Source organism: Mirounga angustirostris, unplaced genomic scaffold, assembly GCF_029215605.1.
Source record: "Mirounga angustirostris isolate CCGP_5_RB_7025 unplaced genomic scaffold, mMirAng1.0.hap1 SCAF_8, whole genome shotgun sequence".
Taxonomy (NCBI): Eukaryota; Metazoa; Chordata; class Mammalia; order Carnivora; family Phocidae; genus Mirounga; species Mirounga angustirostris.
In genome coordinates this window covers 100,191,690-100,432,412 of record NW_026991716.1, presented here as the reverse complement: position 1 = coordinate 100,432,412, position 240,723 = coordinate 100,191,690, and the positions used below count along the sequence as shown (strand labels likewise).

The 240,723-nt window shown below is 39.3% G+C and overlaps 4 protein-coding genes, 2 long non-coding RNA genes and 2 pseudogenes across 13 annotated transcripts; 5 read left to right on the top strand and 3 right to left on the bottom strand.

The window, feature by feature from the left end:
- Positions 1 to 2,176: 2,176 nt before the first annotated feature.
- Positions 2,177 to 31,044, bottom strand: LOC123836379 (uncharacterized). Of its 2 annotated transcripts, XR_010413741.1 has the most exons (3): positions 30,812 to 31,044; positions 24,867 to 25,027; positions 2,177 to 2,768 (listed from the first exon to the last, which is right to left on the bottom strand). It is a non-coding gene; the product is annotated as an uncharacterized LOC123836379 (long non-coding RNA). The 2 variants fall into 2 exon arrangements; XR_008505370.1 differs by lacking the exon at positions 30,812 to 31,044 and having other exon boundaries at positions 24,867 to 25,793.
- Positions 26,751 to 27,385, top strand: LOC123836378 (host cell factor C1 regulator 1-like; annotated as a pseudogene).
- A 7,109-nt stretch (positions 31,045 to 38,153) lies between the features above and the next one.
- TSPYL1 (TSPY like 1) lies at positions 38,154 to 41,397 on the top strand. The gene has a single exon (XM_045865362.3). It carries the CDS (start codon positions 38,384 to 38,386, stop codon positions 39,551 to 39,553), a length of 1,170 nt encoding a protein of 389 aa, XP_045721318.2. The 5' UTR covers positions 38,154 to 38,383; the 3' UTR covers positions 39,554 to 41,397.
- Positions 41,398 to 45,821: 4,424 nt separating this feature from the next.
- LOC123837081 (small ribosomal subunit protein eS6-like) lies at positions 45,822 to 46,904 on the bottom strand (annotated as a pseudogene).
- Positions 46,905 to 58,106: 11,202 nt separating this feature from the next.
- Positions 58,107 to 62,348, top strand: TSPYL4 (TSPY like 4). The gene has a single exon (XM_045865360.3). It carries the CDS (start codon positions 58,200 to 58,202, stop codon positions 59,442 to 59,444), a length of 1,245 nt encoding a protein of 414 aa, XP_045721316.1. The 5' UTR covers positions 58,107 to 58,199; the 3' UTR covers positions 59,445 to 62,348.
- A 3,439-nt stretch (positions 62,349 to 65,787) lies between these two features.
- LOC135365606 (uncharacterized) lies at positions 65,788 to 79,084 on the top strand. The gene is made up of 3 exons (XR_010413740.1): positions 65,788 to 66,356; positions 66,782 to 66,885; positions 71,742 to 79,084. It is a non-coding gene; the product is annotated as an uncharacterized LOC135365606 (long non-coding RNA).
- Positions 68,472 to 215,460, bottom strand: NT5DC1 (5'-nucleotidase domain containing 1). Of its 7 annotated transcripts, XR_010413739.1 has the most exons (14): positions 215,210 to 215,459; positions 209,009 to 209,100; positions 207,542 to 207,613; positions 205,671 to 205,777; positions 200,265 to 200,344; positions 198,856 to 198,940; positions 198,205 to 198,270; positions 98,505 to 98,679; positions 96,693 to 96,790; positions 87,886 to 88,004; positions 86,613 to 86,765; positions 79,236 to 79,404; positions 70,846 to 70,920; positions 70,157 to 70,251 (listed from the first exon to the last, which is right to left on the bottom strand). XR_010413739.1 is itself a non-coding variant. In XM_054505516.2 (13 exons), the coding sequence occupies exons 1-13, from the start codon at positions 215,300 to 215,302 to the stop codon at positions 70,136 to 70,138; spliced, it is 1,422 nt and encodes a 473-aa protein (XP_054361491.1). In that variant the 5' UTR covers positions 215,303 to 215,459; the 3' UTR covers positions 68,472 to 70,135. The 7 variants fall into 7 exon arrangements, 6 of the variants coding, with proteins under 6 accessions (XP_054361491.1, XP_054361490.1, XP_054361492.1 ...); XM_054505516.2 differs by lacking the exon at positions 70,846 to 70,920 and having other exon boundaries at positions 68,472 to 70,251; positions 198,856 to 198,937; XM_054505515.2 differs by lacking the exon at positions 70,846 to 70,920 and having other exon boundaries at positions 68,472 to 70,251; positions 215,210 to 215,458.
- COL10A1 (collagen type X alpha 1 chain) lies at positions 190,201 to 198,014 on the top strand. Its single transcript, XM_045865361.2, has 2 exons — positions 190,201 to 190,359; positions 195,087 to 198,014. The coding sequence occupies exons 1-2, from the start codon at positions 190,206 to 190,208 to the stop codon at positions 196,955 to 196,957; spliced, it is 2,025 nt and encodes a 674-aa protein (XP_045721317.1). The 5' UTR covers positions 190,201 to 190,205; the 3' UTR covers positions 196,958 to 198,014.
- Positions 215,461 to 240,723: the final 25,263 nt, after the last annotated feature.

Genomic DNA, 240,723 nt, shown 5'->3' with positions numbered 1-240,723 from the left:
GTATTTAAGGGTAGTTCTTCTATTTCTTGATTATTAAGAGTCTGCTTTATTAAAATGAATTGCTATTAGCATAATTTTCAAAAATGGAGTTGAACTAAAAAGACAGACTGTGTTTTATTTGTTTTGAGTTAAACTAGGCATACCTAGTGAGTTGACACCTGAAAGGACCATTTTAACTTCTTTCTCTTACAGACAAAAGTATTTTCAGCAACAATCATGAAGTGCAACAAATAACAATTACTATGTCCAGAAAAGCAATTCAGACAGTGACAATTTTCCTTTATTAAATTTTGCATATAAAATATTGCTAGCAAAAAATTAATAAAATGTGGGGCACCTGGGTGACTCAGTCGGTTAAGCACCTGCCTTCGGCTCAGGTCATGATCCCAGCGTCCTGGAATCAAGTCCCGAGTCAGGTTCCTCGATCAGCAGGGAGCCTGCTTCTCCCTCTGCCCCTCCCCCTGCTCATGCTCTCTCTCTCTCGCTGTCAAATAAAGAAAATCTTTTAAAAAAATAATAAAATACGAGAAATAAGGTTCTAATACTTTTTAAAATACATTAATTTTTTTTTGAAAAAAGGAGAAAAATATTTATGCCTACATAATGGTCTGCCACAGTGATGAATAATTCCACTGCAGTTTCTGGCTTTGAAACTTCACTTCTGCAAATTTGCCAGTGGTTTTGTCAACCTGATCTTCATATAATCATGGTCAACAGAATCAGGATAGAGTACATATCAGATTTGTCAATCTATCCTGACTCATAGCTGACTAAGGAACACTTTTTATTTTAATTTCAAATGTTTCTCTCACATTAAGAAACAGATATACAAATAGAAAGCTTTAAAGTAAGGATGTGTATCAGAGATTCATAAATATCCCATTTCATAGTAGATTTGAGAAATTGCAATACTGTCCATGTCTTGGTTCTCTGGGATTCATTGTAGCAGCTTTCATATGTTTCTGCAGTTGAAATTTTCCACAAGAATACCTTCACGAGAAAATTCCTCATAAATTTTTATTTTATTTGGTAAAATTCTCAAAGCTTGTAATGGTTGCGAATTATCTGAGCTTGCTTCAGGCTCAGTTCATGTCTTTAGCCCCTGAGGTACTACGTAATACTGTGTTTAAACACAGATTCAAAATAAATAATTATACTAGAGCAATTATGAAAACGAAAAAGCAGAAGTCGGTTGCTTATTCTTGAAATAAATACATGTAGCTGAGTCCACCTGTAGGGGAGCTGGAATTACTTCTGTGTGCAATACAATGTTTATTAAAGAATAAGTGATAGGAAAACATGGTAATTTTCAGCTTACATATGTATTATTAAATTTCAGTAACTGCAGCAGTTGTTTAGAACTTAGACCAACAAAAGACTGTTTTTTTCAGAGAGGAGTAGAATCATTGCCATTGCTTAGAATTGTCAGTGCATAGTGATAATAAAAAGCAGACTGATTTTACTATTATTTTATTTTATTCCTTTTAAATTATCTTTTCTTTTTTTTTTAATTTTTAAAAGATTTTATTCATTTATTTGACAGAGAGAGACACAGCGAGAGAGGGAACACAAGCCGGGAGAGCGGGAGAGGGAGAAGCAGGCTCCCCGCAGAGCAGGGAGCCCGATGTGGGGCTCAATCCCAGGACCCTGGGATCATGACCTGAACTGAAGGCAGACGCTTAAAGAGTGAGCCACCCAGGCACCCCTAAAGTTCAAAACTTTGAAGCATTGTAATAATAGTCGACTCTAAAATGTTCCCTGGAACTATTCTGTTTGTTACCAATGGGCCCATTATTGCTGTATGCTTCCTACTTCATTGGCCATTTTACATATCTTTTAGAAAATGACTTATTGTATATTTCATCTGCCTCATTTTGAAAGCAGTTGAAGCTATTATGTGTGTTACTACAGAAATTATGTTCTTACCCAAGTAAACTTACAGATGCAGCTGCTAAACATCAGACTCTTAATTGGGATTTTTGCTGCTTTTAATGCTAGTTCAGCTCAGTTCCTCTGCCCAGTGCACAGAGCAGCGCATCAAAGCCAGAGTACACAGTCATCAGAGTTCAGATTTTTTCCTGCTTCCCTGTGGAGGGCTCAAGAATACAAACATCCTCAATTGCTACAGCAGGAGGAAACATTAGTCGATCAACAGAACCAAACAGGAAACACCAAATGGGCATTTCTCCTATTTATTTTGTGTCTGTTAGGAAAGATGAAGTTTATTTCGTTCAACCAGATTTGTCAAAAAAGCACAGAAAACATAGAAGATGTAGTCATTTTAGTTAGTTTAGACTCTGATTTCAAGAAGATGTAACGCTGCTTTCCAGTTATTTTACTTACTATGATTTATGCAATACTACATTCTTAGGATGTTGGAATTTTACCATATCTGGAGTCATTTTTTTCTTTTTTAAACTGTGAACAAGAAACTTAACATTTGCTGCAACCTTTTAAGATTCACGTTATGATTCACTTAGACCTTAGTTAAATTCTCAGGTATTTTCTTTCCAGATCCATGAGGATGCACATTTATTGAACAGAATAACTTTGCCTCCCTTCACTTTATGATAGGGTGCTAAACGTGTCAGATCCGGCCAGGAAATATCTCAAATGGTACTTCAGAGGTTTGTCTGCCTTACCAAAATTTTTAATCTTGGTATATCAGTTGGTTATCCACTCCATTACATCAGAGCGAGTTCTTTTACTTCACTGCCAGTGACAGCAGATAAGCAAAAATGAGGCACATTGTAATGACTTGAACAAGCCTAGTGAAGGAGCAAAAGAGAATGTAATTTGTATTTTTAATGAATATTTCCAGAAATAAATCAACAAGCCACTTCATTATTCTTATAATTACCTGGAATCTCTTAATTCCAGAAGACTCTTTGGCCTGCTGGTTAAAAGGAAATGGATGTTTCTTTTTAGCTTCCCTCATTCCCTCTCCCACTCCCCCTGCTTGTGTTCCCTCTCTCGCTGTGTCTCTGTCAAATAAATAAATAAAATCTTTAAAAAAAAATAAAGTTTTGAACTTTAAATACACTACAATCCCAATGATTTCTATCCCTTGGATGCCAGCTATGGTTCTAGCAAATCATTTGCCTGAGATCTTTACAAGAAAATCCATCCTCCTTCAACTCAACATTTTCTGGAACCCCAACATGATAAGAGTCAGTTCAGAGTCAGTTATGACCTCCCTAAGGCACATCTGAGAGCTCAAAAGCTCATTTTAATCTTGTCCCTTAACCTAACCCTTCTTTTCCCTTATGTATTTGTTCACTTTGTGATGGAAGAGAGAGAAAAATCCATGATACATTTATCATAATTTTCTACTAGGAAATAATCCTGTAAAGTCTCTGACTCACCCCTCTTTGTACCTAAGAGCCAATAGATTTTGTGATATGCTGGGTAACTAAGTAACTGAGAAAAATGGAGTCTGTTCTGGAGAAGGATGGCACTGTATCAGCTAAAGAGACCGTCCCCTGACTTTTCCCTGTTCTTTCTTTTTCCTTACAATCTACACTGTAAATCCCTTTAGAATCCGCTAATTTCCCTTTTGGGGAAACCTATCCATTTTCCTGGGAGTTATGAGGCCTATGCAGAAAGCCTGCATATTTGAAGATCACACAAATGACCCCCAACATCAATCTCAAGGCTGCAGTTTAGTAAATATGAAATGTCATGAAAATCTAACTGCCTGACTGTAGTCATTTTGCAAAGTTTACTTATAGTAATAACTTGATTTGGGCTCTCCCTCTTTGTAGACTATTCCAAGGAATGAATTTAGGAAATTATTTTCTCATCTCTTCAGAGATTTTTTTGCTTCATTTTGCTCTTATACATTATTTTCCTCATTTAGATTTCGATATATTTTACTTTTCTTTCCTTGAAGTGTTCATGCTCTGCAGCTCAGCAGTAAGTTTTAGGGAGGACCCAATATCTTTACATTTGACAAATAAAGAGAGAATGTAACAGTTTTCTTGGCCAAGTAAAAGAGACATGGAGTATGACTGTCGTGAGTCAGGATCTGGCCTCCTCAGCATCAGCTAGAAGACAGGAGTGCCACAGCCCTGGATGAAAGTACATGCCAATGAAGAGGGACAATGGTTAGATGGTGTTATGTTGGCATCATTTACATATTATCAGCAAGACCTAAAGAGCTAACCTGGCATGAAGAACACAGTAACTTCCAAAAGATTTCATCACTCTTGGCAGAAGCTGCCCCTACGATATTTCAAACATAAAGGTCTTTCTTTCAAAGAAAAAGCTGAAGGGAACCTTTACCTCAGATTTTCCTTTTTTCCCCATAGGCTCTTATTCCTCAGGCTTCAGCTTTCATCTCCTCCAAGATGAGGACTCTCTCCCTGTTACTATAGTGATGGGTCAGGAAAATATCTGAAGGCATGCTGCAAAATTAGTCAGTAAATTATAAATGGGCTATTGATGTAAAAAGGCAGAATTGTAAACCAGAGAGTAATGGTCCTTACATAGAAAGCAGAAGAAAATTACGCAACATACATCAGAGCATCACAGTGTGACAAACAAAAGTTGTATAAACATCTTAACTTTGCAGGAGACCATCTACCTATCCTATTGCTAAACATGCAACTAGGTTCTATGAAAATGATAGAAGGTACCAGACATTTGAGGTTGAAGGCAAAGTAGAACGTACAAAGTATTTTATACAATTTACCCAATAAAACAAGAGAGAAAACCCATATGTTGACAATTCAGCCTGCCTCTGGAACTAAAAGCTAATGGAACTTTGGAGATGGCTTGTTCTAGCAGTCCTTGTCTAGGGAGACACATTACAACTTGTGAGAGACATTTTCAGAAATACACCTGGCCTTACTCCAGACCTGGTAAAATAATGTCTAAGAGTGAGGCCTTGGGACTTAGCAGAAGTCATGCAACTAGTGTCTCAGTCTTCTGGGTTTTCTTTTTGCAGAAAACTCACCTCTTTCCAGTGACCTGTGAGTTTGGGAGCTTTGGTGTCTGAAGATTCCTCTGATGCCACCGAACATGATCCTGGGCTAGCAACACATAGCCCTAGACTGTCAGGTGACTGGCCCCCCAAAGAGGGCTGTTTCCCGCCCTAGGTGGGCCAGTTAAACTCTACTGTTTACAAAACCACATAACACTGGAATAGGTGGTATGTGTCCCTACTTAGTCTCCAACTCTTATGCAAAGAGGTAATGGGCACTCATTGCCTCATGGTGCAAATATGAAATAGAATGAATTAAGAGAAAACTTAAAAGCAAATAGGAGAGCATACACAATCGCCTGAGCCTTCATTACCCACAATTTGGGTCAGGCATACAAGGACTGCATGCACCCTCAGAAGGGATGGCATTAGCCCCTATAATCTACCACCCACTGATAGGGAACATCTATGTAAGGACCTAGTTGAATTATCAGCTTATTATTTCCTTGAGCTCAGGATGATTGAGCTACAAATTGGCAGGTGTCCAACAAAGCCAGATTCTTTTTGTGCTTTACATATATTTATGTCACTGCATGTAATCCTCAATCCTCACAATCTCATGAAGGTTCCAAAGCTACAGGCCCTGCAACCACCCTGTTCTTTCATGACTGCCATGATTTCCCTGCCCTTTTGGCTGATGAAATCTTTTTTATTTTTATTTGTTTATTTTTTTAATTTGAGAGGAAGAGAGAGAGAAAGCACAGAGGGAGAGGGAGAGGGAGAAGCAGACTCCCCGATGAGCAGGGAACCCGATACAGGGACCCCAGGATCACGATCTGAGCCAAAGGCAGATGCTTAACAGACTGAGCCACCCAGGTGTCTCTTGCTGATGAAATCTTGAGACTCACAGAGTCAACTCAGACAGCTCATCAGGGGTGGAGTTAGGATTATAACCTGAATTTGACTCCCGAGCTCATATTCTTGCCACAAATTCAAGCCATCACCTCCTAGCAGGTTACTTATTCTAAGCTATTAAAGCAGTCTAGGGAAAATAGGCAAAATATCTTTATTTCCCTGATTGTGCCTACTGCTGTACCTCGGAGTCAGGCCAAAATCTGCCCATTTACCACTGGCAAGATGATTAAGTAAGACATAAATAAAGTCACATTGAACTGATGGTGGAATTAGTTGGGAAGGCCAATAGCAGACATGGCTTTAGGACCCGTGTTTCCTGTATATAAGAAAATCCCTTTGAGGATTGGAGGTGAGGAGTGGAAAGGGAATCTATTGACTACTGAGTTCATACACAGGGTAACTCTTACTGGAGAGTCAGGGACAGTTACCCAGAATAAATCATGGTTAAACTGAGATGAGAAGGTAGAGTAGGAGTTAGCTCTATGGGAAGGTAGGAACTGAACATCAAGTGCAAAGGCCTGTGAACAGGAAAGAGAAGGACATTTTCAAGAAGCTAAGAGTTCCCCAACATGTCTGTGTGAAGCAGCTGAAAAGGAAAGAATCAAAAGTTGAGGTTGTAAGGTAAGGGCCAGATCATGCAGAGCCTTACAGGCCATGTTAAAGATATGGTATATACTCTAAGGGCAATAAGAAGGCATTGTAGGATTTTATGTAGGACCGGGATATGATCAGATTCACATTTCATATTACCCATTTTCTCTCCTCATTCTCTGTCATAGGCATTTACTCTAATAAATTTCTTGCACATTTAATCCTCAATCGGCATCTGCTTCTTGGGGAATCCATACCAACACAAACTCACGGAACCTTTAGAAAGAAATGCATTAAGATATCTGCATAGTATTTTTTTTTTTTTTAAGATTTTATTTATTTGAGAGAGAGAGAGAGCAAGCAGGGGAGGAGCAAAGGGAGAGGGACAAGCAGACTCCACGATGAGCACGGAGCCTGACACAGGACTCAGTCTCACTATCCTGAGATCATGACCTGAGCCAAAATCAAGAGTTGCACACTTCACTGACTGAGCCACCCAGGTGCCCCTGCATAGTACTTTTTTTGTTGTTGTTTTTTAAAAAGGATTGCTCAATCAATTTCACAGGCATCTGTTAAATTCACTCTTCACTATAATTAGTTTTAGGATCAGGAAGTCACCTACAGGACAACTAAATACCATCTTTCTGGGGTATCTTTTATTTCAGGTCATTTAGCACCATGTTCCATTGCATTGCTGTGGTAAAGATTATCTCATGACTTGAAGGAATAATACTTCACCAGAAAGTACTTTTAAAAAATCCTGCTTATTGGGGCGTCTGGTGGCTCAGTTGATTAAGTGTCTGACTTCGGCTCAGGTCATGGATCTCAGGGTCCTGGGATAGGGCCCTGAGTCAGGCTCCCTGCTCTGCTTGTCCCTCTGCTCCTCCCCCCACCCCGCCCCATTTATACTCTTTCTTTCTCTCTCAAATCCTACTTATCTAGTAGAGTTTGGGTCATTAATTAAAAGCTGTGAAAAAAATGTCCTAAAGTCTGGTCCCAGGGGAGGGTCATTTATTGTTAGACACAGATATCTGAAAGGGAAGTAGAATCTTAAAATTATTAATGATTATTTTAATAAAAATAATAACATTTTTCATCAGAACATTATTACTGTTACTTTACTTACTGGGATATTATAGTGGTAATTCCATTTCTTTGCTGATGCAAGATTACAGTATATCTTATCCACTAGTATATTCTACATAATATATAGCATTTAGGAAAATGGTTAAATTACTAAATTGTGAAGCCAGTTATTTTAAATCACATAGATTATTATTAGTTCATTATCAGCCTATAGTAAGGTCTCTAGTTATGAGTCATAGGACAATTCTATGTAACATTTAGGCCTAGTTGGAAAGACTTTTTTTTAAAGATTTTATTTATTAATTTGAGAGAGAGAGAGCATGCACAGGGGGAGAGGGAGAAAGAGACTCCCCACTGAGCAGGGAGCCCGATGTGGGGCTCAATCCCAGGACCCGGGGATCATGACCTGAGTGAAAGGCAGACACTTCAGGGACTGAGCCACCCAGGTGCCCCTAGTTGGAAAGTCTTTATAGAAAGATCCATGAACTCATTCATGAACCCAACCATGAGCCAGATCATGAACCTAACTCAGAAGCAAGCATTGGTTTTATTATCTTCCATTTGCCCTTCTGTTTTTCAGCCTCAGTCTGTACTCCTTTCACAATAAATCTCCAAGATTTATAAAATTAAGAAATTTATTGAGATAAATTTTAAGCGTTGATTCTCCACTTTAGATGCAAAATTAGTTCATTTGGGAATTTTGGGATGAAATTGTAGTGACTCCAGAACCACTAAGGGGGAATCAGAGTATTTATTATAATAGAGGACAGTGGGGAGCAGTTGGCGTCTGTATTTTTTAAAGCACCAGATATAATTCTGATGTGAAACCTGCATTATGAGCCATAGCTTTGGAAGCCATCAGTTGCTAATTTTATGCAGTATAACACAGTGCTTTGGAGTATGGGTTCTGGAGATAAGCAGCATAGGATCAATTCCTAAATCTGCCCCTTTACTAGCTTCATGAGTATTAGTAAATTATTTACTCTCTCTGTACCTTATTTATTCAACATTCTATGTCTATTTGTTGAGTGCCAGGCCCTGTTCTAGAGGCATATCAATGAATAAAGCAAGTGGAAATTCCTGCACTGGGGACATTTACCTTCTAGAACAAAGATACTGACAAAACAACAACACAATATATTAATATAGATAGATAGATAGATAGATAGATAGATAGATAGATGATAGATAGATAGATTATAAGACAACAGGAGGAAAAAGCAGGGTGGGAGGACTGAGTGTGTGTTGGATCTTCTACCCTCACAGAGTTCTTGTGATGGTTAAACCGATTTTACATTATAAGTAAGGTGCTTAGAACAGTGCCTGGCACATAATGTTCAATAAGTATTATCTGCCATTCTCTTATTTTACCAATGAGGAAACTGATAATCCAGAGAGGTGGAAGAATCTGCCCAAGTAACTAAGAAAGGAGGCAAATCAGGTACCTCACCCATCTCAACTCACTCCTAGATGGATTTCATTCTGGGGCTTGAAGACAGATGCTAAAACAATGGGTCCAGAGCCTACCTTTTGACACAGATTCTGTTTCCTGAATGTGGCTCTTGCTGGTGCCATACATCAGAAGCAAATATTTCTACATGCAACCTTTACTTGGCACCCCTGAAGACATGGGTAAGACAAAGGTCTAAAGGAATGCACCTTATCTGTAAATCCAGCCAACTCCTTAAGCATCTTTATACCATAATAGTTGTATAAGGGGTACCTACTGGTCTCCATGTACATCATGAATAGGTAAACAATGGCTAAGGAAAAAGGTAAAATGAAACTATAAAATGCATTTTTTTATACAGTATAATAATAATTATTAAAAATTTATTTTATTGGATGCTTGGGTGGCTCAGTCGTTGGGCATCTGCCTTTGGCTCCGGTCATGATCCCAGGGTCCTGGGATCGAGCCCTGCATGGGGCTCCTTGCTCAGTGGGGAGCCTGCTTCTCCCTCTGCCTGCTGCCTGCCCTGCTTGTGTTCTCTCTCTCTGACAAATAAATAAAATCTTAAGAAGAATAAAGTACCTAAAAAATTCCTAAAGAATAAATAAAAATTAAATAAAAATTTATCTTATGATGAAAGAAAATCTGATAACTTCCCCAAATATATTTAGGCCAAAGCATTATTTTAAAGCATTTCTGGAGTCTGATGGAACTTAGATAACTTACAGGCGATAAGTCAGGAAAACAATAATTAAAGCCATTCTTTTTTCTTAAGATTTTTATTTGAAAAAATTTTTTTAAGATTTTATTTATTTAGGGGCGCCTGGGTGGCTCAGTTGGTTAAGCCACTGCCTTCAGCTCAGGTCATGATCCTGGAGTCCCGGGATCGAGTCCCGCATCGGGCTCCCTGCTTGGCGGGGAGTCTGCTTCTCCCTCTGACCCTCCCCCTTCTCATGCTCTGTCTCTCTATCTCATTCTCTCTCTCAAATAAATAAATAATTTAAAAAATCTTTAAAAAAAAGATTTTATTTATTTATTTGAGAGAGAGAGGGCATGAGCAGGAGAAGGGGCAGAGTAAGAAGCAGACTCCCTGATGAGCCTGATGCAGGGCTCAATCCCAGGACCGTGGGATCATGACCCAAGCCAAAGGCAGATGCTTAATCAACTGAGCTACCCAGGTGCCCCTATTTATTTATTTTAGAAAGGGAGAGCAAGTGAGGGGAGGGGCAGAGGGAGAGTAAGAGAGAGAATTTCAAGCAGACTCCATGCTAAGCATGGAGCCCGATGCAGGGCTTATGCAGGGCTGATGTGGGGCTCAATCTCACAATACAGAGATCAGGACCTCAGCCAAAATCAAGAGTTGGATCCTTAACCAACTGAGCCACTCGGGTGACCCTAATTAAAGCCATTCTTTGGAGAAAATGTATTATTTAAATAACTTATCTGAGCCAAAGTCCTATGAAATGTCCAAATAATTCTTCTCTTTCTTAGAATGACAATATTTGGGTTACAAGATAACTGTGAAGTTTAAAACACGTCTGAGTGACTAAGCTCAAACTTGTTCCCATGACCCTTATGTCTAAAAAAAAAAAAAAGAAAAGGAAAAAAAACTGAATTCACATTTAATTGAAAATTAAATTTGAGGTTGAGTAAAGGAGGAGTAATAATTTTAAATATGTTGCAATCCATACTAAAACCTATTTGAAAAATGTAATTTGCTCTGTTAGAATCTTGCCTTGTGATAACACAGCAAAATCTTCTTTTATCCATATTGTGAAAGTACATGGACCAGAAAAGAGAAAGACAAAACAGTAAACCTTGGTTTAGTAGAAGAGATTAAATTGACAGAAAAAAAAAAAAAATGGAGAAAGGAAATCATTAAGGCAGTGGCTGAGAGCTTGAAAGCAAAGATAAGTACAATGAAAACTGACGTAAACAGAGAAAATTGTTCCGTGCATAGGAGGGTTTAAGTTTGTATATAATTCATTTCTCTATGAATTTTCTCTCTGATTCAGGATATGAGTTAGCAAGATTATTGGGATAGTGAGTTCTAAATCTCTTATTACAGTCAAGATAATAAGCATAGTAAATGACTAGAGGACAGTCATGTTCTTGACCCTAAAAGCTAAAAGAGTTAAAATCTGTACTTTATAAGAGGGCGATGACTAAGACATTTGATTAAAAATCTAATAGTTGTCAAAATTTAGAATGTCTCTTATATGCATGACTACTGAGCTATTTTCATATTTGAGTTAAGATCAGCAAATGTGAATGTGTTCATTTTTATCTATTATCTGAAGCCACACAGAATGGCAATAGTAGGATTCACATAAGATGATAGATGATCAAGAGGTAACTGACCCTTATTTTAGTGTGTGTGTGTGTGTGTATACTCCAAATTACATATATAATGACTAACAGAAAAAGTTATTTTCTAGGTCATTCCTTAAAATAGAGTTATGTGTGTAGAGGCTGGGGAGGAGAGGATAAAATAAATATTAAGTGCTTACTATATATTCATGTGATACAATAGATGATTCTAATTTTACTTAGTCAATAAAAACATTATGAAATAATATGAATAAGTTCAAATTACTAATGGGTGTTCTAAACAAAATTAAAAATTTTAGTAAAAGCAATATTCAGAGTTTACTTATCAGTTTCTTATTTTGTTCTCCTGATATAAAAAGTATTAATCATAAGAGCTACTATTTATTGAGTATCTACTATGCCCGAGGTACTGGAACTTATAATTTACATACATTTTTTCATTTTCAACACAACCCCACAGCAACATAGGTATTATTATCAACAGTTTATAGAAGATATACTTGAAGCCTAATGGGTTTCTATAAATTGCTTCAAAAATATACTTAGTTAAGTCACAAAACAAAAATGTAGACTCTGGTTTTTCTGATTAAAAAGCTCTCATTCCATCCATTATACCATACCATCATCATAACATTTTGACATTTAGTCTTTATGTTCAACATTCCATATGTTTTTATTTATATTCATAAATATTTTCTGTCTAAAGAGCTCCTTTCAAAATATATGACGACAAGGGAGGACATATCAAGTTCTATGTTACTTTACACATTTACACGATTTATAAATCACTTATAAGATTTAAGCCATGGGGCATCTGGCTGGCTCAGTGGTACAGTATGTGACTCTTGACCTCAGGGTCATAAGTTAGAGCCCCTGTTAAAAAAGATTTAAGCCAAGCTCAAAACAAAACAAAAACAAGGGGCCTGTATAGAAAAAAATATGTTTTTTATTTTATTTTTTAATTTTTAATTTTTTATTGTTATGTTAATCACCATACATTACTCATTAGTTTTAGATGTAGTGTTCCATGATTCATTGTTTGTGCATAAAACCCAGTGCTCCATGCAGAACGTGCCCTCTTTAATACCCATTGCCAGGCTAACCCATCCTCCCACCCCAAAAATATGTTTTTTAAAGGAGGCTCCACACCCAACATGGGGCTTGAACTCACGACCCTGAGATCAAGAGTTGCATGCTCTACTGACTGAGCCAGCCAGGCACCCAAAGAAAAAACATTGTTAATAAAAGATAAGTTGGAGGAAAGGTAACAAATGGAGGCTAAGATTCCTACTGCTGTTTAACTTTGTACTACCTAAAGAAAAAGAATTATTCATGATTTATTAATAACAATACTTCAAGGCACCTGGGTGGCTCAGATAAGCGTCCAACTCTTGGTTTCAGCTCAGGTCATGATCTCAGAGTCCTGGGATCGAGCCCCGAGTTGGGCTCTGCACTCAGCACAGAGTCTGCTTGTCTCTCTCCCTCTGCTCCTACCCCTACTCTCTCTCTCTCATAAAAAAATAAAAATCTTTAAAAAAAATAACACTTCATTAAAAAAAATTCTCCATCAGTGTAACTATGCTGTATCATCTAGTTCATGTTCATCTAGTATATGAAGGAAAGTATTTTTTCCAGAGTAACAGTTTTCAATTAAATGCATTCAACATTTTTCAGTAAGATATTTTTTTGAGGCCACTGAAATCCATCACTGATACTATAGGACCAGGCAGGCAGGGCTATATGCAATGTCTCTGCTTGATTAGCAACTGTGGCTCTCTCTGTTAAATGCTTAAATCAACTTGTCACAAATTCAAGTAAAGTGGGAATGAATCCATACCTAAACAGTAAGGTTAGTGAATGACTGAAGTGGTCAGGTTGAGATTCTGCTTCACTCATTCAGCAAGACTGGAATCCAGTGGGTCTCAGGTATTGTGTTGAAAACAGAAAGATAAAGCACATAGATACTGCCCTCAGGATTCACTTCCCAGTGGGTGAGAGAGACCCATCAGCAATCCTATATAAGGAAGAGTCCTAACTGCTATGTTTTGCCTTTGTGCAGTGTTATGAATACACAGAGGACATGCATTAGTCTGTTCAGACTGCCGTGACAAAATACTATAGACTGCATGGCTTAAAAGACAGAAATGTATATTCTCACAGTTCTGGAGGCTGTGAAGTCCAAGATAAAGGTGCTAGCAGATTGGGTTCCTGACCTGCAGATGGCTACCTTCTTGCTGTGTCCTCACATGACAGAGAGAGCAAGCTGTCTGGTGTCTCTTCTTATAAGGGCACTAATCACATCATGAGGGTCCCACCCTCATGAACTCATCTTATTCTATGTACCTTCCAAAGGCCCCATCTCCAAATAGTATTACACTGGGAGTTAGGGCTTTGACATGAATTTTAGGGAACACAAATATTTAATCCATAACAGGAGGGAAGTGTTAACTCTGCCTAGCATTGTAAAGGAGGCTATTGCAGAGAAAGTGACTCCTGAGCTTGGTCTCAAAGCAATCATAGCAGGTCACCAGCAGAGGAATAGGAAGGGTACACAATGGAGAGAGGACAGCAGAAACAAAACTCGGGAGAAGGAACAAATGGTGATCATCTCAGGCAAAGAAAGGAATAAGGCAGAAAAACTAAGCTGGGACTTACAGAACGTCCCTGCATCTAATGCTAAGGAGCTTAAAATTTCTTTATATGGGCAGTGGGAAGCTGATGAAATTATTATGTGAGTGTTTGTGTGTGTGTGTTATAATAAAGTTTGTTGTTTGGATAACAGTAATGCAAGTTTAATATTTAAAAACTGAATTGGGGGGGGCACCTGGGTGGCTCAGTTGGCTAAGCAGCTGCTTCGGCTCAGGTCATGATCTCAGGGTCCTGGGATTGAGCCCAGTGTGGCGCTCCCTGCTCAGCGGGGAGCCTGCTTCTCCTTCCCCCTCTGCCCCTCCCCACTGCTTGTGCTCTCTCTCTCTCTCTCAAATAAATAAAATCCTTAAAACAAATGAAAATAAAAACTGAATTTTTAAAAGCTTTTATTTTGAAACAATTTCAAACTTACATAAATGTTGCAAGAATAGTAAAAAGAACTCCTATATACTCTTTATCCAGATTTGCCCATTGTTACTATTTTGCCACATTTGCTTAATGTTCTCTCTATATAGCATATATATTATTTATATAGACATATACAGACATACAGATATGGATATGCATATGTATTTATACACATATGTACATATATACACATATATATATACTCATGGATATGTACACACACTCTTTTTTTCTAAACTAGTTGAGAATAGGTTCACACATTAATGCCTTTACCTCTTAATAATTCAGTGTGTATATAAAGTTCCTCAGCCTTTATTTTCATGACATAGGGATTTTTAAAATACACTAAGAATTTTTAATGCAAATGGTATGTTAAAAAATAATTATTATTGAAAAATGACTAAGGTCAGCAAGAAAGAGATTGATGGATAAGAAAGAGCATAAAATAAGGGAAAGAGAGAAGACCAGACTGAACCAGCTGAGATGATGAAGTCCTCATAGGATGGGAGAGAAGGGCACCCATGTGGGAGATTCAACAGCATTTAGTGTATATTGTGTGCAAAACATAAAGGAAATGAAAACTTGATTCTAGATTGGGACATTTAATGGATGGTGATAAGGATTATAAGATAAATAGAATTTGAGTTTTGTTTGATTTTAGGTTGAAGGAGGAGAACCAGTTTGTTTTTGAATGCTGAGCAGACCTGTAATGTTGGAAACAAGATAGAGAGTTCAGATGAAATGTCTAAAATAGAGAAGGATTACCTAAAGAAGATAAACCTAAACAACCCATCTTCTGCTTATCTTTCTATTTCTTGACTGAACCCTGAACACAGCAGATACTTAATAAGGATTGTAGACTGACAACCATCTCTTAGTAGCCTAAGGAAAAGGCAAGGGATGGCCAAGTTCCCTTCTAGGCAAAGGAGGGCTGGGAAGACTCAGGGGATTTCCCTGTAGAATAGAGGAACCCTTGGCTGGCTCAGTGGGTGGAGCATGCAACTCTTCATCTCTGGAGTTTGTGAGTTTGAGCTCTATGTTGGGTGTGGAGATTACTTAAAAAATAAAAATAAAAAAATTATATATATTATATTTAATTATTCATTTAACACCTGTTTTCCCTTGCTAGATTGTAAACTCAATGATGACATCAAATATGTCTGAATTGCTATACTTATATATATAGAGAGAGAGAGAGAGAAAGAGAGAGAGAGAGGAACCTATATATTGAATTGAGGAACCTGAGTCAGCAGGCCAGGGCAACTTCTCCCCAGCTGCTGAGAATCAGTCAAACAGGAATTAAGAGGGTGCCAGAAGCACACAATGCTTTGTACCAGGTCCACAATCCCCCATCCAGAATTTCCAAACCCCCAAAATTCTGAAAAGTATTTTTGTATCTCATTTGGCAGCAAAACCTGACCTGAATTGATTTGAAGCTCTCGGCAGTGTTTCTTTATCCTACTTACTGTGCATATTCACACATTTCTCTGCATGACTATTAATGTGTTTGATAACAAGTTTTGTTTTAGAACTCACTGGGGACAGTGCTTAATATGCACCCTAACTATCTCCTTTCTAAAATCCAAAAAATTCTAAATTTCAAACTCATAGGACTGTAGAGATTTCAGATGAGGAAATGTGAAAGTATATTTGAAAATTTGGGTAAATATTACCTTTGCAACCTAGACTGGCACACTTAAATGAACATTTCACTCATGAAAATGTGAATGGAAGTCACAGAAATCTCCCTGGGCTTTGGCATCTTGTATCTGGAACTACAGAGAGGGGCTTCATTTTGCCTGTTCTGACTCACTGTCCATTTCAGTGTCTTTGGCTCTTTGCTTCATTCTGTCCCTCAGCATCCATTACAGGCCTTGCTCACCATTGGATCCAAAGCCCTCACTCTTCTTCAGGATATGCTTTTTGTTATTTGATCTCTGACCCTCCTGAACCATAACTGCCTCTAAGAAAAGAGATTATCAACCTCCTTTCCCCTACCCAGCCTCCCCCACCCTCACTGTGCTATCCCCTATGGGACTCATCACCTGTACCTGTCTCCTGCTGCCTGCCCCACACCCTGCAGGGTGGGGAAGTGTGCAAAAAGGAATCAGAACAATCAGCCATTCAACTTGGTCATTTGTTGGCTAATCATTTGTTTATTCATTCATTCAAGAAATATATATTGAAAATCTACAATGTGCCAAATACTATGCTAGGTACATGAAGTAGAGCAATTCAGACATATTTGATGTCATCGAGTTTACTATCTAGCAAGGGAAAACAGGTGTTAAGTGAATAATTAACTATAATTGTAGTAAGTGCTACAAATGGGGAGGCAGAGTGTGGTGAGATTGTACAAGGGAAGCTAGGAGAGAAGGGGCCAAACCTGGTGTAGAGGCTCAAGGAAGGGCTCCTGGAGGAAGTGACTTTTGAGCTGAGATGAAAAGGATGCAGCCAGGTGTAAAGGGTGAGGGGGGCAGGAAGGATGGAGGTGGAGAGAATTCCAGGCAAAGCAACCTGCCTATGAAGGAGGCAAGACAGGAAGGAACTTGGCCTAAATGTGAATGTGGAAGCCGTAACCGTGGCTAACGAGGAGAAAGAGAGGGAGCCTAGGGTGACGTAAAAGAACTTTGGTCTTTATGTGAAGAGATAATCCACCATTGAGGGGTTTTAAGTAAGGATGTGACCCAGTCAGATACTACTTATCAGACCACTCTGGTTGTAGAGTAGAGAAGGGGAGAGATCAAGAGTGAGTGCATGAGGAACTGAATAAAATTGTTCTTCTCATGACCTTGAGTTAAGATTGCACCCTGAAGGAGTGGGTTACACAGCCTAGCTCCACATGGGTGAGGCCAGGGTTTCTAGGAAGTCCTGACCATCTTCAAGGAGGAAAAGGTACAAAACTCCTTTTCCAGGTGGGTCCTCCAGACTCCTTTTCACCTCCCAGAGTGAAGCCTATCCCAGAAAAGGTTGTCTGCTCTCTCTCTGTACGCTCCCACATACATCTACTATTCAGCCTGACCACCTCAGTAGTTCAACCACTGTTCCACAACTAAAGAATGCTCTCTCTTAGCACCTTGCTCCATATTTTATGTTTGAATAGTATATAAAAATCACAGTTCGGATGATTTCTCCTTTAAGTTTGTTGTCCATCAATGCTATTTAAACTCTTGAGGAAAGATGGCTGGGAAGTTTGCATTAAGAATCATAATCATATGTTATCATGATTCTTCACTCAAATAGAGCAGCATTTACTCTGGCTTACTTCCATACTCCAAGACTTTTATGCTGCCTGCTGGCATGAGGAACACTGCTGGAATTCATTCTTGAGCAGAATTTTTCCTGAACTGAAACTCTACACTAAAAAGCAGTGAAGGAAACTTGTTACCATTCATTTATTTTGGATTTAGATTCAAAGGGTGCGAGGAATAGGGAAAGGACAATAGTTCTTTGAGACCAGTTAGTAGAAGGCCAAAAATCCCTCATTAGACTTGATAGCTTGAGGCAGAATAGTCAGGAAAGCAATTATGTAAACTATATCTTTAGCAGGAGGGGAAAGATAAGATAAATACATGTCATAAGGCATACTAATTGCCAAATATTATAGATGGTCCTTCTGAATTCTAAAATTTCCCCGGTCTTCACTGCTCTGAAATTTTATCAAGAGTGATAAAATTATATATTCAGAAGTTAAAGAAATTTGTACATTTGAAGTTGGGCTTTTTTTCTTTCATTTTTGTATTTGTATGAAAATAATATTCAAATATGGAAGGAAATGAGTATTGCACTATTAAGGACTATTTAGTATTCCAAAAATAGTAACATCCACCTAAAATGTACCACTTGGAGTACTTAAAACGTACTACTATTCAAACATAACTCTATTATTTCCAATTGTTCCTCTAATTGTGACTTTGGATCCCACAGGATTCCAGCAACCTCTCAAAGTACAAATGTAGTAGTTTAGCGTTGAATAAAATCTCTTTCTGGAAGGTGTGAAGGTGTGAAGGTCTGTCTTTTCTTTATTCTCCATATACTGTACACACCTTCCTAAGAAAAATTTGCACTTTTTTCTGGACTAAGATTTGTGAATAACTGCCAAATTTAAAAAAAGTTTGAACAAAAGCATATTATTAGCAGACTGGCAGTTTATTAAAATTCCACAACTGTGTTTCCATCTAATGTTCCACATTATCCTTGCCCACAGCCAACCATCACCAAAAACTAGCAATCTCAGAAAATAGCAAAGTGTTGTTAAGTAACTTTCTTTTAGACCATACTAATTTTACTGGGTCAACTTCAGTTCATAATATACTGTGGAATTATCCATTTCAACATTAATGACTTAAAGATGTGCACTGAAAGATTATCTTGGACCTCTTAGATGAGAAAAAATAAGTTGTGAATAGTTTTGTTCAAGTTTTGAAAATCCTATTTGGTACAAGTTGAGTGAGAGGAATCTCCCTCGTCTCTCTCTCTCTCTGTTTCGGTCTCTACACCTATACCTAGTCTGTATATATCTAGATCTATCCTCTCTGCTTAAAATGCCTGACGTACTTAGGAGAGAGGAAGCAACCCACCCATATTCTAAAGTAACTTAAACACATACAGTGAGACTGCTGCATTAGCTGAAAGACTTAATACCACACTGGAAAAAAGCCCCAAGTAAAAGTGAAAACATCCTCAGACCATGAAAGTAGTTTAGAATTTTGTGTTTTTTCTTCTTCCTAAAAAACCTTGATGGTCCAACCAGTGAGACATCAAAAATCTATCCAGAACTTGAATTAATATACATTTGTAACTATACTCAGAACTGTATTTATCCACCTCTCCACTCCCCACAAATGTGGCACACGTTTCTTCCGCTTTTTTTCTTCACTCTGTTTGCCATTAAAGCCAGGAATTCAAATATGAGTAAGTTCTGAAGGGCAGACTCTATAAAACTGACCTAACGTGGCTTACACTCTTAAAAGTCTTGGCCCAGGATAGCCAAATATATATGTTATAATAGTTGTAAGATTTATGAGTTCAAATTCTATGAAACTCAAAATCAAGGAATAATTTTTTTTCTTTCCTTTTCTAAGGGGTAATTTTTTAATTCAAGCAGACTTTCAGGATGAGAAAATTTACCTATATTTTTAGTTTACCATGCCTTTGGAGCATTTTGTTCCCTAACAGCTTTCTAAACCCATAATTATAGGTAACTTTTAATTGGCTAAATTATTTATTCTTAAATTGAGGGAGAAACTGCTAATTGTTCCTCAATATTCAGTGTTTTCTTTTGAATTTTAGGTGAGCACAAAACCACATTAGCTAGAGACTAATTTCTCTCTGTCTCCCTTGCAAACCAAGTTTTGCCATTGGCATGTGAGTATATACAACTGGAATTTTCAGGTCACATTAGAAAACTGCTTGCCTTCATTTCCTCTTTCCCCATAGTTATCACTGAATAATCATTACCTATTTTATGAAAATTGATGCTGTCTTGGGAATAGAAAAGCTAGTAAAAACTGTCCTCATGTTCAACTTGTTTCCAAACTAAGAGGGATTAGTAACAAATAACTAAAACAAAATAAGTAATCATAAGGGCGCCTGGGTGGCTCAGTTGGTTAAGCGACTGCCTTCGGCTCAGGTCATGACCCTGGAGTCCCGGGATCGAGTCCCGCATCGGGCTCCCTGCTCGGCAGGGAGTCTGCTTCTCCCTCTGACCCTCCCCACTCTCATGTGCTCTCTCTCTCTCATTCTCTGTCTCAAATAAATAAATAAAAAAAAAATCTTAAAAAAAAAAAATAAGTAATCATAATAGATGTACAAACAATGCTAAGGGTCCAAAGGAAAAAGATAATATATCTGGCCTGAGACATCCAAAAAATAGTTTATTCAGGAGTTAATGATTGAGAAGGGTGGTAATGAATAAAGTGGGAGAGAATGGCTCCCCTGCCCTGGCCCATCCTAAAAAATGCAGAAAAGTCAAATGCTTCCTGTGAATCTTGACACCGGCACTGAGTTAGCTTACACTATCCTACCAACACTGTGGGTCACAAATGTGTTAAATACTTTACCTGTTTAGCTTTCTATAGGTGCTATAACAAATGACCACAAACTTAGTAGTTTAAAACAACACAACCTTAATATCCTAGCATTCTGGAGATCAGAAGTCCAAAATGGGTTTCACGGGACCAAACTTAAGGCATGGTAGGGCAGCATTCTTTTCTGCAGCCTGAGGAGGACCCATTTCCTTGCTCTTTCCAGCTTCTAGAATTTGCCCATACTCCTTGGCTAGTGGCTTCTTCCACCATCTTCATAGCATCTTCAATGCTGATAGAATTCTTCTCACATTGCATCACTCTGACCTCCTGTTCTGCCTTCCTCTTCTACTTTAAGGAGACTTGTGTTTATATTGGGCCCACCCAGATAATCCAGAAAAATCTCCCTATCTCAAGGTCAGCTGATTAGCAACCTTAATTCCTTCTTGCCATGTAACATTGTATTCACAGATTCCCAGGATTAGGATGTGGACATCTTTGGGAAGCCATTATTCTGCCTATCACATATAATCTCATTTAATCTTTATCACAGACCTATGATTTTGGAAGTACTGTTAACTCTATAGATAAGAAATGAAGGAATAGAAAGATTAAGGGATTTGCCCATGATTACCAAGCCAATAAGTGGCAGATCAGAATTGAGAACTCAAATATTTCTAACTCTAGGGCCTAAACTTTGATAAAGTGACCAAAAATCCGGGTCACTTTAAAGTGACCAATAATTCAGTGTTAAAAAATGGTCAGTCCCAGGAAACTGATCGGTTTTAACACTGAGTTTCACAGGCCAGGAAAACCCCTCTGTCCCAGGCAAACCACAATGGTCAATCACCATATCTGAACACTTAACCCAAATCCCTATTACAAAAGTTTAGCCAGAATTTATTAAGAGCCTAGTCATCAGAGATCACAACTAAATTCTACAGGGCTCCACAGAGGTGGGATATGGTGCTTCATGAGGCACAGAGATGGCAGAGAAACTCCACCTCTTCCTCCAAATTAACTTTTCCCTGGTTTTGAAAGAGGACTTCAACTACTCCCATTTTGACCTCAGTCTCTACTTTCTAATTGATTAAGAAGAACTTAATCTTCACTCGGGCGCCTGGGTGGCTCAGATGGTTAAGCGTCTGCCTTCAGCTTGGATCATGATCCCAGGGTCCTGGGATCGAGTCCCACATATGGCTCCTTGCTCAGAGGGAAGCCTGCTTCTCCCTCTCCCACTCCCCCTGCTTGTGTTCCCTCTCTCGCTGTCTCTCTCTCTGTCAAATAAATAAACAAAATCTTAAAAAAAAAAAAAAGAAGAAGAAGAACTTAATTTTCACTCAGGCAAAACCCCTGTAGGCAAAGCATCCCCTAATGGGAACTGAAACTACCCCTCAAGCAATAGGGACTTCCCTGAGCCAACAAGACCCAACCCATGACAATGATGACCTGAGTTTTACTGCCCACCTGCATGTACCCACCAACCTTTGTCCCATTTTCCTTATACAAATTTGTATTTTTGGCTAGTCTTTGAAAGGCTAGTCCATTGGCCTCACTGAAATAAATTCCTTTATTGTTTCACCACCACTCAAGTCTCTGCTTTTGGATTTTGTCAGCAGTGAGTGGCCAAACCTGGTCTGCTGGGACCCCTGGATCCAGGTGCTCTTACACTGCTGTGACCCAACTAGTTTGATAAAAAGATGCATTTGCTGAAGATGGTCAGATAATTTACTCTAAGAAGATTCATAAGCAGGACCTTGAACACAGATGGGAAAATACACTTCAAGTAGAAAATTTAGAATTTACTAAAATTAGTGGCATAAACTTAGTTCTCCCAGAAACTCACTCTGGGACACGGATTGGAATGCATTTTGTTTTTTTAGGAAGGGATTCCAAGAGACATTTGTGGAGACCGGGGAAGAGAAGGAAGGAAAGAAAGAAGGAAGGAAAGAAAGAAGGAAGGAAGGAAGGAAGGAAGGAAGGAAGGAAGGAAGCCAATATAGTGGATGATGAGCAGGTTACTGATAAGGACAGCTGGATTACTGATAATGGACAAGGTTACTGATAATGGACAGAGCCTATTGGGTCCTTTGAGAAGATGGTGTAGAACATGTATCAGAATTGTTCTCCACTGCAGAGGTGAGGAAGCTGGGATTCTGGCCAGGCAGTTGGAAGCCTTCAGCATGCATTGAAATAGTGAATGCCAAGGGGATATGGGCAGAGCACCAATAGTTCTAATTTGCCTATCCAAATCATTTCCTTAGTCTTACTACTTCTCATAATTTCTACAGTGACAACCCTAGTTCAAGCCACTGCAGCAGCTTCCTCACTGGCTTTCTTGCCTCCACTCTTCCTCCCCACCCGATCCCCACACAATAGCCAAATGCCTTTTCCAAAGTATGAATCCAATTATGTCACCACCACCCTAGCAACAACTCAGATTCTTGTTACCACCTAGAATCTAGCTTCCTCATAGCCTTCAAAGCCTTACATGGCCTGACTACCCCATCTCTCTGATCTTACCTCCTAAGTAAAGCTTGTAAACCAGTAATAAACATGGTATATTGGAGTTATGTTTACAATATTTCTCTTCCTTTTGTTGATTAGATTCGTCTCAGTCTTTGCTCTGCTCGTTGGTTCTTCTGTTTACAATGCTTTTCCCAGTAGATCCCCTTCTCACTATTCAGGTTTAACTCTAATATCCCCTCCACAAAGACCTTTTCTTATTTATTACTTTAGCCCAGTCATTCTTTTCACTGACTTTTTTAGAGCAATTATTGGTCCCCCCCAAATATCTTTTTATATGTTTTCATATTTATTGTCTCTCTGCACACTATTATGTAAACTCCTAAGGGGCAGTGATTTGGAATGTCTTGTTCAAAGCTATGTTCCCAGTACCTAAAATGGGTTCCTCGCACATACTAGGGATTTCAGAAATATTTTTTACCGAAAAAATGTTTCCAAGATGGATGAAGTTGAATGGAAGGGCTTATCTGTCTTGAGTATTGTAAACATAACTCCAATATACCATGTTTATCACTGGTTTACAATAACCATGAACAGAGGATTTGCTAAGCAAAAGTAAAACTGATGAGATTATGGAAAATTTTTCATCAGTGGAGTCCCATTTAATGAAGTTCTATTTTCAGAGAGGCTTGTAATGATGATCATGTTTTAGCTATTTTTAGAATGGAAATAAAATGACAACTTGCAATTTTCTTTCTCCCTTTAGGTAAATCGATTTATAGCTTTGGATTAAAATTATTTTCTTCTAGGATTTAGTCAATGTGTTAAAAAAAATAACTGAAACTAATAGTATTGAAAACCATTATCAATCAGCTTTCAGGAGGTATATTATTGCTTTCTGAAAACCTAGACAGCTTCACCTTGTCTAAATCTTTAAGGCTGTTTTTGTTTTGTTTTGTTTTGTTTTGTTTTTTTAAATTTTCTGTATTGTGGTTCCTGTTCTACTGTTGACTAATTAGGATGTTGCATCTCATCTCATTTTATATAAAGACCCAATTAAAAATTTGGAAGGAAGCCAGCAAATTTTAAATAGAAAAAAAAAAATGCACACTGTCAGAGTTCAGTAGGACACTGACAGCAGATAGTGAGTCTCAAAGCACTTCCAATACAGCCCAACCCACGTTCCAGCCTTCTCCTCTCCCTTTCCCTACCCCCTACTCCCCACCAGCCACCCTGTTTTGTCTACACTTGTTACACAAGCAGGCTTCCTCCCTCCTGTCTGCCTTTGCCTGGGCTGTTTCCCATTCCATCTCCCATTCTGTCAGCATCCTCTCTCTCACCTTTCTTCTTCTTTCAAGTCCCAGCTCAAGTTTCCCTCTTCTAGGTAGCTCTCTCCTAACCCCCAGGCACTTGCTGGGTCTTTATTCCTGTGCTCAGTGTTCAGATTATACTTGGTAAAATATGCCTAACATTCCCATTTTGAAACTGCAGTGTAATGATTTATGTGCAAATCAGCAGCCATCCTGCTGCACAATCTTTCAGGGCGAGAACAAGATCTATTCTGGAATCCTCAACACTTACCATATTCACTACAGGAAGTGCCCCCTAAGTAGTTGGTGAATATTCTACTCACTTCAACATACCCCGGGGTTCTAAGAGGGTATGTTCTGCACAAGTTATTTCGCTCTGCAATGGTAATTGGTAATGAAGATTGGGGGTGGGTAGGGTAGGGACTTGTTATGTTCATGTCTCCTCTTTTTCCCTATATTCTCCCTTCTGGCTTCAGGCTATTTATACTTTCTTCATTTCTCACTCATTCTTTAATTCTGTAACCCTCTCCCTCACAGCTACCCAATTCAGGAACTTTCCTTCCCAGTCTTTGTCTCATTGATATGACTGCACCCTCTGAACCCTAGCATCCTGAAGTCCATTCCTCCCTTGCCTTCTAGGACAACACTCTTCCGGTTCTTCTCCTATCACTAATGCCTACTTTTCAATTCCTCTGTTTGTCCCACCTCACCTGTCTTTCTCATGTCAGTGTTCCACAGACTTCGACTCTTGGGTCTCCTTTCTTCTCTTCTACATGTCTTTGTGTTCTCATCCACTCTGATAGTTTCAACTATCACCTATGTTACAGGATTTCTTGTCCTTCGGTGCACGTAGTTCTTGGTCACATCGCTTCTAAGAATGAAGAGGAAGACCAGACGAAGAGTGGTGGGTAACAAAGCGAAGTTCATTGAGCTACAGTAAAACAAAGTTTACTGAGTGATAGTACAAAGCTCCCAATGAGGGAGGGGACCCGAGAGGGTTGGGTTGCCAATTTGGTGTTTAAATCCAGGGGTTTTTATGGGCTCTTCGGTGTGGGCTGTTTTAATCTGATTAACCCCCAAGAACCTGTCACCCAATCAGGTTTTTGTCCACACACTCATCTACCTATCAGGTAGTTGTTCGTTTGGGAAAGGGTGGAAGGCTCCTTCCAGGGTGGTGTTTTGTAGCCTTGGGGACCAAGAGGGTAGTGGCCACCACTGCCCTAAGGCATGCTGGCCAGCGCAGGCCACCAGATCAAGCACTTTGTTTAAATATCCCACTGGCTATTGAGCTGGCCCCCAGGCCTGGGTTAGGATGTCCAAGGCCATTCCCTTCCTTTTTGTCACATACAAGTTTTAAGTCCTCCAGTAGGAAGACTTAAAGCTAGGGCACTGAGTAAAGCCTAGAATAACAGCATGGGGTCTTTTTCCTTTTAAGGGTAGTTTTCCTCTTAGGACGGGGGTGGGGGCCTTGTCCCTGCCTGCCTTTCTTCCAACTATCCTTCATTACCTATATATTAATGACTTCCAAATCTATCTGTAGACCCTGGTGTGAATCAGACTAATGCCATCTTGGACAAATCTGCCATGATGACCAGTTTGTGACCTGAAACCTTCTTGAGCATGCCCTCCTCCCCCTCCCCCCCATTCTTTTGTTCCTCCACACACTTAAGTACACCTTCAGGGCAGAATATCCATGATCTGCCCTGGAGATATGACTATTCTTAAACATTCTCCTCTTGAGTGGTCCCTCAACATGTACTCCTAGTCTCTAGGGTTATAAAAGAGGTCTTAAAGGAGGTTGGGTTGTGGAGATCTGCTTGTCTTGTGGCAGCCCAAGACATGCTTTTATCCATAAGTTCCTTTAATAAAAACCATTTCCAGTCAAGCTGGACTTGTAAGCCTGTTTCTCTGGTCTTCTGGCTCCTTTGGCCTTTGGAGGTCATTTGCATATACCTCCCTTTCACGGAACAACCCTACTCTTCTCCTGACCTACAAATGGCCAAATCTATTTTCCCATATCTCTGATGGGCTGCCCCAGATTCACAATGAAACTCCCCTTGTCTGTAATTGAACTGGTGATGTCTTCCTGCCCATTATAACCTGGTAATAATCTGGTTCTCTTCCTATATTCCATAGCTCACTCACATTTCCACTCATTCCTGTTGTCCAAACAGAAACAAACTCCTCGCTCATCTTCATACCTAGTTTCAGTCAATTCTTTTATTATTTCTCTTAAATATTCTGTTCTGTCACTACCACATTTCTTTTTTTTTTTTTTTTAAGATTTTATTTATTTGACAGAGAGAGACACAGCGAGAGAGGGAACACAAGGAGGGAGAGGGGGAGAGGGAGAAGCAGGCTCCCCGCTGAGCAAGGAGTCCGATGCGGGACTCGATCCCAGGACTCCAGGATCACGACCCAAGCCGAAGGCAGACGCTTAACGACTGAGCCACCCAGGCGCCCCACTACCACATTTCTAAAGATACTTTCATCAATCTTTGCCTGAGTTACTATAACACTTTGAAACTAGTTTCCCAGCCTTTAGTCGTACAACCTTCAAGCCTTTTTCCATGTAGCAGTTAATGTTATTTTCTATGATCCTGCAGCAGCTGCTGGAATGAGGCCCCCCAGGTCAGGCCCAGTGCTACCCAGGGATGCCCCAGACCCGAGACGTGAGCTCCTCTCTCCGAAGAGCTGTGCCCTTGAGCACCAAGCGGCGCCTGGAGGAGGAGCAGGAGACCCTGTGCAAACAGTTCCTTTCTGAAGAGAACATGGCCCCCCACTTCCCTGGACTCAGCCTGCACAATGACCCCCCTTACTGCAGCTTCCCCATGACTTCCCCCCATCTCTGCCCCCACTCAGGAGCCCTTGCTCTGAGCTGCTTCTCTGGCACTACCCTGGGAACCTGATCCCCAAGGCCCTCCAGCTGCTGAGGCTAGGGGACACCCCCACCCCCTACTACCCTGCAACCCAAGCTGGGGAGATAATGGAGCTCTGAGTGCTGGTGGGCAGTATTTCTGCCCACCTTACTTCTTCCCCACAACAGAGAAGACCAGCATACCCACTAAGGGACCAGCTGTCCTGAATATTCTTCAGACCACGCCTCTGGGCCCCAGGACCTACTCTCAACAGAGGAGGACACTGAATCCCACAGAGCCCTGGGGTGAGAGGGGCTAGAGGGACAGGAGCATGGGAAGGGAGGCATTCCCCCCAGAACTGAATAAAGATTGCTGAGAAAAAAAAAATTGTTATTTTCTGACACATCCATGTCAGTTCCCTGTTTAAAAACCTCCAATATCCTCTATCGGTCACAGGATTTTAAAACACATATTTAAAAATTAACAAGTCAGGAAACAACAAATGTTGGTGAGGATGCAGAAAAAGTAGAACCCTCTCACACTGTTGGTGGGAATGCAAGCTGGTGCAGCCACTCTGGAAAACAGTATGAGGTTCCAAGAAGTTAAAAATAGAGCTACCCTATGACCCAGTACTTGCACTACTAGCTATTTACCCAAAGGATACAAATGTTGTGATCCAAAGGGGCACCTGCACCCCATTGTTTACAACAGCAATGTCCACAATAGCCAAACTATGGAAAGAGCCCAGATGTTCATCAACAGATGAATGGATAAAGAAGATGTGCTATATATACACAATGGAATATTACTCAGCCATCAAAAAGGATGAACTCTTACCATTTGCAACAACATGGATGGAACTGGAGGGTATTATGCTAAGCGAAAGAAGTCAGAGAAAGACAATTATCATATGGTTTCACTTATCTGTGGAATTTAAGAAACAAAACAGATAATCATAGGGGAAAGGAGGGAAAAATAAAATAAGACAAAATCAGAGAGGAAGACAAACCATAAGAGACTCTTAATCATAGGAAACAAACTGCAGGTTGCTGGAGGGGAGGTGGGTGTGGGGATGGGGTAACTGGGTGATGGGCATTAAGGAGGGCATGTGATGTAATAAGCACTGGGTGTTATATGCAACTGATGAATAACAACTCTATATCTGAAACTAATGATACACTATACGTTAATTGGATTTAAATAAAATAAGATAAAAATAAAACATATATCTATTATATATTATGCACATAGAATAATAACTCTCTCTCACACACAAACAAGGCGCTTAGCCATCAGATTCGATTTTACCTAACCATCCCCGCTCACTAATGGCCTTATCTTTCAGCCATTCCTCAAGCTGTCTGGGCTCTTGCTTGGGTCTGGGTTCTTCCTGAGGGTGTTCCATCAGCACTGAATCAACAATTTCACTGCAGTTGAACTGTGAAAATGTTCTCTCTTTGAGAGAGAAGTAAGCAATTAAGACGTTCCCTCTGTTGTTTAAATCAGGGAAAGGTTTCCAACATGGGTAGATACATATTAGGTAGGAAGGATGCATACTTCCTCTCTCTTCTTAGGATGAATTATCAAGAATCATTTCCAAATTGGACTTAATGTATTTCCTGAAAACAAACTTCTATTTTTAAAACTTCCTCCTGAGTATAGAATAGTAAAAACTAGTGAAATACTTATTGGTTAGAGCTCTTTTATCCTTGAGTTCATTCATCAGCAATTGAAATCTCTGAGCCCCACATGTAAGAATCTGGAAATGCTGTTAAGTTAGAAATATCAGTGGTAGCAGGAGGTATTGTTTTTTAAATCTGTCCCACATTTAATAAATGCTTCCACTGAGGGTACTTGTCTCCTAAAAGCCATAAGTTCTGTTTAGATTAAGATATTCAAGTTCCCATGGCTGTATAAGTTAGCCTTCAATGTGGAATCGTTCAATCAATGTAGCCAACATTGCATAAAAGTCCTCTGGGTGCTACAGAAGACACAAACCCTAGAAAAAAGTTATCAGGAAACAGGCAGCAGTCCTTGAGTTCCCTGGTTACTGTTAAAGATTTCGAGAAATCAGAAAAGCAACATGGCAGAGTAGGAAGAGCTTTGAAGTTAGGCAAACTGGGTTTATATCCATACTCCATTACTTACAAGCTAGGTAACTTTAGGCAAGTCACTTGACCTGAGATTACCTAATCTGTATAGTAAGGTGAATTCTACCTATGTCATAGAAGGGATAAGAACATTTCTTTTTTTTTTTTTTAAGATTATTTATTTATTTGACAGAGGGAGACACAGCGAGAGAGGGAACACAAGCAGGGGGAGTGGGAGAGGGAGAAGCAGGCTTCCCGCAGAGCAGGGAGCCCGATGTGGGACTCGATCTCGGGACCCTGAGATCATGACCTGAGCTGAAGGCGGACACTTAACGACTGAGCCACCCAGGCGCCCCAGGGATGAGAACATTTCTATTAGTGGCCAAATGAATGAATGATGGTCTCTTTCCAAATCAAGTTTTCACATTTTAAAAATAGATGTGCGTAGTATGGCTTGCTTACAAACCAAAGGAAGTTGCAATATAGTATTAGAGCCAAAGGATCCATAAGTCAGAGTTCTCAGCTAACAGATGAAGTGTTATAACAACCAAAGTATCAAGTTAGATACCATATTATGCACTTTTCATACTGAGTTAATTTTTATGTGGAAAGCAGTAAATGACTTAGATGAAACTTGTTTTAAAACAAGAGGACTGGTCTTTTTTTTTTTTTATCATGGAAGTTTGACTGTTGTAAAAAAGGTTTTTGACCTTGGGACTCTACAAAAACAAAATTACACTATTTTTTAAGATTATATATGAGGCTCTGGAGTTTTAAGGAACAGGGCAACACAAATTCACGGGAACAATATTTAAAGGATTTAGCTACTTATCTGAACTTCATACTATCTAGAAAATGCATAGAAATATTTTCCCTTGGATGAAATTTCTTAACCTTAGGATTTTGAGATGTTTTCAAATACAAAAGTCACATTTATTAAATGGCTTGACTGTCCACTTTTGGTATTGTACCAAGCAAATTACCATGACTCACACTGATATAAAAATTCCTCATAATTATTTTCATTAATTGTTTCACATTCATTATTTTCTTTTCATTTAATTTTAAATTATTTCACTTTACTAAAAGTATAGTAGAGGCTTGTCCCACTAAGCATAAATTTTATTGGTTATTTAAATGATTAACCTAGGGGCCCCTGGGTGGCTCAGTCAGTTAAGCGGCTGCCTTCGGCTCAGGTCATGATCCCATGATCCCTGCTGAGCAGGGAGCCCACTTCTCCCTCTCTCTCTCTCTCTCTGCCTACTTGTGCTCTGTCAAATAAATAAAAATTTAAAAAAAATGCTAACTGAAAGGATGAATTTTAATAAGTGATTTTTTTTTTCTTTAAGACTTTTATAGAGTATAGGCCTGCTATGACTGTGGAATGGCATTTTAGTACCAGCAAGCCTCCTTTTTCCCACAACCTGAAGATACTGTATGTCTAAAATGCGTTGTTTAATAGACTTCCTGCCATGCATGCTTTCCAAGAGTGGCCACTAGCCAGATGTTGCTCCGGAGTTCTTACAATGTGGTCAGTGTGACTGATGAACTGAATTTTTAATTTTAATTAATTTAAACTTAAATAGGCACATGTGGCTGTACTGGACAGTACAGGTCTAGAATGCATGTTGAAATAGCTGGAGCAGTAAACAAGTGTGATTACTATGCCCTCATTCCCACCTCTTTTTCATGTTGTTCAGTTCTTACCTATAGCAGAGTCCAATTCAAGTCTCATTTCCTGGATGAAGTTTTCACTGACCACTCTAATACACATGGATGTCTTTATTGTCTGAATCCTAAACACAATTTTTAGAATGGAATTTAGTGCCTGATTGAACCTTGTACAATAGTTTAATTTTAATATATGTAAGTTTTATTAGCATAAAACAATACAAACAATACTGTTACCTTTTATTAATTGAAAGCTTACAGTGCTAAACTTTACACATATCTTATTTCATCTTCCTAACAGGCTGGTAAAGTATGTATCATAATCTCTATTTAGGGGCACCTGGGTGTCTCAGTCAGTTAAGCGTCTGCCTTCAGCTTAGATCATGATCTCAGGGTTCTGGGATCAAGCCCCACCTCGGGCTCCCTGCTCAGCGGGAAGTCTGCTTCTCCCTCTCCCTCTGCCCCTCCTCACTGCTCGTGCTCTCTCACTCTCTCTAAAATAAATAAATAAAATCTTAAAACAATCTCTATTTAACATAGAGATTCACTGGCTCAGAGATATGAAGTGACTTGCCTGGGTTAAACAGTGAGTGGCAGAGCAGGAACTTGAAACCAGGTCCATGACTAGTCTACACAGGTAGGGACCTTGCTGGAGTAGGTAGGGTCTTATGAGATATTTTGGCCTGATTTGATTATTAGAAGCCATCATAACAAATCTAAGCCCTATTTGAGAAGACTACTTTATAACAATTACAGCATAATGGGAGTGAAAGATTATGATTCAATTTAACTTACAGGAGTATTTCATTTATAGTGAAAGACCATTCCAAAGTTCACATCACTTTCTTAAAGACCAGTTGCTCCCTCTAGTGAAAAATCAATGTGAATACCATGCCCACTAAGTAACAGATTCTCAGTAGATGTACCCTCCTTTGGTGTGTATTAGAAATTTGTGGAGGTGTATTTTGGCTATTAAAAAGAATGTTATTCGCTTTCATTAGGTAGTGTCAGGAATGCTATATACCAACAGTAAGTCCTTAACAACAACAAAACTGTCCCACTGCAGAGAGGGAAAACCACCTGTATTTATTTATGTGAGCCTGGAATTTAACATCATTTTACATGTAAAAATGAAATATGTTTGCACTGTTTTAACATGCAGTGAATACTCCCAGAAGGAAACTATGGCATTTTATCTAATTTAAGACATTATCAATTGTAAAATATAGTATTATTTAAATATCACCAAGACAGAAAAAAAGAAAAATATTGCCAATTAAACTATGACACAATGCATTTTTATACATAATTTTTACTCTATCTTTCAAAAGCTCTTTTAGACTTTATTTAGATGTAAATCAACTATCACACTTGGACATATATAAAAGGAAAAACAAAAGCAAAATAAATTGTTAGGGTATTTCTAAAATTTCCTCATATTCAGAAAATTTTCTGCAACAGTTTTTGACTCAGAGTTGTCAGTATCCAGGTTTTTCCAAACAATATTATCCTCCCTACGCTCAACTACTTTGGTGTTGCTATATTTCTTAAAACGGTGCTCAACTCTTGTATCTATGATTTTCTTCAAGGACAAAGACATCAATTATTTAAGTTTTGATGTTGGCACTTTTCTGAGACTTCCAAAGAGATTGATGGAAAGTTTTCAAACTACAGTTGCATCCCTTTTTCAGATGGTCTTTAAAGTTTGTCCAGAATGAAATCAGTAATAACTAAGTTCTCACATGCTCAGGCAATGACAATAACGTCATGACTGACACCTGGCTGATAGTGCTTATTAGACATATTTTGGTTGCAGAAATGTGAAAATGTATTTCTTTTCTTTCTTTTTTTTTTGGTGAAAATGTATTTTTTTACAATGGAAGAAATACGGAGCCATGGCAATCTTGGGGAACTCTTCCTTTTTCTTTTCCAGAACTTAACCGACATTTGGTCACCAAGAGGAATGCTACTCAGGGTATTTGAGTCACAAGTAAAACCTACCTATATCAGTCTCCATCCATGGTGATTACAACAACAGGTGTAACTTTCTAACTACTTTGTCATTTCTTATAATGTGAGCATGATAATGCCTTTGCATATTGAAACAGACACTATTATAAATTACTTTTACTTCTCTTATATATCAGAGTCAATTCATTACATTTATGTTTTTCTATTAATTTGTGTAGGTGGGTTATATTATCCATGAATTTCATGTCAAGAAAGTAAAGACTAATTTGCTAAAAAAGGTGATGGGGGTCTGATGGGGTTTACAAAATACTGAATTTAGGTATTATGATTAACCACTTTTCCTCTAAACAGAAAGTAAATCCTGGCGTACTTTCCTAACAAATATTAATATGCTTGTGGATAGGGCAATGGATAGGAGGCAGATAAATGTGTATTAATTCAACATTAAATGAGGATAGTTTTATGCTTTTATTTTAGGGAGTAACTTCACATTTTGTACAGAGAGCACAAGTTCTTCAGTTAAACTACCTAGATCCAAATCATGGGTCTATCATTTTTTTAAAGATTTTATTTATTTATTTATAATTTTTTTAAAGATTTTATTTATTTATCCAATAGACAGAGAGAGAAAGAGAAATCACGAGTGGCAGGGAGGGGTAGAGGCAGAAGCAGACTCCCCACTGAGCAGGGAGCCTGACGCGGCACTATGATCCCTGGGATCATAACCTGAGCCAAAGGCAGACATTTAACCGACTGAGCCACCGAGGCGCCCCTTGTTTGTTTGTTTGTTTGTTTATTTATTTAGTGCAAGCAAGGAGAGGGGTAAAGGGAGAGAGATTCTCAAATAAACTGCTCATTGAGGGCGGAGCCCAATGCAGGGCTTGATCCCATGACCCTGAGATCATGACCTGAGCCAAAATCAAGAGTTGGACGCTTAACTGATGGAGCCACCCAGGTGCCCCGAGTCTACCATTTTTTATGTCTTTTTGAATGAGTAACTCAGTCTCTCTTTGCCTCAGTTCCCTAGTGAGTAAAATAAAGGTCATAATAGCACTAACTCACAGGGTTCTTTATAAGAACTAAATGATACAATACATGGGATCGTGTTTACAACAGTGGCCAGTACATCAGAAGCAGTAAATACATGAAAGTTATAATTACAACCATAAAACATATCTTTCTGCAAAACAAAAATGTCTGAGCTTCTGCTAAACTCCTTATCACCTGAGAAATCATTCCTGAAGAATCTGTGATTCTTTGATATGATGCAAAATAACTTCATGGTTTTTGTGAATATTTTCTCACAGAACCACATTAGAAAAGATTAGATTACCTTTTGAGTAGTGAGGTTTATTGCAAATTGCCACAGAAATGCTCTGTAATGTACAAATATATCTTATATTAAAAGATGAAAAAAGGGCACTGAGTGTTATACAAGACTGATGAATCACTGAACTCTCCCTCTGAAACTAATAATACACTACATGTTAATTAACTGAATTTAAGTTTTTTTTTTTTTTAAGATTTTTATTTATTTATTCATGAGAGACAGAGAGAGAGAGAGGCAGAGGGAGAAGCAGGCTCCCAAGGAGCAGAGAGCCCAATGTGGGACTCGATCCCAGGACCCTGGGATCATGACCTGAGCCGAAGGCAGACGCTTAACCATCTGAGCCACCCAGGCGCCCTGAATTTAAGTTTTAAAAAATGCACAAAGGTAATATATGAAGCAGAGCCAAAATATACTCGCCCATAAAATAAAATGTACTGTCAGTACAGACACACCGTTAGCTTTTGTAAGATGATTTAAAGTTTTGTTTTATTCAAACCAACAGCTATCATTAAGGGTCTACTAAAATCTCAGCTCCAAGAAGAAGCAACTGTGTCCTCTCCCACTGATGACGCTGGGATGCTGGAATACTGAGACTGACATGCATGAAACAACCAGAGTCACTAAGAGGACGAGTATAATTAAGTGCTCAATTGCATGGCACAGCTCATAAAAAGAGTTGTAGGAATTCAGAGCAGGAAGATTAATGAGTCATAGAGTGGTTCAAGAAAGTTGCCCCTAGGAGAAAGGAGGAGGAATGTAAGAGTTTTTATGTATGATCTTGGTTAAGTTAGTTAACCTCTCAGTTATTGTTTCCTCTTTTATAAAATTTGACAATTTAATACATATAAAATGCCTAGCACATTCTAAAGCAAGATAGGTTTGTGATAGGGTCTTAGAGAATGAACAGTATCTGCCTAAAAAGAGAATATTTTAGATAGCAAGATGAGTGTGTCATGTAAAAGAGACACGTATTTCTTTTAAGACTTTAGGTTTGGGGCACCTGAGTGGCTCAGTCATTGGGCGTCTGCCTTCGGCTCGGGTCGTGATCCCGGGGTCCTGGGATCGAGCCCCGCATTGGGCTCCCTGCTCTGCGGGAGGCCTGCTTCTCCCTCTCCCACTCCCCCTGCTTGTGTTCCGTCTCTCTCTGTCTCTCTGTCAAATAAATAAATAAAATCTTAAAAAAAAAAAAAGACTTTAGGTTCAAAAAGATAAGGAAAAACTTCTGCAAGTAGTAGCTGCAAATAATACTATTAATATATTAAGTACAATCTTCTGTGGCAAATAGCAACCATAAATTTTTTTCCTGCATGGCGAAATGACTCCTTGAGCACATGAAACTTGGTGCAGACTGAAATCCTAAAGAGCTCTTTCTTCCATGAAAGGATTCTCTCTTAAAAAAAAAAAGGCATAGAATACACAAATCTGCTTTTCCCTTTAAATCCTTGTTTCTCGCTGGACCTTCCCTTATTCAAAAGTAACTGTAACTTACACTCTCCATCTTCTATAATGAAGAGTTTTCACCACATCATTTCCCTACTGTGACTTTCAGACAATTAAAATTAGGAGAAATTTAAGTTTTTCCTCATTTTCTGTATATATTCAACCAAATATCCCATATCATGGCTTTTCCAAATGTACTTATAGAAAGAGAAGGAAAGGTTTCTCCACAGTGTCTCAATACTTAGACTCACCAGAATCCTGATTACATTTATATGCACCATCTATCACTGGAGTTGTTCCTAACATTATCAGTCAGAGCACTAATTAAATATACTTGCAGACATCATAATAGTGCCTTTGACAAATAAAGCCACATCTAGTTCTGGTGAAAGCCTGGCAATAGAGTCTTCTGCTTAAAAACAGAAGGCATATTAGAGTAATAAAAGTTTCCACTTTGGGCCAAATTAGATTATTCCAGTTCTAAGACAGAGGATGATTTCACGGCAATAAGAAAGAAGTGGGCCTTGTGGAAAATTCCATTATTCATTCTTATCTACAAGAGTAATTGTCAGCCAAGCACCAAACACCAGGAGGAGAAACTATTCTGTTCATTTGTTCCTGTATTTAACATTCTGATAATGTAACACTGTGCAAGGCAGTGTGCTAGGTACTAGTAAACAGTGGTAAACAAAACTATGACTGTCCTTCTGCAGTTTACTGTCTTGTCAAATATCTTTTGTGATAGGTTTTGGCTTTAATTTTCTCTTTCTGGATATTGCCTAATTCTGGTCTTGATAACCAAGAGGCTTAGGATATGATACATCACAGCTGTTGGGCAGGAGGCAGGAGGCAGGAGGCAGGAGGCAGGAGCTCAGAGGACGCAATGGACAAGGACGGAGGAGCTGCTGCTAGGAAAAACATGACACACACAGAAATGCAACAAACTTCAATCCAACCAGTATTCATTTCCTATTGCTTTAGTAACAAAGTATCACAAACTTAGTAGTTTAAAACCACACAAATTAATTTTTTTTATATTCTGGAGGTTAGACATCATAAAGATGTTGGCAGTGCTGCGTTCCTTTGGAGGCTCTATGGGAGAATCTATTTCCTTACTTTCCAGATTCTAGAGACTGCCTTTATTCCTTGGATCCTGGTTTCCTTCCTCCAACTTCAAAGTCCGCAGCACAGCACCTTCAAATCTTTCTCTCTTTTTCTCCCCTCTGCTTTGATTGTCATATATTCAAAGACTGACACTCCAACCTCCTTCTTATAAGGACCATTGTAATTACATGGGTCCCACCTGCATAATCCAGTGTAATCTTCCCATCTTCAGATCTTTAACCTAACCGTATCTGCAAAGTCCCTTTTGCCACAGAAGAGAACATATTCACAGGTTCTGATGATTAGGAGGAGGACATCTTTGGGGGCCATTATTAAAATAGCCTACAATCCAGGGCGCCTGGGTGGCTCAGACAGTTAAGCGTCTGCCTTCGGCTCAGGTCATGATCCCGGGGTCCTGGGATCGAGTCCCGCATCGGGCTCCCTGCTCCTTGGGAGCCTGCTTCTCCCTCTGCCTCTCTCTCTCTGTCTCTCACGAATAAATAAATAAAATCTTAAAAAAAAAAAAATAGCCTACAATCCAAAGCAAAGCAAATAGAAAAAAGTTGGCCTGTTTTGCACTTTGAGTCAACGAACTGCACACTGGCATTCTGCAAGTTTGCTTTCTACTTCAAGACTATCTTGATTATCCATTTTAATTAGCTTTTCTTTATAAAAATGGTGGAGGGAGGTCCCCCACTGGTATTTCTCTGAGGCCTTGTAACTCTCTAACACCAGTTTTCTTCACAAGTCAACAAACTAAAACAACCAGACACTGGCATCCCTCTTAAGCTCTATGAACTGCCTGCCATGAATACATACTTCAATAGGGACAACCTTTCCTACCTCTCTGCAGGACTAAATTCGTGAATAGATTATTGGACTGAAAATAGCTTTTCTAATTTCCTGCAGTGAGGGGCCACGAAGCAAGATTCAGCGAACTGACCCTGGCTTAATTCCTGCAGACATTATGTAGCACAAACTCTTCTTTGAGGCAGAGTATAAATTTAGAACTAGCAAGGAATACTATGCGTCACTCTAGTGGTAAAAAGCCGCGGAGTAATTTTTTTCCCCCAGTAAGGTTAGAGGCCAGTCATTTCTACTTGAGAAAAGAGAAACAATTTGCTATTCAAGTTAGTTTAAAAATAAAGAGGTTTTTGCTCCTGGCTATTACAGGGTAACAAGGAATAGATTTACCTTCCTGCCTGAAAAATACTTAGGCAAAACCAGTAAAACATGTTTTCAGACAACAACTGGCAGTGCAGTGCTGTGATCGCTACAATTACCCCAGCTTACATGCTGGAGGCAGTTTCCAGAGGCATCGCAGGGAGGGTCCTCACTGCCTTCAGTCTCTGAGTCCGAAATACATTTATTAACTAAGTCAAACGACGGCTTCACCCCACTAAATTCACAGAAGTGAAACTACAACAAGCTAGGACGGCAGGCAAGGGCGGAGCAAAAGCGGCGACTTCTCGCGTTCTGGTGGGATATACGGCCCTGACGTCAGACGTCAACCTCGCGAAGACGCTCGCGAGATTAGAGGGTGGGTGGTGCCAAGCGCCGGCTGGCGAGCGGGTGGCTTCTATGAGGAAAACAGCCGTTAATCTACCGTTGGTCAGGCTGCTGCTGACGTGAGCGGCCTGGCTGGGGCTGAGAGGTCCCTTTTCCCCCAAACCGGCAGTCTCACGATTCCCGACCGTGCCCCAGAAGACCTGGACCCACGCCAGTGCCTGAAGCTCCGTGAGGACACCGAGGTGTCGCAGGTGATGGCGGAGCCGGGTGCGGGAAGCTTGAACACGGTCGCGCTCCCACCGCCTCAGCTTCCAGAGGAGCGGGGAGCCCTCCACGCCCCCGCGGGCTGTGGCCACCCTGCCCAGATCCGAGGCGGTGGGCATCGCGGTTTCGCAGCGACCGAAGCGGGGCAGGCGGAGGCTCCGCCTCTCACGGAAGGCCTGGAAGCTGTGTCGGTGTCCGTGGCAACGGACAACAGCCTGAAAAATGGCTGTCAGAGTGGAGAGCCGCGCGGCCCAGGTGGGGAGAAGCCAGAGGGGCCGGGGTCTGAGGTGGTGGCAGAGGTGAAGGCCAAGGAAGTGGAGCCTGAGAAGTGCGCCATTTTCTCGGTAGCAGTGGATGAGGAGGTGGTGAAGGAAGAAGTGAAGGAGGAGGAGGAGGAGGTGGTGGTGGTGGAGCAGAAGATGGAGATAGAGAAGCAAGTAGGTGAAGAAATAGAAATGAGTGAGGAAAACAGAGTGGTAGAGGAGGTGAAGGAAGAAGCAGGGCCCCGACCCCTGAATATGGATCTCCGCATGAACCCCCTGGAAGCCATCCAGTTGGAACTGGACACTGTGAATGCTCAGGCTGACAGGGCCTTTCAGCAACTGGAGCATAAATTTGGGCGGATGCGTCGTCACTACCTGGAGAGGAGAAACTACATCATTCAGAATATCCCGGGCTTCTGGGTCACTGCTTTTCGGAACCACCCCCAGCTGTCCCCCATGATTAGGGGCCAAGATGCAGAGATGTTAAGGTACATAACCAATTTGGAGGTAAAGGAGCTCAGACACCCTAGAACTGGCTGCAAATTCAAGTTCTTCTTTCGAAGAAACCCTTACTTCAGAAACAAGCTTATTGTCAAAGAATATGAGGTCAGAGCCTCTGGCCGAGTGGTGTCTCTTTCCACTCCAATCATATGGCGCCGGGGCCATGAACCCCAGTCCTTCATTCGCAGGAGCCAAGATGTCGTCTGCAATTTCTTCACCTGGTTTTCAGACCACAGCCTTCCAGAGTCTGACAAGATTGCTGAAATTATCAAAGAGGATTTGTGGCCAAACCCACTGCAGTATTACCTGTTGCGTGAAGGAGTCCGTAGAGCCAGACGTCGCCCAATACGAGAGCCAGTAGAGATCCCCAGGCCCTTTGGATTCCAGTCTGGTTAATCTCAGCCTTTGGAAATACTGCACAAGGTCCCCTGCCACCTCTTGCTGGACCTGTGCTTGGACAACAGAAATGGGTATGCCTTCTGCCCTTTTTTTTTTTTTCCCCCTTTCCTGACATTTCTACAGCCTTTTTCCTCTGGACATTGTTTTCTCAACCTCAAGATTGAGACTTTCAAGGCCATGCTCCTCCATTTCCACATGGCCTTCATGCCATTCTGCATTACTATCACATGCTGCATGGTCATGATTTACATTAACTCCTAGGCCAAGCTGTAAATTGCATTGCCTTTACCTGCACTGCGTGGACCCTGTTTGTTTCCAGGGCCTTTGGTCTGGCTCTTAGCACCTGGAATTCCAGCTTTGCCTTTAGTACAGGCACGTAGCCTGTGGACAGTTGTGGGGCAGAGAGAGCAGCAGTGTGCCACTTGGTCTGTGTGATTTATGTAACTCCATTGCTCTTGCACCTCTGGTCACCTCCTACTGCCTACTACTGGCTATGCCCACCCACTTTGGGCTCCTGCCTACCTTGCAGATAATCGTCAGCCCTCTGTCTGGTTTCTGGTAGACCAGAATCTCTAGAACTGCTGGTGGACCCAGGTTTCCTGCCAGCACACAAAAGACCCTTCCATTCCTCTCCCCAAAAGACCTCCTTGATTCCTCACCCCCCTCTTCCCTCCATCTCCATGATCCAGAACACTACTGTCAAGCTAGTGATCAAGCTAGTGACAAGTTAGACCTTATCGTTATGGCCAGAGTAAGGATGGTGTCCATTCTAACTACCAGGTTTTCTCAGCCTCAACTAGTAAATTAACACAAAACTTAGGTATACCTCTTGTGCCTCCTCTCCTTACCCTGAACGTGATTAAATGCCAGGGTGGCAGTACACTTTTTCTCCATCTGTCTCCTGTCTCTTAAAAAAAAAAAAAAGCTCAAAAGCGTCTGCAAAAGCAGTCCTTTTAGTTTAATTTGGCTTTAGCTCTTCATTATTTCCAGGGACAGGTTGTCCTGTAAAATAGATTGCTGGAGCTCTTATTTCCCTCTGCTCTGTTCCCCACCCTCCACCCCCTTTGGTGACACATAGAGCATTTAAAGGGAGACAGATCTAGTTCATGGTGGATGGAAGAACCAGAGATTGTGTTGGGTGCCCTAAGTGGGGAAAACTGAACAGAAGACCACAGGCAAAAATGAGCAAGATAAAAATTGGGCTAAGATTAAGACTGGCTGACAGAGCCTTCAAGGAAGAGATTTTCTCTTTCAGTGGTAATGGGAGGAGAAATAGTTTTTCTCAGGATTTCCATGGGAGAATTGAAAGGGATTGGAGTGTTAAGTGTATTGCCTAGAGAAGAGTTCTTTAAAGAAACAAAGCAACTTTGGGTGCTTTCTCTTGTTTTCATTTGATTTAATTTATTCAGAAGATTGATACTGTGTTTTTTGTTTTTTGGTGTTTAGTAAAATAACATTTTCTATTTCTGCTTACTGGGAAAATTGAGCGGTATAGGCTTTCTTTTTGCTTTCAATTGGGAATATTTGGAAAAAATAACAGTTTTACTTCTTGTTTCTGTTAAAACTGTATCCTTAGAAATATAATTTGTGTAATTTGATTTTGTCAGAATCTGAAGGCTGGAAATTGCTGTTCTCATGGAAGAATAACCTACAAAAGATGTTTGCTTGATTGTCTTACTTGATAATTTATCCTGGTAACAACTTAGTAATTGATGTGGTTTTTTTTTTTCCTAAATATAAATACTTGTGAGATTGCTCTGTCAAATTGGAAATGTAACATTGCCATATTTGTTTTTCCTTATATGTGTCCTAGTAAAATAAAAGCATGTTACTCTGCTAGATTTCTTATTTTTCACTCCGCCCATAAACATGCGTGAAGAAATTGTTCAAAATAACAACAGATTATAGAATTTAAAGTTCTAAAAATGGATACAACAGACATTATCCCAAAAGTAAGGAACTAGGGCACACTACTGTACCTTGCAAGGTTGGGAGGGTTGTTGCTATGGGTTTGGCTTTAAAATGTTAACAGGGCGCCTGAGTGGCTCAGTTGGCTAAGTGGCTGCCTTCGGCTCAGTTCATGATCCCAGAGTCCCGGGATCGAGTCCCACGTCGGGCTCCCTGTTTGGCAAGGAGTCTGCTTCTCCCTCTGACCTTACCCCCTCTTGTGCTCTCTCTCTCTCTCAAATAAAATAAAATCGTTTAAAAAATAAAATAAGGGGCACCTGGGTGGCTCAGTCATTGAGCATCTGCCTTTGGCTCAGGTCGTGATCCCAGGGTCCTGGGATCGAGCCCCACATCGGGCTCCCTGCTCCACGGGAAGCCTGCTTCTCCCTCTCCCACTCCCCCTGCTTGTATTCCCTCTCTCACTATGTCTCTCTCTGTCAAATAAATAAATAAAATCATTTAAAAAAATAAATAAATAAAAAATAAAAAATAAAATAAAATTAACAATTGCAAGTGCTTACTCATGATGTCACTTTTTTCTATATAGCTTGTATAGCGCCACCACTTCCTTCAAGCCTCCATTTCTGTCTCTGTAAATGATATTCTCAGGTCATTTGGGTTCTAATTTTGTTCACTTGCACATTTAATAAGCAAACAATTTCTATCATAAGTGATAAATTCTTCTATCCTCATACTTTCTTAGCTGTGAAAACTTATTCTTTTCTTCAAACCTCCCCACCTTCTATTTGTGTCAAATTTTTCAAGGCCTGAGAGGTAACTCTTCTGCCTTACAGCTTTTCTGTTCCCTTAGGGAAAATGAAATGTCTTCTCGAGTACTTGGTGTGCTTACAGGGACTTCTTTTCTGGAAAATAACATATAGTTTGTTAACAGTGAATTCCACAAATATTTAGTAAGGCATTTTGTCAGGCCTTGCGACGATAAGGATAAGAAGATAAAGTCATTCCCTTTATTGTTAAAGAATTGGGGAAAAACTGATAAGCAGACAAATGACAAGGTGATACAGTAAAATACAAATACATTTTCACAGATTTTTCACTCTTTCCCTTTCTATCTAGTTTGGAAGCTTTGTGAAAGCGGAGGTGATGGGATATCTTTTATGCTTCTAGCATGTTTTGCTCATAGTTGTTATGAGATAAGTACTGAATGACAAAATGAATAACTCAAATGGAAAAAAAGAACAAAATACCTAGTACCCAGAAAGACTTACGGTTTTTAAGGCAATTGTAAAATTGACGTAAAAAAATTTACAAAGCCTTTTTTAAAAGCAAGTTTCTTGTTTAAGTGATTAGAAAAGTCTAAACCCTGTAACATTTAACCTTTCACTTGCCATTTTAACAGAGCATTACTTAACTTTGGATCAACAATTATGTGCTTTATTTTTGTATATTTTAAGGTGACAACACTGGAGATAGGAGTTAGACTCTAGACATGTGCTGTCCAATACAGTAGCCATTAGCCACCAGTGGCTACTGAGCACTTGAAATGTGTCTAGTCCAAATTGAGGTCTGCTCTGAGTATAAAATACACACTGGATTTCAAAGACTTAGTATGGAAAAAATGTAAAATACCTCAATTTTGTATATTGATTGCATGTTGAAATGGTAATATTTTTGATAAGTACATATAAATATATTAATAAAAACTTCCCATTTTTTTGTGCTACTGGTAAATTTTAAATTAGATGGGACAGCATGGTTCTAGGCTTCTTGAATATCTCAAAGTGTATAAAATACATGTGAAAATTAAACTTTCCTCCATGAAATTTTTTGTGACTTTAAGACAAGGGTTATCTAGTTAAAATTTAAGATGGGTAAAGTATAGCTAGATGCCAGTGGGTAAAAGGGTAAAAATGAAATGTCCTTTATCAACTTTTCCTTGAGTACCTAAGATATACTCAGTACTTTGCAGGATGCCTGGGTGGCTCAGTCTGTTAAGTGTTTGCCTTTGGCTCAGGTCATGATCCCAGGGTCCTGGGATTGAATCCTGTGAAGGGCTCCTTGCTCAGCAGGGAGTCTGCTTCTCCCTCTGCCTGCTGCTCCACCTGCTTGTGCTCTCTCTCTCTCTGACAAATAAATAATATCTTATTAGAAAAAAAGATATACCCCATACTTTGCAAAACATAATGTGTAAAATTATGTTTCTGGATATAAGTAGGGTACATCTGGGTGTCAAATTGGCACTGGTAGTTACTATATTGGGTTATCTAAAGGAGTCCCTTAACAGTATTTAGGACCTGTAGCTTCATATTTTTCTAGAATAAAATATTCTGTATTTTTGGTTTATAAAAATGTAGCTCAGAACAGAAACAGTACATGAAGCTCAGAAAAGAAAATTTCAGTTATCAAATATACCATTTTGTGTATGTTAACATAGGCTCTAAATTTCTAACAATTGGCCAGGCAACAGACCAAAAGAATCTGAATCTAGCATTGCATCACGTCAATTCAATGCTCACCACTTGAAGCATATTTTATTTTTGAAAAGTAGTGGAGCCTTGCAGCAATTATTATGTTGTATTGGTTATTAAGGATTATATGGGATAGTAAAGTGAAGGTTGTCCTTGCTCTTGAGGAACTCACTGTCTCATTGAGGGGGTATTTTTCTTTGAATGTTTCCTCTTCAGCAAATTCACATACTCAAACCAGTCATGTGCACAAGAAAACTCAGGATTAAGATGGCAAAAAGGTGTCCGAGATGATCAGGACCGTCCTTTCAGGGCTAACTTCCCCTCCCTCAATATATAATTGAAGTCTAGACTATGAATGTGATGGATATAATATTTATCCATTCACTATATATAAGGGAGGTATTTCATTTGTGAGCAGTGCTTTCTCCATGTTTGCTTCAATTGTTTTATTTCAGTTCTGAAGGGCCACTTTAATACATTTTCTTTGGCCTCTGCAGTTCTCAAGACTTACAGAAGAGTTCTGTCAGGCCACATTAGGAAAATGTCTACTTTTTGGCTTCACTTTTTCAGGATTTGCATTTAATGTAATTTTTTTGAGAATAGGTCAGGAAGAAATGGTTCTATTAAAAGTGAAAAGGGCCACTTAAGGAAGCTGCTAATTTTTATAAATACCCAGATGTCTTATTAGTGGCCTGAAGAGACAGAGAAGACACACTAGCTTTATTTATTCAAATATTTTATTAAGTAATTTCTGCATCCAACATGGGGCTTGAACTTACAACTCTGAGATCAAGAGTCACATGCTCTATTGACTGAGCCAGCCAGGTACCTGGACACACTAGCTTTAAACTGGGATTAAATCACAGTTTTACAATCTACTAACTAGTGAATTAGCCAAAATAAATACCTTTTCTGAGCCTTGGTTTCCTTGTCCATAATGCAGGGATGATAATAACCTGTTTTATAAGCTAATATTCTCCCAGGATGTATTTAGAGAATGTCATTATAAGGTTGTAGAAAGCATACATTTGGGAGTTTACTATGTGCCAGGCACTGTGTTAAAAGATTCCAAGTATTAACATAGTTAATACAGGTTAGAGTGAAAATGCCAAGCACAATGCCTGGCATATAATATGTAATAAATATTAATTTCCATTTACCTTCCTCTCCATTTTAATTTCACATTTAATTTATATCCAGACAGTTATCTTAGCCTAATATTTCTCAAACCCAACTGCCCATTATAAATAGCTGGGGAGTGGGGCACCTGGGTGGCAGGGAGCCTGATGCGGGACTCGATCCCAGGACCCTGGGATCATGACCTGAGCCGAAGGCAGACGCTCAACCATCTGAGCCACACAGGCGCCCCTAGGATCTTTTATAAACTATGGCTCCACCTATTCTCCCCACTCCCACCCCCAGTTTAACTTTGTCCTAGGGCATCAGCAAACAAACTTGGTACCTCTTTAGAATTTAGGGAATGATGCCCCTTCCAGCCTGAGGGATTAGAAAGTGTGCCAATTCCTCCCAGATGCAGTCCATAATACCTGATGTACTTTGTCTTTCAAATACCCTTGTCAAAAAAGGAAATGACTTTGTAGTGATCACTTTTTTTTTTAATGGCAGTAATAATATTTTAGTATTATTTCAACTGTGGTTTGAAATTTTTCAAAACAGAAAGTTGGAGAAATATTTAAAATGTTAATATAGCTTATTTTTATCAGTCACCAAAAATAGAAAATATAAAAGTACTCAGATAAAGGTATAATTGAGAATTTTGACCAACTTCCATCAAGGTAATAATACTATTTAAAAGATTGTTCTATAATTGGAGACTTTATTTTTATTTTTTTTAAAGATCTTATTTCTTTTTTTTTTTTTTTTGATGTCTGATCTTATTTGTCACAGAAAATCTCATTTTTGACTGGACTCAGATTTAGAGGTAGAAGCTCTCAGAAAGGACAGCCTCTGTCTCTTGGCAATCTGTTCCTGGCGTTTTTCTTTGGCCTCCTTCATTCTCTTGGCCAGAAGTTTAGCATATTCTGCAGCCTCTTCCTTATTTTTCTTAGTGCGCTGCTACTTCAAAGCAATACACCGCCCTTTGTGCTGGAGGACACGTGGAGTAACAAGACGCTGAATCTTAGGCACTTTGGTTCTAGGTTTCTTACCTTCTTTGTTTAGGGGCTTCCTCACAGCATACTGGTGAACATCATCTTCTTTAGAGAGATTGAAAAGTTTGTGGATTCTGCTGGCTCTTTTGGGCCCCAGGCGACGAGGCACAGTAGTATCAGTGAGTCCAGGAATATCCTTCTCCCCTTTTTTTACAAGACCAAGTTGAGAACACTGGGATTGGCATCCACAGTGCAACCCCGAACAGATTTGCACTTTCTCTCTCCAGTCCTCCTTGGTCTATAGCAGGAATGCCCCTTACTCAGCAGCAGGCGGATACGACCATGGGTCAAGACACCCTGCTTCATGGGGAAGCCTTGTTTGTCATTGCCACCGCTGATTCAGACCACATAACCCTTCCATTCTTCACCCAGAGCATCAGCAGCAACTTCTGTGGCCATACGCTTCTCATAAAAAGTACGAAGTTTGTGTTTATTGTCCACTTCAATGAGTTTCTGGCAGCCAGTAGCTGGGAAAGAGATGTTCAGCTTCATCCTGAAGCAGCCTACCGCCTCCGAGGTGCCACAAAAAAGAGTGATCTTATTTATTTTCTTGACCAAGAGAGACACAGCGAGAGAGGGAACACAAGCAGGGGGAGTGGGAGAGGGAGAAGCAGGCTTCCCGCGGAGCAGGGAGCCCGACGCGGGGCTCGATCCCAGGACCCTGGGATCATGACCTGAGCCGAAGGCAGACGCCCAACGACTGAGCCACCCAGGTGCCCCTATAATTGGAGACTTTAGGAGGTAAGTAGGAAGCACATATTATTGTGAAGAGCTATCAGTGATGTTGGATTATTTCCTACAGTTCTAGATAGACCCAGTTGGGACATTGCACCAAATTGACCACATACATAGAAACTTATTTTAAGATTCATGTACTCCTCTATAAAATTCTAGAAATATGGGTCTTCTTATTAAGGGCTTGATTTTAGCACACATTTCTTGAGGCTGAGGTCCACTAATCGAGCAGAGGTTTGCATTGCACAATCAGCCACAGCAACTGATTCATACACGTAAGCCTATGAATGTCTTCTGAGATAGTAACTTCATTTCCAAGTGTGCATTTCTTTTAAGCTTCAAACTGTGTTTCCAGAATTTATGGCAGCTTAGTATTGGCAAATGAGTGTGTTCTCCACTTGCTTTCTAGTCTGTATACATATCCAGTTTGAATCCATTTGCATTTTCTTGATCACATTGATAGTGCTAACATTGAGTGATTAAATACTTAATCCCTACCACCTCACTGTTATTTGTGCAGTAGCCCTCTCTCTTTGCTCATTTAAATGACCAAAGATGTTACCTAAAAATAGATCTTCTTTTGTTTTTGGAATTTGTCATTGTTTTCTTGATTAAAGTATAATTTACATACGGCACAAGACTGTTCGTAACAGTTTTATTCATAACAGTTCAAAGCCAGAATCAAACCAATGTCCACCAAAGGTGAGTGAATAAATTATGGTGTATTCATACAATGGAACATGACTCAGCAACAAGAAGGAACAAACTACTGATCATGCAACAACATGGATGCATCTCAAAAACATTTTTAAGTGAAAGATGCCGGATAAGAGAGTACATACTAGGGGCACCTGGGTGGCTCAGTCACTTAAGCGTTTAATTCTTGATTTTGGCTCAGGTTATGGTCTCAGGGTAGTGAGATCGAGCCCTGCACTGGGCTCTGTGGTCAGTGCGGAGTCTGCTTAAAATTCTCTCCCTCTGCCCCCCACCTCGCTATGCATACTCTCTCTCTCTAAATAAATAAATAACTTAAAAAAAGAGAGTACATACTATATAATTCCATATATATGAAGTTCAGTAGCATGGGAAACATACCTATGGTCACAGAAATCCAAAGAGTGGTTGCCTTAGGGTTGGTAAAGTAACTGGGAAGAAGCATGAGCAAACTTCCAGGGGTGATAGTAACACACCATATCTTTTTTTTTTTTTTCAAGGTGTTAAAATTTATTTTTAAAATTTTTATTGTTATGTTAATCCCCATACATCATTAGTTTTAGATGTAGTGTTCCATGATTCATTGTTTGTGCATAACACCCAGTGCTCCATGCAGAATGTGCCCTCCTCAATACCCACCACCAGGCTAACCCATCCTCCCAACCCCCTCCCCTCTAGAACCCTCAGTTTGTTTATCAGAGTCCATCGTCTCTCATGGTTCGTCTCCCCCTCCGATTTCCCCCCCTTCATTCTTCCCCTCCTGCTATCTTCTTCCTTTTTTTTTCTTAACATATATTGCATTATTTGAGTAACACACCATATCTTGATTTAGGTAGTGATAACATGGATGTATCCATTTGTCGAAACTTGTCAAGCTGTACAATTAAGATTCATGCATTTTAGTGTATGTAAATTATAACAATAAATAATAGATTTAAAAATACTGTCATGAATTCAAAAACTGGAATTGCATTTGCCCATTTCTACTATTTTGACTTTTTTTCTGTGCTTAAATAAATTTGCTGACTCTGGGGCACCTGGGTGGCTCAGATGGTTAAGCATCTGCCTTTGGCTCAGGTCATGATCTCCAGGTCCTGGGATTGAGCCGAGTCGGGGGAGGGAGGGGTGTCCCTGCTCAGCAGGGAGTCTGCTTCTCCCTCTGCCTCTCCCCTGTGCTTGTGCTCTCTCAAGTGAATAAATAAAATCTTAAAAAAAAAAAAGTTGCCGACTCTACTTGCATGATTTTATTTGCAAATTCTTATTTCTGTATAATTTCATTTATAATCCCAATTTTGGAATTACTTTTTTTCTTTTTTTACTTTTCTCCTTCAATTCCAGGCAAAAGTTGATCTCTCTAGAGATTTCCTTATTTACAAACTAAGTGGTTCTGTTATCCTCACATCACTGAAGATGTTGAGTCTGCTCAGGACATACTGACCTATAAGTAGTACTAACATACTTAATCAACAATCTTCCTGTGTTTCCCTTTTCATTTCTGCACATTCAGATGCCTACAAGACAATTCTCTGACCTTCTTTACTTGGACCCTTCTCTCTGACTCTTCACTTCAACCTACTATTCTCCATTATCCTAATGCAGTAGATTGCAAAGGGTGGTCCCCAGACCAGGAGTATGAGGTTCACCTGAATCTTTTAGAAATGCAAATTTGAGAACCCCACTCCTGTCCTGTCCAATCAAACTCGAGGTGGAATCTAGAAACTGTATTTTAACCAGCACTCCAGGTGATTGTAATGCATGCTAATGTTTGGGGGATCATTACCCTAAACTCTATTGCTGCTCCTGCTTCATCTCTTAGTTTCCTGAATTTGGTTTTCATTATAAAAACAAAACAAGATATTTATTTATATCCTTTTTTTTTTTAAAGATTTTATTTATTTATTTGACACAGAGAGACACAGCGAGAGAGGGAACATAAGCAGGGGGAGTGGGAGAGGGAGAAGCAGGCTTCCTGCTGAGCAGAGAGCCCGATGTGGGCCTCGATCTCAGGACCCTGGGATCATGACCTGAGCCGAAGACAGACGCTTAACGACTGAGGCACCCAGGAGCCCCATTTATCTATATTCTTAATCACATTTGAGTTCTCTGCCCCATGGAGTCACAGTTTAAACCTTGGATATCTAATTCTGCTCCAAGTACACATCTTTGTCTTCGAATCTTCTCAGAGGGTTGTTAAAAATATCAGGAATTTCTGGGCGCCTGGGTGGCTCAGTTGGTTAAGCGACTGCCTTCGGCTCAGGTCATGATCCTGGAGTCCCGGGATCGAGTCCCGCATCGGGCTCCTTGCTCAGCAAGGAGTCTGCTTCTCCCTCTGACCCTCCCCACCTCATGCTTTCTCTCTCTCTCAAATAAATAAATAAAATCTTTAAAAAAAAAAAAATACCAGGAATTTCCATGTATGCTTTCATGTTTGTAATCCTACAATCTTTGTATCACTATCCCCATGTGATAAGGAATTAAAGGTGTAGCAAATTGAAGTGTATTACCCTAGATGTGAGTAACACAGGCTGTATTCAAGCAGGGTTTCTCATTTCTAGCTACAGCACATCCCACTATATTGCAGCAACCTACAATTTTGGCACAAAAACATATGTAAAATCCTAATTAAGTATAAATTTATTAGCCTTAAAGTTATTCCCAATCTATTCATGAATGGCTTTATAAAGGGATGTATTTTCTTGCTCTATCAGATTATAACTATTACCTGTATTTAAAAATGCAGTTCTTGATATTTGCTGTCTGAATTAAACTGCTTGGTTTTACTTTTCTTTAGAAGAACAGAATTAGGGCACATGGGTAGCTCACTCGGTTAAACGTCTGCCTTCAGCACAGGTCATGATCCAGGGTCCCAGGATGAAGTCTTGTGTGGGGCTCTCTGCTCAACGGGGAGTCTGTTTGTCCCTCCCCTTTTGCCCCTCCCCCACCTCGTGTGCGCACGTGCCCTCTCTCAGATAAATAAATAAAATCTTAAAAAAAAAGAGAACAGGGCACCTGGGTGGCTCAGATGGTTAAGCGTCTGCCTTCAGCTCAGGTCATGATCCCAGGGTCCTGGGATCGAGTCCCACATCGGGCTCTCTGCTCCTTGGGAGCCTGCTTCTCCCTCTGCCTCTCTCTCTCTCTCTGTCTCTCATGAATAAATAAATAAATAAATAATTAAAAAAAAAAAAAAAAAGAGAACAGAATTAGCTAAAGTAGTTCAAATGTTTTAATACACTTCTGGAATTTGGCTGCTGAAATGGTACAGAACTGTCAATATCACTGAGAAATGTGGAGAATGTGTATTTATTGAGATTTGAGTCAATTGGGTGATTAGTTATAACAGCACTTAATATTCGTCATCCTCTTCACCAAGCTCTAACTTCTCTTAGCACAGTAAAGAGTTGTTTTGAGATGGGTCTAGTTTATGGTGGTCTAGGTGCTGTTGTAGTCAGACTACTTCCTCCCTCTAGTGACCAGGAATGAGAATACCATATCATTCACAAGCATTTACAAACTGATTATCAGTGTATATATGGACTTCTTCCTGCGGTGTTCGGGAAATTTCCCAGTTATTTTGTTTATAAAATGAATGTAGGGGCGCCTGGGTGGCTCAGTTGGTTAAGCGACTGCCTTCGGCTCAGGTCATGATCCTGGAGTCCCGGGATCGAGTCCCACGTCGGGCTCCCTGCTCAGCAGGGAGTCTGCCTCTCTCTCTGACCCTCCCCCCTCTCATGCTCTCTATCTCATTCTCTCTCTCAAATAAATAAATAAAATCTTTAAAAAAAAAATGAATGTAGGTGTTACCAGTAATGTCATTAGGGACATTAGGGAAGCTAGATGTCCTGCAATGTGAGGGATAGTGCCCCATATAAAGTAATTACCCAGTGCTAAACATATAGATGAAAAATCCATTATTTAAGCCTAGAACCTAGCACCATTTTACATATGAGAACATTTTGCACTGTTATTCTTTTTTTTATTTTTTAAGTAAACTCCACCCCCAATGTGGGGCTTGAACTTAAGACCCTGAGATCAAGAATCACATGCTCCTGGGTGCTATATGTAAGTGATGAATCACTAAATTCTACTCCTGAAACCAATATTACACTGTATCTTAACTAACTAGAATTTTTTTTAAAAAATTATTTTTTTGTCAGATAGAGCACAAGTGGGGGGAGCGGCAGACAGGAGAAGCAGGCTCCCTGCTGAGCAAAGAGCCCGATGCAGGACTCGACCCCAGGATCTTGAGATTATGACCCGAGCCAAAGGCAGATGCTTAACTGACTGAGCCACCCAGGCATCCCAACTAACTAGAATTTAAATAAAAATTTGAAACAAACAAACAAACAAACAAACAAGAGTCATATGCTCTACCAACTGAGCCAGCCAGGCCCTCCTTCCTCCTCACGCTGTTTTAAACACTGTATTTTTTGAAAGCAACTTATTTTATTTTTTTTTATTCTTATGTTAATCCCCATACATTACATCATTAGTTTTAGATGGAGTGTTCCATGATTCATTGTTTTGCATAACACCCAGTGCTCCATGCAGAATGTGCCCTCCTCAATACCCACCACCAGGCTAACCCATCCTCCCACCCCCCTCCCCTCTAGAACCCTCTGTTTTTCAGAGTCCATCGTCTCTCATGGTTCGTCTACCCCTCCGATTTCCCCCCCTTCATTCTTCCCCTCCCACTACCTTCTTCTTCTTCTTTTTTTTTCTTAACATAGATTGCATTATTTGTTTCAGAGGTACAGATCTGAGATTCAACAGTCTTGCACAATTCACAGTGCTTACCAGAGCACATACCCTCCCCAGTGTCTATCACCCAGTCACCCCATCCCTCCCACCCCACCCCCCACTCCAGCAACCCTCAGTTTGTTTCCTGCGATTAAGAATTCCTCCTATCAGTGAGATCATATGATACATGTCTTTCTCTGTTTGACTTATTTCGCTCAACATAATACCCTCCAGTTCCATCCACATCGTTGCAAATGGCAAGATCTCATTCCTTTTGATGGCTGCATAATATTCCATTGTATATATATACCACATCTTCTTTATCCATTCATCTGTCGATGGACATCTTGGCTCTTTCCACAGTTTGGCTATTGTGGACATTGCTGCTATAAACATCGGGGTGCACATACCCTGAAAGCAACTTATTTCATCTACTCTAAATTCTATGGCTACCATACTGCTTGTGAGATACATCATCATTTAACATTAAGAATGAGAACGGTTGCCAAACTCTGACATAAAACTTTCTAATACTTACACTTTTTATTTTATCAACAATCAAGTGAAAAGGAATCTACAGAATGGGAGAAAATATTTGCAAACCATTTATCTGAAGAGGTTAATCTCCAAAATACATAAGGAACTAGCGATTCTAAGATATAGGCATCTGACTACTTCATCATGTCATTTAGTGTAGGCATGACCTTCTTCTTATTTCACTAAGTCTTTCCTCGCTTCTAGCTCTTCTCTCTGTCCCCCGACCCCAATTTACAAGATACAAAAATGGGAACTAAGAGGTTTAAATGATCTGTTAAATATGTTATTCTGGATCCTCTGAAACGCAGAATCAAGCTGAGATTAAAGATTTTTTTTTTTTAAAGATTTTATTTATTTATTTGAGAGAGAGAGAATGAGAGACAGAGAGCATGAGAGGGAGGAGGGTCAGAGGGAGAAGCAGACTCCCTGCCAAGCAGGGAGCCCGATGCAGGACTCGATCCCGGGACTCCAGGATCATGACCTGAGCCAAAGGCAGTCGCTTAACCAACTGAGCCACCCAGGCGCCCGAGATTAAAGATTTTATTAGGGGACTTTATTAGGGGAAATGCAAAGATTTTATTAGGGGAAATGACTGTGTCAGTGAGTGAAATGGGGAGGGAGCCAGAAAAAAGATGGAAGAGGCATTTGACCAGAAAGAAAATCTGATTCTGAATGAAAAAGAGAGCAAGAGAAAGTTGGGTGGAAGTGTCCTAGTCTCTTGTGCCATCCAAGGAAGATTCAGCAAGGCCAATAGGGAGTCCTTGAGCCAGCCAGAGTCAGCTGTCAGCTGAGTCCCACATCTTCTAGCAATGGTCTTGCCTTAGTTTCCTAGCCATACTCAGTCATTGGCTGGAGCAGCTCCTAGGAGGTATGGCCAGGATGCAAAGGAGGCTATAGATGCAGGGTGCAGCATTCAGGTTCCTGAACAATTACTCTCCTTGTATTTGGAAGACTGTGAGGTGCATTTTTGTGGCCACCACAACAAACTTCACACTGAATTGGTACCAAAGCCAGATCCACCCTTGATTCTTGCCTGCAAGAAATTCAATTAGACTAGCATCTTCTTTGAATGTGAAGGAAGCTGTTCTTCAGCCATTGTTTTCCCAAAAAGCAGGACAGCTTTCTGTTGGAAATGGCAATTTTGCCTGGCCCTGGACACACAGGGTCTGTCTGCTGATGATGCCTTTGTCTTGTCTGAGGAAGAGAAACGTTTCCATAGAAAGCTTCTGTTGCTGCTCAACTTAATTCTGGGCTTTGGAGCCCTGGAGAGGTGATTCAAGTCATAGGGACATGACGCCTTCCATAAGTTAAGGGTCATTTAGGGGAAACTGTCTGAAAATTCAGTATCTTCTGGCTGTAATGGTCCATGAAATAACTTTTAAAGAAAAGAAGGAAAAAAAGAAAGATGGAGATGGGGGTGAGGGAGGAGGAAAGCAACATCAGGAAAGCGACTTACAAGGAAGGTTCACCCACATTACAATATTGACCCATTACTCTGAGCAGTGGATAAAGACAGGTTGAGTGATCTTACTATTCCCATTTTTTTTTTTTAAGTAGGCTATACACAACTTAGGGCGTGAACTCACAACCCCAAGATCAAAAGTCGCATGCTCCACTGACTAAGCCAGCCAGGTGCCCCTAATGATTCCCATTTTATAAAATGTGGAAATTGAGATTAAAAAAGTTAAACCACTTGCCCAAATTTCCATTGCTCATGAAGGCAGAGATGCAAATGCAGCCCATGTCTTTCGCCCTCATCCAATAAGACTGGGTCTACACAATACCAATAAAGAAATAACAAATGAACTAAGGGAATGTTTTTTTTTAATTTAATTTTATTTTTTTTATTTTTTTGAGACAGAGAGAATGAGAGACAGAGAGCATGAGAGGGGGGAGGGTCAGAGGGAGAAGCAGACTCCCCGCCGAGCAGGGAGCCCGATGCGGGACTCAATCCCGGGACTCCAGGATCATGACCTGAGCCGAAGGCAGTCGCCTAACCAACTGAGCCACCCAGGCGCCCGAACTAAGGGAATGTTAACATCTGATGGATTGAGAACTGTTGACTTAATGGCATTGAATCCAGGATCATGAATTCTTGTTTCTCCTTTTAGTGACTGGGCACTTCCCTAACAACTGTTAGTATCTTTCTGGATGGGCAGAGGGGAATAGGACGATAAGATTTAACATTAAATTGGGATGGTCATATGGTCTTATTTCTAAGAAAGCGCCTTTGCATTTTATATGTTGTGTAGAATTGCAGACAATATAAAGAGTGAGTGTGCAGGTTCTTGAGTCAGATTACCTGGGTTCAGATTATGGCTCTATCACTGCTGTGTGACCGTGGATAAACCACTCAGTTCCTCTTTGCTTGAGTTCCTTCTGAGGTAATGTAAAATGGAGGTCATAATATTGTTACCTCACAGGGTTGTTCTGAGGATTAAATGAGATAACACATTTAGAAGACACTAAATAAATGTAGGCTATAATGAATATATAACCAGAAACCCTATCATTTTGAAAAGACAAACTTGTTGTTCAAGATTAACAACAGCGGATATTTCCTAAATTTTCCAGTATTTACTATACACTTTAGTAAAGTCATTCCTATTTGACTGTATTATATTTGAACTTTTGTTAAAGTCCTAGTCCTGTGGCAAATGAAAATTACCTCCTAGATTTTCATGGCATTTCCTGCAAATATTTTTCCATATGGTCGTGTTACTGATATATCTTTTTCTCTGTAGTGAGGCTTATTGCCAATTGCCAACAGAACAGGCTTTGTTGTGTACCCAAAATCCAATATTCTAATATGCAGATAAAATGATTCATACCTATAATATATATCCACTCAACCCAAAATAAAATACTAGCACAGTCATATTATTCATTTTGGTAAAACCTTTTAAATTTTTCATTTAAATCAAATAATCAAATTCATTGCAATCTTCAACGAGATCGTCACTAGGCTATACTACAGTAGATGCCAAGGAAGAAGCCACTACGCAGCCATCCTTGTCTAGCTGGGATGAGTAGACTGATCTGCATAAAACCACCAAGAAAGTTAAAGATAGAAGGTAAATTCTAATTTGCATGGCGAAGGTCATAAGAGCTATAGAAATTCAGAGGACTATCAGAATGGTAGGGTGATAAGGAAAGGTTATGCATAGGAGATGGGAAGAGGCAGTTTGGCAATTAATATCTCACCATGAGTGAGTTAACTTCTCTGTGCTTCCTGGGTCCTTGTTTATGAAATTAAATGCATTAAAATGCCTCAGGCAATCTACATGAGGTAGGCTTGAATGGAGTTTCAAGAATGGGCAGGTTATTATTAGTGGAAAATGATTCCATTGACAGGAATAATTAAAGCTAGGGATGGGGATATTTCAAGTAGTAGAGATAAAAATCTTTTAAAAAACTTGGGTATATGCAACGAGAAAAAAGGTTCACAGGTAGTAGCAGTGTTACCTAATTTTCTAATTTTCTGTTGCAAATAGCAAATTCTTTCTTTCTTGTACGGCAAAGGAACTTTCATTCAACATTTGCTGCTTGTCTGCTTCTTGGCTCAGGTTATAATCCTAGCGAATTAATCCTTCCACACTGCAAAGATTTCTTAATAAAGGAAACAAGGCAGAGTAGTGTCAAAGAATAACCCAAAGTCATAAAGTCATTTAATTATAGCACATTGTTTACTCATTTACAAAGAGGATAAATCAGTAGATTGATTTCACCCCACAGAGGCAAAATAGGTTTTTTAAAAGAGGAAAAAAAGGAGAGAAAAGTGATTGTAGTCTGAGAAGAGTGAATCTTGTTTGCACAATTTTTATGGGTTATCTGATTAGCTGCAGCAGTCAATCTGGACAGTCTGTCCTTGAGTAGGCTGATTAGGGGTACAAAAATACCTTAACTGTTTATAAATTCTCTAGTAAATCTTTGTGAGCTTAACTATGAAGCTGCATGAGAGGCTGTTTCTCTGTAATGTCTGCCAGTGTCTATCAGCACCTCATTCTTAGTTGCACAGGGTCTGCACTACTTCCCTCAATATACCTGCTACTTTTTTGTAAATCTGTTTCCCCTACATCCTTACTTTGCACTGGATCCTCTTCTGAGTCCTAATTTAAAAGTGATCATAATCTAGGGTGCTCTGTAGTGTAGTTTCTATTACGAAGAGTTATAAACATTTTTCTAGTATGAATTTAAGATGTTAAAAATATGCAAAATTTAAGTTTTCCTTCATTCTTGTATTCATCTAAGGATTAACACCAGTTTTTCCGTACTCCAGCAAACAAAACAACACATAGAACAGTACTGACATTACTGTTAGATGAATTGTATGAGCCAACTTGAAAAGAGAAATTTTAAGTAAATATTTTAACATTAACATTTAAATGTTACTTAAAATATTTTAATTTGGACAATTAATAGTTTCAGTGCCCCAAACAGTTGATTACTGCTTCCATCCTGCAGTAAATTATCACAGGGGCAAATTTTGGCAAATATTTGCTGGCTTCATGCCCACAGGCATTATTAAAGCAAGAACTCCTTTTAGATTAGGATTATGACCTGAGAATAAGCAACATATATGTACAATTTTGGAAATTAAAATCTGAGATCACGTCTTTTTCAATAATGCTTAAAGGCTAAATTTGCGTGCTCACAGGTGTGGGTCAACTCTAAGTAAGGAAAATACATTTGCTACTTATATTAGTTAAAAGTGAAGAGGTAATATTGTCTGACAGCTTCATAGGGGTTGCCCAACATACATAAATACATGAAATAATTCTTCATTATGTCGTTAGGATGAGAGAAGCCTCCCTTTCCACAGCTCCTAAGTTTTTAAATGAACACTTCTCTTAAGATGAAACTCTCCTCATCTCAATCTTTTGGTAATAGTCATGAATCTGTACATTAAAAAAAAGCAGGCATGTGAATTGCTGAGTCCACCTTCGCATCCACGGAAGGCCCTATGAGCTGACGGACTCGAACAATTACTTAACCTTTCTTATCTTTTAGGTAAATATTTTAAGAGAAAATTAACAGTGTAGGTGGCTTAGAAATGCATTCAGAGCCTTAGAAATACACATTAACACAATTCGCACATGTTTGAATCTGGTCTGCACCCAGTCACGTAAACCAAATCATTCCCAGACCGACGAAACTCCCGTCTTACCACACAAAGACAAAGGCATACCCTTGACCGTCGCAATCACAAGGCTCAGCGAATTCTCGCGCGATGTGACGACGCCGCTGCCGTGATGTCACCGGTTGCCATAGCAGCATCCCTCCCGAGCGGAAGAGAGGGGCGGTTTGGGGCGGAGCGCGTCTTCTGCGGAGGACAAGGGACGCTCTCCTCCTGCAGGTCTGCCTTCTACCAAAATGAGCGGCCTGGATGAGGGCAACAGTCTTCCTGTCGCTAAAGACTGCGACCTGGCTACTGGCGACCATGCCCCGGGACATCCGGACCTAAACCAGTGCCCGGGCGAGGAAGCCGAGGCGACGCCGGTGATGGCGGACACAGGTGAGGGCGGCTTGGAGACCGCCGCGGAGGGAGGCGCACCCCAGAACCCCGCTAGTTGTGCCCCGGTGCTCCGCGTTCGAGTTTTTGGGAGTCGCGGCCGCGTAGCGACCAGATCGGGCCAGAAAGAGGTTCTTGCCACGGAAGGTTTGGCAGCAGCCCCTGCCTCAGCCTCCGCCGCGGTGGCGACCGACAATAGCCAGGAAAATGGCTGTCCTCGTAGAGAGCCGCAGGGCCCTGCTGGGGAGAAGGCTCTAGAAGCCTGTGGCGCAGGGGGGTTGGGGTCTCAGATGATGCCTGGGGCGAAGGCCAAGGAAGTGACAAAAAAGTGCGCCGTTTCAGCGGCTGCGGAAAAGGAGGGAGGAGCAGAGGAGGTGGTGGAGGAAAAGAAGGTGATGCAGAAGGAAAAAAAGGTGGTAGGAGGAATGAAAGAGGAGACACGGGGCAAGGCCCCGAAGATCAATAACTGCATGGATTCTCTGGAGGCCATCGATCAGGAGCTGTCAAATGTAAATGCCCAGGCTGACAGGGCCTTCCTTCAGCTGGAGCGCAAGTTTGGCCGCATGCGAAGGCTTCATATGCAGCGCAGAAGTTTCATTATCCAAAATATCCCAGGTTTCTGGGTCACTGCCTTTCGGAACCACCCCCAGCTGTCACCTATGATCAGTGGCCAAGATGAAGACATGATGAGGTACATGATCAATTTGGAGGTGGAGGAGCTCAAACACCCCAGAGCAGGCTGCAAATTCAAGTTCATCTTTCAGAGCAACCCCTACTTCCGGAACGAGGGCCTCGTCAAAGAATATGAGCGCAGATCCTCTGGCAGGGTGGTGTCTCTTTCCACTCCAATCCGCTGGCACAGGGGCCAAGACCCCCAGTCCCATATCCACAGGAATCGGGAAGGAAACACTATACCCAGTTTCTTTAACTGGTTCTCAGACCACAGCCTTCTAGAATTCGACAGGATTGCGGAGATTATCAAAGCAGAACTGTGGCCCAATCCCCTACAATACTACCTGATGGGTGAAGGGCCTCGCCGTGGAATTCGAGACCCAGCAAGGCAGCCAGTGGAGAGCCCCAGGTCCTTCAGGTTCCAGTCTGGCTAACTGATGACCTTATGAGAAGCTCCTGCACAAGTCTCCTCACCACCTCCCCTTGAACCTATGCTTAGCCAACAGCATGCAGTCTTCTATCTGCTTTCTCTTCACACTGGAGTATTTTCTTTGGTTCTTCTAAATCCTCAACAATCAGTTGCAAGGTTGACTCTTATACGCTTGTGTTCTTCTTCCTCTGGACCTTCATGCTCTTCTGTATCCTGTTACATGTTCCAAGTGCATGGCCTTGCACTGCTTCTATGCCATGCACATGATGCTGTAGATAGATAGGCACTGCCTTCCTTTGCATGCCTTGAGCCCTGTCTGTGACCATGGTCTTTTCCCAGTTTTTTAAGTGGTTATCTACCCCAAAGAAGCTTGAAATACCTTTGCAAATAACTAGCTGGGCTTCATACTTAATGCGGACTGTCCTCCTGATACCCATGTACTGTATGTCAAGTTCTTTGAATTTCACTGCTGCAAGATGAAGCTGATCTAGATGATGCCAGCCGTCAACCCAAACTGGACATTCTGGCTACCACTGACTGGCTCCTAGCTGCCTTCCTGGCCTGTGCCATCCACCCAGCTGGTTATCTGGCAGAATAAGGGGGCTGGTGGGGGCTACGAGGCATGAATGAGGTAACAGATGAGAGGTGTTCAGTGTTACTGCATTGGTCTTCTTTTGCCTTTGGGCACTCTGCTTTGTGAACAGGTACTGGTGAGTATGACGGTCTGTGCTATGGCCCACCCAAACCTGCTCTCGGCCTTCTGGGTAAGCTTTGCAGAGGCACCACTGCCTGCTTCCTCAGCAACTATCTGTGGACTTAAGATCCCAGGCAGCACATAGGGAACTTCCCCTCAGACCCCCTACCCCATCAAGTAGTTATCTATAAACCCAATTGGCTGTTGGGCAGGTTGGGCAGTCATACACGATAGTGCCCAAAGCAAGGCTGGTAATGGTTCACTTCCAGCAGTTAGGCTTTCTGGGCTGTAGCCAACAAACACCCTTTATTTGGGCAACTTTGTTAGGTATCCCCCTCCTAACTCTTGCACTCATTCTCAGAATGACAGGATAAAGTTGCTAGGGTGGGGGCACTGAGGGAGAGGTGTTTCTGGTCTGTGGGGCCTCTTGTGTATCTGTCTCTATCTTTCTCTTCCCTCCCCCCACCACCTTGTTCTCTCGGCTTCCCTCTCCCACCCTTCCTCCCTCTCTGAAACAGTTACAGCTCAGAAACAGAAAACTAAACTGGCAAAAGCAGGCTTTTTGTATAATTTGCTCTCACCTTGTGTCCAGAGGGAGAAAGGTACTGTACAATAGACTCCAGATCTTTTAATTGTGCTCTTCTGCCCTCATGCCTCCCCCCTACTTCCTTTTTAGTAGGGTCTGAAAGGAGACCTGTAGGTTGTTTAGTTATGAGCAGTGTTCCTTTGGGCCAACTTTGATGACCCCACCCTTTTTCCCTGCCCACTTTCCAAAACCTGTGTTTCTTGAGTTTAGTTTGAGAAGCAGAGGGGAAAGACAGGGGGCCTCACAGTGATGGATTTAAGGCAGACCCAGAGTAGGGTGTGGTCTAAAGCAACCAAAACTTAGTTTCACTCTACTTTTTTAAACATGGAAATTTGGCGCGGGGGTGGGGGTGGGGGGTGGCCTTGGATCACTTAGAAATAACCCCAGGGCAGCATTTTGAGGGTCACCTCTGTCCTCCATTTTATTACTGCTTTGATGTCCCCGGGGCCTCCATCCTATGGCCTGGCCTTCCTGGCTCTCCCTCCTCCACTTCCGCATTTCCTTCCCTGCTTCTCTCCCCAAAACAGGGAGCAGGCTGCAGTCTACACTGTGGGAGATGCCAGGCTACCCTCCTAGGGCGGTATGGGGATGTGTGGTGTCTGGATTTCCAGGACAGGTTCCAGTAGGTGGGACAGCAGTGCCGTCAGGGCTGTCTTACTTGGGTGGTATATAGTGCTAGTAATGACTGCCTTTCTCCTTTTTTTTTGAAGGCCTTGCTCTAAGCTCTGAGTGTGTTTGGGAGGTCTGGGCACAGCAAGTGGGGAGGATGCTGTGGGCTGAGGAACCTGAAAGCCCAGAAACAGAAATGAACCTGCTGTGGAGTAGGCTTGGAAAGGCACAGGGAAGACTGGAACCCTGCAGGGTTGGGGATGGTGGGGAGAGTCCCTGAAGCTTTTCCCAGGAGAGGTGGGAGAATCAAAGTGGTTGATGTTTAAAGAGGATGCTTGGAGTAGTTTTCCCTAATTCCCTTGAATTCACCAGTAGATTTTTATACACAAAAATGCAAGTCTGGATGTTTTCTCTCTATTATTATAGGAGTGTTCTTTTCTATGTGGAAGATGAATGGTATATGCTGTATTTGAGTAAAATCCTATTAATTCCTTTCTCTATTTTTGCTTGCTGGCAAAATTGACATTTACAGGCCTGCTTTTTGCTTGTAATTGAGAATGTGTGCAAAAATATCAAACTTGTTCCTGTGCAGTATGACACCTGTGAATATTCATTAATATTATCAGCTTGTTCTGGCCTGTCTGTATATATAGTTCTAAGAAATATAATTTGAATGTGATCTTTGAAATTTTGCAAATTGTTGCTTTGTCTTGTGAAAGTAATCTCAAAAAGAAAAACATAACTCTATTGTCTTGATATTTCTTGCCCTAATAATAACGTTGTACTTGACATTTTATGTTCCTAACCTTAAGTGTAAGTACTTGTAGAATTGCTCTGTCAAACTAAACAAGGATCATTAAGTACTTTAGTCTTCTTTGTGCTCAAAGGAAAAATAAAGTCTGTCGCTCTGCTGTATTTCTTGTTTTCACCAAAAAATAAAAATAAAGTTCTGTGTTGTCTAGGCTAATAAAAGGTTGGGAATTCATTAAAGTTATCAAATTGTCACAGTAAGCATTTTCCTGAAGCTTCAAAAAAAAAGCCACCAAATTTCTAAGACATTTTTTTCTTGGAAAAGGGTAAATAAGAAGCCTAACTAACTGCATGCTCATGAACATAATTTTTCCTATTCAGCCAGTGCAGTTATTGAAGGTAATTGAAGCACCATTTCTTGATTTTAGTCATTTACTTAAAATACTGTTTTTAGTAGAAAACATTTTTGGCTTTTTAAGTTTTTATTTTAATTCCAGTTAATTAACATACAGTGTTATATTAGCTTTAGGCCTACAATATAGTGATTCAACAGTTTCATTCATCACCCTGTACTCATCTTAGCAAGTGCACTCCTTAATCCCTATTACCCATTTAACCCATCCCCTCACTCCCTCCTCTCTGGTAGCCATCAGTTTGTTCTCTGTAATTAAGAGTATTGTTTCTTGATTTGTCTTTTCCCCCCTTTCCTTGTTTTGTTTCTTAAATTCCACATATGAATGAAATCATAATGGTATTTGTCTTTCTCTGACTTATTTCACTTAGTGGAAAACTTCTTTTATAAAGATTTTTATTTATTTGACAGTGAGAGATACAGTGAGAAATACAGTGAGAGAGGGAACACAAGCAGGGGGAGTGGGAGTGGGAGAAGCAGGCTTCCTGCTGAGCAAGGAGCCTGATGTGGGGCTCGATGCGGGGCTCGATCCCAGGATCCTGGGATCATGACTTGAGCCGAAGGCAGCCGCTTAACGACTGAGCCACCCAGGTGCCCCTGTGGAAAACTATTCTTAATGCACCATTCTTGTTTACTACCTTTATGTTAACTGGTCTTAACTCTTTTCTCCGTGAGCTTAAGATAGACTTTTGGAAGAAATTAATCTTTGTGTATTCTGTAAGTGCTTAATTTCTTTTCCTACAAGTGTGTTGCTTTAAAAAGAATAAAAAAAATTGTGACACAGTGTCTAGAAACAAATGATCTCAGACATCTCAATCTAATTACCATTATGTTTTGCTGTTCAGCAGTTGTCACATGAAGGTTTGGAAGCTAAATACTTCTGCAATCTCTGGAGTTGAGGGAGCTATGGATATTGCAAGACCTGTGAAAAGGAATGGTATTTTTAGCCATCTAAACAAAAATTTTACATAAATGGCCCCAAATTATTATTAAACAGACCTGCTGACTCTTGATGCAATCCATACTTGGAAGTTTTACTTAAGTATAATTTTTTCTAGGCCTGGAGAACTTTAAGTTTTAGAGAGCTAGGTTTTCTTTGCAAACTCTACACCCAACTTAATCCTAAATTTTCCTTATAGTGTTCATTTTACCTTTTCAATTTAGTGATTGATTTTTTTCTGCATCAACCACTTGTGTCAAGCATTTTCTCTTATCCTTTTCTGGACATGGTCAGAAAAATGTCATTTTTGTTGCCCTTGGTTTTCAGCTTTAACCAATAGTATTCATTTTTCTAGTAGGTTGGTGCCCCTCGATTGTTAGATTACCATGGTTTCTGTTCTGTTTAATAAAATTAGACTCGGGCGCCTGGGTGGCTCAGTTGGTTAAGCGACTGCCTTCAGCTCAGGTCATGATCCCAGGGTCCTGGGATCGAGTCCCGCATCGGGCTCCCTGCTCTGCAGGGAGCCTGCTTCTCCCTCTCCCACTCCCCCTGCTTGTGTTCCCTCTCTCGCTGTGTCTCTCTCTGTCAAATAAATAAATAAAAATCTTTAAAAAAAAAAAAAATAAAATTAGACTCAATTAGACATTATGTAGGTTTCACTTTACTAGTCAGTTGGTTTACTCCTATATCCCTGTTCCATTTCTTTTCATTGCCTTGTTTTTCTTTCTCAATTCTAGACCCAAATAATTCCTTATGCAGACCTTCAAATCAGTTGCGAGGTTCTCTTGTCCTCTGTTCACCAAGGAAGTATCATTTGGTCTGCTCAGGCCATATTGCCGTTAGTAGGGTCATTCTTCGTAATTCCCCTGGTGCCCACATAACAGAATCTCCTTGGGCATTCTTTTCCATTTCTGGGTATTCAGCTTAGACCAGACTGACAAAAGGCTTCTCTAACCTTCCTTACTCAGGGTCCCTTCTCCCCACCACTCCTGTTGCTGCTACTGCTTCTCCTTTATCTCTAGTTGACTCCAGTTTCTGTAATCAGTGTTTATCATAAAAACAAACAAAAATTACCTGTATTCTTACTGAATCCCCTGCTCCGCAGAGTCACAGTTTGAGCCCTGGATACCTGATTTGCGTCAGAGATAGCGTCTCTGGTTTGACAATCTCCAGAAATCTGAGGTATGTCCCGCACATCCGTTTGTGTTCTCATGTTACTTTCATAGTCCTGACACAGGTCTTACTATCTCCATTTAAATAGTTGAGAAAACAGGCTCAGAAAGTTGAAGTAAATGTGCCTAAGATGCAAGTCACAGAGACGTGAATTTTTTTATTTCAAGCCTAGGGTATCCTCCATTATTATAAACATCTATACTAAATTTGTCATAAAACAAAAATCGTATTTATGTGAATAATCAGGACTCAGTTGAAGTTATTCTTCATTCATGATTGGTCTTTGAAAGGGATACTTTTTTTTAACCACTTAATACAGGGTTCCATACAGTCACAGATTAAAACACTACTGAAACTTACAAATGCAATTTTTTTTTTTTTAAAGATTTTATTCATCCATTTGACAGAGACACAGTGAGAGAGGGAACACAAGCAGGGGGAGTGGGAGAGGGAGAAGCAGGCCTCCCGCCGAGCAGGGAGCCCGATGCGGGGCTCGATCCCAGGACCCTGGGATCATGACCTGAGCCGAAGGCAGATGCTTAACGACTGAGCCACCCAAGTGCCCCAATCTTGATAACTGCTGCAAAAATAAATGAAATTAGCAGTTTGTTGCCTTCATCAAAGGGAGTAAATGTACCAAAAGGACTTTAAATATTATATTTATGAAATTTAGTTGCTAGGAACTATAAAGAAGTGTTGACATTTGTATTAAATTTAGAGAATTTGAATATTTTTTAATTGATTCAACATGGTGATTGCTTTTAATAGGCACTTAATAATTTATTTTAATTTTTAAATTTTTTTTTTTAAAGATTTTATTTATTTATTTGAGAGAGAATGAGACAGAGAGAGAGCATGAGAGGGGGGAGGATCAGAGGGAGAAGCAGACTCCCTGCTGAGCAGGGAGTCCGATGCGGGACTCGATCCTGGGACTCCAGGATCATGACCTGAGCCAAAGGCAGTTGCTTAACCAACTGAGCCACCCAGGCGCCCCCTTTTTTTTTAAGTACAATCTACCCCCCCAATGTGAGGCTAAACTCACACCCAAGATCAAGAGTCTTCTGCTCGGGCGCCTGGGTGGCTCAGTCATTAAGCGTCTGCCTTCGGCTCAGGTCATGATCCCAGGGTCCTGGGATCGAGCCCCACATCGGGCTCCCTGCTCTGCGGGAAGCCTGCTTCTCCCTCTCCCACTCCCCCTGCTTGTGTTCCTGCTCTCGCTATGTCTCTGTCAAATAAATAAATAAAATCTTTAAAAAAAAAAAAAAAAAAAGAGTCTTCTGCTCTACCGACTGTGAGCCAGCCTGGTGCCCCATTCTTCTCTTTATTAAACTTTAATAAGCTTTAATCTTTACCAAGAAAGTGCCAAGGCCAAAGCACCGATAAAGTAAAATAGTCTTTTTTTTTAAGACTCTGAGAACAGGTGCATGGTATAAGAACCTGACTGCCAAGCAGTCTATGTGATATTGTAGTTGTCATTCTAATTAATGACCCAAATTCTCTCAATAGGCCCAGATATCCCATCTCCCATTAAGTTTACTTGGATCGGTTTTCATTATTCCTTTTCCATTTTGGTTTCCTCAGCATCAAAGGGGAAATTTGCTAAGTGTGCAAGGTGAATGTTTGAACCTGAATATGAAGAAAGAGTAGACCTGCTTACTAATAACTTTAGTTTATGTGGCTTCCAAGAAGAGTAGACTTCATTATATGTTTTAGGACTCCCATGGTTCTTGGTTCTCTATTTTACTCTTCCAGGTAAGTTCTATGTTATAGATCTTTGCTTTAATATTTTTTACTAAATTGTTACTTTAGGACAGAGCCTGTGTATTTCTAATCCCTCACATGTCCTAGCATGATGTGACTGTTAAATTGAAGTGTGGTTTTAGACTGAGAATTTGCCCCGATCTTTTCCAATGTTCGAAGACTTTTATGTGTCAGTCAACTAAGGGCATGAATTTTGGGGTGAAACTTGGGCTCATGTATAGACTCTGTTCCTTAGTAACAGTACAATTTTGAGCAAGGATGTTATTTAACCTCTATAAATTTCAATGTCCTTATCTGTAAAATTTTAATAATTATACACACCTCATAGGGATGCTGTAGGGGATAAATAAGGAACATGAAGTAGCCTGGTGAAGAGTTAGCACTTATAGCCGTTATTTTTTTGCCATTATTTCTAGAGACCAACAAGAGATACCTTTTTGAATTCACCCTATGTGGACTGGACCATGCCCAAGGATTTTCATGGGCAGCGCAGTGGGTCTTACGGTAACTCTGAGAAGAGGTAAGGGAATGTTACTGTAACATCACATTTAAGAAAAAGCTATCCATGTGATTCTAATATAGTCAAGGTTATTATATCCAAAGAGAGTGTGACATTCTATTTTATGCTGGTTTGTTATATACAATAATCATATAGATTTTTCATTCAAACCAGTTCAATAAATGTGTGTGTATATATGTATGAGTGTGTATATATACATATATGTGTGTGTATATATATATATATATATATTTTTTTTTGCTTTAAATACATGTATTTAAAGTTGTTGGATATGAAAATTGGTGGGGAAATAATACCTGATTTCAAGTTTAAAAAACTCAGAAGTATAGTTGACCCTTGAACAATGTGAGGATTAGGGCCCCATCCCCCATACATAGTCAAAAATCCATGTGTAATGTTTGACTCCCCTGCCAAACTTGACTACTAATACCCTACTGTTAACTGGAGCCCTTACCGATAACATTAACACATACTTTGTATATGTATTATATGCTATATTTTTATAATAGAGTAAGCTAGAAAAAAGAAAATGTTAAAATCATAAGGAAAATACATTTACAGTACTGTATCGAGAAATATTTGCATATAAGCGGACCCGTGCAGTTCAGACCCATGAATTTCAAGAGTAAACTTTAGTTGATTTTAGATTGCAATTCATGGTTTAACTGAGGTTTCTCTACCTCAATATTCCAAAAACGAAATTCTGACAAACTGTTACCACTGTGACATTCAGATCTTACCTCTGCTGATGAGACCAACAGTGGCCAGCAAAGAAAATCTAAAATCTCTTGCATTTATTTGTAGTGATCTTTCAGATGATGAATGTTTGCCTTATGCTAATATTAAACTTAAGTCCTCCGTCCATTTACACAATTTTCCTGCTTTCTTGCTTCATTTAACTTTATTAAAGAATATATAGCTTTTCTTCTCTAATATCTTTTTAACTTTTATAGTGCCATTTTTAAATTATTTTTACTTTTCAGATCCAATTAGAAACACTGGCACTTTTTAGAAAAAATGAAATAAAAAAACTTAAAAGTCTAATTATCCAACAGAAAAACAACATTCATTAGAAGAACTGACTCTGCTAGAAGGGTATTAGGAAACTTGGAAATAAAACTCTAACCTTGTCTTTTGACAAGATGGAAAAAACTGAGGTCAGATTAGATATATATGGTAACTTGTTCAGATCCCTTAGGTAAGTACGGGTAAAAGTAGGATGGGAACTTCTGATTTGAGTTCCATTTTCTTTCAATCCTTAGTGACCAAAAAAGTGCAATTAACATATTTTGGGGTTCTCATTTTTCATATTAATAATAATAGTTTATAAGCATTTAAAGATACATTCTTGGGGCACCTGGGTGGCTCAGGCGTTAAGCGTCTGCCTTCAGCTCAGGTCATGATCCCAGAGTCCTGGGATCGAGCCCTGCATAGGGCTCCCTGCTCAGCGGGAAGCCTGTTTCTCCCTCTCCCACTCCCCCGCTTGTGTTCCCTCTCTCGCTGTGTCTCTCTCTTTCAAATAAATAAATAAAATCTTTAAAAAAGAAAAAAAGATACATTCCTCTTTCCCATTGACAAAATAAATCCACATAAGGGAAAACAGCTTTATTTTTAAAGAAATTAAATATCTATTTGTATACGTCAGACAGCATCTTCCACTTAGCCCTAAGCTGACTGTGTGTTCGTTAGTATATTCCAATAAGATTTTGGAAATCAGTTTTAAATACATTACCATATACTTATTAGTAGATATCAAACAGAGCTACTGACACTGAGGAAAAAATTTCAGTAACTGTTTACCCACCCTGAGATACTCATTCCCACAATACCTTTGGGATTATTTGAGCATTTAAAAATTTAATGAAATATTTATCTTTTCACTGCATGCATCAATATGTTAAGTTCTCTGCTACAATCCAGGTAAAATAATGATAGTGACCATTGTGTTTTCTGACACTGTCCATGATGGACAGAGCGAAATTATAACATAAAGAGTAGCCAGGAATTTATTGTAAACATCTGGCTCCAGACATCTTGCCACACGTAGCTACTATTCGAGGACTATACGAAGCACATGGAACACAATAATCCTGGATTGTAATATAACTATGAAACCTCTTAAAGCATTTTTCCCAATCTTTTTTTCATTACTACCCACCCCGGAGAAAAATTAAATTCAACCAAATTAAATTTAATTAATAAATTTAACTTTAAATTCTGTTTTTCCCTAATGAGAGAAATTAATGCTAAAGAGTAAGATTTACTGGGTAGGGTTGAGCTTTGGAGGGGCACAATTCATTGCATTATCTAGTATTTTTTTCACCCCAAGAACCAATTTTTGTCCCATTGAGAATATATACCTTAAAGTGAATGAAAATTAATTATATAGCCTTTAACATTATTGGGGGGGAAAAACCCTTATGAGTAACATTAGAGGTTGAAATAGCTGGCTTCTCATTTCATTTCTGTCCCATACTGGCTGTGTGGTCTCACAAGAAATCCTCTTTAGCTCCTTGTTTTGGAAAACTTAAGAATAGCATAAAACCTGATAGCTTGGATAGCCTATTCTCACTAGACTCAGTATTTTTGGTTTTAAGTGGAAGGAACAGATAGAGATCAATTATTCTCAATTCTGGCTGCACTTTTCCTGGGGCAGGTAAAAGATGTCAGTGCTCATCTATATTTCCAGACCAATTAAACCAATCTCTGGAGGTTATGGTCTAGCTAGTGATTCTTGAACTTTAGTATATGAATCCACTAATATTAAAACACAGGGTGCTGGGTTGCATCCCCGACATTTCTGATTCTGCAGGCCTTGCATGGGGCCTGCAAATTTGTATTTCTATCAGATTCTCAGGTGATGCTGTGCAAGTGGTTTGGGGACTACACTTTAAGAACCACTGGTCTAGGCATATGTGTAAATTGTGTGTGTGTGTGTATGAATACATGTAGATATTACACAGGTGATTCCTAATCCCCAGATGAATCCTAATCTCAGAACTATTGGTATAGAAAATATTAAGGTTCTTTTCAGTTCTAAGATACTGAGATTTTAATGTAATGAGAGTTGTTGGGCATAAAGATGGTCTATACAGAAAGGAGACCTATGGAAAAAACATCAATTTCTTGGTCAGTTATCATTAAGAATTTGTTCCTATAAAGCATTTTATAGTATTTTTTGAAAGGTAACATTTTTACAGTAGACTTGCTGCATATATAGTTCTTCACTTCATTTTTCAGTAAAGACAGTTTATTTGGTTGCCAGTGTCTCATTATTTGATAAGATCAATGGAGGGTTTGGATAGTAGCCAGCTGTTTTTGAATTGCTTGAAGAAAACCTTGAAAATTTGTAGTCCAGGGGTAATTCTGGGAAAAAGAACAATTTTATTATTTTCCAGATCTCAAAAGGCCATTCATAAACATAAACAAATCAAAATTTGAGTCACTGATAATAAAACTTATTTTTTAGAATTTCGTGATTTTAATTTCTTTTGTCACCTGGATAGGTTGCACCTAACATGAAGAGTATAGATGTTTTTCTCCATAAAATTTACAATAATTTAAGTCAAGATACATTTAGAAGTTTTATAAATCATCTTCAGAGATCTAACTAGTGAGTTAAATTTTAACATTCTCTGTACAAAAGTTAACACATAAAATAGGCATGCTCATCTAATTATTTTTTTTAATTTAAAAGTCTCTCAGGCTCTACTCAGAGCATCATGTAACTGGTAAATGAGAACTAATAATCTTTTGGCCCCAGTAATAGAGTTACTAAGAATAATTTTTGAATGCTTAGATAAATAAGGATTTTAATATACACAATGTGGCAGCTTTCTCCATATGATAATCATCTCTCTCTCTCTCTCTCTCTCACACAAACACACACACACACACACTCTCACACACGTGCATGCACAGCCACAAGGGAAATTGAGAGAGAGAACATAAAATGCATACTTTATTGATGGGGAGACATTGTGACATCTTTAAATTTCTCAAAAGCCAGCCTTCAGATATCTTCTTCCCAAATTTCTTCCAAGGAAACATTACCAGAAATATTACAAGTGAAACGTTATGATATATGCCATGGTATGATACTCATTCCACATGCAGATGCTGGGCAATAATCCTTATTTCAAAATCTCACAAGTAAAACATCATTTAGAAGTACTGAGTACTTTGAAAATGACACTAGCATAAAAATTATACTTTATATTAAATGCCAGTGAGAATCATCAAGTCCAAGTAGTTAATCCTTATGAGGAAAACATTAGTGCTAGAAATAGGGAAGCAGGAACACTGCCTGTCTGATGCCTGAGAAACTTAAGATGTTGTAAACAGAAAAACGTTCAATATTAGTGAATTTCATTGGTCTTGACTGCTCAGTTAGCTGTGGTATATTTTGAGCCACACATTAAAAAGGCATTGGAAAGTAAATTGCTAACACTGAGTTTCTAAAATCATATATCTGAGGTCTTGGATTTCTGATAAGCCACCAAAATGATATAGGCTAAGAGTTCAACCAGTTATCTTTTCCTCTGTCTTTCCTATACATTTGCTGAAGTAAATGTTTAGGTTTCTGCGTAGCTATTACTAAAAGGTTAAAAATGGTTACATTATCATGATCCTTATAAACCAATCATCATTATAATGTATATATAGCTAGCAAATGCAAACTTATACAATCTATAAAGACGAGTCTTTGTATTTAAATGTCAATGAGATAACCAAACCTAACAAGATATTCATTAAGAATGAAACATTTCATGACTACAAAAAGGTTTTAAGAGGCAAAGGGGGAGTATTTGTTTTTCACCTTCTATCTCACTTAAAGCAAACATTTTCTCTTCCAGGTAGCAGAAAAGATCTGTTAAGAAATCTGGGCATTTTATAACCAGGTGAGATCAGATGACTCTTCTATTAAAACAAGGATCTCCAGACTGGGGATTCAACAAGAGGGAAAGAATGGCATCTGTTACAAGAAAGTCATTTCTGGGGCTCTTTGGAAGAAAAGAGAAAGACAAGACAAATCCTGAATTCTTATTTACCACAACAATATTCTATTAAACTCTGTGTATTAAATACACATCATATCAACCATATTAGCTAGCAATTAAATGAAGTGAGCCAAAATGAACAAATATTCTTGAACAGTAAGTTCAACATAAAATATAACAGAAACAGAAAAACTCTGGATCTTTTTTTTTTAAAAGCTATTAGCAGGATAACATGTATATAAAGATTCTATCCTCAACATGTCTGAAGCCATGGCCATCAGTATTTTTCTCCCAGCTATTTTTCTTACTTGAGAAATAAGGTAAATTACACAGTCGTATCCAACTTTACTGAATATGTTACTGAAATAATCAATTTCAAGTTTTCTGTGAGACAGAACTTCTTTATGAGAATGTGAACATAGCAGAGTGCTAACTTAGAGACTAACACTTTGCTTTCTGAGGAAGTATCCTGGACATCAAAATCAACAATTGAACATGACACATCAACTCTCTCCTCCTTTCACCACAAAAAATCGGTACATGTTTAGCTTTGTTTGACTGCTGTTAAGTCCTTAATATTTTCTCCTGAGAAAAGGTAGAAGACAAAAGCCCAGAGCCAAGTTCTTTTCCAGGGGGCTGTGGAAGAAAGCTTTTGGCAAATGAAAATGGGAGATGCACTAATGTTAATACTGCTTCTTTAAGGAGAGGTAATTACCCCCAGAAGATGGAGAGGGGGTTATTTTCTCATTCTTCGGAGAAATATTTAAATCCTAGAATAATGAAGATTCACTTTACTTTGACTTTCTTACTATTTCATAACCATATCCCATTGAACCAGTTTTTATCCACGTACTATTGCAATAATTCATTGGCTTTATCACATTACTTTATTCTCTCACTATAAATTTGAATCACTTTGAAATAAAGGAAGAATGAAATAGAAAAACTGAAAATAATAGTTTAATTCTGGGCTAGCCCCTTCCTTCAAGTTACAAGTTCCATTTCTTTTACAGGGAAATTGTTTGTAAAAGGAAGAAATATATTTAGGTTATCTTTCTATCTAATCTTATGTGTTTAGGCATGGAACGAAATGAAAATTAAACTATTCTTTTGAAACTAATGAGAATGAGATATTATTTTAATGAGGATATACTGACATATTGGATTTGTACGCTGGCATAGAGAATGGACTTTTTGGAAGGTTATATGTATTTTAGGGTTGTAATTATCATCATATCATCATCATCACCCTATCAATAATTCAGATAAATATTTTGCATTACTTTCTCTCACATCCATCCTGTGAGAGAGGAAATGCAGCTTGCTATTATCCCCAATTCAAGAAAGAAGAATCTAAGGTTAGGGGGCGCCTGGGTGGCTCAGTCATTAAGTGTCTGCCTTCGGCTCAGGTCATGATCCCAGGGTCCTGGGATCGAGCCCCGCATCGGGCTCCCTGCTCGGCAGGAAGCCTGCTTCTCCCTCTCCCACTCCCCCTGCTTGTGTTCCCTCTCTCGCTGTGTCTTTCTCTGTCAAATAAATAAATACAATCTTTAAAAAAACAAAACAAAACAAAAACGTAAGTAGACTTCTGCTTATAAACTGGAGCTAGGACAACTAGGAAAGCTGAATAAAATACAAACATCAGGGTGAAGTCACTGGAGAGGCAACCTAAGACCTGAGAACTCAGTTCCTGGGAAGGCCTAGCAAGCAGAGAGTGAGCTGACATTCTGTCACAGCTTTTTCCTTCAGGCACCTGAATTCTTCCTGGAGGCAGGGGCAGTTAGAAGCAGCAAAACTAGCAGAGCTTTTGGCAGTCTTGAAGGGGTGCAGTCAAAAATTGAGGGGCTAAGAATCTGCGGTAAAGGAATGGGTGGAGAACCGGACTCAGCTGGTTTCCTTCTCAAGCGTGTTGCCAAATTCTGAGGGGAACTTCAGGCAACTAATGAGCAAAAACATATACCTCTGCAAAGCAGAGTGGATTTTTCAGCAGTTTCCTAGTTTTAAGAAAATGGAGGGATTTGGGCACCTGGGTGGCTCAGATGGTTAAGCGTCTGCCGTCGGCTTAGGTCATGATCCCAGGGTCCTGGGATCGAGTCCCGCATCGGGCTTCCTGCTCCTTGGGAGCCTGCTTCTCCCTCTGCCTCTCTCTCTCTGTCTCTCATGAATAAATAAATAAAATCTTAAAAAAAAAAAAAAAAGAAAATGGAGGGATTTAAGTTCTGACCTTAATCAGGGGCCCTGTGAATACCTCAGACTTTCAGATACATATTTCTGAGAACCGAATTTACTATTATGAAGTAATTCTCTTTCATGTTAATAATGGATTTTTTTCCTTAATGTCTATTTTGTTTCACATTATTGTAGCTAACTCTTTCTCTTAGTTACCATTAACATGGTATTAGCTCTTGCCATCTTTTGATATTCAAACTTTCTGTGTCCTTATATTTCAGAGATGTCTTTTCTGAACAGCCCATAGTTGGGTTTCATTATTTCATTCAGGACTTTAATCAGAGATTTTTGTCATCTATACTTAATATAATTACTCAGCTTTAAATCTGTCATCTTCCTGAATATTCTCCATACCTTGTTTATTTTTCATACTCTTTTCTTTCCATTTTTGTTTTCTTTTAGATTTTATCCTAGTATGTATCTCATTACAGTTTCTTTGGTAGTTATCCTAGCGATTACAACATGCATAATACCTAACATACTCTTATTCCTTACCATATAAGTTTGATATAATACAAGGATGCTAGGGCATTTTAATTCCAACTGTCCCACTGCCATTGGCATCATTTAAAAAAAATATATTTTAATTTAAATTTAATTAACATATACTGTATTATTAGTTTTGGAGGTAGAATTTAGTGATTCACCAGTTGCATCTAATACCCAGTGCTCATTATTTCAAGTGCCCTCCATAATGCCCATCACTCAGTTACCCCATCCCCATCCCCACTTCCCCTCTAGCAACCCTCAGTTTGTTTCCTATAGTTAAGAGTTTCTCATGGTTTGCCTCCCTCTTTGTTTTCATCTTATTTTTCCTTCCTTTCCCCTATGTTCATCTATTTTGTTTTCTTAAATTCCACATATGAGTGAAGTCATGTGGTATTTGTCTTTGACTTATTTTGCTTAGCATAATACCCTCTAGTTCCATCCATGTCTTTGCAAATGACAAGATTTCATTCTTTTTGATGGCTGAGTAGTGTTCCATTGTGTGTGTGTGTGTGTGTATATATGTGTGTGTATATATATATATATACACACACACACACACCACATCTTTATCCATTCATCTGTTGATGGACATCTAGGCTCTTTCCATATTTTGGCTATTGTTGATAGTACTGCTATAAACATTGGGGTGCATATGCCCCTTCGAATCACTATTTTTGTATCCTTTGGATAGATACCTAGGAGTGCAATGCTGGGTCATAGGGTAGCTCTATTTTTAACTTTTTGAGGAGCCTCCATACTGTTTTCCAGAGTGGCCACACCAGTGTGCATGCCCACCAACAGTGTAAGAGGGTCCCTCTTTCTCTGCATCCCCGCCAACATCTATGTTTCCTGAGTTGTTCATTTTAGCCATTCTGACCAGTGTGAGGTCGTATCTCATGGTGGTTTGATTTGTATTTCCCTGATGCCAAGTGATGATGAATATTTTTTCATGTGTCTTTTGGCCATTTGTATGTCTTCTTTGGAGAAATGTCTGTTCGTGTCTTCTGCCCATTTCTTGACCAGATTTTTTGTTTTTTTGGGTGTTGAGTTTGATAAGTTCTTTATAGATTTTGGATACTTTATCTGATAAGACATTTGCGAATATCTTCTCCCATTCTGTAGGTTGCCTTTTAGTTTTGTAGACTGTTTCTGTTGGTGTGCAAAAGCTTTTTATCTTGATGAAGTTCCAGTAGTTCATTTTTGCTTTTGTTTCCCTTGCCTTTGGAGACGTGTCTAGCAAGAAGTTGCTGTGGTTGAGGTCAAAGAGGTTGCTGCCTGTGTTCTCTACTCGGATTTTGATGGGTTCCTGTCTCACATTTAGGTCTTTCATCCATTTTGGGTTTATTTTTGTGTACGGTGTAAGAAAGTAGTTGAGTTTCATTCTTCTGCATGTGGCTGTTCAATTTTCCCAACACCATTTGTTGAAGAGACTGTCTTTTTTCCATTGGATATTCTTTCCTGCTTTGTCAAAGATTAGTTGATCATAGAGTTGAGGGTCCATTTCTGGGTTCCTATTTTGTTCCATTGATCTATGTGTCTGTTTTTGTGCCCGCACCACACTGTCTTGATGATTACAGCTTTGTAATACAGGTTGAAGTGTGGAACTGTGATGCCTCCAGCTTTGTTTTTTTTCAACATTACTTTGGCTATTCAGGGACTTTTCTGGTTCCATACAAATTTTAGGATTGTTTATTCTAGCTCTGTGAAAAATGCTGATGGCATTTTGATAGGGATTGAATTGAATGTATAGATTGATTTGAGTAGCATAGACATTTTAACAGTATTTGTTCTTCCAATCCATGAGCATGGAATGTTTTTCCATTTCTTTGTGTCTTCCACAATTTCTTTCTTAAGTGTTCTATAGTTTTCAAGTACAGGTCCTTTACCTCTTTGGTTACATTTATTCCTAGGTATCTTATGGTTTTTGGTCCAATTGTACATGGGATCCATTCCTTGATTTCTCTTTCTTTTGCTTCACTGTTAGTGTATAGAAATGTAACTGATTTCTCTGTATTGATTTTATATACTGTGACTCTGTTGAATTTCTGTATCAGTTCTAGCAGTTTTTTGGTGGAGTCTTTCATGTTTTAAAATTCTTTCTTTAGGGGCAACTGGGTAGCTCAGTTGGTTAAGTGTCCGACTTTTGATTTTGGCTCAGGTCATGATCTCAGGGTTGTGAGATACAGGCCCATGTTGGGCTCCATGCGGGATTGGAGCCTGCTTAAGATTATCTCTCTCTTCCTCTGTCCCCATCCCCCAACGCCCACTCACCCACACATTCTCTCTCTCTCAAAATAAATAAATAAATAAATAAAAATAAAAAAATTCTTTATTTAAAACTCTCAGGACTTTTAAAAAATTTTTCCAACAGAAATGTTCATTTAATTTATTCATGTAGCTTATCCCTTTGTTGCTGTATATTCTTTCTCGCATTTTCAGTCTTCCAACAGGGATCATTCTTTCTTTTGCCTGAAGAACAGTACACTAGTATTTTCTTTAGTGTAGGTCTTCTAGAGATAAATTTCCTCCATTTTTGACTGTCTAAAAATACTTTTGTTGGGGTACCTGGGTGGCTCGGTCGGTTAAGCATCTGCTTTCGGCTCAGGTCATAGTCCCAGGGTCCTCGGATCGAGTCCCGCATCGGGCTCCCTGCTCAGTGGGAAGCTTGCTTCTCCCTCTCCTACTTCCCCTGCTTGTGTTCCCTCTCTCGCTGTCTCTCTCTGTCAAATCAATCATTCAATAAATAAAAATCTTTAAAAAAAATAAAATACTTTTATTCTTTAATGATATCTTTACTGGATGTTGACTACCATCAAGATTGATAGCCATTGTCTTTCAGCAATTTAAAGATACTGTTCTACTGTGTTGGCTTTTTTGTTTTTGGGAGAAGTCAGATGTCAGTCTAACTCTTACTCCTTTGAAATCAATGTTTTTAATTCTCTGGCTGCTTTTAATATTTCTTAATTATCTTTGGTTTTTAGCAGTTAACTTTGGATTTGTTTTTATTTATTTTGTTTCAGTTATTTGGACTTCTTACGCCTTTGGCTTATTTCTTTTCATCATTTTTGGAAAGTTGTAGCTATTGCTTCTGGCTTATTCTCTCATCTCCTGGGGTTTCCAATTATAGAAATCTTATTCCTTCTCAGTGTATCTCCTATGTTGCTTAGTCCCTCTTCTTTATCTTCCTTTTTTCTGTATCTTGCTTTTTTCTTTTTTTTTTCTTCATGCTTCATTCTGGATATTTTCTTTGGCCTGTCTTCCAGTGCACTAATTAACTTTTTTTTTTTTTGTAGTTTTTAATTTTATTATGTTATGTTAGTCACCATACAATACATCATTAGTTTTTGATGTAGTGATCCACGATCCATTGTTTTCGTATAACACCCAGCGCTCCATGCAGTATGTGCCCTCCTTAATACCCATCACCGGGCTAACCAATCCCCCCTCCCCCCTAAAACCCTGTTTGTTTCTCAGGTCCATAGTCTCTCATGGTTCATCTCTCCCTCCAATTCCCCCCAGCCATTTTTCCCTTCCTTCTCCTAATGTCCTCCATGCTATTCCTTATGTTCCATAAATAAGTGAAACCATATGATAATTGACTTTCTCTGATTGACTTATTTCATTTAGCATAATCTCCTCCAGTCCCATCCATGTTGATGTAAAAGTTGGGTATTCATCTTTTCTGATGGCTGAGTAATATTCCATTGTATATATGGACCACATCTTTATCCATTCATCTGTTGAAGGGCATCTCGGCTCTTTCCACAGTTTGGCTATTGCGGACATTGCTGCTATGAACGCTAATTAACTTTTTAGCTGTGTCTAATCTGCTTTAAACATCCATTAATTTTTAATTTTGATTTTCTAATATTTCCAACATCTATTCTCTTTATTGTTTTTATGTCTCTACTAAATTTCTCAGTCCTTTCTTTTCTGTACTTGGCCATAGTAAATTTCGTTCTTTCTTTTTTTTTTAATTTTGTTATTTCTGTTAGTGTATAGTCTCATACCCATGTGGGCCTAGCTATTTTTCATTATGTGCTGAACCTTATATTGTTTTTAGAAATAATATGAGTCCTAGACTGATGTTACCTTCCTCTAGAGAATATTCTCAATCCAGTTTTAGGGATTCAGCTGATCTAACACTGAGCTTTAGTTATCTTTAAGGTAAATTCAGGGTCTCAACACAGATTAAGAGAGTCCATCAGGTCCACCCCTCCTCTGGCAGACCTTACCTTCCACTTCCTATGCCTGTAGGCTCAGGAAGCTAATGAAAGGTCCATTTACTTCCCCTGGTGCCCTCTTTAGAATTAGCAAACACCAAACACTAAGGGAAAAGCAGCTCCAAAAGTCAGGTACACCTTACGTGGCTTCTTCAGGACCCTGTCCTGGTAATTTTTCCTTTTATCCTATGACTCCAAGCAGACTTAAAAAAAAAAAAAAAATCCAGTTTTTGTAGTTGGCTCCAGGAGACAGGCAGGTCCTAATTACCTAGGTTGCCATAACCTAGGTGTATCCCAAGAAAAATAAATGCCATGGGAAGATTTTCTTCTTTCAAAGGCAAGAATTCTAGTACTTACAGTCATTACTGTTTAGTAACAGCTAAAGTTTTATAAGTATTTTTCTGCTTACCTGCTATTGCCTCAATACTTGGAATTGCAATAGTGCTGTAAGTACTGATTCTCTTACAAGACCATGTATAAACCAATGAGTCTTCTGTATTTTCCAGTCCCGAAACTGAATCAATAAAAAAAGAGCCCCACTTTTTAGATAATGTATTTAGAGGCTTTGCCTTTGATCCCTGAAACAAGAGAACAATGAAACCTATGATTAATTTTCAATGTTGTAAGTTTTTCCCCCATTAAGTAAATCAAATAGAAAAACTCTAGGAATTTCAGTAGTTTACCTTTAACCAAACCAGATACTATATAAAAAGGAAAACAAAGCTTAGAAGTTCTTTCCTCCTCTGGGAGTACCTAGGTGGCTCAGCTGGTTAAGCATCTGACTCTTGATTTCTGCTCAGGTCATGATGTCAGTCAGGGTGGTGAGATCGAGCTCTGCATTGGGCTCTGTGCTGATGAGCATAGAGCCTGCTTAAGATTCTCTCTCTCCTCCCTCTGCCAACCACCCCCCTCCCATCCCGCCCAATGCTCTCTCCCTAAAAAAAAAAGAAGAAGAAGAGTATCCTCCCCTGGTTTTGTTTGGGAACCCTTTCTCATCCTTTGGGATCTGGCCTGGATGCCATCTAGGACATTTTCCTTAACTGTCCCACTCTCAGGTAATCGATGAGGTCTTCTCCATTTTCCCACCCTGAGTTTATTCCTAATATACTACTACTCATGCTAACTTTAAATTATCGTACTATTTAATTACTTTTCACTTCTGGCAGACAATGAACTATAGAAGATTAGGAACTTTCTTATATATTATTGTAACTTCAAGACTTAATGTCTAAGTCAGAGCACGGATATAAAAATTGTAGACTAAAAGATTCATTAAAAAATACTTCTCAGTATTTTATGGATATGGAATAAAAGTAAGAATTGTAAAAACTCCCATCATATCCATATAATCTGGGTTATAAAATCTGTCATCTTTTAAATTTTTTTTAAAGATTTTATTTATTTATTTGTCAGAGAGAGAGAACACAAGCAGGGGGAGCGGCAGGCAGAGGGTCCTGGGATCGAGTCCCGCATCGGACTCCTTGCTCAGCAGGGAGCCTGCTTCTCCCTCTGCCTGCCGCTCCCCCTGCTTGTACTCTCTCTCTCTGACAAATAAAATCTAAAAAAAAAAAAAAAAAGAAGGAACTGTGTGTGACTGAAGCAGAAGTCTCTGATATTCTTAGCAAAGAGGCTTGCATAAATTAAAAACAGTATATGTATATGCTGAACAAGAGACTGGTGTTAGACTGACTTTTTAATAATGAATGGTCTTATTAAGATATCTCTGCTAATCCAATAAGCTCTTATGTTTGACACTTGTGATAAAAATTTTGAGTATTGCTCTGAAAAATTTGTATGTATATGTACACACATACACAGAGCTACCAAATCTTATTTCTCAATTACAGTGTAAGTAGATTTAATTAAGGATGAATCTATATAAGAGAGAGTATTATACATATGGAAACTAAGTTATATTGGATCTCTCTTTCTCTCCATACTTATATAAATTAGAAATGATCCATTTACAGTCTTGAAAAAGGAAAAAAAAAAGTACGTGTATGAATAATCATGTTAGGGTCACTGACCACCATGGAAAAGTAAGACGTTTTCAAGAACGACAAAAAGCCCTGAATATAACCAGTTTCCTCTACCTAACTTGTAACTTATTTTTATTGACAAAACTAACTACAAAAGAGCGCTGAGAAAAAAACCTAACAAAAAAAATGTCTCATAGAAAGTAATTTGAAGGAATCTAACTCCAAACTCATTATACCTTTTATGAGAATAAAAGAGAAAATGTCTTCAAAGCAGTGGTATTCAAATATTTACTATTACTATAGATAAAACTGAAAAATTACATAGCTGCAGCAGTCGCCAAAATAGTCAAATCATCAAAGTCAAGTAACATTTCCATTACATGGTGAACAGGCTTTGAGTGGACTACATTTTTTGAAAAGGAATAACATTTCCTTATGAACTATCCTTCATCTTAAGTGGGAACTGGCTTTTAAAAAAAAAATGGTCAATTGGTTTTAATTTAAAAACTACCCCAAACACAGCAATCTAGAAGGGTAAATTTTTTCCCCCACACTTAACTCCCTAATTTTATTATTATTATTTTGTCTAATGGGTAGTAAAAAAACAACTTGGTCTAATTTTCTTATTTGTTTTTTTTTTTGGAAGATTTTTTTAGAAGGGAATGAGGACACAATTATTATTTATCGCTTTCAATGTATCTGGAACATAAAGCCAACAAACTGATACAAATTCAAACTACTGGTTCTTTTAAAAAATATGCTTTATTTTTTAGCTACCCACTGGAGTACTGAGAGAGAAGTATCTCTAGTAGGCCTAACCACATTCCCTGCCCCAGATATACTCTTCATTCTGGGAATTTCTAAAGGGTAGTGGTTATGTTCCAGGCATAATTCTTTTTTTTTTTTAAGTTTTATTTATTCAAGTAATCTCTACACCCAATGTGGGGCTCGAACTCGCGACCCCGAGACCAGAGTGTCATGCTCTTCTGAGTGAGTCAGCCAGGTGCACCGGAGGCGTAATTCTTAATGAAACAGTGTTTGTTTCTGACTGAAATGCCAAATAACTGTTTACTAAAATAAAGATTAAAGTTTATTTCATTATAGTACAGAGTTGTCTAATGGAGTGAAGCTTTAGTGAACAATATTCATCCCAGTTTCTGTTTTTCTAATCTAACTCATAGAAATGTATCTCAGACTATTTTATTAGTAAATCAATTTAAAAATCCAGACTTTTATCAGTCTGATTGCTTGCAGGTGGTATCAATATCACCATTGTTTTAATTTGTGCTTCATGGATTACTAGTGAGGATAGGTATCTCCTCCTGTGTAAGCTTTCCCTGTCAGTCAACTGCTGGATACCTTTTCCAGTTTCTTACTTCAACAGATATAAATTCACTGTTGGTTTTTATTAGGTTCAACCATAAGAAAGTCCTGATGTTCAACTATTTTAGACATACGAAAAAGGGCAATTTCATAAGGTTCCATCTAGATGGGTGTTGTAAGACCCTTTTCCCTGTCTTTTACCCACTGGTTAACAGTATTCCAGGTATCTTGAACAAAAATATTTAATAATGATACAAAGTCATTTTTTTTCTATTTTTAAAAGATTTTATTTATTTATTTGTCAGAGAGAGAGAGGGAGAGAGAGACAGAGAATAAGCACAAGCAGGGGGAGCGGCAGGCAGAGGGAGAAGCAGGCTCCGTGCGTAGCAAGGAGCCCGATGCAGGACACGATCCCAGGACCCAGGGATCATGACCTGAGCCAAAGGCAGACGCTTAACGACTGAGCCACCCAGGCGCCTCTGATTCTTTTAAGAGAGAGAGAGAGAGAATGCAAGCGGGGAGGGGCAGAGGGAGAGGGAGACAGAGAATGTTAAGCATTTCTACACCCAGTGCGGGGCCTGACACGGGGCTCGAACTCATGACCCTGAGATCATGACCTGAGCCGAAATCAAGAGTCAGCCACTTAACTGACTGAGCCACCCACGTGCCCCAAGCTATTGATTTTTTTTTTAAGATTTTATTTATTTATTTATTTGACAGAGAGAGAGAGAGCATAAACAGGGGAAGCGGAAGAGGGAGAAGCAAGCTCCCTGCTGAGCAGGGAGCCTGATGCAGGACTCGATCCCAGCACCCTGGGATCATGACCTGAGCTGAAGGCAGACGCTTAACCATCTGAGCCACCCAGGCGCCCAAGCTATTGATTTCTGAATACTGATTTGGATCCAGCATTTTCACAACTCTCTTCTTAGTTATAATAGTTTGCTGATTTCCTAAGGTGGTCTATGCTAATGACCATACAACTCTGAAATAATCACAATTTTGTATCTTCTAACCTTAATTCTGTATTTCTTTTTCTTGTGGTGTTGGCCACCGCTCTGTTACACAATATAATTAATAACAGATATCCTTTGTCTAGCTCAGAACCTTGAAGAGCATGTGTCTCCATTAAGTATGGCTTTTTTTCCTCATTAAATTTTTCCATTACAGATTATATTCTCACTGGGTTTTGTTGGATAGCGTTTCTCTAGTTAAAAGGCTGGCCCCTTCTGGTTTGCTGAGAATTTCCATCATTAAAATGAATTATTTTGGCACCTAAATTTCATAATATGTTACTCTAAAAAGCTGAAGAATACATTTTTATTTGTTTTGAGTTAAAATGAAGAAACAGATGAGAATAGTAATGAAGGAAGCTAAAGAGGAGAGCTCCCTTTGAAGGCTAATCTTATGAGATTTAAGACTGTCCAAGTAATTACAGGATTAATGAAGTGACTTTTATTTCCCAAAACATAGATAAATGGAAACAAATTATTCTTCCTTAATCTCTCTCCTTAACTAGGTTTACTTTAATTATTAAAATGGGCCATTTTTGCTTATCTGTTATGCTCCAATATAGTAGAGTGGATAATCAACAGATGCAGTAAGATTTTCGAAAAAAATTTCTTATTTAAGCCTTTAGAGTGCCATTTGAGATATTCTCCGTCCTTATCTTGAGTTTCCTGTCACAAATGAAGGGAAGTAAAAGTGACCTTCACATTCCAGATGGTTTTATGGAGGGTGAAATTACTGTAACTATCCGAGAAACTGAATTCAAGCCTAAGTGAAACAAAATGCTAATCTCTACAGAATGTAGTAAATGTTTTTGTTCAGTGAGTGCATCAATCCTGAAATGATCTGATTTGTTTTTAAATTATACTGTTAGAAGTTCACTTAAGCTGCATAAAATTCACTAGAACAAGGAATTAAATCCCTTTGCATTCAGGTTTTGTACTCACTAAAACACTGCATGTGATATATATTCTGTGTATGACACTTGGTTAGAAAAATGAAATGACATTTTTCTTAATAATTACAAAATCAACAGAAGAACCCTCACAAGATGCTTTCTGTTTAGCTCTCTTTATGGACTGTTTCCCTCCTCCTATAGCAACTGAGGATGTCTGTATTCCTGTCTCCTCCACAGGGAAGCAGGAAAGAATCTGAATTCTCATGACATGCTGTACTTATACCAGGCTTTGATGTGCTGATGGAAAAAGTGCTCTGTGTATAGGAATACAGGGGAACTTAAATATGAAAGCAGTCTGGCTTTTAGAAGTCGTGGTCCTAGGTTGTGTTAGAAGATAATTAAAAAAAAAAAAACCCACAATTTTTTTTTTTAAAGATTTTTTATTTTTTATTAGAGAGAGAATACAAGCAGGGGGAGCGGCAGATAGAGGGAGAAGGAGAAGCAGGCTCCCCGCTCAGCAGGGAGCCCGATGTGGGGCTCGATCCCAGGACCCTGGAATCATGACCTGGGCCGAAGGCAGCCGTTTAACCGACTGAGCCACCCAGGCGCCCCACCCACAATTGTTTTTAATAAATTTTAAATCTGCTTTTAAATATAAGCAGAAAGATGTATGATTAGAAGATTGTCCTTAAAGTAGAGAAAACTAAGTTGTCCTGAAACATTTGCTAAGGATGTGCCCATCAATACAAATACTGCCTCAAAACAAACTACAAAAACATGGTGGCATTCAGTCTGACCAGGATAACTTTGGAGTCAAGTTGCACAAGAATACTCTGCTTTTTCAACATAATGCTTTAGGCCACAGCTGGGAATCCTGCAGCAAAACACCTGCCTCAGACCCCAGCAGAACAGGGGAATCCATCTGCCACAACTCCACTTTTCCTGGAATCTTAACAGTATGAGATGGGAAGACAGTTCAGGGCTAAAACTGGAACCTTCTGAGGGCTTTATTCTAACCTTGTCACTCGGCCAAACCATCCTGTTCCTTGCTTCCTCGTTCATGTTCAGTGGAGCAGGGTGGGTTGGGGAGGTAGAGTTTGATAGGAAAGGGACATTATTCCAATTTTGTCTTAGGAAATAAAACTTTCAAGCTGTTGACGCATCATTTCCTGTCTAAAAGTCAATTATGAACTCTGTTCATGTGTTTGTAACTAATTAACAAGAGAAAGGGGTCATGGGAAAAGGATGGGGCTACTGTTTATTATAAATGTTGGAGGAAACTTTCCCATGGATTCTTCATTTTCTTAATACAGTAACTGTAATTCTCAAATCATTCTGAAGAAACCAAATCTCCTAATTTCTCTTTAGTGAAAACCTTCTCCAAAGTCACTCAGGATACAAGGCCTACCTCCTATAAGACTGCTTTAAAGCTCTTCCTAACTCAAATAGTCCAAAGAACTTCCAATGTCATGTTGAAGACTAAATGCTACTCAATGGAAACATCTAACATCTAACATTTTGTTGGGTCTACTTATAGTTATTATTACTTTTTAAATAAATAGACTTTAGGTTTACAGATAAACAAAGCAGATAGTACAGAAAGTCCTCATACGTCTGTCCCCCTCCTGCCTCCCCTTCCCCCCACTGTCTCTCCTATTATTAACATTTGTTATCACGAATTAACCAGTACTAATGAAAGTCTGTAGTTTACATTAGGGTTAACATTTTATGTTGGATAGTTCTTTGGGTTCTGACAAATGCATAATGTCATGTTTCCACCATTACAGTATCGTGCAGAAGAGTTTCACGACCATAAAAATCCCTTGTGCTCCATTTATTCACCTTCCTCCCTCCTGAGCCGCTGGCACCACTGGTCTTTTTATTTTCTGTAGTTTTGCCTTTTCTAGAATGTCCTATAGCTGAAATCATACAATATATAGTCTTTTTAGATTGGTTTCTTTCACTTAGTAGTATGCCCTTTAGATTCCTCCATGTCTCTGTGTGGCTTAATAGCTCATTTCTTTTTATTGTTATTTTTTGTTTCTTGACTTGAATTTTTCCTTCTTTATCTGTTCCACTGGAATGAATTTAGAAATGCATATTATTTGCTGATCTTTCTTCTTTTTTGCTTTTATATACTATTTACCCTTTTCAGATTTATGACATATTTTACCTCAAGTTTTCACCTAAGTTTTATTCTTGGCAGCTCAGGAGCAAGTCTAAAGGAGCTACCAATTTATTAACTTATACTCATGAAGAAAGAGCAGAAGAGCTTTCATGGCCAAGCAAAAGAGACATAGGGTATGACTATAGTGAGTCAGGATCTGGTCGCCTCAGCATTAGCCAAAAAACACCCATGGTGTCATAGCACTTGATGAAAGCAAGAGAGCTGGGGAGACAGATGGTCAGTGTCATCTTGGCATTATTTAAAAATTATCAACAAGATTAAAAACAGAGCTGAGATAGCAAGAAGATCACCATAAGTGCCAACAGATTTCGTCGCTCTTGGCACACGCACTTTTTAAGATATGTCAAACATAAAGGTTGTTCCTTCCAGGGAGGAGCAGAAGGAAACCCTTACCTCATATTTTCCTTTCTTCTCTAGAGGCTCTGATTCTTCAGGCTTCCTGTCTCTGTCCCCTCTGAGCTCTTCCAGGATGAGAACTGTCTCCCAATTACTATAATGACGGGCTGGGAAAATGTCTGAATGCATGCTGTCACCAAAGTAAACGACCTGTAAGTCAGACAGCAAATTCTATTTGAGGCATGAGAACTGTGAAAGAAAGTGGTGTTCACTTCATGAAGCAGAAAAAAAATTCCTCAATACCTATTAGAATAGGACGAAAGTTACATAAACATCTTAAACTTCCTTGACTACCTCACAGGCGACTGTCAACTTGCCCCCTTTGGTTTGTGGGGCACCAGGTTTGCTGTAAGAAGTGACACAGTGCATTTGCAGGCCGAAGAAAGGCAGAGGCTGATTTTATTCAGTTTCCTGAAGAAGCCAGAGTCTATATGTTTACAGTTAAAGCTGCCTTTAGAATTGAAGAACTGGTGGAGAAGTAGAGATGACTTGTTACAATGGGTTATATTCGCAGGAGTACACATCACAACTGCTTTTCCAAGAGTTTCTGGGACCTACCCAGACTGGCTGAAACAATCTGACGGGGGTGGGGGGGTGAGGTTGGGCAAGTGGACTCTGGGAGGCTCCCCAGGTATTCTGAGGCAAAGCCCCATAGATCTAATCCACACCCCTCAATTTACATTTACCTGAGAAAACGATAAGGGAGTATGAACTAGAACCTCCAAGTCAGGATGCTCTATTAAACCCCTCAAGAGTTCCCAGGGGGCTATAGCAATGTGGGAGCCGATGGAGCAGGTGTCAGTTACCCACGATCTCTCTGGTAAACATTGTTTAGAAGAAAGTGTCCTGCTATAAAAAATGCACCAATGTCCAACATCAACAATGTGACCAGGATATCAAAAGCAAGCGTGTCTTTAGGCTAGTGTGTGGTGTAATTTCAATTAATGTTTGTTTTACATATAAAATTCGTTTGATGGACTGTTATCACGATATTATTCCTCAGGTATCCCACACACTAATCCAGTGTATCCCCTAGAACTGTGGCTCCCTGCTTGGAATCTTTGCTCTTCTCTGTTACAGATAAAGGTCCAGCCTAGATCACAGAGAGAAGGCTTATTTAAGCAGAAGAGGTAAAAGATTGGCAGATAGGCAGAGGTAGATGATTTCCCCATAGATAACTAAGCTGAATGCATTTAGAATTATGGTTTTAATTTATAATGGTTCATGTCTGCAAGTGGGCATCAAGAACCCCACCTCAATCAGAAAATACCTTGGGTTCATTTTTGCCAGTCATTTTCTTCAGAAGTTCATAAAGGTGGACAGCATTCCCTTGAGAGTACCAGCCAGGTTTATCAAGAGATGGCAGTGCTTCCTGCTCCTCATCATTTTCTGAAAATAGAGTTTGACAATCATATACCTTTTAACCAAGTGAGAGCACCCATTTGGGCAGACCGCACCGCACACGGCTGCAGGGTATGTACGAGATGGAACCATGTGGGGACAGGCGCTAGCATTCAGTGAGCACCTATGTCATTACAGGTCCTTCGTGGAGATCTCGATCCACAGATCTATCATTTTTCGTATATGTAGGATTTTTCAAATGATCTTTTTAGAGCAGTTTTAGGTCAGCAGCAAAACTGAGAGGTCTAGAGATTTCTACTATACCCCCTGGCTCTGCACATGCATGGCCTCCCCCATTATTGGTGATAATAATGTGTCAATGTAGGTTCATCAACTGAAACAAATGTACTACTCTGTGGGGAGGATGTTAATAATGGGGGAGGTATATATTATTTCATCCTCACAACAAGCCTCTTATTTGAGGAAAAGGAAGATCAGGGAAGTTATTTTGCTCAAGATCTCAAAGCTGGCAAGTAATTTATTATTAACCAAACTGCACAGTTTACCTTAGGACTTCAAAATGGGGCTAGAAGACCAGAGGGTAAGACAGAACCATAAACCATCTCTAAATTTGGATTCCTGGACCTGGATATGGCTCATGGATACAACTATAAACAAATACAACTATAGCAAAAGAGAAATTTTTATCTGGTATCCTCCTATAATGCTCAAATGCAGTGCTGTTTACTCCCCTCCATTATATTAAGAATAGGTCAGCAATGGATTAAAAAAAAAAAAAAAAGGTAGACTTTAGAATGCATTTTGAACTTCATTTTATAAAGTTTATTGTTTTTACAATCTCGCTCAGATTGATAAAACAGCGCTATACTATGAAAAATGCAAACCAGTATTATTTTCATACAAGTCAATTATGTTACAGCTTTAATTTAAAACTTTTTTTTTTTTTTTTGGACTGGGTAGAATGCATTAATTTAAGAACTCTTCCTATGAAAATATATATTCAGAAAAATTTTTTGTACCTAAGTTCTGTAAGATGTCCAAATTATTCCTCAAATCTTCTAACTTAATGATTAATGGATGTTTGGGTTATAACCATGAAGGAGAAAAAAACTCATACACCAAAGTTCAAACTTGTTCCTGTAACATACACATTCCCCCAAAACTGACTGAATAAAATTAGGAAACAGATAAGGGTTGGACAGAGAGATGGAAGAGCAATCAATTAAAGCAATTAGTAAATCAAACTTTTTATTTTCTTATTGTAAGAGCATATGGACAAGAAAAGTAAAAACACAAAATGGTAAAATTTTAGTAAAAGAGTTCCAAAATAACTATGGGGAAATGACACAGTTAAGGGTACGGCTAACAATCTTAAACAAAGGTAAGTTCTGTAACTTACCTTAGATAAGAAAATCTTGCCACAGAGAACAAGAATTTTGTTAAGAAGAGTTTTGTGTACCTGTGCGTGACCACTGACCTCAGCCCACAGCTGCTTGAATGTGGCTCACGTGGCCGCTCACACCTGTTCCCCCAACTCCCAATGTGCTTGGTGTTACTATCTTAATGTTTAAGTAGTATGTATTTATGTGATTTTTTTTGAATCGGTAATATACTTACATATATCAAAAGTCCCATTTTTGAACTCTCTCTGCTATGCACTTACCTGTTCTACAGAAAGGTAACCACTCTTTTATGCAGATAAAGCAAATATATACTCCTTTCCGCTCCCTTTTAAAAAACACATTTACTGAGGTATAACTGATACACAATGAACTGCACATATTGCCAGCATACAATGTGATGAGTTTTGGCGTATGTAATACCTGTTAGGAGCTGAACCGTGCTCTCCTCAAATTCATACGTGGAAGCCCTAACCCCTGGTATCTCAGAATAATTCAGAATGTGGCTGTACTTGAAGACAGGGCCTTTGAAGAGGTGATCAAGTTAAAATGCGGCCATTAGGGTGGGCCTAATTCAATACGACTGGTGTCCACATAAGAACTGATTACGACACATAATTAGGTGATTAGGACACAGAAGGAAGACCATGTGATGACAATAGGGAGAAGATGCATATCTACAAGCGAAGAAGAGAGGCCTCAGAAGAAACCAATCCTGCTGACACCTTGATCTCAGACTTCTAGCCTCCAGAAGTAAGAGAAAATATATTTATAGTGTTTAAGCCCTCCGTCTGTGGTTTATTGTTACAACAGCAGTCTTGGCAATTAATATTATACCCATGAACCCTCTATTTAAATGCATATATTGGCACACTTTTCTGCAATGTGATTTTTTAAAACTTCTCTAGATAATACATTGCAATCTGCTTAGTTTTTAAAATAGGAGCATGTTCAATAATTAATAGTCATCTATTGGTAGATATGAGATGTTGCCATTCTTTTGTTGTTATAAGGAAAATGTTACAAACAGAGTATCCTCACAGCCTGGTGGGATCAAATAGACTGACCTGGAAAAAACTCATTTTCTTTTTTTCTTTCAACTCTTTATTTCAACTATATTTTACAGAACACTTTAGGTATGAGGTATATAGCAGTGAACTAAATGGTCCAAGCCCCTGTCTTTAGGATGCTTATATTCTGGTAGCAATCTCTGACTTGCTAGAGGTTTACTAAACAATGACTTATAATTAAAAATATATTTAGAATTCTTTTGATTCCTTGAACTCCTTCCTATATTATGTGGACCTGACTGGACAGTGCATATTTACTTTTATATATCCCTTCTTCATTTTTGAGTTAGAATTTTTTCCTCCAATTATGCATTTTTATACACACTTTCTCCATTTTTTTTTTTTCCCTTGGCATGGGCGATGAGACATTTTTTAAATGTTTTTTTTAAAATTTATCTTTTTAAGTAAGCTCCAGACCCAATGTGGGGCTTGAACTCATGGCCCCGAGATCAAGAGTCACCTGCTTTACCCACTGAGCCAGCCAGGTGCTCCCAATAAGACATTTTTAAAGTAAAATGTCGGCTAAAATGCTTGTCTGTGTTGGGAGCCATAAAAAGGAAATTACATATTAAGAGAAATAAATACTTCAGTAATTTGGAGCAAATTTAATAGCATATCTACTTATCTACTCTGGTTTTGAGGGTTTACTATTCATTTGATATTCCTAATTCTTTAATAACTAATAGCAGTTAATTCAAAGTCTTTTCCTTTAGTTTAAATATTCTTTTTTTTTTTTTTTAAGATTTTATTAATTATTTGTCAGAGAGTGAGTGAGAAAGCACAAGCAGGGGGAGTAGCAGGCAGAGGGAGAAGCAGGCTCCCCAGTGAGCAACATTCTTAACTACCTAGCTCGTTTCCATACCTAATATGCTGGGACGTTTATTTCTTTTCAGAATAACAATCTTCAATTAACTGCACTAAGACATTCTCTCTTGGGGTTACTAAAATCTGTCATTGGTGATCTGACCAGTAGCATCTGCCTCACCAGAAAATTTGTTTAGAATGCAGAATCTAAGGTTATACCCAGACCTACTGAACCAGAATCTCCATTCTAACAGGATCCCTAGGTGGTGTGAGTGTACATTATAGTCTGCGAAATACTCATCTATTTCCTGAGAGAACAGCAGGAACAAAAACCTGATAGAGGAATAGAAGGTGTTCATTCTGGCAAGAATAGACTAATGGGCATCTCTGTAGGGAGCAGAGTGAAGATGAAAAGGTAACTTAGCAACCAGATTTTGGAATTTGCCTTAGGATGCTACATGGAGTGGGGAGCCAAGGAGATTCTGTGTGCATGTGATTAACTATGCAGTATGTACAGTATGCCTAACAGTAATAAGTGAATTACATAAAATATATTTAAAGGAAGTGACAAATGGAAATCTGTGCCAAGTATCTGAGGGCAGTGGGCAAGACATGTAGGGAAGGAGAGGTACAAAGTGAGGGCAGGGGGAGGAGTTAAGAGACTCCTAGGGAAAAGAGTGATGCCGGCCTAACGGGAAGGGAGGAGAGAGCAGAAACGAGGCGGTTTAAACAGGAGGTGATGCACAGCATACTGGATGTGAAAGGGGAAAGAGACTGGAGGTTTGTCGCTGGGGGCAATTCAGTGGATAGTCAAGTACTGAAGATAAAGAATATAAAGCGGCCAGCATGTTAGGTTGTATTGTTTCTAGGTGGAAGGAGAATATCAAGTTTGATTTCAGAATATTGAGTAGAGCTAGCTGTGTGCAGGAGGAAATACCGTATGAGGCTCTAGAAAAGAGGTCTCAGGGAAAGATTTGGGAGTCGGTGTGTTGGTGACAGTTCAGGTCAAGAAACCAATGACAGAGAGTTGGGTCGTGATTCCCAAATTGGGGGCGGGGGGAGGGGTACCTGGCAGCACGGGGAACACAGCAGTGAAAAAGATACAGTTGCTCTCCTCAACGAATTTACCATCTTGCAAGATGGACTCCTCTCCCCCGACCCCAACAAGGCCTTAGCACTGGCGAGGAGCTGAATCACCCAGTGATGGGGAGGGATGCTGCACACTTTGCCTGGAAGAGCCTCCTCGCCCCCCAAAGAATCCTTAAGCAGGGTTGGTAAGGGTCAGCCTGGCGGGAGGCACTCGGCTCCCGCCAACTCGGGTGCAACTCGCCCCTTCTCGTCTCTATGACAACGGCTGACGTCAGGCCTGTGCGACAGTCGCAAGGACACCCTGCCCTTGAGGACTGGCTCACCGGGCGCCTTCCATCCCAGAAGCTCCTCTGCCTTACTTTTACTTCTGCCTTTAATCCATTTGGAGCAGTGATTTGATTTACGTGACACTGGAGGCTGCAAGAGCCGACTGACATGACTTGCATGGTACAATAACGTTAACTGCCAGATGGAGGATGGTTTGAGGGTTACAGGGCTGATGGAAGCTGGGGGATCAGTCATTAAGCACTGTCATACCCAGCAGCGATGGGAGCGTAGCAGTACACACAAGGGATGATAAGGGCGGTGGCAGGAACGTGGTAGGTGACCAGCCTGAGAAAACTGAAGGGCAGGTTAGGATGTGAAGGGGAGAGAGGAAGAGAAGATGATGGATTTTCCTAGCTTGGGCAAGATCCGTTGGAAAAGTTGTAATGGAATTATGGAGTACGGAAAGAGGAGCACACCAAGATGGGAGGGGAAATTAATGAGTTGTTAAAAGCACATCAGGTTTCCTGCCACGCCAGGGCTGCAGGGTGTGGAGAATTTAGAAATACGCCTCTGTAAGTCAGGGAAAAGTGACGCCCAGAGATAAGGAATTGGGGGTCATTAGTATATAGGTGATAGTTGAAACCATCAGAGTGATAGCTGAAGAAAGGAGGGTTAATACGAAATGCTGGAAAACAATAACCTTTAATAAGAAACGTGAGACAATGGATATTAGTTCCAAACTGACTAAAAACTAATGGAGATACTTTTAAAAATATGAAATGTAGTATACTTTGACACTAATATTGAGGAAAAATCTGTTAGAGAAACAGGTGTGAAGCTTGGAAAATATGCTGTTTAATCATAAAGTTCATGGGACTACAGTATACAGGACTGGGATCAGGCTTTTCTCTGGTTACTCTTCAAAGGAATAAATTGTCTTTTTTTTTTTTTTTTTTAAGATTTTATTTATTTATTTGACAGAGAGAGACACAGCGAGAGCGGGAACACAAGCAGGGGGAATGGGAGAGGGAGAAGCAGGCTTCCCGCGGAGCAGGGAGCCCGATGCGGGGCTCGATCCCAGGACCCTGGGATCATGACCTGAGCCGAAGGCAGACGCTTAATGACTGAGCCACCCAGGCGCCCCTGGAATAAATTGTCTTAAACATAATGAAAGACTCTTCTTTTTTTGGAAATCAGTGAATTCAACAATGATGATCAACAATTTTTTCCTTTACTATTGTTAACAATTCTTAGAAAATTACATATTGATTTAGAAGCTAAATTTGTGTTAATGCTGTTTATTCACAGCTATTATTTAACTACACAGTTTCATTTGTGTGAAAATACTTTGATAACCTACTTTGTATTGGTTTTGAGCACAGTGAATATTTTACTGCAATAAAATATTTTAGTAGAGTGAGAGAAAGGTGAAGGGAAACCAGCAATGGAAACAATTAGAGGTAGGCAAAGAATCAGAATCAGCACCAAAATGAACACTACAACAGAACATCATGAATGAGAGTTTCTTTAATATTAGTATGATCCTCTTTTTAATAACAGTTCTGGCAATCTTATTGCTCTCAAAATGGGAATAAAGTATTTTGTGTTAACTAAAAACTGCAGGATTCATTGCATCTTCCACTGAAATATTTTAAATTGGAGGTCCCGAAAATTAGAGCTAGAAAGAACTTTAGAGATCTTCTAGTCTAATCACTTCTGGATGTGAAAAAAACAGAGGCAAGCTTTTCGATGTATCCACAGGAAAAGCATGAAATCCCATATATTCTGAGCAGAGAGCAGGGATGAGGTGGTTTAAACAGGACGTGATACACAGCATAGTGGATGTGAAAGGGGGAAGAGACTGGAGGTTTGTCGCTGGGGGGGCAATTCCGTGGATAGTCAAGTCATGACGATAAAGAATATAAGGTGGCCAGCCCGTCTGCAGTGTTTTGAAGAGTTCACTGGAGGTAGTGGAACCAGTGAGTATAGACAACTCTTTCTAGAATTTTAGCTGTGAAGGTACTCAGAGAATTGAGGTTTTAGCTGGAAGACAATGTAGAATCAGGGCATATTTTATGTTTTTTTAAACTGAAGATAGAAGAATATGCATATATATCAATGAGAATGGTCTAGACAGTTGTTTTCGACTGTGGCAGTTTTGCTCCTCAGGGCAAATTTGGCAACATCTGGAGACAGATTTGGATGTCACAACTTGGGATATGGGATGCTACCGGCATCCAGTGATTAGAGGCTAGTGATGCTGCTAAGCAGCCTACCACACACAGAACGGCACCCCTACTACCACTAACCAAGAAGGACCTGACCCCAAATCTCAGAAGTGCTAAAGTTAAGAAACCCTGGTCTGGGAGAAAGGGAGAGAGTGATGGTATTTTTTATATGTTGGTTTAATGTCTCCTATAAATCCCTGATGTTAAGAAATAACCTGTTACTGGGAATTCAAATAATACTCTTTGTGTTAAACAAACAGAAAAAAACTAAGTATTTCCCCTTCACAAATTTATATTTAAATACATAACTACTCAACACATTTTTTTTTAATTTTATCTGCAGGATTTTCATATTCCAAGAATATCTATACCTGTTCTGTACCTATAGTAGTCCTTATATTGTTCCACAGAGATTGTTTTTTTTAAGATTTTATTTTCAAGTAATCTCTACACCCAGTGTGGGTTGAACTCACAACCTCGAGATTGAGAGTTGCACGCTTTATGGACTGAGCCAGCCAGGTGCCCCATGGTCCACAGAGATTTTTAGTAAAATTTCACACGTACACCAGTAATGGAAAACAACGCACATTAAAAATATGCCAAATTTTCTTTAACATATTGGAGACCACAAATGCATGAACTTATGCTAACAAGTTACTGCATTTTTTGCACTGTATTTGTTTAATTGAAAAGTATCAAGAGATAGAAGGATGAACTGTTTAAAAACTACTATGTGGAGGTACCTATCTACAATCTGGTTTCTATCTCCATCATTCTCTCTGCATTTGATCTCATATAAGCCCATGGCTTGAAAATATCCCATGAGCTGATCACTCTCCCAAATTTATATCCTGAGCCTAAAGCTGTTCCTTTGGATTCCATGCTCATTTATACAATTTCCTAATTGTTAGTCCCAGTTGAATAACTTATAGGCATTTCAAGATTAACATGTTAAAAAATGATTTCCTAATAGCTATAACCCCCACCCCATAAAAACTTTTCCTCTGTGTTTTTCCTCATGGCTGCAGATAGTAGCACCATTCACCCATTTGCACAATTCAGAAAAAAGAAAAACCAACAAGTCATTTTTGATTACTCTTTTCATCCTCGGCTTCTGAAAGCATCACCAAGTCCTGTTTTCCATCTCCACAATGCATCTTAAACATGTCTACTTCTCTCCATCTCTAGTACTACCTCCTCAGACCAAACCACACTCTCTCATTTGGGACACTCAGTGCCTATCTTTCCCACATTCGATCCATTCCCCACCTCGCAGCCAAAGAGCTCTCCGTGTCACTCATACCTCAATTGAATAACTTCTCAGAGCTTGTGGAATAAAATTCAAACCCGTTTCCACAGTGCATGGGGCTTCCTGCCTCCCCAACTTCCTCTCCTCTCTCCCCCTGAATCACTGGCCTCTTCTCTGTCATTGGAACTCGCCAAAAGTACTCCCACACTGGGCCTGTGCATTTGTTTGTCCTGCTGCCACTTTTCCTCTGCTCTTCTCATTACTGGTCCCTCACATCCTGCCTGGTAAGTCGTCTTGCCAGATCTTTCTGGACAGGCCTTCCCTGGTCAATAGATCTAAGGTGTCCTCCTGGTTTACCTCATCAGGAAGTCATTTCTTTTCATGACGGCTAACACGGCCTGAGGCCTATAATCATCCCCATGCATTTACTGACTTGCTCAATGTGTTTATGTTTTCCTGTGAGGGGAAAGAAGACCTGGTATCACTTTTATACCCCTTGTTGTATTTAACATAGTACTTTGCACATGGTTGTCAGCCAACAGGTATTTATTAAGTAACTGAATGAACAAATCTTAAATAAGAGAAGGAAGAAACAAATGTTAACTTACCAAGTGTCCAGAAAGGTCTCTGAGTTGGTAAATGGGAGAAGAAACCAGGCTTCAACGCATTTGTAATCACAATGTCAAAAAGATCTGTAAAATCATTCCTAAAAAGCAACAGTATTTGTCATAATTTTAAGGAATTAGAAAAAATCCATATAAAATAGAACTTAATCTTTATCTGACCACAGAATCATTTCTTATTTTTTGATTAACTTTTATATGCTTTCTCTATATTTTATATGTAGAAATAGAAGGTGGTTGAGTAATACTCTTCTGACAACACCTTGAAGTATACACATAAGGGGGAAAAAATGCACATTAACTCATTAACTGGGTCTAAGCTGGCCTTCTCATGATGGTAATAGTTACAGTGAATGAATTCAATAGCTTCTAACAACAAAAATATTCACGAACTAGGTCTTCAAATGTGGGGCCTGAACTCTGGGTTTATTAGCATGAAGCTATTAATAATTTTGTATGTTACATGGATCCTACAGAAAGCTACCATCATATCAAGTCAGGGGACATCTTTTAGAGTGTTCAAATATGAAGAAGATACATTATTTTGAAAATCAGTGTAATCTTACAATGAGGTAATTTTAGATAACAATAATAGTTTTTTAGTCTGTATTTGATACTATATTAGGGATCATTTGGGATGGCAAAGGAAAGATGGGACTCACCACAGCATTGGGGGAGATGATATTTGCAAATCTAAACTACACTGAAGAGAAAATTGAGAGGAAGAAAAACTTGGGTTATCTATGCAAATGAAAAAGAAAGTAAGAGTGCTTATTCTGAAGCATGGTCCCACTATCAGGACAGCAGAGTCTCACGGTCAAAGAGGCACCGTGCAGGGCATCCAGGACTCCTGCCTTAATTCACTCCAAGGATCCCAGGCCTACGTATTATTCAGAAAGCAGAAAATCCACTGGTAGGTCGTAAATATACTACAGACCAATCTAAACCCACATGTGCTGAGGAACATGGACATCAGGAGGCTAAAGAAGTCAGCGAGAGGTCAGTGTTGACGGTGAAATTTGCTTCATACTCGGCAATTTGGTATTTGCTGAAGTCTGAGGGAACGTTGCGGGGGATCTAACAGCCCATTTTACAATCTGGCTGTGACCATGGATATTCCCTGGTATTGCTCACAAGAATGACATAAATAAATGATACTGAAGCTTACCAACTACTTGAATACTTTACCTGTGCTACCCTATTTAGACTCCCCACTCACACCTATTCGGTATGACTGTCCCATTTTTAAGATGACGAGATCGAGGACGAGAGTGGTTCCAGAACATACCTGAGGTCTCAGAGCAGGTTGCAAGGTCGGGCTTGAACCCATGTCTGTCTGAAGTCTCTGCATTTATACTGCCTTGACTTTCGTGGATGTCAGTCTCATCCCTGGCTGGGCTGAATGGCGGAGTAACGGCTCCACACCAAAAGGACCAGAGGGGTGGTACTCCAGGCAGGTGTCAGGGAGCGTAATCCACAACTCAGTGGCCCTCAGTGATCATCCGAAGCCGAGAAGCCGAATTCATGGAGCGCTGACTGCAGGACATGTTGTCCATCAACCTTTCAGAACCTCTAAAGTCCAGACCATTGGCGGGCTATGGGCATACTGGCCCTAGTGATAGTGCTTTGCTAAACTGTACTTGGGGGGGTGTTGCCGTCGGCAGATGGTGAGAAACAGCCACTGGTCACTCAGCATTGTCTAATATGAGGCTCTGGTCACGGGCGAGCACTTGTAAGGCAGCACCGGCCTCATCAGTATTTTCTAAGACCACGAAAGTGGAAAGACTCATCACTTACCCAAGAATATATTCACAGAGAAGTCGACAGTAATCACTGTGCGAACTCGTAATTAACAAGAGAATTTTCCCGGCATTCTTGAGCTGCTGGAGCCACTTTTTTACAGAGTCAGGACAAGTGTGTAAATATCTGCCCGGATCTCTCTTTATTTCTGGAAAATATATTCCACAGTTTTCTGAAAAAGAAAAATGTCAAGGAGATTTTTCTTTAAAAAAAATTTTTTTTGACTCAGTGTAGTCTCAAATCAGTTCATCTCTCTCAAAGCTATAGATAAAATTAAAAGGAGAAAAACTTGGTTCAGACATAGCAATGATGCCGTTATTAACTGCTTCTTAAGAACACTTCCTGTTCAACACATGAAGAAGTGCTCAACATCGCTCGGCATCAGGGAAATCCAAATCAAAACCTCAATGAGATACCACCTCACACCAGTCAGAATGGCTAAAATTAACAAGCCAGGAAATGACAGATGTTGGCAAGGATGCGGAGAAAGGGGAACCCTCCCACACTGTTGGTGGGAATGCAAGCTGGTGCAGCCACTCTGGAAAACAGTATGGAGGTTCCTCAAAAAGTTGAAAATAGAGCTACCATATGATCCAGCAATTGCACTACTGGGTATTTACCCCAAAGATACAAAAGTAGGGATCCGAAGGGGTACGTGCACCCCGATGTTTATAGCAGCAATGTCCACAATAGCCAAACTATGGAAAGAGCCAAGATGTCCATCGACAGATGAATGGATAAAGAAGATGGTGTGTGTGTATGTGTGTATACACGTACATACAATGGAATATTATGCAGCCATCGGAAAGAATGAAATCTTGCCATTTGCAACGACACGGATGGAACTAGAGGGTATTATGCTAAGTGAAATAAGTCAAGCAGAGAAAGACAAGTGTCATATGATCTCACTGATAGAGGAATTCCTAATCTCAGGAAACAAACAGGGTTGCTGGAGTGGTGGGGGGTGGAAGGGATGGGGTGGCTGTGTGATAGAAATTGGGGAGGGTATGTGCTATGGTGAGCACTGTGAATTGTATAAGACTGACGAATCACAGACCTGTACCTCTGAAACAAATATTACTATAATTATATGTTAAAAGGAAAAAAAAAGAAGATAGTAGGAAGGGAAAAATGAAGGGGAGGAAATTGGAGGAGGAGACGAACCATGAGAGACTATGGACTCTGAGAAACAAACTGAGGGTTCTAGAGGGGAAGGGGATGGGGGGATGGGTTAGCCTGTGATGGGTATTAAAGAGGGCACGTACTGAATGGAGCACTGGGTGTTACATGCAAACAATGAATCATGGAACGCTACATCAAAAACTAATGATGTAATGTATGGTGATTAACATAACATAATAAAATAAAATGAAAAAAAAAAGAATACTTCCTGTTCTTTCCTTAAGAACACAATGATTGAGAATGCCAGTTGAGAATGCCTGTTGGTTATTTGATAGGAACTGATAAACTATTAGAACAGATAACACAACATGATCAGTTTTAAATCAGAGAAAACCTTACAGCATTTGAAATGTCAATGAATAAATATTCTTTCAATCATTCAACAAATTATTTGCTGAATACAAATGACAAATAAATATTCAGACAATGCACCAGAAAGGTGTCGTTGGCGTGAAGCAACCGAGAGGGCAGCTGGGTTCCTCAGAGTCACAGGAGAGTTTCAGATGGAACTCAGACCAGAAGGCCAGTCTATTACAGCCTCCGAGAGGTGCTGGGATGTCAAATGGAAAAGGCCAGAAGGCACTGCACGGACAGCAAAAGCTGACGGGCTTCTCATCACCGAGGTGGGCTTGCTGGCTCTGCCCCTCGGAGTCTTCAGAGCCGACAGGGGTCAATCTGAGCTCTGAGGCAGATGCTGCCAAGACCTCCAGAAGTTCTGGTCAGACGCACCCGCAGTGCTTGACACGGTGCCTTCAAAGTTGTGTGTACTTAGCAGACAACTGCAGATTTGCCTGAAACGCTACTAGATTCATAAAGTACTTTCGAGATACTATTCTCTGGGGGCTAGCATTAGTAAGCAGATAGAGAGAACCCAAGTTACTGCTTTCTTTAAACTGCTAAGAAAAGGACACAAGCATAAACAAAACCACAGGAGAAAGAGCTTGTAATGGACACTAAGCTCTAGCACAGATAAGGGCTATTCCTGTAATTCTGTACAGTCTCACGCACTTAAAATAACAGTTATGAAAGTAACATTTCAAGAAACCAGGAGAAAGAAGAGTCTCTAAGCAAAAATACAAAATGCAACAAAACCAGAAATGGTAACAAACACTGTTGTCTGCCTGCCCAAATCCACCCTCCCGCCTTCTTCTCTGCTGGAGCTACTGATTTTCTTTGAGGTTTCATCCTCCTCTGAGGGGCTGGGTGCTCAGGGAGGGCATGGGTCTCTGTCAGTCTAACCTGTCGTGGGAATTCCTTCCCCCTGCACTGGATTGTTTAGGAAGTCCCAGAGACCCAGGCCTGGCCAACGGGACCTGAGAACTCTGCTGGGGGTCTCTGGAGTCCTGTAAGGCAGCGGAGAAGAAATCTACATAGCAGAGTATTCATCCCCTCTTCCACTCTGGACTTGGCTTCCACATCCTGCCTAGAACTGCAGCCATCCCCAGCACAAAGCCCAAGTCTGACAGAACCAGGATGGCCAAGTGGAAATCTGAAAGGAACCTGGGTCCCCGATGACCTCATTAGATCTCTAATTAAGAGACTGAATTAACTAACCACCGCTGAACATCCCCCCCCCCCCAACTGTGGACTTCTGGTCACATAAGTCAATTTAACAGCAGCTTAAATATCAAGGATATCTATTGTTTGCAGCCTATAGCTTCTCTATTCGGTATCTATTCAGAACCCGATATACTGCAAGTATTAATCACAACCAGACCAAAAAAAAAAAAAAAAGAAAAAAGAAAAAGAAAAAAACAACCATGTTACAATGTAAGAATAATATTCAGACATCAGGAGACCGAGAACAAAAACAAAGTCCACGCTCTTCTTGTATTTTGCCCTACAGGTACACTGTGTAAATCCCTAGGATCTCTTAATATAGTACAACTAAGTAGTGACCCTTAAAAAAATCTGTTTTTCAGAGAAGGTACTAGTAAGAAAGGGCTAATTTATGAAAGAGAAAATAATAAAATCAAATAGCTAAGAACAGAATAGTTTGAGGAATGACTATCCAAATAAATGGCAGAGGCTGAGTCAGAATTTATTACACCGAAGGGAGTCATACGTGAAATTCTTTCACCCAGAAAAACAAAGCTTTTGTAGCAATAGAAATATTATGGGATAGATAACAAAAGATTTGTGGTATATAATGCTGAAAACATTTACATACTTAAGTGTGTGTTTTCAGAACCAGCAGCTGAGAAAAGGCTGTTTTCCATAGCTGTATGTGTTTAGTGCCATCTAGTGATCAAAATATAAATTACTGCTACAAAACTATTCCATTTCCAAATGAATAAAAAATAAAGTACATACATTTAAATACTGTATTTGAAAATTCTTGCCTAAATTGGTTTTATTAGTTTTCTTTAATAAACGACCCAAAAGCGTGCACACATAATACTTTAGTAAGAGAACATTATTCCCTGAGGCAATAATACGGGTGTTCTCATTTTGTTCATAAGCCAGATTAAAATGAACAAACTAAAATCTCCAAGTCCTGTACAAACAGATACCCAATGGTAGATTATGGGTTGCTCTTATTATAAATGATCACTGACTACTGGGGAATATATTTTCATTCTCTTGTAACCTCAAATCATTAAAGGAATAGATATAATTACACAAGTACACACTCATCTTTTTTAAAATTTATTTTTATTGAGATATAACTGACATATAGCATTGTGTAAGCTTAAGATGTACAATGGGTTGATTTGCTATATTTACATATTGCAATATGATTACTACCCTAGTGTTTGCTAATACCTCTGTGATTTCTTTTCCTTTTTTGTGGTGGGAACAATTAAGATCAAGTCTCTTAGCAATTTTGAAGTTTATAATATAGTACTGTTGTCTATAATACAGACTCATATTTTTATTGAAATAAATCAAGCTACTAAATCAAAGGAGTTAGGGTGAACATACTACACTGGATTATAATTGTCCATTAAATTATCTCCCTGAAGTGACTGTAAACTCCTAAACGTAGGGAGCCTGTCTTTCTGCTTGGCACAGAGCAGTCACTCAATGAATGACCACTTAAATTAGTGTGGGGGCAGACACAGGAATATTTGTTTACTTAAAATTAAAGTAATAATATGATTTGTAACATATAACCTGTGACAACAAACTATATTATTCATGCCCTGTCAAAGTCATCCTATCTAGAGTACCTTCTTTTTTTTTTACCCCTATTGAAAAAAATAATCGTGTTTAATTATATTCTTATACTGATAGGTTAACATTGACTGGACAAGACAGGGAATTTAGACCTAAGGCAGAAAGAAAGGAATGGTCTTGTTTGTTGTCAACTCACAAAGTAGCCTGTGTTTTCACTTAACTTCAAAGGAATTCTATTTCACGGCCACTTTATGTAACTCATTTTCCTGGCCTTTCCACCCCTCTTATCTCCTTAGATGCTGGTATTTTCTGTAACCAGATGGGATTAAAAGTACATTTTTTAACAAGCTAGTTCTAAAGAATAGAAGTTTACCTCTTTTATATTAAAAACTTGGTTAATATAGTCATGAAAATAATAGCAAAGTGTTGCAACAGTCTGACATGCACATAAAATGGCCTGAATGTATCAAAACGTGACTGAGGATTTAGGGACCTCCTGTGGTTAAAAAAAGAAGTACAATTTGAATATTAAAAAATATACTTTTTAATTTTAACAGACAATTGTGCCACATCACTCTTTCTGTCTTCACGGAATAAGTAAGCATTTTTTCTTGTTAACTGTGTCCCTACTGTTTGTGTGATTTTGTGGCTGGAGTTTTCAAAGCTCTTGGCCAAGGGGATTAGAGATGCCGGGATGCCAACACCTCCACCATCAGACTCCAATTAAGGTCTGTTGGTGTTTCTACTGTAGAACATAATATAGGAGAGACAGAAATGTTTACAACCTTTACAAGTTATAGAACAGCATGCTAGTGAACAGCTAAAATGTTTATCTCTAAATTGTTTAAATATACTTGCTGTAAGAGATGACAGAATGAATACATATATATACTTTATTTTGGGCCAAGTGATACTAAAATATTTTTTGAAGGATGAGATAAGCGATAGGTTAACTATGATCTAAATTACTTTTATTTACAGAGGGCAAAAGATGAAACAAATTTAATATTAGGACAGATTTCCTGTTTATGGTCCCTATTTGGTTTGTTTCTATCTAATATATTTGTTAAGTAAAGAAATCTAGAGTATCTAGATGGAATAAAGTGAAAATCTACATGCTAAATATAATGTTTGGAAAAGGACAACACATAAGAACTGGAAAATGAAGTATATAATATATTGAAAAACATAATTTATAAAATTTATAGTATTTGACTTCTATCTCTGTATCTGTGCCCTACTCAAAAGATTCTGGTTTAATTGGTCTGGGCTGGGGTGATGACATTGGTATTTTTTTAAAGCTCCCCAAGTAATTTTAAGGATTACTGCTCTAAGATCTAAGAACTAGAACTCTTGCTATTATTACCTGTATATCCTGCCTGCTGCACTGTATATCATAGGCTCTCAGAGGACAAGGGCTTCTTAATTCTCCATTACTTTATCACCTAACATAGAGCCTTGTACGTAATAAGCAATCAGTCCGTATTAGTTGCTGTTGATGTGTGATGTCACACGCAGGCATGAACACTGGATCAGACCTTGTCTGATAGGGAAAGCTTGTGCGAGGGACGAGAACGAAGAGAACGGGAAGGATATGACGGCTGAACACTGAAATGCAAGAATACAGACAGTGCTAAGGAAGATTGGCTTGGTCCATTTGACCTGATAGGGGAACAGAGCAGGTAGCAGGTTACGAGGCCTTACTCTGTGATTCCCAAACCTGGGAGCACAGTGAAACCTGTTGAGCATGCGCAACAAACACCCATTCCCGGGCCCCACCCTAGAGATCGCCGATAGGCTCCAGAGATTCACACCTGGCCAATCAGACATTCGCAAACCTTTGAACTCGGTGGCTCGGACGGACCATTTTGATCTTAGTCTCCACCTGCGCCTACACCTCCGTGGTGATGTCAGAGCCAGAGAACTTTAGTCACAATGAACTCCCATTTCCACAGCGTCTCTCCTCCTCTGATACGTATCTCTGCTTTATGTATACAATCTTTCCCAAAAGGTGATTTCAAGGAGTCTTTCAATTCTTTCAGGACTTACGTAGAGTAGTGATTCTGAAGCTTTAGGGTACGTTAGAATCACCCAGAAGGCTAGCTGAAACACCCCCCGAGTTTCTGATTCAGTATGTCTGGGTGGAGTTTGAAAATGTGCATTTCTAACCATTTCCCACACCAGCTGATAGTCCTTAGTATTTAAGTATTACTGCTTTAAGTATCATATCCCAGGAAAAGATGTGTATGGACTGAGTTCCCAAGATGGCTGCAGCAGTCTTGCCCACTTCACACGTGTCCGGAGTTGGGAGTTGCCCACTCCAATCCTTTGAATGTGGGCAGGCCTTTTATTGCTTTGACCAATAGAACGTGGGACAAGCGACACTGTGTTAGTTCCAGGTATGGCCCTTAACTGGCCGGGAAGCTCTAACTTTCTGTCTCTTGGAAGCCGGGGCCACGTAAAAAGTGCAACTAGTCTGAGACCACCACGCTGTGAGGAGCAAGTCAGATGAACTTAAGTGTCGGGGCTCTAACTCCCACAACTATGAGTGCGCCCCCTCAGACATCCAGCCTAGTCAAGCCTTCGGATGACTGCATTCCTGCAACCACCTGGGAGACCCCAAGTGCAAAGCATCCAACTCAGCCCAGAATATCAGTGACGATAACAAAATAAGCTACTACACTTTGTGGTGGTTTCTTACAGAGCAATAGACCAGAACAAGATGCTTAGGAAAAGTGTCACAATTCCAGTTTTTCTGTCCATGCAATTCAAGATATATGAAGAAAAAATTCACAAATGCTTCTAGAAATATCTGAAATAAAAGTAAGCAGCTCTAAATTGTTCACCTCCAAAGAATAACAACGGTTTCTTTTGTATATATCTTTACAAAACATAAATACATGTACAGCTTATGTTAATATACATCTTTTGAATGGTTTAAATAAAACTAAAATTACCAAGTACTTAAGGCAAATTCTACATAGCACTTCTGACTTTTCACATACTTCAGATGTGAGCTACTTAGAAACTGAGACAGTAAAAACCAGTTGCTGAAATACATACGGATTACAACAGATAAAAAAATTGACTCTTCTGAGATATTTTTCCCCCATTAACCTCAAGTCAAAAACAATCAAGGTTTCTTCAAAAGACAGATTGGTCTTCAAAGAAACATGCATTGTAAAGGTTGTATTTTATCACAAGGGTGCACTGTTGCCTTAATTACTTTAGTTGAAACATCCTGGGTCTTCAGAAATACCTTTTCTTACCAATAAAGCCACAAGTATGCAGAACTAAGACTAACTAGGAGGAACTCAACTTCCGAACACACATAAGGATTATAGTCACAAAGAATTACTGGTTCAGTATCTGGTCTCACAGGGTCTGACACAAACAGGGAAGCCTGCTAGAGGTATTAAGTCTCTGCCACATCTGCACCCAGGACCCCCAGAACTTGTAGAAGCAGTTCTTTTCCTGAGGTGTTACTCTGCTTTCCACCACACATTTCCACCCAAATTGGGCCTGCATCAGTTGTATCCTCTGTCTGTTTTTGTAAAATGCCACCTGGCCAGTTACTCCAAGTTGATAAAAATAAATAAATAAAGAAAAGAAAGAAAAAGAAAAGAAAAGGGAAAAAATACTGAAGTTTTAAATTAGTGGGCCATTTTAGTTCAGATAATTATTCTGGCAGAGGTTGTACTTTTGTAATGTAAAACTTGGAATTATGGACGATAAAATAGAAAAGTGTTAATATCTAATATAGCAAACACAACTACATAGGATCTATGTGTAATATTCTGCAATACTGCTTAAGGAGTCTTGAGGAATAATAATGCCCTAGATCAGAATTCTTTTCTTTTTTTTAAGATTTATTTCTTCATTTGAGAGAGAGAGAGAGAGAGAGAATGTGCACAAATGGGGGGAGGGGCAAAGGGAGAGGGAGACAAGCAGACTCACTGCTGAGCAGGGAGTCTGATGTGGGGCTCAATTCCAGGACCCCGAGATCATGACCTGAGCCAAAATCAAGAATCAGACACTCAACCTGTTGAGCCCCCACCCCACCCCAAGACCAGATTCTTTTTTTTTTAAAGATTTTATTTATTTATTTGACAGAGAGAGACACAGCGAGAGAGGGAACACAAGCAGGGGGAGTGGGAGAGGGAGAAGCAGGCTTCCCGCGGAGCAGGGAGCCCAATGAGGGGCTTGATCCCAGGACCCTAGGATCATGACCTGAGCCGAAGGCAGACGCTTAACGACTGAGCTACCCAGGCGCCCCCCCCAAGACCAGATTCTTAACCCATCATACATACATGGGCTTCAGTGGGTGAAGGAAATCCTAACACTGTCTGTAACATGGTGCTCCTCCCTGTATCTGTGTGTGTCTGAGGGAGCAGAGCAAGTTCAGGTGCTCTAGTTTACATCAGATTCCTGGGGCTGGGGACACGTGACTCCTGAGAAGTTAAGAACCACAGATTTAGATTTCCCAGACGAGAGCAGTCCAATAAAAAAAAAAAAAGCATTCAATATGCCCCTTTGTCATTGTTGAGAGAAATCTTATACCTAGGTCTTAGAAAAAAGGAGACTCTCTGTAATAGTTGATAGAGAATTTCTACACAAATAAATGTAATTCCTGGACCTCCCTGTACTTTGTTACATGTATAGCCCAATAAACTTACATTTATTTAGGGTGGCTAAAGTATTGTTCTTATTAATTTGTAGGTTGAAATGACCAAATGTACAACTTAAAAACATATGTAAAAAATAATACTCTTAACGCTGAAACTACACTGATGTTGAAAACATTATTTAAAGAGATTAAATTATTGATTTTATTAAACGATACATTCTTGGTATAGAAAATTCATTATATTGGGTTTTCTACTGCTGTATAAAAACCAGCTCACACACAGCAGTTTACTTAAAACAGCAGTATATTATCCTACCTCATGGTTTTGAGGGTTGACGGAGTTCAGCGTTCAGCTGGGTGGCTCTCATTTGGGGGTGTGTCAGTCAAATGTCACTGGGTCTGGAATCATCTAAGGATTTTTCACCGGCTGTCTGGCACCCGGGTTGGGATGGCGGGAAGAATGAGGGCTGGCGAACTGCCTTGCTCCTCAGCTAGCCTGGGCTTTACCACAGCATGTCAGTCTCGGGATAAGCTGGGCTTGCCCCAAAATACTAAAGTAAAAGCTGCAAGGACTCTTATGACATACCCTTAGAAGTCTTAGAGGGTCATTTCTGCTGCATTTTACTGATTAGATGGAGCCAGCTAATTTTTAAGGAAAAGAAAACAGAAGCGTGTAAAGTCTGGGAGGCATAATTCATTAGAGGCTCTCTTTTCAGACCAGCTACCAAACATACAAATATTTTGGTATGATTCCTACTAGGATATGCTTTATGCAAACGTAACTTTATGGCAATTTTAAGCATATTGCATATCGTTTCTTACCTGCGTTTTTTGTTCATCATATTTGAGCAATTTCCAATGGTACTATCATTTATTTTAAAACATTTTAGTATCAAATCTTATAAATGGACTTATATATAGTTATCTTATTTATAATAATAACTGACATACTTTGAGTGCTTATTTCTGCCAAACACAATTCTAAGACATTTACAACTATGACTGTATTTAATACTTATAGTAACAATCCTGTGAGGTGGGACCGCTATTGTTCCCACTTTGCAGTTGAGGAAACTGAGACACGGAGAGGCTAACGAACCTGACCAACGTTACAAACCAGAATGTGGCAGAGCCAGGATGTGAACGCAGCCAGTCCCCTTTCAGAACCTGTGCGATACTCCCTCTCCAGGGGTACAGCATTTGGGCACGCTGTAAGTTCAAGGACACCGTAAATCCCCCCCCCCCCGTTTTTTTTGGCATATGGTATACTACTACATAGTTATCACAGTTCAAGGCCTTTGGGATTGATGGGAATTCAAGTAAGTGAGAGTCTGAGATTTGGACAAATCAAGTTAGATTTCCACAGAGGAAAAAAGTATCTACTGACACGCACTCTGTCTAATTATAGTTACGGCATCTAGAACTGGAAGGGGCCTTAGAAATCACCTACTTCAGGGGCACTGGGTGGCTCGGTTGGTTAAAAGGCTGCCTTTGGCTCATGGCATGATCCCAGGGTCCTGGGATCGAGCCCCGCATCAGGCTCCTGGCTGGGCGGGAAGCCTGCTTCTCCCTCTCCTTCTACTGCTCCCCCTGCTTGTGCTCTCTCACTCTGTCAAATAAATAAAATCTTTAAAAAAAAATAAATCACCTACTTCAACCCTGTCCTGTTTTAGATGAATTAGTAGATTCTAATTAGATTTTAAAGATGAGTAGAGACTACAGATTTTGCTCAGAACTTGTCAGTGACAAATCTAGGAATGGAATACAGTGCTCAGGAATCCTAGTCCACTAAACCTTATGTAACCGCTTCACTTACATAATGTATGTAACCTCGTTGCTTATATGTTTAAAGCTGTGTTTCAGGTCTAAATTATCTGGTGATCAGTGTCTATGAAAGCAAAATAACATGTTCAGAAAAAGCAGAGGGGCACCTAGGTGGCTCAGTCGATTAAGCGTCCGACTCTTGGTTTTGGCTCAGATCATGATCTCAGGGTTGTGAGACTGAGCCCTGCATCGGGCTCTATGCTGGGCATGGAGCCTGCTTAAGATTCTCTCTCTCCCTCTGCCCCTTCCCCCGCTCTAAAATTTAAAAAACTAATAGTTAAAAAAAAAGAAGCAGAGGTCAAGTTCCTTAAATGGTATCCTATTTTGCTGTGTAATTACTGAATAATGGGCTTTTCCCCAGAATTTTTTTTTTTTTTTTTAAAGATTTTTATTTATTTATTTGACAGACAGATAGCGAGAGCAGGAACACAAGCAGGGGGAGTGGGAGAGGGAGAAGCAGGCTTCCCGCCGAGCAGGGAGCCCGATGTGGGACTCGATCCCAGGACCCTGGGATCATGACCTGAGCTGAAGGCAGACGCTTAACGACTGAGCCACCCAGGCGCCCTTCCCCAGAATTTCTATGGGAGTACTCTGTAGTTACTGAGCTGAAGTTATCTATGTAATTATCTTGGAACACAGATCTTACACTGAGATGGAAACAAAACAAAACAAAACAAGTGTATTACATTAAGGAATAGATACTATTTCCCTTCCTGGAATGCACTGTCCCCCCTTTGCTGATGAGGCATGCCTGTGGCTTGTCACCAGACCGTGTTCCCCAGGCGGCCCTCTGCAGGCACAACGCCTCTGGACACCACCGACAACCACTGACAACATCCACTGCCCAACACAGTAGTAAACACCAGCAGCAACTGTGCTTGTGTGTTTTGCTTCCTCCCGAGACTGCGAAATCTTTCAGAAAAGGAACTGTCTTTACATTTTTTTACATTCTTGATGTCTGGCAAACAGTAGAGGATTAATAATGGCAGAGCTGTGTGTGAGGGGAGAGCTACTGGACAAAACTTGCCACGTGATCATAAAGACTAGACTTGGCAAACCACAGCCTGCCCGCCGAGAGAGGTTTTTTTTTTTTTTTTTAAGATTTTATTTATTTATTTTGAGAGAGAGAGAATGAGAGAGAACACATGAGAGGGGATAGGGTCAGAGGGCAAAGCAGACTCCCTGCCGAGCAGGGAGCCCGATGCGGGACTCGATCCCGGGACTCCAGGATCATGACCTGAGCCGAAGGCAGTCGCTTAACCAACTGAGCCACCCAGGCGCCCCGAGAGAGGTTTTTACATCTTCAAATGTTATGTAAGTCTCTTCAAATGTTATAAAGCCTGTAATTTTTATTTTCTGGTCCTTTGAGAAAACATTTCTGATTCCTGATACAAATATGGCGTTTCATAATTATAGGACAGGAACAATAAACAACAAACAGTTATAACTTAGTATTAGAACGTACCAAGAATGATTACTAAGTTCATTAATTTGAGAGACTGTTTTAAGGTTATGCAGTCTCTCAAGCAGAATGAATACTCAAAAGTCATTCATGGTAAAACTGCTTCTTGAAAGATAATATAAATACCTTTGCGTATTTTTTCATCACAGCAGATCCCCAGGCATGATGTACTTGCCTCTCAATTATTCTCTGGCCTGGGCTCCTCTAACAGTCTATTCTACCGGGCCAGAAGAGGGTTCTCCTTGCTAAAACAGATCGAAATATGCCTTTGCCATTGTCTTCATGATTCTGGTAGACTTTCTTTTTAGTCTCAGAATAAAATGTTTTCAGGCCCATTTGGTCTGCTTGTCAATAGAACGACAGCACGGGTCACAGCAAGAACCACAAGCCCACGGCTGAAAGCTAACGGCGGCTAGTATTTTCCTGGTGAATGTCAGAGGAAGTGGAAAGATCCAAGAAATGCACATGATGACATGATGACATCATCAGAGGGACCTAAAGAGCTTGCAGCCTGGGGTTGAATAAAGGCCCTATTGCCGAAACACAGCCTCACAAACTGGCTGCGTAAGAAGCAACAGTGTTTTCCTTGGGATAGCAAAGTAAAGATGCCTCCAGGTAAAACCTGGGACCAGTCTTAGGGGCTAGCTTCAAAGAGATACGCTGTGAGTTTCATCTCCGATACTTTTTCCGAGTATTTTGCCAGGCACATCACCATCTAAAAGGTTTTGTTTTCACCAGAGGAAATAGGCTCACTGATGATTCTGACTTGAAACCTTCCACCTCCTCCAGAAGAAAGCTGGAAAAAATGAGAACTAAAACAGGATAGCTTGGGGCAAAGTAGGCTCAGAGAGGTGCCAATGCTGACTGCTTTTTTAAAAAGTTACCATTGGGGCGCCTGGGTGGCTCAGTCGGTCAAGCAGCTGATTCTGGATTTCGGCTTGGGTCATGATCTCAGGGTCGTGAGATAGAGCCCCTTGTCGGGCTCTGCGCTGGGCGTGCAGCCTGCTTGGGATTCTCTGTCCCCGCTCCTTCTGCCCCCCGCCTCCCCTGCTCACACTTTCCCTCAAAAAAAAAAAAAAATTACCATTGATTTCTCTAGCTTTGAGGCACACAGAGCTCAGAAACAAGAACAGCAACAAAGAAGTCATAAAGTCGATATTATAGGGTGCATTTAGTACAAATGTCTTTTAAAAAACCTGCCTCCCACTGAGGACTCAAGCGCTCAAATAGAACTTTCACTGTGTTTCTTCTAACCTGGTCCTGCTCCTGAAGTATGCAGCTGAAGAGAATGCCCAGATAGCATTTTAGTATATACACACTATACTAAATTCAGCTCCCAAATGAACATAAATAATCAATTCGTGATGGGAATGCAGCCCCATGGCCACAATAATCCGTCAGGAGACAGAGAGGAGAGGAAGCCTGGGGACACCTAACACGGGCGGCAGCCTCTGTCGGAGGGGCAGGCTCTCAGGGAGAGAACAGCGGAACGTGGGCAGGAAGGGTTCGCAGGCCAGGAACGCTGGGTATGGCTGGCTTCCAGAGGGTATTTGACTCTAGGCAGCACTCTTCACCTTCTCTATTTTCTCCTCTAGCCTGATTCTTTTTCTTTCACTCTATCTCCTTCCAGTTTTGCTAACACAACCAGTTTATATCTTGGCTACTTTTTTGGACAAACGTATCGTCCGATTAAGATGACAATCATATGTATTTTTTAAACACTTAGGCAGGAGACTTTTAAAACTAAAAATCAAACAACAACTCTGCTGGGTTAACATGAAAAATCTTAAAAATAATGTTAAGGATTCAGTCTTTACATATATCTAATCTATATATTACTAAGCGCTTTGCAAAGAAGGTATTTCTCCGCTTTCTTTCTTTAGGACACAGTAAGTCTACAATAAACAAAACAAAACTTTTATTTCTATGACTATGGATGCTATTGATGGTAATATGAGATGTAGGTAGAGAATTATTTTTCCCAGTAGTCCCGAAAACACACAGTTCACCTACTGAGTGCCTACTTGGGGCCAGACTGTGTTGGCATCCAGAATACCAAGATGGCTGGTTCCCTCCTGCAAGGAGGCCTCAGTGTTGAGGGGACAACTGGAACTGAAGTGCAGTCCAAAGCGCACGGGGCAAAGCAGATGACCAGCCTGCCAAGGCTGCTGGCGAGGAAAAGGACTACTTCTCAAGCAGGCAAGGTGAGCTTTCAAGAGAAGGTTGAGATTTAGTTTGGCCTTGGTCAGTGAGGGCCATTCAGTATATGGTAAAGGGGAGGAGGAGCAACTCAGTAGAGAGCAGATGCAAAGGCAACCGAGCATGAACTTCAGGGAGGTCTGGGGCTGGGAGTCCACGTGAACCCTGAACCAGAGGCAAAGGTTCTTCCTGCGCAAACAACAGGACGGATTTGTTCCCACCACAGTGCTTCTGCTCAGAATGCCGGCCGTCCAGCCTCTCCCACTCTTAACCTGAAGCTATTCCCTCAAAACCCATTTTTTCTCTGCTTTTCTCAATTCCACTCTGCTTTTGGAAGTCTGCTCAAGTCCCACTTTTTCTTGTTTTTTTCTCTCCCTTGCATATGCCCACCACTACGTTCTTGTTCACGTACTCCAACTCTTGTTCATATATTTTTCTGTACAGTTTACCAGTTGCATAATAGATTTCTACCTTCCCCTTAAGCTCCATAAAGCAATTTTCTTTGTGCCATTATAGTGATTAGCATTACAGTAACTAGATTCTAGGAACATAGAACACATTCAATAAAGTAATGCAATTAAAACTTCTCTTAAGGAGGTTAGATATACTCATCTGAAATCTCAGTGAGTATACAGTATTATGTGGTTTAACAAAATAAACCATTATTTCCGCTCAATCTAAATGAGGCCTACTTATCATAAATTTTAGTTACATGGACTCTCAAGGCTACAAGGTCTTAGAAGTAGAAATGTTGGTGTATATTTAGTGTAGATCTTCAATCTTTCAGAGAACAAGGTACAACAAATCTGTTCTAAGCAGAGAACAGATCTAGTTATTAAACAGTGATACTACAGGTTCCCAGAAGACCTGAATAAAAGAACACTGTAATAATCAAACTATTACTGATGAATAATTATATTCGGACTTACTTTTGACCTAGAAAAAATTTGTTAAGAAAGCATATGACATAAGTGATCAGACTATTTCTTTTTGAAAGGAAAGGCACTGTCAACATAAATCCAGAGAACCTGAACGCCTGCAATTACTCCATAACCAAGAAGGAAATATTCAAAATTCAATTTAGGGCGCCTGGGTGGCTCAGTCGTTAAGCGTCTGCCTTCGGCTCAGGTCATGATCCCAGGGTCCTGGGATCGAGTCCCACATCGGGCTCCTTGCTCGGCAGGAAGCCTGCTTCTCCCTCTCCCACTCCCCCTGCTTGTGTTCCTGCTCTTGCTATCTCTCTGTCAAATAAATAAATAAAAATCTTTAAAAAAAAAAAAAAGATGTTTAAAAAAAAATTCAATTTAAATGAGGTAAATATTTTATTCACAGTGTTTGGCAAATGTTAGCAATAAAAACTAAATGAACTATGTGCACTCAATGAAGGAAAATGTGAATGGAAGGAAATCTCACTAGACCTCTTTGCTGACCAGGAGCAGCTCAATTTCTCTGAAAACCATGACAAATGTTCTTCCTTCCAGATAAGAACTCCACCTAAAACTTCAAAAGGAGTTTAAATGCCTCATGTCAGCAAATAAAATCATTTTAAAACAGAGTAGGAGGAAAGGGAGAAAAGAATCTGTGATTTGCAGATAACTTCATTAAGTAATAGCTGTTGCTATTGATTTAAGGAGAATGGCATTTCCATTCCTGCTGAAAAATCTTCAGAGGACAGGGGCGCCTGGGTGGCTCAGTCGGTTGGGCGTCTGCCTTCGGCTCAGGTCATGATCCCAGGTCCTGGGATCGAGTCCCACATCAGGCTCCCTGTTCAGCAGGGAGCCTGCTTCTCCCTCTCCCCCTGCTGTGCTCTCTCACTCTCTCTCGCTCGCTCGCTCAAATAAATAAATAAATAAATAAATCTAAAAAAAAAAATCTTAGGACAGCAGTTTTGTATGGAGCAGATACACACACACACACACACACACACAGGATGTGGTCCTGTGTGGCCCAGATGCAAATTGGACAGTCCTGATTCGAGTCTCAGTTGTACACTTGGTTGTGTGTTGGCTATGAAATGATAATATAGAAGCCATCCCATAATGTTATCATGTGGATTAAACATGACAATGTACATGAAGCCCTCAGGAGAGTGCTCAGCATGCAGTAAACCCTCTCTGTTAACTACCCAGGCTTAAGCACAGTCAGTCAACTGTGGAATGCTACGAGCCACACTGCATCATAGAACTGGCCTGCATGGGTCCAAAATGCAAGGGTTCCCTTATCAAAATGGCGCCCACCTTCAAAACATATTTGGAAAAAAAACCCTGAGAGTTCTACTGAGGAGGAGGCAGCGTTGTCCCTCTAGTCCCTTCCAGGGCAAAACACAAAGCTGGATGGCCTACTGCCATTGTTTATATTTCCTCACAGAGCACTGGGCAGAACGCTGGGGACCACAAAACCCCATCTCCTCACTGCACAGATAGGACAGCAAAGCCTAGAGAGGTTGACTTGCCTATCATCAGACAAGGAGCAAACAGCATGATGGAATGAAAATCTTGGTTTCCTGATCCTTTCATTCCACATCCCTTACTGTCTACTTCTACTAACCTTCTTTATTCCTTTATTAAGGTATTTTGAAGCCTTTTTGTAAAGATGTGAATGCAATTAGTGCAAATAAATACTTCTCTTTTCAAATAAACACTTTTAAATGTATTCTTCAAATATAAAATCAGAATGAAGATGAAAACACAGATAGCTGGTTTATAACTAAATATGCAGAATCACTGCAGCTTTTTTTTCTAATTTATTCCATATATTCGAGGAATTCCCTTTGGAAAACTAAATCCAGCAAGCCTGGACACACTGTATGGCTGTATGTAGGCCGTGGGGCTCTGCAGGGAGGAGCTCTTTACCCAGTGTATTTCAACTTGCCAGACAACAAGGAAATGATCTTTCCATAGTAAAATGTCACTTTAAAATTATCTTGTAATTACCTAATACAAGAAAACATCCTTTTCTAAATTTGAAACACTGCAGAAAAGTCTGAAGTCTTCTCTGAATACTATTGCCAAATTCTGTCCCTTCCCTTTGTTTGCCCTTAAGGGGTAACATTGTTGTCATTTTGGTGTATGTCTTTCCATATAAGTTTTTATAGAGATGCAAACACACATATGTATTTCATATGCTGGTGTATACTTTTCCAATAAGTTTTTATGAACTTACATACATGCATATGTATTTTATGAAACATATTTTCTATAATTTGCTTTTTCACTCAACAGCATGATTTGGAGGTCAGCCAGGTACTTACAGATGCATTCTACTAATAATTTCTGAGCATGTACTACACGCCTGCCATGCACTGTTCCAGTGGTTGGAGACATGGGAATGAACAAAAGCCAAGCTCCTGCCCTCACAGAGCTTATATTCTAGAGATACTTCATTCTTTTTAACCATGGCATAGTAATCCATGTATGAACATACCACAGATGGCTATGCCAGTCCTTTTTATGTTTTCAAGAATTTTTAAAAATTTTCTATTTATTTGAAAGAGAGAGAATGAGAGAGAAAGCAAGGATGGGGAGAGGGAAAGGGAGAAGCAGACTCCCACGGAGCAGGGAGCCCGATGCAGGGCTTGATCTCAGGACCCTGAAATCATGACCTGAGCTGAGGGCAGACACTTAACCGACTGAGCCACCCAGGCGCCCCATCAGTCCTCTACTGAAGAGTTTTTTCATGATTAAAAATTTTAGGGTAGGGCGCCTGGGTGGCTCAGATGGTTAAGTATCTGCCTTCGGCTCAGGTCATGATCCCAGGGTCCTGGGATTGAGTGTCGCATTAGGCCCCCTGCTCAGTGCAGAGCCTGCTTCTCCCTCTCCCTCTGCCATTGCCTCTGCTTGTGCTCTTCTGTTCATCTCTCTGTCAAATAAATAAATAAAATAAAATAAAAATTTTAGGGTAAACCCATCACTGGGTATGATTTCTTGTGCACAGGTGAGCATTTGTCTAGGGCTTGTTCTTACAAATGAGACTGCTAGTCACTACAGATGTACACTTCTAATTTTTTTTTTTAACTTTTATTTATTTAAGTAATCTCCTCATCCAACATGGGGCCGGAACTCACAACCCTGAGATCAAGAGTTGGATGTGCTTCCGACTGAGCCAGCCAGGTGCCCCTGTACACTTCTAATTTTAATAGCGACATCGAGTTTCCTTCCAGAGTGGTTTTAACACTTCAGCAGTCCAGTATGTGAATACCCTCACACTACTCTCACTAGAGCATATTATTGGACATAATTTTTGCCAATCTACTAGATGCAAACGGGCATCCATTTATTATACCTTGCATTTTCCTGACTCAAAGTAGAGCATCTTTTTTATCTTTATTAGTCATCATCGTTCATTCCTTTTGCATTTCTATAACATACAAGGTTGGGAGTGAAGCACTCACCAAAAAAAGTTTGTTGAATTCAATTTGGTGAACTGAGAGCTATTTGTAATCAAATTACTTAAAATGAAATTCACCAGACACACTTATCTAAGAGCACTTGGCAAATTCCACTATTATTAACTCCTCAAGTATTTCTTACCCCACCAAAAGCCTTCAGGCTCACAGCAGTGCATCATTCTCTCTTACCCAACTGTTTCTCTTCAGGACCAAACTGCAATCATATTGCCCAAAGTGAACTGAGGCAAAGGTTATCATCTTCAAGGTGTTTTCTGGATGGGTCTATGGCAAGTTGAGAGTGGGGACACTTGATGCTCACTCTGTGTGTGTGTGTGTGTGTGTGTGTAGGGCTGTCTGTGGCTGTTCCATACTAGCTTTTCCCAAAAGCTAAATTATGATTATTATCATAGATGTTAAGTGGTTCCCTCTACCCTACAACAAAATCCTGACAATCTCAAATATTGGTGAGGATACTGAAAATATAAAGTATCGGGAACTCTCCTATACTATACAAGTACTTTGAAAAACTGCTTGGCAGGTATCTACCCAAACTAAACACACACACTTATTACCCTATAATGCAGCAATTCTACTTTTAGGTATAGATCTGAGAAGAACATGAAAACAGGTACACAAACATTATTTGTAATAGTTCCCAATTTAAATTTACCCAAATGTCTACTAATGATAAATTGTCTAGAATGATAACCTGAATTGTGGTATAGCCATAATGGTATCTTGTCCAGTAGGAAAATCAATAAATTACTGTTACATTCAACCATATAGATGAATTAGAGAAACATAATGTTGAAGAAGCCAGGCATAAGAGCACACACAGCCTAATTCTACTTAAATAAAGTTAAAAACCAGATGAAATTAGTCTTTACTGTTAGATGTTCCTACAGGCAAGGGATATTGGCTGGAAGGGAGCATGAGGAGGGCTTATGGGGATTGAAAATATTCTATTAGCTGAAAATATGTTCATGTTTAACAGTATTTGACAGCAGTAATTATAAAGAACTGACACAATATTTTCATGACCATAACAATGAATTCAAGAAACTAAGTAGAAACAAGTGTGATAAAAGAAATTGAAGAGTCACATCAAAAGAGAATTTATGTAACAACATCAAAAGACTGTTAAGTTTTAAAAAGTAAGCATTTGGTAATTTTGTTTGTTCAAATTTACAGTAAATAACATTTTTAGATCAATTTCACTATTTCCTGTCTCCCAGCGTAAAAAGTGTTTTTCTGATATCATAATCTGTGGAAGATAGTTGTCTCTTAAACCTAATTAAAAAGTATTTAAGAAGTCAAAAGCCATGTTAGAAGGAAAAAAAAGTTTCTGATGAGATAGCACCCCTACTTCTTTTCTGAATTTTTATATTACTCCCAGTAGTATCTGTTACTTTATGTCTTTTCCTCATTCCTTGGGATTTTTTAGTCAAGGACCTGCTGGATAATTAAGAAATGTCAGTCTTTCTAATTTCTTCCATAGAGCTTCTAAATTTAGTTGTTCAATTTAACAACAAGAGTAATGAAAAGAGCTGTTGTTTTAATATTATAGTGTTTCTCTGCAATGCATTATGAATTTATAAACCACAGTTCCCCTTCTCCTTGACTATAATCTCAGAATTCCATTGAATCTAATGGAAACATCATGTTGACTGGATTTTTGTCAGGCGCTGTAAATATCACTCAATCCTGATTTAAAGTGTCATTGAACTTTGCAGGCATCAAATAACAGATTTGTATCTGTGAAAGAAAATAGCCCTTTGTTTTTAGAATTAAAGAAATAAACCTCTTGCCAATAATAATTTTCTAAAGGTTCAATCTCTTAAAGGTGTAATCAAAGACATATGGATCACTGTCTTCCCATTTCTACCAAAAAGAGTATGGTGAACCAAACTCAGTGAAAAATTTTTTTTTTTTTTTTTTTAAGTAGGCTCCACATCCATTGTGGATCCACATCCAGTGAGGAGCTTGAACTCACGACCCTGAGATCAAGACCTGAGCTGAGATCAAGTCGGACGCTTAACCAACTGCACCATGCAGGCACCCCTAAACTCAGTGTGTTGACTGAAGATCTCACAGCTTTAAATTTAAGTGGCTCATAATTTAGAAGAAACTCTGTGCTGCCTATTTATATATTACAAATATCCTAAGCATAAGAAAAAAAGGTTCTCAAAGATCATTCTTCTCTAAAAGAATGGCAGAGAATGGCCAAGAGTGCCCAAGCAGTGCTTAGAGGTAACTTATAAGACGAACCTGCGTCATAATGGAGGATCCCTAAACTGTCTAGACACACGGTGGTCATTAGCCACATGTAGCTATTTAAAGTTAAATTAACTACAAATTTAAAGTCAGTTCCTGCAACACCCCAGCCACACTGCAAGTGCTCAACAGCCACACGGGGCTAGTGGCCACCACACGGGGCAGCGTGGATACAGAACATTCCATCACTGAGGAAGTTCTCTGGGTTAGTGCTCCTCTAGGTTAACTTCAGTCCACCATTCCTAAAATTATCAGTCGCGGCTGCATACAGTGACAGTGTGGCCTTGAATCAAAATAGCAAGCAAACATGATTTGGTCCAGAGAGAGCATTTTTAAAAGTAAAAGTAGTAATTATAATCATGAAACCATGCCAAGGCTGCAGCGTGGGCTGGAAGGGGGAACACTGCCCAGAATCAGGTGGCTCAGGCTGTACACCTGTGTTTCGACTGTCTGTCCTTGTCTTCGCTGGTCAGATCAAGGCCATATGTTGCCTTCCCTACTTCATGGGTGGGATGAATGACGAACAAGCCTAAATGAGGAGAAGGCTTTGGAGAGTCATGAAGTACATGTCATTTATGTTACTATTTTTATGTAAAACGCCCACTTTGGGTATCATCAGGTAACTTGACTAAGGGAAATGCTCACCTCATTGAGTTGAAAAGCACTACTGAGTTGATTCCATAGTCACTGGTCATATTAGGGAACCTTGATTGGTTAATTTATTATCACTAAGAGATTATCACCCATGTAAGAGATACAGAACACTGCTCTTTATATAATACAGTAATTCTGAATTCAGTTTCTATAATGTACCATGTTCAAATATATACTTACATACAGTGCTATATTTACAGAATGAATAAAACAACACTGTTTAATGAAATAAAGATGGTGGGAACAACTTCCAATTATATAGTTAAGTATCAGGGCTAAAGCCAGAAAGCCGAGAATGTCATAGAGGACACAGTTCTAGTTATTTACATTAAAATTGTTCATCCTCTAGTGTATTGTTCCTCCGTGGTTTTACCATCCTGAAGGATCTCCCCCTCTTCCATCCCTATTCTGTACAGATCCAGTTACACTACTCGTTGGGAAGATCTGTGTTTCCTTCCACAGCTATAAAGAGGTGCTGCCATAGTACCTCCTCCTCATGGTATTTTCATTCTCACCCGAGAAAATAGAAACCAAATAGGAAACTTTCCAAATCTTGGTTAGAAGAAAGCACCTGTAAGCTGTAGAGGAAGCTGTTCTTCTGACCAGGGGGAGGAAGAAAAGGGGGCCAATGGTGGACTTCCTCATAAGGGAAAGTAAACCTGGTCTGCCCCAGGATTCATGCCAACAAGGTGATACGGGATACTCTTCAGCCTCCATGTTGGAAACCTAACTATTTCAAGCTAGAAGGAGGAGAGATGAAGTATGATTGATAAAGGATATTAATGGTCACCATGAGAATGAAGTTGGAGATAGACTCCATGAATAACCTTTAAAACTAAGGAAGACAAATACTAGAGCTTGATGATGTATCTTCTGGATAAAATGATATTACTTATAACAGGGTCTGAATTTAGCTGTGACTTTTTAAATAAACTTTTAACTTGCGAATAATTTTGGATTCATGGAAAAATTGCAAAGATAGTATAGAGCATTACTATGTATTTTACAACTGTTCCTGCTATCATTAACATCTTACAATATTATGATATACTTGTCACAATTAATGCACCAGTACTGATACATTATTAACTAAAGTCCACACTTTTTTCATATTTCCTTAGTTTTAACCTAATGTCCTTTCTCTGTTCCAGGATCCCATCCAGGATACCATATTACATTTAGTGGTCATGTCTACGTAGGCTCCTCTTGGCTGTGACAGTTTCTCAGACTTTCCTTGTTTTTGATGACCTTCACAGTTTTGAAGAATACTAGTCAGCGATTTTATAGAACGTCCCTCAACTGAGACATATCTGATGTTTTTTTCATAGTGAGACGGGGGTTATGGGTTTTTAGATGGAAGACCAGAGGTTAGATGCCATTTTCAGCACACCACCACATCAAGGGTCCATCCTATCAATATGAGGTGAACTTGATCAGCTGGTTGAGGCCATGCTAGTCAGGTTTCTCCACTGTGATTTTACCCTTTTGTCCCCCTTTCCATACTGTACTCTTTGGAAGGAAGTCCCTATGTGCAGCCTACAATTAAGGAGTAAGGAGTTATATTTCACCATCCTGAGGGCAAAGTGTCTGCATAAATTGTTTGGAATTCTTTTGCATAGGAAATCAGTTCCTTCTCCCCGTTTATTTATTTGTTCAGTTGTTTACATCAGCATGGCTCACCGATACTTGTTTTATACTTTGGGTTATAATCCAATATTATTTTATTTATTTTGTGCTTTTGCCATGGGAAGCTGTTATGTGATTCTTCTGTCCCTGTGATACACCCCATCATCATCATTATCATCATTTTTTGAGCACCTCTTTACTTTCTGACTCCAAGGCTGAAGATGTGACAGGCTTATCTTGTCTACTGCCTGACCCAGTCCTACAGTCAGACATTTCTCCAAAGAGCCCTGGTTCACTTTAGTGAAGAATGGTATCAGAAACCAAGAGCTGGGTGCCGGATGCTTTCTTTAATTTTTAAAGGTGCTTTCAAATATATACTTCTCTCATTTCCACAACCTTTTTCTTTAATTTTTTTTTTTTCTAAGAGAGAGAGAGGGTGAGCAGGGATGGGGAAGGGCAGAGGGAGAGGGCGAGAAAGAATCTTAAGCAGGCTCCATCCACGCCCAACTTGGGGCTCAATCTCATGATCCCAAGATCATGACCTGAGCCGAAATTGTTGAGTCAGACACTCAACTGGCTGGGCCACCCAAGCGCTCCCACAACCTTTTTGACTAATGGGAAAACTAAGGTTCAGAGAAATTAAAGGGTTTGCTCAAGATGAAGGCTAATTAATAATGGCAGTGTTGGGGAAAATTCAGTCTTTTGATGATAGTTCAGTGTTCTTTCCACTGCCTGCTGTCTTGTGGATAAGGACATGGCATCAAAGACCAGATTAACAACAGGCTGGAAAAAGGAAAGAAGATAGTCCTCTCAGGAAGAAAAACTCAGCAGGGATATTTGACAGACTCTTCTATTTATCTACAAGAAATCACTGGAGATTCTGTCCTATATAGAAAGAAGTCTGTAATCATATTACAGCAGAAGTTCTCCACTGGGGTTGATTTCGTTACCCCCACTGCCCAGCTCCTGGACATCTGGTAACGTCTGGGGACATTTTTGTTGGGTAGGGGCTGTGCTGCTACTGGCATCCAGTAGACAGGGGCCAAGGACGTCGCCAAGTACCCTACAGGGCACACGGTATCTCCCACCACAAAGAATTTCCAGTTCAAAATGACAATAGCACTAAGAATGAGAGGCCCTGGAGCCAAAAGAATGACCACTACAGGAGCTTCATCTCATTTTTACAGTTTCTTTCTTTCTTTTTTTAAAGATTTCATTTATTTATTTGAGAGAGAGAGAGAGAGAGACAGAGAGAGCACAAGCAGGGGAAGCAGCACAGAGAGAGGGAGAAGCAGGCTCCCCGCTGAGCAGAGAGTCCAAATCAGGACTCGATCCCAGGACCCTGGGATCATGACCTGAGCTGAAGGCAGACGCTTGACCGACTGAGCCACCCAGGCACCCATTTTACAGAGTTTCTATTCTTGCTGAATTATTTCTCTGTTGGTGGCTATGAGGGACAATAACGAAAAACTCTGCTTCTGTAACCTTATGAGTTAGCCAATCAGAAGAAAAAGTCCCCCATTTTGGTTAAGGAATACGGCTCACAATGGGTTAAGAGAGACAAACGTTCTTACGTATGGGACAAACAGAAGGAGTCCACTTTAAAATAAGTTACTTCAGTTAAGTAGTGCATGAACAGAACAACAATTTTCCTCAAGCATGAGCAGAGTCACACATAATCAGCCTGAAAAGGGAAGGCCTATCTCCACATACGCCATCATTACCTGGCCGCACTGGCCGCTGTCTTCTGGCTCAGGGACACATTGAGCAGAACAGTAAGGTGGCTGGGGAAATCTGCCAGTGAACTGGGGAGCCTTACCAGTAGATGGCTGTGACCCAGAAACTGTTGTTCACTGCTCAGTGACCGCAATTTGGAGAGGAAGTGAGTGACTGTATCCCTGTTTGTTGATGTAGTCAGTGACCACCCAGCAGTCTGACAGAAGAAAGAACCCTTTTGTTTACCAGGGTCTCTCCTGGAAGCTTTAGAAAAAGCTTGCTCACTCCAGCTACTAACAAGTCGATAAAGGACATTTTCTGAGCAAGCTACGTGTGCCCTGGGGCCATAAACTGCCACTGGCCTCTGAGAAAATGCAGAGGAGCTGACTGGAGCCATATAACTGAGGGGATTCTATTTTGGGAGCTCCTCATGACACAGACACATGCGTGTAAAGTGCTCAATGCACTAGAATGTCTGGTACATGGTAACTGCTTGTCAGTAGCAGCGACAGGAAAGAACCAGCGCTTACTTTGTGCTTTCTATGTGTCAGGCCCTGTGCAACGCAGCTTCACACACTATCTCATCAAATCCTCAAAAGTAGCCTATGAGATAAGTGCCACCATCAGGTTCATTTTCATATGGAGAATTTAAAAGTACTCATGTCAACTGGCCAAAGCTCAACAACTGGGAAGCAGTAGAGCTGGTATTTGAATCCCTAATACCCTAACTTCAAAACTTGGGTAACTTTATCTTTGTGCGATATTGTCCTTCACCCTCATCACAGCCACTAAAATTACTATTAACCAGCACACACCATGGCTGTTTGTTCTTCAGACCTGGGTGGCCGGGGTAAAGGTAGTGGGGGTCAAGAATGTTGAGAGTTATTCAACCCAGTTTTTCTAAGAACTCAGTTCTGCTTCGCTCTTCAAATCAGACAAGATGGTAACCAGAGACCTAGTAGGGAAAAATCAAGGCCTTTCTGTGGGCTTTGTAAAAAGTCCAAAGACTTGTAACCAAAGTTACAAGTGACCCCAGTGAGGGGAAATGTTGTCTGCCAATCATGGGTTAGGACAAACCTGACATCTGTGTCATTAACCTGGCAAAGCACACCAGTGCCCAGGAGCCTGTGAAGCCTCATGCCTAGTCAGGCCCTAGACAGGGAGAGGCAACAGCGGAGGTGAGCACAGCAGGCAAATTAAACGTGGGGAAAGGAGGTGTGTGGACAGGAGACCGGGGGACGGCCTGTCCCGCAGGAAGTCGACGAGACCCGACACCCCACAACCCCGTGGCTGCAACAAACTCATACAGCTACGTAAGAAGGTGAGGACCCACGAGAGACCAGGTCGGCCCTCCAGAAGTGAGAGGGAAAAGAGCTTATCGGGTGTTACCAGACAGGACTCTGGAGAAAACATGGCAACTCCATGTGAGGATCCTGCCAACACCAGGGTAGAAGAGGGGCAGAACGCGAAGTATCCCCCTCCTTGCCTCATGAAGAACGGTGCCTGGCTCGGGGTAAGCTCTGTGGATTCGTTACAACAAGGCCACGCGAGTAGAAGAGGAAAAGCTGGAGAGACTGAGGCAGCATTCTTGAGCCTGCAGAATTTAAGGCAGCAAGTATGTCCTACACAGAAAGTCAGCAACACTGGTAAATCCTCATAAATGTCATAGCAGACAGGGATATGTGCTATTTTGTTCGGTGTAATGAAGCTACTCCTCTTGTTCCCCAGCCTCAGGCTTCCATACACTACAAACGGACACAATTTTATATAATTTGCTAGTAAAATAAATACCTAATTGAAAAGAGAAAACTATGTCTTCTAAATCAAACTAATTGCCAATAATGGGTTGACTTATAGGTTGGGGAAAACATCTGGGAAATATTTAAGTACTATGAAGTACAAAAGGCTTAAATTTTGATTAACTGGTCTCTTTCCTGGGGGGGGGGTCATTTTTTTTTAGAGTGATGCAAAAATATAAATAAAAATTAAGGAATATAACTAACATTTAGTAAATGACAAATGTGATTTAGAAAATACAAATAATCAGTTAAAAGCATAATTCCTGAAAGCTGAGGCTGGATGATTTGAGGTCTAAGCCATCAAGGAAGTCAGACACTTATGGAACATATGATTGGCAAGCAAAGGAAAACTGTCCTCTTGTGATATAAGCTGACTCCTGGAGGTAGCATGAGATCAGGAGATCACAGGGACAACAAAAATGTCAAGTTCAGCCCCTTAACAACCCCATACACCAACCACAGTCTTACAGGAGGTGCTCAAAGAAATACAGGATGGAAGGATGAATGAGCAGGTGACCAAAATGCTTGTTATCAAGTATGGCTAGACAGTGGGGAACCTCTCCCCATCTCCACTCTCCTTCCCAAACTGTGGTTCAAAACAACTCTTTTTAGTCTCTCCCAAAGTTAGTGCTAGAAAGAACTTCTCTTGCATCTTCAATCCTCATCCATGATGCCGGCTTAGTTGCTATTAGTTGCTATTGATCTATATCTACATTTGAATCTTTGTCAATGAACACATTTGGCTGATTAACAACTGAATCTACTGTTTTCTGTTTTTTTTTTTTTAAGATTTTATTTATTTATTTATTTGACAGAGAGAGACACAGCGAGAGAGGGAACACAAGCAGGGGGAGTGGGTGAGGGAGAAGCAGGCTTCCCTCCGAGCAGGGAGCCCGATGCGGGGCTCGATCCCAGGGCCCTGGGATCATGACCTGAGCTGAAGGCAGACGCTTAACAACTGAGCCACCCAGGCGCCCCTGAGTCTACTGTTTTCTAAAGAATGTGCTTTCTTTATCCAGAAATTTGGAAGATGTCTGGTAGCCATCTTTCTAACCCTTAATTATGTACATTTGGGGGAGGGGGAAGGGAAATACCAAAGTACTAATTTCAAGTGCAGTAGTATTTACAGACAGAATATTTGAACTATTGTTGGCACCCCTGTAATGAACTATTCTTAAAAATGAATATTTTAGGAATGATTTGGTCACAATCTGGCCATGCCCAAGCTAATCTAGTACACTACTGCTACCTCTCCGATAGAAAAAAAATGTTAATAAAAATTTAAGGTAAACCTAATAAAAATATACAGGAAATAGAATAGCGCACCCATAAAATTTCTAATGTTTGGGACAATCAACATTCTTCTACATGATTTTTATAATGAAATCTTTTTTTTAATTTAAATTCAATTTAGTTAACATGTACCGTATTATTAGTTTCAGAGGTAGAGTTTTGTGATTCATCAGTTGTATATAACACCCAGTGCTCATTACATCACGTGCCCTCCGTAATGTTCATCACCCAGTTACCCCATCCCCCGCCCACCTCCCCTCCAGCAACCCTCAGTTTGTTTCCCAGAGTTAACAGTCTCTTATGGTTTGCCTCCCTCTCTGTTTTCATCTTATTCTATTTTTCCTTCCCTTCCTTTATGTTCATGTTTTGTTTCTTAATGTCCACATATGAGTGAAATCTTGGTATAAAACCCTGGTATAAGGGGCACCTGGGTGGCTCAGTCATTGGGCGTCTGCCTTCGGCTCAGGTCATGATCCCAGGGGCCTGGGATCGAGCCCCACATCGGGCTCCCTGTTCCATGGGAAGCCTGCTTCTCCCTCTCTCACTTCCCCTGCTTGTGTTCCCTCTCTCGCTGTGTCTCTCTGTCAAATAAATAAAATCTTAAAAAAAAAAAAGAAAAACAATGGGCTCTAGCCCATACCTGCCCCTCTTCAGTACTGCTCTCAAAGGTCATCATCTTTGGCCATTTGTTTTTAACTTTCCTGTTTAGATTCACAAATCTAAATAATACAGTCAGAGTTCTTAGTTCATAAGCTTCAGGCAACATCCACTGACTTCCAACTAAGAATGAAGATTAACTTAACTCACATTACCCTTTATCATCCTTCTCCCTCCTTATAATTTTTATAGTTATATTTAGCTTTATTCTTTTTTTTTTTCTTCTTAGAGAGAGAGGCAGAGAGGGAAGAGTTAGGGGCAGAGAAGCTAAGCAGGCTCTAAGCCCAGCTTGGAGCCCGACATGGGGCTCAATGTGGGGCTTGACCTCACAACCCTGAGATCATGACCTGAGCCAAAATCAAGAGTTGGACACCTAACCAACTAAGCCACCCAGGTGCCCCTAATTTTATTCTTTTACTAGTCACTTTTAACTGTAAATAATGCACTTCAAGCTCTACCTGTTGTTATATCAATTTTTAACTCCCCACCACATAACCCACATGACCCAAGTCACCAACCTTGTTCTGCATCCTAACTTCTGACCATCATCTTACTTTGTTTTCAAATTATGGACTCACCTTTCTATGCTTTGCTTTTAAGTTGTTTCTAAAAATTAAAGGCAAATAACCTGTTTATTGTATTATGATGTATAAATATTGTTCCTAGCAGAGACAAGTAATATGTTAGAATTACATTTCTATTTCTAGAGGTCCGTTTTTATGATCTGTCTTCAAAAAAGCACATTACTAGAATGAAGAAAATAAATTCCCTTCTCTTAGTTTTCATAAATGTTTAAAATCATGCCACATTTTTGTTGCACTGTAATTGGACCATGACATCATGGTACAACACTTTACCCAGAGTTTCTAATTGCCTTTGCTTTTTTTATAATTCATCAAATCCTCAAATTTTTAAAAAAGATTTTATTTATTTGTCAGAGACAGAGAGAGAGAAATAGAGAGAGAGCACAAGCATGGGGAACGGCAGGCAGAGGGGGAAGCAGGCTCCCTGCTGAGCAGGGAGCCCGATGCTGGACTCGATCCCAGGACCCTGGGATCATGACCTGAGCCAAAGGCAGACGCTTATCCAACTGAGCCACCCAAGCATCCCAAATCCTCAAATTTTTATAGCAAAATTGGGGCGCCTGGGTGGCTCAGTTGGTTAAGCGACTGCCTTCGGCTCAGGTCATGATCCTGGAGTCCCGGGATCGAGTCCCGCATCGGGCTCCCTGCTCAGCAGGGAGTCTGCTTCTCCCTCTGACCCTCCTCCCTCTCATGCTCTCTGTCTCTCATTCTCTCTCTCTCAAATAAAAAAAAAAAAATTTTTTTTATAGCAAAATTGTACATTGGGGTCCAACACATAAAGTTGAAAACTTCAAGGCTTATTACAGCAGAGTTAAAATTAAACTTCTGAGGGGCACCCGGGTGGCTCAGTTGAGTCCGACTCTTGATTTCAGCTCAGGTCATGATCTCAAGATCCTAGGATCAAGCTCCTTGGTGGGCTAGGTGCTGGACAGCCTGCTTAAGATTCTCTCTCTCGCTTTCCCTCTGCCCCCTTCTGCTTGCCCCCCCCCCCAAAATAAATAAGTAAATAAACTTTTGAAAACGCTATTTTGTTGTTAAATGCCTGAACGAAGATAACCTTCTGCTTATGTGTCCTTTAGCACAGAGATGAGATGTATCCCGTGTGCATTAATGAGCTCCATTTATTTGGTACTGATTTCAGTTAATAAAAACTCTGCTTGCGCATTTTATTTTATGCTCTCAGCCCATGAAGGAAGCTATCTTCTCCATTTCACAAAGACAACAGTTTAAGATTAGAGAGACTGGGAGATTTAGCCAAGATGAGACAGTAAGTAAGTGACAAGTTTCAGATTTGAAAACGAGTTTTTGTTTTTCAGAAGTCCACGTTCTTTGCTTCTACCACAGCTGCCTAACACATGAACTCTTTCTGCCTTTTGTTTTGAAGTCAAACATCATTTTTTTTTTTTTTTTTTAGAGCTGTTGTTATCAATGACAACACTCCTATGGAAAGAAAGATAGTACTTTCACTCTTTATTTATTACTAGATGCTATGGGGCAGGGCTTTGGTAAATAAACCACTGGAAAAGCTCACAGAACTAGGAGAAAAATACAAATAAACTAAAAGCCATTACACAAGGGCTGCTATAGTAACAAACTGAATAGTCAAGGAAGGCCAAAGATTCATAAACACAAGCTTTCTCAAGTAATACGTGAGAGTCTGTAAGGCACTGGGGTTACTATGTCCACCTTTGAAAATGTAGCGTTCATACAAAAGGGGACAGTGATCCCAATCATACTCTGGCAAACCAGGTATGTCTCACAAATAGCTTCTTAGGAACAACTCCAAGTATTGACTCTCAAAGGTCAAGTGCAACCAGAAACCACTCAGGAGGAGAATGGGGTCTCAAGATGCTGTGTGAGGAACCAGGGGAAGCAGGCTCACCCATGATAGTGCGAGCACAAAGAAGTGGGTTTCAGCCTAACACCAGGAGGATATGCGCTCTGAGAAACACTGAAACACTAGTGTTTGCACTAGACACATCTTGGTTAGTGGGAGCTTTGCACTCTCACCACAGATATGAGGCAAAACCTGAAATTTAAATTTCAGAATTCTGAATTTCATATTTACTTTTATAATGCACAAAATACTCTTTCATGTTAAGATTTTATTTTTGACTTTACATCAAAAGGAAAAGAAGTTCAGTTCAGTTTTTATAAACTTAAATATTAACAGAAACATAGAAACATAGAATCCAATTTGAGCAAAAAGAAATGTCCCTTTCAAGTTTTTTATTTGTATATGCTTAAACTCTAGTCCCAATTTTCTTTTTCAGATGATGGTGGGAGAGGGAGGGGGGCAATGTGTGCAATCCTGTAAAGTAGAAATGCATTTTATAAGAATATTCACATAGGGCGCCTGGGTGGCTCAGTTCGTTAAGCGACTGCCTTCGGCTCAGGTCATGATCCTGGAGTCCCTGGATCGAGTCCTGCATCGGGCTCCCTGCTCAGCAGGGAGTCTGCTTCTCCCTCTGACCCTCCCGACCCTCCCCCCTCTCATGTGTGCTCTCTCTCAGTCTCTCTCTCTCAAATAAATAAAATCTTTAAAAAAAAAAAAAGAATATGTGATTATATACAAAAAAGAGAATCATGCCTTTTCCTAAGTCATATTAGCTGATATCTATTCAGAGCTCACTACACATTAGGCACTCTGTTTAACACATTATATGCATTAGCTTACAAGAATATTATGTATCCCAATTTTAAATATCAGCAAATAAAGATTTATAGGGGTTAATTAATTTGCCAAGGTCACACAGTTTAAGTCCAAACTCACATTCATCTCTTAAATATCACATACACCCCTACTCTCTACATACCTAATTAAGTGCATTGAAAGTCCATGTGACAAATTCTTACCATGATATTCATGATTATAAATTTTCATCTGAGTAATGGGCAAACGGAGATTAACTGGATGCATTTGATAAGCCCCAATTCTCATCTTCCTTTGATTTTTTTACTCATTTTTATTCTGGACAAAAAAAAAAAAAAGGAAATAGCGCAATCAGTGTAGCTCACAAGTAGCCAAACTGATTTGAATTCATCTCTGATGTTTCCTGCTCTGTTGCTGGTGACAACAGAAACAAACAATAAAAACCTGGCAGCCTGAAGTTTCAGGAAGTACAAACACTGAAATACTGTATATTGATATACATACTTTAAGGACTTGGGTATTAGGAGGAACACCTCACATTTTATTTTATTTTTTAAAAAGATTTTATTTATTTATTTGAGAGAGAGCAAGCTAGAGACAGAGGAAGACGGAGACTCCCCGCTAAGCAGGAAGCCTGATGTGGGACCCAGGACCCCGGGACCCAGGACCATGACCTGAGCCGAAGGCAGACACTTAACCGACTGAGCCACCCAGGCGCCCAAGACACTCAAATTTTAGATGGTGATTCTAGAAAATTATATAACCTACATTACACAACAATGTTTCGACAATTTTGTAGATGATTTTTAGCAACAGGAAGATTTTCTTTATAGGCAGTTTATACAGAGTACTTTCCTACTGACTTCATTCCATATACTTGGTGGTACAATGCATATTGAATAATGGAGATGTGGTTATTCCTATGGATAATTAATCACATACATAAAAATCCTTTTGAGTTAGACAGTAACTGCTGTAGGCTACTTCATCTTATCAACAAACAATAAATCTATCCATAAATATTTATGAAGCCCCTACTAAGTAGAAATCACTTGCACTAAAAAACCTTTTTCTTTCTTTTGAACCTCCTCTCACTTTCCCCTTCCACAGAGAAATGGGAGCTACAGCAGAGTAAGTCCAGCAGGGTTTTGTGTTTACTTATAGTTAACATTTTTGGAAGACGTCCAATTCTCTTCCTTGCTTTGTATCTCATAGCAATTGATGCAGAGTTTGGGTCAGAAGCATAAATTCTTGCCAAACTACAGAAGGAAGGATAGGAGTTAATTATTCTCTCTCTTTCTGTAAGATACTGACTTTTAGGGCAAACTAATGTTAAATGGGTAGAAACGCACTACATTTTTAAAGAACGTTTTCTCCTGCTAGTAGCATTTAAGCTCAGGAGTCCAGAGACTCAAGCCCTGCCCCTAGTTCTGATGCTCACTCACTATGCAACTCTGGGGAAGTCACTTCCGGCCTCTGAGCCTCAGTTTCCGAATTTAATTTTTTTTATTTTTATTTTTATTTATTTTTATTTTTTATTTATATATTTGAGAGAGAGAGAGAGAGAGAGAAACAGCATGAGAGGGGATAGGGTCAGAGGGAGAAGCAGGCTCCCCGCTGAGCAGGAAGCCCAATGTGGGACTTGATCCCAGGACTCCGGGATCATGACCTGAGCCGAAGGCAGTCGCTTAACCAACTGAGCCACCCAGGCGCCCCCTCAGTTTCCGAATTTAAAATGCAGAGCTGGAGTCAGACAATTCCTCAAGGCCTGTCCAGCTTGAAATTCTAGGAGTTCCATATACTGGTCTTTATAAATAGGGTTAACTAGTAATGAGAACCGTGGAGAAGCCCTACACGAACCCACCCAATGAAGCTGTAAGAGTGTGGTTCTGGTACCTTCTCGGATTACTGAAATCCACCAGACCTGTCACTTGCTTCTCAGCAGAACAATTCCTTCCATCCATTTTACCTACTGCATGATTCTGGCAGTCCAGCTGTCAAGGATCCAGAGACCACTACATTTTTGGCAGTTTTGCAGGTTTAAAGTCTTTCCTGTTTGATTTTATTCAAGACCCAATAAAGCAAGCAGTTGTGCAAAAGGGAAGGCTTTCTGCATTGCATGTTTACCCCCACAACCACTGTCATTTTTATTCCTCTTGACTTAAATTTAGTTGTGTAAAAAGAGCACCTAACATGATGGGGGGTTTGTTTGTGTTTTCTCAAGATACAATGGCCCTAACTCCTTATCCCACCTACTGTCTTCCTCACCTCTCTTCCCTCATCCAAATTACTATCCACACTTCCCTCTCTCTATATCCATCTATTGACAGAACAACTTGCCTTCTCTTTCAAAATAAGAACCACCAGAAATTACTTCCTTGCATCATGTGGCCATAACCTCACGTTTCAAGGAAAAAAACAGGATTTCACATGATAATAAAAGAAAAAAAATAGGAAAATAATTTTTAAAAAGTCCTGTGTTGTCTCAGGGGAGGCTGACTTTGCTTGTTGAAAATGTGGTGAGAGGGAGAGGAGAAAATAAACATACAGAGACTCGTTCCTCCATGCCAGGCACTTCATACACCTCATCTCACTTCACACCCACTACAGGCTCTGTGTTCCATCCCATGGGACAGCTGAAAAAAGCCCTGGGGTTGATGCAGAGAGATGAACTAATCTGCCCATATTTCAACAGAGCTCGTGCAGTTTCCGTGATATCATGCTGCTCACATTACTTGGCCACTCTCTGAAAAGCGTGAAAAGAAGGACGTGCATTTCATTGAAATCAGCTTAAAAATCCTGTTTCCACAAAGGTACCTCGACAATTCGAGAGAAAAAAAGAGAAAAAAATCTCAAAAGGCCCACGCATACATATAGCCTGGCCTCCGATAAAATAATTACGTATTTCCTTTGAATGGACGCTAAGAAGCACTTCACCCTTAACTAAGTCACTGCTGCAGGCCATTGCTTCCCTGGCCCCCCCTTCTGCATATGAATGGATTTCTGTATCCACTCCCATTAAGGGTACAGTTCTATTAAAATCATTTTCTTCACCCCCAGAACATTTTACCATAGCCAACTATAAATATTTACTTTCACTTGACAAGCAAGAGCCTTTTTAAGGGAGAGAAAAACAGTCTGCAGGGCAGGTTTAAACTTTTGAACTTTACTTCATCCACAGGAACTACAGAGGGCCAGCAGTCTCGGAGTCTCCGAGTCTCCCCGTGTCACCCCGCACTCCCTTGTTTGTCTGAATGCTCATTCACGTGTTCTTCCTAATGTACAAAGGATCTGAAGTACTTTTACGAAATGCTTACAAATAAGATAGAGATCTATAAAGAATACACATCATGATCAAAGGAAATTAGAGTAAAATGTCAACACAACGCAAAAAAATAAAGTGCAAATACATAGTGATACAGGGATTATATAGAAGTCACAAATTGGACTCTGAGCTTACTGGCACTCAAAATGGGGAAAGGTAGCTACATAGATGGAGGATTACACAATCCTAATGGTCTAAGAGAGAAATAAGTTCTAGTTAATGAATTGAGGTAAAGCTTTCACCACAATTTTATACCTAAAAAAATTTCTCAAGAGTGAAATTGAAAGAGAGCAAAATTCACGTAGGAAAGGTTTTCCTCAGCATCTTATTTCAACCAGATTTGTTTGATGTATCTTCGGAAAAATCAAGGTAACGATAGGTGAAGACTTTGCTATAAGATGAGAATGTGCAAGGTTACAACTTCTAAGGATTTATAAGGTCTGTTTTAAATAAGGTTCTAATGTGTGAATCAATGTAAATGTTTTATTTATCCACTGCAATTACAAACTTAGAATCCATGCTTTAAGATGATGGAGATAAATAATTTTAAACAAATAAAAGCAAAACAAAACAAAAAACAAGGTACTAGTTATAAAATGGGCCTTATGTCCTTAACTCAGAATTTATAGGTGTTTCTTGAAAGAAATTACTGTAAAAAATACGCACATAAAGCAAAAAAACCAAAAAACTACACTTTAGTGAAATATTATAAAGCAAACATTCATGTGATCACTGACCAGGTCAAGAAATAAAACGCTTCCAGGGCCCGGAAACCCTCCAACACCACTGCCCAAAGGTAACTACTGTCCTGATGATATTCATGGTACTCACATCTTTGCTTTTCTGGTTTGATCAGTTACCTGTGCTCTAGTTTATCCCATTCCACAATTTATTACATAAAATTACATATTACATAAATTGTATCATAGAATATATACTTCTTGTATCTAGATTTTCCTTTCTCTCACTATGTTTTTAAGATTCATCCTTATTGTTGGAATAGCTAGAATTTCTTCAGTTTCATTTGTGAGTAGAATTCCATTGTATGATATATAACTTGTCAACTGCACTGTTGATGGACACTTGGGTTATCTCTAATTTTGGGCTATCGTGAATGCCAGTAAGAACATTCTGTATGGTATATATTGTGGCATGGAATGCCTGAGTCAGAAAAAGTTCATTTTCAACTTTACAAGATAATACCCAACAATTTTCAAAACTAGCTCAACCAATTTACATTCCCACCAGCAGTTTGGAGGGTTCACATTTGCTCTATATCCTCACCAACCACTGAGATCACCAGACTCTTTAATGCTAACCATGCCTGGGTGGCTCAGTCGGTTAAGTGTCTGCCTTCAGGTCAGGTCATGATTCCAGGATTCTGGGATCAAGCCCTGCATCAGGCTCTCTGCTCGGCGGGGAATCGGCTTCTCCCTCTGCTGCTGTTCCCCCTGCTTGTGTGCTCTCTCTCTCAAATAAATAAATAAAATCTTTAAAAAATATTTTACAATTTACTGCATAATGAGCTTGTGACAGGTTTTGTTCATTTACCCCTAGATACTTGAAATTTTGTGATGTTACTGCAAATGGTAGTTAAAATATTTTAGTTTCTGATTGACTGTGCTGAGCTCTGGATACACAATTGATTTTTACATAATGAATGAAAGTGGTGATGGCAAGCTGCCCTGTCTTATTTCCAATTTCAAAGAGAACACTTTCGATAAGAGCATGAAATTTTAGAGCTATTCTGTAATGAGATCAAAGTTCTTTTCTATTCCTAGTTTCCTAAGACTTAAAAAAAAATAAATAAATAAAAATTACGAATGGACACTGAGTTTTACCAACTGGATTTTTCTGAATCTATGCATGTAATCATGACTTTTTCCCTTTAATCTAATATTCTTTAATTCGCTGATATCATGAATTAAATTGATATTCTAATGTTAAGTTGATCTTGCACTCTGGTGGTGAGGGGAGTAGCTTTTTATATATTCTTAGTTTCCTAATATATTTTTTAATATTTTATTTATTTATTTGAGAGAGAGAGAATGAGAGAGAGAGAGCACATGAGAGGGCTTAGGGTCAGAGGGAGAAGCAGACTCCCTGCCGAGCAGGGAGCCCGATGCGGGACTCGATCCCGGGACTCCAGGATCATGACCTGAGCCGAAGGCAGTCGCTTAACCAACTGAGCCACCCAGGCGCCCAGTTTGCTAATATTTTTATAAGATTCTTTTGTATCTATACTACATTATACTCTTTTTTATATTAAGTATCCAATGTTTACAATGTTTATTTATCTGACAGTCCTAAAGTTATCACTATTTTTATATTATTATAAAAATTGGCAGATACATGGAAAAATAGAGAAGACAGTATAATAAACTGCTATTCCCACCACTCAGCTTTTACAGTTATCAATCTCTTCATCTATATAGCTCTCCTACACCTCAGCTGGATTATCTTAAATTCAAGGCACCACATATCACTTCATAAATTCTTCAGTATGTATATCTAAAAGATACGGTCTCTTATCTAACCATAGAACATGTGACAAATGTAACAATAATTCTTTAATCCACCATTTTCCAGTGTTGAGAATGTCACCAGTGTCTCCTACCCAGTTTGTTTTTACAACTGGTTTATTTGAATCAAGATCCAAACAAGACCCACAAATTGCATTTAAATTTAATTAAATTGCTCCTCATCTACAGTCCTGCCTCTTTTTCCTTGCCATTTATTTATTGATGGAACTGGGTCATCTTCCCCATGGCACTTCCCCCTTCCTGGACTCTGCTTATTGCATCACTACAGTGTCAGTTACCTTGTCACTTTAGTTCTACTTCCTATCAACTGGTGATTCAAGAAGTTTAATGCAATCTGGGTTTGATATTTTGGCATGAACTTTTAATTTAATTTTATTATGTTACGTTAGTCACCATACAGTACATCATTAGTTTTTGATGTAGTGTTCCATGATTCATTGTTTGCGTATAACACCCAGTGCTCCATTCAATACGTGCCCCCCTTAATACTCATCACCAGGCTAACCCATCCCCCCACACCCTCCCCTCTAGAACCTCAGTTTGTTTCTCAGAGTCCATAGTCTCTCATGGTTCGTCTCCCCCTCTGATTTCCCCCCCTTCATTTTTCCCTTCATACTATCTTTTTCTTTTTTTTTTTTTTTGTAAACATATAATGTATTATTTGTTTCAGAGGTACAGGTCTGTGATTCGTCAGTCTTACACAATTCACAGCACTCACCATAGCACATACCCTCCCCAATGTCTATCACCCAGCCACCCCATCCCTCCCACCCCCCACCACTCGAGCAATGCTCAGTTTGTTTCCCGAGATTAAGAATTCCTCATATCAGTGAGATCACATGATACATGTCTTTCTCTGATTGACTTATTTCACTTAGCATAATACTCTCTAGTTCCATCCACATCGTTGCAAATGGCAAGTTTTTTTTTTTTTTGATGGCTGCATAATAGTCCATTGTATATATATACATCTTCTTCATCTGTTGATGGACATCTTGGCTCTTTCCATAGTTTGGCTATTGTGGACATTGCTGCTATAAACATCAGGGTGTACGTACCCCTTGGGATCACTACATTTGTATCTTTGGGTTAAATACCCAGCAGTGCAATTGCTGGGTCATACAGTAGCTCTATTTTCAACTTTTTGAGGAACCTCCATACTGTTTTCCAGAGTGGCTGCACCAGCTTGCCTTCCCACCAACAGTGTAGGAGGGTTCCCCTTTCTCCGCATCCCCGCCAACATCTGTCGTTTCCTGACTTGTTAATTTTAGCCATTCTGACTGGTGTGAGGTGGTATGTCTAATTGAGGTTTTGATTTGGATTTCCCTGATGCCGAGCGATATTGAGCACTTTTTCATGTGTGTGTTGGCCATTTGGATGTCTTCTTTGCAAAAATGTCTGTTCATGTCTTCTGCCCATTTCTTGATTGGATCATTTGTTCTTTGGGTGTTGAGTTTGATAAGTTCTTTATAGATTTTGGATACTAGCCCTTTATCTGATATGTCATCTGCAAATATCTTCTCCCGTTCTGTCGGTTGTCTTTTGGTTTTGTTGACTGTTTCCTTTGCTTTGCAAAAGCTTTTTATCTTGATGAAGTCCCAATAGTTCATTTTTGCCCTTGCTTCCCTTACCTTTGGCAATGTGTCTAGGAAGAAGTTGCTGCAGCTGAGGTCGAAGAGGTTGCCGCCTGTGTTCTCCTCTAGGATTTTGATGGACTCCTGTCTCACATTTAGGTCTTTCAACCATTTTGAGTCTATTTTTGTGTGTGGTGTAAGGAAATGGTCCAGTTTCATTCTTCTGCATGTGGCTGTCCAATTTCCCCAACATCATTGGTTGAAGAGACTGTCTTTTTTCCATTGGACATTCTTTCCTTTGGCATGAAAATTTTATAGATGTTTGTATTTCCTGTTGCATCCAATGAGGAGGCATATGATACATACCTGATTGTTTCTTCTTTTGTGTGGGAAGAATGATCAATAGGTCAAATAGGTGTTATCACCTTCTCCATCAGTCTTCTAAGAGTTTTAGCAGCCACTGATGAACACTGCCTAGATCCATTATTTCATTAGGGATTGCAAAATGTGGAGTCAATTCTATCCCTTTTCCATTTTTAAAAAAAGATTTAAAAAAGGGTGGGGAAGGCAGAGGGAGAGAGTCAAGCAGACTCTGTGCTGAGCAAGGAGCTGGATGCCTGGCTCAATCTCAGGATCCTGAGATCATGACCTGAGCTGAAACTAAGAGTCGGAGGCTTAACTGACTGCGCCACCCAGGTGCACCACCATTTTTTGTTGTTGTTGTTGTTAAAGCTCGAAGTCTTCTCTAAAGACAAATTTTCCTGAATCATCTATTTGGTTACCCTGCATTAGAATCTGTAAAAGAGGGCGCCCGGGTGGCTCAGTCATTAAGCGTCTGCCTTCAGCTCAGGTCATGATCCCAGGGTCCTGGGATCGAGCCCCACATCGGGCTGCCTGCTCCGGGGGAAGTCTGCTTCTCCCTCTCCCACTCCCCCTGCTTGTGTTTCCTCTCTCGCTGTGTCTCTCTCTCTCAAATAAATAAATAAAATCTTTAAAAAAAAAAAGAATCTGTAAAAAAGAAAGAACATAATTCCTTGATTCGTTCCTTTTGTCTACTATTTTCAGAGCTGGTTCCCTTGTACCCCCAAAATGTGACCAATGAGACATTCTATTCCTTTACGAGAATATTTAAAGTAAAATACATCTTTTTCAGACTATCTTTATAATTAATATATTAATTAAAATAATATAAAATAACCATCTAAGGTAAAGAAATAAACATTATCCTTTGGATTAAACCCTTCTCAATTTTATACCAAACCTGATGATATTTAGCAAAAAAAAAAACCCCAAGATTTTTATTGTGCTTCTTGCTATTTTATGCACCTGGAGCTAGAATTTCCCATGCTATCTCTATTTTTCTAACTTTATTCAAATGTTAGATTCGAATAAATGTGAATAAATGTGAACTTGCTACAGAGGGATCACTGGCTAACAAACCTTTTAGGGTAAGAGGGATTTTCTTATCACAAAGAATTCTGCTAGCATTTATGTACACTCTTTGTGTTTCCAAAAGAGAAAAAAAGATCACTCTAAGTAATCCCGGGTGTGGCTGGAACAAACTAGGGCAAAGTTAGGTGTATCCTGATCACATGAGAATCTTGTAACACATATTGAGTTATTGCTGAAGCTGCTTTAGATTCCAGTCATTAAAGTGCCAAATGCTCAATGCAAAACCATTTTCTGATGGCCCTGGGGATGATTAAAACAATTTAATAAACGTATGTTAAATTTTCTAAGAAGTCTTTGTGGTTGCTAATATCCAAGGAAAACAACATGAATGCTAAAACTTTCTGAATGAAATTTCTGAATGAAAGTATTAATACCTGATCAGAAAAAGAATGTCAAGGGGCGCCTGGGTGGCTCAGTTGGTTAAGCGTCTGCCTTTGGCTCAGGTCATGATCCCAGCGTCCTGGGATCGAGCCCCGCATCGAGCCCTGCATCGGGCTCCACAGGGAGCCTGCTTCTCCCTCTCCCCCCGCTCGTGCTCTCTCTCGCTATCGCTCTCTCTCTCAAAATTTTAAAAATCTTAAAAAAAAAGAAAACAAAAAGAACGTCAATCTTCATGCTAATGTAGTTCTCAGAATTCTCCACTTGAATATCATAAGATGAGGAGTATTTCGACATTAACAGTGAAACACACACACTAGGAAAATACTTATTATATACTATTTCTGGAATAAATTGCTATCCCTGTCCTTACAACCATATTGCCTCAAGCGAAGTATCTCCACTGAAGGCTAAATAAATAAAAAGAAAAAAACAGGATTAACATATTTTATTTTACAATTTCACTTGCCTTGACTGTTTTAGGGCCAAGAATTAATCGTTTGTGTAACCATAAAAATGAAGATTATGAACATCTTTTCTTTCTACTACTGCTAATTAGCATTGTGCCCCCAGACACCGAGGAAAAAAGAACTGAAGAGCTGGCAGTGTATATATAGTCAAGAAAGTGCTGCTTAAGGCATGATGATTTATAAAATGGACACTCCAACAGAAGATGTGTTGGGAGCTGCAGGCATTCTTTGGTCTTCACCTGAATCTATCCATGAGTTTTTGTTTTTTGTTGTTGCCATTCTGGGATGCTCACATTTTTGGGTGGGGATCAATCAAGGAGTTTTATTATTAGAGGGAATCTGTTCTATTTTTCCAGAAGTGAGATAAAATTGTAGACTGTTCAATGAAATTGTCTTTACCAATACCATGGTTGTCTTTGCCAATACCACCAGGTTTGAAAAATTCAATCCTGAGAGGTGGGAGCACTTGGTAATTTGCCTTCTGTGTACCATAAGCAGAAAAGGCTCGAAGTAGTTAGCTTTCTACTTCATGGCAGTAATCCCTTTTTATAAAACCGACCAAGGTTTTCACTGTCCAATTTCAGAATTTTTATGTGTGGACATTAAAATATAGAGATGGCTATTGGATTCATTCTATCCCCTCCAATAATCAAGAAAGGAAGACTTCAAGTTAAGGGCTAAATAAGGAAAGTATCCTGAGTCTATACTCAGCTTGTTATAGAATGAGGAGTTTCAAGCAAATTCACTTTCAGTTAGATCTCATAAATTTAGTACAGGTTCCAACTATGTACACACACACACACAAAACTTTCATTATCTATGAAACAATTTATAAAACCTAGATATTTAGGATAAAAAAAGTTTCACTAAGGAAACTCACTGTAGTGGAAAGGTAATGCTTTTATATTGACTATAAAACCAATCTCCAAACTCTAAGGAGCTAGGTCTTTTCTAGTAAAAAACACAGCAAAAAGTCCATCTCTTTTCTCAGGAGAAAATACACAAATGGAATTTTAACGCCCTTTCACATGGTTATGTCAGAATACTAGAAAACATTTAGAACATTATTAATTACTTAGATTATTTAAGAAGCCTTGAAAGATTTGACTGTATTTTAATGTATTATATTTATTTTCCTGTAAATATTTGGATAAATTCCCTGAGTTAAAACATCTAAGGAAACCAACAAGCACAGGGCTTGAATACAGTATTTTGTGAAGCAGATAAAATTTCAATGCAAAGGAAATTTCAGTCTCAAAGACTTCTTTATTTTTTTTTTAAAGATTTATTTATTTATTTGAGAGAGCGAGAATGAGAGAGAGAGAGAGTACATGAGTGGGGGAGGGTCAGAGGGAGACGCAGACTCCCTGCCGAGCAGGGAGCCTGATGCGGGACTCGATCCCGGGACTCCAGGATCATGACCTGAGCTGAAGGCAGTCGCTTAACCAACTGAGCCACCCAGGCGCCCTCAAAGACTTCTTTATGAGAGGTATGTCTGATAGACACTGTGAGGTATAGCACAGTAGGACAGGTCATAGTATATGTACTTATTTTAATCCCAAAAGTCTATCTCAAAAAATGGCAAACATTCTTGTCTATGACAAGCATTTTAAATCTAGCAATAAAGTTCGTATTTTAAAAAATTATATTATTAAAGAGAGGAAAGTTCATGAATATATTTTTAACCCACTTTACAATGAAACAGAATGGAAGCCATGCACAGTATTTAGAAAGTGGTGAGTTTCAATCACAGATATAATAAAGTCTAGATCTTACAGTGGCTCCTGTCTTCGGATATGTTCTATCCAGCTTCTTAATGAATGTAATGCCCTTAAAGTCTGTACCACTCGTGAATGAAAAACACAGTTAATCAAAAAGTATGTCATGAATGCTATCAACAGTCAAGGGAAATAGCAAAAGCACATAATCTGAAGCGAAACTTAATCACTGGTATTGAGAATTTGTTGGAAATGGAAAGCTCATGTAATAAGACTTAATTTTTATAACTGTATGCATGAACTCATTCTGTGAGACACTACTGAATATCTGTATTTAAACTGTGTTACATATTCTATTGTTAAGAAACTGCATTATAAATGGGAACTTCAGATATTAGTTGTGGTACTCTAGATATTTTCTAAGCACACATGGGTCCCAGTATTCAATTCAATAAGATAAGGAATTACATAAAATTGTATCTGAAGTTCCCATTAATTTTCTAAAATTATATGGGGGAAGAAAAAGATGTTTTCAAAGGGGAAAGATGAAAAACATAGACTAATACAAAAAGAAATTTGTAAAAAAAAAAAAAGAAATTTGTACTACTATCAGTTTATTAGCTAACTACTACAGAAAAGTTAATGACTTTTGCTAGTACTTAAGTCTCTAACAGAAATTTTTTGTTTATATACTTCCTTTTTAGTATATCAATATTTTGAAACAAAGTTGAAAACAAATGTGGAAAAAAGGTTGGTTGTGGTTTTAAATTAAACTAAAAGTATTGGTTGAAGGAAATCTGTATGTTATGTAAAAAGGTTTCACTATTCTGGGTTTTTTTTGCATGTTATTACTTAAAGTGAAAAGCTCTAAGAAGCATTGGCCATTTTATGCAAGTCAGAGATTCTACCACATATGAATTGACAGGGAGAAAAAGAAGTATTAGAACTAGTGAAACAAACCAAGAAGTTAGTGAACACTGACTGGGATTTTTTTACTGTTCTCAAGGGATGAGAATGGCTCATGAACTTCTACCATTCCCACTAGCTTTGATCCTTAACAAGTTAAGAATAGTTAATGGGACCGGGGAAGTATTCTGTAGCATACGTACAGTCTCTTAGGCAAACAAATTTTTAAAAGTGTCTTACAATGTCTTTTTTTAAAAAAAGTGTTATCATACAAATTAACACACACACACACACACACACACACGTTAACTACTAAATTACCATTTTCAAGAAACATTTTGGTATTTCCATTCCAGGGGAAGTAGCAAGTGAAAGATGAAAGTTTCCAGACAGAAAGGCAGGGACAGAAGACAGGCATAGTTTTGATTAGTTCTTGTCAGAATAGGAATTTCACGAATGAGCTAGAAAAACCAGCATCTGATATTCTAACTCCAGCTTTCCAATTTAAGAAGAAAAAAAAAATACTGTGCCTTATTTTACCAAAACCTCGGTAGTTCTTTCCAGTATATCCAGCTAGACACCTTTTCCCAGAAATTGGGTTCTTGTTTTTTCTTCATCTGTTTGTAAGCCATGTACTCAGATGGCTGCCAATGTTGTCTTCTTCTATATTTTAAGTTCTTGTGGGTTGAAATGTTATTATGCAGATTTTTCTTCTGCACAGTGCTTGGCAAGCCCCAGGTATCACAATGGTAATGATGACATTGCATATTAGAGTCTCTAAAAATTGTGTCAGAACATGTAATAAGTGAATCATACAAAAAGTCAAGATCTTGATTACTCTCTATTTCTAAATCAACTGTGGCAATGTTACCTTCATTCTCTATTTCAATTTCCTCTTCTAAAAGTTTACTATATATGAGAACTAATATGCTTTGCTATAACTATTTCCAATACTTCCATTCCCAAAGCATCAGTACTAAACAGCTGTTAAGATTTCTCAGGGACAATGTTAATCATAAGCCCTCAGAAGAATTTTCAGATATCTATAAGAGTAAAATACATCACTAAAATATAATGAATGACATCTTTTCTTAGATAAATACCCCTATTTAAAAAGTCAAAACAGCCCCAAAGGTATAATTCTGTTTTAAATAACCACTAGATTATTATAATCTATAATAAATCCAATTGTTTTGATTATACAGTTTATTTCAAGAAGTCAAATATGGAGCCAAAATTTCTAGTTTAGAATGTTTTGCTCAAAGTATACCACATGTCTTAACTTGGTTATGTGAATTAAATTATGGTTATGACTTTTTTGTTGTAACAAATTCTTCCTCCAAAAGGGATATCACTTCTCTACACTTAAAATTACATATATATTTCGAAAAAGAAATCTCAAGAATAATACTAAGATATATATAAAAAAATTATTGGGGCGCCTGGGTGGCTCAGTTGGTTAAGCGACTGCCTTCGGCTCAGGTCATGATCCTGGAGTCCTGGATTGAGTCCCACATCAGGCTCCCTGCTCAGCAGGGAGTCTGCTTCTCCCTCTGACCCTCCTTCCTCTCATGCTCTCTGTCTCTCATTCTCTCTCTCGCAAATAAATAAAAATCTTAAAAAAAAAATTATTAAATGCTTGAGAAATTTATTAACACTATGAGAACCTGTTAACAAAAGAAACACTTTATTATACTTCATGAGAGAAGTTCATGGTGAAAGTTCCATTTTATAGCTGCACCATAATGATGTTTAGTATAGATCTAAGAGGATTCTAATATACATAATTTTCCTATAAGCAGTTATTAAGAAAATATCAAAGGAAAGATGAAAATAAAGCTATGATTCTGTTAACTTCCAAAGCTTAAGAATAAAATGACTAGAAAAAAAAGGGGATCTGCCTTTAAAAAAATAAAACTACCTCTTACATACTACTTAATATAAAGTAAGCAAAATCTAAAAATGGAGTATCTTAAAGTACAGTATAATCAATTAATTTTCCTTGTGACCTGAGAGATACTGATAATCAGTAAAATATGGAGGCAGAAACAACAGGGAAGTTGCAAAAAAAATAGCACAAATAAGGAATAAATTCTCTCCTTTCACTAAGCCTACTGTGCTTAAATCTGTAAAATTCTTGCTCTTCCTGAAAACACTATAAATCCTGCACTGCTCATTCATTAGAGAGCTTCGACCTGATTTTAGTAAGAAAACTGATTTTATGTTACACCATAAACACTAAGTAGGTATTTTCTAAGAATTCGCATAATCTGCAGATGAGTATCTTTATTTAGTAGAAAAAGTTTAGGCAGGATATGGAATAGCTGAAAAATGAATAAGCAAGTTCTGCTTTTGGTCTGGATGAGGAAGGATGTAGAAGATCTTCACTCTTGCCCAGAGCACAGCAAATCCTCAGATAAACCTCAACAAAGCACATTTCTGTAAAAAACACATAAGAGTTGCGAACACAGAGAAATGTGAAAAAATGAAACAGGAAGAGGTCACTTTCATATCTTGGACCTGTGGCTGAACTTGGAGAACGAGCCCCCAGAGGAGGACAGTTTGTCAGGCAAGAAGAAACCAGACAGACTCTGGATGTGTCTGTGGTCTCCCTTGTCAGATCTAAATCTGGAAGGACTCCAAATGCAAAGGCAATCTTGCCTGGTAAGTCACTGTCCCACACGTGGGAAATTTAGGAATCACTAGAGGTGGGCTAGAGAGGACGCACGACCTAGCTTACTTGTGGCAGTGCGGTGGGGGACAAGGGCCAGCTGCAATCAAAGCTGGTAAGACGCTGGCTACGATTTTAAAAAACTGCCACAAGCCACGTGTGGGACAGCACGTGAGTCTGAAGTGGCTAAGAACACCTGACCAGAGGGTCTTTGCGCTCACTTGGAAGGTTTTCCCTCAGGCCTCTCCTGGGTACTCATAAGAAGACTGGGGAACGCGCAGGGTACCTGACAGAGCGCTCATACTGGTGTACGTTTTATTGTGTATAAAGTGTATCTCAATAAAGTTAAATTTCTAAAGTCTATAAACTAAACCGATTCATTGATTTTTCAAACAAATAGATAATCTTGCTCATGGAAATAACTCTCTATCCCTTATAAATAATTATGGTGCTTATGCAATAACCTGACCGTTAGCAAAAGATCAAAACAGTTTATTACAAAACATAACTCTTTCACATGCATCTTTAAAACTACAGGAAAGGGGCGCCTGGGTGGCTCAGTCGTTAAGCGTCTGCCTTCAGCTCAGGTCAGGATCCCAGGGTCCTGGGATCGAGCCCCACATCGGGCTCCCTGCTCGGCGGGAAGCCTGCTTCTCCCTCTCCCACTCCCCCTGCTTGTGTTCCCTCTCTCGCTGTCTCTCTTTCTGTCAAATGGATGGATAAAATCTTAAAAAAATAAATAAATAAAACTACAGGAAACCTATGCTATTCTAACATGGCTTCTGTAGAGATTATAAGCGACAATATTCGTAGTCCTGTTAGACTGAATTAACCATGTCCTATGTTACCAGCAGGTTGCAAAGCAGGTGGTAGAATTACTGACTGCATCCTTCAAAAGAGTACAGCAAAAGCAAAATACAAGTAAAAAATAAAAAAGTTTGGGAGCTAGAAGTAGTCTAGGTTTTATCTGGATAAAAATTCAAGATGGTTTTCATTAAAAAACAAAAACAAAAGAACTTCATTAAAATAGTAAAGGAAAGATGCCAGAATTCTATAGTCTGCCTACTCTTCATTAAGTTGTTCTTCATTACTTATATCATGAAAACAAACAAGAATAAGGAATACTTTATTCACGTAACATTTGCAGTCTGAATTTTATAATTGGTGGTGAAAATACAGTCAAATCTAGTCACGGGCATAATTTGAGTTGGATTTCCGTGAACACGCATACCATGTTTTGCCTTGGGAGAGAGGAAAAGAATTAACACTGAAGAGAGTCCTGTTAGCAGGTCTATCTGTAATGTTTCTTAGAGAAAAATTCCAGAAAAGTATCTTTGTATCCCCTGTTTCAGGTATGGGAGTTTACTTCTCAATCCCCCAACCCCAAATGTGGGCTGGACCTAGTGACTTGCTTCCAAAAAACAGAGTATGAAATGGGGACAAACAGTAACTCCACAGTCGAGAAACCTGGCAACTGCTATGTTGGTTAGTTAGGTAATCAAGGTTAACGTTACCACTGGTATTACAGTGAAAGCATATATATCCCTGATACGAAGCGACAAGAATATCTTTTCACCTCTGTGAGGGTCTAACCCACAACTCCAGCTGAGTCATGGGAAAAACATCAGACAAACCCAAATGGAGGGACATTTTACAAAGTACTTGGCTAGTACTCCTCAAGATTGTCAGGGTCATGGAAATAAGGAAAGACTGGGAAAATGCCATAGACCAAAAGAGACTAATAGTAAGACATGAAGACTGAATGCAATGTGGTATCCTGAATGGGATCCTGGAAAAGCATGTGAGTGGAAAACTCGTGAAATCCAAATGAAGACTCGAGTTTAATTCATAGTAATGTACCAATGTTGAGTCTCGGTTTTGACAAATCAATCACACGGCGCTGTAAAATGGTAACATTAGAAAAAACTGGATGAAGGCTATACAGGATCTCTCCATCTTATCTTTGATACTTACCTGTCAGTTTAGGGATTACTCCAAAACAAAAAGTTTATAAACCAGTAACAACAATTCTTTTTTTTAAAGTAACATATCTAGGAATGAAGAGGAGGCCAAGGGGGTTCTCTGACCTGTATGTGGTTTTGAGGAGCACTTGCCATCACTCAGCTTTTCCGCCACTGTTGCTCAGATGGGAACACTCCACGTGAATGAAGCTCAAGGCTCTAACATGCACAGACAGACTGTTCATCCCCTCATACCACAACACTAGAATATTCTTTCCTGTTGGCCAGAAACCATGCAGCTAGAGGACACCTCCAGTGTCTTCATTATTTCTCTACATCATCTGGCCACCAGCCTAGACAGGTAAAGGTATTTCAATTTCAGGCTGCTAAAGGCAAAAGTACCAATTTCCACCTTTTTTAAAACTTACTGTTAAAAGTTCCAATTGTGTAGCCCTCTAAGACAAAATTTTGAGAGCCCTGATGTGTATTTCTTGTGAGTGGCAAGAAGCTGCCTCCTAGACAGGTACATAGTCAGTTTATCATTCAGATGGACATTTCTAGTGGCTGTGGTTTTGACACTTACATAGTGTTTTTAGTTATTTTTAGTATATTGTGTTGAATTTATTCACATGATGGACTACAGAAAAAAGACAGGAAGCAAAAGGATGACAAATTTTGAACTTTTCTGTGAATTGCATTTATCTGATCAAATTTCTTATGCAACAAATCAAGATATCTCTGTTAGTTCAGGAAAAAAAAAAAGGTTAAAAGAAACAATATAAAGATCATTTTATCCTAAGTGGTTATCCACACCTGCAGTGAGAGATCATAGAGAAATGCTTGCAAATTGAACCCTGAAACATTCTTTCTTATCTTATTCTTTAGAAACCAAACAGGAACAAAGAGAGTAGATTTTCCTAGTGGTCAAAATCCAAGAATTCCAGACATCCAGACATGAAAAGTTTTTGACTATTTTTGATGCCTTAACACATAAAGGAACATAACAAACACTTAAAAATTTCTCTACAAATAATTTTTTATGTAATTAAACAAAATATATTACCTGTTATACAGAGAAAACAAAATTTTTTTATAACTGTAAGAGTATTACTAAAATAAACCTTATATAATCTTTAACGTAATATATATAATATTATATCAAATCCTATACCATGTAAAGATGACAAAATAATTTTCAAAATTTCAATGAGGGAATCATGGATCATTACTTAGAAAAGGGTTCACAAATTTATAAAGGTCAGGAAATGCTCAATCACCTTGATTTACAGATGGAAAAAACTGAAGCCCAAAATTTGTTTAAACTCCTACACAGTCTGGATGAAAGTGATAGCGTTAGGATGGACAAGAACCTAGCTCTCTCTTCTTCCTCACAATCTTTCCACAACATAATTTCTTTCTTTCTTTTTTTTTTAAGATTTTCTTTATTTATTTGTCAGAGAGAGAGAGCACAAGCAGGGGGAGAGGCAGGCAGAGAGAGAGGCAGGTTCCCTGCTAAGCAGGGAGCCCAATGCAGGACTCGATCCCAGACCCTGGGATCATGACCTGAGCCAAAGGCAGATGCTTAACCGACTAAGCCATCCAGGCGTCCCTCCACAACATAATTTCTTCTTTAAGATACTGGAACCTTCATCTGGGTGCTTATCCATCATCAAAATCCTTCCCACTATGCAGAATAAGTCAGAAGACTCTCATCCTCGGACTTCCTTGGACATAGGAACTGAATTTAAAGGCAACTCTTTAAGCCTATCTTTTTTTTTTTTTTTAAAGATTTTATTCATTTATTTGAGAGAGAGAATGAGGTAGAGAGAGCATGAGAGGGGGGAGGGTCAGAGGGAGAAGCAGACTCCCCACTGAGCAGGGAGCCTGATGCGGGACTCGATCCCAGGACTCCAGGATCATGACCTGAGCCGAAGGCAGTCGCTAAGCCTATCTTTTTTTTTTTTTTTTTGCTAAGCCTATCTTTAACACCAAAACACGAGTTGCAGAAATTACACAATCATACAAATGGTTGTCCCAAGGCTCCTCATTGCATCCCAGTTACCCAGCACAGCCCCACTATTCCTACTATGGGAGGAAAGTTAAAAATTTAGAGTTCTGGAGTAATCTTTACAATCCAAAATAGAACCGAAAACAGCAGAGAAAAGCAGAGGGGTGCAGGGGATCTCTATGGGAAAATCCAGCCACATCAAAGGTGGAATAAGTGGTCTTCCAATGTCATCACTGCCCTATTCCAAGTCTCCCCAGAAACTAGTTCTTAAGTTATATGACATTATGATTTAAACAAACATTTTGTAAGTGCAGATCTGAAATCCAATTATTCTTATTTTAATAATCATCTTTACCACCACTAACACTTAAAAAACATGACTTGTTTTAGAAGAAGTGAAAACACTATAAATCCTGCACTGCTCATTCATTAGAGAGCTTCTACCTGATTTTAGTAAGAAAACTGATTTTATGTTACACCATAAACACTAAGTAGGTATTTTCTAAGAATTCACATAATCTGCAGATGAGTATCTTTATTTAGTAGAAAAAGTTTAGGCAGAATATGGAATAGCTGAAAAATGAACAAGCAAGTTCTGCTTTTGGTCTGGATACCTTGAGTGTAGTGGCTTTTTGGAACAGTGTCTATTTGTAATTTCTGTCTCAAACCTCTTTCACAAAATAATGCTCTTCTAAGCCGGGGGGCGGGGCGGGGAACCCAACAAGCCCAAGCCTCACATACTTATTTGATTTTATGATTTGTATTCTTTGTAAAATAATACTCTTGGCAAGTAATTAATAAATAAAGTGATTAAGCATTAAAATATGCAAAGCTGTAACAGTGGTGATGATTACATTAACCATTCATTCACACATGTATTAATTTATTCAACAACAGCTTATTGAACACCTACTATGGGTCAAGTATTGTGTTGGGGATAAAAACCAAAGATGAACGTTTACTACTTTTAAAGATATTACAGGCCAGTAGAGACCAACAGCTCTGTGAACCAAATCGAAAGAAGAGTGGTAGGGTAGTAACAGGCTAAAATGAGGTCACAGAGGAGGAAAGGCAGGGGTGAACCACAGAATTATGTGGGAAAGCATGTGTCTGGAAAGGTCTCAGGGAAGGGGTGATCCTCGAGTTGGGAGTCTGAAAGATAAGCTGGCCTTCGAAGATGATGGGGGGATGGGAGGAGAGCAAGATCTTTCAAGCTGATCAGCTAAAGTATGACCTACTATAAGTACACTGGAAAATGGCAAGCAAGTAGCTTGGTAAAGCCTTGGGGAAGCGAAGCCCAGTAACAGCCAGGGCTTGGCTATTGCTAAGAAACAGGTCTCTATGCATAAAGAGTTCTTAAAATAGATAGATAAATAAATAAATAAATAGTTCTTAATTGTTTCTGAACATAGATTCTTTAGGATTTAAAGGTAACAACAAAATCAGTAACTGCAGGGGATTCATTACTTACTATCAATCAGGCACTTTATATATATTTCATATTTAAGTTTGTATTCACAACTGTAGGGAATAGGAATTATTTCTATCAGAGAATGGCAGTTAGGTAATTTGCCCCCAAACACACCAGTTAAGTGGCAGGATGAAATTCAAACTCGGTTTAACTTAAGCCTGTGTCCTAGGGACCCTCTCTTTAAAAAAAGAAAAAAAAAAAAAGTACATACATGTACACCATTATTTTCTTCTTCTCCTTCAGGTCACACCCTCAATCATGGGGAGGGGGGCATGAAGTTATCTCTTTTGATTCCACATCCCTCTAGCAACCACTCCCTCTCTCTTTGCTTCACAGCAAAAACCAATAGAGTTGTCTACACTGATCATATCCACTTCCTCACTTCCCATTTTTCTTTCAAACTAGTCTTCTTACTGAAGTGAACAGTTATCTGCTATGGACAATGTCAGCTGTGGCGTCCATATCGCTAATCCAGTGGCCAACTAACTGCCCTTACATTACCTGAGAGCTCAACAGGTCACTGCTTTATTCTTTTAGCCCTAGGACACCATTCTCCCCTATTTTTTTGTTTTACTTTTCTCCTTCCTTTATCTGACCTTCTTCTCAGCTCCCCTTCTGCCTGAAGGAATTTGAAATGTTGGACTGTCCCTCTCTCAGCCCCAGGTTTTTCTTCCAGTCTTGGAGGACTTTATAATTTGAATCAGAAGGATAACTAGAGGGGTGCCTGGGTGGCTCAGGTGGTTGAGCATTCAACCCTTGATTTTGGCTCAGGTCATGATCTCAGGGTCGTGGGATCGAGCCCCGTCTCAGGCTCTGTGTGGAGTGGCGTGGAGCCTGTTTAAGATTCTCTCTCTCCATCTCCCTCTACCCCTCTCCCCTGGTCATGTACGTGCTTGCTCTCTTTAAAAAAAAAAAAAACTGGACAAGGTTTAAAAAAATATATGCTTAAACGTACTGGAGAGTCAAAAACTCAATGAAGATTTAAGGGGACAAAATGAGGAAGGCAGAAACCCAGACAGGTAAGGCTGAAACCTGGGGCCTCTTCTTGGAATCAGGGGCAACACCAATTCCAAAAGAGGTAAAAGAAAGTCTAAGAAGCCTCAAGAAGCTTGGGGCACAAAAAAAGAGTCCAGTACCTCCCAAGGTTGGTTGGAGGCTAATAAACCCTCCACGATTTGTGTGGTAACCCAAAGGACAATACTATATGAGTCAGTGTGAACCAGACATGATACAGTTCTCATCGGCCTGAAGCACAACTCCAAATCATCTCAATCTTTGAAAAATGAATTAAAAGTATTGCAGGATTGCTAGTGCCTTAGCTGCTTGCCAGAAGCAAAGTTAAGTTCTCTGCAGAAAGTCACCATCATAGGACACAAATTTCTTCTATAACTGTTATAAGATAGCTGATATTAATAAAAAATTATCAGATACACAGAGACAATATAACATGAAAACACAATAAAACAAAACAAAAAAAGACAGAAAAACAGATGATAAAACCAGATCCACAGGGGGTCCTATGGTATAAGGAGATGGACTTAAAAAAACACGCATAGTAAATGCAAGGAGCTACAAGATAAAAATGAAGATTTGTCAGGGAACCGTAAAATATTAAAGGAACAAAATGGAATTCTAGATCTGAAAAATACCATAACCAAAATTAAAGTTTAAACAGGTATGCAGATTAGATACAGTTAAAGAGAGAATGAGAAAAGAGGTCAGAAGACAGATCAGAAGAAAACTGACAAATAACAGAAGAGAAAATATTGACAAAAAGGTAAGAGATGTAAAGCATCAGTAAAAATACCTTCTAAAACATCTGTAAGTGAAATTCCAGAAAGAGAGAAGAAAGAAAAAGAACTGAAGCAATATTTTTGGTGATAAAGATTCAGAATTTCCCCCAAACCAACCAATGGTATTAAACACACATTTGAGAAGTCTTGCAAATCCCGAGGAGGATAAAGAAAAATAAAACTGTACAAAGGAACATCCCCAAAAAAGCTAAAAACCGAAAACAGAGAAATTTTTCTTACTGGTCTGAACAAAATAGATTACCCTCTAAAGAACAATTTGACAATTAACTTCCAACACAAAACAACAGAAAATAGAACATTTGGTGGAAAACAACCACTAACTTAGACTTCCAATCTTAGAGAAAATATCCTTCACCCACAGAAGGTGAAATAAAAACATTTTCAGAAAACAGATACCAAATACACAGGGTAAGTTATTTTACATTTCGGTTGAGCTAAATGATCGTATCTATTCATTACAACTTGGGAGCTATGCAAGGTAATTACTCAACAATGGCCACAGTTATTGTACTTTCTAAGAAAGCTCTACTTTCCAAGACACTGAGGACAATTATTGTTTTCAAGCAATTCAAATCAATTTAGAAACCGATGGGAGGCTAGAAGGATTAAGAAAAGAAGCAAACAACACTCATAAATTTATAAAATGTTTGAATTTCATCAAATGAAATTAGTGCAGTTAGTCAGTGTCACAAATATTTATTTTTATTTGCCTTAGAACATTGTTCTATTTGAACTAATTTTATAAATGCTTTTCAAGTATAAAGTATATCACTTACACATAGGATGCATTTTATTACAAGTACATAGATCGTCGTGATAAAAGCCTATAAAGATCTTTCTAAAGTCAAATGCTCTAAATCATCTGTGATTTAGTTTTCTTGAGGGCAAGAACTAGGTCTTAACCATCTTTATAACTCCTATAGCATGCCTGGCACAACCACCTCTGCACATAGTAGGCTCCCCCAAATAATTTACTTACTGAACAAAATTCAGAAAGACAAGAAAAGCAAGATGCTTCCATCAGCTCAATTCCTAATGAGAAAAAAATTATTCTCAATTCAAAGTTGAAACTGGAATATTCAATATTTTCAGCCCTCTCATCTTTTTTTTTTTTTAAGATTTTATTCATTTATTTGACAGAGAGAGACAGCGAGAGAGGGAACACAAGCAGGGGGAGTGGGAGAGGGAGAAGCAGGCCTCCCGCCGAGCAGGGAGCCCGATGCGGGGCTCGATCCCAGGACCCCGGGATCCTGACCTGAGCCAGAGGCAGACGCTTAACGACTGAGCCACCCAGGCGCCCCCAGCCCTCTCATCTTTAAAGAGAAACAACCATAATGAAATTGACTTCATGGAATGATTTTCTTCTTTGGCAGATATAACATGAAAGGAGGCCCCTTTGGAAATGTACAAGTTTCCCATAGATGTAGATTATAACAGTACTACTTTCCAAATATACTGTTGACCTGGTTTTAAGAGGTTTTTCCATGGGCGCCTGGGTGGCTCAGCTAGTTGGGTGTCTGACTCTTAATTTCGGCCCAGGTCATGATCTCAGGGTCGTGGGATTGAGCCCTGTGTCGGGCTCCATGCTGGGCGTGGAGCCTGCTTAAGATTCTCTCTCCCCCTCTGCCCCCACCCCCAACTCATGCTCTTTCTCTCAAAAAAAAAAATAAAAAGTTTTTCCATTCATCAGCACGTAGAAAAGGTCATCAGCGTTGTGTGGCTCTCGGGAGCATAACAAAAAATACCGGTCACAGCTACAGCACAAAGATTCAGTAAGTGGGTAAATTAATTATTTACATGATGTCAAGAAAATCTGACATAGTCGTGATGTTGAAAAAGGGTCTTCAACAATTAGGACAGTCTATAATTCATAGTACATCTAGACTTGGGGGCAGTAAAGAACAAAGAAGTGGGAAAAAATGAACAATCATTTATGTGTAAATTGTCAAATCTGGATAATTAGGAAAAAGGATGTGAACAAAAAAGGGAATAGGACTGAAGATTTGGTATGAAGTCTCTCTTTTGTCTTTATAGAAAAAGAAGGTTAAGTTTCTCTGGCTTTCGATAAGAATAAACACACAGCTGAGTCAATTTTAAAAAGGAGTAAGAGAATAAAAATCAATAAATACACTGCATATTTTTTAAAATATCACTGATCCCAAAAGAATGACATTAAGAAGCCAGTCTCCTGTATTAACTTCCTCACGTTGTTGGTTAGTAGGTAAGTAGATGCCAAAGTAATTTTCCTTCTAAAATGCACACATCATTTAGGTTTATTAATTAAAACTACTGAAGGATTTGTTCTCTGAGCCACCCCAGGGCAAATGTTCATGCCAAGGTGTCATCCCATTCTTGCATTAACACAAATTCCCCAATTCCCATCCACATCTCAAAAAGTCACTGACTGCTGGAAAACAACAGAAATTTATTCTCTTCTGGAAATGAATCAGAAGGCAGACCATCCTTCGGTGGCCAGCATATGATTCAGCAGAGCTTTGTATAAAAAGTACAAAGTTCAAAAATGACCCCCAAACAGCTCTGGAAGGAGTGGATTATTTTTACCCTTCCTGGAATTCTTACTGGCAGCATCTATGAACTTCTGCCCGTGTGTAACCGAAGAATACACCGGGATGACAAACTAGTGACTTTTAAAGAGCAGCCAACAACAAGCACTTAGGGACCTTTTCAGCAAATACAGGTAGGAGAAACCAAATGTATGACAGTTGGTTGCTATGACCAATAATGTAATTAAATGCAAAACAGGGCATGAACACTGGCTGTGACTGTTTCGGCAATCTCTGAGAAGAGATAATAAAACGTATTTACAGAAAATAGGATACTTTTTTCCTGTGTCTCATAAGATTGTTTGTAATTTTTGTCTTCATTTTAAGCAGTGGTTAAATTAAAAAGTGAATCCTTTACGAATGACAGTATTTTTTACCCCCTGGATGTGAAGAGACACCAGAGTAGGCAATTTCAGCAGGAGGAAAGCATCCATGTAGATGCACCGAAACGGGTGTTTGAAATTTCACGTCTCTTCAAGTGAGGCGTCCTCTTTAAAAGCAGTCCCGGACCTGCTCTCACTTTAGTAAAACGCAATGCCTCCCAACTACAAAGAATCAGTACTGTTAACGACAAAGTTACTCTGTAGTAAGAATGGCAGTGGGGCACCGTGCACTCATCACAGCGAGCGAAAGAAATTCCAAAGTCCTTGCAAGTTCAGAGGAATTGCCTTCTTCTGAGCTCCAGCTGCCAGTATGCTGCTTTTTCTCTCTAGGAAGGGTTAAGTGTCAAATAGAAGATGGGAAGGAACGACCGGAGAGAAAAGGACAAAAAGGTACAATGGATATGTGTGCTTTTTGTTTTTATGTTCTTGTAATGCCTGTGAGGCATTTTGCTTTTGTACGTTAAGAATGCTGTGGGTCGTCTAAAAGATGCACAAATCCCGGGCCCCAGGGCTTTCAGAAGGAGCCTCACTAGGTGGGGGTCAGGTGGGCTGCTGGGCTTCACCCTCAGTCTCTGACTTCCCTCTTGAAAGCCTCTGAACCCAAGCCCACCTGCCACCTCTCTGCCCCTCTTCATCAGCTCCCGGTTCTAATTCAGTTTGACTGTTTTGCTTTGTTAAAAAATGGGGCCAAACTTGGGGAGGATGTGGAGGTACCCTCTCTTGTGGTTTCATATGCTTTTGGTTACAGTCTAGTGTAAAAGGATAACTTGAAAAAATTTCAACTTCACACATACTTGATCTCCCTTGGAACTCAAATCTCTTCAGCAATTCATGTCAATATATTTTGAATTACGAAAACAAAACAAAACAAAACATTTTGTTTTAAGTCTTTGATGCTGGCTTTTGGCAGACGGTTTGTCAATGTAGTTTCAATCCTTTGAACCTGTCCCCACGGTTCATTTCCTACTCTCTGAGGTTCTGAGGTAGCAGGAAAGAATGAAAGAGTGGGGAAGTCCATGAAAGTCCATAAAAGTTATCTGTCTAGGGTTCCACTCACAACAGAGTGGTCCTGCACAATTTGACATTGTTACAGAAGCTTAGAGCACTGCAATTAATTCAAAAGATGGGGGGGGTCCTCACTCTTAGACCACATGAATAAAGAAAACATGAGACAGAGGGAAAAAGGACAAATATCTGAGATACCTATAAGTAAAGGTTAGTTTTGTTTTCCCATTTCCACCCCAAACAATCCAGGTAATGTGCAGCCCAAAGCTTAATCTCCTCCCTTCCCTGTCTTTTCGGTAGAGGGGAGGTAGTGTTATGGAATGAACATACTTTGGCAAAGAGAAAAGAAAAGCAGAACAGAATGAACAAGCTGTCCTGAGAAAAGATGCAGCAAGCCTTCTCCCAGGGAGTACGTGGCTCTCCATGGGCCAGGGGCTGGGTTCAGGGACCGGGGCCCTGAGAAGAGCACAGGGATGGTGGGAAGCATTGTGCTGTGATGGCGGGGGGGTTGGGGCGGGGGGAGAGGACTGGAAGCCGGAGTTATTGTCATCTGAGCTTTACTGTCTTCATATCCATAGATACCTTTTTTTCCCCAGATTATTTATTTATTTATTTGACACAGAAATAGAGAGAGAGAGAGAGAGAGAGAGAGAAAGCAGGGGGAACAGGAGGCAGAGGGAGAGAGAGAAGCAGACTCCCCGAGGGAAGCCCAACATGGGGCTCGATCCCAGGACCCTGAGATCATGCCCTGAGCTGAAGGCAGACGCTTAACCGACTGAGCCACCTATGCACCCCCATAGATATCTTTGATGTAATTTTCAAACATAATTCTTATTTAAGATACAATGAATTTTTATTTAAAAGCAAATATAAAAGCAGGATAAGGATGGCTTCAGGGTCATCCCACCTGACTTCTCTCTCCCGTCTCTACCTGATCAAATTCATCTTTCAGGGCAACGTTAAATTATCTTTACTTCCAGGAAGGCTTCCTCATGCTTTCCCCATCCATCCCCAATTAGCAAATGTAATTTCTCTTCCCTTACTTCATCTGTGTCTTCTTTATGACCTCTTCCTTCCTACTCTGTACTATACATAGCTCAGTAATCCTTTCACAGATTATCCCAGATCCTTGGAGTAGTTAGGAGATGAGGTTATGTGTAACTATCATGACGTATGTTTTCTATCAATGCTTAAGAGCACTAGAGTCATGTTAAATATCTGTACCCTTAATTAATCCAAAGGGAGAAATATTCCAATGCCATATTGTATTCAGCTGGGCATGTATAAAGTCTATACACTCACGGCAAAATGAAGTTCTTTCTATTCTAACAGCCTGATTTCAAATCTGCACAGGGAGTAAAAACACAACAGATAAAGATGGCGTGGTTGTAGGTTTTTTTAAAAAAAATCCTGAACAATGTTTTCTACTTTTACCTCATAAAAATGTTATATTTTATTCTCAAAACAACTCATTATTTTTCATCTACGAGATGTGATAGCCGAGTCAAGAAATGTAATTGCCTCTGCTAAGAAGTATCTTCTAATCCTGAAGCATAAACAGCCAAACATTGCTTTGTTTTTAGTTTGATGGGTGAAATAAAACAGGACAAATAAGGAATTGCTTAATTCCATAAAAACACCCAAATATTTCTCAGAGAGGACCTCTTCCTTTCATAATTAAATTAACCTGTAAGTTTACCAAATAAACAACACGAACAGTACTTTCAAACTATTTTAACACTGCCTCACTGTTCCAGCATTTTTTAAAAGAGCAAATACAAGGTTTTATGTATTTTTAAATCAACATTTGGCTGGAAGACTTAAAATAAGGTTGACATAAAAGTTCCAAAACACTAGCATGATCACCTGCAGCAAGGAGTACACCATGTTTGGGTGAATTTGTTGTCAGAGTTCAGGAAAAAAAATAAAAACCATGCCTGCCCAAGAAGAAAGTGGACTACCATGGATGGTGTTAGGATATAGGAATGGAAAGAGAGATCAAGGCCTCACTGACAGCAAGTCCTAATTTAGCCAAAAACATCACTTCAGGTATTTTGCTGTTTTGTTAAAATAATATTAAATGTGTTTATCAATAACTTTAAAATTTCATGTTATAGTTAAATGTTAACACTACCACTAAGTAACCAAAAATAAAATCAGTATATTATTATGTTAATGGTATTCCAAGGGGGAAAAATACATTACAAATCAATGTTGATTTGAGACCCGTGTTTTTAAAAAAGATTTTATTTATTTATTTGAGAGAGAGAGAGTATGAGTGGGGGGGGAGGGGAAGGGCAGAGGGACAAGCAGACTCCCCACTGAGCATGGAGACGGACCTGATCCCGTTGGGCTCCATCCCAGGACCCTGAGATCACAACCTGGGCTGAAGTCAGATGCTTAATCGACTGAGCCACCCAGGCACCCCGAGACCCACATTTTAAAATTTTTTTGGTCAATCACTTCAACTAGTACATAACCAAAATAACCCTACGAATATTCCCTTTAGATACTATGTCCTATTTTCAAAGATGCATCCTGAACTTTCTTTTTTTTTTTTTAAAGATTTTATTTATTTATTTGATGGGGAGAGAATGAGAGAGAGAGCACATGAGAGGGGGGAGGGTCAGAGGGAGAAGCAGACTCCCTGCCGAGCAGGGAGCCTGATGCGGGACTCATCCAGGGACTCCAGGATCATGACCTGAGTCGAAGGCAGTCGCCTAACCAACTGAGCCACCCAGGCGCCCCTACCCTGAACTTTCTGAATGCAATACATGTAACTTTACACTGAAATGGTACTTGGAAAATCTTCTGGCCATTCAGTAAGGCCTATTATTACATCATTTTGCCAGACTGCATTTCTGTGTATGTGCCTTCCACAAAAATTCCACAGATAAGGTAAAGAAATCATCCCTTTAAGGTCAAACCTTTAGCATACCAAAGCTTAACAGCCCAAATAGCAATTATTCAGGTCACTGTATGAACTGTAGGAAATGAAAATGACTAAAACAAGAAAGCTATTAGGTTGGACTACATGAGACAGTTGATGTTTGAGTTTTTGATACCAAAAGATGGTAATTTCCTATGGTTCAACTTCACAGAGAGCATTCCTGAATCTTGACCAAAAACAGAGGCACTTATGACCAAGACTTGATTCAAGGAGACTTAAAAATTGGAAATGTCTTACACTGAAAATTTAAATGACATAGTATATTACCTATTCTATCATTTTGAACTCCAGTTGAACAAAACTCTATGAAACACTGTGTTTAAGGAAAAAGTGAATGTCTTCATCTGACAACAAACACGAGTTCTCTAACAGAGCTAAATTCACCCTCAAGGGATTTGTGAAACTTTTAAGCACTGATGTTTGTGGATAGTCCATGCAAAGACATGATTTTAAAATATACCAATCTTTTATACATCTCATCAAAATATATCTTATAAATTATAGCTAAAATCACACAAGGTTATAATTTTTCTAAGTTTTTAAGAAACAATTCTTAATTCCAATTAACTGGACTATTTGGAGAGTAAGTTATTTATGTGTGTGCATATGTATGTATGTATGTATGTGTGTGTGAATGTGTAAGTACATACGTATATTTATAATTATATATCATTTTGTTAAATATTACCTAGTAGGCTACTTTAAACGATTAAGGTTTTACTTCTTTTCCAAAAGCAATGTAATTCAGCCATCTAGTGGTAAAGTACAAAGCAATCATTTCTCTGTATTTTATTATGCTATAAAAACAAGACAAGAAGGTATGGAGGGAAATTATAGGTTTTTGAAATTTACTGTTTCTTTTCTCTGGTGAGCTCACAGAGCCTAATCAAGGACTCAGAAGCATTTTCTTAGCGGACCTTTAAAAAGTCACGTTTAAATATTAAGGTGGCCAAGCATTAATTTTTAACTTATTTTTATTATACTTTAATGAACCATATAATTATAAAACATTCTACAAAAAATTCTATTACCTTAACAAATTAGCAAATTTGGCTCCTAAACTTGCTAACACAAGCCTTAAGCCTATAGAAAACACAGTCTAGTGGGAATGAGCCATATATATTAAGTCACAGAAAGATGTTGTAAGTGCTATCCCAAGGCACTATGGGAGCAGAGAGAGAGAAATACTTAAGCCTAATTACTGCTTCCTGGAGGAGATGTTACTTGAGCTAAATTTTGGAGATAAGAAAGGGAATTCATAGATGGGCGAAGGTTTTCAGACACTGATCAACGAGTATTAACACAACAAAAAAACATGGCACATTAAGAGAACGTCAAGTAATTTGCCATAGTTACAACAAAGGTTACGTGTGGAGATGAGAAACAGCCAGAGAAGGGGTTTGAATGTGATAGTGTCTATGACAAGCTGTGACATTCTGTGCTCTGTATCCTCTCTCGTGTCCTCAGTGTCTACTATCGATGGGTTCCTTCTACATCCATGATTTCCATACCAGATCTCTCCCCGGCACTCTATACTCATACAAGTCAAATGAACAACTGAAGTTCAACAGATACTTCCAAGTTTACATTTTCAAAGATACAACCATCATCTTTGAAAGTCCTGCTCATTTTCTTTTTTTTTTTTTTTTTAAGATTTTGTTTATTTGACAGAGAGAGCACAAGCAGAGGGAGAGAGAGGGAGAAGCAGGTTCCCTGCTGAGCAAGGAGCCCGATGTGGGACTCGATCCCAGGACCCTGGGATCATGACCTGGGCCGAAGGCAGCCGCCTAACGGACTGAGCCACCCAGGCGTCCCAGTCCTGCTCATTTTCTTATACTCTGAATCTTTAATGGATGGAGCCACAAACCTCTAAGTGACCAAGCCTAAAACTTCAAATTCATTCCTTTACTTCCACTCCCCTGATAAAAGGGAATACAAATACAAGGTCTTGAAATTCTACTTCCTTACTATATTTTGTAAACACCTAACTTCTCTATCCCCTCTGACCCTCCTGAGTTCAGTTCTATACCATCTTTTATGAGGATGATTTCAATAGTCTCCTGATTCCTAACTCCTGGTATTTAGTAAGTTTCCAACAGGGTGTTAGGAATATGGGTCTGGGGAGAAAGCAGCATATAAATCAAGGGTGAATGAATTTATGACAGTGAGCATCCAAGTAGCCCCTGCAATACAAAGAAGAGGACCAAACACAGGACCTTTAGGAATCTCAACATTCAAGGGATAAGCAAAGCAGAAAAAGGAAGTCAAGGAATAAGACAAGGAAGAAAGTCCAAGCTGGGAAGGAAACCAGGGAGAGAAGTAATAAGAAAGATAAGAGAAGAGCGAGTTTTGAGAAAGAATGATGTATAAAGTTATATGTTTAGAAAAATGGTAATATGACTACTGAAGATAGATCACTGGACTTAGCCAGTTGGAGTTTCTGGTTGACCTTATCAAGAACAACAGAATGGAGCTGTTGTAAAAGGAAATAGAAAAGTATGGAAAAATTATCCAAGAAATATGGCTGTGAAGGAAGAGAGGAGAAGAGAAAGAACTGCAGGGCTGTCAGAAGGTTTCTCTTTTTATTTTATAGCACTCAAAGTCTTGAATATGTTGAAGGGCTTTCATAAGGATATGGTGAAGACATGATGGGGAAGAGATGGCAGACTGAGAGTCCCATGTAAGACAGAGGAGCATGAATCCAGTGTACAGGAGATGGACTGCTGGGAGAAAGAGCAAGGCAGCTCATTCTGACATGGTAGTGTGATAATCACCGTAACAGGTGAAATTAAAGGTAGAGGAGGGAGAGCAGTTAACTTATCTAGTATTTTCTCTTATGTTTGAAACAAACAGCAAAGAGATCTATCTTCTGGCAAAGAAGCAGGGACCAGGATGAAAGGATGAAAGTTAAGCAGTAAAGAAGCTGAATAATTAAATGTTTGACACTTCAAATGAACTTTGAGGTGTCAAAACTCTAATCATTAACAGATGAAAAAGAAACATTTAGCTCCTGTATTTTCACATCATATATTCCCATTTCAAATTCTTAATCTCGTTTACCATTTGCATTTCAGAAGTCAACTGTACTGAACCTATAATGAAAATGAAGACAGTGCATCCTTTTAAAGTAGACTATGAAATGCAAACCCCATCTCCTCCAAAATTTCCATTTCTCCTTCTCCTTTGTAAGGAGTGGTGTACTGGAATCAACTAGGTCACTGTAATCCTGAATCTCAGTCAAAGAAGTATTATCTTAGTAAAATAAAATAGGTGTTTTCAATAAAGTTGGCATCAATTACTCTCCAAATAATGTGTCCTTATAAAGCTTCAGAATCTAAAATAAATGCCTTGGTGCTGCAAAAACAAAAGAATATTTGATGAGACAAAATTGCCAGTTTACAAATGTCTCAATAATCAGGAAAAGAGCTGCTATTATTTATAAGCTATACTGAATTAATTTGTTGTTGCTGCCTTTTTAAAAGTATGATTTAAAGCTGTTATTTATTATAGAAAAGCTAAAATAGACAGACTTTATTCCCGTTATAAATGGGAAGTAGGAATACAAAGTGATAATTTCTAACACACTACCTATAAACCTAACCCTAAATTTAACAACTCAATATCAAATATCACATTTTTCAATATGTACTGTTTTCTTGGTAACATTGTGAATTTTAAAAGCATACCAAAAGACCACATATAAATTATTTAAATTGAATAGTGCTATATAACAAACTTAAATAAGGAACAGCATACAAATGCTCAATATTTCAAGTGAATAAATGAATGAATAGAATGAAATTTTGTTCTATAAATAACTTTAAATCATATTTAATCAATAATTTGCAGGGCATACACTGAAAACAGTGTAAGTTAAAAATATTTAGGATTTTTCTTCCTGTGTTATTTTAAGAAAAAGTTAGCCAAGAAAATGATATATAGTAAAAATGTATTTGCACGCATGAATAGAAGTTAGATGGTTGACAGGCTCAGCAGAAGGCACACCACTCTAATATGAGCACCTTAATGAGGCAGAGAGAGAGAGGGAGAGCAGAGTGGATGGTGCAGGCACTGAAGGCAGCACTGAAGGAAGGTGGTCTGGATAACTGCACAGAAGAAAAAGAAAAAAAGGACTAAGCAGGTGATAAAAACTATTAGGAGCTACAAATTCTAATCCCTGAACAAATTTAGAAAGATATGTAAATCAAGAGATGGTCAAGATTTCAATCAACAAAAGGTAACATTTTTAAGTGACATAAAAAGTTGTAAATATCACCTTATGCACTCATTTATCAAAAACTATAAGATTGTGGGGCGCATGGGTGGCTCATTCGATTGTCCAATTCTCGGTTTTGGCTCAGGTCATGATCTCATGGGTCCTGGGATCAAGCCCCGCCTCTAGCTCCAAGCTCAGGCTCAGCAGGGAGTCTGCTTGAAGATTTTTTTCCCTCTGCCCCTTCTCTTGGCACGTGCTTGCGTGCTCTCACTTTCTCAAATAGGTAAATAAATCTTTTTAAAAAAACTATAAAATCACATATAATCTGAAATTTTCTACTTATAAAACTTAAATATCAATCATAGTTTCTAAATCAGTTTATGTAATATTTAAATATGAACACTGTATGCATTACATATAATTTTAAGTGATATTCCCAAACTCACATTTTTTTTTTTTTTTTTTTTTTAGATTTTATTTATTTATTTGAGAGAGAGAGAATGAGAGACAGAGAGCGTGAGAGGGAGGAGGGTCAGAGGGAGAAGCAGACTCCCCGCCGAGCAGGGAGCCCGATGCGGGACTCGATCCCGGGACTCCAGGATCATGACCTGAGCCGAAGGCAGTTGCTTAACCAACTGAGCCACCCAGACGCCCCCCAAACTCACATTTGATGTTTACGATATATAATACTCCAAGACTCTCCGGCCCCCTTACATTCAGATATTATATTACATGACAAGGATATATGAAAGAGAGCAACAACAGCAGGTAACATCAAATAAAAGTAAGCTTACCAAATGTTGCTAGATTAATGCCCCAATCTCTAAAAATTCATATTTAAATACCACACTTACTCACCTCCCTCACTTCAAGTACACCACACCACTCTAGTCCAGGACACCATTTTGTTTTTTTTTTTCCTTAAAAAAAATTTTTTTTATTTGAGTATAGTTGACACACAATGTTACATTAGTCTCAGGCGTGTAACATAGTGATTCAACCTCTCTGGCCTTATGCTAAGCTCACCACACTTTATTACAGTTATTACAGTATTATTGACTATATTCTCTATGCTGTGTCTTTTATTCCCATGACTTATTCATTCCATAACTGGAAGCCTGTATTTCCCAATCCCCTTCACCTATTTTGCGCAACCCCCATTCTTCCCTCTGTCAACTATCAGTTTGTCCTCTGTATTTATAGGTCTGGATCTGCTTTTTTACTTATTTATTCCTTTGTTTTTTTAGATTCCACATATGAGTGAAATTATATGGTATGTTTTCCTCAATCTGATTTATTTCCCTTAACATAATACCCTCTAGGTCCCATCATGTTGTTGCAAATGGCAAGATTACATCCTTTTTATGTGTAATATTCCATTTATGTTTATATGTATATAAACATTTTCTTTATCCATTCATCTGTTGTTGGACATTTAGGTTGCTTCTGTAACTTCACTATTGTAAACAATGCTGTGATAAACATAGAGCTGCATGTATCTTTTTGAATTAGTGTTTTCATTTTCTTTGGGTAAATACCCAGTAGTGGAATTACTGGATCATATGGTATTTCTATTTTTAATTGTTTGAGGATCCTCCACACTGTTTTGCATAGCAGCTGTACCAATTTACATTCCCACCAACAGTGTAGGAGGGTTCCTTTTTCTCCATATCCTCACCAACACTTATTTGTCTCTTTGATTTTAGCCATTCTGACATGTGTAAGGTGATATTTCACTGTGGTTTTGATTTGCATTTCCCTGATGATTAGTGAAGCTGAGAATCTTTTCATATGTGTGCTGGACATCTGTAAGGATTTTTTTTTTTTTTTTAAAGATCTTATTTATTTGAGAGAGAGAACAGATAGTGATGGAGATATCGAGAGAGAGCACAAGCAGGGGCAGAGGGAGAAGCAGGCTCCCCGCCGAGCAGGGAGCCCGATGCAGGGCTCCATCCCGGGACCCTGGGATCATGACCGGAGCCGAAGGCAGACGCTCAACCGACTGAGCCACCCAGGTGCCCCCTGTAAGGGTTTTCTTACTTCATCTCCCAGTGACTACTGACTCCCCAAAGTGCTGCACACTGCAGCCAGAGTAATCTTTAAAGACACACTAATTAGGCCACTCTACTGAGAAAACCCTTCAAGCCTTGGCTTCATTGACCTTGTATAAGACCAGACCAGGGATGATCTAGCCACTGTGCTTTGAGTCTCCTCATTCATGGCCTGCAAGCCTTCTTTCAGACCCTCTACCAGAATTTTGGGACAGTCCTCAAAGGGAACTGTTATAGGAAGTAAAGGTAAAATACTGTACCAACACATTCAACTGTACCTACCTGTGAGGGGGAATACCGGATATCTTTTTAAAGATTTTATTTTTTTATTTTGAGAGAGAGAGAGAGAATAAGCAAGGGGGAGGGGCAGAGGGAGAAGCAGGCTTCCCACTGAGCAGGGAGCCCGATGTGGGACTCGATCCCAGGACCCTGGGATCATGATCTGAGCGGAAGGTGGGCGCTTAACCAACTGAGCCACCCAGGTGCCCTGGAATACTGGATTTTAGATAAAAAGCCATGAGTCCTAATCCTGATTCTTTATGTAAACCAAAATTTCTTCTTAATTTTCTCATCTCTGAGAAAGAGCTAAGAATCTTTAGGCTCTCTGATTCTGTAATTCTTTCACCAGTTATTTTACATGGAGAGTCCAGATTCAAAGGTTCTACCCCAATCTGTATGCTGATGTGGTGCATCAACATTAAGTTCAACTATTTTTTTTTTAAAGATTTCTTTGATAGAGAGAGAGTGAGGGGCAGAGGGAGAGGGAGAGAGAATCCCAAGCAGACTCCCCACTGAGCATGAGCCTGACATGGGGCCCTATTTCACGACCCTGAGATCATGACCTGAGCCAAAATCGAGAGTCGGATGCTCAACCAACTGAGCCACCCAGGTGCCCCTCAACTATTTTTAATTCAGCGTTTGCATTAGGCCTAGGGACTCTTTTGGAAAATAACTATTTCTCCAATTTAAAGTCTAGCTACCCTTTTCAACTAAAGTTGTCCTTTGGTTTACCTTTGTTAAAACCAACAGTGCTATATACTTCACTATTCAAATACCACTGTTTGGAAAGCTCCATCTCAGACTCAACTTATTTATCCTACTAGAGTAACCTTTGAATAGGTCAGTGTTCTGTTAATACTGGCAAGGAACTAATTTAGAAGATTATAATCCTAAGAATGCAGCCTCAGTCTAGCAAAGAAACATACTGTCTATTCAATTTCCTGTCATGCACAGTAGGAAGAAGCATAAGTTAGTATATAGAAATGCCTTATACTGCTCTGAAATTTTGCAATGATGAAAACAATTACTTAAGCCATTGATTATGAAAAAGTTCTTAATTTAATATTTAAAAGTCACTGAGAAATGTAAAATTGTGTGAATTTGCTAAACAGCATCATCTACAACCTTCGAATTCTGAACCAAATGTGTAATTACCCCAAAATGTTCTGCCAGACAAAATATATTGAGAAATTTGTTGGTTTACTGTCCACCTGTGTTTACCCATGGATTATGTACCTGTCTTATAATAAAGAAGAAAGAAAATTAATAAACACATAAAATAGGCTAAAAATCCAAATGTCTAGGAGAGCCTGAGCAGAGTGTTAAATTTCCACCACTTAAATTTTTAGTATGTCCTAGTGATAAAAAAAACAAAGGATTGGCTCCTTAGAATAAGCTGTAATTTAGAAACCAGTGTCATGCAATATGTATTTATTGAAGATATTTATTTGGCTACATCCTTATTTCTCCTGTTAAGCTTTCATTTTGATTTAATTATAGAAATGACTGCCTGTAAAGTTAACCACTCAAAATATGGTTAAAAAAACTAAGCCAGCCTCAAGTGTATCTGAATGTTAAACATTATTTCTCTCATTTGTTTCTTTTGCACTGAGAAAAACAAAAAAAAATTCTCAAATTTTAGTTAGTAAAGATTTTGTTATATAAACTACTTAGCCATTACTTTCGTAACCAAAAATCAATGTACTGAAAAAAATACGTACAATAAATTCTGGCATGATCGTTAACAATTGTATTAATTAACAATTGTATTAATTGTATTAATTAACATTAAGAGGATAATGAAAATTGATATTCGTAACAACAGTCCTAAGGCAATGAAAGATTTGGTATTGGTAGCTGTAGCAAACCAAACACACCAAAAAAACAACAAACAAAAAACTAAGTTTAAGGATTATAGTTGTCTACCGCTGTATTTAAGTGCTCAGAAAAGTATGCACCTTGGATGGCATATAGAGTAGACCGCAATGAAAACAATTGCTATATTCTTTTCTCTTTTGCTTTTAGTCTTTTTATATGCTATACTTTGGAACAGATTATACTGGTACATAAAGACTGGTATGCAGTGAAAAATCAGCTCCTTCCCACCCCATCCACCAACCCACCCTTTTTCTCTCCCAAAAGGCAACCACTCCTAATAGTTCCTTGTCTATCCTACATAAACTATAGGAGATAATTGTGTGACATATGCATTTATGTGTATTTTACACAAGTGATGTTTACCATATACTCAATTTTTACACATTTTTTTTTCTACTAAATATATTCTGACGGTCCTTCCCTAACAGTCCATAACAAGGTGCCTCCATCTTTTTAATGACTATTTACTGTTCCATTGTACAGATGTACAAAAATGTACCTAGTCCTTATGAATAAATATTTGAGCAGTTTCCTTCTTTTGCTATTATAAACAATTGTGCAATGAATAATCCTGTAGGCATATTCTCTACACACATGCAACTATATCTGAAGGATCAATTTGTAGAGATGAAATTCTTGGGTAGAAACTGTGAATATTTAAAAATGTTTTAATTTTATCAATTTATACTTCCAGCAGCATGTCTATTTACAACTTCTTATCATGAATGAGAGTGCATATCTTGGCATAAGCTTAAAGCCATTTATTTATATTCCTTTCCTGTTAACTGTTTATCTCCTTTGTCCATTATTCAACAGGGTTGCTTTGTTTTAGTACAATTTTAAAGAAACTCTTATTTATTAAGACTATTAGTACCTTACTCATTGCATGAGTTGAAAATTTTTCTCCTAGTTTTTCATTTGTCTTTAATTTTGCTTATGTTTTTCTTCATATACAGAATATTTTTCAATGTTATCAGATTTGTACATCTCTTCTTTTACGGTTTCTGGGTTTGGGGTCATACTTAGAAAGGCTTTCTGACTCCAGGATTAAACAAGTATATATATTAACAAGTATATATTTCTCTCGCATTTTCTAATGGCAATTTTCTTCTTCTTTTTTTTTAATGCTCAGATCTTTGATTTTGGTGGAACTTATTTTGGTGTTAGGTATGAGACTAGGGTGGCAACTTTATTTTCTGAGGTGACTATCCATGAGTAATCCATTTCCACTGATTAAAATGCTATCTTTATCAAATACTAAATTTCCCAGTGCCTTTGTATCTATTCCTGGACTTTCTAGTCAATTTTAATACTGATTTTTAAACAATGTAGATCAGAAAGAATTCATAGAAAATTCAAAGAATCTTAAGAAATATGTTGTCATAATTATAGGAAACTATAAGATACAGGTGAAAGAAACATTATTCTAGCTTTAAATGTTACTTGTTAATTCATTTACCCTTCTCCTCACCCTTGGCACACACTTCCTTTAAGGAAGAAGTTTCAAGTGGCCAACTGAGAATTTTCACAGAATAACACAAAGGGATTTCTTTCCCCCATCTTGAGTGAAGCAACTCCCAATTATTTACTTAAGCCACGTAGCTTCAGAGAAATTCCCCTTCCCCCTTTTATTTGAAATTGAGAGGTCAAAGTATAGCCAAGTCCATGTAGAAAGCTATTTAGCATCACAGGTTGATGCCACATATTCAAAAGGTACAAAGCCAAAGTTTTTGGGCAGCCTGAATAACTCTTAATTGGCTTGATTCCCTCTTAACAATATACTAGACTCAAATCTATGAATATCTACATTCCTTTATTATATCCCAGGGACTCTCCCTGCCTCAAATTCTGCCCACTACACAAAGTATGAAGTTTTTCTAATCAGTACTAACTGTAACCTTGGTCAACAAGTGGGCCGTGCGACATGTGGCTGGTATCTGTGTGGAATTAGCAGGTGGAGGACTTCTCTCCACGTCCATGCGACTCTCCAGAAATAAATATGGGAAGACTTTTCTTGGTATAGTGCTCTGCGAGAAAGCTAGACTATATACTAAAATTAAAATAATTGCCAGACACAAAATTCTGGGCAAGTGTTTGTTGCTCCTAAATAATGTTGCATAAATGTTAAAAGGAAGTGAGAAGGTACCAAAAACTCTATTTAATTACTTTACAAATATAATTTTCTTTCTTTCTTCTTTTTTAAAAAAGATTTAATTTATTTGACAGAGAGAGAGACAATACAAGCAGGGGGAGTGGGAGAGGGAGAAGCAGGCTTCCCACTGAGCAGGGAGCCTGATGCTGGGCTCCATCCTAGGCATGACCTGAGCCAAAGGCAGAAGCTTAACGACTGAGCTACCCAGGTACCGCTACAAATATAATTTTCAACTCAGTTACACAACTACTGCTAAAAATAACATCATTCTCTAAATAATAAGATGAACTGCTAACACCTAAAAACAAACAGTAAGTTACAGAAAAAGAGGAAACAATCCATTTTCACATTTTATTGGATAGAAAATACAAATTCGGTTTTTAGATCATTGGCAACACCTAAAAGAAAGCTCTGAAATAGTAAGAGCAGATGATTATAACATGGACTGATGAATGGATAAAGAAGATGTGGTATATATATTCAATGGAATATTACTCAGCCATCAAAAACAATGAAATCTTGCCATCTGCAACAACATGGTTAGTTATGCTATTATGCTAAGTGAAATAAGTCAGTCAGAGAAAGATAAATACCATATAATTTCACTCATATGTGGAATTTAAGAAACAAAATGGATGAACATATGGGAAGGAAAAAAAAAGAGAGGGAAGCAAACCATAAGAGACTTTTAACTATAGATAAAAAAACTGAGGATTGCTGGAGGGGTGGTGGGTGGGGGAATGGGCTAAATGGGTGATGGGTATTAAGGAGGGCACTTGTGATGAGCACTTAGTTTTATCCGTAAGTGATGAATCACTAAAGTCTACACCTGAAGCCAATTTTACCATATATGTTAACTATCTAGAATTTAAATAAAAACTTGGAAAAACAAAGAGTAGATTATAACATGGTAAATACATAAATATTGGGTTAGAGATAAAGAGAAAATAATAAGATAATACTGATCAGGATTTCTAAAAACACTTAGGATCCATTTTACTATCTTAAGTGGGAAGCTTGTGAATTTATCCTGAAGTAATGATGTAACCAATCTCCCTACTAAGAGATAATAAAGAAAAGAGAAAACTTTGCATTTTGAAAATCAGTATTCCTTTTTCACCAGTAATTTGTTATTAATTTTTTTTTTAGAATTTTACAATGAAGAGCGATTGGACTCAAATCTTATGATGTACATAATCCAAATATTTTGTTGCCAATTCATTTCATCACATTTCATCTTTCAAAACAAATTCATTTGGAGACATTTAATAGTAAGCAGTTACCAACTGTCCTCTGTAAGATAAAAACACACTTTGTGGAGGGAGGAGAAGATCCTAAAGAAGCTTCCAGTCTATTTTAATGCTTTAAACCCAAGGGAAGCTCATATGCCCATAACTTTGCTCACGCATTAGATTTGAAAGGCATGCCACTTCTCATGTGTCAGTATGATGTATGAACCAAATCTACGATTGCTTCATTCATTCCCTCTGAGAATATTTCAACATCATCCACTAACCGAATCCTTTCCCACAGATCTTGTCTCCACTGCTGGCAACCAGCACATTTTGAAATAAATCCAGTAACTTTCAACAAAATTTTGCAGAGAACAGTCAGTACTGTCAGTCTAAGATCCCTTGTTTAAAAAATCTCATTGTGAACTACATGCCAAATGGAGGTTTCATTCTCCTATCATACATATTTGTGGCTAGGATATGGTGAACTAGCTCAAAGTCATCAGGGACAAATCCCTCTGGTTCACCACTCATGGTTTACTTCCTGTTATCACACCCAGTCCCCTTAAAGATTATATTAATGTTGTGAAGTCTAAGAAATAGTTGTCCCAAAGTCTGGTGTGGATTACAAATAAACTCTGTCCATGTACTAGTTTATTGGAAATCAAGGTTTATTTAAATTAAATACACCCAAATATTTAAGTTCTAAAGTTAGAATCTTATATTTAAATTAATATAGAAAACTAGGAAAGACAAGTTCAATAAACATATTTAGCAACTCAGTGTATGTGAATCCAAGTTGGTGCTCTCTTTTAAGTTAACATTTCAATGTTGTAGCAAGAATAAAGGTTCGTTCGCTTTCTTATTTTTTGTTATGAAAATAGATTCCAATTATATAAAGCTCTAGAAATCCAAATATCCAAATCCAAAATGGCCAGTAATAAATGAGCTCTGGATAGCCTCATTACAAAAAAAAAAAAAAAAAAAAAAAAAATTAATGACTGTGTTTATTTGGCATTACGTGAAAAATCATAAAGAAAAGGCTTCTAATCTCTTCAATTTTTCCTCAAGTTATAAGAAGGATTAAGACATTCCATGCACATATACATTTTTATAAAGTTTTAAAAATATCTTACTAATTGTTGTAGATTAAAATCTAATGCAGAAAACACATCATGACCAAACACTATTACAAATTCAGCCATGTTGTAATTAATGGCATTTAATAATCCTTCTTGATTTGCTTATAATGAAATGAATTTTTTCAGTAAATAATTTCCTAGGCTTATCCATAAAATGATAAACTTGTCTTTAAAAATATATATATAATCAAATACTCAAATATATAGCACAGAAAATTGCCGAATTTATAGCCATAATAAAATGGCACATTCCCATTCCTTAACTACGGCTAAACAAGGATAGTGTGACTTTTTGGCAGTTTTCATAGGGAAAAAAAATCTGAGTAGTAGAACTAATTCATTCTGAACCAAAAAGTGAAAATAAGAATGCGGGAAAATGTAATATGACTATTCCTTCTGATGTTATCTATATTGGTGAAAACTCTGTTTCAAATACTATCCATGACAGAGACAAATTTAATATGAGTATCAGGTATTTTGTTATTACTCCTAAAAATTATTCAAAAGAATAAAAATCCTGTCTCCAGGAATTTCATAGTAATAGCAAAAGGTGTATGATAAAACCATAGCCTTTTCCAAATAAAATATAAATCATAACATCTATGTTTTCATTCACTAAATTTTCCCACCATAATACATAGAGAACAGTTAATCCAGATATTTGGGGGCATTTGTTTGATTCCCATGTATTCAGACTGACTTGTATGAAGACTTCGGGACTTAAAAAAAAACAAAGGCCTTTACAACAAAAAAATCTCTCTTAGAGCTGATATATACAGGAGTTTGAATCTTCTGCTGTCTGAAGGCAGTTAATGAGAAATGAGAAGAAATGAGAAAAGCAGTGCCAAGTTGTATTTTTCAAGGGTGGAAGAACACTATAAATTTATTTCACCGATTCCTTCCTGCTGCACTCCAAGCCACTCTGTGAACCTCTTTGAATCACTACCATTCTATCAAGATGCCTAGGTCACCAAAGACATTTCTCAACTATAAGTACAAACCTTGATTTTTGCCACACACTATAAATAAAAGATCTCCTTTTCCTGTACATGTTTATTTTCAGATTCCAACAAATTTCAACAAAATTATTAGAAGCAAGTTACAAGCTCATTTAATGTTTTAAGAGTGAAAAATAAGTTTGAATAAAACTGGCATTGACGATATATAAAATACGTCATTAAATATAAAATATGAAACCTGAAACTAAAGAGATGCTTTTTTAGTAGCCAAATCAGGCTGCATGTGGTTTTGGTTTTTATGGTATCAAAAAAAAGTTTTTTTTCAACTCAATGCAACCCCTACTTTCTTCTAAGAATATGCCAGGTAACTTTTTTTAAGGTTAAAAAAACCAAAAATGGTGTTTGTAATATTCTTGTCTTTTAAACTTAAATTACTAAAATTGGTCACACAAATTCTAAAAATAAATTAGAACACCTGTGAATATTAGTCTCATATTTTAGAAACAGTATCCATTTAGCCCCCACATAAAGTTGTACAAATGTCAAAGTAAAATGGAATAATATCCTAGCATCAATTCCATTTGCATCATGTACTACAAATCAGCTATTAAATGAAAATAAGAGGTAATAAATCCTTTTTGTCTTTTCATTCAAGTAACTTGAAATTTTTCCTGAAAAAGTAATTCCTATACATTTTCTAGACTAAAAACATCTCATATTTATAGTGTTTTTCTCAGAAAATCACTTATTGAAATAATTAGGACTCCAATCCAGAAAATGTGATGCTAGTTATTGCACAAAAAGAAATACACCTTTTACTTGATTTCAAACGTTAAACATAAGCTTCTGTTAGTGATTTATACAGAACCTTTACAAGTGATCTTAGAACTGCAAATTCTACAATAGGAACAATCATCTACTTTTATTAGAGAAAGGAAAGTCATAAAAGGAAAAATTTTTCTCCACCATCTTTCACAGAGATACAATACCTTGAAGTCCCACTGGAAAGTTGGGGAAAAAGGTAACATAAATAACTTACTGGGTCTCAATGAACTATTTTTAAAAATAGTCTTTCTTGGCTAGATGATAGCTTCAGATAACACAAAAGGTGCCATACATCTGCAACACATATAACTAATGAAAATTAATATCTAAAATATGTAAGGAATGCTAAAAAATTAAAGACAACCCAATAAAAAATGAGCAAAGGTATAAACAGGCATTGAGAGAAGAGTAAACACAAACAACCAACAAATATATGAAACTATGCTTACCCTCATTAGAAATCAGGAATATATAAATAAAAATCTAATGAGATGGCATTTATAACTACTGATTGGCAAACTTTAAAATTTAGATAATACAAGGTGGTTGTAACTCTTATGCCCTACAAGTAGAACATAAAATGGCTTTAGCAAACAATTGGCATTTGCCAGTGAAACAGAAAATATGTATATTCAGTATCCCACTTCTAGATAAAACTCACTAGAAAGATTCTTTTGTGGGTAGCCAGGGAACATGTATAGAAATGTTTAAAGCAGCATTATTTTAACAGCAAACAAATAAAACTTAGCTAAAATATCCATCATCAAATGGACAAAAATAAATTCTAATTACTCTAATGGGAAGATGTATATAGCAGTGAAAAATGAATAAACTACTACACACATTAATATGGATAGATCTCAAAAACAATGTCATATCAAAAAAACAAGTTGCAAAAGCACACACACAGTCCAATACCTTTAAGCATAATTTGAAAACGTGACAACAAAAGTCATTGTGGGATATGTACATGTGTGTTTTTGGGCATGGGATGTGGGAGGGCAGACCTTCCCTGGAGACAGAGGGAATGACAGACACCCAATTCAGCGGAGTTACCTACACAGGGAATTCAGGGAACACAATCAGGGAGGTGTGTGCACAGGGGCCTCAAAAGCAATAGTAATGGAGGTTTCTTTAGCTGGGTAGCAGGTGTATGTATGTTCACTGTGTTCGTATTATTGCTTTTTGTATTAAAAAAATCATGTATACTATGTATGTTTCAAAGCTTTCTCAATTTTAAATATTGATAAAAAGGGGTCTTTGTTCTTGAAAACAATGGAAAGCAACAATGTAAGGCAGAAGAGGGAGAGAGGCCCAATGTGGCCACGAGAGCAAAGCAGTTGCTTCTACTCTGAGAAAGTATATTAGCCAAATGTACTGCTCTGTTAGCATTTCAGCTACAGTGTACAAGGGGTGGAACCTGGGCAAGAGTTGATTGATTTCAGCAACAATCAAAGGAAATTAAAAAAAAGAAGAGTATTTAAAAGTACCTGATAGCATGCATACTCTTGTGGAAAATGCCAATGTAGCCTTTAAACCTGATACGCAAACTCTCTGCTCTGCCACTCACTGGCTTGTTGAACCTGTATTAATTCCATCAAGCTCTCGGGCTTTGGTATCCTTCCACACAAAATAAGAAGGCTAATATATCTATCACATAAGGTTCTTGTGGGTCCAATGAGAGAAGTAAAGTATCTAACACACAGAAGATCTGTCAGTAGATACAAGCCCAATATGAAGGCAAAGTCGAATCAGATCTAACTACAGTGATAATCACAGAATGATATTTAAAAATGACCAACAGAAGACCCAAGTGCTTTACTAGGCTCTTGTAGACAGATAACTTTTATACAAATGGCCCTTACTGTGAAGAAGATGACTTAATATTTATAATATCTCTTAAGCAAAACAAAGTTGAATTCTTATTTCCCTTATTTCCAAGTCAAGAAACATCTAAAGAACCACATAGCTCATAAACATGGTCCCCAAGTACACTTCTCACTTGAAAAACCGGATCCTAGAGTAAAGTGTTATACAGTTAAATTTAAAAACATGGAAGTGCTCTTTACTGTCATGAGATGTTTTTTAAAATTCTGACAAATTTATTAACACTGCATTAACACAGTCAAGAGCATTTTAAAAGCAGTTTAGTACGGCTACATTGTAGCATATAATAGGCATTAAAATATTCAAGAATTTTTGTATCAATATTAAGGGTAAAATAAGATCTAAGAATAGATGGCTTTCAAATACAATATTTTTCAATATTATTGTGAAATCAGCTTTTAAATAGAATCATTTAAACATAACTTTATTATTATTTTTTAGAATTTTAATTTTTTACAATTTATTTATTTTAGAGAGGGTGTGTGCATGCATGAGAGCAGGGGGAGAGGGAGAAAATCTTCAGCAGACTCTCTATTGAGTGAGGAGCCCCACCTGGGCTTAATCCCACGACCCTGAGATCATGACCTGAGCCGAAATCAAGCATCAATAATGCTTAACTGACTGAGTCACCTGGGCACTCCTAAACAATAATTTTATTACCTAAAATCTACATGCGTTTAACCAACATTTGTGCCAAATAACACAGAATTTTGAGCCTTTAAGTTAATTACCCATGAACTGTTACTTAACAGAATGAGAGCTTTCACCCCCCAAAACCCACATTTGGTAATAAGTAAGGTCAGATGTTTCCCATAGGCTACAAAACTCTATGTTTCCCTCCTAAATTCTCCTACTAGAATTTTTTGTCAAATAATTATTTTCTCATTAATCTGCATTTTTTACAGTTGTGCTTTATACTGGAAGCATACATCTATCTTTTGTAACTGCATTATTTTATGTGTCATATATGATCAATATGTCTTTTCCTAAATTAAGCTTTTAAGCTTTTCTTGGCTGCAATTATATAAATCCTACTGGTTGCAAAATTCAAAAGCAATTAGAAACTAGTATTTACCAATGTGAGAAACTATGGTTTAGGGGAAATAAAACCAAAAGCAGGCCTGGAGGCAAAATGGAAAAAATCTAAGTATCCTTATTCTCTTAACATCATAGTTGCAATTAAGAACAATCCTGGGACACCTGGGTGGCTTAGTCAGTTAAGCCCCTGGCTCTTGGTTTTGGCTCAGGTCATGATCTCAGGGTTGTGAGATCAAGCCCCATGTCAGGCTCCATGCTCAGTGAGGAGTCTGCTTGAGATTCTCTCTCTCCTTCTCCACCCACCCCCCGCTCACATTCTCTCTCTCAAATAAATAAAATCTTAAAAAAGACAATCCTGTCATTTTTAACTTGTGCTAATTATAAAATTCTATAAAAATATGAGGATCCAAAAGTGAAATTCTAGATGTACCTCATTAGCATTTGTAAGTTGGTGCCATGTCTTGCAAAATCCCATATAGATACCATGCCACCTGATCAACTCCACTTAGAAATTATGTCTAAAACTAATTCTAACTAATGAAACTGCTATGAACTCAAAGTTAAGAAGTGGTGTTATACTAATGAAACTTTATATTGGAACACAACTTTCTATATTATACACAATACTGAACTTACCTAAATTTGGAGGAAAAAAGATTCTTTGATAGTGTGTTAGTGCTAGTTCAAAACTGGGTAATACTAAATTTTAAATGTATTTAAGGTTTCTGGTGCCAGATTTTCCACTTGAAGGGCAGAAGTGAATTAAACATAGGAATTAATCATGAGCTCAAAGTCCAGTTATTTTGATCCTAAAGAAATACTAGCATTTGAAAAAGTAGGTCAAAGGTCACTAAGATATAAATTATAAGAGAATTCAAATTATAAATCAGTTTATAAAAAGCTTTTTTCTTCCAAAAATCAAACTCTTCAAAGTTGAGAATCCCACATTAAGGTTTCTTAAATGGCATCTCTTTTTTCAGAACAAATAATCTCTTAACTTTTACTATGGTTTATCCATTGTTAGGATTAAAATATTAGTAAGAAGTGGAATGTCTCCCAAAACACTGAGAATTTTTTGGTAAACCCACCCTCCTTTTCAGTCATTGTAAAAGGCCATGATGTGCTATGAACTAAGCATATTGACATTTCTTCAGGATAAGCACCATTAGCACTAATTGAAGTTTCTTTTTTTTATTTAGCAAAATCTGAATTAAACGGAATTAATGAAAAACAGTTTCTACCAATCTGAGATCATGATCTGGAAAGCAAGTGAAGAATTGCACTTGCACACAAATTTTTGACAAAGAAAAAAAATTTTTTTTTGACAAAAAACAGCCCACGCAGTAGTTCTGTATTGAATAGTCGGATATGCAGAATTACACTTGATTCCTCATAAATCCTTAACATAGATCCATAGAAAACCGTAACTCTACCATCACCTACCCTGTGATCTTGGCTCGGATGCTTACCTTCTCTGGGCCTCAATTTTTCATGTCTAAAGATGGGGATAATAACAGTACCTATTTTATGCGCTGCTACAAGGAGTAAATGAAATAAAGATGAATTGTACCTAGCACATGGTAAGAGCTTAAGAAATGTTAGCTATTCAGCTGGACATTCCCTGACAGATTTCACAACTCTAAAAGGTATCTGGTTTTGCCTACAAACTTGTATGTATTGCACACATCCATTTTATAAAAGATATCTTGGCTTAGTAAATAAGAGTATTTGTAAAAACACGACCAAGGGTGGTATGTTGATCCACAAGTTGGAGTAGCACCTGAAGCATAGCTAAAAAACTTTTTTTTCAACTGAATTATAGTCAATGTAACTTGTGAAAAATACTTTCTGGTAATAGAAGTTATACTGTTCATTAAGTAATCACATGACCTATTGCATAAGATTTTAATAGGAAAAAGTTAATTCTGCCCAAATATACTTTTGCTAAGTAACAGGTATAACCCATAGCTCTCTTGTTGTAATCTAGAGGACTTACATGAAGTTTTTTTTTTTTTTTAAGATTTTATTTATTTATTTGAGACAGAGAGAATGAGATAGAGAGAGCATGAGAGGGGGGAGGGTCAGAGGGAGAAGCAGACTCCCTGCCGAGCAGGGAGCCCGATGCGGGACTTGATCCCGGGACTCCAGGATCATGACCTGAGCCGAAGGCAGTCGCTTAACCGACTGAGCCACCCAGGCGCCCCATGAAGTTGGTTTAAAAAAAAAAAAGGGTTTAAGGCTGCTATGAATAAAATTTAAATACCAGTTTCTGGTACTTAACTTGAGATTAGTGTCTCCTGCAGCTCTAAAATTCATTTTTTAGTGATGCTCAATGTGATTCTCGAATTATTCATCTTACAAACTCTGGTGTTCTAAAATGTCATCTAGTACTCTCTTTCCAAATAATAACATTTCCCCCCTTAAATGTCATGTATTTTCATTCAAAAGACAAGGTGCTAACAGGTAGTTTTTGAGAAAGGAAAGAATCAATAAATGCTGTCTGTAGCCTATGAGCCCATTTTTATTTCCTGGCATAGAATATTCTATATCTAATTTCCTGAGGAGCTGAATGAACTGATGTATCCACAAGTAGATGGGGTATGGATGAGTGTGGAAATTTTGAAAATGAAGCACAGGCATATATATACAAAGTTGCTCTGAAACTGTTAACATTCAGGTTCTGAGACATTTAAAGAAATCCCTTTAAATTCCCCAGAGTCCAGGCTCCTCTCCTTTTTCTCTCTCTCTCCATCTCAGCCCCTGTCCTGGACCCCTCCCTTAACTCTATACGCCTGTCATGGTTACCTTGAGAAACACTGTCTTTGGAAAATCTAACTCCCAAATTCTTGGTTGGACAGAATCACTGGACAGACAGCAGCCACAGTTAACATCTTTTGTGCAAGCTGTTGTGGGAAGCACTTGTTCATGCTGGGACCTCTTGCAAGAATTCAGAGTTATTTTAAGGTAGGACATGGACTGAAAAGACCCAGACCCAAACCAGCACTGTGCAAAAGGCCCCACCTCTGGGTGCCCACAAGTGTGAGGCAAAATGCCCACACTCAATAAATACTGAAATCTGGTGTCCTAAAACTCTTAGTCCCTGCGTTTAACAAATATTTATGAAGTTCATGCTTTGTACCAAGCACCACCTGCACAGAGTGGCGTTTCAATGATAAATGACCCACAGTCCTGGAGTTATATTCAGAAATGAGTATGGTGAGAGAACACAGTTTGATGACTGAAACCTGGATTGCCTTTCATGCCAGAATCTGTGAATTCTAGATTCTTTTTTTTTAATTTTATATTTTTAAAGAATTTATTTATTCATTTTGCCAAGAGAGACAGCAATGCACACAAGTAGGCAGAGTGGCAGGCAGAGGGAGAGGCAGAAGCAGGCTCCCTGCTGAGCAGAGAGCCCGACGTGGGGCTCAATTCCAGGACCCCGGGATCATGACCTGGACAGAAGGCAGACGCTTAACTGACTGAGCCACCCAGGCACCCCATGAATTCTAGATTCTAAAAGAAACCAAAGCAAAGGCTGTAAGAGGCTATGTTTGCTGTCTCCCCATGACACTAAGAGCATCATTAGCAGTTAGCAGCATCTAATCTAGGCACGCAGCAGAGGCTCAAAAAAAGTCTGGCAACCATTTGAGAAGACTGATGGTATAGAGGGAATCAAGTATAAATCAGAGATATTTACTTCTTTGACATCATCATCATTCGGATTTATTGAGCATTCCCAGGCACTGTTCCACCACATCACATATATCTTATCTCACCTTCCAAGTTTCCTAACCAATACAAATAACAGAAAACAGGATAGGACTGTAACATGTCTACCAGCCTTACTGTCCATCAGAAGTGGCAAGAGTTATTTTGACTCTTGGGTGATTAAAGATAATTGATAGAATTTTAGCACCAAGAGGGTCACTGGAGAAAAACACCACTATTAAGAGTCATTATATCTCTATGGTGTACAAATTTTCTTTTCTTTTCTATTTCCTACATTTTCTGTAAATAGTGATTACCTTTAAAATCTGAAAGCAAGAGGGCACCTGGGTGGCTCATCTGGTTAAGGCTTTGGCTCAGGTCAAGATCCCAGGGTCCTGGGATCGAGCCCCATGTTAGGCTCCTTGCTCAGCAGGGAGTCTGCTTCTCCCTCTCCCTCTGCCCCTCTCCACTGCTCAGGTTCTCTCCCGTGCGTGCTCTCTCTCAAATAAAATCTTAAAAAAAAAATCTGAAAGCAAGTGAGCAGATGTTAGGGCTTTCACTGATGAGGAAACCAGGTGTAAGGAGGCAGGCGACCTGGCCAGGGTAACTGATGGGCCAGAGATGGCAGCAAGAGTAGTCTTTTAGCATCAGCTCCCAGTTAGGGGCAGAGGTCTGTCAGGCAGGTAACAAAGTTGTTTGCTCAAAGGTTAAGTAGAGTAGGGCCCAGCATTACTTAAACTGAAAACTCTGGAATGCACTGCAGTTCTTACTATGAGTAAGTTAAAGAGCTGCACGAGCAACAGTCTCAAGGGTGGGGTTCCTGACGGTCTGTGCTGCCACGCACAGATACCTTGCTTTGTAACGACAGGTACTCAGGTACCCTCTAGGTACTCTGTACCAACAGATACTTGGTGACTCTGGAGTTGTTTAAAGTATGATAAAAAGCAGGGGAGTAAAAAGATTCAAATAGAAAGTGTCTTCACCAATTAAAAATGGTAATTTTCAACACTTTAACTTGCTGTCTAATTTCTCCTTCCAACTTAGCAGAGGCTGTGTGTGAAAGCGGAACTTGTAAATAGAGTAGGAACGTGTTTGAATAGCCGAGAGCCTCTTGGGTGGCCAAGAAGATCGGAGGTCAAGGAGCCACGACGCTCTATATTATTAACTCAGCAGGTTACTCTGGAAAGATGGTGACGTCATTAAGCGCCTGTGGCACAAAACTATGAGTTTTTAAGTAATGTAGCAATTTATGTGTAATAGAAAATAGAATATAAAGCCCTTGTTCAAACTCCTTAAATGACTCTCAGTTTTTCTTGACCTGGCCTGAAGTTTCAGGGGTTTCATAAACACCTGTGTTTATGCATGAATTTCTCCTTTCAAGCCTTCAGCAGGTATCTAACCACCAAGCCACATTAGACTATTTACACAAATAGATCATTTTTAGCTCCTGGGCTCTGTAATAGCACCTACGAATGTTCTTTTAAATTCTTTTCAAGAGGAATGATGTACTGTGAGGTGGTGGTGGACGCTGTGGGTCTCCCAATGCCCCAAATACACTTCTGGGCACCTTTCCCGTTTCCACTGCTGAAAGACTGAAGGATTAGGGAGACACAGGAAAATCAGTATCCTCCTTGGGTAAGGAGATGAACATATTAGCTTAGTCGGTGGTGCTTTCTTTCATTGGGCTCTCGTGTCAACAGCTCTTCACTTCAGATATTTAACTCAATTAGACATTAGGGAAGGAGACATTCAGAACATAACAGTCAGTTTCCTCCTCTGAAGAATGAGATGATTGATCTAGATGACCTCTCATGTTCCTTATAGCTCTGCATCTATGAAAGAACAATAATATTCTGAATCAAAAGTGTATAGATCAGGCGCCTGGGTGGCTCAGATGGTTAAGCGTCTGCCTTCGGCTCAGGTCATGATCCCGGCGTCCTGGGATCGAGTCCCGCATCAGGCTCCCTGCTCCTTGGGAGCCTGCTTCTCCCTCTGCCTCTCTCTCTGTCTCTCATGAATAAATAAATAAAAATCTTTAATAAAAAAAAAAAGTGTATAGATCTTGGGACGCCTGGGGAGCTCAGTTGGTTAAGTGTCTGCCTTCGGCTCGGGTCATGATCCCAGAGTCCTGGGATCGAGTCCTGCATCGGACGCCTTGCTCAGTGGGGAGCCTGCTTCTCCTTCTCCCTCTGCCTCTGCCCATCCCCCTGCTTGTGCTCTCTCTCTCTCTCTCTCTCTGACAAATGAATAAATAAAATCTTTAAAATAAAACAGAACAAAAAAAGTGTATAGATCTTAAAAGAAAATTTTGAATTTTAAAATAAAAAAACGTTCATAAGCAAAAAAGACAAATGACAAACTGGGAAGAACATGTGCAAACTCTACCATGGAAAAGAGGTTTATATTCCTAAGACAGAGAACACTTCCAGAAAAGTGAGCTAGGAGTACAGTCTTAACTACATGAAAAGATGCTCAACCATATGCTTTGTAAGAAGAATCAAAATCACCACTAGACCAAGATTCCAGTTCTCATGTGTAAAATGGGCAAAAATCTAAAAATGCAACAAAATCTAAACAACATATCCTGCTGGTGATGCTGTAAGGAAACACTCATATTTTGCCGGTGGAAATGTGAAATGATACAAGACCTATGCAGGGGAGTCTAATGACATGTAATAAATTACATATGCATTTACCCTTTGATCTATGATTCCCAGTTCTAAAAATCTCTTCTGAAGATATTCTGGCCAAAAAATACACACATACAAACTAATCCACCGTAGAAATATTTGTAATGGCAAGAGAGAGGAAATAACACATATGCCCATCACAGGGAAACGTGTGTAAAACTGCAGTATGATCATACAGTGGAGTACTATGCAGCTGGAAAAAGGAAATGTGGACCATCTTTACATAATGCTATGCAATGATCTCCAAGACAAACTATTACATAAAATAAGGTAGCATATAGTATGTATTTTGTTATGCCATTTATCCAAGAAGTTAGAAGGGGATATGAATGAATATCTATTTTAAAAAATAATAAAAGTATAAACCAAAAAAGATTTTTTTATTTTTATTTTTTTATTTATTTACTTATTTTAAAGATTTTATTTATTTATTTTCACAGAGAGAGAGAGAGATAGCGAGAGCAGGAACACAAGCAGAGGGAGTGGGAGAGGGAGAAGCAGGCTCCCCGTTGAGCAGGGAGCCCAATGTGGGGCTCAATCCCAGGACCCTGGGATCAAGACCTGAACCGAAGGCAGACGTTTAACGGCTGAGCCACCCAGGCGCCCCACCAAAAAAGATTTTTAAAAAAGGTTATAGAAGGAGGGTGAAAGAGGGTGGACAGGTCAGTAATAGAAGCCAGGCTTCTCTGAATATTCCTGGTTTTATAAATTTGAATTGAGAAATATGCAGTATAAGCTGAAGCTGGCTTGTACTGGCGCTTGATAAATGTTCAGGTATTTTGTGAGTCACTTGTCTTTACCTTGGTAGCCTGAAACTGGCCACAGTAGGAGGAATTACATCATGGATATCAGCAAACATAGCTCCCGACCTCCAAGCCAGTTGTGAAACATTTATCAGCATACACTGGAAACAAGTATTTTAGGAAAGTATAAAACAAAATCAAATTTAAAAAAAGAACATTTCTAAAAATTGAAAGCAAGATGAAACAAATAAACCTAACACTGAATTGAGTGGGTAGCATTATGGCTGTTTTGACTCAAAAGCATGGTAATTTGACTATATAGCTCTAGTAGAAATACTAAAAGAACTGCAGAAATAATTTTAAACTATTTTCAATATTGTGGTGTGAATGTTGGAATTGTTACTGAGAAATTGTGAGTGTTATGGAACAAAGCAAGTGAATAACTCTGTTACTGTCATGAGAATTGGGAATTTTAGTATAGTTTAATATACTGGTCAGTATATTGCTGACCAAAGACAGGGAAAAAATCTGAGCAATAACAGTAATAACTATCATGGATTTTAAACACATAAAATACGTTTAAATCCATGAGTTTATAATGACTCTCAAACACCTCACAGGGTCACCTCTGGAGGATGCTAGGAAAATAAGCTTATTAGGTTGCACATTGATAAAGGCAATTCTCCTGTTTTTTCTATGTACTTCAAGGTAACCAAGTAGTTAATGAAGGAGTGTTTATAGAAGTATTCTAGCTAATAAACACAGGAAGAATGATAGAATTCAAATACTACCATTCTGTAACCTCCAATGAAATAATGAATCTAGGTAATGATCAATGCCTAGCAACACCACAAAACAAAAGACAACCAGCAATGAAGGGCCTCCTGATTGAAATGTACCACATACCACGGTCTATAAAGAAGTGTACTTGCGGGCGCCTGGGTGGCTCAGTTGGTTAAGCGACTACCTTCGGCTCAGGTCATGATCCTGGAGTCCCAGGATCGAGTCCCCACATCGGGCTCCCTGCTCGGCGGGGAGTCTGCTTCTCCCTCTCCCGCTCCCCCCTCTTGTGCTCTCTCTCTCTCAAATAAATAAATAAAATCTTTAAAAAAAAAAAAAAAAAGAAGTGTACTTGCTAAAAAAGTATTTGTACATCTCAAACCTGAAGGAGATCAAGCCTCTAGATCTAACTACCAATCTACAGGAAATATAGGGTACAGAAAAGTATTTTAAGTGACAACAAAATCCAAATTGTGGGAAATTGTACAGAACAGATGACCCAGTTTTTCAACAAACTGCAAAGGAAATAAAAAGACATGGAGAGAAAACATTAACAGGAACATATAAATTATGGACAATCCATGAACTTAATTTGAACAAACAGTAAATCAATCAATAAAAACATTCGAATATGTTATGTACATATATACACATACTGTACATACGTGGGTATATCTCTCTATATGTTTATGTGTATATATGTGTGCACTGACATACATATGCATGTATGTATGTGTTACATATGCATGTATGTGCGTGTACATATATTAAGATAACTGGGAAAATCTGAACGTGGACTAAAGGATTTGATAATATTAAGAAATGGCTAATTTTTTAGGTATGATGAAGATTTTGTTTTAGAGAAAAATGACTCATTTTCTGGAGAAGTATACTGAATATTCATAGGTGAACTGGGATACTATGTATTTGTCCACAATTTTTTTAAAGATTTTATTTATTAGAGAGAGAGTGAGCGAGACAGCAAAAGAGAGAGAGCATGAGCAGGGAAGGGAGGGAGGGGCAGAGGGAGAGGGAGAAGCAGACTCCCTGCTGTGCATGGGGCTGGATCTTAGGACCCCTGGGATCATGACCTGAGCCGAAGGCAGACGCTCAACTGACTGAGCCACCCAGGCGCCCCTATTTGTCCACAATTTGACGTATGGCGAATGGAGGGATTAAGTGGCAGGGAGTTGAGATTAGTTTAAATTGGGCGGGGGGTACCTAGCACTCACTGTAACTAATCTCTATTTCTGTATAAGACTAAAATTTTCCACAATAAAGTTAAAAAGTATATGCACAAAAATGACAAAAAACTATGTAGCTAATATTAACAAGGTGGTTATAGAACAATACCAGACCAAGACATTCCAACTTAGGAGTCCACTGTGATCACCTGAAGAGCTTTTTCACAATATAATCTCGGAACTACCATTATATCACCGAACCTCGAAGACTGAAGGAACCGTGTCATGTCCCTTAAAGACTGCGGACCACTGTTCAAACCCAGTAAAGGTGGGGGCTGCACATTATTCACCCACTTTTTATATCCATGCTGGATACATAAGAGGTACTCAAAAAATATTTGGTGAATTAATGACTAACCCTTGGTAGTGAAAATGAATAGGCAAGCTTAGAGCAGCTAAATGCTAAATGTGCAAAAAACATTCATATTTTATATTATAAAAATGCACTTAGGTTACTGAGTTTAGAGAGCATGGCTTTCTGTTTTAAATGGAATGGGTTTTCATCATAAAGCCACAGACTAGTCACTTCAAACAGCTACAAGTAAGCTCCCAGAATAAAAATAGTTTTAAATACACAATTGGGTGGGGTGTGGCTAGCAAATATTCTGATTCTACAATCTGCTTTGGACAAGACAGTACTTCTTATGTGACTAACAAAGCAAATAGCAGTCAGATTCCCTGTGCTGAAATAAGTATACTATTTGCAGAAAGGGTTGAATGTCCAAGCCTTATCCAACAAAGACACCATATTTTCCAAAGTTAAAGGGGAATATAGATTGACAAATACCCACATGTATTTATATATCCCCAAAAGAAGGCATATGACCACCTGGTATGGACTTTGTCTCTAATAAGTACTAAACAGAGCCAAGCCCGCTGTCTCACCATGGGGAACAGCAAAACACCTCAAACACAAGAATTCTCTAATTTTAAAGCTGGGAGGAGCTTAGAAACCTAGCCCAACCTTTTCATTGTCTAACAGACACCTAGAGAGTTTGAGGTGAGAAGCCCGGAAAACAGCTTGAGTAGCCACAGATGAACAAATGGTCTACACAGGTGCACAGCACGAAGAGCTGAGAATTAATCTTCTGTACTTCCACATGAATGCTATCTAACAGGGTAACAGTCTCAATTATAAATAAATGTGTGTGTGTGTATCCATACAGACATACAAAAATACTAGAATATGTACTTGTAATAATTCCTTAAAACAAATTCAAAACAAAAACCCCCAAATTCTACAGCCTAGCCTTCAAGAGCATCCATGTAACCTCACCTACTTTTTCACAGTCTTATCCAAATGAACCACAAGTAGATGGAAGGCAGCCATTTCTCTTACTCATCTTTTGAGGTATCTTAAAGACATAGTAGAGCACATATAATAATTACAAAAGCTGTTCCATAGACATTCTCCAAGTGATGAAAGAATGATGAGAATATAAATTTTCAAATTCTCCTGTTAATCTGAACTGATATAAAGGTCATATTTCATATGTATCTATGAATATTATATAGAGACATATAGGACAGTGTAGATTTTTAAACATGGCAACCAATGAAAGGTTTAAATGGGAGAGTTAGGAGAAAGGCAGTCAGTGAAGGGAGCTATCCATTTACCCTTCTATAAAGGCTCAGTCTAAAAAATACAGAAAATTATATGTAGGAGAGGAGAAAGGGACAAGAAAAAGAACAAACCTTTATTCCATCCATTGGTCAAACACTAAATTATTTCAATTATCAGTCAGTCCTGAAACCATTCTACTTTAATTCTGCAGAGGTTTTAAAAATGTTATTATTTATGCCTGTTACGGAATTTTCCTTCTCACCTACTTAACCTGTACAGTTGATTTCACTTAGCTCCAAAACAATGAAATTAAATAAGATACAAAATTTGGTCTCTCAATGTCCTGTTTGTATTAGATTTTTTAGGATCCTGAAAACTGACTTTAAGAGTCCCCTAATATTGTTAAAGAGAATTCTAAGTGTTGAAAATGACAATGATAATGTTTACTTTCATCTTTGGGGGAAAAATGTTTCTAACTGGGCTGAATCAAGATTCCTGAAGGAAATTGTAAGGTAAGCCACTGATATTTTTAAAAAGCTGAAAGCAAAGTTTGAGGAATTTTTTTCTTCTGAAATGAACACAACAATCTCATCAGACATGGTATGACATTATCATGTCTTAAGGCTTTTGCCATCTCTACTACAACTCTAAAGTAAAATCCAAAATTAAGCAATAAAACCTGAAGCTATTTACTGAACATATTGTGTTATAAATAAAGAGTCCAAATCCTTCAGGGTAGTTATATTGCTAACTCTACTATCAAATTCATGGACGTCTTGCCTCTGTTTGAAAACTAAAATATTTAATATGTAAAAATTAAAGTAGATATTAACATATTTAAAATTTCTCTTATTAACTTACATTAAAATCCTAAGGACTTACATTAAATCCTAAGATACAAAACAACATACCTACATTTTAATTGTTTTTCTCAAGCTCAAAAGTAAGTAAGAATTGGAGTAAGCTATCTGCATAAAAATTTAGGAACATTAACGGACACACTGAGGGCCTTATGTCATAATTGAAGAATTTAGAGGATGGTTTAAATCCACACACACCCCTCCAAAAGACTTCCTCTCCTACTTTTATATACTACCAAATATTTTCAACCAAATAACACAAGAATGTGCTTTCAAAAATACAAAGGTTGTATTATCATCCCATCATGAACCAACCTAAATATCTGAGTAGTAACTTCTAAAATAAAAACTCAGAAAAGATGGTACATGGTTAAAACTATTAATATATATTTAAGACAAAGAGTTTATTTTTCAGCAAGAAAACAAGGAAAGAGAGCCCAACCTGATCTTGTATGCCTGCCCAATAGAACTTTCCACTATAATTAGTACTCTCCACTTCTCGGGGGGAGGAGCTTAAACTCAGGGGAACTTCATGAAGTAAGGGAGAAAGAGTATAAATACTGCAGGACAGCTCTGGAGAAGGTACCAGTGTGCAGACACTGCTCACCTGGACACAGGAGGGCTCAGAAAAGCTGCCAAGAAACCATCTCCAGGAACTTCTGGCATCCAGGTAAGTCTATGACCTGATGCTCTGGTGGACTTCCATGTTAGCCTGTTTGGAAACGAGCCTCGATAAATTAACTATTTGGTTTTTTTCACTAAAAAAAAAGTGACTTTCCACTAAAGTGTACTCAGAAAGTTTAATCCTTAGCAGTCTCTATAAAAAGACAGTCCTAATAAAACCATATTTGTAAAAGTATGTCCTATTTAGTTTATTTTGAAATTACTGGATATTTCAACCTATGTTAAAGACCTTGAATTATTAATACAGGCATCTAATTCTGGTTTCTATATTTCTTCTTTAAAAATCACTTCGGTTTTACTTGATTGCTTGAATGTGGTTTCCACTAACAACTTAAGTCATATATTCATATAACTAAAAATTTCTAATTCCAGTTTATGGAATATATTAAAAACAGGATAAGGTAAAAAAGGTAGTTAACAAAATAAAGAATTCATGTGTCCAACACCAGACAAATAAAACAGGTCAGTAACAGGAAGTTATTCTTTTCTGTTTTTCAGAAGCCATCTGAGAACATGTTGCCACAAACAGCCCTTTTGCTGCTAATGTCCTTGAACCTGGTTCATGGAGAATTTTATGCTGAGCGATACCAAACACCTACAGGCATAAAAGGTCCCCCACCCAACCCCAGGACACAGTTCTTCATTCCCTATGCCATAAAGAGTAAAGGTAAACTTTATATATTTTGCTGTATTAACCAACTGGTTGTTGCTTTCTACAATCTTAATGATCTCTTGAACAAAATGCTTTTAACTCTATTTGGTGTTTAATTATCTTCAAACTCCCGAATTTGTCCAAAATATTAAAACAAAATGATTGATGGAAAAAAGCAGGTCTATTCAAGAACATTAATATCCTTTACACAGTGAGTAGAGTAGAAAGATGTACCTGAAGGATATTAAGAACTCTTAGGTGTGGAAAGTTTTTCCCTCAAATGGCGCTTCTGCACAAAAAACTAACCATAATGTAGAAATATGAATCCAAAACAAATTAATCAAGTTTAAAAATGTCTTAACGAGAAATAACTGCCAATTATACAAAGAGAGTAGCAGGTTTAGGTATCTAAATACTTAACCATCATTTACTTGTACAACCAATTCGGCTAGCCCACCAATATATACAAAACTGAGTCTTAACTATCAAATGAAATCTAACGCTTTTCCACGAAATTTAACAGGCAAACGAGGTGGCAATTTTCCTAACTACTTAGACATTTTTGTAGGGGTTAGTAGTCAAGTACAAAGACTTAACTGCCATGTACTAACTGTGGGGCCGCAAGTAAGTTACTTACCCTCTCTGTGCCTTAATTTCCTCATCCGGAAAAGTAGCAGCAGTGATCTCAAAGAGCTGTTAGGAAGTTTGAGTTACCCGCTGTAAAGTACTTGAGTATTAGCTGTATTACTGGTACTTCACCTCCTTACGCTGTGGTATTACTGGGGCGGTGGGTAGCTTTAGATACGTTTTAGCTTTGTTCCTGAATCTCTTCCCTAGCTGTTCAGCTTTCTCAGATATTATGAAGAGAAGTGAGAAAATGCATGCACACTACTAAGAGATCCTCAAAGAAGGGCAATTACTAGGTTTCACATTCACTAATTCCACGGAATGACATCTGGCACGCACTGCCTGAAAAACACCTACTGAATTAAACTGCATCATCTGAACTGATTGTAGGATTCAAATTTCCTTTCCTTAGTATTTTTCATTATAGTTACCTATTTTACCTTGCAAATAATGCTAAGGATATTTGCCGGAAACTGTACAAATGATGCTTTTGGAGATGACCATTTTCAGCAAATTAAACTTACAGGATTGTCTTCTTAAAAAGAAAGATGAAATTTATTTATTTATTTATTTTAAAGATTTTATTTATTTATTTGAGAGAGAGAATGAGATAGAGAGAGAGAGCACGAGAGCGGGGAGGGTCAGAGGGAGAAGCAGACTCCCTGCTGAGCAGGGAGCCCGATGAGGGACTCGATCCCGGGACTCCAGGATCATGACCTGAGCCGAAGGCAGTCGCTTAACCAACTGAGCCACCCAGGCGCCCAGAAACATGAAATTTAAAACATTTCATGAAAGGAAGCTTAATGTTTAAAAATAAATGCACAGGTGCATCACAAAAACTCTTGAATGTCTCAAAATACAGATAAAATACGAGAAAGAGAAAAGTTATGAAAGAATAAAAGGTAAGGAAACCTGCTTCTTCCCTTGAAGCAATGAATGGCAAGGTGAAATGTTAGGACATGTATCACTGGGTATATTCTCTATGATCACAAATTCAGACTTTTTATATTTTACCATACAGTCTTGAGTTTAAAATCAAATGCACCACTTATGGAGGGTTAAAAATATTTCTATTTTCCCACCTTACTGTACTGCGTCATCCTGGCTATTTCTGCAGAATAAATGAAAAAATATATCTTACTAACAAATGAAAAACTTAGAAGCTGCATTTTAACTGCTAAACCCACTACAGTTTCTACTTGATAATACAAGGTGGAAACTCAAGTACATTACCACTCACTGGCAGGCACTAATGCACTAAAAGGAAGACAAAAGCCCACAATCTATACACGTGTAACATTAGGTTGATAACAGAAATACAAAGAGTGCCTATGTAATTCCTGGGCCCATCTGTTCACCACAGGCTCAAAGAGGGCTCAGCCAAAACACACCAAATTATGCTGCAAAGGAATGCAGAGCTGGTGGCCCCATGAGTGCCATATTCTGACATGATCAACCACTATTTTGGTTTCTGGACTTTCAGAAACTTTTCTGCTGGGCAATCATTTTTCCTTTTGCATGGTATCACCCTAATCTTTCATTTTTTTAAATTGGCAAGCAACAAACAGGGGCTATCCCCCAAAGACAACAGAACTCACATTCTTTCTTACATTAAGAGGTAGAGGACCTATGAGGGCAACATTCCAAGTGACTGAGATCACCCTGTCCTTGGACTTCCAGTCTCAAATGGTGCTCTATGGAGTCATTTTCTTTTCTTTCTTAAAAGATTTCATTTATTTATTTTAGAGAGAGAAAGAGAGAGTGTAAGGGCGGGGGGGGGGGGGGGAGAGACGGAAAGAATCCCAAGCCAACTCCAAGCTGAGTGTAGAGCTCGATCTAACGACCCTGAGATCACGACCTGAGCTGAAACCAAGAGTCGGATGCTTAACTGACTGAGCCACCCACGTACCCCCACTATGTAGTCATTTTCAGTAAGACTGTTTTTCCTCCCTATTTTAACAGTTAAACAGATTTCCAACCAGACTAAGATAGTCATTTTTAGTATGGATATGACCTTTAGGAGATTCAGAATAAGATTCTGAAGCAAACCCATTCAATCTAATATAGTTTGCATTTGAAAAAAAGTGCTATTTTCTATTTATTCGTCTATTCTATTTGTAATACATTACATCCGTTTATATTTATAGACATTATACTGTACGTACACTAAAAAGTCAATCTATCAATGATATGAGTATATGGAGATCTTTTCCATAAATTAATTTTTCTCATAGTCTTCTTCCTGATGTCATCTTCTGAAAATCCATGAGTGAATAAAGCTCCAGACATTTAAATATTTGCAAAATGAAATATAACTCTAATTAGTACAAAATATAAATATCCAAGTCTAAAATAATGTTCCTATTTTAGCGTATCTACTTTAATGATTCTACTGTGTATTTTATATTTCATTTGTTACCAAATGTATTTCAAATATCAGGAATACCCAAGAGAATAATATTAGCAACTACTACTGGCTTACTACATCTTGCATGCCAGTTAATATGAAAGATTTTTAAAAATATCATAATGTACCAGCAATTGATAATTAATGTGAACCATACCCATAAGCATATGTTTTCAAAGGCAATTTATAATTCATTTAATATTAATTCCAATTTACTCTTCATTCTGATTTCTAAAGCCATTAAAAATTTAGGTAAAGTTTAAGTATATTAATTAGTCACTTTTGTACAAAAAAGATGTGGCTCAAAAGTCACAGCCATAAGTCATTCTCAGGATTTTGACCAAACCAGTCAATAACTATGCCATTAGCTAAATCTACCATAACTACAAACCATTTTCCAGCAGTAAAAGAATCTAAATAGTATGCACAGGCATTCTATCTATCTTCCTAAAGATTTATTAAACACAAAATTATTTTAATACAAATTTTACAAATAGACATTTAAATCATACCCAATTATTACCATTTTTGCTAGCTATTGAAGAATTTCTCTGAGAAAGAAAAGAGTATTTTATTTTATTTTTTAAAGATTTTATTTATTTATTTGACAGAGACAGCAAGAGAGGGAACACAGCAGGGGGAGTGGGAGAGGGAGAAGCAGGCTTCCCACGGAGCAGGGAGCCTGATGTGGGGCTCGATTCCAGGACCCTGGGATCATGATTTGAGCCAAAGGCAGACGCTTAATGACTGAGCCACCCAGGCGCCCTGAAAAGAGTATTTTATAATAGATATTTATGATGATTGCTGCCTAAAGATTCTCTGATATGGTAATATTTCCCCAGTTATATATCTTAATACCAGAATGCTCTGTTAAATCCCACCTTTGTATGACTAAAACCAAATCCCTGGACACCTCTTATCACAGGGACATTTGTTTTACTCCCTTCATGACTGAAGCTCTTATAAGATGCATCCTGTGCTTCCCCATACTTGTAGCCCAAGAGCCCTTTTCATGTCACAGGCAGTGAATAAACAATTTATGAACTGAATTCATAATATCAGTAGAAGTATTTGGTTCAAATGGACCCACAGCTCTGTGAAATCAACAATAACTGTGTGCATTAATCAAAGAAAACTTTAGATAAACATTTTAATACTATCTTATATACTCTGCCCACTGGATCTAATTCTCTAATTCTTTGTTTCAATGTTAAGTCAATGAAAGGAGGGTGTAGGAGCTCATGGTATGTACTGAGGGTGAAAAAAATACATCTAAGCTGCGTTCAGCAGGCTATGACAGATTTTCTCACTGATGTCTGATAGGATAGCTTTTGTGAGAGAAAGCTGTTATAGTTCTTAAATGTTTTCCCATTTATTCTGCATTTGTCTTTTTCTTCCTTTCTATCCAATACCTTTTTTCCCCTTTCCTCTCGAGGTAGATGATATTCCCAAAAGAAATGGGGTAAATACCCCACTGTACTCTTACTCTAGACAAATTCTTCAACCCCAGTTTATTTTCATGGATAATGAGGATGTACTGAAAGTATTATAGTAGCCATGGTCCATCCTCTCTGGCAGTGTTTCTAAATACAGCATAAAATGTATTATCCGAAACCATTAAAGACTAGTCTGCCAAAGTGGACTGACAGTGCAATATCATTACTAATCATCTCTCTCTCTGGGTGTGTCTATCGGGCATGTTTTTTAGGTGTATCAGTAAGAGGAGAGCAAGGTATTCCTGGTCCACCAGGCCCCGTTGGACCTCGAGGGCACCCAGGTCCATCTGGACCTCCAGGAAAACCAGGCCATGGAAGTCCCGGACCCCAAGGAGAGCCAGGGTTGCCCGGACCACCGGGACCATCGGCCCCTGGGAAGCCAGGTTTGCCAGGACTCCCAGGAAAACCAGGGGAGAAAGGACCATCTGGACCAAAAGGAGAAATTGGACCAACTGGTTTACCAGGACCACGGGGCCCACCAGGGCCACCCGGAATCCCTGGCCCAGCTGGAATTACTGTTACAGGAAAACCCGGACAACAAGGACCTACAGGAGCTCCAGGACCCAGGGGCTTTCCTGGAGAAAAGGGTGCACCGGGAGTCCCTGGTGTGCATGGACAGAAAGGGGAAGCAGGATATGGTGCTCCTGGACGCCCGGGTGAGAGGGGGCTTCCAGGCCCTCAGGGTCCCATGGGACCACCTGGCCCTCCTGGAGCGGGAAAAAGAGGTGAAAATGGGTTTCCAGGACAGCCAGGCATCAAAGGCGATCGGGGCTTTCCAGGAGAGAGGGGACCAGCTGGCCTGCCAGGTCCCCAAGGTCCTCCTGGGGAACGAGGACCAGAAGGCACTGGAAAGCCAGGAGCCACTGGAGCCCCAGGCCAGCCAGGGATTCCTGGGACGAAAGGTCACCCTGGGGCTCCAGGAATGGCTGGGCCCCCAGGGGCTCCTGGCTTTGGGAAACCAGGGTTGCCTGGCCTGAAAGGACAAAGAGGACCTATTGGCCTTCCAGGAAGTCCAGGTGCTAAAGGGGAACAAGGCCCAGCAGGTCATCCCGGGGAACCAGGCCTGACTGGACCCCCCGGAACTATGGGACCCCAAGGACCAAAAGGCATGGCAGGCAACCAAGGGATTCCAGGCCCTAAAGGTGAGACAGGGCCAGTGGGGCCTGCAGGACACCCTGGGGCTAAGGGAGAAAGGGGTTTGTCTGGGTTAGATGGAAAACCAGGGTACCCGGGAGAACCAGGCAGCAGTGGTCCTAAGGGAAACCCAGGGTTACCAGGCCCAAAAGGGGACGCTGGAGTTCGAGGACCTCCTGGTCTCCCAGGCCCTGTGGGCCCAGCAGGAGTGAAGGGAATGCCTGGACCCAATGGTGAGACTGGTCCAAGAGGTGCCCCTGGAATACCAGGAACCAGAGGCCCCATTGGGCCACCGGGCATTCCAGGATTCCCTGGATCTAAAGGGGATCCAGGAACTCCAGGTCCTCCTGGCCCAGCGGGCGTAGCAATGAAGGGGCTCAATGGTCCCACCGGGCCACCAGGGCCTCCGGGTCCGAGGGGCCACACTGGACAGCCCGGCCTCCCAGGCCCCCCAGGCCCCCCAGGCCCCCCAGGCCAAGCAGCCCCGTCTGAGGGTTTTATAAAGGCAGACCAAAGGCCTTTTGTTAGTGCCAACCAGGGAGTCACAGGAATGCCTATGTCTGCTTTCACTGTCATTCTCTCCAAAGCTTACCCAGCTGTAGGCATTCCCATCCCATTTGATAAGATTTTGTATAACAGGCAACAGCATTATGACCCAAGAACTGGAATCTTCACCTGCAGGATACCAGGAACGTACTATTTCTCCTACCACGTGCATGTGAAAGGGACCCATGTTTGGGTGGGCCTGTATAAGAACGGCACCCCTGTAATGTACACCTATGACGAATACGCCAAAGGCTACCTGGATCAGGCTTCGGGGAGCGCCATACTTGATCTCACGGAGAACGACCAGGTGTGGCTCCAGCTGCCCAACACTGGGTCGAACGGGCTGTACTCCTCTGAGTATGTCCACTCCTCTCTCTCGGGGTTCTTGGTGGCACCAGTGTGAGCATATTCCCGACGAGCTAATGTAAGTCTGCTTGAAAAGGCATTCCCCAACTCCACCGCGCCCCACAAAGTGCATATGGAGGTGGGCCAAAAAAACGTGACCAATTTTAATTTTCCAAACACGGATTTGAGCTTTCAGACCAAGCAGTTCTCCCCCCGAAAAAGTGAGCAGCAGTAGTAACAACAGGTGAAGACTCTCTTGAATTTCTAGTCAGCAGTCCTAAGGCTCCTTAAAGTTTTCTGTGAACTCCTTCAGTATTTAAAAATTTCACCCTGAAAGTCCTACTGGGCTAAAAAAATAAAATGATCACAAAGAAACCCTGAAATGTGACATTAAATCACGTTAAATTTGATTTCAGAAATTCAGCATTAAAAAAAAAAAATAAGCCTCTTTCTACTGATTAACAGGAGAACTTCTAGGAAACATTCAGAGGGTATCATGTCTTTCTAGAACTCAAATACTTGAATATTCAAATTTAAAAGGCACTGTATGCCCTAAGATCTTTCTCATGGTGCATTACTCGAAGGCTTACATGGCCCCTTTGTCAAGATCTATTCAAATGTACAGGTGTACATCAACTTCCTACAGTTCTAATAAAAAACCAAAGGATGATGTTAAAATCTGAAATGCAAGGTGCTTTAGCCACGAACATTTTCAAACTTTTCTGTGACTGCAGAAAAGCTTTCTATATACCCTTCACAACTTGGAAATGGCTGTCTAACCTAGTTTATTTATTTAACACAAGTGTGGTTAATTTGATTTAATTCCATATTGAGTCTTACAGATTATGATTTTGTGGGTTTACAGATTATTGCCATATGGACCTTGAGCCTCCCACTCTAGTGAAATTATAGTTAACGTCAAGGGTTTCAAAATCTGGCTAGAAATGAAAAGACGTTATTTATTCATGCTCTGTACTGTATTTTTATATTGCTGCTTAAAACTTTTAAGCTGTGCCTCACTTATTAAAGCATGACATGTTTTACCTACTCCTTATTTACAAAGCAATAAAGTAACATCAACAGATTTTTATGCTGAATTTATCTGAGAGCAGCAATTTGCTATTCTCAACCATTCTTTTAAGGGTTTTCACTTTACAAAGTTTATAAAAGAAAAACAATAAAGGGGTAGGTGGCTCTTACAGTTGTCATGGCTACTGCCCTCTACTGGGGATGGTCATTCGCACACGCCCCCCAGCACTCCGTGTGGACTATGAAAAGGCACCCACAGGACCACATGGGACCTACCAGCCAGGGTTGAGGGCCGGTGACCAGGCACAGACAAGTGAGACAATCTCCCCAAAGCAGTGATTTCTTCAGGGAAGGAAATAAGCAGGTGTCAGAGAAATATGTAATTTTTTTAAAAAGTATTCTGCGGTTACTATTTATTGCCTTGACATGTTTTTAGTCCCAATAGTTAAGATTATTTTGATGACTTAAATTACATTAAAAGGAAGGTAGGCAATTTTATGTCAATCAAAAAGCAACCCTTTTCTAAGCTGAGAAACACTGCTCTTGAGCATCTAGCAGTCCACGAGGTATCTCAGGACAGTCTGGTTCGAGTCCCCGAGGTAATCTATGATAAAGCATCTCTGTACTCCTTAGAAGTAACCTCCGAGTAACCTTACCAAGCTAATCTGAGATTCAACTGTGAGGCCCCACGTGCAACCTGGCCATGTCCGTGACCCATTCTGAGTCAACCAGTCCTGTTTTTAAGCAACAAGAATGGAATTCAAAAGAACCTCTTAAAATATAAGCAGTACCAACTTTGTAGCAAAATTTTAGATAAAATCAAGTCCTAATTGAGGAACATTAACAAGATAGGTAACTTCAAAGTAATTTACAAGCCACACAGCATTTAAAAACATCAATTAGAAGGTCTCCCTTCACATTACTCACCCTTAAAAGCTGACATTTTATAATTGTGTTGTATACCAGCAACTATATCCTTCCAAAAATCAAATGTTTTTTGACCATTGTTCTGCTAAAAAAAAAGAAAAAAAAAATCCCAAATGTTAACCCATGTAATAATGATGTTTTTAAGCACAGTAAAAAAAAAGCAAGCAATTACAATATTGCCGTAATCTAAAATCGGGACTCATATTTAGAAAAGATAACCGATGAAAAAACTCATTCTCTAAATGGGACTTTAAGAAGAAAAATCTTCCAAGAAAATCACTGCTACAAATACATATATACACACATACAACTAAATATTAATATAGCTCATGTAGCCCAAATAAAATAGAAATTTCAGGAGTAAATTTACAGTGTTATAGCTTTTGGGATATCAGAATGTACCACTTCAGGTACTGGGGCATCAATGGGGCTAAGAAGCCTCAAGTCCTAAAGTCCTAAAAGCTGGTTACTTTAGAATTCAGCGCACATTTACCTGATTTCAATAAAAAAGAGCAGCAAATCTCTATAGGAGAGATGAAGGAGGTTCCAAATCCAAAACATAAACCACTTTTAGATTTTTTAAAACCAAGATGCAAATAAACATTACATTGAAACACAGAACGCTGCAAGGCCTTGCTTTCTTGGAAACATTATTAACCAGTGTCCTCCTATCTAAACTACTAGACATTTGTCTCTAATTAAACTCTCAAATATCTGAAGACTAATACATTTGCTTGAAGTCACTATGGATGAAAAACTGATCCCATCTCATGTAAATAACGTCTACATAATAAAATAATTGCTCAACGGAAACTCGCAAACACATGACTAACTCTGGCTCAAAAGTAAACCATTATCCATGTTCTATTAATAACATGATCGTTACGATTTTCAAAGACAACATATGCAAAACAGAAAAGTAATTCTGACATAAAACTGGTGTCTGTTCACAGATTGTAAGCCCTAAGTATATTCAGTCTTCATCAACAGTATAAAGTCTACACGCATCAAACTGTTCAAAATGACGAATTTAAAAACTTCATCTCATTTTTTTGATTTTGTATTATTTAGAGTGCTTAAGGACAGGTGGAATTTTTTAAATTTTTTTTTTTTTAATTCTGCTAATGAAACCGAGAAAATATTTTTTCCAGCTGTGAAGTATTTTCTTTTTAGACATTTGCACCCCCTGCTGGAGAATAGGTTTATTATCCCTGGGGGGAAAAATGGTCAGGGCTACTTAATTTTCCCAAAATATTTGACCAAATTCTCTATGTTTTTCTTCCTTAGTCACTTCCAAAACCACAAAGAAGAAACTGAGTAAAACTCACTCAAAAGACATATATAATTAAGTCCTCTGATTTATGACTGAATACCTATCATAATTTCTGAAAAATGAGTCCCTGGCTCACCTTTGTCAGAGAGTCCACCACTCTGGCACATAGAAGCGCTCCTGGCAGGTCAAAGTAGTTATCATAAAAATAATATTTTCCTAAAAAAGAATAAAATTTTACACTGGGAACAAATTAACACCTCATTTACGTGACACACAGAAACTTGGCTGAAGAGACACCAGACTTCGGTTTGGTTACTTAGAGGGGCCTCTATTTCAATTCAGAATGGCTTTATTACAGGCGTTCACTGTCTTTAAAGAAGGGTTAAGCTACAAGAAAGTTTAAAAATGATATCCCTAATTCAAGGATCTTACGGAAAAAAAACTTTACGTAAAAACTAGACTATACCCTAAATATAAAATGGGTTATGAAAAAGCCACAATTTATGGTACCAATGTCACTGAATTTCAAGACCATCAGCCTAACACTGGAGCACCATGAGGTAATCTGCACAACAGTACCTTTTCATATCTGTGCTGGTTGGTCCACCTTCAGTTTAACCTGAGAAGAACCAGAGCGATGGAGGAATAATAATAATAAAAAAATCGGGGGCGCCTGGGTGGCTCAGTCGTTAAGCGTCTGCCTTCAGCTCAGGTCATGATCCCGGGGCCCTGGGATCGAGCCCCGCATTGGGCTCCCTGCTCCGCGGGAAGCCTGCTTCTCCCTCTCCCACTCCCCCTGCTTGTGTTCCCTCTCTCGCTGTGTCTCTCTCTGTCAAATAAATAAATAAAATCTTAAAAAAAAACATTTAAAAAAAATAATAATAATAAAAAAATCACATCGTGTAAGGACATAGTGTACTTATCTGGGAAAAACTCACAAGCACAGCACAGGCACTCCAGGATCTCAGGGAGGAGAGGGATTGAATTTATCCTGTTTGGCCCTAGCACAGAATTAAACTGGAGCCCTTCCTTGGTGCAGATGTCACTTTTGGACTCTGCCATCCCTGGGCAGACACTTGATGACCCATGTCACATTCCTTTGGCTCCTGTCTGATCCCAGCCACTGCTGTGCTAAATGGCATCATCCCACCTCAAGCACACCTGTGTCATGCACTTTCCCCAGAAGGCTATGGAGTCCAGGTGGCTCATGTGGTAAGCCTCGACCAGGAGCCAGTGGGTGAGTCTCAAGTTAAGGGGCCAGTGAAGGCTCCCGTCCCTTGGATTGACAACTCTGGGAGGTACTCTCAGTGCTTCTCAGAGATCCCAGTGGAATCCAGGCCCCACTGTTCCTTCCTTCTATGGCTCACCGTCTCCACTGTCTCACTCCTGTATACCAGATCGGGACCAACCACTCTGCTTTGGGGGGATCCCAATGTCCTAGAATCCCTAGAGAACCCTTGTACAAAGAAGACTCAAACAGAACCAAAGGTGAAGCCAGATTGTAGTTTAATGTGAGAAAGTACTTTTCGAATGGTCATAACTATTGCATACAGTATTACAGGTGCCTGATTTCAAGTCCTCCCTTCTTCCCATTTGCAAGCTAGGTATGAAGCTATGGAACACAGCAGTCTTGTTCCTTAGTGTCCACTAAGCACGATACCCAGCATACTGCAGGCACTCAACAAATGTTTGTTGAATGAATGAATGATCTAACAATGGAATGGATTTTTGGAATTAGGGAGTGCCGCAGGTAAATTAGGAGAAAACCCTCTGCAGGGGCCAGATGTCTATCCCTTTAAATGTCATTTAATGCCCGTCACTTCTTCATATCAAATTATTAAGAACGTATAAGAAATAAAGTCAAAAGTTCTCCTCCTGTTAATTCACAATATGGCTGTGTGGGTTTACATATCCTTTCCCTCAGTTAAAAATAGTTTGGTTGGCATGATCTTCCTGGTTTTCACTCTTACAGCTGAAATTATTGGCAGAACATCTTAGATTACTTTTCACCCCTCAGGAAGGTCAGGATGGCTTTGTCAGTGTGAGGAACCAGGCATCTGGAGGAAAAGGGAGGTAATATCCCACGTGCATTTCTGCTCACATTCTGCTGTGCTATGAGGTCACGTGATGCTCCAGGGCTCCCAAGACTAGGACAGTGGGCACAGCTTCCCAAGGTCCATGATCCTGCACTTGACCTACTCTCCTGCCTGTGACACCAGAGTGGCCAGACACTCCGGGCACCGTGGCAGCAGGAGAACTGTCGTCACTGCTGGTTACGCCCCCTTGCTTTTCCCTTCCCCTGTCGCTCCCTTTGTGGCCATTAACACAAAATTCAGTTAAAGAGCTGGAATACTGATCGTGAGTCTTGGGTGGGATCTAATCAAACAGCTCATGGGTTTAATGAGACTCCCTCCCACAACCCAAGGGGCTGACTCACTGGACTGTCAAATGTGGGCTGGATGACCGCTGTGTGGACACACCGAGGCTTGCTCAGTCCTGACCTATGAACTGGGCCAGGCTGCTCTCAATGCCTCTTTCTCCACCGAAACTCAAAGACTGTACCCCATGAAAGCTTTGACTCTCGCCCCTCCTTAGAAGCAGAGAGCTTACTGGCAATAAAGGGATTAGTGAGTTCTGTTCAATAAAACAAGCCTCTAAGTCCAGACAAGTCCTATAATCCTTAACCTCTGTCCACTGAGAAACCGTTCCCCAAGAAGCCATTGCCAACACTACGTACTTTGTAAACTGCCTACTCGTACTGGTAACAGAACAGAGGCGAGTGAGTGACTGAGGGCAAGAGAACAATTTATGTTAGCACAATGTTCTCAATTGTGCAGATGAGTGATACCACCTTCCCTTAAAGGTGAGCAAAGTGATGCTAAGAGTGGCTTAGTAATTGACCAGATCACTTTGCCCAGCAAGGAACAGTCAATATGAGCCAGGACCACCTGTCTCCACCTCCCCCGTGGTTTCTGCTACACTAAGCTGTTTCTGCATAATCTACCAGTTGACGGCGGGTGGGGGGGATCAAAAGGACTTGCTCTTTGGAAATTGGCTGGTAATGAAAACCATACTCCTGCCAGTGCAACAACTGGCAAAGGGATTATCAAATAAACTGTCAGTAAAATGTCTCTGTCCATCAATGCTTTAAATTACCTAAATGTACTGGTAGGGAATGCACTTTATAATGCTCTCCTTAAATGAAGGTCCTTATTTGGCTATACTGATCAAAATTTTACTTTATTTTCTTTTTTGGTGGGCAGCAAAGCAAAGTTTATTGAATGATAGTAAAACAAAGTTCACTGAGTGATAGTATAAAGCTCCCAAAGATGGAGGGGACCTGAGAGGGTTGCCCTAAAATTTTTAAACCTATATATCCTTAGAGCACTTCTAGGAATTTACAAAAGTGCAAAATACACACGTATGAAAACATTACCGCAGGCTTGTTTGTAACGGCCAAACTCCAGACACAATGCAAACGTGTACTAGGAACAGACTGATGGACGGCACTGGACGGCAGGGCACACCAGCATTTAACAGAACGAGGTGCATCTGTGTGTGTGCTAATGTGACAGGATCTCAAAGACGTCAATTAAAAAGAGCACAGTGCAGGAAATGTATGATCCCTTTCATGTGCTTTTGAGAAATAAGCTTCAGGGAAAGGGGATTCTGGGGGACAACAGGAGTTGGAGATAATGAATTCTTCATTTTATTCTTTTCTATAATATTTAAATTTTCTAACCCTATGCTCACATTATTTTTTTTAACGTAAACAAAGTTTAACTGGGTTGTGGAATCGCAGGCCACTTTTTTCTTTTATATGTCTCTACATTAAAAAAATAGTATTCCTTTTTGAAGGCATCAAGCTTTCCCTTATGATCTGGCAGGAACAATAGGCCTTTGTTATGTGTCACCACCACCTGACCACTGAGCACATAAATGGGAAACACTTCCCTAACCAACCCAATTAAGAGGAGATAAATTCCAAGCTCATCCTCAGAGCGCTCCTGGGTAAACTGAGCACCAGAGGGAAGCTGCTGATTCCAGGAGGTGGCGCTCTCTAGTGGGCAGAGCAGTGAGCAAACTGTGGGTCATCCTGGGTGAATGCTCTTTTCCTGGCTGAGAAATACTTTACTTCTTTAAGTACTCTCTGTTTCTGAACGGATGTTAGAGTGTAACACTTAACTCCGTGCCTGGCCTTTCTGGGAAAGTTATCTACAACTGCCTGCTTCTGGAGAGCAAATAGCCGTTCTCTGTTTTAGGCTGTAAAAGGCTACACAGACACCCATTTAACTTCCACCAGCCACTGGGACTTGAGATGTGTGGAAGCATTCCATCTCGATCCCCAATTTGAAATCTGTTTTCCTCTCAACTTATTTTACCAAGAGCACTCATTTCCTGACATTTTCATCTCAGGACAAAAACAAAACAAACTCTCAAAAGGCAGTGAATGTAACACAGCAAATCTAATTGTAACAAGGAGTAACTCCAACTATTTTCAGGTTACTACATTTTCTTTCCTTTTTTTAGGATTTTATTTTAAGTAAACTTTACCCTCAACATGGGGCTCGAACTCACAACCCCAAGATCAAGAGTCGCATGCTCCACCGACCAAGCCAGCCAGGTGCCCCTCAGGTTACTACATTTTCTGAAGGAGAACAGTGCATTTCAAAAGTGAAGTGTGGGGCGCCTGGGTGGCTCAGTTGGTTAAGCGACTGCCTTCGGCTCAGGTCATGATCCTGGAGTCCCTGGATCGAGTCCCGCGTCGGGCTCCCTGCTTGGCAGGGAGTCTGCTTCTCCCTCTGACCCTCCCCCCTCTCATGTGCTCTCTCATTCTCTCTCTCTCAAACAAATAAATAAAATCTTTAAAAAAAAAAAAAGTGAAGTGTGGGAGAAGATGGCACAAAAATTTAGAACAAATGAAAAACTAACAATTATAATAAGATCTATTTGTTTATAACAATGTCTTAATCATTCCTTATTAATTTATGCACATCAATGTCTACAAATCATTTCTGAGAAACCTTTTCATATTTACACATGGTGAATTTCTTTAAAGACAGTGGGGAAAATGTGTGAAATTATTTAAAATAAGGGAAAAGAAAAGATAAAGGCAGAAGATAGAAGATACTAGAGCTGGCAGTAAAGAAGAGAATTCAAGAAAACAAGAAATGGGGGGTAGTATGAATGTGAGGAGAAATGGGTAATGGAGAAATTAAAGCAAGGACTGAGCATGTAATAAACTGATAAAAAAATATGGACGACTGAGGAATGTATTATTCCTGGGTGCTAGTCTTTTCACTCTAGAACAAGTGGACGTAAAAGGAGAATCAACAAAACCTAAAATAAAGCAGAATCAACTGCCAAAGAGACATGAGACACGTGTGGAAAAACACATCCTGTTCCTATCAAACCACAGCTGCTCCCTTGTGCATCCGGGCCAAGAGGAGGCAAGATGGCATGCTTCCTGTCCTCACACCACGGGTCCAAGGTCCAAAACCCAAGGGGCGGCCATGGTGGTGCTGCCCCGCACGAGCCATACCTGATCGGCAAGCCATTCCCGCGTCAGACATGAAGTGCTTCCACTCCTTCCTGCCATACTCCTCCACCAGTGCCTCAGGAGCCATCATGTTTGTGCCGTGGCTTGCCCTGGTTTGGGGAGACGGGGTACAATGCTCATCAGTGCCTCCTCTGAATACCCCTTCCTCCAGCCTTGCTATGCGTGGTCCCCCCTAAAACGAACCCAGTTTTCTTTTTTCCGTTTCCAACTGGATGATTTCCCCCTTTAGGGCTCTATAAGGCATGTCCCTAAGTTCTTCGTCCATTTCATCCACCTACCGACAAGTAAGTAATCAGGAGCAACTCACTCTGAGGTCCACCCCATGCTAGCTGCTCTAGACCTACAATATCGAAACTATTTCTCCGCAAGAAAATTCTTTCCTGAGAAGTTGTCGTTTGAAGATAAAGGTAGTCTAACTGGAATGTGCACAGACTGGGTGGCAGCTGCAGAGAGAACACGGGGAAAAGGAGGGGGAAAAGCAATGGGGTGAGAACAAATGGAAAAATCAAAATGGGCTCCTTTCTATAAAGGGGACAATGCTTTAGAAAGCTATATGTAAAGATGGAGGAATCTGGAGTAGAACATATGATGGCACAGGAATTTGCTCTATTGGAGGAAAGCAGGCATCAAGGAGATGAGCTAGTGAATCCAGGAGAAACTGCGGGGGAGCTAAAACTTGGATGGAGGGGGTCAGACCTCAGGGGAGGGACGTTGAGAAGGAGGACAGACAGACATAACAATGAAAGAAAGAACCAAAACTGTAGAATGCCTTACATTCTTTGAACTATGACTGAAGAGGGCTAAGTACACTGTACGAATCTGATAGCTGAGTTTAAGGTCAGAGCTGCACAGAGTATGTACACATACGTACATACAAATGTATACATACCTACATACATAAATAACCTCTAGTTGCCCAAGGCAAGAAACGTGCAAACGAGTAACAAAATATTCAGAGGTGGGGCCACACCTGCTCTAGTTATCTGCACCTTAGGATAAGGTCTAGGGTAGAGTATGAGTTTGTACTGTGCAAAAAGAATGACGTATCAAAAGGGAGAGTATGTACCAGGGATAACCCGTGCTGAGTGTCCTTTCCTTCAACTCGGATCACGTTAATATAAATAATAAATCGCACAGCTGTGTGACCATGTTGTCTTGCCTCTACTATTGGTGTTAGGGGAGAAACAGATGCCCACTCCCTCGCGCCCTCTGTAAGACTCAGAGCAGTGGTGGCAGGAGCTTCTCAACTGCTGGTCCCGCTCTCCAACACTCAAAAGTGCCTGGTGCACCCCAAGGGGAGGGAAGGAAAGGGCGTCAGCACTGAGTGTGAGAGAGGGAGATGGATGAAGGTTCGAAATGACTAGAAAAACCTGCAGAAGGAGCTGGAATACAACATCAGTCCTGCACAGAAGGGACAAATTTGGACAAATGGAGAAAGAAGGAGAGGTGTGCATAGACCAGCAACCCCTACCCAACATCCATTCTATCCTTCTTTCTTAATAAAAAGAAATCTAACTTTATTTCAGGCAACTATGCACTTATCTAACACAACATAATCCCCAGGCTCTTTTGTGGGAGGGGTGGTCAATGAGATGAAGCAAGTTATTAAATTTCTACTGGATTTCCTGCAAATATTTCTGGTGAGCTAAATTTAAAAGAACTAGACCTTTAAGTCCAATCCTTTCAGATCTGTATTTAAATTGTTCAAACAAGTCATACAAAGAAACATAGGCACAGGATCTGTCACCTGATTAATAAAAATAATAATCTTATTTAACCCAGAACTTAACAATCAAATGCTATATAAAGTGTCCTGGAAAAAAAGTTTTGACTTCACAACTAAATTTTATTACCTGAGCACAGTGCCATTATCTGCAAGTTTAATGAAGTTCCCATCTTCTAGATCCAATGCCAAGCCCTTGCAACTAAAATAGAAAAGTCTGATTACCAATCAATTCACAGATTCAGCTAACCTAAGAATAATAATCTATATTTTCAAAAAGTCACAATGCTAAAAAGGGATTCTCCCACCCACATGAATGATACGCTAGTCAAAAAAATAAGAATATCCAGGAATCCTAAAATTAAGTGGCATCCACAGAACAAGTACATAAGGAAAATCGTCACGTGGGAAACTGAAAGACAGCATATTTAGGTTGTAAAATCCTTATGCTTTTAAAAAAGAGGAATCTAAAACTTAAAGAGAACAAAAAAAAAGGAACATCATTGTATGTCTCTGTTAAAACGTGCAAATGTTTTTCATTAAATAAAATACACATGCATGCCCACATTTATATTCTGCCAGATAAGCTTGTAGCCAGGTTTTCTCCTATACTCTTCACAAATTGCCTCCATTTGGGTCAGGTTATAAAAACTTGACCTCTGGGCAGGGCATATTATTGAAAACCACTAAAATAAAGTCAAATACTAAGTTTTAGGTTCCTCGCTGTAAAAGACTTGTGGGATTTGGGGAGAAAAGTGGGTACAGATTCATTATTATGAATAATAAAAGCAAGGAGGTATAATGGCCACCAAATACCAAGAGAATTAAATAAAAAATGACAGGGTACTTTAGAAGCATTACTGACTCTGGTTCACAGTAAAATTTCTAGAGTCAGCAGTTTTATATAGCAAAATATTTCTGTTTCTTCTTTTTACAAAAGGGATACATCAAAAAGGACTAACCAAACATTGCAGAAATATGTAATAGATGAACATCATTGCTCTAGAATTAATTTTGCATGTGTTTCTGTGTGTTGTAGGGTTATTATTAATTTTCCACTGAGCAATGTTAAAGTACAGGATTTTAATTTTGTTGTTTAGATGAGGAAGAGGGACAAAATAAGCCTTGGGAAGTGGAAAAACCTAACCCAGGAAAGAAGTAAGCAGTAAGAGTCTTAGACATAGGAATGTCTATTCAAATTATAGAAAACCAAATGTCCCAGTTCAGACCTTTATTCAAAATATGATTCTTCTGCTTCTACGGTTCTGTATTTGAAAGGCAATAAAGCAAATTTTTTTTACAAAAAATGTAAATTTTAGAGACAGTTCTTAATAACCTCTGAAACTTATGACAAACTTCAGCCATACACAAATATCCAAATCAGTTATTTACATATTTAATTAAATAAGTCTAAATTTAAAGTAGAAAAGGCTTTAATTCATGAAACATAAAACTTTTTAATATAGAAAGCATTTTGTCCTTTGACTCAGTTTCAGATTTCACTTTATGTCTCCATAGAAGAGGAAGCATTAAAATTTTATCAGCAACATTTAAGAATCAGAGGGAATGGGAAGACCTTAAAAAAAAAAGAACTTACCAGAAATCCCAATCCTCTGGAGTCACAGTTAGCAATTCCTTGTCATACCCTTTCTCCTTGACCAGGAACTGAGCAAAGCTATTATAAATGAGCTATAAATAACAAGAAGGAATAAAGAAAGATTAAATATAAAATTCACTATTCATTCCTAATTTCAGACTTGAAAACCTACTGGAGTTACTCATGGGGCAGATGGGAGAGAAATATCTCTAATTGTGAAGTTCTGCAGTTTAATCCTTTATTTTTTTTTTTTTTAAGATTTTATTTATTTATTTAACAGAGAGAGACACAGTGAGAGAGGGAACACAAGGAGGGGGAGTGGGAGAGGGAGAAGCAGGCTTCCCGCTGAGCAGAAAGCCTGATGCGCGGCTCGATTCCAGAACCCCGGGATCATGACCTGAGCCAAAGGCAGACGCTTAACGACTGAGCCACCCAGGTGCCCCAATCCCCCTTTAATGCAAGCGATTTATCCACCCCTGAGAGCCCCGGGTAGCTACTGTGTCTTTTTATATTGCAGAATTAGACCACCAGTATACAAATACATAACCAAGGATGACTATCAATCTTACTCCTGAATTCTAAGGGTTGGAGATCATTAAGACCTGACAAAGCTTTGTAAACTTACTTAACACATCACCACGATGATAAACATATTGACCACTCTATCATTACATCTATCCTCAGCCCATCCTTAGTGGACCGTGCTTGTGAGGCACTGTTCCTCCCCAATTCATAGATTATTTTCCCCTGAATAAAGGACATCAAACCTGTCACTAAGTTGTTTTAGTTTTGTCACTGACACAGGGTAGTCTCAAAAGGAAATATACATGGGGACCAGGCAGATGACCTGAAGGAGGAATCAAGGAGCTTCCATTAGATGCAGGAAATATCTTATTTCTCTGCCATAAGAAAAACTGAGGGAAAAGGATGAAGGAAGCTTCTGGAAATAAGTACAAAGATAAATGGATCTTCTGATTTCTCAGTGACAAAATCCCAAGTGTTTGAGTGATGTGTCTTATTTTTTCTAAAGAGTTGGCTCAAATTTTTAGAGAACTGTGTACGCCAAGCAAAAAGGAGGCAAAAGGTGGATAAAGGTCCACACTCTCCCTACCCCATTCTCCTTCAAAGAATGTTATTAAGCCAGCACCAGAGGCACTTGAATCTGAGGCAGAACGCTGCTCTGGGATCAGACCGAGCAGTATGCAAGAAGATACTTGAGCAACTTGACCCTTCTTCTCTATGTTAACCCAAAGCCTCTTTGACAGCATGAGGTGGCACAAGGGAGAAGAAGGTAGAGACACAGTGAAAGGGATGGAAGAAGGCCTCCCTGAGATGATGATGTTTACACTGACCCCTGCAAGCTGTAGCAGTTAGCTGGGTGAATCCAGAGGGAGGGGAGCACACCAAGTCCAGAAACCCAGAGGCCCACACATGCCTGGATTTGGGGGTTGGGTGTAAGCGTCAGGAGATGAGTGCAGAGAAACCAAAAGCTCCCTGTCAAATAGAGCTGTTCTCTGTCCTAAAGCTAATTAAAATCACTATACATGTACTCCCATGCAATGTAGTGTGACCCTGAACCATGTCAATTGTTAATAGCTCACATTATGTCAACACTATATATCAACACTTCTCAACCCTGGCGGTGGTTCAGAAACATGGTTACGGCTCTTAAAACCACCCAAAAATCTCAGGCCTACAGGCTAGGGTAGGGTCCAGGTGAGGTCATACAGGATTCCTGAAGCCCAGAGATGACTGAAAATCATTGGCTTTCCATGTTCTATGGATTTTCATTCAATCATAAAAAAAAAAAAATCAATAAAAAATGTATTGAGTCACTCTGAGGTCCAGAATACTATGGACAATAAAAAATACACATCATGATCCTGCCTCGCAGGGAACCAGTGCTGTGGGATTAACAGATGTAAAGTGCTTTAGAGCAGTGCCTGACATAGAAGTAGATTCAATTTAAGTATTTGCTGTTTATTATCAGTCTTATGCCAGTTAAAAAAAAAAAAGGCCCTGATAAGTACCATGTGCCCATTTCCACGGTATAAATATTCCCACCATGGCCACTTTCAAGCTACCTTAAACTCGCCTCTGATCAAGGCACTTTAGTCAGTCTTGTACTTTCTCACCCCTTAACAATCCTGATAAAGATCTGGGCACGTGATTCCAATGAGGTTGGATACCTTCCTGAGAGAAAGGAGCCCTTTCCAGCAGGGCTGCCAATGGGGCGTCCACAGCTGTGTTCCTTACCTCATGGAGGAGAAGTTTCTGTAATAGGAGAGAATGAGGTCAATGTGCCGGGAGAACCAGAGAATAGTGGTGCTGAAAAAATAAGGGAGTCTGTGCCTTTGAAACCTGTCCTAGTCCAAAGGCCTTGGTTCTTGGATATTTTTCTATTTTGTTGAGTCACCCCAGAAACCTTGATGGCACAGGGCCTCCACGGACAGCCCCCTTCCTCTCCCAGCCTTTGGGGCCACTGACTCGCTCATAGTCTTACGTGACTAATAACGCACACTGCACATCAGCTGCACATTCATGTCCTGTAAGTTGTATGCAGACCACAAATGATGTTTGGTTCCCCCTACAGGTTGCCAGATAAAATAGGAAATACCTAGCTAAATTCAATTTTCAGATAAACAACAATGAATTTTTTAGTATAAGCACATCCCCTGCAGAACACACATCTAATAAAAATGTTTTTGTTATTTGAAATTCAAATTGAACTGGGTGCTCTGTATTTTTCTGTGCTAAATCTGTCTCGCCACCCTATAATCCTGCTGTTTGAAAATGGGAACTAACATTTAAAAATTGAGAGACTTCTCATACAAGGTCAGATTTCTTTCTTTCTTTTTTTTTTTTAACAAGTTCAGATCTCTAACTTATCTTTTTTTTTTTTTTTAAAGATTATTTATTTATTTATTTAACAAAGATAGAGAGAGAGCACAAGTAGGCAGAGCGGCAGACAGAGGGAGAAGGAGAAGCAGGCTCTCCGCCGAGCAGGGAGCCCGATGCGGGGCTCGATCCCAGGACCCTGGGATCATGACCTGAGCTGAAGGCAGCCGCTTAACCGACTGAGCCACTCAGGCGCCCCCAGATCTCTAACTTATCTTAAAAGAATTAGATCTCTTAAGAGACTGAGCCCCTACTTCCTCATGGCAGATAGATGCTGGCAAGAGTTGAGTGTGGTTGTGTCCTCAGAAGGCAAACCCAATCTCCTGGCTGTCCCAGGCCGCACCCCAACTCCCACATCGGGGCTAACTGCCTGGCCCCATCCACTTCTGAGTCTGCAACCCCAGGAGGTGCACAGGGGTCATCATTTCCAGGATGGCTTTCCTGAGCCCCCAGGTGAGCTGACACATCCAGTCCCCTGTTTGCATAACACTCTGCATTTATTAAGTGCCTATGACACTGATGGGAGAGGCCCTCACAGTGTTCCGTGACGTAGTCACCACTAACTTCACCATCTTCTCCTGCAGCTCCTCGCCTGCTGCTGGACACCCGGCACTTCCCAGAGTTCTCATGCCCAGGTCCTTGCCCTGGCTGTATTTCCTCTGTCCGAAGCGCTCCCCTCTGCCTCCTCACCTGCCCCCTTTAACTCCTGCACTGGGACCCAGCTCAAGCCACCAGTCACTCCAGGCGGCTCCTCTAGGCCTTTTGGCACACATACAGCATGGTGGTGGGAACAGAAGCCCGCTAGTGGGATGATCCTGGATAAGCTACTCATCCTTATTGTGCCTCGTTATCCTCATCGCTAAACGACGCCTGTGACAAAGCAACTACCTCACAGTTGTTGTAAAGATCTAACCAGTTCATTTACACTGAATGCTTATTAGAATAGTGGCTGCGCCATATTCAGTTATTAAAATACCTATTTTTTATTCAGTAATTCCACAATTACTGATCGAACCTAGTATATGCCAAGCATGCAGCTCAGCACACAGAACACACAAGAAACTGTCAGAGATACTGATGTCAGGGAGTCACGGCTCTAGACTCAAGGGGTAGATTCCAACAGGTTAATAGGAAATTTTAAGCTGCTTACACGCTATAAGAAATTAAAAGGTTTTATGGAAAACTGGAGGTGGGATGGGAACGAAAGGGTAAACTTTAGGGGGCAGGGGAAAGCTTTCCAAAAGGAATGCTATTTAAGATGAGATCTGACAGAGGAGTTGGTGTGGTGGAGGGAGGGCCTCCAGGAACAAGGAGACAGTCTGCAGCAAGGTCCAATACTGCCCTCACCACAGGGCACTGAAACCAGCTCTTCTGCATCTTCACCCAATACATGGCCACTTGGAAAGCCCGTGTCTATCTCTGTACCCAACTCTATTATGGTGCACAGCAAGCAAACTGCTGACATTTCATAAAAGATTTCTAAGCCAAACAGGATCCATAACACACTAGGTTTCTTTCAATCTTTAAGCCTCCCTTATATTTGAGGTTTGTAGAAAAGAATGCTTGTCTTCGAGGATCTTGCATTCTGGGATGTGATGCACACACATGCACAAAATGGGTTTTAACATGAGTGGCTTAATAATACTTCCTTCAGATGAAGGTGGCCACAGAGGAGATTCAAGAAAACTCACATTTTCCAGGAGGGAATTTGAAAGGCACATGAGGAAGGAAAATATGAATCAAAGATCTAGAAAAAGTAGTAGCCAAAGGATCAAGAAGAAAAGCCTTCTCCACTTTCAGTATGACCAAGGAAACACCTGTATAGAAGGAAAGCAGGAACGGTACACCTTTTTTATTTTTTAGCATCTGTACATGAATATAGCACATGAGCAATTCAGACACTCGGTTTTGACCTCTGACACGTACCTGAACTTCCGATGGGGCACTGACCTCACCCCGATGAGCAGCAGCATGGGCTGATGTCTGTACCAGAGGCCCAGAGCGCTAACCTAAATGGTGAGGCTTAAAAATGGTTTGGATGGTAACCATAAAAGCACTTGTATGGGTCAGACACTGCTCTAAGCATTACACATCGATTACTCCTCACTTAATTCTTGCAACCTTTTGCGGTAAATCCAATTATTTGTGTCATTTTATAAATGGGGAAACTGAGGATTGAAAAAAAGTTAAGGAACTTGCCCAAGGTCACAGAACTAGTAATGGACACGCTGGTGCCCTAAGCTGGGCAGTCTGGGCGTGGAGCCCTGCTCTGACCACTGTGCTCCTAGTCAGCTCTTTTAAAAGGCTCAGAGATCTTTGACTAAAAAATTTCTGTGAATTTTTTACATCAGTTTCCGTATGAAACCGAAGGAATGGGGGAGGGAGGACCATTCACCTGAGGGTGTGGAATCAGACATACTCCACTCCCCCTTCTTTCCAAAGTTCTGGGAAGACCCCAACTTAGTAGCCTGTTGTTAGGATTCGAACTTATGCAAAGGGGGCATGGTGCACGTAGGAAGTGCGCAGTAAATGTTCATTTTCGTCTCTTGGTAGAAGACAAAATTAGGGCTAAGATTCTCATGGCTTTTCGGCTAGCGTTCCTTCCAATACACCACACAATCTCTCCCTGACTGCAGTGTTTAAAAACTGACAGGTGGGGCACCTGGGTGGCTCAGTTGGTTGGGCGACTGCCTTCGGCTCAGGTCATGATCCTGGAGTCCCGGGATCGAATCCCGCATCGGGCTCCCTGCTCGGCGGGGAGTCTGCTTCTCCCTCTGACATCCCCTCTCTCATGCTCTCTCTCTCTCTCAAATAAATAAATAAAATCTTAAAAAAAAAAAAAAAAAAAAAAACCTGACAGGTGGTCGCATGGACACGCAAAAGGAAAAATGCACACCGGGCAAATACAAGCCCAGGTGGCTTGTATCGGAGCGCTGCTGGAGCCCAGAATGACTTGCAGGGAAGTTCCAAGGCCAGGGATCCGCAAAAGACACCCCCAGTTCCCCTGGCCCCGCCCCTGGAATCGTTCCCCCAGCCCGATTCTGCACAATTTGCCCCTTCTCTTCCCCACCGCTCTCTCAAAGCTGGCTAATAGCTGGGCGCAATAAGCCGGTGCGGCGCGCACGGGCAGGGCCCGGGGGCTGCACACTTCCGCCCGGCCTCGCGGTGGGAGGCCGAGTTCTGCGCAGAGGCGTGGCGGCTGCAGGCCCCCGGCAGCGCTCGCCGCCTGAGCCCGGACGGAAGCCCAGCCCCGGCCGCCATCGAGGTGCACGCCGTGCGCCCCGGGCAGCCCGCGCCACTCACCACGGCGCTCTCGGGCAGGTTGTAGCGACACAGAGTGTGGTCCAGGTCGAAGCCGACCACGTCGCAGGCGGCCAGGGAGAAGTGCTGAGCCATGGCTGCGCTGGAAGCACTGGAGAGCTCCTCGAGCGCCGGGAGGGCGCGAGGAGCCAGCGGACGGGACGCTGCGGGACGCTGCGGGACGCTGCGGGACAGGACCGGACGGGACCGGGGCGGGGCTGCAGCCCCGACCCGGGACGCAGCGCGTCCGCCTCCAGTGCTTCCCGCGCCCGCGAGCGCCGCCCCCGGCCACGCTTCTCCCCGCCCCTCGCGCGGCGCGACGACTGCCGCCGCCGAACGAGTCCCGGCGCCCTATCGCCACCCCCTCCCGCCCCGCGGTCCCGAAGGCGGGGGTGACGGGGAGCCGCGCCACCACTGATGGACCTGGGGGTGCGGCTGAGTCCCCGTTGGCACATAACCTTTGCCACAAAATTAGCCGGGGCTCCCCTTCGTTTTCAAGGTGCCACAGAAACCAGGACACTGTAAAGTTAGACCCGACCCTTTGCTCTTGTGCGCAATAAGGTAAGATTATGGCGAAAATTCTATTCACTAATATCCTTTGACAAAGCCTAGAATTTGGAAGGTCTCTTGGCCCACGTGCTCGCTAAGGGTTGAATATTTCGTAGCTTCCTAAGTAGTTAAAAAACCTTTCACTATTTCCCCTCTGGAGTGCATTAGAAAATAAATTTATTAGAAGGAGTTGAAGGAGCATTATTGCAAAATAACGCTGATTAAAAAATCAACGTTGGCTATTTTGTTACTTGATTATCCTATTTTTTATTGGAATGAATTTTTCAATGAAAGGACAGCAGAAAGTTGATAGAACATGCTACAGAATAGAAAACTTTCTGCACACAGATGGTTTTAAGATTTATAGAGCACAAAAGGATTCAGGTGGCAATAATCTGAATTCTCGCAGTAATCTGAATTCTCTCAGTAATCTGAATTCTCTCAATTCTCTGTGTATAGGAGAAAAGTTGCATACAATGGATGCTTAAGATATTTAATTTTGAGAACCCATATGAAAAGCTAGGACTTTGAGATCTTTAAAATTATTTAAAAGAGAAAATACAATATCATTTTAAAAAAGAAAATGTAATTCTATTATCTTTGTACTCCTTGTGTTAAATTTAAAGGAACATTGTCCAATGGAAAAAAAATCAATAGTTATGACATAATGAAAATATAATTCATTGAGAATTACATTTAACCCTTACAAATACTAACCCTTATGAGGCCAATAGACCAATCAAGGGATTAATTTAGTGCAATAAATAGTTCAATTAGGTAGGATATTTATTATACCTAGTGGGCCCATTTGAATAAATTGGATACTTGTTCCATTATAGCTCTTAAAAGCCCCAAACAATGAATCATGGAACACTACATCAAAAACTAATGATGTAATGTATGGTGATTAACATAACATAATAAAATAAAATTAAAAAAAAAAAAAAGATAAGAAAAAAGCCCCAAACAAATTTCTCTGGAATAGGAAGAGGAAAGAATCTTCAAGAAGATTGAGCTGTTCACTGACTGATAAGAGTCCAACAACCATGTTTTTAATGTCCGTGAATCAAAAGAGAAGAACCTGGATTGATTCACAGTTTGTAGCTCTTTCCCTTTTATGACTCTGTTGGCCATGGGACATTGACTTTAATGGTCCTCTTTGCCCCCTGCAGTAGGCCTGCCCAGGTCAAACTGCCAGGTAGACTACACGTTGAAGGCCAGAAGTTTCCTTGAAGGGTATCTTGTACCCACTTTAGGGACTTCCCTTAGTAATGTAAATGTACAAGTGCATTCATTGCCAGAGGGAAGAGTACAAAAGGATTGTTTTTCCTGATGTAAGTATCCCTGGGACTGGAGTTGGCCCTTAGACTTGGACAGGCTCATTAACAGACATTTCTGCTTGCTGAGTGACAGCTGTACATTTCTTACATTCCTCAGGTCCAAAGAGCTCTCTGCTAGAGTCTAGACATTGACATTTTGTGGGAGAATTTAGCAAACAATGCACTCCAGGCATCCTGAGAGTTCTTACCCCTCCCTGAGCTATATTCACCTTTCCTGGCCTATACCTCACACCTCATTCTAACTCCTTTAAGAACATGTGGGATGGTTCCCTCTCCCACCCCCACTCCTTACCTAATCATGAACTTAAATATAAACATTTACTTTGCTTCATAGGGCTTATTTTTACATAAAAATGTTTCCTTTTTTTCCTGTACATTAAACTTTTATCACATGTACTGATAAAATACCACAGCTGTTCTGTTATCAACCAAGAAAGAGTTCAATGTTCTTAGACCAATTAATTTGTTTCTTTGAGTGATAATATTAAATATGTCAGTGTTGTGGCCTGAATTGTCGTTCCCTCCCCACTTCCCAAATTCATATGTTGAAGCCTTAAGCCCCACTGTTGACTATTTTTGGAGATAGGGACTTTGAGTATGGTTAAATGAGGTCACAAGAGTAGGGCCCTAATTTAATATGATGGTGTCATAAAAAGAAGTAGTGATACCACATTGAAGCATTCATAGAAGAAAGGCCATGTGAGAACACAAGGAGAAGATTCAGTCTGCAAGCAAAAAAGGAGTGTTTCACCAGAAACCTACCCAACTGGCACCTTGGATCTTGGACTTCCAGCTTCTAGAGCTGTGAGGAAATAATTTTCTGTTGTTTAAGCCACTAAGTCTGTGGTATTCTGTTAAGGCAGTCTCAGCAAACTAAGACATTAATTAAGGAGATTTGACCCTAACCAATGATGCTGGGTCAAATTTAGTAAATAGTATTTGCATTTGAAAGATCCCTAAATGACATGAACTTCTGCTTAAGTTTTTTTGCTTAAGTTATTTGTTGGTTTTAAGGATTTTGGTATTTTTATTTGAGTATAATATTAATACTATGCTGTGAAATTTTAGGATTTTTTTAGTATTCCGTATACTGAGTTTTCCTTTTAACTCGAAAGTTATGAAATAATTTAGAAATGCTCAGAAATAAGTTATATTTTTGCTGATTTTCTAGAATTGAATTTCATCATTACTACTGACCTATATTTTAATACAGTTAATACTATAACTTAGCAACTTTAACCTTAGGTATGCCTTTTACTTGTTATTTACCTAAATAATTTGTGATCAGCTAGCTTGTTTTAGACTCTATAACTCACTAAATGATCTTTTGTGAATTTAAAATACTGCAATTTGATATCTACATTGTAAATGTTATTTACCAAACTGTTATTTGGGGGCAGGGAGAGTTCTGTTTGTTTGTTCTTTCGTTAGTTTAAAATGTATTTTTCTGGGGTGCCTGGGTGGCTCAGTTGGTTAAATGTCCAACTCTTGATTTCAACTCAGGTCATGATCTCAGGACCGTGAGATTGAGGCCCACATTGGGCTTGGCACTGGGCGTGGAGCCTGCTTAAGATTCTTTTTCTTCCTGCTCCCCTCCAAAAAAACCCATAGAAAAAACTGCTTTTCTAAATACCCCAAAGTAAACATTGTAATGTTAACTTTTTATACAATCTAATCGCCACATCTTCCCTGGATCATATAATTTGCTTAAAGGGAAACGATAATGTTTATTTAGTAATTTGAAAAATATATATATAAATGCCTAAAAATTAATCTCGGTAGCACTTAAATATTAGTCATTTAGCCAAATAGAACCAAAAGCTGATTTGTAATACTGGGCAGTGGCCTTAAGATGGCAGTAGTTCTGCATTAGGAATATTTTTCATTTGATTTCTTTAATAATCCTTAAGTTTCTTAATAAAAAAAGTGATTTTCTATTCTCCCTTTCTGCTCTTGCCACAAGAAGAGACGCCTACTTAGAAATTTTACTGTGGTTTTTGTGTGTGTATATGTTTATTTTATTTTTTTGTGTGGGTGTATTTATTTTTGACAGAAGGAGGGAACGTGGTGAGATGAAGTCCTTTGGTAGGAAACTTCTCATTAAGGTTGTACCTCAATAAATAACTAAACGTTTAAAATATGCAAGGACTTCTTGCAGAGAGAGCTCAAATTCTAAATGGCAGAATTGTGATTCAGCAAGATCTCTAAGGATGCAGCAATGGATTGGAATTTAATTAATTAGGACACATGTTGAGATTTGGGGTCAGGTGCAAACAGTCTACTTTAACAGCATATTATGGGGAATCTTGATTTACCAGCAGTTAAGTTGGAATACAATGTGGATAAACTCAAGGTGAACTCAACTAGTTCCAGGTTAAAGTGAGTTTCTCTTTGACTGTCAGTCTTCCCTTTTTCTTCGCTGTCTTTCTGGGAGGCGTGGGGGTTCCAAATTGCAGCAGGGCTAACATATTGCCAGGGAGTCTGGGAACAGACTTCTGGTCCTTGGCTAATGGCATCCATACACCTGCTTCCCCATCCCTGTCAGTATTTGGTTACGTCTGGCCACGGTATCCTCACTGTCGGCAACCATGACTGCTGCAACCATGACCCTGCAACACCTCTAGTTACAGCATCATCAGAAAAATTTTTAGTTTTGATCCAAGCCATGAGACCATGTTAGGCTGCCATTCTGCACTCAGCCAACCTCTGCTCCTCTCTTGGAGAGTCCCAGGAAAGCTTCACAGAAAACTTTTGGCTTTGAGGCCACAGAAAAGGAGGGTCTGTGTTTCGGCGTGGAAAGGTGGGGTGGCTGCCTCAGACCCTCTATCCAGATGTGACCCACTGTTTCTATTCTAGTGATTGTTCTCTGTTATCACAGGACACTCTGCAAAGCTGTCTTCTCTCAGAATTCCAAATGAGAATCAAGACCCAATTCTCTCTGCTTTGGGATCCCCAAGCTCATGTGGAGGTTTCTCTTGTTTCTCATGCAAGGGATTTAACCTCACAATGGGATACGCTGTAGGGTCTCTTTCTCAGGGACCCATACAAATGACACACTCTAATGCTGCCCATCCTGTTCCCTGGGACTAACATTGTCAGATAAAATACCGAATGCCTAATTAAATTTGAATGTCCCAAATACCCCTGAGACCTAATATTGAAGAAACTATTTGTTGTTTCTCTGAAATTCAAATATAAATTGATATACTTTATTTATATTTGCTAAATTTTGGCAACTCTACCTGAGACATTTACTTTGTATCCGTTCTGAAACCAACTTTAAAAAAAAATTTTTTATGGGGGCGCCTGGGTGGCTCTGTCGTTAAGCGTCTGCCTTCGGCTCAGGTCATGATCCCAGGGTCCTGGGATCGAGCCCCGCATCGGGCTCCCTGCTCTGCGGGAAGCCTGCTTCTCCCTCTCCCACTCCCCCTGCTTGTGTTCCCTCGCTCGCTGTCTCTGTCAAATAAATAAATAAAATCTTTAATAAAAAAAAATTTTTTATGATTAATTTTTTTCTTGCAGAAAGCCCAGAACTTGAAAAACAGATGTGTCCTGGCATTTGTCATGGGCTGAGTTGTGCTTTCCTCAAATTACTGTCTTTAAGCTCTAAACCCCAGTACCTGTAGTGGCTATATTTGGACATAGGGCCTTTAAAGAAGTGGTTGAATTAAAATGAAGCTCTAGGGTGGACCTGATCCAATTTGACTGATGTCCTTTTAGAAGAGGAAATTTGGACGCACAAAGAGATACCAGGGGTGTCACGCGCAGAGGAAGAAAGACCATGTGAGGACACAGCAAGAAGGCAGTAGTCTACAAGACAAGGAGAGAGACCTTGGAAGAAACCAAACCTGTTGACATCTTAATCTTGGACTTCTAAGCTCCAGAACTGTGAAAGATAAATTTCCGTTATTTAAGCCACTCAGTCTGCAGTATTTTGTTATGGCAGCCCTAGAAAACTAATGCAGCATTTGAGACGATCTTTCTGCTTTAGAGTCTAGAGTCCATGCTGGAATACAAAACCAAGAAACTGCTACAGAAAATCTTCCTCTGAGGACTGGACCTAGAGAAAACTTTTAATACTTTCTAAATGGTGGGGAAAATTTGAAACAAATCTGTTAATATTTTAATATTATACTAGTATGAGCAAAATATCTAAACAAAGGCTAATGGATGCATTTAAGTCAAGCCTTCTTACCTAGGATTTGGTATTCCTAAGGGATTATGGGAAACTTAGGAGGTATTTTTGGAGGCTGGTTAGCATTTCAGTGGTAATAGTAGCAAAAAATATGTGAGCACAATGAAATGGTTGTTACATCCATCCATGGCCCTTCTTTCCTCTTTTTCCATTTATGTTTTGATTCCAAATTTTCAAATATTTAAGTGTGTTAGAATTTTGAGTCCTCAAGGGCATCCAAATATGCACATATTTTAGGAATGCCTTATAAACTGTGATACAGTCAGCGTGGAGTTCCCCATGGCTCAGGTAAGAATCCATAAATTCTTTGTCTCCAGGGCTCTTGAGCAGCATGTTTACTTTTATGACTTAAATGACTGGATGCATCTCACCTGTGTATTTTTGTCTTTGATTTTTCTCCAGTTATGTATTTCTTATGATGTACAAGAGTATCATTAAATGAATAACAAGTACCTCTTCTAAGTTGATATTTTTTTATTCTTTAATTACTTTGTCTCTGTTTTCTTATCTGTAAAATTAGATATTTGAAAGTGTTCTTAAAAGTAATATTTATTTAATATTTGAAAAAAAAGGCATGAAAAATTGAGTATCTCATGCCCATCCACCCTTCTCCACTATTTTTTTTTTTTTTACTCCTCTTAACAAAAATACTCCACACCAGCCCTTTTGAAAAGCAATGTATAAATGAGTATCAGTAGTCTTAGAAATGATTTATTGGGTGCCTGGGTGGCTCAGTCGGTTAAGCATCTGCCTTTGGCTCAGGTCATGATCCCAGGGTCCTGGATCGAGTCTCGCATCGGGCTCCCTGTTCAGCGGGGAGTCTGCTTCTCCCTCTGCCTCTCTCCACCCCACTCGTGCTCCCTCACAAAAATAAATAAATAAATAAAATATTTAAAAAAAAAGATTTATTTGTTGACATATTTAATCCAATTCTAGGCATCTAGGATTTCTGTCCCAGAAAAATCTCAGGTAACAGGGTAACTTCTGGACATTGACTATGTAACAGTTTGTCTTTTCTTGGCAAAGTGAAAGGATTAATAGATTATTGTTATACCTAACAGACAGAGCATACTTACTGTAAGACTCTAAACATTCTCTCTCAGAAGAAAATGTAAAACAATGGAACGTATTATGATCCTGTGGGAAATCTCTTTGTATATTCAGAAGTGGTACTAACTTACTTTTCCATAGTTTGCCCTACTTCTGTTTTTAGCTAAACATTCCAACCATCATTTCTCTACAATAGATTTTTGAAAAACATCCAATTAATACAAAAGAAGGCAGGAAAAAAACAAAAGGAATGCTGAATAGGTGAGAGCAATAGGAAGTAAATAACAATATGATAGATTTAAATACAAACATATTGATAATTATACTAAGTATAAATGATCTAAAGAGAGATGAAAAGAGATTGTCAGACTTGACCAAAACAAGATTTAAGTATATGCCATTTAAAGAAACCTACTTTACACATGAAGAAATGAAGAAATAAATACTGTTTGAAAAAAAAATTTGAGATGCAGTATAAGGTATTTGCCATCAAAAACTTTAATATAGTGATCTACTTTATTAATTTTCTTTAAGATGACTTCTATTTAAATCTACTTGTTAAAAACACATAAAGATGTTAACAAAGGTCTATTGTTTAGGTTTCTAAATTTGTGTAGTGTTGGATCTTTCCATCTAACAAAATCAGTGTAGTGGCCAAAAGACTTGTTAGGAAGCAAAAAGAAAATCCTGTATTATCTCTCCTATCTTTGGTTGCAAGTTGCTTTTAAACCTCCTTCCTCCTTTATTCTTCACACCTCCCTACCCACTCAAACTGATTGGGATTTGTGGAAAGCAGCAACCACAAACATTCTGGTTGGCCAGTGTGGGTTTCCACGGGATAGGTGATCCCAACCCGGGCCACATCTGCTCCCTACTTCCTCCTACAGTTCCCACTCACAGGGGGCTCATGGTCCTTCAAAAACGTGGCTGGGTATGTCAGGAGCAGGGATGGGCAGCACAAGGAACAATTGTCTGGTCATTCTGCGGTTGCTGCTTGTTAACTCTTTCACCATTTTCAACGAGATGAAGGAAAGTTCTGTTGATTTTTGCCCACATTAGCTAGTTATACCTCAGGAGCACTAGTTAGAAATGGAGTTGGATAATAAGAAATCGCACTTGTGTAAGGTACACATCTCCTGGCACTGTTTAGTCCAGCATTACATGTACAGTTTAAGAACCAAGGTAATGAGTTTGCACTCAAGAAGAGAGAACCTTATTAAGGAACCAATCAGTCACTGATTTGTAAATTCTTATTGAGTTTGTCAGATGTCCCTGGCTTTGTTTGCTCTGTGCACCAGAATCCCATCGGCAATATTATCTAGATTTGAGAAATGGAACTATGACGATATCTAAGAGGAAATCTTGAACTAGAGACTTTAGGAAGCTACTAAACATTTTAGCTGAAAATGATTTCACTCATATTACATACTCTATGGTACACAATTATACACATGAATATAAGCAACAGGAATGTTATATAGTGGTTTGTGACATAATTTCCAACTTCCTTGTCCTTAAGTTACCAGAAGTTTTTGTTACGGTAAGATAACAAAAGGTCAAGCTTTCTCTTCTTCCAGGCATAGTTCATTTTATGGTTCTTGTTTCACACCAGTGTGCACTGAAATGTTGAGTTCTCATGTCTGTCCCTTATTACTGTTTGCAGAAAATCCATAATTTCTCAAAGGTTAGTATAAGTACTGCATCTTTCTCATGGATGGGTTGTCCTAAACACAGAGCCTGAGACAAAAACTTGCCTGCAGGTGGTTTATTAAGAGGCAGTCCCAGAAATCAGCAGTGAAATAGTAGAATAAGAGCCAATAACAATACGAAAGGGTAACATCAGGGTCAATGTTGTAGGCAACAGTGCTTTAATTCCACTGAGATGTTCCATGAAACACAGAGGATCCTTCCCAGAATTGCACACTGGAAGGAAAGTCTGACTATTTATCTGTTGGCTCCTGTTCTCTTATACTTGAGGGTTACCTGCCACCTGACTTTCAGGCTGTGTGTGAGTTGGAGCCCCTTTAACCTGAGAGAAGATCCTTAGGCACAAAGGAGAAAGACCTTGCATGGTTCTATTGAGGTGGGACACTTAGTGTGAGCTCTCATGTGAGATGTGGCTAAAATCAGAAGTGGGCTAAGGAATTGTGTTATGGGGCATCAGTGCCATCTGCTACAGTGGCTATTATTCTAAAAGCTATTCACTTCAGTATAGTCAATGAAATTTATTCCATTCTGTAAGAATGTATCTGGGAATGGTGTCACTCTGCTAGTCGGTTTGTCTCCAATCCACTGTTCATTCTGTATTCTTCTCTTTCTGTTCCATCTGTGATCTACTCTGTGTATTCTCTGCCCTAATTCAAAGTAGCAAAACTCTGTGGAAACTCCGACAAATATTTTAGTCCAGTGTTTTCCTAACTTGTTCACATCATGGCTCACATAGAAAATAGTAATGTTTATTTAGCATGTTGAAGCAAACAGAAGAATCTGGCCCCGATAGGTGGGGCAGCCTGGGCTCTTAAAGCTCTGAGCCTCCTCTAAGGTTGATAGGGTGGACCTGATCAATATCTTAGCATAAATAGTGTGTTCTGGGCACTTTTTTGGTTGAAATGCTGTATTGAATCAGGATTTCGGTTTTTTTAAGTAGTAGTAAACTCTTGGCTTCTTAGTTTAGCAAATGTTTATTGAGAGTCTACCATGTGCCAGGCACTATGATAGATACTAGAATACAAAAGTTGACAATGGTACCTTCCCTAGAGGGGCCTTCAGTTTAGAGAGGGAGATTACATATCTAATAATTATAATACTGTACATAAAATAGAGGTATAAGCCAATCTGGTATGGCTTCTTCACCTCATGCTGCCTACTCTGCCCAAAATGTTCCCCAGGGACATAGAACCAATAGGATGTGTGTGTGTGTGTGTGTGTGTGTGTGTGTGTGTGTGTGTGTGGAGAGAGATTGATTATAGGAATTGGCTCATGCAATTATGGAGGCTGAAATCTGCTGTCTGCAAAGTAGAAAAGTAGGGAAACCAGTGGGATAATTCAGTTCAAGTCCAAAGGCCCAAGAACCAGGAACCCTGATGTCTAGGGGCTGGAGAAGGTAGATTTCCCAGCTCAAGCAGAGAGAACAAATTTGTCCTTTCTCCACCCCCCCCCCCACGTTGTTTTGTTTTGTTTTGTTTTTCTTTCCTGTTCAGGTCCTTATCAGATTGGATGATGTCCAACCTCATGGATGAGTGCAAATTTCTTTACTCAGTCTACTGATTCAAATGTCTTCCAGAGACAGCCTCATAGACTCATGTTTTACCAGCTCTCTGGGCATCCCTTAGCCCAGTCAAGTTGGCTCAATAAATTGACCATCACACCCTCTTTTATTTGCTGATTTCCAGTCCCATGCAAGCTACCTCCCACATCACCCTTGGAAATAACATTATTTTGTTTAGCTGCAGGAACCTAGAAATACCTTCTTGATTGTTTTGTTAGTATCTGTTTTTGTGTCAGGCTTTTCTAGTAGCTGTAAATTATTCCAGACTGGGAACTATGTTTTGTTCATCTTTGTATCTCAATTCTTAGTGCACAACCTGGTATATAATATCCATTGAATGAATGAATGAATTTCCATTTCCTAATTTCTATATCTTCATCCACTGTGAAATTTTGAATGAGTGCCTGGAAGCACTTACTGGGATGCAGGAGGCTCTGTGTTTGACTCTGAATCCCATGTTCGCAGTAATCAGTAAACCAGGATTTACATTTCACAGGTTTATAATAAAGATTTTAATCGCTTGGAACCACAATTTTCAGGCAGTGTTCTGACAACCATTAATTTTTGGTCTTGTGAAATACTGGTGTAAGTATCAGGCACTAATTTTCTATTTGACCTTTGGTAGACTCTTCACTTTCTACACCAAAAGCTCACATGCAGGCCATATAATCACGGGGTAAAAATGGCCTAAGCCAACATTTTGGGAACCTAAGAATTAACTTACCCAGCAATGCTTACTTTTTAATAGTACATCATTTAGAAAAATACTGATTTTAAACACTTTGTTGTTTTATCATGAGGGTCACAGAATTCTCCTAGTTTCTATTAATAGATTCTGTCTATATTGAGACAACCCTGGCTACTAAACTCTCTTCATTATGACAGTTGACCCTTGGAAAGTATTCGCTGTGATTTATTCTTGTTCTTAAAGCTCTCTTTTAAAAATGTCATTTGGATGTGCGAAGAGTTCTTAATGAGAATGTTTGAATAAATGCTCCTGAGAGTGAAGTTGTCAATATATGCATAATTTATTATTAGTCTCGTCTGGAAATGAGCCAGGTAAGCAATATAAAGAACGTGTCCATTTTCTCCTTTTATCTTTTTCCTTTTTCGCTCCCCAAAATGAAAGTACTCCAAGGAGAGTACACATGTGCCACAGAATCTCTGGGTCCACACGTGTCCTCCATCTCTCTCGCTCTCTCATGTGCATACCTGCACACGTGCACACAGCGTATTTGCATGTGCGTGGGGGGACTTGTCAGTGAGTGGAAAAGTGGCAAACATTGAGCTTCTTCCATGTGCCAGATACTGTGTTAAGGGCATTAAATAATTACCTCACTCAATCATCAAAACACAGAAGTAGGTAAGAATATACTCATTTAGAGATGAAATTCAAATCCTGATTTTTCTAACAGGAAGCCAGCCACTTCTGCTTTTTTTAAAGCTCTATTTCACTTTTCCATTTGAATTTTTTCTTTAGACTAAAGTTATTTCTGCATAATTCATGTGTTTGGTGAAACAACAAAAAAAGAAGCAAATAGAATGAAAGCGAAAATTTCCTTTCACCATTATTCAATACATTATCATTTCTTTTCCCAGAAGTAACTACTGTAAGTTGAACATATGTTTTTACAGACCTATCCCAATATACAAAATGTATATACATAATTTCAAAAAATATTTTCAAGGGCACATGGCTGGCTCAGTTGGCAAGGTGTCTGACTCTTGATTTCAGCTCAGGTCATGATCTCAGAGTCGTGAGATTGAGCGCCGCGTGGAGCTCCATGCTGAGCATGGAGCCTGCTTAAGATTCTCTCTCTCTCTCTGCCCCTGCCCCCTTCTTGTGCATGCATACTTGCTGTCTCTCTAAAAGAGATACATACTTATATTTACACACACATATATTTGTATTTACATGCTTATATACTTATCAACCTACCGCAGCTCCCCTTCACATTTCCCATGCCTTGATTTTAGCTCCTAGCTCATTGTAATTTTTCCATCTCCACTTCTTATTTTTTAATGATTATAATACTCTAGCCTCTCAATTCCTTTAACTTCCCCTCTGTGATGATCTTATCAGTCATACTATTACTACCCTCTTCTGTTCTTCCAGCTCATGTCCTTTCCAATTCCAACACTTTGAGTGCGCTGGTATCTACAACCCAATGATTGCCACCTCCTTTTCACGGTCTTTCACTGCTATTATGTTCTCATTTTTTTTCCAGCTGAATATTCATGGAGAATCATTATAATCACTTAATTGATACATCCTTAGAGAATCATTATAATCATTTAATTGATCTTTAATTCCTGTATTCCTTTTTCACCTCTTCAAACTAGTGAAATCACATTCTGGTGGTGGTAGATATTAAAAAACAACATAATTCTTCCTTCCCTGTATCTATCTATGCCCTTTGCAGTATGACCCTGCAACCCCTCACGTAAGGAATAGAATCTATTTCTCCTTGAATTTGGTCTAGCTTTGTGAGTTGCTTTGGTGAACAGCATGCAGCAGAGGACATTTTTTCAGTTCTGAGCTTGAGTCACAAGGAGTGTTGAGGGATTCCACACTCACTGTGGCATTCCTGCTGCTGTGTGAATAAGGTTGGGTTACCCTAAGGGATGATGAATCATTCTCTCAGTCCACTCTAGTCATCCCAGCCTATAGTCAGGAGAATACCAAACATGTGAGCAAGGTCATCCAAAATCAGTCAGTCCCCAGTGACTTATGAGCCGACCTTAGATCATGTGTGAGCCCAGCCACAATCAACCAAGCCTGGTTCATACCAGCAAGACTACCTAGCTGACTGTAGATTCCTGAACATTAATAAATATTGTTTTAAGCAACTGAGTTTTGAGGTTACTTGTTATGCAGCAGTAGGTAACAGACACACAGGTTGAATTCAACTCTTTTTGTTCTTTGTATTTACACCTGAGCAGCTGATCCTGGCTGAAGAAAATGTACACAACCATTGCACATCTATTTCAATGAGTACTTAATGCTATTATGCAATAATACTTTACTGCCCTGATGCATTCACTCTACTGCTGTCCTAAATGATTACTTTATGGTTTTCCTCATGTCACATTGCTACCATGTCCCCTCATCTTCACTTTCAAGTGTTGACCAAGGTTCTATTTTTCTGGAAAATACCCAGTACTAACTAGCACATATGCTTAGGTACTCTACCTTGCCTCCTGTTACTGGAGAGCAGTCGTTCTTATGTTGTGGTCCCCAGATCAGCAGCAGCCTATGGGAACTTGCTAGAAACAGAAATTCTTGGATCCCACTGGAGAATGACTGAATCAGAAATCTGGCGGTAAGGCTCAGTAATCTGTATTTTAACAAAACCCCCACATGTGAAGTTTGAGAAGCACTGCTATAAACTATCTACACATACATGTAAGGCCAACCCTCTGTTGGAGCACCGTAGCTCATCCTCTCAAAAACAGTGCTTTCTCCCCTTTCCTGTGACATTTTTCCTTTCTACTAAATCCTTTCACCATCATAAAAGCATGCTGTTATTTTTCTCATCTTAAATTATTCCATTTCTCTGCGCCCTTTAATGAAAACTGATTGAAATAGTTGTCTGTCTCACTGCCTGTGATCCCTCCTCTCATGCTCTCTTAAGCACACAAACTTTTTCCTCCAACATTTCACCAACTCTAAGTTTGCCAGTGATACCATTTGCTAAACCCAATGGTCAATCTTCAGTCCTCATTTTATTTTACCCATAAGTGTTACTGGTCATTTTTTTACTTGGCTTATAGTAATGCTTATTTCTTCTTCATTAGGCAAAATACTCGAGTAGACACTTCAGAAAAGAGGGCATACAAATGGAATATAAATAAAGATGTTCAGTATCATTAGAAACCAGAAAAATGAGGGGCACCTGGGTGGCTCAGTTGGTTAAGCGTCTGCCTTCAGCTCAGGTCATGATCTCCTGGTCCTAGAATGGAGCCTCACGTCGGTCTCCCAGCTCAGCGGGGCATCTGCTTCTTCTCCCTCTTCCTCTCCCCCTGCTTGTGCTCTTTCTGTCTCTCTCTCTCAAATGAATAAATAAAAAATCTTTATTTATTTTTATTTTTAAATTATTTTAATTCAATTAATTAACTTATAATGTATTATTGGTTTCAGAGGTACAGGTCTGATTCATCACTTTTATATAATACCCAGTGCTTATTACATCACATGCCCTCCTTAATGTCCATCCCCCAGTTACCCTATCCCTCCACCCCCTTCCCCTCCAGCAACCCTTGGTTTGTTTCCTTTGATTAGCAATCTCTTATAGTTTGTGTCCCTCTCTGGTTTTGGCTTGTTTTATTTTGTCCTCTCTTCCCCGATGATCCTCTGTTTTGTTTCTTAAATTACACATATCAGTGAGATCATATGATAATTGCCTTTCTCTGATTGACTGACTTCACTTAGCATAATACCCTCTAGTTCTATTCACTTCGTTGCAAATGGCAAGATTTCATTTTTTTGATGGCTGCGTAATAATATATACCACATCTTCTTTATCCATTCATCTGTCGATGAACATCTGGGCTCTTTCCATAGTTTGGCTATTATGGATATTGCTGCTATAAACATTGGGGTGCAGATGCCCCTTCGGATCACACTACATTGGTATTTTTGGGGTAAATACCCAGCAGTGCAATTGCTGGGTCGTAGGGTAGCTCTATTTTCAACTTTTTGAGGAAACTCCATACTGTTTTCCAGAGTGGCTGCACCAGCTTGCATTCCCACGAACAGTGTAGGAGGGTTCCCCTTTCTCTGCATCCTCGCCAACATCTGTCATTTCCTGACTTGTTAATTTCAGCCATTCTGACTGGTGTAAGGTGGTATCTCATTACAATTTTGATTTGTATTTCCTTGATGCCGAGTGATGTTGAGCATTTTTTTATGTGTCTGTTGGCCATTTGGATATCTTCTTTGGAAAAATGTCTGTTCATGTCTTCGCCCATTTCTTGATTGGATTATTTGTTCTTTGGTGTTGAGTTTAATAAGTTCTTTATAGATTTTGGATACTAGTCCTTTATCTGATATGTCATTTGCAAATATCTTCTCCCATTCTGTCAGTTGTCTTTTAGTTTTATCAACTGCTTCCTTTGCTGTACAAAAGCTTTTTATCCAGGAAAACGAAGACTAAAACCTCAGTGAGATACTATTCTTCAGACTGGCAAAAATTAAAAATCTAATAATACAAGTCAGATGAGGATGTGGAGCAGTGAGGACTTATGAATTGGTAGTAGAAGTACAGATCAGCACAGCCTGTTTGGGAGTATCTAGTGAAGGTGAGGATACCCATAACCCACAACCCAGGAATGTCACTACTAGCAAGAAAAATGTGTACACTTATACCAGGGGCCTATCCATATAAGTTCATTGTATTGTTCAAAATGGCCCCAAACTGGAAACAATCCAAAAGTTGCATCCCAGAAGAATACACAATTGTGGTGTTTTCAACCAAATTTATACCACGCAGCAATAAAAGTGAATGGATTTCTGATGTATGCTATAAAATGGATGACTCTTAATGACATAATGTTAAACAAAAGAGGCCAGGCAGAATAGAATAGTTACTGTATGACCCCCCCCAAATAGGCAAAAAATCAAATGACAGTTTTAGAGATGGTAAATTAGACTGTGAAACCATAAGGAAATGGAAGGAAGTTGAATTCCCTAGAAGTCAGGGAAGTGTTTGGCTGTGGGCGATGCCTGGGGCTATGATGTCTAAGGGTCCCGCAGAGTTTCCATCAGTGTGCCTGTAATATTCTAGTTCTTTATTTGAGTAGGTGTTACCTGAGTGTTCATTTTGCAACAGTTCGTTAAGCTGTAAATTTAAGTTTTATGTACTTTTTTCTGTGTTTTCTCTATTTCACAAGTTTAACAAATAAGGTATTCACTTCATTTATGGGGTGTTATGAGTATTAAAATCCTAACAGAAAGCCTGGCACCATAACTCCCCCCCTTCCCACAACCAACTTTTTTTATTAGGAACCTATCCTAAACTCTTTAAGATCTTCCTGTATCCAATAACTGGACTCCAGGCTGGTTAGATTCATTTTTTTTTTTTTTAAATTGGTTAAAGGGCTTTAGAAATAGAACAAGACTGTCCTTATGGGAGTGTTCTATTGTCTTTGACCTTGGGAATAAACGACGTTACCTAACAAGTTAAATACCTCTCTGTCCAACAAATCCTGGGATGCCATGTTCATAACGGCTGAAAGATTGAGGGGATCCAGAAGATGTGACACTTTCCTCCAGGGTCAGAAAGCCACTTTCCTGCAGTTTTCGTTGTCTGATATCCACCATCTTGTAAGGCACACCTTGTCCAGCTTTGTGTAACTGCTTTAAGAGTATGAGTTGATCTGATGGGCGAAACAAATGAAGGCATCTGGTCGTGGGCAGTGTTGGTCTGGAGATCTGTGGCCACACAAAGGTGATTCCCCATCTTCTGGGAAAGAAGCACAGGCTTTCTCTGGGGCCCCGCATAGTCCCTGGCATGTCGGAAGTAGTCAGGAAATGTTTGTTCAATGAGTGAGGGAATGTGTAAATGAATACAATAATCAGGAAAGAAGTCAGGGGGTAATTACAGTTCCAGTCAGAGGAAAGAGAGGCCATAATTTAGAGAAAGATCAAATTGAATCTGCACTGTGATCCTACCCACAAAGACCAAATTACAAATTTGCATGGGGTGGCGAGGAAGCCCTGGGATTTAAAGACCACTTTGCCTGCGGATCAGGTTGAAGTCAACAGGAATCTTTATGAAAGGAAAGGCCAGGCAGCCCTGGGCTCCAAGGTCGGCGGGGGGGACTGGAGTTTTAGGGCTGCATTTTTACTGTCAGTGAGTCTTGTGGGAAATGATCCTTCCACTGCCTGGAAAGGAACCAGGAGTTCAGTGTCAGATGCCTTGGCAAAAATTTTGGGCTTGACCCATACTGTAAGTTACTTAACTTCTCTGAGCCTCAGCTTTCTATTTTGTAATAAAGGTAAAAAACAGCACCTACATCACAGGTAAAAACAGATGAAATAGGATGTGTAATATGCCTCTTTTTGTATGAATTACTTCATTAATCTAATGTGATAAGCATGAAAACTTTTTAGGTTTCTTTCCTTATATTTTTTTGCAGAGTCAATCTGATATATGAATAATGTAGAATTATTCTAGGGTAGCTGAAAATATGTTTACTGATTGGGAGATGAATTTTTCAAGAGAATGTAGATGCGTATAATCAAAATAATTTATAATATTGTCTTCCTACTTTTTTTACTCTGATCAACACCTTTCTCTGACAAGTTCAGATTCAAATTGGCAGCCGAGTGAAAGACATTTTATCATTGTTGTTGCTATTGTTATTGTTTTAACTTAGAGAATCAGTGCACAGAGCACTCATATGACAATATATATGTAATTAGTGACTGGGTCTGCAAGGCCATTCAGTGCAGCCAGATCACTGTACCACTTAAGTCTGAGAAAAACACACATGAAAGTTCATCGGAAATGTGTGACCTTTGAGCAGTTAAGTTCACTTACTAGTTTCCATCCTCAAAATAAATGCAATGAAGGCTTTAGACCAATCAGGGACAATTCAGCATGGTTATTCTGGACTATCTCATACCTTTGGCTTCTTTATCGTTGTAGTTGTACAAAGACTGAAATAGATAAAAAACAATCACACATTCTCATTTGTTAAAAAAAAAGAAAGTCCCAGTGCGCCTGTGTGGCTCAGTTGGTTAAGCATCTCCCTTCAGCTCAGGTCATGATCCCTAGTGCCCTGTCAAGCTCCCTGCTCAGCTCCCTGCTCAGCAGGGAGCCTGCTTCTCCCTCTCCCTCTACTCCCCCCCCTCCCCCCCAGCTTGTGTTCTCTCTCTCTGTCAAATAAATAAATAAAATCTTTTAAAAAAATAGCCTAAAAATCTAATAGTGGAATCATTTTTAAAATCTAGAAAAAGACACCACAGTTGAAAGTAAAATATGTGAAGTGTGGAATGAAAGGTGATACAGAATGCTTTGGAATAGAACAGGCTACTTCAGAATAATTTAAAGGTAAGTAATTTTGACCTTTGCTGTTTAATATTTATAAATTTGCATATATAAGTAGGACACATAAATCTGCATATCTTCATAACATACTGTAAGGAAAATATGAATAATTTCAAAAAAATCTTGCATTATTTGACAGTGATGATAAACTTTTGATGAGAGTACTTGTAATAGAAACATGCTTAGGAGATGGGAATGTATGAGTGAAGTGACTCAGCTTAACTTAAAACACTAAAAAACAAAGAGCACTAAGAAAAACCATAATGAAGGTAAGAAACTCTACGTTTGCAGGAAGGAATCAATGTTAAGTGAAGAGTTGTGTGCCAAAATTTTATCTTCATTATCTCATTACCTTTTCACATTCTAGAGTCTACAGGGTCCTGCACATCTGGCCCCTCTTTTCATTCTCACCTCTTCCCACTCTCCTCGATCTGTTCATTCCAGCCACAGTGGCCCTCTTTAAGCATCTGGACAGTCTTGAGATTCCTTACCTATGTCACAACTTTGCACATGCCATTATTTTATTATGACAAATTTAACATTTTTTTTTAAAGATTTTATTTATTTATTTGACAGAGAGAGAGAGAGATAGCAAGAGCAGGAACACAAGCAGAGGGAGTGGGAGAGGGAGAAACAGGCTTCCCGGCCAAGCAGGGAGCCTGATGTGGGCCTTGATCCCAGGACTCTGGGATCATGACCTGAGCCGAAGGCAGACACTTAACGACTGAGCCACCCAGGCGCCCCACAAATTTGGCATTTTTTACTGAAATGGATCTTTGCCCCATGTGTATGTGATTACCTACAGAAATAAAACAACTGGTTAAGTTCACATTGTTGTTCTTCTGCCCTCTACTGCAGCTCATCTCCCTCCCCATTTCTAGTCTCAGCTTAACATGTCCCTGCTTCAGGAAGACAACCTGACGAGGTTGAGGTCCCTTTTATCACTTTCATCACAATGGAACTTACTAGATTTGTCTGTAATTATTGGTTTAGTCTCTTTCGCACTAGGCTATAAACTCAGTGAGGTCAGGGACTGTGCCTGGTTCAAGTTTTTATCTCCAGGACCAGGCAAGGTTTCCGGAGTATAGTACTCGGTAAATTTTTGTTGATTGATTTACTCAATCACTAAATTATTATTCTCCCTATTTCATAGATGAGGAAACCGGAGGCTCAGAATTTAAGCCACTTGCCAAGGTCACATAGCTGGCAAAGGACAATAATATCACCTAGAAGTTTTTCTTCTCTTTACTCCTTAATTTGATGCTGAGGGATACTCCTTTCATAGTTAGAAGCAGAGCAAAAGACTGAGATCTAGGTTCCCAGAGAGAGAAGGAAACAAAAGATCCCTAAATGAAGAGTTAATTTCTCACCTGAGTTTCAAAGTAGACTTTTGAGTCTTTACCAGAAATGAGTAGTAAAAGAAAGGCTTTCTCTTGTAAGAACCAGCTTCTGAGAGGAAAAAAAAAAAGTTATTATTACTGTTTTTATAATTCAAAGCTTGGATTTAAATAATCACAACAAAATTGAAAATATTATTAACTTGTTGAAGGCTTACTTTGTGTCAAAGTTTTTATAAGCATTTCACATTTATTAACTTATTTAATCTTCACAACAACCCACATGCTGTCAATACTATAATAATCCCCATTTTTACAGATGAGGAAACAAAGGTTAAAAAGAAAAACAAGTTTGAAAAAACAAGTTTAAAACAAATAAACAAACTTGCTCATAGTCACACAGAGAGTAAGTAGCTGTAGAAGAGCTAAAACCTGGGGGACCTAGCAGTATATTCCATCCACAGCGGAGAAGTGAATAGATGATGACCTAACAGCTGGTTTCTCTCCCCACGGGAGAGAAGAGTTTAACAAGAAGATGGGAAGAAGAGAATCAGAGGGGCCCAGGTGAGAACTGAGACCTTGGGTGATTGCAATGAGCCTGATCTCTACTTCTGTCCTCCTGGCTGAGCACTCACAAAAGAGGGGTTAATGGGGAGGCCCCAGAGCAGGGAATGTGTCTGGCTTCCCAGGTTGTAACCAGCCAGATTGTAATCTCAAAGAGAGGATCTCATCTAGCTTGGCTCAACAGGGTGGAGGAGCCATGGCAGATAAAACAGGGCAGCCATTCAGATTCTTGTGTATCCTGGAGAACCTTAAGAAGTTTCTCATGTCCCTGACTCTTTAGGACTCTTTAGGGCTCTAAAATAGGGTAGCTAAGAGCCGCAGATGAGAAGAGGCCTTGAGGTGGGACAAGGGGAACTAGATCTCTCTAATTCTGAGAGATCTCAGTCTGATTCTTATGCAAGGAAAGAATTTTTTTTTTTAAAGATTTTATTTATTTGTTTGACAGAGAGAGAGCGAGAGAGGGAACACAAGCAGAGGGACTGGTAGAGGGAGAAGCAGGCTTCCCATGGAACAGGGAGCCCGATGTGGGGCTCGATCCCAGGGCCCTGGGATCATGACCTGAGCTGAAGACAGATGCTTAACGACTGAGCCACCCAGGAGCCCCTGCAAGGAAAGAATCTTAAGACAAGTTTTCAGCATGGATTTTTCTGTACACTGATGGTCCTACCCCATGGCAATTTGACTACTCTATATGAAATTTTACTCTCTTTGAAAATTTGGCCATAACTCACTAAGAGGTATATTTTAAAAAAACTTTGAAAATTTTTGCTCAAGTTTAATTTTACCCAATGTATATCTAATTACCTGCAGAAATAAGACAACTGGTTATGTTCATTTCACCAGTCACATAAAATAAAGAAGCATCAGCATATTTCATTACCTAGAGATAAGATAACCAACATTTGGGTTTCCCTGGTACTTCCTTAGTTTTAACACAGAGAGTCCTCTGTACCAAGAGACCTTCAGGTCCTGGGTCACTGGGATGGTTAGTCACCAGCATGCCGCATACATACTGCAAGCTTCCTAACATTAAAAGCATGCAGACCAAGATGACTTATTCAGATAAGTCAGTCCCAGTTTCCTGGTTTTAACTTTGCAGAATGCAGTGAGTGATATTCCTTCTTGGCTCTAAGTAGATTCTGTCATTCGGGCTTACAGAAGACTTCTTGAAGCAAGTCTCCGAATTACGGATTTGAAATTTTTTTTTTTTTTTTTTTTTTTTTTTTTTATTTGACAGAGACAGAGAGCTGAAAATGTTCTTAATGTTCTCTAAGGAGAAGTGAGACACCTACCTCTGAAACACTAAGAGCTAGGCTAGAAGAATCTGTGATAGCTTCGTTGACCTTGCAGGGGTAATGTAGGAGAAGATGCTTGTGACTTGTGGTGTCACTGTGGAGCCCAGGAGTTAGGACAGGACAAGAAAGCTCTGTGACAGTTTCCTTCACCTTGGCAGCAGCCAGAGCCAGGACTTTTGACTCTGTTGTCAGCTCTCTTATTAATTCCCTCAGCAGTCCTTGGCATCATAGCCAAACATCACTTTCAGCTCTCAGTCTGTCAACTCTGGATAATTCTTAGCTTTCTCACAGTGTTGTTGTGGGAATTGATTAATATTTATGAACACATTTATATGGAAAAGTGCAGTATAAATATTATTGCATGAATTGAAAAATTGTTTCCCACATAATATTATGCACAAAGGAAAATAAGCCATAGACTGTAGGATCTTCTTGGAATAGTTTGAAAATAATGATCAGTTAACTGCCACTTAACCCTCTCATCTTTAGTAAGTTTAGTGCTTTTGTTATTTAATGTTTTTAACAATGATTTGTGTTAAATTTTTTTAAATTATTTTTATTGTACTGATGCATTTTGTTTCATGTTAGTTCAATACATTTCTTTGTTTCCAGTTAAGATTTTCTAAATCATTGACTATGATTTTCCTCCATTGCATTTTGTCCTATAGTAAGCACATACGGCATTACTCGAGGAAAATTATTGAAACCCATTGCTTAAGAGAATAGATATTTCTGTAGTCAAGTTCATTGCATATCAAATTTCTGTTACATGAATTCTTGCCCCACTCTTACATTCCTATGTATAAAATTAAAAATATATTTAACTGGGGGCACCTGTGTGGCTGTCAGTTAAGTGGCTGCCTTGGGCTCAGGTCATGATCTTGGAGTCCCAGGATCGAGCCCCGCATTGGGCTCCCTGCTCAGCGGGGAGTCTGTTTTTCCCTCTCCCTCTCCTCCTGCCATGGCTCATGCTCTCTCTCCCTCTCTCTCTCAAATAAATAAAATCTTAAAATATATATATATATATATACATACACTTAACTGGAAGAAAACTGGATTTTGAGAATAATTATACTTAAGTATTAGGTTAAACTTATAAATCATATAAGGTAGAGAAATAATGCCTTTCTCATAAAATACATAACAGTAACAATTCTTAAAATATTCATAATGGTAATATTTTACAAATGTCAAAAAATGGTAATATCTTACAAATGCCGAAAAATAAATACCTTAAATGTTACAACATAGTCTAGTTTGGAAAGATTGTTTTTTAAAAATTCAGCAGTCTTTTCAACAACTTAACATTTAGTAGTTTAACTTCTGCATCATGTCTACCTTTAAGCTCAAGATTATTATTGTAAATGCTTCTTATTTCTCATAACTTCAACCTGTGTAATTCTTTCCAGTCATAGCTGCTATTTTAGTTAAGACCGTGACAGTGACCAAATGTCGTGTCACATAAGGCTGACAGCCGTTTCAGACGGAGTGCTTTGGAACTTCAGTACATTAATAGAATCAACGCTGGCGTAGGGCCTGGTTCTCAATAATGCATATTTAGAAACTTTAAAAATCAAATTATCCCCAAGCAGTCAAGTTTATAAAATATATACTAGTTATATTCACAGGAGAATGGTTTATCAAATGTATGTCAAATTATTAATTCCTAGGAACAGGTATGTTTGGCAGGGCTAATAAGATTTATTCAGGAATCCAAAACAGAGAAAGTTGCTCAGTGAATACAGAATCTGGACAAGGAAATTGAGTGTCACCAAGCAGATGATAACTTCACCTAATATGTTCTAGAGTGGGAAACTTTTGCATGCTTACCAAAATTCTGTAATAATAAGTGGTAGTTAAAATCAGAGTACAGTTGAGGGACACGTTCTTTTTGTCTTCTCTTTTAATACTTACTAGTCACATACACACAAGTCCTATATTACATAATAAACTTTCTCATGACAAACACATTAGATTTTCTAGGATCCATTTGAAAGGGATACTTCCTTTTTCAAGGAGCACCATAAGTCTTTTGCTGAGGTTTGGGAAGCTCTCTAATCTTATCAGCAGTTTGTTTTATATTCTTGTAGATGTGTCTCTTCCCTACCCACCTCCCCCCATTACACTTTCCATAGATGTCTAACTTCATCTAGGTTATCAGTCAGTTAGGGTTAAGTTAAATGCTACGATCCTTAACAATCTTTAAAATCTCTGAGGCCTGAAACAACCAAGGTTATTTCTCAGTTAGCTTATATGTATCCACCTGGTTGGTGAGGCTCTGCGCCATGTTTTGCTCAGCCAGAGAAGTAGGCTAATAGATCATCCCTCATCTGGAACATTGTTGTTATGGTAAGGGAAGGAAATGCACTTAATTGCACACTTCCTCTTAAAGGCTTTTCCTTGAAAGTGATACACATCAATTCTAATAACATTTCCTTGGTTAAAGCAAGTCATAAGGCCATGCTTATCCTCAAAATGATAGGAAAGTACAGTTCTACCACGTGCTTGGAAAAGAACTGGAAATACCCTTGAATAGCAATAATAACCACATCTAGTCATTTTGATTAATATTTTCACTTTTCAAGAGTGATATTTTCTGACCTAGTTCTCAAATTCAGGGCTCAATTGCTCAACAAATAGTCATTTAAATGTCAGTTTTTTCAGTGTCCTTTTCCAAGCTCTGTGGATAATAGAAAGATAAAACAAGTATAAATCTAAAGACTGCTGTCTAGAATAGAGTATGATAGCCCTCTTATAGAACTTGTATTTCTGTTCCATAGCTCTTAGCAAATAACCATTATTTATTAATTATTTCTGTATTTGTCTAATACTGTCTCCTCTACTAGTTTATAAATTCTATATAGGATAGAGGCTGTGTCTGTTTTCATGTCAACATTTTCAAGAGCAACCGCCATGCCTGATGCCTTGTAGGCAATGTTCAATGATTATATGTTGAATAAATTATAGAAGAAGAAAACTATAGTGGAAGTCAAAGATGGGGACATTCTGTCCAAACAAATTTATATCTTACTTAGATCTGTATCTCCCTCTACATCGACAGTATTTATATGGTCACAGTTTTTGTTTGTAATAATGTCCTTACACAGGAGAGACTATGCTTGCTTTATTTAATTTTATATCCCCAAGCACTAACCCAGTGCCTGACACATGGTAGGAGCTCAGTAAATACTTGTTGACTTAGTGAGGCAAAAGAGATAAGCTCCAAGGACTACTGAAATAGGTAACTGCTTATAGGCCACTGTTTTATAAGTTACTAAAGTGTCCTTCCTTCAACTGCTCCATTAATAACATGTGGTTTAATCTTCTAAAGCATGAGTGTTACACACAGTTGCTTTTGATAGATTAGTGGATGAGTGTCTTTGTAATTGGACAAAATTCTGATTGCATCTGACATGAACTGATTAACAGAGATTCAACATATGACCTCCAGTGGCTAGAGACAGATCCTCTGCTGGCGTCCCAAGTAGTGAATGATAAGAGGGAAGTTTGTCTCACATTCTATACATTTGGGGCTAGACTTGTAGAATGGAATTGCAACTCATTTCATATATACTGTTTTAGGTCCATATTCTGAAATTCCCATTAACTGAGAAGATGTAAAAATATGTATAGTTAACCAAACTGAAATGAATGCGCCTTTCTAAAGATGAGTATAGTACACAGTTTATAGGCTTTTGGTGTTAAAGTGAACCAGATACACATATATCATTCTGTACACAGGAGATAGGTGTGACTCGTAGTTTAACTTCCACTGAGGAAAAGAAAACCACCTTCTAATAGGCTTTTATTTTATATTAAATATATTTACTTTGATGGTTCCCCAAGTAACAGTAAGATGCTGACA

Coding starts and splice junctions, on each gene's coding strand:
- NT5DC1 (XM_054505515.2), bottom strand. CDS start 215,302: ATGGCTCAGCACTTCTCCCTGGCCGCCTGCGACGTGGTCGGCTTCGAC. Junction 205,778..207,541: donor GATAATGGCACTGTGCTCAG/GTAATAAAATTT, acceptor TCCCCAAACCAG/GGCAAGCCACGGCACAAACA. Junction 98,680..198,204: donor CCGGCCCTCAACCCTGGCTG/GTAGGTCCCATG, acceptor TTTCTTTTTCAG/AAAACTGTGGAATATATTTT.
- TSPYL4 (XM_045865360.3), top strand. CDS start 58,200: ATGAGCGGCCTGGATGAGGGCAACAGTCTTCCTGTCGCTAAAGACTGC.
- TSPYL1 (XM_045865362.3), top strand. CDS start 38,384: ATGGCGGAGCCGGGTGCGGGAAGCTTGAACACGGTCGCGCTCCCACCG.
- COL10A1 (XM_045865361.2), top strand. CDS start 190,206: ATGTTGCCACAAACAGCCCTTTTGCTGCTAATGTCCTTGAACCTGGTT. Junction 190,360..195,086: donor CTATGCCATAAAGAGTAAAG/GTAAACTTTATA, acceptor CATGTTTTTTAG/GTGTATCAGTAAGAGGAGAG.